Below are 288,358 nucleotides of genomic sequence, written 5' to 3'. Positions count from 1 at the left end.
AACTGTTAGAAGCCCACATCCCCTTTCATATGTTTAAGCACTAACCTTGAGTGTTTCAGACTGTGATTGTTTTGGAGATAGGGCCTTTATAGAGGTGATTAAGTTAAAATGGGGTCATTGGGATGGGCCCTAATTCCTCATAACTGTGTCTTTACAAGAAGAGGAGATGAGGCCATGGACACAAAGACTGAGGGACAACTATAAGAGTACACAGCAAGAAGGCAGCCAGGCCTAGGCAGGCCTAGGAGAGAGGCCTTGAAAGAATCCAAACATGCTGATACCTTAATCTTGGACTTCAGGTCTCCAGAACTGTCAGAAAATTAACTTTTGTTGTTTAAGACATCCAGTTTGTGGTATTTTGTTTGGCAGCCCTAGGAAACTAGTAGATATGCTAAAATATTAAATCATTTATTTCCCTCCAAACGAGTTCGTGTCTTTCTTATTTCAGTGGATGGTATCATCTGGATCCAGTTGTAGAAATTTGAAGTCTGATTAAATATAGTAATTAATATAGATTGACTCATTCAACCTTGGTTGCATCTTCATTCTAAATAACTCTTTAACTCTACCACTACTTCTTAGTTCAAAGCCACCATCACCTATCACTGATATTGCAATGATAGTTTCCTTAGCTCCCTTCCTCCATTTTATCCTTATAAAACATTCTTTGCACCAAAGATTATTTTATTTAAAATGAAAATTCAACCATAAACATAAAACATAAAAGGGGTGCCTGGGTAGTTCAGTTGATTTGGCATCTGCCTTTGATCCAAGTCATGACTCAGGGTGCTGGGATCGAGCCCCGCACCAGGCTCCCTCCTCTTGCTCTCTCTCACTATCTCTATCTTTCATTCTTAAATAAATAAATAAATAAATAAACAAACAAATAAATAAAATCTTAAAAAAAAAATATATAAATTTAACCATAAAAAATTAAAAGTAATGTTCTCACTTAAAACTCTGCCACTTAAGAGGTGTCTGGGTTGCTCAGTCTGCTAAGTGTCTGACTCTTGGTTTTGGGTCAGCTTATGATCCCAGGGTCTTGAGGTCAAGCCCCATGTTGGGCTTCCCATTCAGTTGGGGAGTCAGCTTGAGATTCTTCCTCTCCCTCTGCTCCTCCCTCCAACCCTGCTCTTTCTTTTTCTGTAAAATAAATAAATAAATCTTTAAAAACAAAAAACATAAAAAAACCTCTGCCTCTTAAAACTTAATAACAGGGGTGCCTAGGTGACTCATTCGGCTTGATGTCTGCCTTCAGCTCAGGTCATGATCCTGGGGTCCTGGGATCGAGCCTCATATCGGGCTCCCTGCTCAGCTGGGAGTCTGTTTTTCTGTTTTTCTGTTTTTCTTCTCCTTCTGTTCCTGGCACCCCCTCTGACCCCCCACCCTGCTCATTCTCTCTTTCTCTCTCTCTCTTGCTTGCTCTCCCTCATGTAAATAAATAATATCTTAAAATAAAAACCCTCTTAATAACATCCAATTGGATTAAGGCCTAGAGTACTTGAGAGCCTGAAAGACATTGTTGGATCTGGGCCCTGCTTATCCCTCCAGGTCAGTCTTGCATTATTTTCCATTTCAATTTCCTTCATTCCTCAAATGCATTGTTTCCTTTTTCAGGACTTTTGCACATTCTGTTCTTATTGTATGGAATTACCTCTCCCTCTCCTTCCTATTCACACCCTTCTCTTGTCCTCTGCATCTTTTTGATAAATGTAATTTTAGCTAGCATTTTTTTGAAGTTTATGAAATGCCAGCCACTATCTTAAGCACTTTACATATATCCACCTTTAGCCTACATAGAATGTTCTACTGCTATCTCCATTTTATCAACCAAGAAACTGAAGTATAGAACAGTTAGAGAAGTGAAGTGACTTGTTCAAATTTATAAAGCTGACAGTAGTAGTGGAGCTTGAATTTGAACTTGGGGAAAAATAATTCAAAGCTTAGACCATTATCAGGAAAAAAATATTCTGTTTCTGAAAATTAGGTCAAGGCAGTCAGCATGTGTGCTGTTAACTCTCATCACAGTTGTGATGAATAATGAATAAATTGTTTAAAGCCTGTTTTCTGGGTTAGAATGCAGTCTCCATAGGCTTAGGGATAACATCTACCCTGTTAGCAAATATCTTTAGGCACCTGGTATACTGCACTGTAAGTGTTTGTTAAATGAATGCACTGTGAGCTTTCTTAGAACAGGAACCCTAACTTTGGTTCCTGGCAGAGTCTTATAGAAAGTGTTTGATAAATCCATGTTTGATTAATTATTGACTAGTAATAGAGCTGCACTAAAATTTGACTCTATGTTATGCTATCAACCTTTAAAAGGAGGAGCATATTTATTTTGATAAAGGGATGATGGAGATAGGCAGGTGTGGAGTGTGGGTGAGGATCCAAAGGGAGGAATACCTGAGCTATTCATCCCCTTTTTTATTTTCCAAATCAATTTCCCATTTCAATTTGTCATAATTTCTACATTTGAACATCTTGAGATATATATTGAAAAGCTTTTCTCTCCCTTTCTCTCTCTCTCTCAGTGGTTATAATAGTCACTTGTTTGTATCCCTTTTTCTAGCTTTTATCTTCTTCAGGTTCAGTATTTTCTGTTTTTATCCAGCATAAATATCATGGGGATTGTGCCTATCTTGGAATAATTTTCATTTCTTATCTAGGCAGAGTTTCTGACTCTTTTGAAATGAGGGCTTTGTAAGCCCTGATTGTACTAGTACAGAGCTTAAAAGGATGGTACTGCTACTTTCTGGTGAATATTTCACTCCCTTTCTCTCACCCCTAGCCTTTATTCCTCAAATAATTAAGAAATGGCTCAGGTACTATTCATAGACCTTTCCCATTCCAGCAGGGAAAGAGAAATAGCAAGGAATAACTAGAATGGTTTCCGAACGCTGCACTTAATGAGTGCCTGTAAGAAATATTTAATACTTTTTAAAAAAATTTTATTTATTTATGATAGTCACACAGTAAGAGAGAGAGAGAGAGAGAGAGAGAGAGAGAGAGAGGCAGAGACATAGGCAGAGGGAGAAGCAGGCTCCATGCACCGGGAGCCCGACGTGGGATTCGATCTTGGGTCTCCAGGATCGCGCCCTGGGCCAAAGGCAGGCGCTAAACTGCTGCGCCACCGAGGGATCCCAAATATTTAATGCTTAAAGAGTCTTTAAAATACTTTTTGGTAGAAAATGTCCAGAAAATTTTTTTAACATGCACATACATAGAAATAGTGCATTGAAAAGATTTCAACATGGTTAAGATTTTTCTTTCTTCTTTCTTTCTTTCTTTCTCTTTCTTTCTTTCTTTCTTTCTTTCTTTCTTTCTTTCTTTCTTTCTTTCTTTCTTTTAGATTTGATTTTATTTATATATCTGAGATAGTGAGAGACAGTATGAGTGGGGGCAGGGAGAGGGAGAAGTAGGCTCTTTGCTTAGCAGAGAGTGGGGCTCAGTACTGGGACCCTGGGATCATGACCTGAGTCTAAAGGCAGATGCTTAAGTGACTGAGCCACCCAGGCATCCATCTTTTCTTTCTTTCTTTCTTTTTCTTTCTTTCTTTCTTTCTTTCTTTCTTTCTTTCTTTCTTTCTTTCTTTTCTTTCTTTCCTTTCTTTCCTTTCTTTTTTTTTCTTTCTTCTTTCTTTCAAAAAGATTTTATTTATTTATTTTAGGGAGAGCAAGAAAGTGCATGTGAATCTGAGAAAAAGCTGGAGGAAGTGTAGAGGGAAAGGGGGAAAGAGCATGTCAAGCAGCCTCTATGAGCTGAACACAGAGCCTGTTGCAGTGCACGATCTCACAACTCTGAGATCATGAACTGAGCCGAAGTCAAGAGTCAGATGCTTAACAGACTTAACTACTAAGTCACCAGGCACCCCAAGATTTTTGTCTATTAAAGATATATCATCATTAGTATATTATTCATATCATCCTTGCAAGGCAAATCAGCACCTTCAGGCTAAATACTATCCCCATTTCATGAATAACAGAGATTTTCCTCTCTGATTTAGATCAACTGTAAGTTAGTGGTAAGAGTCACTGATTGTCACTGATTGTCTCTTACAGGTATATGTAGTTCCAGGAGTAATTTGTGAGACAATAATAATCTTGACCTCAAAGACCTTATACTTGATATTATTTATTTGTGCACAACTGGTTTCTGCTTCCCTGGGGCATATGGTGAAATTGGGGGTGAGATGGACATGGAAAGAGGAACATTACATTTGTAAAATTGTTGATATTTAGTGAATAAGTATAATGCATTATTAAAACACTCAGTCGTGACCACTGGGGCATATTTTTGTGTGGTAATAATAAAGTTACTGTTAGGATTGGCACTTGAATTTGTGTGAGAATTCTTTTAGACCTTGAAGGTAAAAGCAAAAGCATTGAATTTTTAGAGTAGCATTATGAAAATAAGAGATGTTTTTTTTTCTTTTCCAGGATGTAGCAATTTAGAGCACTAGCATAAAAATTATTAACAGATATAAAGAAAAAAAAAAGCAGTAATGGAAGACAGTCTAGACAGCATTAAAAAACAAACAAACATGGAACTCCTAAAGAGCTTAATCAAGGAGCATCCAGTTCTGCTTACAGGAAAGAGAATGTTCCTAGGGTCAAAATGTCTAATGTCTTCTGTTCCCATCTACTATCCTATTTGGAGGATTTTTAACAAAATCATCTATATGCTTTCAGTCCCGATTCTATCTGGGTAACCTTGGGATTATGATATCTTGTCCTTTAAACTAGATTTAAGAGAAATAATGCTATGATTGCATTCCCTAAAGTTTAGATTTTATAGCTATTGTATTTCTCATGGTCAGTTAATAAATTACATTCTGATAGCTGCCTCAGTTTTTTGTTTTGTTTTGTTTTTTAAAGATCTTATTTATTTATTTATGAGAGACACACACAGAGAGAGAGAAAGAGGCAGAGACACAGGCAGAGGGAGAAGCAGGGTCCTTTCAGGGAGCCTAATGTGGGACTCAATCCCGGGTCTCCAGGATCAGGCCCTGGGCTGAAGGCAGCGCTAAATCACTGAGCCACCCGGGCTGCCCTGCCTCAGTTATTAATACATATCATTTGGCTTGAAAATATCAGGACTGACAACAATCACAGGAACTTTTAAAGCAGAGAACTAGGTTTTTTGTTTTTTTTGTTGTCTTTTTTTTTTTGTTTTGTTTTTAGAACTAGTTTTTTAAATGAGACAACCAAAATGTTCTTTATAGATTCAATCAACCTTCTCTTGGTTTGGTAGTTTGTATCATTTTTTTGGGTACTGGTCTTACTTTGACATTCTGATGAATATTATGAGGTCTCTTCCTAAGCACACAATATGCACACACACATGCTCACACACCATTTTCCTATATACTCTGATTTTTAAAAGATTTTATTTATTTATTCATGAGAGACACAGAGGGAGAGAGAGAGGCAGAGACAGAGGCAGAGGGAAAAGCAGGTCCCATGCAGGGAGCCTGAGGTGGGACTCGATCCTGGGTCTCCAGGATCAGGCCCTGGGCTGAGGGTGGCTCTAAACCACTGAGCCACCCGGGCTGCTATACTCCGATTTGTATACATTTTTTATTTTTTTAAATTTTTTTAAAAATTTTTAATTTATTTATGATAGTCACACAGAGAGAAAGAGAGGCAAAGACATAGGCAGAGGGAGAAGCAGGCTCCATGCACCGGGAGCCTGATGTGGGATTCGATCCCGGGTCTCCAGGATCACGCCCTGGGCCAAAGGCAGGCGCTAAACCACTGCGCCACCCAGGGATCCCTTGTATACATTTTCAAAGGGATCCTGGGACTCTGAAGCTCATTCATAGATTTGAAAATTAAAAATTTTCTAGCAGTAGTTTGTTCCTAAATTTCTAAGCAATGCATAGATTTGTTTCATGCTCTGCCATCCTCAAAGAAGAGAAATATTCATCCTTGTGAGTCCCCAGTCCCTGGGAGTTGAATTTCTTTTCTTTTCTTCTTCTTTATTTGGGGAGTAGAATTTCCATAGTGATTAAAGGTTAAGTGGATTTTTCCTTTACTCTCTCACATGTAGCTGGAGTAGGAATAGTGTCTCCTCTCATTCGTTTGTCAGAATTTTTCTCTTTTTCCCATGAGGCTGGGGAAAATAAGGATTGCTCCATTTCCTTACTCATCACATACTTAGTTATTGGGGTATATAGTCTTTGGCTTTCTTTTGCTCTTTTCCTCTGACTTTATTAGTAGGATTGTTCTGTATATATTCTTCTCATCCATGTTTTTCTACTTTTACTATAGATATATATGTTACACACACAAACATGTCATGTAATTTAATCTTCACAACAACTCATTCAAGTAGATTCTATCATTATCTACATTATCTCCAACTTATGGGAAAACTGAAACACAAAGATATTACTTGCCCAAAGTCACACAGTTAGGAAGTGATGGAGTCTGTCCCCAGATTCTATGGTTTAATAAATATATAATAATATTGCTCATTCATAAAAGCAAGGATTTTTTTCCTAAAACTTTTTCTTTAACATCTTTTTAAAGATTTATTTATTTATTTGAAAGAGAGCATACACATGAGCATGTGCAAGTACATGGAGGAGCAGAGGGAGAGGGAGAGAGAGAATTTCAATCAGACTTCTTGCTGAGCTTGGAGCTCAGTATGGGGCCAGATCTCACAACCCTGAGATCATGACCAGACCTGAAATCAAGAGTCAGATGTCTAACCAGCTGAGTGCCCCAGGCACCCCTTCTTTAACATTTATGGTAGTTCAGATCTACTGATGATGAATTCTTTTAACTTTTGTATGTGTGAAAATATTTTTATTTTGCCTTCATTTTTTTTCCAGGTATATTCATTGGGTATAGAATTCTAGAATGCTAGCTTTTTTGTTTGTTTGTTTTCCCCAGTACTTTAAAATGTTGCTTCATTGTCTTCTTACTTGCAATGTTTCAGATGAGAACTCTGATGTGATCTTTAGGTCTGTGCTTCTCTATGTCACATGTACTTTTTCTCTGGCTGCTTCAAAGATTTTATCTTTATCTCTGGTTTTTAGCAACTTGATTATGATATACACTGGTGCAGTTTTCTTCATGTTTCTGGGGCTTGGGGTTCATTGAACTTTTTGAATATATAGGGGAATATTGTTCCAAAGTTTAGAAAAAAATTTGACCATTATTTGTTCAAATATCATTTTGTTCCTTTCCTTTGAAGACTCTAGTCGAAGTTGTCATACAGCACTCTGATGCTCTTTTCATTAAAAAAAAAAATCCTTTTTCCTTTGTGTGCTTCATTCTGGATAGTTTCTGTTGCTATGCCTTCAAGTTCATTATCTTCTGCAATGTCTAATCTGTCATTAACTCTGGTTAGTGTATCTTTCACTGCAGATATAATAGTTTTAATCTCCAGAAGCCTCTAATTAACTTTTCGAACATATGGAGTATATTTATAATAAATCTTTTTGTGTCCTTGTCTGCTAATTCTAGCATCTATGTCAATTTGGATGGATTTCAATTGATTTGTTGTTTTCCTTATTATGGATTGTGCTTTCCTGCCTCTCTACATGCCTGGTGTTCTTTGATTAGATGGCAGATACTGTAAATTTTACCTTGTTTGGTACTATATAATTTTGTATTTGTAGAAATATTTTTCAGCTTCACTTTTGGTTACTTGGAAATAGTTTATTTTCTTTTGCATCTGAAAAATCATAAAAAAATGATTTTTCAGGTAAGTTTGGATCACTTTTCAGTCTGGAATTAATTATTCCCTACCAATGAGGCAACACTTTCCTGGGCATTCTCCCCCGGCCCCTATGAATTAGGTTTTGCAATGTAGCTGGTCAGAACAGACACTGGTCTTCACCTTGCATGAGTGCTTGGCATTATTCCCATTGATTATTTTCAATAGTTTTTCCTAGGCTTGGATAACTTTCTCATATAGCTGCACTGATCAGTGCACTGCTGAGTGCTCATAGGGATGGGGTGGGAAGGTAGAAAATGGTCCTCTGCAGATTTTCAGGTTCTTTTCTTTGTGCAACTCTCTTTTCTGGTACAATGTTCTATGAAATTTGTCCACTTTAATGTCCCAGGAATCTCAGCTCTGTCTCCTTAACTCATAGAGTCCCCTTATTTCCTTCTCTATCATAGAATGAAACCTCTTTTAAGGCAGTAGTAATCTGTGGCTCACTTCATTTGTTTCCTTTTTTGATTTTGTTTTTTTTTCTAATTGTTCCAGGAGGGAGGGTAAAGGGTAAATCTGATAACTGTTACTCCATCTTGGCTGGAAATGAATGAACTGGATTTCTTTTTTAAGGAATTTATTTATTTATTTATTTATTTATTTATTTATTTATTTGAGGCAGAGGTGGAGGGAGAGGAGGAGATTCCCAGTCAGATTCCATGCTGAGTGTGGAGCCCGACGAGGGGCCTAATCTCATGACCCCAAGATCATGACCTGAACTAAGAATTGGACACTCAACTGACTGAACCACTCAGGTGCCCCTATTTTTCTTTCTTAATTAAAGAATGTTATATATACATGTTTTCACTCTGCATGTATTCTTGAGAAACGTACTTTTTTCTACTCAACAATATATGTTAACGTTTACCCCTGCTGGTTCACATAGAATTCATGTATTCATTTTGACTGTTGTTCAGCAGGAATATCATGCTAATTTATGACTTGGCATCATTTTTTTTAAAAGATATTTATTTATTTATTTATTTATTTATTTATGAGAGAGAGAGAGCAAGAGAGAGGCAGAGACACAGGCAGAGGGAGAAGCAAGCTCATTCAGGGAGCCTGATGTGGGACTCAATCCCAGGTCTCCAGGATTAGGCCCTGTGCTGAAGGTGGTGCTAAACCACTGAGCCACCCGGGCTGCCCAACTTGGCATCATTTTTTAATCATTTGCCATTAGTAAAATTGAGCAAGTAAATTTTCTAAATAATTCATATTTCTTATCTGGAAAATATTGACAGCAATAGCAGGATTATTAGGAGAATTATATAGTGTGTCTCATGTTGTTCACATGGAGCAAGGCACATAATACACACTCAATAATTCTCGGCTTATTCTAACTTGTTTTTCTCTTCCTCATCATCTTTTTATTATTTTCTCTTCTTTTCTCTATTAACTCTTTTATGTCTTTTGATTCAACAAGTCAGTTAATTGTAATTACAAGTTAGACAGTAATCATTTTGTGAGCATTTTATGGTATGAGCAGGGGAGACAATCCACATGAGACCAAGGTCGTTGGTTTGACTGAACTTTTTTTCAAAGTTCTGGCCTTCTGGGACTCAACTTTTGTTGTAGTAGCAAGAAACATGAGGGATACCCAAGAGAAAGGCCACAAATAGTAGTTTAAAGCATTGAAGTTTCTCAGAGAAGTGGAAAAGCAGGGCACTAGATCATATTGCCAAGTTGAATAGAATCTACCTTTTTCTGTATCTGCCTAATTTTCTCTTGGAGGAACTAATTCTTTTTATATGTGGAAACCAAAACTTCATGGAAAAACACAGTGCTTTTTCTGACCCCTCCCCCTGCTTTTTTAGGACTTCATTAAAAATTGCCTCTTAAAAAAAAGATTTATTTATTTATTTATTCATGAGAGATACACAGAGAGAATGGCAGAGACACAGGCAGAGGGAGAACCAGTCTCCTCACAGGGAGCCTGATGTGGGACTTGAACTCGGATCCAGGGATCACGCCCTGAGCCAATGGCAGACACTCAACTACTGAGCCACCCAGGTGTCCTCCATTAAAAATTTCTTAAATCAGATCAGAAGGAAAGTGAACCTGTGCATTAAGCTATAGTGTTGCAATAACTTCCCAAGTAGATTCCTGGCCACCTGCATATCCCTCTTTCCAATATCCTACACTTAAGCAAACCTCACAGACATGGATGGTTCCCCATTGACCCTTGAATTGAGTATACAAGTCTCAACTATCACTCAGGATTCTTCACAGTGTGATCTATAAGATGTCTTTCCATATTTATATCCTAGTGCTATCCTTCCTATACTCTGCATTTCAACTAAATGGAACTATTCCCCCAGAACTATTACAAATGGTTGCTGAGTCGGGCTCCCTGCTCAGCAGGAAGCCTGCTTCTCCTTCTGCTTCTGCCTCTGCCTCTGCCCCTCCTTCTGCTTATGTTCTCTCTCTTGCTCACTCTCTGTCTTAAATAAATAAATAAATAAATAAATAAATAAATAAATATCCTAAAAATATTTTTCTTTTCATCTAATCCACTGAAGCTGTCAAACTTTACTAGTGGCCTCCCACTAGTCTTCATATGGTTAATCTTTTCTGTGGTACTTTATTTGTTGACTCTCCCTCTTAAGTCTTTTCCTGGTTTCCATGTCATATTACCTCCTTTACGTTTCTTCTAAATATCTGATTAATCATGTTTGGATTTTCCTGGGTTCTGTCCACCCCACCTCCACCTTGACTCTAAATGTTATTATTTCTCATGTTTTTAGTACTTCTAGTTTTAGGTTTTTTTTTTTGGTACTGCTTTGTAAGTTCTACGTGATAGATCTCATTTTTTAAGCATTCCTTCAACTCTCACATATGACTTGACTTTAAAATCTTAAGAAACAATCCTGATATCTTTCTTGAACTCTAGACCTATGTCTCCAACCACCTACTTAGAAGTTTCTTTTCAATTAGCATGCCTAAATCAAATAGTAGAGTCCACCTTCAGACTATTTTATCCTTCTGTAGTCCTGGCAGCACCATATACCAGTTTCCTAAATTATTGTCAGGTTATCCTATTCCTCATTCCTACATTCTATATTGAATGTTTCCATAAGTCTCTTTTTTCTGTCCTAACGGATTTTGCCTTGGCTCCCAATTCATCTTATTTTGGCTACACTATTGCAGAACATTCCTGACTATGGCACATTTCTGTGCTTCTTGATATTTCAATCCATGCTCCATGTTGCTGTCCTCGTTCTTTTCTACAACTTTAGTTTACCATATCATCATTCTACCCCTCCGGAATCCAATCAAGATTCAAATATTTGTTAGTTGAGCGCCCACTATCCCGAGTGCTAAACACTTCACATGTATTTGTTATCTTATATAATGCGCACAGTAATCTAGATGTGAAGATAATCTTGTGTTATAGATCACGAAACCAATAAATAATTTTCTCACATAGCAGTGTCAAAGCAGTATTTCAAAGACAGTCTCCTCTGATTACAAAGCAGTCTCTCCTTCTAAATCTTACTGCCCCATCAGAGATTTGAACTTAAACCTAATATTTCATGTTCTCAATGGCCTTGTCTAATCACCTAGGTTAGGAATAACAATAATAATAATAATAGTAATAATGATAATATAAAATTCAGAGGTATTATTTTCTCTTAAGGAAAAATGAAATGCATAGTAGAGTACTTTCAAATTAGTGCTACACAGATATAAGTTATTATCAAAGATCCTTCAAGGCCATTATGATGTCTATTTTCTAAAGTTTTCTTGATTCACCACGTTGAATTAATTCTCACTTTCTCAGTGCATTCACTGTACTTGGTGCACATCTCAGGGTTAATTATATTTACTTTTAAATGATTTCTCCACAGAGTGAGATTTTTTGGGGGGCCAAGGTCGTATCTCAGTTCTTGTATATATCCAGCACTTAGAAAAATGCCCGAGACTAAATTGAACACTATGTGCCCCCTAAAAAGAAATATTAAAAGCTTGGGTTAAAACTAACACATTAACATGAAAGGCATTTAAATCTAGAAAGATGTCTCATTCACTTTCAAAGTCAGTAAGGATATTAGAAATTAAACTCAAAAGAGAACAATTTGAGAAAAGATGTCAAACAGGCAGAAGATCAGATTCTTGATTCAAATATAAAACATTTAAATGTTACTGTTGCACATTCTTTTAAGTAGTCCTTTCAAGTCATTTGACAAACAACAAACCATTGATTGTGGATAGTTAAGGAAAAGGCTTTTCCCTTCTTTATATAAGCCTACAATAGACATAATGTGCTAATAGTCCCAGATCTCTAAGGGTCCAAGACTGTGAGCATGGAACTCTAGGACGTTTTTAATAATCTTTTGGAAATTGTTCAATTCCCTGGAATTAAACTGTGGGCTAAAGGTAAAGAAGCACATTTTGAAGGTAAGAAGTAATGACTGGCTCTTGGTGACATCATGGAGAATATTGGAACAAGTTAGTGGATCAGACACTGTGATTTGAATTGAGTCCAGTGGTCACTCTGGTGAAATGAACATGTCCTGGGGGTGATCCATCTTGGATCCAAGTGCCGAGTGACAGTTGAAATGAGTAACTGGTAGCACTGAAAAGTGCTGTGTGTCTGTGGCCTTAATTTTATTATTTATGAATATCACAACTGCTGTCCTGACTTACGTAATATTGTAAAGAATATTGTGAACTCAGCAGTATAGGTCATGAGCTAAAATTTGAGAGTGTAAAAAGAAAAATAGTGCCAACAATTAATAAGTGTAGTTTCATTAGCAGACGAATCCTTTCAGATTATGGTGTTCATAGCTGAAAATAAATAATAAAAGGAGGGACGCCTGGGTGGCTTAGCGGTTGGGCGTCTGCCTTTGGCTCCCGACCTGGAGTCTCCCCTCGGGCTCCCTGCATGGAGCCTGCTTCTCCTCCCTCTTCCTATGTCTCTGCCTCTCTCTTTCTCTCTGTGTCTCTCATGAACAAATAAATAAAATCTTTGAAAAAACTAATAATAAAAGGAAAGTGTAGTGATGCAAATGTTAACTCCTTTAAAGAGTGCATAAATTTTAAGGGCATGGCAAACTTACTGTTATTAAATTTATACTTACTTATATATTACTTATACCATGGTTTAAGTACCCAGATAAGTATATTGAACATTACCAGCATCTCAGAAACCTCCCGCATGCTTCTCCTGTACTGTCCACCCCTTTTGCCCAGGCAAAAGGTAATTACTATTCTTACTTTAATGCTACAGATTAGATTTGCCTCTTTGTGTACTTTATGAAATCAAATTCATATATATATACATATATATGTATTAAGGATAATATATACATATATATATTTAAGGATTTTATTTATTTATTCATGAGAGACACACACATACACACACACAGAGGTGGAGACATAGGCAGAGGGAGAAGCAGGCTCCATGCAGGGACCCCCATGTGGGACTTGATCCTGGGACTCCAGAATCACACCCTGGGCCAAAGGCAGACGCTCAACTGCTGATCCACCAAGGCGTCCCTCATATATTTTTTTTCATCTGGCTTTTTACAGTCTATTTTATGCCTCGACATTTATCCATTTGATGGCATATAGTAGTACTGTGTCTTTAATCATTGTTTTATAGCACTTCATTTTTTTGAAAATGTTTCTTAAGAACATGTTCTCTTGATGAACATGTGGGCTGATTCTGAGTTCTGGCTATTATTGATAATGCTCTTGTCTTAGGGCTCCACCATCTTCAATATGTGGCTTCAAAGATTGTCATGCTCTCTTGTATCAAGTTGCAGAAATAAAAAAAAAAACAGGTAAGAAGGCATATTAGATTGTTAAAAATCGTGACCTAAAAAAGTGAATGATAAAACTGGTAAAAGGAACTGCTAACTGGGAAACCACAACCCAGTGACAAATTCTTAGGGAATTACTCCCTAAGACAGGAGTCTGTGTCCCTGAATTACTGCTTGTCCCATGAGCATTCTCATCTGCATCTGTTGCATATCTGTACACGTTTTCAGTGAGTACGTAATTACCAGTGGACTCGTTAAGCGCCGGGGAGGCATGTGGTCAGATTCAGTAGATATTGCCAAACAATTTTCAGTTAACTAATAGTATGAGAGTTTCAGATGTTTCCCATCCTAATAGTGGGTATTGTTAGCTTCACTGATGGATAGATTGATAAAATTTCAGCCATTCTGGTGGCAGCTGGTAGTAGTTCATTGCTACCTTAGCCTCCATCCCCTCATGCACCTCCTTCTCCATAATTAAACATTATGGTTCAATATTAATGATATCTCATGATTCTAACAGTGTGTTTGTTTTCCTGTTTTTCTCACCTCTATTTTTTTAAGTCTAATTTCAGCAACCAATTACCACCTGTTATTGTTGTTCTTTAATTATATGTTTATTATAATACAGATCTCAATTTTGAATTATTATACAAACAGTTTGTCCTGTTTTATTTGGTGTGATATTCATCTGAGAACTTCACAGTAGAGCTTTGGGGGTAGTGGACTATATGTTAATTTAGAATGAATGTTCTGTGCATATTTTCTCAAACTTACTCAGGAACTGGAATTTCTTTGCCTCTAAAACTTCCTATTGATGAATGAGGCAGAGAAGGCTAACCAAACTGTTTTTGCAAACAGATATGGCCATTTCCATACTGCTCATTAAATGTAAGTAGAGGGGATATGATTTTTAAAGATATGGTTCTTCTTCTATTAACATTGCAGATCAATATGGTGACCTTGGAAGATGGTGATGCCATAGGTGGAAGCTGCCTAGTTCTCTAAATTATCATTGGAAGGAGAATATTCAATAGATTCAGGAACATTTATTTTGTGCTTTATAGAAGTGAATAATAAATTTCTAATATGCTTGGGCCATTCAAAATTTGTGGTTTATTTGTTATATCAACTGGCTTGTTTTTAATTAATGTGAAAATGGGAACCTTGGAAAAGTTTGAGCCACTTGGGCGCCCCAGATGTTGAGGGATTCTTAATGCCAACCCCATCATGAACCTGTCCTAGAAAAGACCTGTAATTATAAAATCATTTTTGGACTCCCATATTTCCATCAGCAGGGAGTAGGCTCTGCAAATTGTACAGACCCCAAAGAGGGCTTACACTTCAGTGTTCAGAGAGAATAAAGGACAAGGACAAGCCTTCTAAGGCTGGAGCCAGTGTCAATAGATAGCAATGGGTGAGAAAGTTCCTACTGGAGAGCAGGACTATAGTCTAACCTAGGGACATCCTCTGCCATCAGGTAAGAAATTGGTGTTAATAATGTCTACCCCTCAGGGTTAATTACTGCTGTGATTTTTTTTCCTGTTGGGAGTTTTTATTAAACTTTTCCTGTCCCTGCTCCTCTATTTTCTGGATAAGAGAGAGAAAGAAAATATATGTGTGGTAAGTAGAAGCTAATTTGTTAAATTATAAGATGACAAGGAGCCACATTTAGACTTGGTGAAGAAGGTTGCATTTTACCAGGATGCTCCAAATTTTGATGTGGATGGCTTCTGGATGGACTCTGGGGGGAGCTAGACTTGAAGAAAAACATGGCCAAATGGCTAGACTATTTTAAAGAAATAGAATAGCCTCCCCCAAAGTAATTTCCCTTCTTCCATAATGTGGAATTGTCACTGGGTTGTGGTTTCCCAGTTAGCAATTCCTTTTACCAGTTTTATGATTCACTTTTTTTAGGTCAGGATTTTTAACAATCTAATATGCCTTCTTACTTGCTTTTTTTATTTCTCCAACTTGATACAGGGGAGCATGACAACCTTTGAAGCCACATATTGAAGATGGTGGAGCCCTAAGACAGGAGTCTGTGTCCCTGAATTACTGCTTGAATGACAGTTTTAGTAAATCAAGAATACCTTTTAGTCTTGATAGGAGGAAGAAATCAAATTTTAATGTATATGAGGTGTGTTTAGTTTTTTTTTTTTTTTTTACAGTAAGCTAGTATTACTCAACTAATAAACTCAGTATGACTTTGTTGCTAATTATAACACAATAAAGAAAGAGATAAGGAGAAACATTACAGATAAATACTTTGGTGATATTTAGGTGGTTAGATGCCAAGTTGCAAAGAAGTTCCTAGTGATGTGCCACATGATACTGTCCTATCTGGTATGATATGCTTAGCAATTAGCAGTTTAATTACTTGACTGAAGAACTATCAAAAGATCATGTTCAAAAGGTTATCAACAATTAAAACTGGGATGATGGGGTGGCTCAGAAATTGTCTGCCTTTGGCTCAGGGTGTAATCCTCGGTCTGGGGATCGAGGTCCGCATTGGGCTTCCTGCGAGGAGCCTGCTTCTCCCTCTGTCTATGTCTCTGCTTCTCTCTCTGTCTCTCATGAATAAGTAAATAAAATCTTAAAAAAAAAAAAAACAATAAAACAACAACAAAAAAAACAATTAAAATTAACTGATTACAAAACAGGGACAAAAATTTTATTTTAAGGTGAGAAGTAAATATAATTAAATATAACAGAAAAAAGATATTACTGTTTTAATAAAATGACTTTTATTTTTTCTAAATATTTTATTTACTTATTTATTTTAGAGAGAGTGAGTAAGAATGCGAGTAGAGGGAGGGAGAGGGAGAGTCTCATGCAGACTCCACACTGAGCAGGGAGCCTAACTTAAGGCTCTATCTCACAACCCTGAAATCATGACCTGAGCCAAAACCAAGAGTCAAATGCTTAACCAACTGAACCATCCAGGCACTCTCCTAAAAAATGAATTTTAAAAGAAGTCAAGGGATGCCTGGGTGGCTCAGTGGTTGAGTGTCTGCCTTTGGCTCAGAGCATGATCCTGGAGTCCTGGGATTGAGATCCATACTGGGTTCCCTGCATGGAGCCTGCTTCTCCCTCTGCCTATGTCTCTGCCTCTCTCTCTGTGTCTCTCATGAATAAATAAAATCTGGGCAGCCTGGTGGCTCAGCGGTTTAGGGCAGCCTTCAGCCAGGATGTGATCCTGGAGACCCAGGATCGAGTCTTACATTGGGCTCTCTGCATGGAGCCTGCTTCTCCCTCTGCCTGTGCCTCTGCCTCTCTCTCTTTCTCTCATTAATAAATAAATAAAATCTTAAAAAATAATAAAATCTTTTAAAAAATTTTTAAAAAATAAAAGAAGTCAACTTAGAGAAATAGGGAGTAGAATGGTGGTTGCCAGGGGCTAGGGCACAGGGAAATGGGAAGAAGTTGGTCAAGAGGTATATAAAATTTCAGTTATAAGGTGAATAGTTCTGAAGATCTAATATATACATGGTGACTACAGTTAGGAACAGTGTATTATATACTTGAAATATGTTAAGAGACTTAGATTTTTTTTTTTTTTTTGAGACTTAGATTGTAAGTGTTCTTCTCCCACCCCACTGCCACACACACACACAAATGTGACTATGTTTGGTGATGACAGTGTTATTTAACTTGATTGTAGGTTTATTTCAGGGATATAAGACAAAGTCAATTCCAAAAATGATGAAGTTTCTAAGAAGAAAAAAAAGAAAACATACCTTTCCCTTCTTGACTAAATAAAATTGAGGAAACAATGGACACTTTTTAAATGAGCTTTGATCTAATTACAATGGTATTCAGATATTAGACCCTGTATTTTAAAAAGAAAATTTTTATGTAAGTAAGATTGTTGCTAAATTGTGAAAAGTTCTTGGGTCTTGTCATTTTAGTAACATTTGAGATAATTAAATATGTATATCCTGAAGAAGCAATAGCTAAAGAAAAACTTAATATCTGCATCCTGAGATTGAAAACTATCACGTGAAGTTGTATCCACTCTGGGTCCAAATGTCAAGATTTGCATCAATTTACAGAAGTTAGATGGAGATTTTTTTTTAACTTCTTCCTCTGGAAGATCTTTCAAAAAGATTGTTGTTTCATGAAGAGAAATATGTCATGAAAAACGTACAAACTGACCTCAAATAATCCTGTGCCAGAATTGTAACAAACGCTTCTTTTTGAGTAAGTTAGACTATGTGATCTTCAAGGTAGTGGATCCCAACCTTTTCTGCACCATGGCACCAAAGACAATGATATTTGTGTCACACAGTGTGAAGCTGATTATGGTTGGAGGCCAACTGGCTGGAGCTCATTCCGCCATATTCCCTGGTGGTGGGGGAAATGCTGTCTCCACCTTCCTCTGACCTGTTCAGTGCACACCGTGGTGCTGCGGCACGAGATGGAGGAACATTGCTCAAAAGTCATATCCAATTGTAAGATTTCATGATGCTCCATAAGAGGATGGAAGGGTTTGAGATAGATTGTTTTGTTTCCCTGGCAAGAAATGGCTTCCATATTAGAAACTAAATGATAGAAAAGAGGACAAAAACAGATTCAACATTTCTTCAGGCTTCCAGTTCTTATATCACTGTTACTCTACTCTGAGCGTCGTCATTTTTGGCATTGGGCACCATATTCTGTATTCTGGCCATTCTGAGAACTTGTCTCTGAAACCAGGCTACTACTTCATAATAAGTCAATTGTTTTTTGTTTGTTTGTTTGTTTGTTTGTTTTAATATATCTGGGTAAGGAAGCAAGGCGAATCAAATCCGAATATGTGGTCTGTCACAAAGAATTCAGGGCTGCCACAGATGAAAACTTGTTGAACACAATGCCAGAATAACAAATGAAAATGCTCTTTCCAGAGGGAGTAAGCCAAGTTGCAACATCTTGGACTCTGCCCACATTTACTTCTCAATTTCAGTTCTGAATTTTTAGCTGTTTAGATCTAAGTTTTATTTCAGCTGGAAGGATTATGACTATTTATGTCACATTCAAGATATCAAGTGTGGTAACCAATTTGTGGCTACACATCAAGGGGGATTATATTACACATTCAACCATGAGCTTAATATTAATGCACCAAGGAAATCTTCCCTGCTAAAGGAGCTCTCATCTTTTCCAAAAACACAGCTTCTCAGATTTCAATTCTTTTGTGAAATCTTCTAATGTGAAGGGAAGGGGATGTAGGATCTTGCCAGAAAGAGAAAACATCTCCTTCATGTTCAGTGCATTTATCTTCTGGATTCTCCACATTTAAAACTTTCTTATCATTTTGTAAAAAGCACAAATCAGCAATGCTTTCTTAATAATGTTGTGGTTATTGGGACACCTGAGTGGCTCAGTTGGTTAAGTGGCTGCCTTTGGCTCAGGTCATGATCTCAGGGTCCTGGGATCGAGCCCTGCATCAAGTTTTGCATCGAACCCTGCATAGGTCTCCCAGTTCAGCAGAGAGTCTACTTCTTCCTCTGCCCTCCCTCCCCACTCACACACAAATGCACACTCTCTGTCTCTCAAATAAATAAATAAAATCTTAAAAAAAAATAATGTTGTGGCTTTCTTACTTCCCTTTTTCTTTTTTTTGTAACAGCTGCTGTAATTTTGATGTTTTTTGAATTAATATTCATGGATTCATCAAACATTAATTTAGAACTTGTCCTATGCCCAGCACTGCACAAGATGTTGGAAAGGAGAGATGAAAAAGAAATATTTTTTGCCCTGAGAAAATTTAGGCAAGGAGATATATATACATACCAATGTTTTCCATGATGTAGCAAATACTCTGATCCTGTGTCTTTGGGATGGTGTACAGGGTGATGAAGAGCCAAATTAGGTGGGAGGATAATTTTGAAGAATAATGTTACAACTATGTTAAGCTCTGAGCTGAGCCTTAAACTCACTATGTGCTAAATTTTATTTAACTTATTGGATTAGCCCTATATATCATACTTTCTGATTACTCCCCAGTATCAGGGCAAGTCTGGTCCTTGCCCTTCTAAACAGGAGTTATCAATTGATCCATATATTCTGACTCAGACCTGTTCCTCACACATAGTCCTTTTACAAAAACATTTAGGCAAGGAGATATATATACATACCAATGTTTTCCGTGATGTAGCAAATACTTAATTTTTAAGGCAATCTATCTTGCGTGTCTTGATTTTTATAACTAAGCTTCCACGTGGGTCCCTGGCTCTAAGCCTTATATTTGATAATGGATCATTCAGTTTCTACTTTTAGTTCTTTTAGTTTTTGCCTTATGCGTAGACCATTCTCATCAGTCTTGATAATTATGTTCTATAAAGTTACCGTAAATACTGAAATAGTGACTGGTGAACCATTCCTTCTAATGATGCTCTCCAAACGAGGCTCTCCGAATGGGGCTCTGTCTTCTACCGCTCTTTAGTTTGCCTTGCAGGGATTGGAAAACTGCTCATCTGATGTCAAGATACTCTCTCAAGTGTGTATGTGATTTTTAGTATCTGCAATGCCCAGCCAGAGAAACTGCTGAATGTGGGTGCTCGATTAACTCCTTGGAGTGAATAAATACTTCTTTACCAAAGCCTGATGGCTACCGTGGTACTAGATCATTCTCAGATATCATACTTTTCCAGTTATTCTAGTCTCATTTATGTACCTGAGTTTTTTGTCATTGTAGTGTTTAAATTTTGCTATAATTTTAACCTTAGAAAAGTTTTAAGAGGAGTACAAAAAATTCCTGTATGCCCTTACTCAGATTCATGCTTTAGTTATTCTTCTCTCATTTACTTCAGGATTTCCTTTCTCCTTCTCTTTCTCTTTCCCCACCCTTCCCTATTATATCTCATTTTAAATCATTTGAGAGTAAATGTGGACATCATACTCATGACCCCTAAAAACACCAGTGTATATTTCTTAAAAATCAACAATAATTTCTTATATAACCACAGTGCAATTACTGACATCAGGAAATTTAACAGATATTATATTATTGCCTAATCCACAGCATATAATCAAATATCCCCAATATTATCTATATTATAATAATATCTATATTCAAATTCATCAACTCTTTTCATAAAGTCTATTATAGCTATATTTAAATGACTTTATGGATTCTAATTCAGGATCGCGTTTTGCTTTTAGCTGCATGTCTATTAGTCTTCTTTAATCTAGAATAGTTCCTCCGTCTTTTTCTTCCACGACCTTGACAGTTTTGAGGTATGCAGACTCATTACTCTGTAGAATATATCTGTTTGGTCCTGTCAGATATTTCCTCATGATTAAAACCAGATTATACATCTTTAGAAGAATAACACAAAAGTGACACTGCATTCTTTTCATTATATCATCACAATGGCTTGATGTTGCTTTGTAGACAAAATGTGTTAATTGTGTGTTGTGAAATTGTTCTATATTCCTACTGGTATATTTTTGTCTATTTGATCTTCCAGATACTAGAAGAAGTGTATTAAATCTTTCATGTTGAGAATGGGTTTATCAGTTTTCACTTGTAATTCTGTCGGTTTTTGGTTTATATATAGTCAATTCTCACTGGTCTTGATAATTATATTGTATAAAGTTACCATGAACACCGAAATAGTGAATATTGAACCAATACTCCTAGGTGAAATACAAGGTTAGGTTCCTGTGAGCCTCTGATAACACTATTTTTGTCAACTGACTAATATATAACCTTGTTTTATGTATGCTTCTGTTTAAAGACTTTATTTAATAAATGCTGTTGATTCATTAGTATTGAATTCACACCAATGGTGCAATAATTCATAACTCATGCTTGAACAAAGCTCATTTAACACATGTGTTTTCTCTGTGAGGCAAATCGCACTCTTCTAATGTTTATGGAAACTACGAAACTATAGAATAATACTTGGGGGCCATGCTAAGCAGTGAAATCACTAACACAAAGCACTAAAAAAACCCCATGGCACTAAAGAGGTTGTGAAAAAGACACCTGCTTACAGTATGAAAACTGAAACACCCAGGAACTCCTCTATCTTGTGGAGAAAACCTTTTTAAGTCTTGTTTTTCTTCTAAACCTTTAAAACAATGGTTCCTTTTCCTTGATTGTAGACATTTTCTCAGAAATCTCATGACCTTTGTCCACCCTATCTACTCACTCTTAAAGAAAAATTTTTCATTTTCCAGTAGGTGGATAGGTGAGGATAGGTGAAGGGTGTAGTGTCCTAACCTTTCTCAGTGTCCACTTAGATGCTGGCATCTAGCCCTTAAAAGCACTTTTGTATTCTCAGCCCTTAGGCTGTATTTGTTGAGCGGCAAAGATGCTCATCACTCAAGACTGTTGGGAGGGCTCATTTCAGCTTCAGCTACTGGTATCTTCCTTTGGTAAGTGAATCATATTCCATTGGCAGTCCTTCATTATAAGTGAGGGATATGAAAGCTGCCGCTGCTGCTCTGAGCATCCTAGTCCATCCTCCTGGACCTTCCACCTGGACCTGCCATTACTCCCTGTCCTGCCCCCCAGACCCTCACACACAGAGACACTAAGCATAACCTGTGGTCCCTAGCTACACTCTGTTTACCTTCCTGGGAAACACCAGACTCCACCCATCTGGATCAGGCCTGGGCTCTGGCCAGCAGGCATCCTCCATGGGTGTTCAAAAGAGAACATTACCTTGACAGGCTTTGGTGAAGAGGCCTGCTCCCTCTTCGTGGGCTCTGGAAGTCAGGAGATGAGAAAGAGACCAACAGCCTTAAGCTATCCTTAAAGGGAAGGGCTCCAGGAATAGGCAGCCATGGGACAATTCTAGAACACCTCACTGCTGCAGGGAGGAACAACAGGCCCACGGAGAATAAAAGAACTGTGTGCTCTTGTTGTGGCTCTGTTACTTGGCAGACGTTGGGTTGCCCCAAGGCCTGCCAGAGAATTCCGTGTCATTGATGTGGACAGCATGCCTCGGGGGAGGCTGCTGGACTTGTGGCCTGTGCATGCCCTAGACCATTCCTGCCCCTCCCTGCTTAGCATTTTGGCCAGAGTCGGGGTTCCTACACCTGTCTAGATGCTGGGGGGCAAGCAGCCCTGTATCTCTGGGGCATTGTGAGAGGCATCGACAAGGACTGGGATTTGCTTGCTAGGTGGCCTGAGCCAGACTTCTTTCAGAGACGAGTTTGGGACAAGGGGCCTCCGAGCACCTGGGGCATCCAAGTGTTTCTTTTCTTTCCTCTTTCTTTCTTTCTTTCTTTCTTCTTTCTTTCTTTCTTTCTTTCTTTCTTTCTTTCTTTCTTCGTTCTTTTTTCGTTCTTTCTTTTTTCGTTCTTCCTTTTTTTTTTTTTTTAATTTTATTTATTTGACACAGAGAGAGAGAGAGAGAGAGAGAGAGTACAGGGGGAGTAGGAAAGGGAGAAGCAGGCTCCATACTAAGCAGGGAGCCTGATGCGGGGCTTGATCCCAGAACCCTGGGATCACCACCTGCTGAAGACAGATACTTAACTGATTAAGCCACCCAGGCATACCCCAAGTGTTTCTCATCCGAGGACTCCCCTGCTGGCTCCCGTAGAATTCCTGAGATTCCAGCGAGATGGGACTTCCTCTGGGAAGAGCAGCCCTATCTCTGGTCAGACTGCAGCCATTCTCTGAGCTGCCGAGCAGCTCAGGGCATCCCAGCCCATCCTTTTCCACCCCATCTGGACCTAGGGCTGATATCCGCCTGCACCCCCCAACCACAAAGCCCACCCTGTGGGCTCCGATGGTAAGGTGGGCCTTCCTGGGAGAAAGACCACACACCACCCAGCAGGACCAGGCCCTGGCCCACAGGCATCCTCTTCTAAAGAAAAGATAAGTTATCAGCACTTCTGTTTTTGCTTCTAGTACTTTTCCCTACATTGTTTGGCAGTTCTGTTAACATTATACAGAACAAAGAACAATTTTATTTAAGCTAAAAAAAAATGAGTCTATTCGGGAACAGCAGAGGAATTGCAGTTTGGGACTAGCCATTTATGTGTAACCACAGGCAAGTTCAAAGAGACAAAGGGAAGGTCAACTTTTATTAGGTTGTAGGAGGAAATTGGAGAGGATTGTTCTGAACAGAAGCTTATTGGAGAAGGAGAATTTGAGGTTGCAGGGACTTCCCATTGGCTGCAGGTGGTGGCTGGTACATTGTTGCCAGGCAGGGAGGGTTCTTCCTTTCTTAAAGGAAGGAGATAAATTCTTATATGAAAAGTGCCTTTCCTTATGGAAGTAATTATCTTCCTTTTTCCTGCTGGTTATGTTGGCTGCAATGAGTAGTGCTTACAAAGAGTTCCTGCTTCGGGGCTTTCCGACTCTCATTTTAAATGAGGTTTATTTTCACAGTTCCTTGTGCAGCACATAGAAATCTATAGTTCTGCTTACTATAGCATTGTATATTGAGAGCTTTAGTTCTGTGTGGCTTTGAAAATGATCTGATGGGGGAGCAGCTGAGAGAAGGACAAGGTTCTGGGGTGAATGAATTATAAATCTGTATGCAATTGAGCCAGGTCCTTTTTTTAATAGTAAATATATCCCTTGCATCCCAGAGTTAGTGGTATATGGCTGGAGTGAGACACATTTTTTTTGTAACAGTTTTTAGGCCTTCTATAATCTGGTGGGATTTGTGGAATATATTCAAGGCCTTTGGTTTCTATTTTTTTTTAATTTTTTTATTTATTTATGATAGAGAGAGAGAGAGAGAGAGAGAGAGAGGCAGAGACACAGGCAGAGACACAGGCAGAGGGAGAAGCAGGCTCCATGCACCGGGAGCCCGACGTGGGACTCGATCCCGGGTCTCCAGGATCGCGCCCTGGGCCAAAGGCAGGCGCCAAACCGCTGCGCCACCCAGGGATCCCAGGCCTTTGGTTTCTAATCAGGATCCGTCAAATATTAACATTAGTAAAAAATGTGATTTGGGAAAAATGAAGCTTTGATGTCTATTGCCATTACAAGGTTTTGTCTTTTCATATATCTTTGTGGATTGCTAGTGCAATGCCTTACTTCTAGTCTGATACCCTGCCCATCTGGGAGATTTTTGTCCCCGCTCTGATCCTATATATATTTATACTATCTCCTTCCCAAAGAATGTAAGATCCAAAGTGTGAGACAATGTGTTTGGAGAACGATTGGATATATGGAATTAACAAATCTATTATTCATCACTTTATCTATTTATCTGTCATCTAGTATCAAAATTTCCGTAGCCTTTTAAGTTGAGAAGAAGAGCATATGCAAAGGACAGGGAAACCAACCAGCATATCATGTTTGGAAAATGACTAAAAGTTGGATGTTGCTTTGAGCATCGAAAATGGAATACTGGAAGCTGTGTTTGCTAGTGTTTGAACCTCACCCTACTGAGTGAGGTAGAAGCAGTGAAGTCACTAAGTACTGGAGTGACTTGGTTCAGATTTGTATTTTGGGAAATCAGTAACTGAGTTGGCCACTAAGAGCTGGAAAGGGGGACCACAGGCAGAGATACCAGCTTGGGAACTCTTATAACAGGTGAAAGTTAATGAGAGCCCACTTGAAGTAGGTGATTCCAATAAGGAATACCCATGCTAAAAAGTGAGTTCTTCCTCTGCCTAGCAGGAAGGGGTCCTTCTGAAGACCTAAATCATGAAGCAGGTTTCTGTGCTTGGCCTGAATCTGCTTCTTCTTACCTGCCAGTAGCTAGACTGTATCATCTGGTTAAGATCATAAGGTTCATAGTGAGCCCCCAAGACCATAATAGAGAGCATCAAAGAAATAAACAGAAAGCTGCTTATCTCTTAGTTTATCTTGTCCTCTAAACTGATATGTGTAGGATGATGTATACAGTGACTATGAATTTCATGATTATCTATAGGTTGTATTAACTAAGAAATAGGAGATCCATGGGTGGCGCAGCGGTTTAGCGCCTGCCTTTGGCCCAGGGGGCAATCCTGGAGACCCAGGATCAAATCCCATGTCGGGCTCCCGGTGCATGGAGCCTGCTTCTCCCTCTGCCTATGTCTCTGCCTCTCTCTCTCTCTCTCTGTGTGACTATCATAAATAAAAAAAATAAAAAAAAATTAAAAGAAAAAAAAACTAAGAAACATATGTAGGGTGATGAAGAGAGTAATTACACATTAATTACAGGAACTGTTAACTATGTTTCTAACCCAGAAAGACTTCTTATATAAGGGAAATAATATTCTCATTGGACCAGAGTTCCTCCTTTTTTAGCAAATATTTCTATATTCAAACAGGAGAGTAATGTCTTTTACAGATTTGATTCCTCTTAGAACTGGTATTAGTAGACTTTTGAAATTCCAAAACAGAATTTTAGTTTAAGAATTAGAAGTGTTTTTATTGTACGTCATCTGATACCTAGGCAAACTTACGCTTCATATATGTATAACCCAGAAAGGAGTGAGGTATGCACCCTATCCTTAAACCTCAAGCATGGTCCAGTTTATTCATTTCTCCTGTAGAAGATATATGTAGCTTCTTTCTTCCTGGCTCTCTAAGATCCTGAGATTTCTGTTCTTTTGTATAGGGGCAATTCCATAAACAAGGCAGTGTACTGGATTTTCATGGCAAGGATAATTAGTCAGAAATTTGCATGTATTTACTTTGGTTTTCTTTTGTAAGGTATTAGATACTCTTTAATAAGGGAGTAAATTCGAAAGGCATATGAAAGGAAATAAAATACCATTTCCTGTTGCACATATTGTATATATTTTCAATATATTTTGTTCTCAATAGGGGATTGAGTCCCCAGATCCTATTAGAGAATATAGATTGAGTTTGTAAACTGAAAGTTTGGTTATAGTTTGTGAGTTTAATTTAGTTATGAATTCTTTAAACTAGAATCAATTCTATTCTTCCTAACTACAAGAGAAACAAATATGTATCTGAACTCTTATTTGCTTGCCATACTTTACATAGCCTTGAATGAAGTGGTCAAATTCCTATATAAAAATTGTAATCGAAAAAAGAAAAAAAGCAACAAAAACCAAATAGTCATCCTTAGCAACAGTTTTTCAGCCAGATGCTGCTTGAAAATTCAGGAAACTATCTTCGGAATACTTTTATATGCTGCTAAAAGAAAGTACTGCAGCTAATATAGCTACAAAGGAGAAACAGTTATTCTTTAATGTCATCTATTTGCTGGACCTGAACTGGGTAAGGATTCAGCCTTGATTCATTCAATTATTGTTCCCAGCAGTATACTCGCCAACATATTGCTTTTTTGGCCGCTCAAGATAGCTAAAATAAGATTGGGCTGCATGCAAGAAGGACTGCAAGGAAAGAAAGAGAGGTTATTGGCTTTAAAAACTACTGACAGTCCATTTTATGACTCATGTTATTTGAATGAATTGGAATATAAAGGTTTTTTTTTTTGCAATTTCAGAAAACAAAGCTCATAGAAAGTCATAAAATTAATATTAAATGTAAAGCATGAGACTAAAATGTTGTCTTTTGTGGATTTCAAAATAACACTCTGGTTTTAAGATATATTTATATATTTTATATCATGCAGTGTAGAGAAAAATGCCTAAGTTAAAAGCTAGTAGAATTAGGTAAATGTTTTTTCAATCACTATTATGTTCATTTTCTCTGTATGAATCAAATCTTTGTAAAGATGTCTCATGAATCAAAACTATTTTACTGTATTTGAAATAGTTTGCTGTGTTTCTAGAGAATAATTTCCTAAAGGTATCTTGTTAATTAATTTTTGTAGTAAACCTTGTCTAGTATAGTTCTACCTATGTAGTAAGTTTTCAATAAATTTGCACCTAACTGGACAAATCTGAAGGCTTTCTGACTTTAGACCTAGTAATAGGTTAAATATAAAATAGCAAGCACTACAGTAAAATTTACTTGAGCATTATTTGCAAATTTAAAAAATTATCTATTAGGAAATTATTGACTGGAATCATTAAAGTTACACAGAAAAATAATTAATTGGCATCTTTTCTCCCCAATGTGCTGAAATATATATTTTTTATTTACCTGTATCCGTAGAGCTGTACTTAGAATATTTGTCACCAAGTGGATCTCACTGATAGTATAGTGTTACAGCTGATTGATTATTGAAATTATTGTACTGGTCCAGGCCTGTGCCAAAATACACAGAAAGTATATTTTGAAGGAAGCTGACCCACTTTGTGATGAGAAAATTCCTCCTGTGAGTCATTTTCTATTATGATCTCCTGTAGTGAGTTTTAGGATTTTATAATTTTAATGAAGTTTATAGAGGAGTATTTCCTTAGAGGGTCATTACATAAGAAATCTGTCATGTTAGACAAATGTGTTTAAAAAATAAATAAATGTGATTAAAATGTGGTATTATTTATAGCTGTTTTTTCTGCTTGGTGATTTTTATTGTGCCTTTTTTCTAATGCAGTAATATAGAGCTCCTTAGCACCTAGAGAATATAGATTTGGACTTTGTTCTTGTTTGTCTTATTGTACATCTTCTGATGGATTACAGATAGAATTACATTCCATTAAAACACAACATTAATACAAAACTAGGTTTAGCAAATGCCCTTACAAATTACAGGTGGATTATGAAGTGAATATTAGTTTTCCCCCCACAGCCGTTTTTTCAAGGTGTTTCTCTAGGCTGGGAGCTAGGTAGAAAATATTGATAATGTGACTGGTGGTATTTTCCTCATCAGGTTCTCGGGAAAGATGCCTGAGGACCTTCAGAGAGTATCCATACTAGCCCTAACGGAGCCTAATGCTCTTTGAAGCACTGCTTCTTTGCCTTGTGGCCCCAAATTAACCAACCATCATTGATTATTTTGATTGGTAGTTTCCCAACATTCCACAAGTGTATTACACTAACTCAATAAAGTAGAAGAAAACAGATTCTATTTATCTGAAAGAGTTAATGAGGCTCCATAGTAAGTCACTATGATGCCCAAAGTAAGCCAGTTTTAGGAGCCTAGAGAGTTGCTTCAACACTTAAAGATCAGTGTCCTAGAGTTTGATGTAAAAATAATTTAAAGTCTTTTTTTAAAAAAAAAAGATTTTATTTATTTATTTAACATAGAGAGAAAAAGAGATAGAGAGAGAGAAAAAAAAAAAAAAACAGGTAGAGGGAGTGGCAGGCAGCGGGGGAGAAGCAGGCCACCTACTGAGCAGAGAGCCTGACATGGAGCTCCATATCAGACCCTGGGATTATGACTCAGGATGAAGGCAGATGCTCAACTGACTGAGCCACCCAGGTGCCCCTCACTTTAAAGTCTTAATTAATTCTTCATCTTTCCAGGGACATCTGACAACGCTCAAAAAATGGACATAAGTCCATGCTAATAACCACAGTGACCTTATGTCTGATTTTATAAGACAAGGATGGTTGCAAATATTTGATTCTTATAAATATATTCCAAATGTGTTCTAAAGTAATAATGCTAAATAGGATTCTGAGGTCAAATAATTATGTTGTTGTTGCTTGTGTGAATATTTAATCAGGAGTCTGAGAGCTTTATTATGCTCATATACATTGTGATTCTCCAAGCCTTATTTGACTGTAGATCTTATTTTTTATTTTTTAATTAAGATCATCCACTTACTTGAGAAGTTCATCTATAAATATTCTTTTCTACTTCTGATGTGAGCAATAGGATGGCTATATACATAGCACATTTTCTCAGCTACAGATTTCGAAGGCACTGAAAATAAAGAATTCATGATCCCACATATTGACAAAAGCAAAGTTTGTGCATCTGTGGTTTAAGCACTACAAACCACAATGTTAGCAATAGATTTTCCATATTAAAGTGTTCTTGTAATGAACTATGTGGTACAAAATATTGCTACAAAGTTGTCTTTTTAATTCTTTTACTGCTTTGGCTTCATTCTCCCTTAAGGCCAAACATTCAGCTTGAGATTTGGAAAATGTCTTCATTATGCTAGAATGCAACCGTTCTTTCAGTTACACAGGGAAGCAATCAACATTGCCAAAGATCAAGATAACTGTTTTTTAGTAGTATGCCCGCCCGGCCGAGGTCATCTGGAGTTGATCAAATAGCTCCTGTGGGAGCAGAGCCCTTTGACTTCAACAATGAAAACAGCTATAATGTCTCCAGTGAATTGACCCACTTTATAAAATCGTTTTAAAATAAAAAGCATATTTTTTTTTTCTGGTTGGAATGTTCTTTTCTACCAAGTCCTGCCTTAAAATTTTAAGTGAGCTTAAACCTAAAACCTTATAAAACAAATGAGTTTGTAGTACCTTTGACTCACTGGAGTTCACCTTGTCATTCACCTTTGCAGAAACTGCTAGAAAAGCATGTTTACTGAATCTGCAACAAGGCGGGGCTGTCACTCTGTCCGATTGCAAGTGAAGCTTCTCTTCCACCCGGCAGTGTGCCTGCTTCCTTCTGTCCTCTACCATCCTTTTAAAACCCCAACTCATGATAGCATCTCAGGCACATGAAAAGGCCATGCTAGAAATACTTGGGAGTTGGAGGCTTGACCAATGTTCTGAATATCAATGCCTTTTCAGGCTATTGTAAGATGAGCCTGAACAAGGAGGCTCTCAAGCCCACCTTAAAGGGATGGCCATACTGCTGTCTACAAGCACCATTTTAGCAGCAGCCTTACTGTTCAAGTAACTCTTATGCTAGTGGTAGCTAGTTCACTTTATTAGATGAAAGTGCTAATGAAACTATTTAAGGTGTCCCAACTTCTGTTAGTCTGGTCTGCCAGGTGAAGTGAAGGTGAATGGAGAAAGGAGGTAAGGGGAACCCAGGAATGTGAAGGTTACTTCATGTCAGAAAAAGGCCCAGCAGAAAAAAAGCAACTGTACTTACCAATAATCTCGTCTTTGTGTCTTTGGCTACCATTTATACTGCCTGTATTTACAGGGACTCTAGAATTCTGTGCTGCTTCTTTCCGTGGAATCCAACACGAGCATCAGAAGATGGCATGTTAAGGTGAATCATAGTCCTTGTTTGCCTAAGAATTGAGGAATTTCCTGGGATTCTGGAAAACCTGGATGTTAAATCAGAACAGTCTGGCCATCCTGGTAGATAAGCAGCTAAATATTATTTAGCCCCACCTCCCTCATCCTCCAGCTTAACTGTGGCAGTTCAGTGAATGAAGAGATCATGGCCTTTAAAATCAGCACACCATCACTTACCTTGCTTGTGACTAACCCAGATAGTGAACATTTGTGACACCGCTCAATTTTTATATTTGTAAAATGATTTCACAAGATTAAAGGAGTCAACCCTTGGGAACTACTTAATACCAGAAATCACTAAATAGATGTGAACTTCCTCTCATTTTCACAAGTGTTGTGATCCTTAAAGTTGTAAGATAATTTTTTTTTTTTTTTACACAAAAGACATGTAAGTCATGTAAGTCCAAATTTCCAGTGTAACACTGACCCACTCCAGGCCTTAAGATTGGGAACAAGAAATGGAGTCTTGTACTTAGGAGCTATTTTACAGCCCTTGAATATATCTGAGCAGTGGCCTATGAGATTTTGTCTTACGTTAGGGAAGCATTTTTCCCAGTGAAGTTGTCTGCATAACATCAGCTAACTTTGGTTTGGTTAGCCCAGTAGCAATAAGTCAATTACTACTCAAATTCCCAGTAGGAAAAAGTCACCTATTGCTTTCTTAACTTTAAGGTTTAAGTATAAGTTTTGTCAGAGTGGTAGATCTGGTAACTCTAGAATGAAACCTTATGAATTTATAGAGAAGTTCTGGATTATATATGGCACATTTTAATTGCCATTTTACCTTACTTCCATCCACCTCTACTTTCTAGGAGTGGACTAGACTCACCAAGTCTGAAAATATAGCACCTTTCTGGTATAGAAAACACATCTGCTCTGTGACTGTTGAAGATAATTTGGTCACATATATATATTTCTGAAATTTGTAGATTTTTTCCCACATACTTTTATCAATCATAGACTTTAAGGCATATAATTTTTGTACATATGTCAACATCTTTAAGAATAAAAAGTAGAATTTAAGCTTATATCGCTAAAACTCAATGGACTTCGTCATTCTTTAAATGTCTTTTTGTTCCTTTTTGGTTCTATATGTATATTTACTTTTAAAAAATCAGCAGAAGTCTTATTACTCTCTTAAAGCCGGCAATATTGAAAATTTTGTGTATGGATATATCTGATATGGGGAGCTGTTGTGGGGACCTCTCATATGCTCCAATGACTCCATCACCCTCTGTTACATACACTCTAAAACTGTAACTGTTTCACACTTTTCACTGCTTCTGTGCTTTTGCACACACTGCACTCCCTTCCTGGAATGGCCATACTATACTCATAATTACTTAGCACATTTTTATTTATCAGTCAGTACAGAGTGCCAGTGATCTCCCAATATAAAGCTTTCTGCAGGAAAATTTAATGTAGTGATTTTCTGTCCACATACCTCAATAGACTGCTCTCTATAGCCACATTCATTTCTTATTTCCCAGGTCTTAGTTTAAGTTCTAGCAGTGCATATAAAAGTAAAACGAAGCTTTGTTGAAAGAAGGAGCAAATAGATGAAAAACTTGAGTTTTGGGTTCAATTCTGCCTTTAACTTATTATATAAATGTGGGCAGGTCATTTACCTATCGAAGCCTCAATGTCCTTATCTATAACATGATGGCATTGAAGTAAATTATCTTTGTATATGGTACCATTGTTCCTAGTCAGTAATGCCTCCTCCCTGATGCCAGAAGTAGCTTATATCCCAGCTCAGTGCCAGTTAATTTCCAGTTTTTCCTGTAGGTGGGGTTTGTGTACTTTCCACCCATGTGCACAATACCAATGACAGTAACAATGTTTCTCAGTTTTGAACAGATGCTTTTGACAGGTAACCTAAGTTTCCACTAGTTCTTTTGATCTCAAGAATGGAATGTTCCAGATCAGTGCAGCTCTGTCTGAATTCTGGTACAAAAGACACATGGAACAGGGCTAGAGCTTGACTTAGACCAGTAGCTGAGTGCCAGCCTACATGTATTGTGATTAAGTATTAAATACCTGTTATTAGAAACTGTTTGATTCCTTAAATTTCACTTTTTTTCCTCTATATTTTTACGTCACCAACATTCACTAAAATCTCTCTATTGCTAATTATTACTGTGCAGGCACTTTATTTATTTTTTAAAAGATTTTATTTATTTATCTATTATTTATTTGAGGGAGAGAGCAAGAGATCACAAGCAGGGGGAGGGGCAGTGGGAGAGGGAAAAGCAGACTCCCCACTGAGGACAGAGCCCAACATGGGGCTCGATCTCAGAACCCTGAGATCATGACCTGAGCCGAAGGCAGACGTTTAACCTACTGAGCCACCCAGGTACCCCACTGCTCAGGTATTTTAAATACATTTAGACAAGGTGAATTTAGGACCCATTCGAGGCAACCTCTCATAGGGTACATCTTCTAGCCAGTTTGCCATTGAACTTTTAGGCTAGCCTGAGCCACCCATATACACGCACTTGACAATCAATAAGGAGTCATCATAGATGTTCTAACACAACTCTTGGCACACACCTGTTATGGTGGGCAGATTCAAAAATTGATCTCCAACAATCCCTATCTCCTGGTATTCCCAACCTTGTGTAATTCCATTTCCTAGAGTAATTTACTTCTAACCAGCACTGTACCTCAACATTGAGGAGATGGCACTTGTATTAGATTTCAGAAGATTCTCACTTTTGTCTTGGTAGCAGACTGTCTCCTTTGCTGGCTTTGATGAATCAGCAAGCTATATGGAAAGCTTCTGCATGGCAAGTCACTGAGTCTGACAGTTCAACAACCTGCAAGAAATTGAATCTTGCCAACAGCCATGTGGTCTTAGAAGCAGATCCTTCCCAGTCAGGCTTTCCGATGAGATGACAGTCCTAGATGCCCCCTTGACTGTATGGGAGAGAGAGATCCTGAAGAAGCAAATGCAGTGAAGCTGTGCCTGGCCTCCTGACCCACAGAAGCTGTGAGATAATAAATGTGTGTTCTTTTAATCCTCTAAGTTTATAATTTTTACACAGAAATAGTTAACTAAAATCAAAATGCCCCTGATTTATTCATTCTGCCATCTGCTCACTCCACAAATGTTGATGGATGATTATATGCTAGGAACCATGTTGGCACTGAGGATATAACAGCGAACAAAGCAGACATGGTTATTGTCTTTTTGAAACTTATATTTAGTGAGGACATACTGTTAGGTAGTGTGATAAAAGGGTACAGAATGGGGATCATGGGACACTTTGTGTATCTATGACAGAAAAACCTGACTAGTAATGTTGACATTGGGAGGCTTTATCTAAGAAACTGAGCTTTCATTTGAGGTCTGGAGAATAAGAAATAAATCAAATGAAAAATGAGGGAACATGCTCCAGAGAAGAGGAAGGCATGTTTGATGACCTAGAGTTGAGAGAGAGTTTGAGGAAAGGGGAGAAATTCTCTACCTTTGGATTCAAGAGAGACAAACCTATTAAAATAAGTTGAAGCCAGACCTTGAAGGCCTTTATGATAAGCCCAATTTTTGAAAAGAGGACTTTATCCTGAAGGAAATTGGTCATTATAGACTGCTTTTGACAGGTAAAGAACATGATCATGCTTTGTCCTTGGAAAGAACATTTTGATTGCATTGCGAAGAATGGTTTGTATTTTGGTCAGAGTTCAACTGAGGAAGCAGTGCTACGATGATTTTATAGGATTAGAAATTTGCTGTAGAAAATGAGTCTTATACAAATGCGGGAGAATCAGGAATAAAAAGATCTGGAAAGGGAACTTTACGAGGGAATCTGAGAAACCAAGCACATTCAACCCTGGAGGGAACTTGAAGGGGTTGTTCATGGTAAACTCAGTAGAAAGTGGTTGCCTCTGTGTGGCTATTTCCTCTGGGGTCTGCAGAAAAGGATCTGATGGTGGACTGTAAGTGGGAAGATGAGCAGGACATTCTCCTATTCTTTTACGCTTTTTCTCTTGTCCATAGCACCCATCACCTGTTAACCTATTATGTAATTTCTTTCTTTATCATGTTTCTCTCCCAGTTAGACATATAAGCTCCATGCGCATAGGGATCTTTGACTGTTTTGTTTATCTTTCTGTCTTAAGTAGCCTAGAGCTAGCCTAAAATAGTACCTGGCTCTAAGAGACACATAAATAGTAAATTTATGTAATTTGTTATAAAGGTGTATATGGGGTGTTTTTTGGGGGGAGGGCAGAAGGCTGATAATTCTCCAGATTCATTAATTGGCTCTATTTTGCTTACGTAAACAAATGATAAAAAGTTATCTCATACATAGAATTTTTAAATTGTTTATCAGTATTACAAACATTTTAATACTTTGCATATCATATTCTAGAGTTGAAAATCAACCTAATTTGTCAAAAAAAGAATTTTTTTACCTTCACAAATTCAGATACTGATGACTACACATATTAAAATGAAAGGAAATTTTGCTCCTGAGTTAATAGTCACATGAGAAGAAAGATCATTTTTCTTTTTCTGTAATATTTATTTCTGATCAATCCATTTTGGATGATTTACTTTCCAAAGATGAAGTGCTCTTTGTGGTTCTGTATTTCCATATTATTAAACTCTTCCAGCAATAGTAATTTACCTAATTTCTAATCTTTGTAAAGTTCTTATGCCTGTTATGCATATTGGGACTTAGATCAGGAAGTAGATGTTTTCTGTTTCCATTAGGGATGATGTCTTGCTAAAATAGAATCGATTTCAATAAGTTGTTCTCCTGAGATAAAGCCACTTTGAAGTTTCTTGAATAACTTGCCATCACATTTCTCATTATTGGTACTCAACAATTTCTTCTGCCTTGGAAGACTTAATACATATTAATGTTGCGAAGATATGCCTAGTTTTGATTCATAGATTCAGGTATGGTGGTTCATTCCTTGCCCCCTGGGAAGCCCAGAGAAGAGGTCTTTTGGAACATGAGCTTGTTTTCATACATATACAGTGGCTTCCTGGGGCTGTGTTTGTGAAAATTTTGCTGGAAATGAATGCAGAGATCAGGAGTGGGGGTGGGGTATCATTAAGCATGTGGATTCTACTTATATTTTATATCTTCTTTGTTTTACTTTTTCTCCTTTACCTCTGTCCTTACCCTAATTCATCTAGTTCTGTACCACAACCTAGAGCTCGACTTCCTGGGGCTGTGTTTGTGAAAATTTTGCTGGAAATGAATGCGGATCATGAAATGAAGGTGGGGTATCATTAGGAATGTGGATTCTACTCCTATTTTATATATTCTTTGTTTTGCTCTTTCTCCTTTACCTCTATCCTCATCCTAATTCATCTATTCCTGTACCATAGCCCAGAGCTCCAGGAGGAGGCATTGTGATGAGATAGAATTTGGATTAAATTACAGCTTTCCCAGTTTTGCCATTTTCAAACCACATGGCTTTGAGCATTTTACTTAGTTTTGTTGGCTTTGAATTTTCTCATCTGTGATAGAGATGATGTCTATTTCAATGTTGTATGAGAATTTAAATTTGTGTGTGTGTGTGTGTGTGTGTGTGTACATACCTATGACAGGTACTCAAAAAATGGTGGTTACTAAAATTTAAATAGGATTGAAAACTAAAATCGAATAAAAACTTACATATACACTGAAACCAGCTTATTTACTAACTGTAGAAAAATCCACAAAGGATGGAATATAAAGGTGTGGGCTTTTATTTCCCCTCTTTTTTATTGTAATTTTTTTTTTCAAAATTTATTGTAATTTTTAAGGAGGCATCTCTGGTTGGATTATGTGATATACTTAAGCCAAACTTGTTTTATTTTTTAAAAGCTGTTATGGAGCAATCTTCTTTCAATTTTATTTTATTTTTTTATTATTTTATTTTATTTTTAAAGATATGGACCTTCTCCCCCTACCCAGCAATCACCTAATTACTAAGTATTGAGGTATCATTTACAATGTGCTTAGAATTGTTTTTACCAGAAAAGTTGGCACTGATTCTAATCTGAAGGACAGTTTTGTATGCTGATAAACATTGAACTAAAGGAGAACTAGGGAGGCAGATGATCTAGTTTACAGAGTGATGTTGAGCCTATAACATATGTTTGATGTTGATTCACATTCACTTTTAAAAATCATGCTGCCCTCTCCATCCCCTTCATCACCCAATTTTCCAAAAGTGCTGCCTCTACAGTTGTTTGGATTTTATGTAAATTCAAAAAAGGCAAATTTTAATGGTGTGGTATGACTCACTACCAACATACCTATATGCATAAAATTTGAAATAATGCAAATCACTACAAAGGAAATATTATTCAGGAATCGCTTTAGTCCAAAGTTGGTGTGTGGCATTAATTGTAAAATCTTGTGTTTCTAAGAGAGTAGATCTTGAAACTTCTCATCACAAGAAAAAAAAAATTGAACCATGTGAAGTGATGGATGTTGACTAAACTTATTGTGGAACTATTTTGCAATATGTGCATATATCAAATCATTATAATGTACACTTTAAACTAATGGAATGTTTTATGTCCATTACATCTCAATAAAACTGGAAAAAAATTTTCTGTTATAGTCATGTGTCAATACCACTTTTGCTATATACATACATGTCTACCATGCTTTGTCAGAATCTCTCTTGAGTTGCAGCAGTCTTGAATTATGCAAATCTTTCAAGAAAGTTTTCTTCCCATGATGATCGACTGTGCTGTCTTCTTTGTTTCCATGTCTTTGCCATCTCTCATCACATTCTCTCCATATCACATCACGGAACCAGCTCTTTCTATGAATTCTGTACCATTACATCTACAGGATATTTGGCATTATTGAATGTCTTCTTGAAACACTGTCTTTCCCAGGCTTGGAGTTCTTCCTTCCTCTCTGGTTAATTTGTGTTTTCTTTTGCAGGCTCATTCTGTGAAATATTACAACCATAATAGAGCCAACTGTGAAATATTACAGTTCTTTGAGACTCTATCCATAGCTCTCCTCTTTCACACCAAACCTTGTTGTGGGCAGTCTCACTTATGTGTATGACTTTAGTTATAACAGTCAGGCAGATGAGTTAGAAATACCAATTTATTACAATATTTTCTCATCTTCACTGATGATTTTTTTAAAGCTTTTTTTTATTTATTCATAGGAGACACAAAGAAAGAAGCAGAGACTGGAAGAGGGAGAAGCAGGCTCTCTGTGGGGAGCTCCATGTGGGACTTGATCCCAGGACCCAAGGATCATGCCCTGAGCCAAAGGCAAACACTCACCCACTGAGGCATACAGGCACCCCTTCACTGATGGATTTGGTCACTTCTTTTCAATTCCAGCTCCAACTGCTTGTCCAAGTTACCATGAATTCTCACATGGATCATGCAGCAGGTTTTGGATTAGTCTTCATACTTATTCTTGTACTTTTTCCAATTCAAAACATGGAAGCCAGAGTAATGTTTTTCAAACGTGAATCTGATTTCTCCTTACCCATCTCCCATTAAATTAGTTTTTAAGATTTCCATAGTGTTAGGATGAAGAACAAAATTCTTAATATTTTCTATGCAGCCTTGTATGGTATGTCACTTAAATATTCCTCCAGACTATTTTGGCACCGCACTTCCTCCTATTATATTTGGAACAGCTATGCTAGCCTTAAAATCTTTTTTTTTTTTTTCCTTCTTCTTCTAAGTGCAGATTTTCTTCTGTATGCCATTCCTTCGGCCTGGCATACTTGCCTTGCCCTACTCAACCTTAGGCTAACTAACTTCCTTTCTTAAGTTTTTCTTTAGAAAAGTAGTTTCTGATCTTCCTGGCCAGATCAATTGTCCCTGCTGAAAGTTCTTATAGTACAATGTACATCTCTGTCATTGCATTGGTGGCTATTGTCAACCAACAGTTATGCAATTTGAATCTTTGACAAAGTTTCTCTCTAATTGGTAAGGTCCAGAAGAATAGGAACCCTGTTCAATCCAGATTAAATGATGTAAAGACATCACCTCAATTTATCCTCAGAGTCCCTCTGAGCTACATATTAATATAAAAATAAAGACAGTAGCATCTAACATTTCTATAGTACTGTGTACTCAGCACTATTTTAAGTATGTTGCATATATTATTTAATCTTACTTAACAGTGTTAGAATCAGATGAAATATTTATGAAACATACTCATATAATGTACATCAGAATGTAGGTGTCAGATAATTATTCTGTATAATCTGATTAAAAAGTACATTTTATATAATATGGGGATTAGTTACCTGATTATGGTTAGTATTATATTATTTACTTCTTTTGATTTAGAAATCTAGAACAAATTCTGTATGCTTAAAAGTTTCTTGACTAAAACTATTTTTCTTTTATGCCCTCTTTTACACTGATCCATTGCTACCCAATTTTCACTTGTGAGAATTTTGGCATATTCGACATTGCATATTTAGTACTCACCACTCTTTAATGCTGCATGGCTAGAGGGAAATACTGTTTTACATTCTTACCATGTGGGATAACTGCAGAGAGTCGATAAATTATTTTTATACCCTTGAGGCCTATAAAATTAAATTTTAAATATGTTCACAGGCTTAAAAATCAGAGCTCTTGGCATATCATAAACAGGGTTCTCTTACACGTATTCTTGAGATATTTCATTAAATTAAAAATAATTACTCATTAATTTCACCAAACTATTTGAGATAAAAGAGACAAATGACCTATGGTCATTTTCAACTATTGCAGAAAATACTTTTAGTATTTTAGTGTATTTTCTTAGACTACATAGAATCTTATATTTAAGTTGACTGTATTTTCCACTTATGCACTAAATTAAATTTTGTATGAAACCTTATGGGAAATAAGAAGAATGGAAGAAAAGTATTAAAATGTTAACTTATTTATTGCATGAAGACTGCTTTTTTATTTTTAAGTTAGAAGTGTATAGTTTAGAACATTTTTCAAAGCACAGATTCTTTACCATATTTGTGTCAACTAATCAGTGCTTTAGTAGTTAACTCCAAGTATTTCTTCACCTTTGTTTGTTAAAATTTATTTTCCTAGCAAATTTTTCATGCTCCCCAATAGCCAGCAACAGTAGTAATAATGTGTAAAATTACATTGAGTTTACTTTCCCAATAAGAACAATCTTGGAACAGAAAGACTTGATTTTAGTTTGCTGTATGCATAATTGAGGTTTTTTTTTATACTTCATCATGTGTAAAACAAGGACACTGTACTATAATTTCATTTACTTTTCAGTTGAACACAGGATTAGTGAATGTTCCTATGTACCAGGTATGCTGTTCTAGATCTTGGGAAGGACAAAATTCTTCATGAAGCTTACCTTACATTTTAGTAGAAAGATAATGATGATGATGTAGATGATGATAGTAGAAAGATAATATCATCATCATCATCATTTATGATGGAATAGCATTCTGTTATTCCTTGTCTTTTTGTGGAAAATAATGTTTTTCACCTTATTAATTTTTTAAAAATGATTTAATTATTTATTTATTTGAGGAAAAGCACTAGTGGGGTTAGGGGCAGAGGGAGATGAAGAGGGAGAAGCAGACTCCCTGCTGAGGGGGAGCCTGCTGTGGGCTCAATCCCAGGACCCTGAGAACATGACTTAGCCGAAGGTAGTTGCTAAACCAAGTGAGCCACCCGGGCATTCCTCACCTTTGTAATTTGAATAAGACTTTGGGTTTACATGTATATTTTTCACTTAAGTTGTGTTATATCACCTGTTTATAAGGAGAGTTTCTTTTTTGTGAGTTCCTCAAAAATTAGAATATATATACATACACACACATATATAATTATATATATATTACATATACATATACATTATATATATATATATATATATATATATATATATATATATAAAATTTAAACAAGATAACTTCCAAAAAATAAACATGGAAGACTCAAAGTCCTTACCTATCAAATTTCTTAATTTCAGATACTTCTTAAACTTTCTCCTTAAATAATTCCTATCTATATGCTGTATCCTTCTTCAGAATCTCATAAACCACCATTTTTCACATGACTGAGTTAATTATTCTATTTTCCTATATTCATTGATCATAATCACTTTTTTGGCAATATGATGAATTTAAAAGGCTAAGATATTATATAGCCATGATGACTACAATTAAGGGCCATTTAAAAATATGTGAATTAGAAGTTGGCTTGAAGAACTTGCCTGTGGACAAAGATAATCAACATAATTAATAGCCATTCTCTTGATCCAGTACAACAGGAATTGAAACCTGGCAGCACGTTTATCAGCTAGAGCATGGTCATGCTGGTGTTCCCATTGGCAAGAGAAAGGTTTGTAATAAGGAAACGTCAAACGAAATGCCAGAAGACCTGGCAGTCCTCTCCAATGGACAGTGAGTCCTAAAACATTTCAGAAAGACACTATTTGACATTTCCCTCTCCCTGAGAAAGACTCTACTTTTCTTTCATCTGCACATCAGTCAGTGCCGCCTAGGAGAAAGAAGGTTATGCTCTCAATAGTGTTAAATGTAAGAGGGAAACAATTTTAAGGAGTAATTACCACTAATTATATTGGTTTTATGAATATATCCTTTGTTGTTTTTAAAAATGGCATTTACATATTTTTCAACTCTTAAATGCATTTGAATTAATAACTTTATAAGACACTTATTTTGGTATGAAACATTTTATTTCAAGTAGCTTTTATATGTGTATAGATGTGTGTGTATATATTATATATATATAAAGTATTTATAATGTGCATATTTACCTCAAGAATATACAGGAAAACCCTCAATAGGGATTATATTCCTAAATATCCTGGATTATTTTCTCAAGTAGAGCAATTTAATTTGGATGCATTTTATATCAATTTTTGGATGGTGATAATCATTATAACAACTCAGTAGCACAATATTAAATTCTTATAAGAAAAACATAACTGTATATCTAGGTGTGAATTCCTCTTAGTACATATTTAGCTTTTTTGTATTTACAAACCATCTTTAAATGTAAAGGAGAATAAAAAAAAATTCTTACATATTCTAGCATTATTTAAATTTTTGCCTGAACACCTTCCCTGAAATACAGACTTTTTTTTGTTTTTGTTTTTAATTCATGAAAGACACACAGAGAGAGATAGAGAGAAAGGCAGAGACACAGGCAGAGGAAGACACAGGCTCCATGCAGAGAGCCCCACGTGGGACTCGATCCCGGGTCTCCAGGATCATGCCCTGGGCTGAAGGCAGCGCTAAACCTCTGAGCCACCCGAGCTGCCCTGAAATACAGACTTTTATCAAAAAGTTTTATCAAAAAGTTTTATCAAAAAGTAAAATCAGTAAATCACCTGGGCATTGGTAGAACCATTCTTTCAGAACTATGCTCAAAGCATCAGATTTGAATGGCGCTATGTATACAAATCATGATGAAACATTTGTGCCTTGCTGGTGCTACTGGGATAGGGTTTTATTTAAGATATATATATATATATATAGTCGTATAACAAATTCAAATACCAAATGGTAAAATCTAAAGTCCTTTTATTGGTGAAATTGGGCTTGATTCAAGCCAAGAGAGACATCTTAAAGGATTTTTCTAGTTGAAGGGTATGGCAGCAGGGGATCCAGGCAATGACAGTGTTTGTTTTGGCAAACTCTGTTTATTTGTTTGTTTTGTTTGTTTTATACTGGTTTGGCATAGGACTTTTGTAGGTAGTTAGGATACGGTGGATAATTTATTAACTCCACAGTGTGAGCCATCAACTAATCAGACATCCTGGGCTTTAATCTAGTGAACTGGGTATCTTTCTTAGGTTGATTTGTATTGTCAATATTATTTCATATTTAACTACTCATTAACTCATTCTGTTACTTTGTTCCTTCTAATGTCTCCAGGTGTCATCTTGGATCATTTTGATACTTTCCTAGTAACTTCCTCTTAATAATCTTTTCTGTGCAGGTCTACTTGGTGGCATTCTCTCAGTTTCCATGATTGTTTTGTTACATTTGAAAATATCTTTATATCATCTTCATATTTGTTTGTTTTTTTTTAAATTTTTTTAAATTTATTTATGATAGGCACACAGTGAGAGAGAGAGAGGCAGAGACACAGACAGAGGGAGAAGCAGGCTCCATGCACCGGGAGCCCGATGTGGGATTCGATCCCGGGTCTCCAGGATCGCGCCCTGGGACAAAGGCAGGCGCCAAACCGCTGCGCCACCCAGGGATCCCTCATCTTCATATTTGAAGGATATTTCATATGTGTGCAGAAATGTATATTGACATTTTTTTTTAGTACTTGAAATATCTTGTTCAATTATTGATTGGATTCCATCAATTCTATTAAGAAATCATCATAAAAATCTTCTTTTCAGATTTTCCCATTTGGGTTCATCAGGTTTTCTATGAGATTAAATATGGGTTTTGTTTTGTTTTGTTTTTATTGTGCTTAAATTTTGCGGTGCTTCTTGAATATGTGGATTGCTGTCTTTCTTAAGTTCTGGAAAATTCTCACCCATTTTCTCTTCAAAATTTTCTCTTTTTTTTTTTCTGATTTCTTTTTGTATCTTTAACTACATGTACTGTAGTATTGGCCACATTCCATATCTATGTTTCTTCTCAGTTTTGTTCATTTTTGAATACATACTTTTCTTTGTATATTTTGACTATCTGCTAGGTCTGTTGAAAGTCTTGCTATTTCTTTTTTCATCAAATTTTCCTCTCAAGAGCATTTTCTTTTTTCATGAAACAAAGTTTTAAGATACATTTAATAATTTTTTGATATATTTTGCAGTTTTTATGTATTGAAAAAAATTAAAATTTATATTCATTCTTCAATGATTGTATTGGTATAAAATTAAATATTGGCAATTATCTTCTCTCAAGACTTTTAAAATATTATTTCACTATTTCCTGTCTTTCCTTGTTGCTGTTACTGAGTATTTGGTTTCAGTTGGCATTCCTTTACATATACTCTGTGTTTATTTCTCTCTGGATATTTTTAAGAACTTCCCTTAAAAAAAAAAAAAAAGAACTTCCCTTTATCTTTTTCTTCTGAAGTTTTGATATGAGGTTTCTAGATGAGAATTTTACTTATTTCCTATACTTGATCATTTGGATATTCAGTAATTCTGAAAAAGCCTAAATCTTTTAAAATATTTTAGTCAGATATATAATATGGAGGCAGAAAAGAGTTTTTAGGTGTGCAGTTTGGTGACTCTTTGTAAGCCATGCATATTGATCTCTAATCAGCCCACAAATCAGGAAATACATCATTTATAGAACTCTACATTTGCCGTCAAGTGCCTTTCAGTCACCATCCATTATGCAAATCCTGCCATTATCTTTCCAAATATTCTCTCTCTTTCTCATTTTCTTATCCAAATCCAATTACATGTATGTTAGACTTCCTTATTTTGGTTCCTTATTCTGTCTTACTACTCATTGTTTTTCTATCCTGTGTTATCAGTAATTTCTCTTCCATATTTTTTAATTCATTAATTTTCCTTTGAGTTACTTATAATCTGTTTAATGTTCACATTTAATCTATATCTTTAATTTTAGCCATAACATTTTAATTTCTAGAATTAATACTCACTTATTTTAAAATATGCCTTTTAAAAAACAATTATCTTGGGGGTGCCTGGGCGGCTCAGTAAGTTAAGCATCTGACTCTTGGTCTTGGCTCAAGTCTTGGTCTCAGGGTCATGAGTTCAAGCCCTGTGTTGGATGCCACACTGGGCATGGAGCCTACTTAAAACAACAGCAACAACAACAACAACAACAAGCAAATGAATTATCTTATTGCTTCAATTATTATTCCATTTTAATCTATTCGAATATTTTAAGATACTTGTTTTACATTCTGAATCTTATAATCACATTATATGATGTTATAGGAAATTTAATTCTGTTACTGGTTGTTTCTACTGACTCCCAATGGTATCTTATTTTCCTAAGGTATATGTAGTTTTATGTGTTTACCTCATATGTAGCATGGATACTTTTCCTCCAAGAATCTTAAGAGCTCATGGTATTTTTGTTCTTCTTTTCTGGGAAAATTTGCCTTTGATTCTTCAGAATGCTATCCTTTAATTTTCTTTTAGACCATGCAGATAGAATGAAATAAAATTACAAGCTTAGATGTGATTGAGAAGATTTTTTTTTTTTTTTTGCATCTAGAGTCTACATAAAAGCTAAAATTTCCTTTTCTCCTCTCTTTTCTGACAGTATTTTTCCCCCTCACCCCAGTTTTACTAAGACTACGCTCTTCTGAGTTTTCCACCTTTTTGTAAGTGTCTCATTTCTAACACTCCACCTTATGAGCTTCAAGATTCTGCTACTTGCACCATAAATGACCTAAAAACCAAAGATTATTTTACTGAGATGAATGAATCATCTTTAGTCATGACTTTGGCATAAATGTATATTCTTGTGTATCCTTGTATTTTTCCTGCTTTTACCCTCATGGTTTCTCAAGAATTCAGCGATGTTTTTAAATGACATTTGTTATGCTTATTGGTCATTTCGAAGTTTTTTGTTTTGGGAGTTTGTATAGGTATCTATTTTGCCATATAGAAATAGAGGCTTTCTTATATATTTTGTTCAATATACTATTTTACTGGATAACTCCTCCAGCAATTAACTGTGTGATTGTGGGGAAGTTACTTAACTTTTTTGTACTTTGTTGTTTTTTAACAGTAAAATAAAGATGGTAAAATTGTCTATTTCTGATGTTTTAAGGGTTTAATAGTATAATACATACATGTAAAGTGCTCTGAATAATGCCAGACACATACCAAGTTGTCAGTAATTGTTAGCGTTACTACCATCTGTACCATTACTGTTATTGATCCTTTGAAGAGTTGATTTCCAGGTATTCAATTATAATATTGACAATAATAATTGGTAATATATTGATAATAATTATTCATAGCCTTTCTATGCCACACTTTTCATGAGTGCTTCAATCCGTGCTGCTAAATTTTCCTTGTTTTTTTTTCCAGAGTTTAAAAATGTCATCTATTCCAAATTCCAACCCTTTATAATAATGTCACACAGTCTGTCTTAATACATACATGGGTGTGGAATTAAAGGAATGTATTTGGTTTGTAGTTATTTCTTATAATCTACTATCACCTATCTTTCTGTGTCTGTCTTATGGAAGTGATACATAGCATAATATAATGGGTCATATGTAAAGAAAAAGGATGTGATTTCTAATATTAGCCATTGGACCTTGACATATCATTCCCTAGAAAAAGAGAGGAGAGCTCAGTGAAGAAATAAATAGCGAATGTGTTGTTTCTCTCATTTATCTTTGGACTTTTTCAGGCAGAAGCTCAGAATGGTTTCTAGATCCAGTGAGACTGTATGCCTGCAGCTCATGTGCTTATAAAAGGTCAAACTAGAGAAAAATATGCTCGAGAGTGTTTCTGTTGATTCATTTAAGATTCTTTTTTTTTTATTTAATTCTGTAGAGACCAGGTTTAAATATCCTTTGGGATTATGCTCATGGTAACGACATGTTTTATTGACTTACACTTCTCAGGTTAATACAGTAAAACAGGTGTAGTTTTAAGCCTGATAAGTTTAGGCTGGTTATAACATCTAATATTTTTATTTCTTGTGTTACCCTTACCATGGCATTTTCATTGCTTTGCTTGAAAGTATGAGAATGAGGAGAATGGATTCTATTTTATTTCTCTGCTTCTGGCATAGTTTTAAAAATCTCATAAAATAATCAGGGAAATTGTCTCCATGAACAATTATGAAAAAAGCCATTCAAGCTGAATGCCTCTAAGTGAAGCTTCAAGAATGTTGTTAATTTGTTGTAAGATACATTTCTGATGAGAATTATTATAAAGGAAGACAAGAAGACATAACAGAACTCTAGAAGCCTTAAAGAAGTAGAAGAGCACTCATATAACAACTTCCTTTTCCTCCTTCAAAATTTTGAATGGAAAATATATTAAGTCTCATTTTCACTTATTGTGTGTGAAATAGGCATTCTCAGATGAAGCCTGGCTCTTTTAAACTGTAAGCTCTCTCCTTAACCATCATAGCCGAGATGAAGCCTGACATTTTTCTGACAATTCCAGCACAGGGAGAGAATCTGAGTTTTCACATCAGCACTTCAAAAGTTCCATTTTCTGGTACAATATTATATGATCTTCAAGGATTAGCCACCTTTTGGTGATGTTTTAAAAAAAAAGACTTTATTTTTTTTCTTTTCTACAAGGAGTACATCTCTAATAGGAACCTTTTTAAATTTTCTTTCTGAGAAACCCATTGATTGCCATTTATTAATGAATGATTAAAAATTTTATCATTTTGGAACTGCAGAGTTGTGTATAGACAGGTTTTCATTTGAATGTCACATGGATGTGTCTAAATTTGAATTCCTTATCTTTCCCCAAACTCTGCCCCATTCTCATATTGAATGAACATTTCAAAGCTGGACACACTGCCACCTGCCACATTTAGTGTATCCTTTCTGCTTTGTACTTCCAACATGGGTCTTACTCTTCTCTCCATGCTGATCGACCTGTAGTTCCTTCTACAGAATACATGGCTTCACACCTCACTACTTTTTCACACTACTCCCTTTGCCTGGAATACAAGTCTCCTCCTGGACCCCTTTATGTCTCCTGCTCATCCTTTTGGATTCTTAACTTTCTTAGGATATGAGGATAATTTAAGATGCTCTTAGTCCAGAAAGAGAGACAGGTAGATAAAAGAATATTTTACTATAGAAAAATGTAGAAACTCTGTTGTAATAATTTGCTAATATGATCCTTTCCCTTTGAATTTTGAACTTTTTGAGCTTATGGGCTATGTCTTATTTATTTTTATATGTTTGGAGTTTAACCTAATAATAAATGCTGCCATATGTCTATTGTTGAATAGATATTCAGTGTTTACTGAATTACTGTGATTCTCATGACCTACAATTATATCAATATTACTTATACAAGTATTAGTAATATTTTTTTCATTCTCAGATAAGTTCTAGTCAACAGCTCACTGACAAAAGATTCAAATTTACCTGAGATTGTAAATTCTGAAGCAGAATCCCAGGTGCTTTTCAAAATTAGCATAATATATTTCACAGATATTACCACAGACTGATTTTGAAATGCAAAGGTATAGCATTAAACTAGCAGAAAAGTCCTTAAAGTGAATTTTTGTGTGGATTATTTTCTCTCCACACAAGGCAGCTTTCTTTCCTTAGCAGATTCTATCTAGGCTTCTGTTTTACTGTTGGTCAGAGGATCAGAAGACCTAGTTTATATTTCTGGCTTCTCTACATGTTAGCTATATAAAATATGAAATTTGCGTTTGAGGCTCAGTTTTCTTAATCACAAATGTGAATAATATTTGGCATGATTATCATGCATAGATATAGTGAGGCTCAAATGAACCAATGCATATGAAAGTACTTTGAAATATATAAGTTGCTGTGAAAGTATAAAGTATTATGATTAGACAAAATGCACTAGTTTTATTATAATGATCAATACCAGTTGATTTATTGCATGTGTACAATGTGCTAACTCATGTGAATTACCTCATTTAGTTCTAATCACAAATCTGTACAGTAGGAATGATAACTGTGGTGCCTAAATGGGGTGTCTCTCCTGATCAGATGAGGGTCCCAAATGTGGTGACTCATGGGTAAAAGCCAGTGGTGCTGGCAGTGACAAGAATTCACCTGAGGCAGAACAAAGGAAATAGGCTTAATGAATACACCGCAAGGGAGCGACTGGCAGGATAGCAAAGGAGAGGCTGTCTGCCAAGAGGCAGTGGGTGGGGGTCGTTTTTATAGAGGGAAGGTGAAGGAGGTATGGCGACGTATGGAATTCTCCCCTTTTTTGGGGGGAGGGAGATTCCTTTCTTTCCTTTTTTTTCCTTTTTTTTATTGGGGTTAAATTTGCCAGGATATAGCATAAACACCCAGTGTTCATCCTGCCAAGTGCCCCCCTCAGTGCCCATCACCCAGTCACCCCAATCTCCTGCCCACCTCCCTTTCTACTACCCCTTGTTCGTTTCCCAGAGTTAAGTTTCCCTCATGTTTTGTCACCCTCACTGATATTTTCACTCATTTTCTCTCCTTTTTTTGGTAACTGTGCATAGTTGTATAAGTAGCTAATTGGTCTATTAGGGCCTGTGAATATTTAAGGGTGGGTCACCTGACGAGCCTGCCTGTGTTCAGCCAGCTGGTCACTATGGCCCTTTCTGCATTCCTGCTCAGGTCTGTTTGCCTAAAAACAACCTCTACAATAGCTATCCCATAACTATCCTATAAGGAAGCTGAGTATTATAGTTTAATAAATGATAAGGTTACTTTACACTATTGTCATACTGTTAAAAAAAGACCACAGGCCCAAGATGGCATCACTTAGCTTAATACCTAATTTAATTGCAGTTTCAACCTCCTCCCCAGAAGTCTAGTCTTAACCAATAAGTTCAGGAATTTTACAATCAGAACCAATGGTGTCTACCACATAGGCCCTCTCCATCTTCCAAAGGAAGATTAGATAATCTATAGAATAAGACCCCTTGCTTTTCCCCCTAGGAGAACATGACCTTGCCTGAAACAATCCTTTGCTTTTGCTAATAACTTTCTTGCCCCATTCTCCTTCTATTAAAAACCTTCCATTTTGTACAACTTCCTGGAGTTTCCCTCTACCTGCTACATAGGATGCTGCCCAATTAATGATTTGTTTAATAAAACCAATTAGGTCTTCAAATGTACTCAGTTGAATTTTGTTTTGTAACAGATTCGAACTAATTTTACTCTGATTTTTAAAGTGGTTGTTGTAAAGGGAAAAGAAAGGGTCTAAAATGCAAGACTATGTTCTTGATAGTCTGTGAGTTATTTACTTTTTGCATACTTGAGCAAGCATTATTCTACGGTGAATAGTGTCTAAGATTACTCTGAGCATATTTGCACAAGGCTGATTAAAAGAAAGAAAGGATTCCAGTTATCTAAGACTAGCATATATAGCATATAGTAATACACTGGGGGAGAGGGAAAAAAAAAAAACTGTTAGAAGGAATCTGTAAGGGATGATACACTTTTCCCTTAAAATCTTCCCCTGAGGCATTTCTTTCTGTATATTTCTTACATCAGGATGTTCCATCAATTATCTTCCCTCTTACTCAAATGAGAACCATTGGGATTGTTACTTAATTTTTTTCTCTCTCATTCCTACTTTCGGTCCTCATTTCATTTAGGCATTATCAGGTCCCGCTCTTCTACATTAAATATACTGCTTGATTCAGTTTTCTTTTCATCCCCTTTTCACTGTATTAGTCCAAGCCAAAATGGTACTTTGCCTATAACATAGCAAACATCTTTGAATTGGTTCCATTGAATCCACTATTTATTCCTTTTAATTCATTCTCTAGAAACTAGATTGAACTTTTTATGTTGCAAATTAGATTATGCTATACCTTTGCTTAAAAGTTTGTGGATCCCAATGATGTTTTGAATAAAGTTCAAATGCCTTGACATAAGCTATCAGTGTCTGTATCATCCAGTTTACTGAATCTCATACTATACTTCTCTCATTGTTTGCATTTTAGTCATATGGGTCTTATTTTAGTTCAGCCAATGCCCATGCTTTAGTTCAGCATTGGAAACCTACACATGAAAATTCCTCTACTTGGAATGCTTTGTTACTTCAGTCCTGTCACTTGGCAGATATTCACTCTTTCTTCAGGCTACACCTTGTATGTCATTCTTTGATCATCCTAGATTAGATTAGATCCCTCCATTAGTTGCTCTCACAGCGTTCTGTGTTTTTCTTTTTTAATAGTTTATATCACAATGGTTTTTAACTATTGGAGAAATTATCTGTGTAATTAAAGTAAAACACACACATTTTGTTTTCCTTATATCTTTATCCTAATAGCTGAGCAGTGTGAAAAGAGAATTGGTTTCCCTTAGAAAGTGAAGTAGATTATAAATAACTTTGCTCTGAAGTTTCCTTTGTCACTCCTATTTAATATGTGTTAGGCAGGATTTTGTTTTTTGCTGTGTTGTATGACTGTAGCAAAGCACCTGGCACAGAATGGGTGCACAGTGAACATTTAGGAGTTATGTGAATGCCTGAAGTTTTTCTATGAATCATGTAGAACTCTCAAATTCTCCCTAGGATAGAATAAAATATCATGTAGGTATTCCTACTTATATGAATGGAAACCATCCTTACCAATTTCTTTTAGGAATCAAGAGCTGTTCTAGATATAATGGCTAGTTATCTTTGATAGGTAATGTATTTGATAATATTTATCTTTGTCTTTAATTCTAGAGACACAGTCTGAGTTGGATCTTATTTTTACACGTGAAGAAACTAAGTATGGCAGAGACTTCTATCCACTCTTCATATCCTTTCTATCCTTCCATAAAAATAGAATTCTAGTGGGCACATGGCTAGACAACATTTCTTTGACTCTTGAATTGAGGTTTGGCTCTATGGTGAGTTCTCTCCAATGTCTTATAGGAAATGCGCTGTGTGCCACTACACCCTGGAGTTCTTCAGAGAACGGATGTACTTCTTCATCTCTGTAAGAAGGAAATAAACTTCCAGTATATTTGAGCTATTGCAAGTTGGGGTTTAGTTTTGCAGCAGTATGGAACTCAAGTATTCTTAGAAGCTTATTAGGTTACTCCCTGGGGCCACCAGATGGCAACCATCCTCAAAGACCATCCCTTTCCTCCAAGGACTTCTCTCTTGTGGACAAAATTTGGAAATGTGTCTAGTTTGTGTGCCTGTTTAACAATGGTCATCTATCCTAGTTTTTAGAATTTTTTTTTCCTCCAGTGTACTTTTTAGGTGTTAACATGTGTCATTCAATCATTTCTTCAATTTACTTTTAATGAATGCCCTTCTAGAGTAGAAATAAAGAACAGCTAAATAGAGTTTCTGCTCTCCAGGAACTCATACACTGTTGGTGGCTGGGAGGAGAGGTAAAGATTGTTAAATAATGAGAACATAGGTTTAAAAATAGTGTATATAGTAGAAATGTGAACACGGGCTTAAATGCTACAAGAAGGAAGTGCCTGTCATGTTTCTAATAATATTAGCTGATGATTAATTAGCCAATATCCGGCTTAATTTATTTTCTGCCTTACAGCTCAGTAAGGTCAGAGCACTTCTGACATCTCTATTAGGACTAGAGCAGATTTAAACTTAAAAAAGGAGGCGTCTGATGAGTTTCTAGCCCTTCATCTCCTTGTAACAACCCTTATACATTGAGCTCTACAGGCTGCTAATGAGATCTAAATTGTGTCATTAGGCAGGTAGTTTGGTTTCATTATCACCAATTCTTTTGGTGTGGCATGGCTAATTTTTCCAATTAACCAAGGAAAATCACTGCCAACAAATCATATAACTGGACTAATGAGAATGGTTACTCAGAAATGATTGGTTTAAACCATAATAGTTCAAAAGACTTTGGAGAGAACAATGCAAGGGGTCATGTCTAGACATCACTAGTTTTAAAAATAGTTCTGAATGTCACATTCATTTGTTTTAGAAAACTCACAAAATATTTTCAGAGATTTCAGAGATGATGATGAACATATTATTAATATGAATAATCTTACTGTTTGAACTCTTGCATCTTTTCTCTGATTACATAGGTATTCTTAACTATAGACTGTTACCTCCCCACACATATTCAGTTCACATGCTCACAAACTTTGGTTTTATGGTATTGTCTGTATTGTCAAGAGATAATTAGTCCAGGTAAGCCAAGTTTTAAACACATTAGTTTTCTTTAATTGATGTCATATTTAAAATTAAAATAAAATTTTATTCCATTAAAAAAAATAAAAGCAAGAGTTTGATAACAGTTGTCTCTGGCGTAATTTCCAGTTTCCTCATAATCTTTTACAGAAAAGCATATCAATTTGAATCAATAAATATCTTTAAATGTCCCACTTCAAGTAAACTTTAGACAAAATTGTAGATATGACCTTTGATGCATCAAGTTGAAATCAACTTGTAGGGCCTTCTAAAGTAATGGTTCAAAGAATAACCCTATTTCATGGTCTTAACCTCAGTAAGACCAATGATTAATCATCCCAACAGGAGTACAGTTCTCATAATAGATTATATTAGCCAGCCAATTTCTCTTGCTATGAAAATTAATACCTTACATTGCTTCAGCATTTGTATGTACAGCTAGAGACAATTGAATAGTAAAAATAATTTATTACTCTGGCATTAATTTTTAATTTTGCTGGATGTTTTAAAAATACAAAAAAAATAGATGTTGATTCTTTTGCACATAGAATTTGAGAGAAACAAACTTGCCTACCTGAAGCCCTCTACTTTGTATATGTAAGGTGAAAATGATGACAAATGCTATCATTCACCCCATATCATCCCTTTTCAACTTTATTTTTGTTTATTTAATTCCTGTTGTTTCACTACTACTTTTATTTTTAAAGTAGACTCTATGCCCAATATGGGCTGTAAACTCATGACCCTGAGATCAAGAATCACATGCTCTACTGACTGAGCCACCCAGGGGTCCCTCCATGACTACTGTTTAAGATGTTTCTTACATAATCCTTATTCTTCATGTGTTCTTCTATTGCTGTTATAAGATATGATAGTTGTAAACTAAATCTCACATGCCTATATAGTGTTAAAATTATTTTCTCTAGAAAGAAATCTCTTTATTTATTTATTTTTAAAAATGGTTTATTTTTAGGTAATCTCTACACCCATGTGGGGCTCAAACTCACAACTTTGAGGTCAAAAGTCACATGCTCTACCGACTAAACCAGCTAGGTGCCCCTAAAAAGAGATGTTTTAGAGTGAGGTCTTCAATACTGTCTTAGATTCATTTGCAGCCAACTTCTTGTGAATCAGCAAGTTGTTTTTTTTGGAGCAAAACAAATAAAAGGAAATGGATCACTTACCTAGTATTAAATGTAGTCCCTTTGGTCTCACCTATCTGTTCATGCAAAGATTCTGTCGTATATGTTTAGACAGAGAGTTAGAGATGACTGAGAGAAAACAGAATTTAATGATATTAAGTGACAATTTCAATGAGGAGCCTGAGGTTAGACTAAGAGATCTGATGAGAATACCTTCCAAGAGATGTATTTAATTGGGATTTAAACGTGTTTTAAAAGCTGAGATGAATAATTCTCCTAGAAAAAATGCATCTAATAAGTAAAATTACTAATTGAACTGTAATGCTGACCTTTAAAGTAACACACATGATTAAGTGTGCATCATCAGAGTGGCTGTCCTGTCTAGATGTAAGGCTTTTAAGTGTTTTGTTCTTCTTTGCTTATTGACTTCGTTAATATATTCTGTGGATTTATACTTGATGTATTCAGGAAAGTAGAAAATAATTAACCACTACTTAGGTTACTGTCAAGAATGATGAAGTAACAGAGATCACAAGGCTTTCATGGACTACTGGCTTCACAATACTTTAAATCTTTGGGATCTCATCAATATTACCTCCAGTACAGCATCTTTGAGATGAGTCTTACTTCTGCTTTATGAAAGGGACACATGATGACTTGTAACTTTAACTTAATTAGTACAGATTTCAAAAGTAGGATTTCATTGACAGGTTCTAACTAAACACTTGAGATCATTTGATTGAACTCTAAGAAGTGAATGATTGCTAGGATACTACAATTTTGGAAAACCAATAGGTATAGGAGGGGAGAAAGAGAATCTCAGAGGGAGGAGTTAAGATGGCAAAGTAGTAAGGGGGCACTGAGCTTGCTTTGTCCCTCAAACACAGCTAGATCAACATCAAATCATTTTGAATGACCAGAAAATCCGTCTGAGGATTATGAAACAATCTGCACAATTCGAGGGAGAGAACATGGCAGATGTGAGGTTTGGAACTGTGAGTTGGAGGAGACAAAAGCTGTGGTGCTGTCAAGGGGAGAGAGCCCCTTTCACAGAATAAAGTCAAGGAGAAAAAGGGAGAGAGAGCAGTGCATAGGGCTCCTAGGGTTTGCACAGTATACTGCAGTGAGGGGATCCCTAGGACCACACTGGGAGAGGTTGCTCCTCTTCTTGGAGTACATTTGGAAGAGGGTTTTTGCCTCTCCAAGAACAAAAGGCCCACTGGGAGCCATTGAGCTTGACAGCAGGGGAAAGAGGTGCATGCAGAGGGCAGAGAGCCTGATTATGTTTCTATTGTGCATCACAATAGACCCCAGCCACCCTGCCACATCATACAGCTGCTTTCCTGGGACAGAATGTGCCCAATCCTCTGTAAGTCTGTTCTCCCAGGGGAGGGAAGTTGGTCTACACTTTGTTGTGCCCTTTAAGATTTAGAATTTTGAATCCCAGCTACCTGCCAGGAAAAAAAAATTCAGAGGAGAACTTTGGTTTTGGGTGTGCTGTTGGCTGGGCACAGACAGGTTGAGGGCAGGGATCTGATGAAAGCCTGGGACACAGTAGAGGAGATTGTTTGCTTTTTTGTGTGGGGCTCCTGAATCGGTGGCAGCTTCTCTCCCTGGGGATAGGAGAGAGTTCCTCTCCCTGGGGATAGGAGGCAGGGTGGAGCCATCTTCTGCCCCTGCTTATCAACATAGTCGGACTTAAGAGAAAAACACAATGCCTCCAGTGGAGTAGAGGTTGGAGTCACTTACACCAAATCCTGCCCCCCTGTACCTGGCAGGGTCATCTTTACAAGGGCAGGTCTACTGTGAGCCAATGCAAACTCTCCCTCAGAAGACCAACACAATCACCCTTCATGAACCAAGTCTACTGATATAGAGTGCTCCAAGGCCTCAGCTTCAGTTCTGGTGGAAATAGGGCAAAACTTTTTTATTTTATTTTATTTTATTTTATTTATTTTATTTTATTTTATTTTATTTTACTTTATTTTTTTATTAAAAAAATTTTAAGTTTTAATTTAATTTATTTTAATTTTTTATATATTTTAATTTAACTTTATTTTGTTTCCTTTGGTATCAGGCTTATAGTTTTTGTTCATTTGTTGGTTTATTTGTTTCTTATATTTTCTTATATTTTGGATCAGGATTATTTTTTTATTCTTATATTTTTCCGTATTTGTTTCTTATACTTTGGAATCAGGCTAATAGTTTTTTCTTTGCTTGCTTTCTTATTCCTTCTCTCTTTTTTTTTTTTTTTTTCTTGAATCAGGCTTAAAATTTCTTTCTTTCTTTTTTTTTTTTTTAAATCAGGCTTAGTCTAACAAACAAATCAAAGCACACCTAGCTAAAGGTCCAGGCACTCCCCACTGCAAGCAAGAGGACTTCTATAGAGGGCTGACTTGTGGGAAAGAGTAGCCAAAACACAACAGCAGAGTACACACAGCATACACCAGAAACTCTTCCTGAAGTACCAAGTCCTGAACAGTGTACGACCCTTTCTTAATATAGTATTACTCTCAGGAGCAGAAAACATAACAAACGTTCATAATACACAAAAGACAGAAATATAGACATAATGACAAAATAAGGAATTCTCCCCAAAAGAAAAAATCAAGAAGAAATCACAGGCAGCAATTTGCTTAAGACACATATAAGCAATATATTTGAAAAAGAATTTAGAACAGCCTAGAAGGCACCAGAGAAACCCTGAATGGAGAGAGAAAAGATCTAAAAGCTAGTCAGGTTGAAATTAAAAGTACTTATAACTAAGAAGCAAAAGCAACTGGATGTAATAACAATGAGGATGGAAGAAGCAGAAGAATGAATAAGTGAAATGGAAGACACAATTGTGGAAAATAATGAAACTGAAAAGAAGAAGGAAAGAAAACTATTAGATCACAAATATAGATTTAGGGAACTTAAAGATTCCACAAAGTGCAATAATGTTCATATTGTGGGAGTCCAAGAAGAAGAAGAGTGGGGAAGGGGGCAGAAGGTTTATCTGAACAATTATAGCTGAGAACCTTTCTAATCTGGTGAAGGAAACAGGCATTCAAGTCTAAGAGACACAGAGAACTTCTCAAAAATCGACAAAAACAGGTCAACACGAAGATAAATTATAGTGAAACTTGCAAAATACAAAGATAAAGAGATAATTCTCAAAGCAGCTAGGGATAAAAACTCCTTAACCTACAAGGATAGATATACAAGATTAGCAGCAGATCTGTCCACAGAAACTTGGCAGACTGGAAAAGAGTGGCATGACATATTTAACCTGCTAAATGGGAAAAAGAAACAGCCAAGAATACTTTATCCAACAAGGCTGAAATTCAGAATAGAGGATATTTCCAAGACAAACAAAAACTAAAGAACTTCATGAACACTAAACCATCTGTGCAAGAAATATTAAAGGGAACACTTTGAGTGTGAAAGAAAAACCAAAAGCAACAAAGACCAGAAAGGAACAGAGACCATCTACAGGAACAGTGACCTTACAGGTAATACAATGGCACTAAATTCATATCAATAATTACTCTGAATGTAAATGAATTCAGTGTTCCAATGAAAAGACATAGGGTATCAGAATGGATAACACACACACACACACACACACACACAAAACCAAACAAGACCCATCAATATGCGGCTTACAAGAGACTCATTTTAGACCCAAAGACACCTGCAGGTTGAAAATGAAGAGGTGGAGACCCATCTATCATGATAATGGACATCAAAAGAAAGCCATCCTTATATCAAATGAACTAGAATTTAAACCAAAGACTGTAATAAGAGATGAAGAAGAACACTGTATTGTAATAAAGTGGTCTATTTAACAAGAGGATTTAACAATTGTAAATATTTATGCCCCTAGTTTGAGAGAAGCCAAATATATAAAACAGTAACAAACATAAAGAAACTCATTGATAATTATACAATAATAATTCGGGACTTTAACACCTCACTCACAAAAATGAGCAAATTATCTAAGCAGAAGATCATCAAGGAAAGAAGGGCTTAGAATGACATGCTGGATTAGATGGATTTAACAGACATATCTAGAGCATTCATCCTAAAGCAGTGGAATACACATTCTTTTTGAGTGCACATGGAATATTCTCCAGAATAGATCACATACTGGGTCACAAATCAGGCCTTTACCAGCACAAAAAGATTGAGGTAATACTGTGCATATTTCCAGACCATAATGCTTTGAAACTTGAAGTCAACCATGAGAAAAAAAATTGGAAACACCACAAACCCCTGGAGGTTAAAAAATATCCTACTAAAGAATGAATGGATTAACCAGAAAATTAAAGAAGAAATAAAAAAATAGATGGAAGCAAATGAAAATGAAAATATGGCAGTCTAAAACCTTTGTGATGCAGCAAAGGTGGTCCTATGAGGATATTACAGAGCTGTACTCGCTTAACACAAGAAGTAAGAAAGTCGGAGAGCGGGGCAAGATGACAGAAGAGTAGGAGTCCTTAACTCAGCTGGTCCCACCAATTTACCTAGATAACTTTCAGAACATCCTGAACAACTATGAATTAGACCTGAGATTTAAAGAGAGAATAGCTGGAACGCTACAGAAGAAAAGTTTTCGCTTCTAGCAAGAATCATCTAGGGTGAAATTTATGTAGGTCGTGGTTGATATTCTTGACTCAGCCTACTCATACAACCACTCTGCACTGAGATAAATGACTAGAAGGAAGAATTCACCACAAAAGAAAGAATCAGAAACAGTCCTCTCTGCCAAGAGTTATAGAATTTGGATTACAATTCGATGTCAGAAAGCCAATTCAGAAGCACAATTATAAAGCTACTGGTGGCTCTGGAGAAGAGCATAAAGGACTGTAGAGACTTCGTTACTGCACAATTTAGATCTAATCAGGCTGAAATTAAAAATAAATTAAATGAGATGCAATCCAAACTGGAAGTCCTGATGATGAGGGTTAATGAGGTGAAAGAAAGATTGAGCAACATAGAAGGCAAGTTGATGGTAAGGAAGGAAGCTGAGGAAAAAAGAGAAAAACAATTAAGAAACCATGAGGAAAGGCTAAGGGAAATAAATGAGAGCCTGGGAAAGAAGAATCAATGTATAATTGGGATTCCAGAATATGTCAGGGGGGAGCAAGGGTGGAAAGTATATTTGAACAAATTATGGCTGAGAACTTCCCTAATTTGGGGAGGGAAACAGCATTAAGATCCAGGAGATAAAGAGGTTCCCCCTCCCAAATCAATAAAATGGTACAACACCTCGACCTTTAATAGTGAAACTTGAAAACTCCAAAGATAAAGAGAGAATCCTTAAAGCAGTAAGAGACAAGAGATTCTTAACTTATAAGGGGAGAAATATCAGATTAACATCAGACCTCTCCACAAAGACCTGGAAGGCCATAAAGGGCTGGCAGGATATATTCAGGATCCTAAGTGAGAAGAACATGCAGCCAAGAATACTTTATCCAGCAGGGCTGTCATTCAGAATAGAAGGAGAGATAAAGAGCTTTCAAGATAGGCAGAAACTGAAAGAATATGTGACCACCAAACCAGCTCTGCAAGAAATATTAAGGGGGACCCTGTAAGAGAAAGAGGAAGGCCAAAGAAATAATTCACAAAAACAGGGACTGAATAGGTATTACAATTACACTAAATTCACATCTTTCAATAGTTACTCTGAACATGAATGGGCTAAATGATCCCATCAAAAGACGCAGGGTTTCAGGCTGGATAAAAAAGCAAGGCCCATCTATTTGCTGTCTACAAGAGACTCATTTTAGACCTAAAGACACCTGCAGCCTGAAAATGAAAGGGTGGAGAACAATTTACCATTCAAATGATCCTCAAAAGAAAGCTGGGGTAGCAATCCTCATATCAGATAAATTAAAGTTTATCCCAAAGACTGCAGTAAGAGATGAAGAGGGACACTATATCATACTTAAAGGGTCTATCCAACAAGAAGACGTAACAATCATGAATATCTATGCCCCTAATGTGGTAGCTGCCAAGTATATAAATTAATAACCAAAGTAAAGACATACTTAGATAATAATACACTGATAGTAGGAGACTTCAACACAGCACTCTCAGCAAAAGACAGATATTCTAAGCAGAACATCACCAAAGAAACAAGAGCTTTAAATGATACACTGGACCAGATGGATTTCACAGATATATACAGAACTTACCATCTGAACGCAACTGAATGCATATTCTTCTCAAGTGCACATGGAACTTTCTCTAGAATAGATCACATTCTGGGTCACAAATGGGGTCTCAACTGATACCAAAAGATTGGGATTGTACCCTACATGTTTTCAGACCACAATGCTTTGAAACTTGAACTCAATCACAAGAAGAAATTTGGAAGAAACTCAAACACATGGAGGTTAAAGAGCAACCTACTATAAGATCAATGGGTCATCCAGGAAATTAGAGAAGAACTAAAAAGACTCACAGAAACTAATGAAAATGAAGATACAACCATTAAAAATCTTTGGGATGCAGCAAAAGCAGTCCTAAGAGGGAAATACAAGTCTCCTTCAAAAAATTGGAATACAAGTCTCCTTCAAAAAATTGGAAAAAAACTCAAATACACAAGATAACCTCAGACCTAAAGGAACTGGAGAAAGAATAGTAAGTAAAGTCTACACCAAGAAGAAGAAGAAGAGAAATAATAAAGATCTGAGCAGAACTCAATAAAATAGAGACCAGAAGAACTGTAGAATAGATCAACAAAACCAGGAGTTGATTCTTTAAAAGAATCCTTAAGATAGATAAACCATTAGCCAGCCTGATTAAAAAGAAAAGACTCAAGTTACTAAAATCATGAATGAAAGAGGAGAGATACAAATGGTTTAAAAAATGTATTATGAGCAGCTATATGCCAACAAATTAGGCAATCTAGAAGTGGATGCATTTCTGGAAAACCACAAATTACCAAGACTGGAACAGGAAGAAATAGAAAACCTAAACAGGCCAATAACCTGGGAGGAAATTGAAGCAGTCATCAAAAACCCCCCAAGACACAAAAGTCCAGGGCCAGATGGCTTCCCAGGGGAATTCTATCAAATGTTTAAAGAAGAAACAATACCTATTCTACTAAAGCTGTTCCAAAGGATAGAAAGGGAAGGAAAACTTCCAAACTTGTTTTATGAGGCCAGCATCACTTTGATTCCAAAACCAAAGATCCCACCAAGAAAGGAGAATTATAGACCAATATCCCTGATGGACATGGATGCAAAAATTCTCAACAAGATACTAGACCATAGGATCCAATAGTACATTAAGAATATTATTCACCATGACTAAGTGGGATTTATCCTCATGATGCAATGTTGGTTCACACTCATAAAACAATGAATGTGATAGATCATATCAGCAAGAGAAAAAGCAAGAAACATATGATCCTCTCAATAGATGCAGATAAAGCATTTGACAAAATACAGCATCCATTCCTGATCAAAACTATTCAGTGTAGGGATAGAGGGAACATTCCTCAGTATCTTAAAAGCCATCTGTGAAAAGACACAGCAAATATCATTCTTAATGGGGAAAAACTGAGATCCTTTCTGCTAAGATCAGGAACATGACAGGGATGTCCACTCTACCACTGCTATTCAACATAGTACTAGAAGTGCTTGCCTTAGTAATCAGACAACAAAAAGAAATAAAAGGCATTCAAATTGGCAAAGAAGTCAAACTCTTCCTCTTTACAGATGACATGATACTCTACATAGAAAACCTGAAAGATTCCACCTCAAGATTGCTAGAACTCATAGCAATTCAGCAATGTGGCAGGATACAAAATCAATGCACAGAAATCAGTGGCATTTCTATACATTAACAATGAAACTGAAGAAAGAGAAATGAAGGAGTTAATCCTATTTACAATTACACCTAAAAACATAAGATACCTAGGAATAAACCTAACCAAAGAGGTAAAGGATCTATACCCTAAAAACTACAGAACACTTCTGAAAGAAATTGAGGAAGACACAAGGAGATGGAAAAATATTCCATGCTCATGGATCAGAAGAACTAATATTGTGAAAATGTCTATGTTACCCAGGGAAATTTACACGTACAATGCCATCCCTATCAAAATACCATGGACTTTCTTCAGAGAGTTGGAACAAATCATCTTAAGATTTGTGTGGAATCAGAAAAGACCCCGAATAGCCAGGGGAATATTAAAAAAAGAAAACCAGAGCTGGGAGCATCACAATGCCAGATTTCAGGTTGTACTACAAAGTGTGGTCATTAAGACATTGTGGTACTGTCACAAAAACAGACACATAGATCAATGGAACAGAATAGAGAACCCATAAATGGACCCTCAACTCTATGGTAAACTAATATTTGGCAAAGCAGGAAAGACTATCCACTGGACAGTCTCTTCAATAAATGGTGCTTGGAAAATTGGACAGCCACCTGCAGAAGTGTGAAACTAGACCATTCTCTTACACCAGACACAAAGATAAACTCAAAATGGATGAAATATCTAAATGTGAGAAAAGAATCCATCAAAATCCTAGAGGAGAACACAGGCAACACCCTTTTTGAACGTGACCACAGAAACTTCTTGCAAGATACATCCATGAAGGCAAGAGAAACAAAAGCAAAAATGAACTATTGGGACTTCATTAAGATAAAAACTTCTGCACAGCAAAAGAAACAGTCAACAAAACTAAAAGACAACCTACAGAATGGGAGAAGATATTTGTAAATGACCTATCAGATAAAGGGCCAGTATCCAAGATCTATAAAGAACTTATTAAACTCAACAGCAAAGAAACAAACAATCCAATCATGAAATGGGCAAAAGACATGAAACAGAAATTTCACAGAGGAAGACATAGACATGGTCAATAAGCACATGAGAAAATGCTCCACATCACTGGCCATCAGGGAAATACAAATCAAAACCACAATGAGATACCACCTCACTCCAGTGAGAATGGGGAAAATTAACAAGGCAGGAAACAACAAATGTTGGAGAGAATGTGGAGAAAGGGGAACCCTCTTGCACTATTGGTGGGAATGTGAACTGGTGCAGCCACTCTGGAAAACTGTGGAAGTTCCTCAAAGAGTAAAAAATAGAGCTACCCTATGACCCAGCAATTGCACTGCTGGGGATTTACCCCCAAGATACAGATGCAGTGAAATGCAGTGAATTGGGGACACCTGCACCCCAATGTTTCTAGCAGCAATGTCCACAATAGCCAAACTGTAGAAGGAGCCTTGGTGTCCTTCGACAGATGAATGGATAAAGAAGCTGTATGAGATTATATATATATATATATATATGGTGAGTATTTATATATATATATATATATGGTGAGTATATATATATATATATATATAAATGGTGAGTATTTCTCCTTTCTAATGGCTGAGTAATATCCCACAGTGATTTTATATATAATATAAATATTTTTATATATTTATATATTTATATATTTATATAATATTTATATATTATATATAATATAAAATCACTGTGGGATATTACTCAGCCATTAGAAAGGAGAAATACTCACCATTTGCTTCGACGTGGATGGAACTGGAGAGTATTATGCTGGGTGAAGTAAGTCAATCAGAGAAGGACAATCATATGGTTTCACTCATACAGGGAATATAAGAAATAATGAAATCGATTATAAGGGAAAGGAGGGAAAATGAGTGGGAAAAATCAGAGAGGGTGAGAGCATGAGAGACTCCTAACTGTAACGAACAAGGGGTAGTGGAAGCGGATCTGGGCAGGGGGATGGGGTGACTGGGTGACAGGCACTTGCCAGGATGAGCACTGGGTGTTATACTATATGTTGGTAAATTGAACTTCAATAAAAATTTTGTTTTAAAAAAGAAGTAAGAAAAGTCTCAAATATACAATTAACCCCATACCTGAAGGAGATAGAAAAGGAACAGCAAATAAAGCCTAAAACCAGCAGAAGAAGGGAAAGATTAGAGCAGAAATCAATAATACAGAAAAAAAAAAAACAAAAACAGTAGAACACATCAACAAATCTAGGAGCTGTTTTTTTTTTTTTTTTTTTTTTTTTTTTTTTTTTTTTTTTAAGAATGAACAAGGGGATCCCTGGGTGGCACAGCGGTTTGGCGCCTGCCTTTGGCCCGGGGTGCGATCCTGGAGACCCGGGATCGAATCCCACGTCGGGCTCCCGGTGCATGGAGCCTGTTTCTCCCTCTGCCTGTGTCTCTGCCGATCTCTCTCTCTCTCTGTGACTATCATAAAAAATAATAATAATAATAAAAAAGAATGAACAAAATTGACAAACCCCTAGTCAGACTTATCAAAAAGAAAATAAAATCACAAATGAAAAAGCGATCACAACCAACACTGCAGAAATACAATCAATTATAAGAGAAAATTATAAGCATTTATATGCCAACAATTGGACAACCTGGAAGATAAATTCCTAGAAGCATAAACTAGAATATAGAATATATTCAATTTCTTTGCTAGCTATCAGTCAGTTTATATAACTGACTGACAGTATAAATTATACTGTTATATATTATAACAGTATAATAGAACTGATTCTATTCTTCATAATAGAATATATGAACTGACTGATAGCTAGCAAAGAAATTGAATCAATAATCAAAAATCTCCCCAAAGCCAGAATCCAGGGTCAGGTGGCTTTCCAGGGGAATTCCATCAAACATTTAAAGAAGAATGAATACTTATTCTTCCAAAGCTGTTCCACAAAATAGAAATGGTAGGAAGACTTCCAAACTCACTCTATGAGGTCAGCACTACCTTTATTCCAAAACCGAAGACCCAAATAAAAAAGAAGTCCAGACCAATATCTCTGATGAACACTGATGCAGAAATGCTCAACAAGATATTAGCTAATTGAATCCAACAGTAATTAAAAAGATTATTCATCATGATCAAGTGGGATTTATTCCTGGGCTGCAGGCATGGTTCAGTATTCTCAAATCAATCAGTGTAATCCACCATATTAATAAAAGAAAGGATAAGAAACATGATCCTCTCAATAGATGCAGAAAAAAAATTTGAAAAAATACAGCATCTTTTTTGATTAAAAAAAAAAAACAACAATCTTCAAGAGAGTTGGGATAGAAGGAACACACTGTAACATCATGAAGGCCATATACAAAGGCCCTACAGCTAATTTCATCCCTATGGCTGAAAAAAAGCTCTCAGTTCTCAGAAAGGGTCAGGAACATAACAGGGATGTCCACTCTCATCACTGGTATTCAAAATAGTACTATAAGCCCTAGTCTCAGCAATCAGAAAACAAAAAGAAATAAAAGACATACAAATTGTCAAGGAAGAAGTCAATCTTTCACTATTTGCAGACGATATGATGCTCTATGTGGATAACCCAAAAGTCTCCACAAAAAATTCCTAGAACTGATACATGAATTTAGCAAAGTCACAAGATATAAAATCAATTTATAGAAATTTGTTGCATTTATATACACCAGTAATGAAGCAGCAGAAAAAAAATCAAGGAGTTAGTCCCACTTACAACTGCACCAAAAACTGTAAGATATCTATGAATCAACCTAACCAATGAGGTAGTACATCTGTGTTTTGAAAACTATAGAACACTTAGGAAAGACATTGAAGAAGACACAAAGAAATGGAAAAATATTCCATGTTTATGGATCAGAAAAACAAATATTGTTAAATGTCTATATTACCCAAAGCAATCTGAACATTAAGTGCAATTTCTATCAAAATACCACCAGCATTTTTCACAGAGCTACATCAAACAATTCTGAAATTTGTATGGAACCAGGAAATATCCCAAATGTCCAAATTAATGTTGAAAAAGCAAAGCGAAGCAGGAGACATCACAATCCCGACTTCAAGCTGTATCACAAAGCCATAGTCACCCAGACAGTGTGGTACTGGCATGAAAACAGACACATAAATCAGTGGAACAGAATAGAAAAATGGACCCACAACTCTATGCCTGACTAATCTTTGATAAAGCAGGAAAGAATATCCAATGGAGGATAGACAGTCTCTTCAAGAAGTGCTGCTGGGAAAACTGGACAACCATTGCAGAAGAATGAAGCTAGACCACTTTCTTACACCACACACAAAAGTAAATTCAAAATAAATAAAATACCTAAATGTAAGACAGGAAACCATCAAAATTCTAGAGAAGAAAGCAGGCAGCTATTTGAAATTGCAAAGCAAGTTCTTACTGGACACATCTCCAGAGGCAAGGGAAGCAAAAGCAAGTATGAACTATTGGGACCTCCCAAGATAAAAAGCTTCTGCATAGTGAAGGAAGGAATTGACAAAAGTAAAAGGGAACCTATGGGATAGGAGAAATTTTTTGAAAGTTACATATCTGATAAGTGGTTAGTATCCAAAATATATAAAGAAGTTATCAAACTTTACACCCAAAGAATGAGTAATCCAGTCAAGAAATGGGCAGAAGACATGAATAGGCACTTTTCTAAGGAAGACATCCAGATGACTAAGAGACACATGAAATGAAAAGATACTCAACATCATGCATCAGGGAAATGCAAATCAAAACCACAATGAGATACCACCTCACATTTGCCATAATGGCTAAAATTAACACCATAAACAATAGCTGTTGACAAGGATGCAGAGAAAGGGAAACCCTTTTACACTGTTTGTGGGGATGCAAACCGGTGCAGCCACTCTGGAACATACTATGGAATTACCTCAAAATGTTAAAAATAGGACTACTCTATGACTCAGAAATTATAGTGCTAAGTATTTATCTAAAGGATACAAAAATGGTGATTCAAAGGGGCACATGCACCCCAATGTTTTTAACAGCACTATCAACAATAGCCAAATTATGGAAAGAGCCCAAATATTTATCAACTGATGAATGGATAGAGAAGATGTTCACACACACACACACACACACACACACACACACACACACACAGGAATATTACTCAGCCATCAAAAAGAACAGAATCTTGCCATTTGCAACAATGTGGATGGTACTAGAATGTATTTGGTAAGCAAAATAAATTAGAGAAAGAGAAGTATGTGGTTACACTCATATGTGGGAATTTAAGAAACAAAACAGATAGAGGAATGGAAGAAAAAAAAATATGATAAAAACAGAGGGAGGCAAACCATAAGAGACTCCTAACTATGGAGAAGAAACTGAGGGTCACTAGAGGGGAGTAGGGAATGGGCTAAATGGGTTATGGGTACTTAGGAGGGCACTTGTTGGGATGAGCACCGGGTGTTACATGTAAGTGATAAATCACTAATTTCTACTCCTGAATCTAATACTACACTATATGTTAACAAACTTGAATTTAAATTAAAAAAGAAAAAGAGTCTTATTACTCTTCTATGGAAAGAAAATTAACTAATGATGTTTTAAGGTTGTGCTATATACCAGGAATATACATTTAGCAAACAGAATTTTCATAACAATATTATAAAGTAACACTTGTTATTTCTTTTTTGATGGATGTAGAATCACCCAGCTTGCTGGGTGAGGTTCAATAACTTCCCTGAAGTCATAGTGCTGGAAATCTAATACAGGTCCATGTGGCTCTAAACTGATACTCAGTTCAACACTGGTTGGAAAACAAGGCAATAGATTTTATCCGTGAAAGAGAGTAGAGATTGTCACTTGATGAACAGAAAGCTTAGGGACTAAAGGGAAGACAAAGAGGACCAACTTCCACAAGGGGAAGGTGAAGCAGGAAGGCTTTATTTACTACTTGAGATACTTTGAGGCTCAGGGCATGGGTTATTTTGAAAAAGAAACAAAGGCATGCATTTTACGTTTTCTGCTATGCTTCATTTAAAAAATGCAGAAAATTTGAATAGCTGCTTTCATTGTCTACTTTATGTTCTAAGAAGAGACACACATAAAGATAAGTATCAAGTCAGATATGAATCACCTTACAGTTGTTTTACATATATTGCCTACTTAACATTCTTTAGTTATTTCCTATTCATATGGTTTAGCATTTTTCTTTTCTACATAATTAAAATAGGATTCACTATGGAGTTCACACCACTACCACCTTCAGCTATTAATTAAGAAGTCATTCAAGGCAGAGTGATGAAATTTTGATGCTGATTCATTTCTCTGTTTGTAAAGGTCATCAGAATCACCCATAAAGCAAATAGTGAATTATTTCAAGTTGCACAATAAAATTATTTAGAGTACAATGACAGTTTGGTATTTAAAGGCAGTCTGTGTCCATGTGCTGAACATTGGTCTGGTTGTGACTATAGCAATTCGCATGGTGCTTTTCTGATGGTTTAAACATCAGAATGATTTACCCCAAATCTGTCATTTTGTTTGCTCTGACTTATTTTTTTAAGAGTAACAAATAATTGTGAACATTGCCTCAGCTATAAACTTCATGCACGGGCTCTCAATTTACTGATATTTAGAGGCACTATTAGCATGAGAAATAGATGAGGAGACCAAAAAAAAAAATCCATTTACTTTCACTTAGCTCAGAAAACAGCAAACTTTTCTTGTTAAAGGCCATAGAGTAAATGCTTTTCACTTTCTTATAGTTCGTCTCTGTCACAGTCACTGGACTCTCATCAGAGAGAGGCAGACATAGACAGCACATAAACAGATGGGTGTGTGATCATGTTTCAATAAAACTTTATTTATAAAAACAAGTGGCAGAAGCATTTGGACTCTCACTGTAATTTGCCAGTCCTTAAGTTAGATCAGCAGCTAATCTACTGGATAGATGTGATTAATAGGAATCAGAATTTCAGAAACCAGAAATTTTAGAGGTTTTCTGGTTTACTATATTCACTTTAAAAAAAAAGAAAACTAAGGCCTGCAAAGAAGGACTGAGTTGCCTAGAATAGCACCAATACTCAGTCACAAAAATAAAGGAGAAAAGTACTCCTGCATCCCCGCTGCCTTGGTTGCCCAGACAGCCACTGACCAAGAAGACCTACCTGAGTGGAAGGACACCTTTTGGTGGTTTGGCAGGGCATTTTTCCTGCTTGTCAATATATGCAAATATATGCTAATTTAAATGGGATATTTGGCAGGCCTTAGGGAACCCCATTTAGCTGCTACTAAGGAAGTTATCCCCCAAGAATACAAACTAGAATAAAATTGTTCCAAAGCCTGATTAATTTTTTTTTTTTTTTGGTCTGCATAGAACTGCCTGCTCATTTATCCAATTCCCCAGGCTGGGTCTCCTCTGTGGTCCCTTCTTCATTTTTGCAAAGATCACACAGCAAACATGCTCAGACTCAACCCTTTCATTCAAGCACACAGCCACAATGGCTCACTCAGGTTTTGTGGTCCCTGGTGTGGAGGCAGATGCTGTAGCTCCTTTCAAGCTGAAACTTTTCATGTTCGGAGTTGAGTGATTTTTAACTTGGAGTGAGTTCTGTGGATTAAAGGAGGTGGTTGACTTTGGAAACTAGACTTAGAGTAGGAGACCAAAAGTGGCAGCAGTTTCCTTGCAATAATATGCTTTTGCAAAGAAAATGCCTTGAAAATACTAAAGGCAAACTCAATAGTTTAGACATTTGAATATGAGCATGAATAAATCGGAACAAATTGAAATGGAAATTCTTATAAAAGGAACAATAAATATGGGTCTGATAAAGATGATGGCAATAAATACTACTTACAATGCCTCTACTTACTATAATAAATACTGCTTACTATATGGCAGACACAGTTCTAAGTGCTTTCATATATATTAAATAATTTGTTATGTTTTGTAAAAAACCCTCAAGGCTCTTCATTATATACAGAATAAATCCAAAATCCTTACCATGTAGCTCAATATTTCCCCACATACATTTTTAGTACTTTTATTATTCTCTTGCATATACCATATGCCCCAGACATTTGGACAAGTTGCTATTTTTAAAAAGCTTTTTATTATCTCTGTTGGGCCAGACACTGCTTAGGTACTTCAAATATAAAAACCAGAAACTACTTTTTGCTTTTGAGGAGCTTATTGTCTAGTTGGGAAATAGCTCTCTGCTATTTCTAGACCCTATAAACTCAGCTGAAGGAAGGGAGGCTGATAAGGCCTATGTTATATCCTCTAATAGTTAACTTGTGAATCACAGCAACTATATTGTTCATTTTGACCTTTTCATTCAAATCTTAGCTTCTACTTGTTACTTGAATGCTGTCCAAGGTACTATTAAATAGAAGAATACACATTCAAAAAAATACTAGCTTTTTAAAGCGCGGTCACATGTAGGGAAACAGAGGAATAAGCACATATGGAGAAGTTATTCCAAATGTAGATGGAAACCAGGATTGAGCATTTGCATAAGAGAAAGGAGAACTCTGGAATAAAAATATAGTTTTTATAAAAAATAAGGATACTGAAAAGGGTCAAAAAGAATGAGCACTGAGAAAAGACCCTTTAATTAAGAAAGAGATCTTCAAGAAAACAATTTTAGATTAGTAGTAATAAAAAAAACCCAGATGTCTGATAATTACTGAGGAAATGAGTACACAGATTCTAGGATGTAGTTATTTAAGTAGTTGCACTGAATAGAATTAGCCTTTCATAGCTTTAGGAGCAATAGAGAGTTGTGTTGTCCAGACTTCAGAATCTCCATCATGTTATCTCCATAGGAGAATCAATAAGCTCTGTTTATATTAGTGTTTCTATATGAAACATATGCATTTTTAAAATTTATTTTAATATTGTGAAGATGCTGTGGTCAATGATATATTCTTAAGGAAATGAACCTTACTGGACCTTTCAAATCATTTTGATAATCCAAACCAGCTGTCTTTGGGACTATGCAAAAGCTTGAAGTGGTCTGTAAAAAACATAGATGAAATGGTAGGGTTATTTTCAAGGGCAATATTGGCACCTTTTTCATGGGTTAGTATATCGATTAATTCTTTGCACCAATTTTCCGTTATAAATATTATTTTCAATAACAAAGTGTTCGCAATTCTCTCTTTTTAAAAAAGATTTTTATTTATTTATTTGAGAGAGAAAGAATGAGAGAGAATGGGAGGAGGGGCAAAGGCGGAAGAGAGGGAGAAAAGCCAAAGCAGACTGCATGCTGAGTGGGTAGCCTGCTGCAGGGTTCCATCTTACCACACTGAGACCATCACCTGAGCTGAAACACTTAACCAACTGAACCACCTAGGCACCTCAATTCTTAATTCCTAAATGATATTATACACTAACTCTTTTTTACTTAACAAACACAGAGAATATTCAGTTTTAAGACAATTCCAAGTCTCTAACTGGGGCCTCTTTGTTCAATTTAAGCATAGTCTGATTTAGAAGCAGAGCTAGCATAAAAGCTGGATATTTCTTTTTCCTTTATTTGTTCAATTTTGATAGGAGTAAATTAAAATTCAACTCATAGACAATGTTTTTAGTATCTGGTTTGCCTTTGTATTGTAAAATTTTGGGAGGGGGAGTTTAATGGACATGTTTGGATATTAGTGAAGACCAGTTGGATTTTGAGATGTGTGAATAGTTGAGGAAAAAAAAACCAGGCAGTATCACAACATACTTGGACAATTATTACACTTTGCTTAGACTTCCAAATATTTTCGTGTTACTACTTAGTATGAATCATGAAATTTTCCCCATTATTAGGGCATGTAGCCCAGCGAACATTTCTAGCTTTGGGGATTTGATGAAGTTATAACTGTTTTTGAATGTTAGGAAACTGATACAGCATTATCAAGGCATCATTTGGGCAAGACTAGTGGATTGCTGATATTTCTATTTAACTCAAAATTTTGAGAAGGTTTCTATTTAACCTTCTCTCTGGTAACATGCACCCTGATTTTCTTAAAGGGTCTTCGCCTTCTTCTGATTACTCCATTTTGTTCTGAGGGTTTGACTCTACCTCTGGGCTTATGAATAAACAATTAGATCATTGTATTCTCTGGTTAGAATGGTTGGTTAAGGGTTAGTCATGTGACCTAACCACATCCAGTAGGACTTTTCTGGAACCAGTAGGAAAGAGAGAAGTTTTCTTCCTTACTGGTAGGATTAACAAAAAGGATGATGTAAGTGTGAAGTGTTTTTTTTTTTTTTTTTAAGCTTTATTTATTTATTGAGAGAAGAGAAAGAGAGCGCATGAGTGCCCTTAGGTGGGAAGAGGGGCAGAGGGAGAGGGAAAGAATCATCAAGCAGACTCCCTTTCAGGGGGCTCTATACCAGAGCTCTGAGATCAAGACCTGAGTTGAAATAAGGTGTTGGATGCTTAACTGACTGAGCTAGGCGACCCTAAAAGCATGAATCCTCTGAGGCTGCAATATGAAATCTGAGAATACAGAGTTTAAAAACAAAGCAGAACCAAGAGATGCCAAAAGAACAAGGCCTTAGATATGTGCAACAGAGGGAATTAAAATAGCAAGAAATACCATTTAGAAATACAAACAGCTACCATTTTTATCACCATCGTTTAATTTCTAAAAAACATGTTTCACAAAAAGATAGGACAAATGAAAGGGAATCTTTTAAAATAAGAATTATTAGCTTCTATAAAATTATTGCCCTTTAACATTCATATTTTGTAGTGGACAAGTGAAAATCTTAACCACAGGGCACCAGGGAATGGCTGGTCCAGAAGGACAGTAACAGATCTGAGACTCAGGAAATGAGGTTTAAGTTTCACTCTTGTGAGTAAGTATAGTATTTTAGCAGAGAGTTATTAAATTATCCACATCTTGACTCCTCAGTTTTTAACTGGAATGAATGATTTCTGCATAGCTACCCTGTAAACTATTTCTGAGGAGAAAAGTAGACTAATTTGTGTAAAAATGTTCCAAAGTTTCAAATCACCGTAGTGCACAGTTATTACCTATGTATTATTATGACTTGTGAGCTGGAGAAGTTGTAATTTAATCTCTAGTGACGTTGGCAAACCAGGCTGTGCCTCTACATTCACGTAGGGTTTTTCAAGTATTAAAACATTCATAGCAGTCACTACAATATATGGTTTCAATTTTTTGCTAACGTTTTGGGTGCAATTTTATTTTGATGTTATAAAATGCACATCCATTTAGGATGTTAGAGTTAAATGAAATAAAATGATATTTTTCAAGAAAGCTCACATTGTGTGAAGAAATGAACATCTGTTTTATAGGCTAATTATGTGATATGGAAGGCTTTTTGTTTTTCATAGCTATGTTTTGAAGGATTGGTCAACGAGCCATATCATAAACACTGTTAAAATGGGGTTTTGGTGTATGAATATCAAGTTCTGTTCTATATTCTCAGCAGATTTTTTTTAAAGAGTTGTTTTTAAATGTGTTTTGCAACCAGAATAAAACAATTGACTTTAAATAATTTCAACAAATAAAAAGTCTGAGTTAGTGAAGCCCAGTGCTTTTTTTTACCAGGAGACTATTTTCTTTGGTTTTGTTATTTTCGAAGTTCTGGACAGTAAACTGCCTTTCTGTGAATTCGGAACCAACAGAGAGAGATGCAGTATGTTTCTGTGAAAGAAAACCTGCTTCACTGTGGAGGATTTGCATCACATCCAATCACATTTGGCAGAAGAAAGAGGAAAAGTAGAAAAACACATACAGCAATTGCTCAGACTGCTCTTGAGGCCCCCAGACCTTCTCCTCCCCTGATCCCACGGTGTGTCAGTTTACACTGACTGCACACTGGCAGCTTGCCTTTCGGATGACTGTTTCTCCTTCTCCTCTCAGTTTGCCTTTGATGTTTCCTGTTGCAGGGGCCGGAGGTAATGGGCCATTTTGCACAGTTTACAGGAGCAAAGTGAAAGCAGCAATTTCTCCTTCAGAAAGCTACTGAAATGTCACCTGCAGTGAGCATATGTTTGGCAACAACAAGGTCATGTGCTCGGCCATTTAAACAGTTTGATCAAAACAAGAGTCCTAGTTTTTTGGAAGGGCTACAACTTTACTGGCAGCATTATGACTTGGCCCAGATATGTCAGCACCTTTTTTTAGGCTGGCGATCCGGTGGGCACTATTTCAATATTATTCTGAATCGAGCTGATCTACCAATTCCATCTGGCTGAGTGTCTTTCATCAGTGTGGCTTTGCTAGATGACGTGGATTTAGCTGCTTCTTGGCTCCAGTGATAAACAGTAGAGTTGAGAAAGCCCATGGACTCTGAAACCAGACTGTCTTGAGGGTCAGGTCCTGGTTCTGTCACTAGTTAGCTGTATGACTTTGGAAAACTTACCTAATCTCCCCCTGCTTCGGTTTCCTTACATGTAAAATGGGAGTAAAGTTTTGTTGTGAGGATTAACTAAATTAAACATATGTGTAAAGTGCCTGGAATATTGTAAGCCCTCTATCAATGTAATTATTATTATTTTAAATTAAGATTAAACTTTGATACTTTCCTCAATCTCCTTTTTTTGGCTGATCCAGAAAAAAAATCATATTGCAAAATTGATTTTGGAATATTTGTCGGCTACCTACACCTATATATGTAATGTCCTTATCATTGTGGTACATGCTGTTGAAGATAGTAAATGAGATTATTAGCTCTTGAATATCTGTGGTGATGTTTGACATAGGGATACACATGACACAGAATAAACATTGACAGTTTTCAAGAGACCTTTGCAATTTGTTTTGACTGACTCAGTTAAGCAAGCAAAACATGCATAGCACTTGATGCTATATTGAAGGCACTGGGCGAGGCATTGGAAGGTCAGATAAATAAGTTGAGTCCTTTTGGGTTGATTGAAGCACCTGAATCTTAGGGCCTTATCTCTGTGCATTTAGGTTTAACATAAGAACATCTGGTTTCTAAGACAATGCCTGACACATAGTAAACATTTGTTGAATAACTGTCCTTTTAATTTACAAGGCAATTTCACAAGTACCATCTCACTGAGTTTCTCAAGCTTGGCACAATTGACTCTTCTGGGCCAGATAATTCTTTGTTGTGGAGGATGGTCCTATGTATATAGGATGTTTAGTAGAATCCTTGGTCTCTGTCCCCTAGATCCATCCTCCCCCTTAGTTGTGATAACCAAAAATACCTCTAGACTTTTTTTTTTTTTTTTTTTTTTTTTTTTTTTTTTTTTACCTCTAGACTTTGTAAAACATCCTCAGGGGCATCAAAATTAACTTCTTTGGAGAATTACTGATTCTCATTTTATCCTCAAACTTTCTTGTTGGAGTGATGGCCATATCAGGTTTCTAGTTTACAGCTGAGAAAACTAAAGTTTGGTGTTTAAGTGGCTTATGCTGTGTCCTTTGGCTAGTGACCTGTAGAGCTAGTACTTGAACTTGGCAGGGCTTTTGACTGAATCCTATATGCCCTTCTGACTTAAATGATCGCACATAACATAAAGGTAAATTCAACTGAAGCAGGCAGAGTACATGACTCAGTAGCATGCAGAGGCCATCCAGCTGATTTAGCTGGGTTTTCTGTGGACCACACAGCTGTGTTTCTGTTCTCAGGGTCATTTTTTGGAAAGAATAAAAAATGGCCATGGTGATAGTTTCTGGGGATACTCCCAAAGGGAACATCCTGTCTACTTTACTTATACTATAAGGCAGCAAAGTGTCTGTCTTATTTAGAGAGATGGGAAGAACAGCTTACTTAAGTTTTCTTGGTGATGGACACAGCTTGTTGATATGGAAGGGCATTCTGATTTTATTTATATTTGTGGTGGTCTAATTTAATTTTCTTTCCTTTCTCTTAGAGAACAAAATATTCAAATCTTTCCTGGGGGGAAAAGGTAAGGAAAAGAGTACCTGCTGCCTGGAGTCTGGTCTAAATCACTTGTGCAGACCAGCCTGTGAAATACAATTGCTGTGGCTTCCAGGCGGCTTTACAGACACAAGAGATCTAAATTTTACATAACTGTGAAAATAAATTAGGGCTTCTCCAGATGATGCTCCCTGAACTATAAATCTCCTTTGCAGTTTCAAATTCTATCTAAACAACTTGGCATTAAAATTCATTCACTAGATAAGCTGGGCTAGAGCAGGTGTAAGCAATGATCACGATTAATATAAAGAGTGCAGAGAGAAAGAGATAAAGTAGAAACAACAGACAAGAGATGAAGAAGTCGAAGAGTTAAAGGGCACCATGAAAATAAATGCATAAAAATGTTTTACATGAAGAATCTGGTTAAAAAAAGGGATGAGAACTCTCAGTTTTTAAAATCAGATCTCTTTATATGCATCACAGTGAACATAAAGGCACTCAACAGATTTTAGCTTCTACTAAGAAGTAGACACTAACAGAAGATAATTTGACATAGGTTTATCATTATTTCCAAAGTTATTAACAACACCATCAATAAAATATTCACTTATTGCATCAGCACCAAAATCAAGATGCTTGAAGCAAAGATGGCACTCAAAGCATTGAAACCGAGGCTTTCCCATCAATATAACTCTATGAACTTAGACCAGTGGTTCTCAGGCTTTAGCCTAACTTGAATGATATGGAGGGCTTGAATACGATCTGTTTATAAGCCTCAATCCAGAATTTCTGATTCAGTAGGTCTGGGGTGAGGGCACAGGATTTGCCTTTATGACAAGCTCTCCTGTGAGGCAGATGACAAGGGGTTTAGGTCCTCAGGGGACCCTACACAGATCTTGTTTTCCTTGAGCATAGAATGTGACTGAGGACTATCTACCACCACAGTATTTGTGTGTGAGAAGTACTTTAAAAGTATAAATTACAAGTAAAATTTTTTTAGCTTCAATCTGAGACTTTCCACTGATTTGGCTTCTTTTATTGGGAACATAATCAGATTACTCTAGCACACCAAGACTATCATCAATTCCAATGTCCTCCTGATTATTTTTTATTATAAAAAAATGGACATTTTATTATTTTCAGGGGGCAGAATCATTGGCTCTCAGACCTTTTAAGATGGCCCATCTCTGGCTATGCTTTCTGACTGCTTTTGACAGAAAATTGGAAACATTCTTGTAACAGACAAATCATGGAAATAACCCTTCCACAGATTATTGATAATCCATTTTTCATCTTCTCAGAATTCTAGATCACCAGTAAATACTATCCCCTCTATATAGTGTTATCTTTTATAATCATACTTATGACTAACTTATAAGCCTACTTTATAAATGACTCATGGAGACCCCTAATTTAGAGAGTAACTAATCTGAATTATATGGATTTCTAAACAACAAAAATGTTATTAAAAAGCATTGATGATTTGAGTATTTTACATCTACTCAACCGTCTATGCAGTTACATAAACAAGAAGAGACACTCCAGACATCTGGGAAGTCAAATTATTATTCACAAATTTGAAAGAATCTTTTACATGTTTAAACAAACATATGGAGTCATGCTATGTTCTAGGCACTATGCCAATTGCTGGGGAGACACATTTAAATGAATAATTGATCCTAGTTTTTAAGAAGCTTACAATATATGAGGAAGACAACTTACAAATAACTAATTATGTATAATAAATACAAAGTGAGAGCTGCTGTAATGGGAGCGTGTACAAAATAGCAGGAGAACAGATAAAAGGGAATAAAAAATGCAGTGTAAATGGGAAACTGTTATTAGAAAAAAATACTTCATAAGTAGCCTAAAAAGCTTCCAAAATACTTAGGTGATTTAAAACCATAAAGATTATTATGTTTGGGGTAAGCAGCAGAAATAAGAAATTGCCAGGAATTTCTAGGAGATTCTTGTTTTGCATACTCTTAAGTCTGTAATAAGTATACTCATACTTTATTACCATATCTTCCTATACATCCTATGTACTTCTGAATGGTTCTAAATGGTTGATTGTATTTGAAATAATGACCATTTGTTGATGAGTAAAAGAAGTACCCTGATGCTGACTATAATTTACCATTGTTTTACTATTAATCCTCAAATACGTATATCAAGATGCTTGAATCTCTTAATCATAGATATTTTTGAATCTGGATTTAATAATAAAAAATTGAAGATGGAGGGGAAAGAGGTTATATAGTGTCACTGAATGTCAGAGCTAGTACTCAGTTTCAAATATCTCAATTTATAATATGAATGAATTTTCTGTCTACATGATATTGCTTCTTTTTGAAAGTTGAAATGGAGCTGTGTTTTGAACCTAATAAAGGAGGAATAGGTTCAGATGAGGAGCTTTCTAGGCTTGGAGGGGCAGTTGGTGAGTGGGTTTGGGTAAGGGTACATTGTTTGATAAGTGGAACTTCAACTAAAGTTGAACAGTGAACCACAGAATTAACCTCATTAAGGAAATAAAGACTTAAACAATTTACATGTGTATATATATGTCATGTCCTTCTTGATCAGGGTTATCCCTGTGTGTGTGGCTTCCTGGACATAGCAGTAGGTCTTCCCTTCTGTTTTATTGACTAAGATGGAAATTAATTGTTATTGACTGAATTGTAGCCTCTCAAAATTCATAGTTGAAGTCTTTACCTCCAAAGTGACTGATTCTGGAGATGGGGTCTTCACGGTTAAATGAGGTCCTAACGATTGGGCCATAATTTGATAAGACTGATATCCTTATAAGGAGAGGAAGAGATGTTAGATATCTCTGTGTGCACATAGAGAAAAGGCCATGTGAGAATATAGCAAGACAGCAACTATTTGCAAGGCAAGGAGAGAGTCATCACCAAAACACAACCCTGTTGGCACCTTGTTCTTGGACTTCTGGCCTCCAGAACTGTGGGAAAATAAATTCTGTTATTTAAGGCACCTAATCTATGCTATTCTATTATGACAGGTGGTAATGCCTTACTTAACAGTGAAAAATACTATGTTGTGCGGTGCCTGTGTGGCTCAGTTGGTTAATTGTCTGACTCTTGATTTCAGCTCAAGAGGTCAGAGATCTTGTGAGATTTGTGAGATCGAGCCTTGTGTTGGCCTCTGCACTGGGTGTGCAGTGCTTGAGATTTTCTCTCTTCCTCTCTGTGTACCCTGTGTGCATGTGCGCACACTTTCTCTCTCTCTCTTTCTCCCTCCCTCCTTCCTTCTATCCTTTTGACCTTATTGATCTCAAAATCTATACATTATGTGACTGGATGAGACTGGAAGTTACTTTTTTCCAAATGGATTTTTCTAAAAATATTATTTTTGAAAGGGCTCAAAGGCTCCTTATTTGAAAGGTTAGAAAACATTGGTAAGAAAACTGCCTTGTGACAAAGATGGGATGATTTTATATAGCTATTTAATATGATGATGGACTTTTTGCCCTTGAAGATGTCTAAATATTCATCCCTTGGATAATGACTACTTCCTGGTATATTTTAACTTTGTTTGCTCAATACACTTCTTAAATTCATGTATAGCATGTACTGTGACTAATGCAAACAGAGCAGCCATCAGATCCATTTCATTAAGAGAAGATTAGGTGGAGATTCTGAAAATTTCCCATGAAACTTTGATGCACAATCCATTCTTTAATTAAAAGCAAACAGCGTTGTTTTCTGGGATTATACCACCTAATTATGTAAAAAAGAGAGAGAGAGACAGAGAGAGAGAGAGAGTTTGTTGATAAAGAGCATTTCAGTAAAAATGAAAGAAAATACAACCAAACTTTGCCCCAAATGAATGCTGTTCCAGAAAGTGTTATGCAGGAATGGAAATTAGAAACATTATTTAATAATCTGTGGTTCAGATTCTTCAACTCATGAAGAATCAAAATCACCAGTGCCCCAGAAACAGGCAGGATTGAGCTGATAAGACCTAGGGAAAAATGCAAAGGCTGAGAGACTCTTGCTTCAGACTATGGAGAACAGTCTGTCTGAGATTTCAGGGTTTATTCTGACCTCCACTGCTAACTCACTGTGTAACTACAGGCAAGTGAGTTAATCTTTCTGTGACTTCATTTGTGCCTTTGTCAAATGGAAATAATAACACCTACTTCATGGGAGTATTTGGAAGTTTAATTAAATTAGTGCTTTCAGCTTCTTAAATGAAAGTTGCTATAGAAATGCAAAGCGCAATTATTGAAGTCATTTTTTTCCCCTTTTCTTGTATGGAACATGATGATTGAAACACATTTATTTTAATTGGAAACTTGACTAATTGCCTAAAGAAATCTTTCCTCATGGTATGTAATATGTGTGACAATAGGTTAAACCTCTTTATAATAAATTGAATCATAATCTAATTCTTAATTTAACAACAAATAAACCTAATCTGTGTCAGAAAACACTTACTTCAAAAATCACTCGATATGTAAAAATTCTTATACTTTAAGGTAATAGCAGTGGAATCTGGCTTATAGTCTGGTCTAGAAATGTGCTGTCTCCCACACCACTATTTGTAGAGTTGATTGAATTTGCCAGTTCTTTTTCTGGTGGTTTGATTATTTTTTGCTTAAACAAATAAAAAACTAGTGCTGTTTAAGAAAGGAGGATCCCAACTCTTTGAAGAGAGGAGATTTCCACCAGAAAAACAATTTGATATATATAATCTTGACTGGGGTATGACCATGTGAGCAATTGGCTCACTGGTAGAAAAGAGGTCAATGAATTGAGCGGCTCTGGTATTGGATCCCCCCATAAGGAGTGAGATCTGAGGGTCTATAGATGATTCTATAAAGAAGTGTAATGAATGTAGAGGTCTAATGACAAGAGATTCGGAACTGAGTCATGGTACCTTTGGAATAAATGGCAAATTAATCATAATGAAGAACAGAGAGTACCCAAAGTCATCTCCATGCTCAAGCATTTGAGCGTCTTTGGGAGAGGAAATAGCACTCTGTTGAAAAGGGTAGTTGTGTCCTTCAGGGAGAGGTAGGTTTCTATTAAACTCAGCAGAGATTCTCAGTTGAGAGCACTGATTATATACTAGAATCTTCTCTGGAACTTTAAAATCAATACTGCTTCTGGGCCCCATTTCCAGACCAATTAAATCAAGATCTGTGGGGATGGATCACAGAGAACAGAATGAAAAATCAAACAAAACCCCAAACACTTCTCTAAGATATTGAGCTGGATTTAAGAACTAGTACTGTAGGAAGATTTCATTTAGATCAAGAGGAGCAAAGAAACATTGAGAGCAGAGGTTAGAAAGGTAGGGGATTTTGCTTAGGAGGATTATGAATTCCAGGGGACATTCAATGGGAATGAGAAGTCTGAAAATCCTGGAATTCCTGGACCATATCAATGACCACAGGCTGTGAACATTAGACAGTGGGGTGGGCAGGCCGGGAGTCCTTGCTGGGTGCATGTAGAGTTCTCTGGCTTCCTTCTGACTCTTCACCAGTAGAGTCGAGGAGAATAGGAGAGGGAGAGACTTTATTCTTAGCAAGCAGGGCCCTTTTTGACTACTGTCAATGGGACCAGTGATCAGTACAAACACAATCCAGATTTTTTATTTATTTTACTTTTTTTTTGATAGATACCCAGATATCAGCTTTGTTATCTATCTCGGTTTTCTTTGAATTAGCATGAATTAATATGCCTTATAAACACTGTGAATTCTTGTTTCAGGGCCACTTTTTAGGCTTAGAAAACCAGTGTCTTATGTAGATGAGCACCTTAGGCTTTGATAAATGAGGATTCAGTAGTAGCCAGTTTATAGGTGACATTTAATAAAAGTGAAATCATCTTGACACAGCCTCCCTATTAGTGATAGAAAGGTAGAAGCAGGTCTCTCTGCAGGGGACGAAAACTCAGCATGATTCTTCTGAGGATTAAATTCTATAGTCCAGCCACTTGAATATCTGTAAATTGCTGGTAATATGAGACTTTACAAGTTCTGTGTCCCTGAAAGAGTAAGTTATAGAAAGAAAAATCAGCATCAACATCAACTGAAGGCTCTATGTGGTTTGATTTAAGAATTTGGGAAGTCCTCAAAGAGTTAAAAATAAACCTGCCCTACGACCCAGCAATTGCACTGTTGGGGATTTACCCCAAAGATTCAGATGCAACGAAACGTCGGGACACCTGCACCCCGATGTTTCTATCAGCAATGGCCACAATAGCCAAACTGTGGAAGGAGCCTCAGTGTCCATCGAAAGATGAATGGATAAAGAAGATGTGGTTTATGTATACAATGGAATATTACTCAGCCATTAGAAACGACAAATACCCACCATTTGCTTCAACGTGGATGGAACTGGAGGGTATTATGCTGAGTGAAATAAGTCAATCGGAGAAGGACAAGCAGTGTATGTTCTCATTCATTTGGGGAATATAAATAATAGTGAAAGGGAATATAAAGGAAGGGAGAAGAAATGTTGGGAAATATCAGAAAGGGAGACAGAACATAAAGACTCCTAACTCGGGGAAACGAACTAGGGGTGGTGGAAGGGGGGAGGAGGGCGGGTGTTGGAGGGGAATGGGTGACGGGCACTGAGGTGGACACTTGACGGGATGAGCACTGGGTGTTTTTCTGTATGTTGGTAAATTGAACACCAATAAAAATTAATTTAAAAAAAAAAAAGAATTTGGGAAGTCAGTAAAGTGAATGTAGCATTTATATGTAGAGGATAACTTTTTGGGACTTAACTCTTCTTACCCCTTTTTATATTATGGTACTTTTTGTGGCATTTAGGGAAAACAGAACTTCTACAGAATGGGAACATCAGGAAATGGCCCAGTACATCTAATGTAATCAGAATAACTGTCTATGTCATATACACCACTGCAAAATTTATGCCTTCCTTACCTGTGTGCATTCCTTCAGACCATCATATCACTCTCAGGAGGCATTTATCTTGTTTTTTTGGTTGAAGCACTGGGTGTAGGCAAATCTCTACAGGATGTTCTGGAGCGACTCTAAAGGCAAGTTACTTACGACTGCAACAGATGTTGCTGATTTTTAGGGAAATGCTGACTTTATATTGTGAGTCTCTATCTCACTTAGGGAAAAATAAGGAATTTCCAATTGCCTGCTAGCTATAAGAACAGAAGGGCTCAACAGCCTAGCTATAAAAATGGAACACTAAAATTCTGACAAGGAAAAAAAATGAAGACATCTTTGTTCTTATTAGGAAGCAGATTTCTCTCTCAGTAGTTTATTATTTGGTTATGGTTCCACAGTAGAATTAAAGGAAGAGGTAGAAATTTAACCCTAAATTCAAAATACTTGTTACTGTTATTTAAAACAAAACAAAACAAAACAAAACAAAACAAAACAAAAAGGTTAACCACAAAAATGGTAACAGACACAATCTTCCCTACTATTGTTAGTCTAGCATTGTTGTTAGTAGTAGGAGTTGTTGCGGGAGTTGTTATAGAAAGTCTAATAGGCATAGTGTTCCACTGTTATCTCTTATATGTAAAAACCTGAAATATTTGGCTTTGTGTTATTGCAGACTCAAGACTTGGAATTTCTCTTAACCTAGTTAATCACTGTTTAAATAAGCAAATATTTAATCCTATTATGAATATGAATATAAAAAATTGAAAGTAATAAAAAGTTATTGAGGAAATAAGTAACTAGCATCAGATATTGAGATATACAGTCTGGAGTTTTGAGTGAGATAAATGTTGATTTTTATTTATTTATTAAAGATTGCTTATTTTAGAGAGAGAGAGAAAGCCTGTGTGCATGAGAATGGGGTGAGAGGTGGTGAGGAGGAGCAGAGGGAAAAGGACAAGAAGGTTCCACATTGAGTGAGAGCCCAACATGGGGCTCAATCTCATGTCCCTGAGATCATGACGTGAGCCAAAACTGAGAGTCTGATGCTTAACCAACTGAACACTACCCAGGTATCCCTAAATGTTGATTTCTAAATAATTAATAACTTCATTCATTCATTCATTTAACAGTTATTTATTGGGAAACTACTTTATTCCAGGCACTAATTTAGGCACTGCAGATAAAAAGAGGAGTGGGGCAACCATGATCCTAGCCATGAATGGAGTTTTCTTATTATTTTGCAGTGTATGAAAATTAGAGAAAATAAGCAGGTTCAAAGACATGAAATTGGATCTTGCAGGTGAATCAGAAGAAGCATTTAACAAAGTGCTGAATGTCTACTTCCTGTTCTTATGAAATTTAAAGCACACCTAAGTCAAGTGCTGTGGACTGCCACGTTCATAATAGGTCCTAAGTCTGCCTTTAAGTAATTTCTGCATACACAAGGGCTAGTACCTAGTTTATTTAATAGATACACTGTAAATACTTACTGAATGAAGGAATGGATTGTCTCGGCTGAGAATCAACCCGTGTATAGCCTGAATTTCTTTTGTTCTTTAGTAAGAAATTAAAAGTTTTATCTTCTCCTTGCCTGTTTTTTCCCCTTTGTGTCTTCATTACACATTCTGATTTGAACTGGCCTCCTTTGCTTTGGGGGAGCTGAAATATGGGGTTCCAGGAAGTTTTCGTTGAACGTAAGTTTTGAAGTCACTCTAAAGGACAGCCTAGGGAGGTTAAAGTTCTCAAGTAGGAATTTTAGTGTAGTCTACACTTGTTTATAATATAATAAATATGTCTATTTCCTTTCCTTCTGTTTCTCAGGACCACTAGAAATTATATCATTCCTCCAGAGGAACATACCCAGTAGGAGTTCATGCAGTGAAATGTCGGTTCAAATATGGAGTTTATTTGAGGAGATTTTATAGCGTCATTAGTCAGCTTCTACAGAGGTTGGTCTAACAAAAGGACTTATACATATTTGGGAAAATAATTAACTGTAGGGTCAAAGGCAAGATTTTAAGTCTGTTTGTTTTCTAAACATTTGAAAATAATTTCACCAGTACCACTATATGTTTCTTCATAGACAAAAATCACGTTTCCTTGCAAATTTCTCTGACTCCTAGTCTCTATTACTTTTTCCCCTTTTTTAGTTGTATTTGACATACAATATTACATTAGTTTCAGATGTGCCACATAGTGACTTGACAAGTCTGTATGTTATGCTATGCTCATTACAAGTGCAGCTACCATCTGTCACCATACAACACTATTATAATACCATTGACTATATTCTCTATGCTGTACCTTTTATCACTGTGCCTTATTCCATAAGTGGAAGCCTGTATCTTTGACTCCCTTTCACACATTTTGCCAGTCCCCCTCCTCCACCTCTGGCAAGTTTTCTGTATTTATGGATCTGTTCCTGCTTTTTATTTCTTTGTTTTGTTTTTTAGGTTTTACATATAAGTGAAATAATATGGTATCTGTCTTTCTCTGTCTGGCTCATTTCACTTAGCATTACACCCTCTAGGTCCATTCATGGTGTTGCAAATGGTAATATCTTTATCAAAATATGCTTTTTTCTGGCCGAGTAGTGTTTTTCAAATGGACTCTGTACTGAGCATGGAGCCCAGTCTCGTGATCTTGAGATCATGACCTGAGCCAAAATCAATAGTTGGATGCATAATTGACTGAACCATCCAGGCATCTCTTGAGTTTATTTTTGAACGTGGGATAAGAAAGTGGTCCAGTTTCATTCTGTTGCACATGGCTGTATAGTTTTCCCAGCACCATTTATTGAAGAGGCTTTTTTCATTGTATATTATTTCCTCCTTTGTTGTAGATTGACCATATAAGTGCATGGCTCTCTGTCCTGTTCCACTCATCCATGTGTCTGTTTTTGTGCCTGTGTCATACTGTTTTGATTACTACAGCTTTGTAGTTTAGCTTGAAATCTGTGTTCTCCCTTACTTTTTAATATTGATCATTTTCCTTATGGAATTATTTGGACTGAGGTCTAGAAACATAAGCAATGATTCTGAAGGTAAGAGAAGAAAGTAGACATGCAGAATGTGGATATAAGCTTAGAGGAAAGAAAAGTAATATGCATGTGGATAAGGAGGAGGGCTTTATGACTGGACTAGAGGAAGTATGTTGGGTATTAATGGAAAATAAAGTTATAAATGTCAGGTGTATTCAATCAGAACAGCCTGAAATTGATATAAAGGGAAGCAGAAAACTATAGTCTGCTAAAGAACAGAGAATGTCATAATGCTTTATCAAAGTGAACCTGACAGAAGAATACAGATTAGATTTTGTCAGGACGGGTTGGAGACAGAGATACCGGACAGTAGAATTTTGTAGTACCTTTTATAGGTAGAAGATGATGAGACCTTGTATCACTTGTGGCACTGGGGTGAGTCGGTAACATGGAAGAAAAAAAATCTTTTGAAAGAAAAAACAACAGATTTTTGTATTTTAGTGAGAGTTTGAATATAGGGAATGAAGGTAATGGAAGAATTAATGACATCTAGAACAGTGATATTGGTGACATGTAATGGTTTGACTGCTCAAGCCAGCAACATAGAGAAACTACAGTTTACCAGGGAAAGCTATGCTAATATGGATGCCATTGATGACCTCAAGAGCTCAGAGTCCAGGGTGGAAGGCAGACAAGGAAATGAACACTTATTTTTAGGGAAAGTGCTATAATTGATGCAAGTACAAGATAATATGATAGTACAAAAAGAGGTCAGGTACAGACCTGAGGGAATAATTAGGAAAACTTTCTAGAAGAAGCAAATTCATAAGTTCATCTTTGAAACACAGGCAGGCATTAATCACATAAGAAAGACACTAAACATAGTGCTATAGGTAGAAGGAATAGCAGGAGAGGACTGTTGAGGGGTGAAACCCAAGTGTTTATTTGTTGAGCATTAGGGATGGCAGTGTTGCTGTGTTAAGGAGAATAGAATTTATCGTCTAGAGAAGCTAGTATAAGAAAAATTAGCTCTCTTTGGGTTATGGTGTCTTTAAGTTAATGGAGCATTTGTGTATAGGTATCACTCAGCTAGAAATTCTCAGACTTGGAGATATGAAACGGATTTAGAAGTCATTCAGTAGAGCTGAAACCATGTGAAAGGGTGAATTCTTAAAAGAAGTGTAAAGAAGCAAGAACCATGGATTTCAAACTAAGTTGTGGAAGTAGGGAGATATCCCTAGAGAGGTAGCAAGTTTTAGTCTTACTTGGCTAAGAGAACAATATGAAATGTTTGTCTTAGCTTTTATATAATATAGGTAACTCTCTGGAAACTATTTGAAAACTTTTGGAAACTGAATTAGTGAACTTTCGTTTTTGTCTCTCCTTTCCTTCTTGTAATTTACCTTTCCATCTGAGCTATACAAGATCTGAGTCCCAGTTCACGAACAGCCTTTATTGATCATTTAGAATAACAGATAGGAGAAAGTTAGAGCTGAAAGAAACCTTGGGGACCGTCTGGTTAAGTGGTTTTCAGCTTCTTTTTTTAAACAACAAAAAATGTTTTCTGACAATAAAATCTAGACATAGGAACATTTTAAAAGGTAGATAAAAGTGAGGTTGCTTTTATGGGAAGTGGTGAGTGAGGATTGTGGTTCATTTTCCCACCTCAATTAAGTTTGTTTTTTTCGTTGTAGACTCCGAAGGATCCGTATAGAAAGCTCAAGCTCTAAAGGGCAGCTTTTGAAAACTGCTGATAAAGCCTACTGCTTTCATTTACAGAATTTCTCAAAGGAATGTAGTTAGACGGAACATCAGAACTAATATTCTGCTTCTGGAAGAATTGCTTGCACTAGATGAATAAGTCATCTTCACTAGTGCTACTTAGAAGGCATTACAAGATGCATTTATTTAGACTCAGAGGCAAATTAATGAACATCAGATTTCTTGTTGGCGCATCCTTTGAAAACACAGGATAAGGAATGGGGAGGGCGTAACACTCGTAAGGGGAGAAATGGCTCCTTTACTTTCCCCTGGCCTGATAGCACATACCTTTTTGAGAAAACCCACTTGTGCCAAAGACAGAATGGTATTTCTAAGATAAACTTTTACTTACAGGAGAAATAAAGGCAAAATAAGAAATCAGAAGTTGGGTGGATGAAAATGTAAATTTTTTTCCTTTTACAAATGAGTGCAAAGGGGAGAAATAATGCAAATAACTATGGTAGCCCTTTCAAGGTATTTTGTCCTATAATAAAATTTTGTATCATGAAGAGAAAATTCACCCAAGACAGCAAATTAAGCCATTTTTTTTTCCATCTTGACACTCTTGTATTTAAAATCTTACTTTGGTAAGAGATGGGAATTTATTTCCAATATAATACATTTGGAAAAGTTAACTTCTCATGATGTTCTCAGAATGAAACAAAGTCCTTAATGTTTTTAGATATGAGAAGATACTCCATCTTACATTTCTTTGGTCATTGACATTTACTGTGGGATTATACTGTGTTAGAAACTGCCAGGATATATAAATAAAACAATTAATTGCCCCTATGCTCTTGAGAAGTCCATACTAACTTGGAGGAAACAAATAATGTGATGTGATAATTTCAATAACACAAGATTAATACTTTGGGAACACAAAAGAATGACTTTTTTATAGACTTAAGAAATAAGGTAATATTTTAAGTGAATTCTGAATGATGAATACATATTTAATGAAAGAGAGTAAGAAGTCAGTCTTAATGCGGATGGAAGGTATGTGAAGGAAGGTATATAAACTTTACCCTTTTACTCAGACTTGCAAAATGAGGATCTTGCTTGGGCAGGGGGCATTTCATAAAGCCATAGCTAATGGAAATGGCTGTTGGCCAAAGCAAAAGGTAAAACTGATTATAAAAGAGAGGAATAAGAGGTCAGGATTCAAAAGAAGCATTTCCAAACAGGGCACCCAATTCTGAATGTAGAAATGGAGATGAGCGGGTTGATTAAAGAGAGCTAAGAAACACTGAATGAACCATACAAATTGGAAGGTAATTGTTGAGAACAAATATCTGAAGTAGGCATTGATTCAGATTTTAGACATTTAAATTTTGTCATATTTTATTTATCATAGAAATCTCATAATGTGATAATGTGAGGGAAAGTACAATTAAAGAGCCAAACATGGTAGGAAGCAAGGCTGAGGATGGGATGATATTTTTGTTAATTGAGGTAAGAAGGAAAAGCGGCATGGGGTGGGGGCAGGTGAGGGAAAGCTAAGTACTGTGGTTTGGAATATATTTCATGTTAAGTGCCATGGAATATCTATGGAGAAACATATATTGAAACATAAGTGTTCTGTTGTTTTATTTGTAGAATAGGGATAATAATGTTGGCCCTCTGTATTCCATAGGGTTGTTGGAAAGACTTACATAAAATAGCCTTGAAAAATAGAAAGTAATACACAATGGAAAGGGGAAAGAGTTCTTTTGGTTATGTTTGTTCAGTGCACATTTTCTAAGAAAGAATATCAAGAAAAGCGAATCACAAATTAATTGTGCATTTTGGCCACTTCACTGGGCCAAACTTTAGCTGAAGGGCAGGAGTATCATTTATATATAGGAACTCATTACTTACATAAAGACATGTTCTATTTCTTTTTCAATGCGTACCTCACATTCCAAGAGTAGTTTCTAATGGAGTTTAATAAAGACACTGGAGGAGACAGAATAAAAATACTCCTTTTATTATTTTTGGTTCACATTAAAGTAGAAGCTAATGAATGTCTTCTCAAGTTCTTTGAGTGGGGGAGGAAGAAAACATCACTGACAGAAGCAGCTTTAGGGCTTTACGCGGCATGACTTTATACCTGTATAAACATGACTGGGGGTTTTTGTTTTTGTCTTTACTAAAAAATCTTTCTATATCTGTAGCTGTAGGTTGCATGCACATCAATTACAATAACTTCTAAACCAAGGCAATGTTATAAACCTTTCTTTGTCTTTATTTCTGTGTTGTCACAGTTGCTAATTTCAGAAGAGGAGGAGTTTGTAGTTGAATCTGATGAAGCACACCACATCTGCTCAATTTCTGTCGGATTCTAATGGGGCTGCCAAAAGGCCGTGTTAGAATTATAAGAAAATGTTCTCCAAATTCAAATAGTTATAAGAGCCTTATAGAGACTCTGAGTCACTGAATCTGGCAAGAAGGTGCCCGAAAGACCGGATCACAGAAAAATAATTAGCTTTGGACAAAATATTAAATTCCTTTAAAGTTTTTATAGGGAACAACTTAATCTTTTCTTCTGAGAAAAAAAATTATCAATGACATTTGGGTGTTGATATTTTTTCCTCTCTGAAGCAAGCTGAAATTCTTGGGTTACAAGAATGATGACAACATTCAGTGCTTATCATAAAGATGTGTAGTAAATTTGGGATTAAATTAGATTGCATTGACATAGTGATGATCTTTTGAGTCATGGTTTTTGGGAATGTGATGAGAGCTGTAAATCCTCTACATGAAAGAAAGAGTAACCACATATATACACTAAGTTTAGCACATATTTCCAGGGTTTGGCCGTGCCCAGAAGTATATCCTTAAACTCCAAGTCAAAAAAATAATTTATGCAATAGAGAATTATTAAGAAATCTTTGATCCATGGATTTCCAGGAACATAATGGAAGATGTTAAATTTTGTATGTAAATTGGATTGGTGACATTCCATTCTTTGACTGAATTTACCATGGCAGGCTGCTTCTAAGAGAGATCTCCCTTTAGTGTTCCCTCTACATGTCACTTTCTACCCCAACCCTGCCCCTAGCAAACATTCACTCACTTGTTATGACTTAAAGTATTTATTTCCTTCACAACAATTAGTACAATAGGAACTTATTTTTCATTAATATTTTTGTTGCAGCCTGTTCTTACCAAAAAGGAAGCACATGAAGACTTTATCCATGGACAGCTGTATCCTTAGCATCTAGAAATTGTCTACCACATAGTTTTGCTCAGGGATTATTTTTCAAATAAATGAATAAATAATGTAGTATTGTCTAGTTGGAAAGCCCATAAATTACATATTGGTAACATATATGAATTCATGAAGTTAATGATATAGACAAAGAGCTTAGCTGGATATGTATCACCAAGTTCAGTATGATAAATTTTTGTAACATGCTTAAATTTAAAATGGCTAATGCTTCTTTTAGTCAGCTCATTTCTTGAGGTCTTTTAAGACCTTTGTCATATAATATTTGTTTTCTGGAAATGTCAGCTGATGATGCGGTATTTCCAGGTCTGATTGTGGTAGGGAATGATATATAATGGCAATATTTTAGTTAATTCTCTCTCTCTCTCTCTCTCTTTTAAGAATATGGGTACAAGCTCTTCTAGGCAGACTATAGCATTGGTAGGGATGCAGTTTGGTACTGAACTGCGGTTATGTGTATGGTATCAGCAAACTTCTTGCAGCACAAAGTTATTTGTGAGACCTTCTCCATGTTTACCACATTGCTTCACATCTCTAATTAGAAATAATGTTTCAAGAGGGTTATAGTTATGAAAGGTACTATGTACTCTTGGCAAGATACAGATGTCCTTATATCATTTTCAAGATGTGTTAAATAATAATTTATACTTGTAAAACTTATTTGGCAATCAACTGAGCTTCAAAGGGGATGAGTTTTCTGCCAACCAGTTTGACATTTTGTAGACACAGCTGACTCCAAATAGGATTAAAATTCCTCTAAGCCTAATGGAATAGTTCAACCAAAAGGGATAACTGTAGAACATAATTTTAAGATGTGAATCAGATAAATCAGCTTGGTAAAGTCAATTTAGGAGGCTTTCTTTCTGATTGGTTAAAGAGTAGAGCAGTTTTCTATTAAAGAGATTGTCATCAGTTGAATTCATTATTCCATAGAAAAATAGCTAAAAGATTTTGGTGAAGTTGGTTTTTCTTTTATAAGCTAATGTTTTCATTGTATTTTTCCAGTGTACTAAATTCAAAACAATATCTTTTTTAAAGTCCCAGATCCTCTCTCAAAAGTCACTGATTATGAAAAATTATTAGCTAAGAGATTTATTTATGCTAAGCTTACTTAATCTTAGAACCAGAAACCATCCCATGATCTTGATTTTAGTATGGATACAACCTAGTGAACTGAGTGATATTTAGCACCTGTGAAGCTTTCTAGAAATGAGTATTTCTAGCTATAAGCAGTCAGAGATTAAGGCTTTGTGTCATCCTATAATCGCTAAATTTTAATTTGATGCCCCCTGCCTATAGTGTTAGGTAGACCACTTTATAGTAGTTCTTCTTGTGGTCCACTTATCATGTGATGTTGGAGAAGGCAAAGTAAGATTTATCTGTAAATGCCCATTCTTTTATAATGCCATAGGAACGCAAGGTGTACATAAAGGATATAATAGGAGACGCCTGGGTGGTTCAGCGGTTGAGCATCTGCCTTCTGCTCAGGGTGTGATCCTGGGATCTGAGATCGAGTCCCTCATCGGGTTCCCTGCATGGAGCCTGCTTCTCCTTCTGCCTGTGTCTCTGCCTCTCTCTCTCTCTCTCTCTCTCTCTCTCTCTCTGTCTCTCATGAATAAATAAATAAATCTTAAAAAAAAAGATATAATCGTACTTTCCCTGTCAAGTCTGCAAGATGCCATTTTTAAATTCTATTTTCAAATGTGTCTGATATATTTCTAGAAGGCTTAGCTTTTAGAAGCTCCACAATGTCTATTTTTTTCATATTTGCTCTAACTTTAAGGGATACTTTTAATTTTGCTAACAGATGCATTCAAATTTACCCATTTGCAGAAATGATTTGGTAATCCTGAGTGCTGAGGAGACCAGTAAGTGTTTTCTATTTTTTTTTTTTGAAATTTACTCTTTAAGGAGAATAAAGCTAAAGGATTATTATATGTAAAACTTACCTTAGTAAGAAGATAACTTTTCTTTTTAGGAGAACATAAAAACAGTTTTGTATAGTTGTATTTAAAAAATATTTTTTTCCGTGTGAAAAATTTATACTTGTAAGTTTGGTAGTGATTTTCAGAAAGAAAGACCATTTTCTTATGAGGAATAAATTGTTTCTGAAGACAGATTTTCATCAGAAGGAGTACTATAGATTGCAAAGATGAAATGACTCTGAGTATAGTGATAAAAACCAGAGATTCTGCATTTATGGTAAATCTTACCTAATTACTTATAGTGTTACATTTAGGCATATCATTATTTTCCCTTTTATCCTACATATTGGGAATTCACCAAAACAGTATCATTTAATGAACTAATAGATATGAGAGTAGATAATAAGTATTGTGATTCAAGTGCCACAAATATAAATGCTAGACACAGTCAGACCATGATCATGTTATAATTTGAATGACGTGGAAGTTTGTTAATGATCCGGTTAAATCAGAAAATACCAGTTGCACAGTTCATTTAGGGTTAAGACTTTCTGTGTTTGGATTTCTTTACTGACTGGATTATGTAAATGATTTTAAAATATTAAATTATTTCCCTCATAAAATTTATTTGAAATGAAAAAAAAAAAACAGTGATTAGAGTAAGTTCTATTTCAGGCACAAAACTGATAATAATTTATTAAGAAAAATGCTTTTAAACTGTAAGTGTTTAATGCAAATCACATTTTTTAACTCATGTTACCCCCACTTCTATGACAATAATAAAATCTGTGCTTGCCCTAGCAGCACATACACTATAAATTGGATATGGTGATGAAACATTACATAGAAAACAATAAAGTGCTTTACAAGCTGCACATCTCACAAAAAAGCTGTGATCATCCAGGTTTTGAATGTATGTGATACTATATTACATCATTTTTTTAAAAAACAAGTAATGAAGACCCAGATATCCATCAGAGGCCATCTACTTAAAAATTCATTCATTTTTGAAGTTGACTTTCTTTCTTCATACAAACTCTTGATATACAAAGTATTGGCTGATTATTTTTTGTGGTGTGTGGACAATGACAAGTGAGTCCCCTAAATTTTCTAACTTTCAAAGGCAGAGGAGAACTTATATAAACATTTTAAAAGAGAAGACAACATTGCAAAAGGACCCAGAGTGGTCACTAAGTCATGCTAACTTTTTGTAGGCAAAAAACAAATGAAATCTCTGTTAAACTTTAACAATCTCAAGATTGAATCATTTAATTCTATGACTTTGACAGTGAGATATTTGAAAATTATGACTGGTGACATTTGAAACGAACTACTCCTAAGTGTGAGCATTTCTTTACACAGTGCTTTATCTGAATTATTGTATCCTTACTTTATAAAGGAAATTGTTATTATGTGTGTGTGAAAATAAACATTGACAACAATTTAAGTTTTACATTATTTGTTCTAGAATATACTTTTTAAATTGTAAAACCAACCCACACTAGTTTCTGTAAAACTGCCTTAGGTAAGTATTTTTAACATATGGAAAGTACATCCAAACTCAAGGATATATTTTTTAAATATTGGTTATGGTTTTGGAGTTATTAACATAAAATCTTAGTAAAGCTTTCTTTTTTGGTTACATTATTTCTGCACACATGAATCAGGGAAACAAGGGATTGCCTTCCCATCTTTTTTCTGAATTGATGTTTTGCACATTTAAGCTGCACAGACAACTCCCATCATTTTCCCATCATTTTCTTTTGCACTAATGTTGCCAGTAACTCTCTAGAGCTCATAATGTAAATCTAGATGACCTACAGAATTTTCTTTTTAAGAGTTTCTATATGTGCTTCATGTACTTCCAGAGTCCTGACATAAGTAATTACATTATTGCAAGTTGTATGTAAAGTTTAAGTTAAAACATTAATATATTTATTTATGAAGAGCAAAATTTGGCTGTATAATAACTGAGTAAAGTCAACTCAAATCCAAATTTTCTGACTCCGTTGCATCTTTGCAAGCAACAACATGGGTTGCTTTCAGTGACGTGAACAGAGTAACTCATCCACAAAACTCAGTTTCAGCATTAGATGTTAGTGATCCAAAAAATTTGGGGTAAAACAAATATTCTACATAAGGGATTTAGTTTGATTTTCCTTCTAGTTTACAAATTTAAGTAAAGGGGCAAGCCAAGAAGATATTTCCTTCTTGACCACATTTGAAAATTGGCCCATAATAATTACTGAGATTAAACTTCAGTGTATTTTATAAAAAATATTACTTACTTTCACAGAAGTGAAGAGATACAATTGCACAATGGTGGTTACAATGGTAGAAATACATATTGCCAATAAAATGTTAGCAAGAGATTTAAAAATGACTGTACAGCACCGCATCAGAGAATTCTATAAAGCAAAATGAGTAATATATTTTTTCCATATAAATAAAACCCTTAAATCTTTTTTTTAGAAATAAATGGGAGGAAAGTGCTTTTTTTTCCCTAATTCCTACCAAAATATTTCCTGATGTAGAGCAAAAGACAGTAAAAAATGGCAGAATTAAAAAAAAAAAAAGACATTCATGCATTTAAGCCATCATTAGTCTCTGACTCTAATATAAGGCAGATCATTAATCTTTTGCAAAACTATAACTTTAGCCACTTAAGCTCTTTTTAGTGCTTTTCATGACAAGGACATGATAGGCTCTGTAAATTTAGGAGTTAAGATGTGTTTCCAACAGGTTAATTTAGACAGGCTTAGCTGCTTTTTGAAAAACCAACTTTATAATAAAAAAATGCTTTGGAGAAATGATGAAAAGTTAGAATAAAGGAAAAACAGAAGGAATTCTATAGAGTTTATCATAAATGACACTGCTTAGATCAGTGAAAACAAATTACATTTGCTTATGTGTCATCCTCAGTCTTAATGATGTGGAAAAGGGTGACATTGAATAGGACCTGGTGACCATTGTTCCAGGCATAAAGAGCTCTATCTCTTGCATTGTAGTCAAGCATGGATATGTGAAAGTATTGGTTATGAAAGGGAATGTCCGTGTACTCATATGTGGAGGTTTTAGTGGAATATGAATAATACACCTTGGCTCCAGTTAAGTGGGAATTGGTGACATACAGTGTCCCACAGATCATGAAAGATTCCCCTGCACTTCTCTTAGGATAGCCAGTGCTCCAGCTCTTCATCACCTCCAAGGTATCTTGGTTAAGTTGGCTGATGACAATATTGCCAGCATTCTGGTTAGTTGCATACACAGCCCACAGCCCAATTTCATCAGCCATTAGGTCGATGTCCGAGAATCCACCCCATGTATAGGGGTACACGTTGTGAAAACCAGCATACTCGAGGCTTCGTTGGGCGAGCACTCTCCCCATATCAAAGCTGTATTTGATGATGATGTTACTCTGATACTTGTTAAAATAGAGTGAGCCGTTGTAGACAACATGGTTAGTTCCTGCCCATTTGAAAGGGAGGTTGTATGTCCTTGATTCAGCCCCACTGACAAAGTCTGCAATTGATTTGTACTCACGAACAATTTTATTGTTAGTATAACTGTCCATGTACCAGACCTGAGGAAAAGGGGGAAAAATAGAAAGAATGACTAAATTCTGTGCTTTTCTGAGAATTCCAAAATGAAATCAGTGAGAGTCAGCACATTTAAATATCACCAGTCTCAGGATCTGGAAGCTACATTATTTTTACTGTTAACCTCCTGCAATGTGATAGCACCACAGGCAAACATAGTGGCATTTTCTGTGTGGAAAGCAAACAACTGAATTTACTGCTTGAAGTTGATATGATTTTTGTTCTATTATTTATTTATTTGACCATTCATTGCATATCGTTGAGTGACTAACCATGTATCAGTGCAGATCACGTCACTTTGTGTTCAGTTATCAGTGCAAACCATGTCATTTTGTTCAGTTATTGCAAAAACCATCCCCTTAAGCAAATTTATTCTTTTGCTCTAAAAAATATATGGTCTAATTTTACACATTTATTTCTCCTTTATGGATACCATAGAAACTTATAGAAACACTTGTTCATTGGATCAGCTTATAGGTACAGCTGCTTTTTAGTGTTACCATTTTATTAATTTAGGTACTAATCTTATTTGTATGTAACCCTTGAGAATTTTAATGTAAACTGAGTTTTTTAATAGACCATAAATAGAGCTATGGTAAGTTTCCAGTATATTGATTTACATAATACAAGCATTGCTAACTTATGAAAATGCACCCCCAAAGTTTCAGTACTATTTACTTTAAAATTATCTCTAGGTTCCAGGGATATTTCAGCTTGGTTAGTGAATTGGCTGCTCTTGAGTTTTCCACTTACTTAGTGTTTTTTTTTTTTTTTCCTCATACTAAGGAGCAGGTTTTAAAAGGAGTATCTAGAGAATTTTGCATACTCATAATTAGCTCTTTATTAGCATAAAACAAGATTAAAACTAATAAAAATCAGGCTTACTTTACTGGTGAATTATAAGATGGAATATTTTACTAAAATAAGGTTGCTATAGATATGTTAATAGCAGCAAACTGAGAACATTTGCAAATAATGTAACATTTTTTAAGTTGAAACTAATATTTCTGAAGAAAATAAATAGTTCAATAGACATAAAGCACAAATAAAACAATTCTAAGCAAAGGTGTTTGTGGAAGCAACATACTCTGTTATTTTTTTCAGACGCTAAAGGATCTGTCATCCAGGCACCAAATCGGGTTCCAGACGTCTTGACTGTAATTGGGCCTGTGATTTTCATCAATTTGCCACATGCTGAAAATACAGAAACATAAACATGTTGGGTGGACATGACCAATGATTGCAACACACATACTTATACCAAAGTCAAATGCATACCATACGCGAGAGCAAAGAAAGGAATCCTGAAATAAAGCAAATCCATGAGATTGGTATCACATATTCTGAGTGAATGATCATTCATATTGGGTGCTGTGCATTTAAGTATAATTTGAACCATGAGTAGCTGCTTTTTTGATGCTCTAAGTCTAAAGAGTGGGAGTTTTAAAATGGGAAATGATTTGTACAGTCCGGAAGAAACAGGAAAATCACTGTCATTTTACCAATTTTGCAACTGTTTTAAGTAAAGAAGTCAGAAAATTAAACAAATTGACCATGGGCCTGTTTACCTGATCACCAGCCCTTCTACCCTTCCCCTGCTCCCATGCCTTGAGACTTCGGACAACTTCTACAAGCCAGAAAGAACTCTATATGCTGATTTTAAGTATTGGAGAATAAGTAGCTCCTGTGAAAGATGTCTTTATAGAATATAGCAATAAAAATTCAATCACAGTCTGCCTGAAAGAGGTACAGTTTTGAAGGATAAATGCTTTGTGCAGATAGCAGGGCCTGATACAGCAGCCATTGAAGGTACAAACAAAATCATTCAAAAAAAAAAAAAAAACCCTCAAGCACTCAAGACCCTAATAGGCACACACAGTGAAAGATACAGAGCATCGGTCACTGTAGTACTTGATAAAAAATTAATGACTTCCTTGAAAAATTGTAATTTTCTTATCACCGCAGCTGCAAGATTTCGGGAAAACCTTGGACTTCATAAATGCCAAAGCCTAAGCCAAACAGAAACCCAGGCATTTTGTGAGAGTTTAAACAGCAAAAATTAAAAGTGACTGATGCAAATTGTGAAAGGCAATATGAGTACCTACAAATGTTGACCCTTAGACTAAACAAAGGAATATCGTTTCCTATCCATTTGTACCCACTCTTCCCCCTTATGTTCTCTTTCTCCTTAAATGTTTTTTTTGTCTTGTTTGTTCCATGTTTCTTCTGTTCTCTGTGTATCCTTAGAATTCATAAATTTCTATTTAGTCCCTACTCCTGGAAAATAAAGAACAGATCCCCAAAGCAAATCAAGGACACTACTAACTGTACCATGGAGCTTATTTTGACTCCTTTCTCTCTCTCTCTCTTCCTTATAAAAACAATCTGCAACTGGAAGAATATTAAGCTGTTCAGTCAGGAAGATGATGGATGATAATGTTACATTTTGTACCACTGTTCAGTGATAGTACAGATTTAGTGATCTCTCAGCACTTCATGAAACCTGAATGGAATACAGTTTTTTCTCCTTTTGTAAAAGAAATTAGATATGATGGCAATTTTATATGCTGTATGTAAATGAATTACTTTATAATTTCCTCATACCTGATAAACTAAGCAAATGATTAAAAAAGACTTTATGGCATTATCTATATTGAATACCAAAACATTGGGCTAAAACTATTTAGATTACATCAACTCAATTTGCTATGAACATATGAACAATAAATGGTAAGTAGTGTCGATTTGAACTAGACAAAAGCAAATATATTTTGAATGAATCTCATTGAGTATATTCTTTGCACAATAAATGAAAGTAATATGATCTTAAATGATGTCCTACATGAATATTTCTAAGTTCATAGTTGATAAGAACTTGAAAATTTCAAGAGAATTGAAATAAATAGGGAGATATCCCATCCCCTGAAAAGTATCACAAAACACATTTCCCCTTAGACATGAATAATAAATTCTTTTGTTAAAATACAAATAGCAAAATTAGGTAAAATATGAAAAGTAACTCTGGTTTATTATGATGGGCTAATACATGTGTTTATCTCCTTTTTTCCTAAGAGCTAATTAAAGTGATAGTAAAGGAGTAAAATGTGGGTGGAAAAGCCCAAAGCAAAGAGAACGGTATGAGAGTCATTAGTAGAGAAGAAACTTAACCAATTTCTAGAAGGCAGAAGGTGATAGAGTGGCCATTAAAGATGTAGGATAAGATAAGATGCATCAGTGTGTCTAGGCAGAAGAGGCAGTTGCAAAAGAGGGAGCAGCTTGCTTTGAAGAAGAGAGGAGACTCACAAACATAGTTATTGTAGGGTATTGGGAGTGATTTAGGGCACTAAAATCATGCCTGAAGAGCAATCAATCCTATCTTCATCCCTAGATCCAGGACCCCAGGAGGCAGCTTAAAAAAATATTTACAAATCTGTGTTAAATACTTGAAAAGGATTAGGGCAACTAATGTAGGCATCGGAGCTCCTGACAAAGGCTCCTGCATTCTGACATTGGTAGTCTCCTGCTTTACTCACTATGGAATGAATAAATATGGCAAGCCCTACCCAAATACACAGTTTCCAAGCAGATTTTATTGTTCAGATCTTTAAAAAATGAGTGGATAACCAAGGATTAGCATGTGTTTTCCAAAAGCTTAAAATGAGACTGACTCAAGTAAAAGTGCAGAGAAAACAGACCCCATAAGACAGAGAATACAGAGAGCAGAAGGACCTTGGTATCTCTAGAGAGTTTGTATATTGTAGACTATGAAATGTAAAATGAAAACACAAAAGAGCTACTAGAAATTAAGACTATAGGGACACCTGGGTGGCTCAGCAGTTGAGCATTTGCCTTCGGCTCAGGGCGTGATTCCAGGATTTGGGATCGAGACCCGCATCGGGCTCCCTGTAAGGAGCCTGCTTCTCCCTCTGCCTATGTCTCTGCCTCTCTCTCTCTGTGTCTGCCTCTCATGAGCAAAGAAATAAATCTTAAAAAAAAGAAATTAAAAATACATGATTGCATTTATAAAAATAGTTTGGAAGATAAAGAGCTATCCCAAAAATTAAAACAAAAAGACATGAATATAGAAAAATATATAGACGCATGTAGGATCAACTTAGAAGCTCCTACATCTGAAGAGCAAGTTTCTACAATGAAAGGAGAGAAAAAAAAGAGTAAATTATCAAAGAAATTATACAGGATATTTCCCCATTTACAAAACCTAAATACAGGTATCCTCTGCCCTTCAAAAGTTTCTGTTCCCCTGAGCAGTGAGAGTGGCATCACCAAGCTCCTTCCCTGGGAGCCATATTCAGTATCTCAGTGTCCTAGCTATGAACTAGGACTGTGAGCACCCTTGCTTTATCTGGATTTATTTTATGTGTCTGTTAGCAAGATGTGTCCTAAGATATCAGAAAAGTCTGAAAGAGATTTTTTTTAAGGTCTGGAAATGCTCAAGAAATTTCCCATATAAAATAATGGCAACTGCTTTGCTTTGTGCCATTTTAGCTTCTGAAAGTTTGCATAGGAATGCTCTACTCTTATATAATGGGGGAAACCTGTGTTCATGTTAGAAGGGCATGGCCTAATGAATGAAAAAAAGATTTACTCTTAGAAAATTACTGTGAAATTTTACAAGTTTAATAATAAAGAGAAGAAATTGGAACTTTTCAGAGAAAGAGTGTGAGTTGGTCACATGCAAAGAGAGAAGAATTTGACTGGCATTGGGCTTATCAATACTGAATGCTGAAAGACAATAATTAGTGCCTTTATCTTTAGGGGAAAAATTAGAGGAAACTATACTAGGGATATTGTTTCACATGTAAACTTTGCAAACTTTGCCTACAATGTACTTTTTCTTAAGAAATTATCTGAGGACATAGTGTAGCAAAATTAACAGTCAACAGAGACAGGGAAGACATTAGACTAGGAAAACAGTAACTTTTTTGTCCCAGAATGACAACTGTGCAGGAGACCTTAAGAGCAATTAGTCCAGAATGGACAGACATGTGCAAGAGGGAGTCTCAGAAGTAAGGGGAATTGATCTACCGAAATACTGTATGAGATTCTCTAAGAAGAAGTGGGTATGGGGGAGTCAATTACTGTACAGAAATAAAAGGAAAGTTCATTTGAACTTAACTCTAATGAATTTCCCTTTTGAATGGCACAGATGACGTGAAGTTGGACTCAGAGAAAAGGAATATATCAGAGTCCACCACCTCACTCCTGAAGAACAACATGAGCACTGTCATAATAATGAAAACATTTGTGTTTAACTTGCAGAATCAGCTAGTAAACTAATTATAGAATACTTAAGAGATATTTCATCTACTCTGATTATAGAAACAACAAAATGTTTCCAACCATGATAACATAAAAGAATAGGGAAAGACCGCATGATGAAAGAATTAAAAATTAGGAGAAGAGATGAAAAAAAGATGGAAGTGTAACTGACATCCTACATAAAAATAGGGTGCTAAGAGAGCTTTCCTATAGTGAATGAAAAAATAATAAAGATTTAAATATGAGGTGTGAAGTTAAAAGTTGCTAAGGTCTAAACTGTGAATAGTCCTAAAATCGTATTATGAGATAAGGAAGTGTCTTTGCCTAAGTGACTTCAGTCTGCATTTTGCTGAGCAAAAAAGTCAGTAAAAATTTTTCAGAATTGATAACCTGCCCACCCAAAAAGTGGAAAAATAAACAGTATTAGAAATATGGTTTTGGCCACCTGAAGCCCTATAATTAAACCTAAATGTGGTTGCCCCTGGAAAAGGAGACTTGCCTTTTATTCTAAGCATATAATTTTCTAATTACGTGTATACAATATTTAAATTATAATTTTAAAAGCTAAAATAGTTGCAAAAACTTAATATTAGCCATTAAATTTAAAAAGCAAAAATCACATTTATGTATTGCCCACTGACAAATAATTTCCAGGTTTTTAAATGCCATGCTTCCTTGCAGGTCTAGGAAGTAGGTGGAAATTGAATATAGAAATAGTCTCCAGAAATAAAAGCTGTGAGTATTCTGAATATTAATTTGGCTTCAGTCCTGTAAGGACTAGATTGAAATTGTGTTCCTTAAACTTCCATCTCTGTCTATAGTTGACATGGCAGTCTCTTTCCCTTTAATTATTTCACTTAAAAAAAATTAGAATCCATACTATGAATTACATTTATCAGTTATTTTATAGAGATGTTAAGAAAAGTTAATAGGTGATTACATTTATTAGTACACGTGTAGGAGCTGTATTAAAAGATATTATGCATGTGATTCAAGTAGAAATGCTAAGTATTTTATTTCAAAATAGTGACTACGACCTAGGAAAAATGTGACCCACTTTGTAGAGAAGGAAAAATCAGTCTAAATTTTCTTGAAAAATACTTTGTTTTTATTTTTTTAGCAGTTTTTATTAAAAGTTGTATATAAGATTACTTCATTCCTGCATCTTCTTAATTGTTTCTTCCTTATATTTGCCCTTTTTCTTTCTTACCTTGGCTTTATGCTCAAGGATCCTGTTTTGGTCTTTATCCAGTTTTAGTTTACTGGTAACCGAGTTGCTAGGGTGAATCCCCACACAAATAGTTGTGCCATTTGCCTCCTCCCACTGTACTCATTCAGTGTAGATGTCACATTTTGTCCTGTAAACCTAGACTATTTTGCAAATTTGCTGATCTTTGTAGTGTCCTTGCCCAACCTACACTTTATCATCTTTTTTGAATGGGCATGCATTCAACATTGTATTTCTGTCTGAGCATTTGCAAAGAGAGGAACAGATACTCTTCCTGTGGATGTGAGAAGGTGTATGGAAATGCCTTTTACATTTCTTGCTCTAGTCAGAAGTCAGAAGTCACACAGGGACTGAATTTCATTTTGACCATCCATTTCAGTGATGGCCACAAAAGAAAAGAGTGGAAATATCTTCTAAAGATGAATGCACTTTTGAAAAAAGATATCTGGAATCTCAGAAGTTTGTTAAGACTAGTTCTGGATATAGATCAATATAATGTCTCAATATGAAATATAAACATAATGGGATGTTCATTTCTATAACACTTTATATCCAGAGGAAATGGCCAAATGGAAACACAGGAAGAAATTATAGTGACCTCAATTGTTTTGATACTGAAAGTGAATGGAGATTTTGTAGTTATGAAGTTTGACTCAACACTTAGCCAGACTATACATACAACTAAAACTCAAAATGAGATTTTTAACCTTCTTTATTGGCAAGGTTAGCTCCTCTAATATAGGTAGTCTCTATTGCCTCAAGGCAGAAGCACAGTTTAGATAAAGCAAGAAGATACAAAGTCCATATTTGCTTCAGATGTATGCATATTTCATGTGTTGATTCCTTTTATGGGTGTGAATGAGTGTCTGAACTCAGTCTATGTAACATAACTTTAATATGAATTGAGATGGATTAGTTAAAACCTGTACAAGAACTATATTTGGAATTAGAAGTTGTGCCATGAACCTCATATAATCATTTCCCAAAACTGACAGCACATCAGTGGCTTGAGGTGTCTTGGCTTCTGTGATGTTTGGATACAACCCAGCATTGTATCCATATGGCAAAGGGATACTGCTGAGCTTAGATCACTTAGGCCAGGAATTAAGACAGAATTTACACCAGGACTTAAAAGCTTCTGACACCTAAACTAAAAATGACTTTGCTGTCTTCTTATAACACTGGATGTTTTTTTCTGAAATACATTAGAGGATAAAATCAATTCTTAATATTTAAGTATAAAATAATTAATTTATTCATTTAACAACCATTTACTGAGAACTTATGTGCCAATACTGTGCTAGGTGCTGGGAATATAAGAGGAAGACAAAATAGGTCCATGTGTTGTAGCTCCTCAAAATACTATTGCCTATCCTTTCCGTTTCTTCTTTTATTCTTCTTTTTGTTTTTTGAATCATCTGACAAGGAAAGTTAAATGAAGAAGTGATTTCAGACTAAGACTATATTGAGAGAAAAAGAATGTAGCATTGAGACCACTGAATATCTCTTGATATTAAATAATTACAGAAAGTCTTCCACTAAGCTTACTTAGATAACTTGAAATTTATCTCATTTTAAACCACTTTTACCTTTACTGTTCTACAAAACATAAATTGTCAAACACAGAAACCAGCAAGTTCAAGTAGTTTCCCATGTTTAATTTTCTATGAACATGAGGGGGTGCCTGGTTGGCTCAGTCAGCTAAGTGTCTGCCTTCAGCTCAGGTAATGATCCAGGGTCCTGGGATCAAGCCCTGCTTTGGGCTTCCTGCTCAGCAGGGAATCTGCTTCTCTCTTTCTGCCCTCCTTCCCTGTCCCCTGCCCCAGTTCTCTCTCAAATAAATAAAATCTGAAAAAAATTAATGTGAGGGTCAAGAAAGGACATATTTAGCAATTGTATTTCTTATTAGGTCCCACTGATTTGGTCTTGCATATATGTTTTAATGGTAGTTGTCCTGACTGTGTGAAGAAAACTTATTTCCATAATATAGTAAATCAATGTAATTTTGCAAACTTTGTGAGATTTCAGTGATTCTGTGTGTGTGTGTAATGGGTTTTTATGTTAGATGTAGACCATTTTAAAAATATACATGTAGGGGCACCTGGGTGGTGCAGTCAGTTGAGTGTCAGACCCTTGCCTTAGGCTCAGGTCATGATTTCAAGGTTGTGAGATTGAGCCCTGTGTCAGGTTCTGCACTGAGCATGGAGCCTGCTTGAGATACTCTCTTACTCTGTGCCTCTTGCCCCACGCCACTTGCACTTGGTCACTTAAAAAAAAAAAAGGATAAATATGAAACTATGTGAGCCCTGGTTCCAAATAAAGATATTTTATATGTAGTCTCTGGCCAGAGAGATTCCTGTGAACATTTATGAACTTTGTGTTTTGCATTCTTTGATTCTTCTATATGATTCCTCTCTCCATCAATATCCTCCATGTGTCACCCATTAGCTATCGCCCATCTGCTCAGTGACTCACAGTATGCAATGCCAGCCTTTGTCTTCCTGGCATTTGACTTTGATCCACCATAACTTTCCACCCCACAGTGACATTCTGAGTAAACTAAAATTTATAGCATTAATCTACAAAGCACACTTGAAGTGAAAAATTATAATGGCTCAAAGCATCAACAATTTAAAAATAATATCTTAAATGAGTCATTTATTAATTTACTCACTTATTCATTTTATTACTCATTAATTCATCAAGCTAAGATTTAATGAGCATCAAGCACTGTTCCACGTACTAGAACTGCAATGGTAAGCCAAAACATGACATATTTTTTCTGGTTTCATTTTGAAGAAAGCTTCCATTTTGAAGAAAAAGGGGCTAAAACAAGTAAGCAAAAAGGAAATATATCAGGAAAATTTTAATGCAAATATTTAAGTAGAATAATTAGATAGTGACAGGGGGGTTGCTGCTTTAGATTGGGTGAGTAGGGAGGGCCTTTCAGAAAGGGTGATATCTAATCTGAGATCTAATTGACAAGAAGTCAGCCATGGCTTCATCAAGATAAGAAGCTTCTGCAAAGTAAAGGAAACAGTCAACAAAACTAAAAGGAAACTATAGAATGGGCGAAGATATTTGCAAGTGATATATCAGATAAACGGCTGGTATCCAAGATATATAAAAAAAACTTATCAAACTCAACACTCAAAAAACAATCTAGTCAAGAAATGGGCAGAAGTTATGAACAGACATTCTCCAAAGAAGACCTACACATGGCCAACAAGCATATGAAGAAATGTTTCATGTCACTTGCCATCAGGGAAATACAAATCATAACCACAATGAGATACCACCTCACACCAGTGAGAATGGCTAAAATTAACAAGACAGGAAAAAACAAATGTTGGAGAGGATGTGGAGAAAGGGGAACCCTCTTGCACTGTTGGTGGGAATGTGATCTGATACAGCTACTCTGGAAAACTGTGTGTAGGTTCCTCAAGAAGTTAAAAATAGAGCTACCCTATGACCCAGCAATTGCACTACTGAGTATTTACCCCAAAGATACAGATGCAGTGAAACACCGGGACACCTGCACCCCAATGTTTATAGCAGCAATGTCTACAGTAGCCAAACTGTGGAAGAAGCCACGATGTCTTTCGACAGATGAAAGGATAAGGATAATGTGGTCTATGTACACAATGGAATATTACTCAGCCATCAGAAAGGATGAATACCTACCATTTACATTAATGTGTATGGAACCGGAAGGTATTAAGCTAATATTAAGCTAATTGCAATAAGTCAATCGGAGAAAGACAATCATGTGGTTTCACGCACATGTAGAATATAAGAAATAGTGAAAGGGACTATAAGGGAAAAGAGGGAAACTGAGTGGGAAAAATTAGAGAGGGAGACAAACCATGAAAAACTGCTAACCCTGGGAAACAAACAAAGGGTTGTAGAAGGGGAGATGGGTGGGGGAATGGGGTGACTGGGTGACAGATGTTAATGGGGACACATGATGTGATGAGCGCTGGGTGTTATACCATACGTTGGCAAACTGAGTTTAAATAAAATTTTAAAAACAGAAAAGAAAAAAAAAAGAAGTCAGCCATGGAACCATAAGTCGAAGGGAAGGATACTGAGGCAGTGGATCAGCTAAGAGAGGGCAGTATTAAAGCTGGGGAGTAGGAGTTAAGGCATCTGACTGTCTGGATTTGTATCCTGATTCTATCACTTACTCTCTGGGGATCTTGAACAGTTTTTAACCTCCAAGTGTCTCCTGGATATCAACAGTAATGATATCTATTTCACAGGGTTTTTGGGAAGATTAAAAAAATTATATAACTTAATAAATATTAGCTATTCTTGTTGTCCTCACTATGGCCCTATATCTGGATATGCTTGATGAGTTAAAAGATACAGAAATTAACAACAACAACAAAAAAGGCTAGTATGTCCAGAGCACACTTGGAAAAGGAGATGAGGTTAGCTAAGTGGTCCAAAACTGAAGCTATGTAAAATCAGAATTTTTGGATTTTATTCCAGGTATGATATAAAACTATCGGGGAATTTTAAGAAGATGGGATAGTGGCAGATTATGAGCCAGCTTCTAAAAATATGACTCTAGGTGGCATATGGAAAGGAATTACAGAGGGAATATTGTATAGACAGAGAGGCCAGTTAAAAGATTATCTTGGGCCAGGTGAGATGATGGAAGTGGTGATGGAGATGGAGAATAATAGATGGTTTGGGTCACAATCTTGGGATACAGTTGATGAGACTGGCTTCAGAATAGATGTTATAATGGAAAGTAAAAAGAGGAATTGAAGAAAACCTTAAATTAAAAGATAGTCCAAGATAACATCCCAATTTTGGCTTGTCCTAGCTGGGAAGATTGTAGTTGCCATTTACTCACAGGAAGTAACTGAAGAAGGGATGAGTATGGGAGAAAAGATCAAGAATTCAGTAGAGATTATTTTAAGTTGTTCATGACTGGTATGCATGCCAGTGGAGGTGTAAAGAGGATAGTTAAAAAATCTAGGGAGCATAGACACCCTTTTGAGATACAGCTTTAACAGTCTGGTGAAAGCCAGAGGCTAAATATTGCCTTAGAGGAAGGACATGTACAGAAAAAAGAAAAGCATTTAGAACAGAGCTCTGGGGCATTGTGACCCAGCAAAAGAGCCCAAAAGAAGCTACAAATGGGACCTAAAAATAGTGTAGTATTAAGAAAAAAAAAAAAAAAAACAGTGTTTTAGAAAGGATGAAGTACTGACTTGTGGGGAATACCACTGAGATATCTAATAACCTCACAGAAGTGATCATGGAAGTTAGCAGCAAGGAGCCACTGGTGACCACAAGAATCAAATGGAGATGGTATGTTAAGAACAGAAACTGGATCACAGTTGGTTTTGAGGACTGTAAATTAAAGCAGCAGCTATAGAAGATTCTTTCAAAGGAGAAAAAGCGGAAAGAGGAGGGTAGAGAAATAAAGGATTATGGGAACATTTTATTATTGTGCTGATGTTATTGTTTAAGAAAAGTTTGTTTGCCTCTGCGAATAATCTATTAGAGAGGGGAGATAGAAAAGAGAATTATTAAATAAATGAACCCCATGAGTAGATGGTAGTATAATCTATTTAGGAACCATGATAACCATGCCTCTATCTTTTTTATACTTTTTTTGGAGGGGGATGGGAGAAGTATCTTTGTTTTTGACTTCTACAAATTCCCAGAAATTTTCCATGGAAATGTTTTTGTAGTATATTCCATCCAGGTTAGAATGCTGAGGTGAGTGTTAAGAGATCCGGTTTCCAATCTAAGCTGTAGCATTAAAATTGAATAATACACTTTGTCTCTGGGATGGAGTTTCCTCCTCTCAAATGAAAATTCTGAAGCTTGCTATTTCCTTATTCTGACTAAGGAAACACTGAGTGGATAGAGGATCAACAAACTTTTATATGTTGCTGGGAAGAAGGTGGTATTTGTGGGTTGTTGTAAAATACATACACATCATCAGGGTGATCATGGTCACCATCATTATCATCTACTCTCACTCTTGGGAAGCCAAAAAACAGGACTCTCAATGTTGATTTCTTTGCAGCTGAAGTTTATCTTCCAAATAGTTATTTGATTCCAAGCTAAAATTCATCTTGATAATGAAATTGGTAAAATTAAAGGTGCAGGAATTTACAAACAGCTGGATGCTTTTTTAGTTATAATTTTATGGACCGTAATGTCAAGTAAACACAGGTATTTTCAGATTCTGATGGAATGGAGAAATTGTAAAAATAAAGTAAAATAAAATAAACAATAGAAGTCATTTCTATTTCTTGGCTCCTGAAAACTAGTTTTTGTTCAAATAAATCATTATCTTTCTTACTTCACTCTCACTTTCTATGAGGACAAAACCAGACAGAAAGGATAATTTCCTCAAATGCCTGGAAGACAAATGTTCTTGCAAAAGTGGATGGCAAAGAAGGAAGTTAAGAGTCTTGCTTCATTGATTTTCTCCTGCTATGCTCCTCTGTCTACAGAGAGGCACATGAAAATATTAGCATTTTATAATATATTACATATATACGGTTGTATATATTCAGAAAATATACTGAACAGATAGTTTATGAAAGTGACCGTTTTATTTTCTAATGACTTTTAGACATTAAACTCTTTACAACCAGTTGCAATCCATATTTATCAATCAGTAGCTCAGGAAAATATATCATTTGGGATTCAGTGGATCTGTGTTTGGATCAATGAAGCATAAAAACCATCTGTCTTTTGTTTATTTCTTCAATATATAATTGTATCTTGTAATATCCTGGACTAACAGCTTCTGGATTTAAATCCTAAGGCCATGCCCATATAAGTAAATTAAATGGAGTAGTGAATCCGTTTATGACAGAATGTTGTTTCTTTTTACTTAAGGCCATTGGAGAACTCATGTAGCAAGTAGATATGATTTGATCTTTTACGTCTATTAAAGCTACTGAAAATAAGTTTATGTCTACCATACACAGTGAATTCTAGTAAAATATAGTAAAATCTATGCATATTACTTAAGATTTTATTTGTATATTTAATCTTACCACTTATACTACTGATAGAAAGGTGGGGATAATGATGGACATAATTGATGTATTATTGGGGGCACTAGAATGAGTTTTCTCGATGGGTGTCTGGTAAATAAGGTCAAGAATAATATGTTTTTAATATCTGTATTTTTCTAAAATTAAGAATTCTAAATTTATTAAGCTATTATAATTAGCATTTTATTATATATTGCATGTGCATGGTTCTGTATATTCAAAAGTACAGTGAATAGGCAGTTGAGGAAAGTGAGCATTTTATTTCTCTTGATTTGATTTATGAAATTATTTTAAAAATTATCTCATTTTTTTCTGAGATAGAGCTTCTATTTTGAACATATGTTTAAGGGGAAGCCTATTTAACATACAAATTAAGTGGAGCAGAATTGTATGATAAAATCCCAAATAATTTGACAATTCATGCTTTCTTCTAAAAGCACAATTTTTATATCCTTAAAAGTCTTGTTATTTAGTTGTAATCTAGGAAAATGTAGGACATAAAAAGAAAGATAAATAATAAATCAATTTATGGTAAAGTATGCTAATTACCCCAAAATGTGGAAAAATAATGAGGGTTCCAGGATTCTGGGAGAATGAGTCATCATCACCAAGTGCTTGGATACTGAGCAGCTGCATTCTATATTACAGTCTAGAATTTTAGGGAGAGTAGGATTGTCCTTACTAAATGACTCATTTGAAGATCTTCTCAATTTAATTCATGGGGTTATTCTTGTAAATTTCTCCTACTAAATTTCCAAGTTAAATCTTCACTCCAATCCACTCCAGGCACACAGTTTAACTTTTCTCTTAATTCCTGCTTTCACTGAGATTTTCAGTGTCATGCTTTAGGTGCTCGGTAGAACCAAATATCTTATGTTTTGTAATGTAATGTTGCATTACCATTGAAACAAGAACAGATGGCAACAGAAAAAAGGTTAATGAAGGCTGTGCTTTTGTTATCTTTTTTCCTTAAAGATTTGTGTGTTTTATAAAAGATCCAGATGTTTTATATTTGACATACACTGATTTATTTCTTGAATGCAACATAAAGATTTTTGTTTTAAAAATATTTGCTCTCAGGGCCCCTGGGTGGCACAATTAAGCAACTGACTCTTGGTTTTGGCTCAGGTCATGATCTCAGGGTTATGAGATCCAGCCCTGTGTCAGGTTCTGTGCTCAGTGCAGAATCTGCTTAAGACTCTCTCTCTCCCACTCCCTCCACTCCTTCCTTTTCTCTCTCTCCAATAAATAAATCTTAAAAAAAAATATTTGCTCTCAAATCCTCGGTAGACACTAATTTTTACCTACTATGTTTCAGGTGTTTTATGATAGTCTACAAGAATTCAACTGAAATAGGACATAGATGACCCCTGACTTCTCAGAGGAGGGACTTTTCTTTAAGGGAGTAGAGATTACAAAAATTTTAAGAAAGCACATTTTTTTTGGAATGGAAAATTTCCAGAACAGAAATTTCTGAAAAATATGTCATGGGGGGTGGGATGGGGAACTCTTAGAGACTGTGCCAGGGGAGTCCAACCACATAAAGGAGCAATCAGAGAAGGCCTCATAGGAAAGTTGGTGTCTGGTATGTAAAATGCAAAATCATTAGAATTTGGATAGGTGAGATGGAAGAGTGTCCGTGACAGGGTGGAAGGTCAATATCCAGGCAAGAAAACATGCATGACTGAGGAACTGAATGATTAGAATGGCTAAAGCTTAGAGGGAGTACATGATGAGAACTTATGAGACAAGGGCTGGAGAATTAGGCAGAGTCCATGTCATCAAGATGGACCATGAAAAGCTATTTTGATTTAATTTTAAAAGAAACTCATTTAAACATAGGTGTAGTATGATTAATTTGCATTTGGTAATGATTACTCTAAACACCCCAAATGGTGGAGAGGCAATGACTTTGGGTAAAGAGGAGTGGGTAGGAGGCCATTGCAGTTTCCCAAATGAGAGGTGATGAATGATGGTCTGGGTTAGGGTGATGGAAGTGAGGAAGCAGGAATGAGGTGCTTTAAGAGATTGACTGGAGAGAGGAATGACGTGAGTGCATGTGCATGAGTTTTAGGAAAGGATGAAAATGACTCTCTAGCTCCTTTCTTTCTACACTAAGAAAAAGAAATCCAGGGAAGAAATCTGCCTTTAAATTCAGAAGGAAGTTGAGTTTAAAAAATGTTGCTCCAACACGTACCTTTGGTAAATAATTTAAACTTTCTGAGCATAAATTGCCAATGATATTGCCTAAGTTCTTGCAGTGGTTAGAACTAACCCACGTAAAACAGCTGGCATAGTGCTTGCCAAGCAGTAGGCTGTAGTTACCTTCTTTTGTGCTCATTGTCTCCACTAGAATGCAGACTTCATAACAGTAGAGGGAGACAGTGTGCTACTCATCTTTGTATCACCAACTACCCACTGGAGTGCCAGCACATATTGGAGAGTCAATAAATATTTAGTGAATGAACAAATAAGACTATTACCACACTATTACCACATAGACAATTTCCCTTAAAAATCTAATTTGGTATAAACACGGTAAAGACAGTAACCCAAATTTCATAATTGGGACTTAAGGTTTTGAGTGCTACTGCTACTTCTATTGAACATGAAGCCTCAAAACTCTTAGTAGAAAGATGTGCCCTGTGCTTCACTAGATGGCACCACACCATTGCCCTAAAATAGAACGAACTTGAGGGAGTGGGGAGCAGAGGACTAAAAAGCCTGATTATAACGCACATTAAACTTCCATTGATGTTCTCAGAGTATGTGTGTGAGATCTTTAACCGTGCTTTTTTCATCAAATTCTTACATGCATATAATTATATTTTGCGTGTCTGGGAACCGGGTATTTAATTAAGCACATGGGGCTTTATTCTGTCTCTCATAGGAGAAAATTAAGCAGTTAGGAAAGAGCATTACTGTGTCTCATTCAGGCCACTAGGGTGCATTACTATGGAAGCTTTTTTTTTTTTTCTTTCCCCCTAATTTCTATTTTCTCTAAAACTTTAATTCTCTAGTAGAAATAAGTGAAGTTGTGCTCTAGTGCTGTTAATGGCCTGTGATTTCCTTAACTGCCTTATTCACTGTTTGGGAGTAACTTAGACCTTGCAGGCAATGGGCCTAGTTTGTTTTTTAGTATCTTAAAATTTATGTGATATATAGTGTGACATTTTCCCTAAAAGCAAATTCACCGAAAAGGTGAGTGGAGATGCATTCATCATTGTTACAATTTTATTCTCTTGCCCCAATCCATTTCTGCCCTCTGCTAATTGGTTTTGTGTGTTGAGAGCAAGGATGCCACTGATGGATGAGCCTTCTTGTTCCTGTTACTATATTGAGGATACCATGTTTATCCAATGTCCCACTATAGATCCAAACAGCAGAGCAACTGGATTTTAGATGCTTTTAGAACACTGAACCCCAGATTTTTTTTCTCTTCATGTCCAGTTAATGGTTCTCCTGTTGATTAACATCTGTTTTCTGAGTCCATGTGTTCTGATATTTTGATAATTGGGCATTTACTTATCAGTTAATAGTAGGCATAAAGTTAAAAGGGTTCCCAGAGATAATTTCATATAATTTTTATTCAAAGTCCCAGGAAGTATAAGTACTAAGTAGTGTTAAACTATTTTTTTAAAGATTTTTTTATTTATGATAGACAGAGAGAGAGAGAGAGAGAGGCAGAGACACAGGAGGAGGGAGAGGCAGGCTCCATGCCGGGAGCCCGATATGGGACTCGATCCCGGGACTCCAGGATCGCGCCCTGGGCCAAAGGCAGGTGCTAAATCGCTGAGCCACCCAGGGATCCCAGTAGTGTTAAACTATTAACTTAAGGCACCACTCTCAATCATGTGTTTGTGTTTTCTTGGCAAATATACTTCTTTTCAAACTGGAGTCATTTTTAAAAGGATAATATGAAGATTCTGTTATTTATTTTTTCAGGAACCATGTGACTTCATACCTTATGTCATTAGGTCTGTCTGTCTCTACCTGGACGTGTTCTTTACATTGTAATTAATGGTTGTGATTCCGTTGATAAATATACTTTCTGCTTAGGAGACTCTCAGTAAGTAGTTCTGCTTGTTCTGTAGATCTGTTGTGATGGAGAAAAGTACCCAGTTCTTGGGACAAAAAGAAGCATAAATAAGTTAGAGTCATTGTGGCACTGGCCTCTCTTCTAAGTAAATAGGGACCTCAGAGCTGCTAATAATCTAGAAAAGAGTTTATAATGTGTGAGAATTATTTCCAGTTTCTTGTAAGGTCATATCAATTAACTCAAATAGCAACCATCTCATTAAATAAGAAAGTTGAACACTATTTTATTGCTGTTTGATATTTGCATTGGTAGCTAGGTTTTGTTTTTGATTAGTTAAAATAAAAATAAATATTAACTAATTAATGTACTTAATTTGACAGTCACATTCTTTCAAACTTTGTTGCCTATGAGGGCAAATTAATAAAAAGAGCCTTTGATGTTAAAATAAAAAAAAAAAAAAAATATATATATATATATATATATATATATATATATATATATAGTGGATCACAGTCCTAAGGCCTAAGAATACCATGGAAATATCCATGGTTCAGTAGGAAGAAATAGGATGAATTTATGTCCACTTAAATTAATCCCCTTTGTCCCAAATATCATTTTCAATATTGGAGGAGGCTGTGTGTGGGAGAGTTATATGTAGACTGAAAAAAAACTACACGGGATTATGAAAGACCTGAAAGGAATGTAGATTTCTTTTTTTTTTTTTTTTAAAGATTTTATTTATGTATTTATGGGAGAGAGAGAGACAGACAGACAGACAGACAGGCAGAGGGAGAAGCAGGTTCCGTGCAGGGAGCCCGACATGGGACTCGATCACACCCTGGGCTGAAAGCGGCGGTAAACCACTGAGCCACCTAGGCTGCCCAGGAGTGTATATTTCATTTCCTAACTGCAACATTATTTCTGGCTGAGTCAACTCAGAATATATGTTAGAAGCGAAATTCATTTCTAAAATTAAGTAAATTCCAAGAATTTTCCATGCCAATCTCTCAAAAACCTGACTGGCACACTTTAAGTTTCAAAGTGTTTACTAGCTAGAACTATCCTATGCCTTTCCTTCCTTTAGTAGAGTGTGTGTACTTAGCAGATATCTGGTCTTGGTGTACAAAGCTTATGGCTTGGGTTTATCATAAGATGCTAGAAATAACCAAATGAATCGATTCTCATAATCTGGAGTGATTCATCTGTAACAAACAGACCTCTTCAAAGTAAGTCAAAGTCCTACACAGACCAGTCCCATGTGTTGTCATTGACAGAAAATCTGTAATCAAATATTTTATGAGATAATAAAAATGCATTTGGATATTTCTTTGCAACCCCCAAAGGAACTTAGATATTGAGGGCACTCAATTCTTGGACTGAGATGTTCTTCTCATCTGGTTTGGTGGAGACATCATCTGGCAAGCTATGTAATTAATATGCGCATCAAACTAAAGGTATTTCTTGATTTAAACATAAAATATAACAGAATTCACTTATGTCAGTAATATTTACCTTTTTTTCTATTAGCAATAAACCCTATAACATTAATTATTAACAAAACAGTGTATAAGGTGGTATATCAGATAAATAACTCCTTCTTTCCTTAGTCTCAGTCAGTCCTATGCCCCCTGACTCAAATATGTGGTGAAGAGAGCTTTTTTTTTTTTCTTCAATTTATTCAATGTCTTGAAATAGCTAATATTTACTTGGTTGAAAGTTGGAAATTGTTACTATATGAGTCATTATAGAATTAATGTATTCAGCAAATATTAACTTTCTTTTGTCAGGCACTTTTCTAGGCATTGGGGGGGATACAAGTTTTAAAGGGAATATCATAGACATTGTTCTTGTTCTCATGGAACAAAAATCTAGAAGATAGCTATCCAGTTACACATGCAATGATAATGAAACATGAAAAGTCCAGTCATTGGTGAAATATCAGGATTTGGGAGCACCTAGCAGGGACACATAGTATATACAGGGAGAGCAATGAAGGATTTTGTCAAGACATGACATGTAAACAGACCTGAAGATGAATGGGGATTTGTCTCACATGTCAAGTGAACATGTGCTGACACAGAAAGGATAAACAGGAAAGAGTGTTGCAGGAAAAGGGACAAGTATCTCAACACTACCCTGTGATAAGAAAGCATAGAGCACACAAGACAGGGACGTAGCATGTAAGGGAAGGAGTGGCAGGACCTGAGATGGGAGAAGTAGGGAGGGCCACTTATGGAGGGCCTCATAAGCTGGGGACTATATCCTAGGATATAAGGGAGTCCTAGGAGATTTTCAGCAGTGCGAACTAATTTCAGATTCATGCTTCCAAAAAATCCCTTGGGCAATAATGTGGACAATGAGTGAAAAGTGCAAGAAGAGGAGTCATAGAATCTACTGGAGTAGTGATTGTTAGGAGACTAGTTATAGATGAAAAAGTATAGGCCTTGACGGATGAGGAATAAGGAACTGGGGATTTCTGTACGAGTGTTTAGCTTTAGGGTTTATGTTAATTGCCTTCCAAGTAATTTTGTCAAAATCTCTTGGAAATCCTGGGTTGGCCACAGTAGGCCCTCTGATGTGGTGATTCCCCACATTGTTTTGAACTGTACTACATGCAACTCTCTGTAAATTCATTCTCTTTTTTTATTTGGATTGCATTTGTAAAATAGTCTTTCAATTTTTCATCAGCCATTCAAATTTAAGTGTTTACATTTATCCTCTGAAATTGTCTTTACTAGAAATTATCTTTTCTGAATTCTTTTTTTCTCTTTTTAGTTTATTTTCTATTCTAGGAATTTGTTTCTTTCTCTTGGGGGAATATTTTTCTATGGTTATTGACTTGACCTCTCTGGTATATCACTTCATGTCAGCAACTAAAATACTGTTCCTAAATGGATTTACAACACCTCCTTATTTAATTTATGACCACATATTTATTTTGCATGAAATTACAGACTAGTGTCATGATGATTTCAGCGGAATAATTATCTCGTGGATGAAGTGGAAGAGTTCGGAAACTCAGACCAGGTTGAACCACACATTTCAGAAGTCCTGAACTGGAATCCATATCCCATATTCTATGCTTGACCCCTAGCAAAGTAGTAAATATATATTTGAGTAGGTGCCTCCTTTTTATTTCTTGGGTGGATCAGAACAACTAGCTGATGGCAATTCTCTATAGTAGAGGAATTGTTTCTGTTTGATGTAATCACTGCTGTTTCATATTTGGTCCCAAGGTAACTACCTTTTTCCCAACCTCTAACTTTCTTCACTACCAAAAATGCCTTTCCCCTTCTAGACAAGTAATGATTGACGATTACATATTATCTGTCTGTAGTAACTTACCGCCATTAGTGTAGCCAGTAGAATTGTCTGTATTATTTCAAGCCATCAAATGATAATAGCATGCTCTGAAAATTAGGCAACTGTTAATCAAATAACACTGGTTACACAGTGTGCTTAAGGCGTTATGGAATACTTAGAAAGCAGGCATTGGTTGCTCTATAATTAGATATTCATGACTATCTGCAAAATGTTAAGAATGCAGTTTTCATTGAAACCACTTAAAAATACAACTTAAACAAATGAAATTGTTCTACTTACTCAGCTTTTTCATGCAATCACGAAGTCTGGTTTCTAGGCTAAGCACTCTTTGATGCAGTTCCTCATAGTCATAGGCACCAATTTCCTCTTGAATCCCGGTGAGGACGGCAGACAGATTCCGGATTTCCTCCTTGAACTGGGTGATTAACTTGGCATCTGTTTTGTACTGTTCCAGCACGGGGATCAAGGGCAGGAGTTCATCCATCTTCTCTTTCAACTCCTGTTAAAAACAGCCAATTGTTCCTGAAAGTCATTTAAACAGATGAAGCAGCTATGTTCTTTTTAATACGATACCTAAAGGAGCTTATTAAAACAGACTCAAAATTCCTTTTTTCTGAAAATTAAAAGAAAAGTTTTATTAATGTATAATCAGGATATAACATATTAGTTTCAGGTTTACAACATATTGATTCAATACTTGTATATCAAAAATCTTACTGACTTTTGGTTGAAATTAGGTACTTTGTGAAAATGTAAGTGGCTACATGATCATTAGTAGTAAATCCATTTATCTCAATATAAGAACCTCTCTTTAAATTATGATTAGGTGCTTTTCAATAAAACAATTGATCCTTATTGTAATTATAAAAACTTCTTATGCTAGCAATTAAAGGTTAAAGTATCATTTCACTTTCTGGTAGCATTTTAAAAAGTGAACAATGCATTATTTAGGCAATATCATCAGGAGCCATCTTCTTATTGTGAATTACTAGAAATAGGTCAAATATCTCATGTCTGTTAACTCTAATTACCCCCTGACTATCTATGTTATGGGGTTACACTTAAAAGAAATTTTGAATCCTGGAACAGATTTTCTGTAACACTTCAATTGTTCCAACTGTGGCTTCCTACCACTCTGTCCCTTCCATTATGCTCAGGCATTCCTCATTCTTTCTAACATCCATCTTAACACAACATCATTAGGAAGGTAAGTTCAGCAAGCATAATAAATCATGCAAAGCTCCTCAAAGCTCAGAGAAATGCCTGTTGCTGTTTACCATTTTGAATTATTACCCACATTCTGATTCCATTTGCCTTAGCATAGATAATTTAGAGCTCTTTAAGTAAGGCAGAGTTGCTTACCCATGTAGTGAATTAACTCTTTTAACTCTTTCAGGGACCAAGGTACTCACAGTTTATGGAACAAAAGAACTAGTTGTACCGATTTGTTTGAAACTGCAGAGTTGTTTTTTATCTGGAGAACAAGAAGCATATTTTGCCAACACAGTGTCTCTTATCTCTTTGGTCGTAGTGGTCAGTGAAAATATTTCATGAATGTGAGTCAGTTGTGAGTTTTTTACAGATGATCCCATTTGTGGAAAGAGCTGTCACTGTTATGATCATTTGAGAATAATCCATAGGTGCTGTCAGAAACCATGCTGTACACTAACTAATTTAAGGAGCTGAAAATTGCATTTTAAAATTACATTTGGAAGATGTTATTACTATAAATGCATTAAAATAGCAGGAGTTCCCAATGCTGCCCTGGTATATGGGCTTATGTTTCTTGTGGGGAAATTTCCACTTGCTCTGTAAGCTCTGAATTTTTTTATTTTGTCTATATGTCCATGTTGCATGGGAGGGGACAGAGTCTTCATAATGAGAACGATTCATAAATATCACAGTGAAAAGGTGAAATTGCATAGCTTTACCCATTTTGGTGGCTCATTTGGAAACAAACTTATTAGTTTGAACATCTTGTGGCATCCCAAAAGGAAGACACAATTGCTTCATTATGATTTTAATAAGAAGAGTTCTGTCGGTAGCATTTGCTGCATATTATAGCAATAGTTACAATGAAGAGTTTTATGTTACACTATGGGAATATTGAAAAGAAAGCAATTCAGTGTCACAATTTTGGTGACTTTTTTTCCCCTGAACTAAAAAAAAAAAAAAAAACCAGCAACAAAGACAGGTAATTATATTTTTGGATCTCTTCAAAAATTCATAATTTGGTTATTGGTAATCAATATTGAAACTCTCGACATCAGTCAGAGAGCAAGGGGAAGTTCAACCAATATACACATCAAATTTTTAAAAGGTTAAAGTAGAATGGCACATATGTGTACTGATAACTAGAATAATATTTTCATCTTAAAAAGTACAGAAGACAGAACTTACTTAGCATTTTTGATAAGTTGAAAATGGTGTATCAGAGTAGGGTTTTCTTCCAATTAAAAGGTATTTTTGATGTAAATTTACTTTTGGAATGTTCCAGTTCTTTGCATCAAATATGGTACCTCAGCGCTTCATGCCAAATCTGACTCGTGCTCAGGCTCAGTGAATACATAAATTCAACAAACATATTGAGCATGTAATTATCATGCTTACGTTTCAGAGAGCTATAATCTATTTGGAGATGCAGTGTAGAACTGGTATTAGCAGGCTTACCTCTCGAGTTGGATATTGTGGTCCTGATGCATATTAGGTATAAGTGCTGAACAAATTGCATCAGTTTCTTTATCTGAACGATGGAAATAAGTATAGTGCCTACTCTATAGTATTGTTGAGAGGACTAAATTAGCTAATGTATATTTAAAGTTGCCAGAACTGTGTGTTGAATATGTGTAATTCTTCAGAAAATTATTATTGCTGTTTAGATTTTTACATATAACTTAAGTATCTACTTGGATTATGTAAACTGGTAAAATCAAAGTCATTATGTCATATGGTGCTGCCTGAAAATTAAGTTTTCTTACTCACAGCCTGGTTGCTGCTAAGCAAACTTACAGAAAAAGCAAATTGTTTCCTTGAGTTTCTCTCAGCTTTTTATCTTTCTGTTTATTTCTGATCTTCTCCCAAGGGTTCCCACAAATACACAGGCTTCATCATGCCTTCCCAGCTCTTCCAGGCTTGGCACCCTCAAACTATCCCTTGGCATCAGAGAGTTCTGCATTGTCCATCTGAGCCTGAGTAATTTTCACTCTGCGCCAGACACCCTGAGCACCTCTCCTTCTGTCCTTCCTTTCTGGGCATGCACCCCCGCCCCCCGCCCCCGGCCCTGTGCTGTAAGTGCCAGCTTACCATTTCCTCCTTCCTTGATGTCCTCAGCATCCGGCTCACATTACTCCTCTACAGCCTACACTCTAACCCTGAACACTTTGAGAATCCTCTGGTTTTCTGAAACTCTTCTGTGATTCTGTGTGTCTGTGTGTGTGTGTTGGGAAGACTAGTCCAAAACTGCTTTCTGGAAAATTGCCAAATCTTGAAAATCCTGCCCTGATCTTCTCTGAATAAAACTAAATAACATTACTCTTCCTTTGTGTTGTTAAATAATGTTTCTGCTTCTAATTACCATCAATTTTCTATGCCTGTTTTAGTTGTCTTTCATTGAAGAGAGATCATGATATATCCAGCAGTGGGCCAACACTGCCTTGCACACGGTACATACTCAATAAGTATTGGTTAATGTTAACTCATTTCCTCCTCAGCCTTCTACTTTTCACTGTTTACCATCCCCCCCCCATAAATTATCTACTCATCCGTTTCACTCATTCTCTCATTCCCAATAATATTTACACTTAAGATATCTTCTAAGCCTTGCTCTAATTTATTCTAATTTCTTAACCTCCTGGGTTTGCTTACTTTTCTCTTCAACCTCAACATCATAATTCATCATTTGAGCCTCATCTCTTGTCAGTACCATCCACTTTCTTACCCTCCCTTCCTTCTGTTGTACCTCTCTGATTAAATTTAAAACTGGTTCTGGGGATCCCTGGGTGGCTCAGTGGTTGGTGCCTGCCTTTGGCTCAGGTCATGATCCCGGAGTCCTGGGATTGAGTCTCGCATCGGGCTCCCTGTGTGGAGCCTGCTTCTCCCTCTGCCTGTGTCTCTGCCTCTCTCTCTCTCTCTGTCTCTCATGAATAAATAAATAAAATATTTAAAAATAAACAAAAATAAAACTGGTTCAATGTAAAAACTTATACGTACCTACTCAGGCTTCTGAGCACCACTGAAGAAAATTACAAACCATGAATATCTCTGCCAGGTCAAAGTGTGCTATGTGGACCTCCTGTCACATGTCTCTGACTAGCTCTGTGCCCATCACCATTATGTGTGAAAAGCACTTCTGATGCTTAAATTTTGGTCCACTCCCTTACCATCAGCAGTGCATCTCACTAGGGAAGGGAGGAAGAAAAGAACTATTGTTTACAAAACCACAATGTGTTTTATAAACTATGTGCTACCCCTTTGGAGGCAGGTTATTTCTTTTTAATAGAGGCTCAACTGGTATTATCATAGATTTTAAAAAATACGGCACTGTCATACATAGGTGCTAAATGTCCACATAGCATACTTAAAAGCACGATTTCTCCATTTTCAGTGTTTCTGGATAATTGCCAAAAACGACTTGAAGTCTTAGAAAAGACTTTGTATCAAGTTATGAAATGGCCTTCTTTTTCTTTTTATGTGCTACTATTAATGGTATTATTGCCTCTTTTAATACTAAATATTCTCTCTATGCCTCCTCATATCAGCAGGGCATAAAGTCATGAGGAAAAAGCATTGATAAGTTTAATTATTAATCTTCCTTGAGATTTCCTCTTGTCTTAGATATTGAATTGCCTGTAAATCTATCGAGAAACTCCACCAAGCTCTAGGAGGATTAGGCTCTTTTTATAGCAAGTCTTCCATGCATTCCTACCAGCTAATGGTCAGTTCCAGCGGAGAGATGATTGACATCCCCAGTTGAGTCTTTAACCTTGCTCATGTGGGCCAATGCACAGCTATTTCTAGCTGATTGCCATGCTGGCTGTCCATTGCACTCAGTGTCTGATTTGAATTGACAAGATTGCAGAAGTCAAACCTACTTGAAAATGCTTGGTCATTAGTGTCTTCCGATCATCTTCAATCTGCCGAAACTTGGCCTTCAGCCCTTTCATTTGGGTTTCCATTTTTAGAACATATTGGAAATCTCTCTGAGTTCTCAGGTTTAAGACTTCGATAGACTGGGACATGTTCTGAACCTGTTAAACAAGAATATTGGCTCTACATTATTGTCTATTTACAGGTATATGCAATCAATACTGAAGTAGCAAAAATGACAGTAACATAAAGAACTGGAAGTGCCAAATCCATATTTGCATCCCCACACAATACGTTTTCAGGAGGACAATTCTTCCTGATAAATATTCCAAAAATTTAGCAAGGGAAAATTAAACCTAAGCAGGAAATAATAAAATTGTCATTCTAAGATTAGGGATAAATAAATATGAATAAGAATTTAATAAATCAGAAAAGTAAATTTTAAAAATAGAAATTTCATCCCAGGGCCTTGTAAGCTTATGATGCCCCAAGCTGTTAACTGTTAACATGAGTTGTTTCTATAAGTACTAACTCTGATTTCTTCAAGATCGGGATGTTTAACAATTGTGGATGGTAGTGACATGTCCAATAGAATTAGAATGGAATCATTCCAGTACAGTTACTTCAACATCTTAAGTTCTCCCAGGGGTGAGATTGAATTGATCAAGATGCATCGTGGCAATGCTGGGCCACCCCCATACGTGAAGAGCGTAGTGTTTAAGAGACCTAGAAAATGGCAGCTGTATCAAGTGTTTGGTAGGTAGATAGTAAACACAGATTAAGCTGAGGGTACTTCTTAGGTTCGTTGGGCTCCAGGCTATGTAGAAGTAGGAAACAGGTGACCTGTAAAAAATCTAGAAATGAGGAAAGAAAGACTCTCTAATTTTTGTGGCAGCAAAATCCTAAAAACAAAGTGAAAATGTCTAATAGTTGGAGAGCTATTAAGTGATTGGGGAATGGAGTACCAATACACTATTTTAGAGGATAAGCTAGGTTTATCCTAGTACCATGGTACTCAAACTATTGTCTACAGAGCAGCAAGTTTGGCATCACTGAGGAGCCTGTTAAAATGCAGATTCTTGGGGCCTGCCCCAGAGCTACTGAGTCAGAATCTGCATTTTATTAGGATCCCTGTGTTTATTAAATTTTGCTCAACATGGAGGAATTTCCGTGAGAAAAGCAAGTGAGAAGAGTGAATGTAACAGCTTTTATATAATTTGATCTTTTATTCTAAATCAAATTCTATGTGCATATGTGTGTCTCTGTCTCTCACATATGCATAAAAAAATGGGGCATATGAACAAAAAATCATGGTGCAGAAAGGAATGTAAGGATTAGAAGAATACATATTAGGTTGAAGTAATGAATATTATAGAAAGGAATCTCTGCTAAATAGAATATATATATATATATATATATATATATAAATCTACATAGAATTATATGTTTTATTTCCATGAAATGAATACATGAAATCACCAGAAAACATTATGGTGGAATTTCAGGTGAATTTTATTTTGTTTTATACATTTTAAGCATTATTCTATTTATTTTTAAATAAACATTTATTTATAAGTAAGAAGTTATCTTCATTGCAACAATTGGGGGTTACAAATAAGGAAGGAGTGATTTATTCAATTTCTGTCATTAGGTATGTCACACAGCTCAGTGGACCAGCTAGCTATAAAGAGCCCATTGTTGGTACATTCCTCAGAAATGGAACATTCCAAAAAGGCAGTGCATTCTGCTGCCTTGCTTGCCTACTTCTACTTATTAAAGAAGGTCATATTTTCCTGTTTTTTTTTTCCTTTCCTGCTGTTTCATCCATAGGCCTGCCTTTTATGAATGCTATCTTTTCAGGAAATATTAAAGTCTAGCTTATATTAAAACTAATTGTGTATTGAGGGTGTTGGGTAGGAGCATACAAGTGGCTGCCCCTCAGTGAGCTCTGTGAGATCTGAAGCTGCATCTTATCCAAATATTTTATTTCTAAGACTATATACAGAATCAGGCATAGAATAATTGCTCAATGAATATCTCTTGGGTAAAATTATCTTAGGCTTCCAATAATAGTAATAGGTAATTAGTATTTTAATATTTTAAGGAAAGTTCCTCCTTCTGTCACTGTAACACTATAGCATTACATCACTCCCAAATATTTCTTAATTTACTATCATTCTTACTTAGAAAGCTTCATTTTTTTTTTTTTTTGGATCTTTAGTGTGGCATAACATTACTGAGACAACAATGAAAGATGGAGATGGTAACTACATCTTGGGTAAATTTAATGCTCTCAAAATAATTTTCAGCTCTATTATGGTTAAGCATGAATAAAGAAAAGCCATTTGTATTAAAGAAACTATGTACACATTTGAATATGGCATTTGTCTTTGAAGATGCCCATCATTGGTGTGACCAATATTTTCCTAGGAATTCCATGTACCTAGGCAGAGTCCATACAGTTAGAAAACATAGGCAAATGAGGTATTCTGGATACAGTTAAAAATAGCTTCTCTTTTATTTTGTCTCTGATTAACCCTATTAGGTTAATTTTCAACTGTATTTGTGTTGTGGGAAAATGCACAGAGAGAGTTTTTGCTAAGACTTGATTGTGACCATCTATATTGTAGAAGAGCTACATTTGGGTAATGGATAGAGATGGAGCTGTCTAGTCAGAAAGGATGTGGCTCTGGACTGTCTTTTGCTTTTCCTGCTGGCTATACCTAGGAACGTTTGGTTTCCCCACTGTTACAGAAACTTCTTAAGCACCAGTTTCCTGTTGATACCTGAGACTGGCTTCCGACAGTTACACTTGTAGGAAGGAGATCCATCTGCTGTGGTTCCTCTTTTAGTCTGTTTATCACTCATATTCTACAGGTTTTCCATATGTGTCCCTGTGTTTAGACCCTCTCTACATAGTCTGGCAAGTTTATTCTCTCCCTTCATTGATAATTTAAAAAATTATTTATTTTAGTTCTTGCATAAATAAATGTCTGAGGTCTTTCTGAATTTAAATACAAATTAACTTAGATTTTCACTCTAATTCATAGTTATTGGGTAGGCCACTTGGAAAAAAAGCAGCCTACAGTTCACATAATTTACTATTTCTCTTGGCATATAATACGCTCCAGTAATAGATTTAATGAACATAACTTGTAGACACCTAGGTTTTGTTAATAGGTTTTGTGGAGTTTTTTGTTACTTAAATATGATGATTTTTTTAAAGGTATGATTTTCTGATTGCACCCAAAAGCATAAGATACCTAGGAATAAACCTTACCAAGGAGGTGAAGGATCTATACCCTAAAAACTATAGAACACTTCTGAAAGAAATTGAGGAAGACACAAAGAGATGGAAAAATATTCCATGCTCATGGATTGGCAGAATTAATATTGTGAAAATGTCAATGTTACCCAGGGCAATTTACACGTTTAATGCAATCCCTATCAAAATACCATGGACTTTCTTCAGAGAGTTAGAACAAATTATTTTAAGATTTGTGTGGAATCAGAAAAGACCCCGAATAGCCAGGGGAATTTTAAAAAAGAAAACCATAGCTGGGGGCATCACAATGCCAGATTTCAGGTTGTACTACAAAGCTGTGGTCATCAAGACAGTGTGGTACTGGCACAAAAATAGACACATAGATCAATGGAACAGAATAGAGAACCCAGAAGTGGACCCTGAAATGTACGGTCATCTAATATTCGATAAAGGAGGAAAGACTATCCATTGGAAGAAAGACAGTCTCTTCAATAAATGGTGTTGGGAAAATTGGACATCCACATGCAGAAGAATGAAACTGGACCACTCTCTTTCACCATACACAAAGATAAACTCAAAATGGATGAGAGATCTAAATGTGAGACAAGAGTCCATCAAAATCCTAGAGGAGAACACAGGCAACACCCTTTTTGAACTCGGCCACAGTAACTTCTTGCAAGATACATCCACAAAGGCAAAAGAAACAAAAGCAAAAATGAACTATTGGGACTTCATCAAGATAAGAAGCTTTTGCACAGCAAAGGATACAGTCAAAAAAACTAAAAGACAACCTACAGAATGGGAGAGGATATTTGCAAACGACATATCAGATAAAGGGCTAGTTTCCAAAATCTATAAAGAACTTATTCAACTCAACACCAAAGAAACAAACAATCCAATCATGAAATGGGCAAAAGACATGAAGAGAAATCTCACAGAGGAAGACATGGACATGGCCAACATGCACATGAGAAAATGCTCTGCATCACTTGCCATCAGGGAAATACAAATCAAAACCACAATGAGATACCACCTCACACCAGTGAGAATGGGGAAAATTAACAAGGCAGGAAACAAATGTTGGAGAGGATGCGGAGAAAAGGGAACCCTCTTACACTGTTGGTGGGAATGTGAACTGGTGCAGCCACTCTGGAAAACTGTGTGGAGGTTCCTCAAAGAGTTAAAAATAGACCTGCCCTACGACCCAGCAATTGCACTGTTGGGGATTTACCCCAAAGATTCAGATGCAACGAAACGTCGGGACACCTGCACCCCGATGTTTCTATCAGCAATGGCCACAATAGCCAAACTGTGGAAGGAGCCTCGGTGTCCATCGAAAGATGAATGGATAAAGAAGATGTGGTTTATGTATACAATGGAATATTACTCAGCGATTAGAAACGACAAATACCCACCATTTGCTTCAACGTGGATGGAACTGGAGGGTATTATGCTGAGTGAAATAAGTCAATCGGAGAAGGACAAGCAGTGTATGTTCTCATTCATTTGGGGAATATAAATAATAGTGAAAGGGAATATAAAGGAAGGGAGAAGAAATGTTGGGAAATATCAGGAAGGGAGACAGAACATAAAGACTCCTAACTCGGGGAAACGAACTAGGGGTGGTGGAAGGGGGGAGGAGGGCGGGTGTTGGAGGGGAATGCGTGACGGGCACTGAGGTGGACACTTGACGGGATGAGCACTGGGTGTTTTTCTGTATGTTGGTAAATTGAACACCAATAAAAATTAATTTAAAAAAAAAAAAAGGTATGATTTTCTGGAATTTCTTTAATATATTAAACATGTTGCATATTAGATGGAATGGTCTATAAATTTCAATGATTGTTTTCAGCCAACCCCCTGGATTGTGTTTTTTTGCCTTATTTATCCTACACTAATTCCTGGTTTCTATCATAGTTCTGGAATATGTTTGACTTTGGACCTGTAGAGGGTATTATCTATTTCCTGACACTTTATTTGAATTTTTTGGACTGGTTTTCGAAGAAATATCTGAATCTATATGGGGTGTGTATGTGTAATGCTATCCTGAGAAACAGTAGCAGAAATAAGGTTATAATATCTAAGAATGTGTTTCTCACTGAAATTGATAAAGAAAAAAGATGCTTTTGTACAGGAAAGAATATAGGAGCAGAAAGTCTATAATTTAGGGAGAAATACAATTTAAGAGAAAAGAAAAATTGGATTTAAAAGATAAATCTTTTTACCAAGGTAATTAATTTCCCTAGTAACCAAATAATATTAAAACCATGTATTTGGATTTTTTCCCATAGAAATAAAGAAAATCAAGATTGGTAAGCAATACTCAAGAAAAACCACAGTTCATATGTCATGATTCCTAATAGCTGAGAGGCACATTAGCTAGAGTCATTAACTTGAATGAAAATGACATTTGCTCTTGTCTGGGAGACAGATATTGAAGGAGCAGAGAAGATGGGATCTTATAAAAAGAGACTTTAAAAGAAAGAGCCAATAGATTGATGATATCTCTGAGGAGAGGGGGAGGAAAAACAGGACTAATCATTGTATAAAAACAAGAAAAAAACTTTCTTAAAATCTTAGCACATCAATAGACTTCTAAGTAATGTACACAGAGGAAATTTATTTTCATTATATGACGGTGGAAGTTATTGTTGCTGGCTTGAGATTACATAAAGTAGGCACATCTGTATTACAAATTTGATGCTTTCATTTTTCTAGCTTCTCTTAATTTTCAGTAAAAAGTTCCAATTCACTGCCATCATTGTGTGAATGATCATGAAAATGATATGCACAGAGTGAATTGTTGAGCATGGTGTCCCCTAAAAGCACATACTACCTAATCTATCTTATTATCCCTAAAGGTATTTAAAATTCCAACAACATCAGTCTGGCCACCCAGCTGTCCTACTATATTCAGAGCCCAACACAGTGAAATTCTGAATGAGAATAATTGAAAGAACCATTCATTGTTTTTTTTTCCTCCTCAAACTAAACATAAATAACCTTTCATGAGCTGACTTTTATCTGCAAAAAAGAATAAATCAAGGACATTCTGCGTTTGATTGTTATGGATCCGGCTTAAGTAAATTATATGGAGAAAATGCTATTGAATGAAACTGAAGAGTTTAATGTTCAAAGGAATGACTTAGAGAATGATGATAAATACTTGAAATTATTCATTATCTGTTCAGATAGCTTGCATATTGCATTCTGTTATTTTAACTTCCTTGCAAGATTGTTAATGGGATTCAAATGTGTGAGCTCAAAGAGTCTAGTGTAATCTTGGGAGTTGAGGATAAATTTCTGGCATGGGAATAGGACTTCTTGCTTTTTTCTTTTTTCCTTAAGGAGAGACCAGCTGGATATTAAGATGTATGATAGTCAGTCTTAAGAAGGTAAGATTGGGAAAAGTAAAAAGTAATATAAATAAAACAGTAGAACAGGAAGCGTGAGGTATTCTTTTTCAGGAAGGGAAAACAAGTTTACTTGAGAAGGGGGGACAAAAATTGGAATGACCTTCCTCATCATTCCCTGCTCTCCCACATTTCCCTTTCAAGGAATGGTAGATTTAAAAAAAAAAAAAAAAGGTCATTTCTAATGGCTGAGTAATATTCCATTGTATACATAGACCACATCTTCTTTATCCATTCATCTTTCGATGGACACCAAGGCTCCTTCCACAGTTTGGCTATTGCGGACATTGTTGCTATAAACATTGGGGTGCAGGTGTCCCAGTGTTTCACTGCATCTGTATCTTTGGGGTAAGTTCCCAGCAGTGCAATTGCTGGGTCGTAGGGCAGGTCTATTTTTAACTCTTTAAGGAACCTCCACAGAGTTTTCCAAAGTGGCTGCACCAGTTCACATTCCCACCAACAGTGCAAGAGGGTTCCCCTTTCTCTACAAACTCTCCAACATGTGTTATTTCCTGTCTTGTTAATTTTCTCCATTCTCACTGGTGTGAGGTGGGATCTCATGGTGGTTTTGATTTGTATTTCCCTGATGGCAAGTGATGCAGAGCGTTTTCTCATGTGCATGTTGGCCATGTCTACCCACCATTTGCTTCAATATGGGTGGAACTGGAGGGTATTATGCTGAGTGAAATGAGTCAATCGGAGAAGGACAAACATTATATGTTCTCATTCATTTGGGGAATATAAATAAGAGTGAAAGGGAATAGAAGGAAAGGGAGAAGAAATGGGTAGGAAATATCAGAAAGGGAGACAGAACATAAAGACTCCTAACTTTGGGAAACGAACTAGGGGTGGTGGAAGGGGAGGAGGGCGGGGGGTTGGGGGGAATGGGTGACGGGCACTGAGGGGGGCACTTGACGGGATGAGCACTGGGTATTATTCTGTATGTTGGCAAATGGAACACCAATTAAAAATAAATTCATTATAAAAAATTTAAAAAAAGGTGAGGGAGGGCAGAAAACAGGGTACCTACCTTTTCCAGAAGCTGGCGAAGCTGCCTGCTTTTGGCATCGCGGGAACACAGGTTCTGTTCTGGAGCAACCACTGTGCATATGCATCGTCCATCAGGATCCTGTGCTGAACTGTACACTTGCCACCCTTCTTTGGGACTGATCTGAGTCTGAGGAAACCAATGGCAAACACATAAGAACACAGATGTCTATTATAGCGTAAAGAGAATGTGGGTGTGTAACATTTTAAGCAAAGCATCTTTTTTGATAATTAAAGTTTGTGTTTTTATTTTCTGAAGATAGAGATTAAACAACTTCTATAGTCAGCATAGCTTCATTTAGTTACACTCTCCTTATCAGTCCCCAGGAGAATTTTTTCTATATTATTCTCATGTTATTAACCATTTATTGACCCTACAGCACGTCCCTAATGCTTTTTGTCATATCTGGACATTTCAGTGCAACTTTAGAAGCGTCTGATAACCACTGAATCACATAACAGCAGTCTTTCTACATAAGATCTGTTAGTTTGTCTTTCCCAACAGTAACTGGTAGTAGTAGTAGTATATATATATTTTTCTGATTATTATTCATGTGTGATATTCTGATGCAAAGCCCTATGGTAAGGACCTTCCAGTGCATTAAAGGATCAATTGTGAATAAAGCTAGAAAAATAGCATATAAGAATATAGGGTAAAAGTAATTAGATCACCATGGTTTTGCAAAGAAAGCACAGTCCTAAGGAGGTTAAAGAGAGTATTTTAACATAGTCGGCCAAATTCATCTTCTCAAATTACTTCTGTGCACTTATCACCCTACCTCTCTAGAACCCTAGCTCGTATGACCTAGGTCTCGTATGACCCTACCTCTCTAGAACCCTAGCTTAAAGTGGCTTTCCTATCTATGAAGGAGGCAGTTTAAAGTCATCCTCCTATTTACGTTTCTAGTTTTTCCTCTTGTATCTTCCTATAGGAAACTTCCTTTCAATCATACTGGTCTGTGTGTGTCCTGAAAGCATGCCACCTTGATTTATATCTGTGTATGTTACTCATGTTGTTTCTCCTGCTTGGTATATCCATCTTATAAACCTTCAGATTACTAAACCCTTATAATTTCTACCTATTCTGAAGGATTGTCTGTATTATTCACCAAGCATTTAATGTGTATTGTCTAGTATCGCTATTTGCCTTTCAAATGTCTTATTTCAACACTTAGTTTATATCCAGTTACTAGATATATTAGATATTTCCTGTCATATCAAGTACATTCTATCAGGTACAAAGATAAGTATGCTCACTTTTTATCTAGTTACTTTTCAGAAAGAACTGGGCTTTAAACATATACTCTCCGTTGTACAAACAGGAGTCGTTGCGGTTGCCGTGATGTACTGCCCAGAGAGGCACTCATTTATTTCTCTAGCTGCTGAGATTATCAGTGGCTTGACTCTCAGTTGAGCTTCTCTTTGGGGATCGGCTAGGCTGAAAAATGCTGCCATTCAAGGGCAGGCCCTGGTCCAAGGGACAGCTCATGTGCATTGATTTTGATGATGCAGCAGTACAAAGAAGCACCCTAAGAAGCAGGAATTATTATTTCCATTTCACAGAAGAGGAAATTGTTTGAGAACACTCAGTATGGATAGTAGAGCTTGTATGAAACCAGGCAGTATGCTCCAGAGCAGTACTGTCAAATGGAAATATAATAATTTTAACTTTTTTAATAGGCTTAAAAAGGTAAAAAGAAATAATATTAATCTTTATGTACTTTATTTAACTCCATATATTCAAAGTATTTCATCATGTAATCAATATAAAAATTATTCATGAAATACTTTACATTGTTTTTCCCTCTTTTTTTTTTTTGCACTCTTTTAAATGGATTGTACATTTTATACTTATGACTCACTTCAATTTGGATTAGCCACATTTCAAATGCTTAATAGCTACATGTGGGCTCCTTTTTTTTTAAAAAAGCTTTTATTCATTTATTTATTCATGAGAGACACAGAGAGAGGCAGAGACATAGGCAGAGCGAGAAGTGGGCTCTCTGCAGGGAGCCTGATGCAGGACTTGATCCCAGAACTCTGGGATCATGACCTGAGCTGAAGACAGACTCTCAATCACTGAGCCAGCCGGGTGCCCCTACCTGTGGCCTCCTTATTGGACAGTGCACCACTAGAGTCCTGCATTTAATTAAAATGCTAAGGCCATATGAGTATGATGTTGAAGAGCCAGATAATTGTTTTTAAAGGTCAGTCGTGGATATTGAAAAAACTACCTAACAGATGTTACATAGACAAACCATCCAATTTGATCTGAATTTGTTTTTCCTGTTGAAATAGCAGATAAATCAGTGGTCGTCTTTGTAGCTATTTTCTGGCTTCTACGACTAGGATCTGAAATTCATCAGCCTTTCTCTATCTGTCCTTCTCTGGTCTCCAGGGATTCAGAAGATAGGTATTTCTCGTATGACCAGGAGAAGAGGGAGATGAATTTAGTTGAGAAAAGAAGATATTTAATGAATGAGGTTGGAAAGCCAAGGTGAGGAAGAGTGAGAGAAGGGCTGAGGGTTGGGAATGGAGATGCGGTTAGGAACCAAGAGGTGAAGGGAGGCCAGCAGAGGACTGTCTTGCAAAATGCCCGTGGTTACTGGACTCAGCTGTTTGCCTATAGACCTGAAGTGTTTTGCCAGGTTAAAAGTGGACTCTTCGAAGAATGAAAGCAGGCTGGCTTCTCTTTCCACAGATCTGCTATGGTCTGTGAGAACTTCTGTCCCTGGAATTCACAGCAGAACAGATACAATTTCCTACTTATCCTGTCCCAGGTCCCAGATCATTGCATACCATCAGCCAGCACACAGTTCTTTTTCTTTTCAAGGGCTCTAGCAGTAATTGCTACAGGGTGCTGATAGGCATTGCAACAGCAATCATGAGCAACTATCAGAGAAGCTGTAAGTTATGAACTCAGAAAACTCTTGAAGATGTCACAGTCCTTGTCCTTGATCTATAATGAGAACCAAGTGGTGCCAGAGCTCTTTTTAATCTTCCTTTTCAGATAATTCATGGAAACATCCTATGCTGCCTTTTATTTCTGAAGCATTGGATTCATTATTATTTCTTTCTTTTTCATTCTCTCATTCCTTGTGGCATTTATGCCTGAATATCTAGTTAGGATGGATAGATGTACTTAGAATTATATATTATTAGAATCAGATAGCACCTTAAAGACTATTTTGGTATCCTTTTTGTATTAAGGAAGAAAAAAATGTAGAGATTACAGAATAGTGATAGGAATGGTTTAGCAGAGTAGTTTTCAGCGATTCATTTAAAGGTTTAAGCTAAGTAACAGGATGGGGTTAATATATCTAGACATAGGTCTTATAGTTTCAGTTAGACTTCATCTAACATTGGACACAAATCTCAAGTATGTCAGAAAATTAAGTCTTGTCACTAGGATAAATTTAGCTTTTGGATAAAGGAGCATGGGTCACTCAATTATAATATTAAAATATCTTTAACTGCAGCGCAAACACTGATTATTAAATCTGGCAGCATTAATATTGGTATTCACTTGCCAGTGTTTGGCTAACTAGTGAGGAGCTTATCATGACAGGGCAAGGTGTCACTTGGTTTCTGGAATGAGGGAAACAGGAAAGGTGAATAGGGTTTGATGTTCATTTAGCATTCTCCCTGAAGTGTCAGCTTAATAAAAGTAGACTCCAGCCTTGTTTGTACTTCCAATTGTCTTCTTGTAAGAATCATTGGGAAGAGCCATGACCTTATCTACTACACAGTTAGTTTGAATGATCTCAAGTATAACAAGTTACCTCTTTGGCAAGAAAAAGGTAACTCAAAAGAGAAAAAAAGCTAATATAAAAGATGAGTGCCTGACAGTCCTGTGGGTTTTGAAAAGAGACCTCTTTGTCAGGGTCATTGATAAATAAAGGAAGCATCTCGAGTGCTCTCTTTTAGGCATCCATAACTGGCATTGAAAGGAGGATCAGAACAAAACCATCCAAGATCTCAGGTGGAAGGAAATATTTAGGCAGTTTTTGGATACCAATGAAAAAAGACTTGCCATTTTAACTTTCAAGAACAATTATTTAGGTGTCTGTAAAACTCATAGTAATAGCAAACATTTATGGAGCTCTAACTTGGCCGTTCGTGTACTATTACCTTTGAATATCACACTGACCTTATGGACAAGGTTATGTTATTCCATTCTACCCATTTTATAGGTGAGCGAACTGAGATGGAAAGACAGGAAGGAACTTGCTCAAGGACATGCAGGGGGTAATCAGCAGAGCCGGAATTTGCACTTTGATGTCAGTTTGATGTCAGAGTCTGAAAGTTTAGCCACCACACTGCACCACCAGTTATCTGAAATTCCCTTTTATAAATGCTAACGCTAACCCTGAAAGCATTTTCGGAACTGCGGTGAAGGCCAGTACTCGGACCTGGAGGGTGCATGTGGTTTATTACTATCCAAAGCATCCTAATCATAGTGGTTACTGATGCAGTTCTCTTTGAACCTTTTGTTTTAATTAGAAGAACTAAATGAACTATTTAGTAGTTTTTAATATTGCAGAACTCATGAAATATTTAAGAATGCTCTAAATAGGAGAATTAAAATGATAATTTTAACAATTGGATTTCAAGTCTGGATTCTTTCCTTATAATTGAATTACCAAGCTATGCTTTATAAATATAAAACTACTGTGTGAGAATTCGCTCAAAACTCCAGGGACTTTGTACCAGAAAAGAGAGATCCTGAAGACTGAGGTAAAAGTAAAAATAAATAAAAATATCTTGCGTTTCCATTTGTTTTTCTGTTTATAAAATCCCCCCCCCTTTGTATTACCCTCACTTTTTTTAAACCAACTACCCTTCCTTAGACACAGACTATCTTACTTATGAAGAAACTGCAACTCCTCATGAGGAATTTTTTTTCAAGTCATCTATCAGAACTTAGACCCAGTTTTCTTCAGCTCAGAGTCTTTACTCTCATCCTCTGCACATAAATGTGGACAGAAAGTCTATGTCCATTCACCAATAGACCAAAAATCTGTTTTGGAGAAGCTACACCCAGGCAAGTGGAGGGCATTATCTAAACAGTATGAAAATAAGTAGCAATTGGCACCCCGGAGGAGTAGTTAGCAGTGCAGGTTCAGCAAGGCAACCGGATATTCCTGTGGTGGGCCCTTCAATCATTTATCAGGGCCCACATGGAGGGGCAGGTGAAGGACAGAAATCTGATGATTTTAAGAGAACTGAATTGGCCAGTTGAACATTGCTAGGTTTTACATTTTATCTTGAGTTTCTACACATTTCATAAAAAGTATACACAGATGGAAGCAAAAAAGAATAAGGAATCTACCTGTTGGGAGTGGTACGCAAGGTAGGGAAAATAAAGCAGAAAAAAAAATCCATTTATTAGACCCTATTTGATTTAGAGTGGAGATGCCTAAAGGATGAAACCCCTTATAAATTTTTTTGTCTGAGGATGGTTTGGTCTCAGAGAGTGAAATGTGGTTTAGCATGCTAATGGCTTTAGTTGGGAAGAGAGGAGAAATGTGAGGAAAAGAATGGGAGAGATGTTGACAGACCACACGGAATGAAGCTGTGTTCTGGAGGATGTGTTAATAAAGATGCCACTGCACAGCACTTTTCTTCCTATTTCTTATGAGACCCATTGGAACTGAAATAAGAAATGCATGTTCTTCACTCAAGAAAACCTCAAGGCTCTAAGAAAAACAACTATTAAAACAAAACGACAACAACAACAACAAAAAAACAAATGACAAAAAAACCCAAAGATATAAAATTTAGGTTGGTTGGACACCTCTCTTCACGTTCTGGAAATTACAAAGTCTGAGGTGGAAAAGGCTCAGAGGTCATCTCTGGTCCTGTGTCTCTGTCCCCTCAGTCACACTTCTGTCCGTTCTTGATAAGAATTTTGCTGCTTCCTAGGCAGCCCCTTCCTGCTGGTGGAAAGCTGAGAGGCTCCATCTGAACTTCTGTCTGCAGCCCTACTTCCGTCTGAAGTACTTGAGCAAGAATACATCTACCCTTGTATCCAGGTCACTATTCTTCCCTAAAAAGGCAATTAGTGCTTTCTCTGTGGCCCTCAAGATTTGCAGTTCTGTCTTCTGCTCCACCTTCCACTCCTTAATTTGTTTAGTTGCCCTTTCACAAAAGGGGTATTGCCTAAGGATGTGAAGAAGAAGACCAGTCTGTATAACACAGAAGTCCAAGGTCTTCATGCAAATTGAAAAAAGTTGGTGAGTCGAGAAGAAGAAATTTGGAAAGTGTGGAGAGTTTGTGTCAGGGCATTCTACTCATTTTACAGAACTTAAAACTGACTAACTCAGTGAAGTAGTTATTTATGAGAAGTCAGCTAGATGTTTGAAACTGCAGCAAAACAAATCACTTATGCCCCCGGGTTCCCTTTGAGGCCTCTTCCCACCACAGCAGTCAGGCTGACTGCGAACAGCTGGTGTCTGCCGATGTCCTCTGCTCGTTTAATTGCTCTTTTCCAGGTTCTTCCTGGTGTGGAGTCCACAGCGTGGGGGATTTCTCAGAAGCTCAGCCCCAAAGGGCCTTTACTCTGCATCAGAGAGAAGTGCCAGAGGGAGCCTGAGCATCCTCAGAGCCAAGGCCTCACCTCTACGGACACCAGCTTCTCCAAAGGCTGATGGGCCCAGTGATAGATTGGAAGGAAAAAAGAAAGAAAAGAAAGAAGAAAGAAACCAGAGGAGAATAAAGAAATGCTTGAAGATTCTAACAAAAACAAGTGGGAGCATATTCCCCTAATAAGGAGCAGTATTTGACTATTTACTAACAAAAGTATCCCAGAAATTTAAAAACCTCTGTCAGCTTTTGAGACAGTCAATGTACACTGCCTATTTCAGAGACGCTTGCTACAAACAGATTTAATTGCATTTAATCATTAAGGCCCTTTTTTTCTTATTTTTATTCTATTTTTTTAGGTAACTTGAAAATACCCTTCTAAAGAAAGATTTTGTGTTTATATAAATCTGAACTTTTTGCCATCTGCATATCCCATAAACATTCATAAAGCAAATTTTAAGACCTACTCTTTTTTTATCTTTTTTATAAATTTATTTTTTATTGGTGCTCAATTTTCCAACATACAGAATAACACTCAGTGCTCATCCCATCAAGTGCCCCCCTCAGTGCCCATCACCCAGTCACCCCCACCCCTGCCCACCTCCCCTTCCACCACCCCTAGTTCATTTCCCAGAGTTTGGAAGACCTACTCTTTTGTTTGTTTGTTTGTTTATTTTTGAGTTTCAGGCTCATCCCATACATACTGTCTAAAGTGAGAACATAGAGCAGGAAAGTTGAAAGGGACAGGATATCCTAACTAAATCTACTAGAAGGGGCACTGTTAACCCTGCCATCTAAGGAAAGTGGAGTTCAGGGTTATGGGAAGCCACCTGAGCAGGGCACAAAGAACCTACTGTGGCTCCAGGGCCAGGAGAGGTAAGGATAGTGAAGGATGAGACCACTTCTCTGATCAGGACTGTGGTCAGGTGACTTGCTTCCATTCTTGGCTCTCTCATTCACCAGCTGGGCAAAATCTGTTTAGTCACTTATACATTTTGGGTCATTCTTCCCACTTGCAGCAGGAGGAGGTTGGATTAGATCATTCATATTTCCAGTTGAGCTCTTGAGTGCTTTAAGGTTTCTCTGGAGGAATCTTGTCTGGGGCAAGGGGTTGATTGTATGGAGAGGGAGCAGATGGTGGAGGCCCAAGAAATACCTCCCCTCATCATTTATAATTTGACCCATGACCTGTTTTACAAATTGGACTTCCACTTCAAGTTTCACTCAAAAAATATTTTTTCAGCGTATATTACATAAGATTTAATTTGGGAGGAAAAAAAAGGCACTGCTGCCAAAAATAGTGTGAAGATAACTGGCCTGTATGGTTTCAGAAATCCTTTCCAGCATTAGCATTTTATGATCTTAATCTAGGAAATACAGATTCATTCATTTTTTATCATGGGAATCAAAAGGTATGAGCAATTATCTTGAATAATTAAGATAGGGAAATGTCATAGCCATCGTTTCTCTGTAAAGTATGCCACTTCTGTGAAACATTAAAAAAAACAAAACAACAAGAAAACAAAAACAAAAAAAAACTTTTGCAAGCTGATTTCTCCCTTCCAGTGAAGAATACAATAGTCTAAACTTTCCTGATTTTTTTTTTTGTCACCCAAAGGAGGATTCAGCTGTATCAGAACATTCACAGACCAGAGCAATGCTTTTTATTTCTCAACCAACAGATTATTAAATCAGGAAGTAAAGAAAATGAATTTACTTTAACCTTAGAAGGTAACTAGAAGTCCTAAAAGAATCATGCATAATTTTGGACATTTGATTCTCTTCTATCAACAACAGGAAATAAGAAAACCAATGTCTATACACACAAAAATTATACATATCAGATCCAAGGTACCAAGTTTGGAGTATAATTCATTCATGGATTTCTTAGTTTAGATTCATTTTCTGAAAGGGTTAATTCAACAACTGAGTTGTTGAGATCATGTTTTTGAACATTGAGAGCATTTGGCTCAGAATATACTAAATAATATACTTTGATTTTATAATTGTTTATTGATGACATAGCATGCTTTCTTTATAACTGGAGAAATCTTTTTTACATCCCTCCTGCCATACATACATCATGTACTAAGGAGGGAAATCTCAAAATAAAGACAGTGAAGTGACTTAAGTGATCTAACGGAGGTAGGTAAACATAAAAGTGGGTCAAAGTGTGCCTCACATATGCTCTACTCATGCCCTAAGCAATGGCTGAATTTAGTAAATTATGTAATTAATTTGTTGGCTTTACTCAGTTAATTACACATTGATAGATTAATTATTAGTCATAACTGCAAATAGGTCTTGAAAATGGGAGATTATTTTTCTTTTAATATCTGACTTTTTGATCCAATGGAATAATCCAGTGATAAAAATCGATAGGCAGGTAAAGAGCTCCAAATACTAATTGTTTCTGCATCCTTTATTTGATAGCAGAGAAATGATTTTTTTGAGGATATTCCTTCTGTTTGAATTTGTAACTTCTGTCTGAAAAATCAGTAGTTTTCATTTTTATTTGACAGGTTTTAACTAAACCATGGTTCAGACTATCAGAAAAGACTTCATTATAATGTGGGAAGGGTTAAAACTAAAATTAATTTTAAGTGAGTGAAAACTACAGGAGCAAGACTTGTGATAGGAGAGTCTTTATAAAAAAATAAACAATTAAAGGGAGATGATTTTATCAAGGAAATTTTATATTGTATTTCTTAGCTCTCAAAGTCTTTCTGTCAGGTTTTAAATTGCTGAGTTTTTTTTATTTGTATTTAAAAGAGGTTGATTTCTCGGACTGAAGGCATTGCAAATAGTCCCTAAGAACTGAATTCCAAGGAAGATCCTGCTATAGTAAAGCTATATTAGCTAGAATATTCTCTATAGCATACTCCGTAGGAAAAATTATGGGAGTTTTACAGACATTAGAAGAAGTAGTAAAATAATAAAAAACAAAACACATTTCTTAAAGAATCCTTCCAAACAAGTTAAAGCTTATCAGTCTTAAGAATTTAATGAGTCTAGTATTTCCTTTTACAGCTAATTTCTCAAATTGTCCATTTATTATTTTTTTGTTGGTGTAACTTTAAAGTCTTCACAAAGCAATATCCATAACTAAAGTTAGCACATAAATATTGTATCTCTGAAGCCGCCTTGTAAATAGAGAAGCAAAATCTCAGCCTTTGCAGTTTACAAAATCAAGCCCACTGGTTTAATGCCCTTACTTCCCAAGATGGTCAATCCCACCCGAGTGACTTACTAAGGTATCTGGCGTCGACAGCCTCGTGGTGTTCAGTCCTACCAAGGATGGGAGAGTTTGGGACATCCAGTTTGAGATCATTGCCATGGTACTAAGCACAGCGCCAAGCTTCAGCAGTGGAGGACTCATTGCTGTGAAGCTAATGAGTTTTCATAGTGACTGATTAAGATCCTGGTGCTGGGCTGGCAGCGGGAGGCGTGACTGCAGCAGCCACATCCACAGCATGAAAAGAGATCAACTTTCCCGGCTCTAATCACTGGGGAAAGCTCCCAGAACCTCTTTTCCCCCACCCTCGTGGGAAGTGACTTGCTCTTCCTTTTCCTTCCTTTCCGGACACTTTGCTGGTTCATCAAATGAAATAATCTTGATAGGGCTTGGTTGGTATTTACGAGAGCAAGCAGTTGGTGGGAGAGGGACCCTGAGCTCTTCCACTGTACTCAGTCACCATCAACAATCTAACCTCCTCTGGGGTTTTTGTGAGTATAATCAGCTGCTCTTTATCCTTCATAAAAAATACACCTCTAGATGGAGGTCTGCCAAAGTGCACATTTCAAGCATCAAACTTCATACCTACGGATTTCTCCTAGCCTACACAGAGTACTTCTGGGCAGAGCATGAAAACAAAGTCTGCAAACAATTTCCAGGATGATCAGATATTCAGAGGAAGAGATTTTTTACTTTTTTAACAGTAACCTAAAATTAGCATTGTTGCCTCTAAGAAAAAAGTCAAAGATTAATAGCTGCTGCCTGTGGAGAACATCACCCTAGGCAACTTACTTGTGAATAGACAGAAAAGGCAGCCTTAGAGGAAAGCTTCTGTTATGGAAATTTCATATGTTTCCAGTTTTGCTTTTAAGAATCAGTGCTTCCTAGTTGTTCAAAGGACGAACTCAGTTAACTCTATTTTCACCTGGCGAAGAATGACAGACTACTGCTGCCTGTCTGTCATAACAGAACATGTGACTATTAAAAAACGAGCACAGGACTTGGATTTAGGGACCCTGAGGGTCCAGTCTTATTTTCCTCTGGTCAGTTGAGTGACTGGTCAGTGACTTAACATCCGTTGGTTTTCATTTTTCAGGTTTGGACTCCATGCTCTCCAAGGCCTCTTCCAGCTTTAAAATTCAATGATCTGGGGACACCTGGGTGGCTCAGTGGTTGAGCATTTGCCTTTGGCTCAGGGTGTGATCCCAGGATCCTGGGATCAAGTCCAGCATCAGGTTCCCCACAGAGAGCCTGCTTCTCTCTCTGCCTGTGTCTCTGCCTCTCTCTGTGTCTCTTATGAATAAATAAATAAAATCTTTTTAAAAAGTAAGGTAAATAAAATACAACGATCTGTTTATTAGAATTGGCAAAGGTGTATATTGAATTTGGGGCTTGTGGATCGTATTATTATATTCTTCTTACAAATACTATAAATTGCCCCTATCCAAATCTCAGGTCCCAAATGGAATAAATCAGAGGCCATTGTTTTGTGCAATATATATGTCCTAAAATAAAAAATGTAGAGAGAAGACATGAAGGGAAATGTGGCTGAATGAAAATTAAATGAAAAGGAACCTGTTATAAGAAGGAAGTATACTATTTTGATTCCTTAGGAGAATTCTGGAATTGTTTATAGCTGGAATTCTCAGCCCAAGATATATATTTTTCATAAACAGTTTTGGCAGGAGAAATAAAAGAAATGCCTTTAATAAAATTGAAAGAGATACATATTTATAGAAGTATGTATGTCCTTTATTCTCAAAAAGAGCTTTAAACTAAGATGAATACTGAGAGACTCCTCAAGTCTTCCTTGCTTCTATTACCTAGGAACTTAGGCTTTTTTCCCTTCAAAATACAACCAGATGATTTTAGTTGACTCTTATTTTTTTTTAACCACAGGCCCAGAAAACCAAATATTACTTATTTGTGTCTTTCAAAAAATCATACATGAGAGACTATAAAGGTGAAAGCACAATAGTTTATATATTAAAGTTAGCCTTGAATAAGAGTATTCATAGAAAGGACTGAAATTTTACATTAGTATTACAATGTGGCAATAACAAAAAGCAAAGTGGATTTACAAATCTAATTATTTGAAATATACACCTGGAACTTTACCTGATTTAGGAGGGGAAGTGCCTTTTCAAGAGCTTAATTTCCGGAATTGAAAACTAATATACATGCAGTTGTTAGATCATTTAAGATGCAACATGGCAGATGGTAATTATAGTTATTAATGAACTATCAGTCAACAAAATAATAGCATCTTTAGAAGAATACAGGATTGCATGTCAGGGGAACCAGTGTTCTTATTTGCAAATTAAAAAAAAAAAAAGGAAGAGGGGCGCCTGGGTGGCTCAGTCAGTTAAGTGTCTGACTTAATTTCAACCCAGGTTATGATCTCAGGGGGTGGTGGGATCAAGTCCCGCATCAGACTGGGTGCTGGGCGTGGAGTCTACTTATCCCTCTCCCTCTGCTCCTCCTCCTCCTCCTCCTCCTCCTCCTCCTCTCTCTCTCTCTTTCTCAAATGAACAAATAAATCTTTTAAAAAAGAAACGTGCATACTTTAAAAAAAGAGAAGAAATAAAGAAAAACAACACAAATGGAATGCTTCTTGTAATTTCTCAGAGATGCAAGTAACTAAAGAATGGAAGGAACAGTATGAAAGTTTGTAATTTGATGGTGTTTATCAACAACATCAAATCTATAATGTTGTTTTTAGAATAGGTTTTAATGGCACACATTGAAATAAAGAGCTTAAATTATAATGATTATTAGTTGTGGGAAATAAAAATAGCTCCTATTTGTAAAGAGCTAAATAGTTTGCTGTGCTCTCATAATCTAGTGAAGTGATCATCATTCCCATTTTAGAAGTTGAGTTTTAGTTTGCAGATGGGGGAGGTGATTATTTTATGTAGTAGTAACAGCTTGTTTTCAGGGCAAGAAATCCCATGGTTACAGAAGTCCCATAAGAATAGTGTGAATGGTGGTGGTAGAGTAAGTAGCCAGAGATGAAGTTGGAAATACTAGCAGTGACCAGCTCCCAGAACTTCAGGGCCACCCAAAGATGTTTGGAAATTATCTTATATATAATTCAAGAATTTTAAGCAAAGCAGTTAAGTCCTTAGTCATTGAGATTAATATCTCAAATTATTATTACTTTGGCATTTTTATGATGCAGCATAGACAGATGGGTATCAGCAAAGATGGGAACAGCAAAGCAAATCGGAGACTGGAAGGTCACTTAAGGGCATGTTCCAGTTTAGGCAAGAGAGGATGAGGTCCAGGAGTAACATACTCAGTGAACTTCAAAAGGTTGGATTCCATGAAGATTTGAGGTAGGATTGGTAGCACTTAGTGTTTGAACAGATTTAAGAAGTGAGGAAGAGAGGAAGTTACCTAGGGGAATTTCAGATTTGGGATTTGGGTGGTGAATATTCATCAGGATAAGAATACAATTTTAGAAGTATGACTTAGGGAGAAGATAGAGTTCATTGTCACATATCAGGTATGAGTCACCTATGGTAGAGAAAAATCCCTGAATGATAATGTACAATACATATAGAGTTCAGAAAAGAGTTAATTTCACTAGACCACAAAGACCTAGTAAAAATAATGTGTCTGCATAGATGATAAAAATGGTTAATTTAGACATACATTGTCTTCAACTATCAATGATTTTATTTAGACCTTAAGATAATATCTAGATTTATTACCTGTACATTTTTATCTAAAAAAAAAAAAGTCCTATCACTAGTAAATAGTGAAAATGTTACTAAATCTAGTAATCTAACAAGTAATCTAACAAAAAAATGTGACCTGACCAGATATTTATTTTCTTTTTAGAATCTCAATGTAGGTCAGTAACTATAAAAGCTACAACAGTGCATTACTGCTCACAGAGAGCTGAAAGATATTGATTAATGTATTTATTTATTAGATGTTTTATGGTAGGCTGTCCTTTTATTACCTAGAAAATATTTCATGAGAAACCTATATGATAAATAATTAATAAACAAATATTGACCAAGAAAGACTTGCAGGTGATCTTATGTAATATCAGCATATTCGGTCATTGAAATTTTTTTTTCCCTTGATTTGGAACACAAATGTTTAACAGTGCTTTAATACTCAAAACACTTTCTAGTTTGGGGGCTATTCGTGTTGTAGGTATTTGTGGGTTTTGGAGGAACCCAGCTTAGGCAGACATGAAAAAGTAAATACATGAAAAAACCTGATGGCCCCATAAAATATTATAGGAAACCAAAAAGGTTGACTATAGGCAAAACAGGAAAGAGATTGATATTACTTGTTTGATGATAGAAAATTTAAGAAGGAATAGGCTACTCACACTTTATTTTTGTAATTTAACATTTTTAAACTTTGTAGATGATTTGAGAAAGAAAGGAAAATGGCATATTAGATGTAGTTGTAAAAATACAACTGTAGGGAGTAGAAATTATTGATGAAGAAGGAGGAGGAAGCATGGAAGGTAGGGAGGAGGAGGAGTCTGTGGGGAGGAGGAGAGAGTAGTAATTGGATAGAATACTGAAAAACAGGTTGTATTGATTGGCTAAAAGAAGCTAAAGTAACCTCTGGAAGAAACAAAGTGGACTCCTCTTAGCAACCTAAGTAGGAAAAGTAGGAGGAGTGGCATACAATTGAGGAAAACAGAGTGGTTTTCACTCTGTTTCACCAAATCACTCTGGTGATGCTATATACCCTGGAGGGTGTGGTATGTGAATGATTAGGTAAATAAACAGTTTTCCATTTAGGAGTCTCCATTTTCTCATCTGTAAAATAATGGATAAGTGAATCTATGTGGAGGGATTGACTACGAGAATATACTTAAAAGTGCTTGTAACATGGCAGATGCTCCTTTAAAGGCAACCTTATTTCTGATAAGAAATGGCACAACTGAGGCGGGGCCAGAAAGTGTAGACCAGATTAAGGAACAATGAGCCCTGAAAAAGTGGGAAGTTTGTCTTTGCAAGGCGTAACAGTTGGGCTTGGGGTACATGAGGAGATTAATACAACTCTGCTATGCAACACAAAGTCACTCTAGGTCTCTGGAACTAATAGTCCAATTCAAAACAGAAAAGAAGGACTAGTATTCTAGCTTCCTCCTTCATTGAGAAGCCAAAGTAATTACAAGAAAATTTCCATCAAGTCCCACTACCATATCAACTTACCCACCTCACCTAAGTCCACATATGCCACCTTTTCTCCTATTGTTACGGACTAATTGTCTGTGTTCCGAGGTAAGATTGATCCCTCCCCTGTCCAGTAGGTCAGTACCTTTCAGACTATCATGCATAGGAATTACCTGGAAAACTTGTTAAGACCCAGATCCTTAGGTCCCACTCTTGAGAGTCCTACTTACTGGCTCTAGCATAGGACTAAATACTTTGTATTTCTGACAGTCTCCCAGCTGATGTACATGCTGCCGTTTTTGGACCACCTTAGCCAGCCCTAGATCACATCCATCTGACCTACTCAGACAACTCTCTTAATTCTTTCTGACATCAAGAAATCTTGCCTCTTTAATGGATCACTCCCTTATATCTCTTATTTTACATATAAATAGTACTTTCTTGATCCTACTTTCTATCCGTTTATTCCCCTATTTCTCATATCTTTAAAGCATTCCTTCTTGAAAGAGTTGTCTATACTCACCATCTTCAGTTTATTTCTTTCTAATCAAGTTTTTGTCCACACTTCTCCACTCCACTGGTACTACTTTTATCAAGGCCACCAATGATCTCACATTGCTAAATGATTCCACATGTAGCAGTCAAGTCTCAGACTTCAATTTCCTTGACCTATGAGCAGCATTCATTAGACTTTTACTTTCTCCTCCTTGAAGTAATTTCTTCACTTGGCTTCAAGGATATCATACTCATCTAGTTTTCCTTCTACTTTCTGACCTATCTTTTTTAGTCTCTTTGTTGAATCTTCCTCATCTATATGCTAATGACTCCCAAATTCATTTCTTCCTAGCAGACCTCTCCTATCAATTCAGACCTGTATATCCAATTATCTACTTGACATCTCCACTGGGATGTTTAATAGACATCTTAAATTGAACATGTTAAAAAATGAAAAATGAGCTCCTTCCCCCATCTCCAGCAAACAAAACAAAACCAAAAAAAAAAAAAAAAAAAAAAAAAAAGAAAACAGAAAAAAGAAAAAGAAAGAAAGAAAGAAAGAAAAGAAATAAATAAAAACCACATACATGCAGACATTCCTACATTCTTCCCATTTTAACTCCATGGTTCAGTTGGTCAGGACAGAAAGTTAGGTTTCAAACTTAACTCCCCCTCACCCCCCACGTCTCTTATCAATTCTATCAGCATGTCTTCTAGTTTCTACTTTAGAAAATATATCTAGCATTTTACACCATACCCATTGCCACCATTCAAGTCACCATCATCTCTCATTTAGTTTACTATAAAAGCTACCAGTTATTGACCTTGTATTACTTCAGTCCATTTTAACTCCCTAAACCAGAGTGATTCTGTTGAATTATTAAGTTAAATCAGAATCACTGGTTGATTTTCTATTTAATTCAGAGTGATTAAAATATGTCAGATTATGTTATCTCTCTGCTTAAAACTCTTTGATAGATTCTTATCTTGCTCATGGTAAAAGTCACAATGTTTGCATGAATTGTAAGGTTCCACATAATCTGGTTTCCTCTTATTCTTCTGATCTCATTTCTTATAACTCTTCTCTTTGTTTGCTTCACTGGTGCTACTGTGTTCTCCTTGGGCATTTTTCTCAGAGACACAAAATAATCTTTCAACTCAGGACCTTTGGATTTATTCTTCTGTAGTAGAATTCTAATCCCTCAATTCCTTTTTGTTTTATTTCAAAAATTACCTTCTCATAAGGTCTTTGCTTGACCATGCCATCTAAAATTTCTCCTCTTTTCATTTGATTACTTCTAGTGTCTTTTGATAGTTCCTTTTTTTCTCCTTAGAATTTATTACAAGTTAGCATCTCAATATATTTTATTTATTCAATCTGTTTATATTTGTTTTTTCCACTAGAAATGAAGCTTCATGAAGGCAGGAATGTTGCTTGTTTTGCTCACTGAGGTATTCTCAATGCTTAGAAGAGTGCCTGGAACATAGTAGGTTCTCAATAAATATTTATTAAACAAATGACTAAATGAATATGTTATTGTTTTCTTCCTGACTTGCCCTCATTTTAAAAGAAGATCGTTTTCAGTGTGGAATTAAAACAGAGCCTATATTTTGCAAAACAAATCAGAGTAATATAGTGCATTTTGCATGTGTGTTTTATGTGTGCATGATGGATGTATATGTGGGTAAAATGATATTGTAAAATATTGAAACATTATGCTTATAGCTAAGAATGCTGCTTCTTTCCAGATTTAGAATACAAGCACGTTTGATTTAAGCCAAGAAATACTGTTTCTAACTCTTGTTATGTCTTCTCTTGATAAAGGGCTCAAGTCACTGGAACTCTAAATAAATATGGAAGCAATCTTTTCTTGCTCTTGCCTTTGGCTAATGAAGTTTGTCTCTAATAATGTAGGGAAGGTGGAAGAGACTGTAGGTTATGGAAAGGTTGAGTTTAAATAAAATGAGTTAGAGAAGATAGAGACCTGAGTGTCCATTCACCCAACTCCCCTTCATTTGGCCCTTGGCAATCAATTAGGGACCACTTATAGCTCCCAGAATTCAGTGCTTTGCTACTCTTGCCTTGAGCTTTCAGGGTTGTCTTAAAAGTGTTCACTAATGAAAGAGTGAATTTAGAGTGAAAAACATTAGCAAAGTTCTTTAAAGGAGGGATTTCTGTCTTTTCATCTTTTCCTTCATCTGTGAAGCCGACTGATGCTCTATAAGCCCCGGGGATCCTTGGTTGGCAGCTGTTCTTGCTACTTCAAAGGAGAAAAAATGGATGTGTCGGGGAGAAATATATTCAGGGCAAACATGTTTTTTCCCCTGACTTTCTACTCAACATTGAAGAAGTGGGAAATTATAAATCCAGGATTAGACTAGTGGAAAGGAGGATACAGTGTGGTGTGACAGAGAGACCCTCAAACTAAGTCAGGAGACTTAGATTTTGCATCAGCTTAGTCACTGTCTAGCTCTAGGTTCTTCAACTCGGAAATGAAGATATTAAACTGAATTTCCTATGTAGCCCCTTCCATAATTAAGTATCATTCTTAAGAACTCAGCCTTTATCCCTGTAGTCACACAGGCACCTTCCCATTCTCTGCTTTAACATGACTAGCTCTGTGATCTCCCAGAGCCTTGGTTTCCCTGTGTATAAATTCGTGATAACAAGAGAACCTGATTGCTTAGGTATTTGTGAGGATGAAATTAACTTCTGCATATGAAGCACTTGTTACAGGACCTAGTAAACAAGGAGCTTTCAATTGATGTTAGTCATAATTATTCTTGTGCAAAGATGCTTGTTTTCTCCATCTTTGGGAAGAAAACAATAGAGATAAAAATTGTTAGTGATAAGTAGTGAAGATCCTCAAACTTTGTGGTGAATTATCAATATAAAGGCTTATCTTTAAGTGGTTTAAAAATGCAAAACATTTTTTGATTCTAATGTTGTTGGTTCACAGGGACTGACTGCTAAGAGTATTCTAGAAAGGGTCTAAAACGTGCCCATCCTACAGGAAGCCTTGAGAAGCTGCCTCTGTAAGTCTGCCTGCCCGGCACTGTTCTAAGAACTTACCTGGATGAACTTAATTCTCACACAAACCCTGTGAGGTTGGTATTATTACTAAAACAGTTTATAGATGAGGAACTGAGGCACCAAGAAGTTAAATGAGCTATTGGTCACACAACCAATAAATGGCAAGGCCAATATTTGAACCTCAATGGTCACATTATTAGTATGCTCTTTTGACTGTTGTACACGTGCAAACATACCTACACAATATTATAGCACATGCAGATGTCAAATTTTGTCTTTTAGAAAAATAGTTGGTATTATTTAGGGGAAGCATCGAAATTTAATCATTGGCATGTCCTTGGTAAATGAATTCTTAAAGCTAAGCATAAAAATGGAAAATAACATGTCTTCACTTGTTGAGTTTCTGTTTAAGTGTGACTGAGCAAGGCTCTAACCAGGGAGACATTGACTCTCAGGTAAGTTCAGTCCCTGCTTCATTTCTTTGGAATGTATTTTCAGATTTTTTTTAAGTTCACTTAAATCACCAGGACTGACTAAAGTGTTAAATTATTGCCAAAAGCTTTTCTAGAAGAAATTGTTTAGGAAGACAAATCTCAAAGAGGTTGAAAAATTGCCTGGTGATCAGAAAGAAGGCTGATTTCAGGGGTAACACGAACGAATGAAATTGGATCCTCAAATGTGCAATTTTCTGAAAGTTGTTATAAGTGTTTCATAGAGCTTATCTCTGTCATGAAATTTGAAGTGTATGTTTAGCAGGAATCAAAAATCTGGTGGTAGTCAGTAACCCCAGACATCAAAGTATGGAAGATTACGTTTGTAGCCTACTTTTTAACAAATCACATCCTAGCAGTTCTACAGAGCTAATTCTTATGTAGCAGCATTAGAATATTATTTTCAGCATTGCTCCCTCACCAGTATGTGTAGTCAAGGTTGTTTTGTGATTTGAAAGCTCTGGGCAGACAAACATAAACACAAATGTCTAAAGATCTGGACTTGAAACAAGTCAGGCATGCTTTGTCATTGGAAGTGTCGTAAGAGTTATGGTTTTAAAAGGGGGTCAGAAAAACAGAGAAGGCCAGGTCATTAAAACCACACAGATGAAGCTGCACAAATTCATTACCTCATTCCCTTGTTCTTTTTTATCTCAATGCAATTAAGAACTATTAACCTTAAAAACAGTTTTAGGAGGACATCAGTAGTAACTTAGAAACAGTTCCCTTTGCAAACACTCATCTAAAAGTATGAACTTGACTATAGATAAGCCAAGGAAAGTAGTGTTGACAAAGTTTGTCTCTTGTTATTGAAATCAAATAATTTTTTCTGCTTTGTAATATTCTTCTCTGCACATTTTCAAGCTTAATTATAAATTTCCTATCATTAGACAAACATAAGCAGAAGTATATTATTAACTCTGATAAATCTTTAAAGGCATTAATGTATTAAACATTTATTGAGTTCATTCTTTGGACCAAGAACTGGACTAAACTGAAAAATGCAAGATTGGTATCAGATAAATTGATATTTATTGCTCATCTTTTGAGCAATTTATCAATCTGGGAAAGTAACAGAACATAAACAATTATGCACATTTGAGGTGAATAGTAATCTTAAAAGTATAGAGATACAGTGGAGTAAAAAGAAGGAAAGGTCAATACCATGTGATGAAATAATCAGGAAAAAACTCAGAGGAAAAAGATAATGCTTGAACTAGTTTTAAAAGTCAGGTTCCTAATTTCTTAATTTTTAACTCACTCAGGGAAAATGGACTGTAATTTATAATGGGCCCTTTAATAAGATAGAATTTAAGTCATAAGAAGTTTGGTTCTGTGCTTCCAGTGGAAGAGGTTTATTTTCTTTAGCCCTTCCTTTGTCAGTATGCATCTTTTGTCACAGTATTTTACATTTTTACCCCTTTTGATTGAGAAAATAAAATCGTGGTATTTACCCTAACTGTAATCTAGGGCTACTGAATATAAAGAGACTATGAAAAAAAAAAGGACATTTTTAGGAAAACAGCCTTTTTCTTGAGGAGGTAGACTAGTAGAAATACCAGGGCTCCTGAAGGACCTTGCATTATTAAGAAAATGGTTTTCAAAATTTTATGCACATGTCAGCGAGGAGTAGTTTGAATTCTAATATTTACACATAATCTGAGTGGTAAAGTATAGAGCCCCAAATTTAGTTCTGGTGTAGAGGCTTCTTGCCCGGTCTCTGCAGCAAACTATGCAGGTACATTATAACATGAAGAGTGTTGAATTATTTGCATTATTGGAAGTGGATTGTCTTTGTAATGCATTTTCTTTCTTTCTTTCTTTCTTTCTTTCTTTCTTTCTTTCTTTCTTTCTTTTTTTCTTTCTTTTTCTTTCTTCTTCTTTTCTCTTCTTCTTCTTCTTCTTCTTCTTCTTCTTCTTCTTCTTCTTCTTCTTCTTCTTTTCCTTCCTTCCTTCCTTCCTTCCTTCCTTCCTTCCTTCCTTCCTTCCTTCTTTCCTTCCTTCCTTCTTCCCTTCTTTCCTTCTTTCCTTCCTTTCTTCTTTCTTTCTCTCCTGCTCTTTTTTTCTCCCTCCTCCATTCCATTCCCCTTTCTTTTCACCCCTCTCATTCTCTTATTCTCTTTCTTTTGGTATTTTTCTCTTTCACTTTCTCTAAACTTAATTGAGCCTTTCTAGCACCGAAGTAGGATTTAAATATGGTTTGCAAGGGCATCCACCATGATACTGATGTGTTCCCTATTTTAAACTATTGCCTAGGTTGTGTGTCTGCAATTAAAGCTTGGATAATTCTAGTATTTTGTACTTCAAATTGGAAGTTTTATGTTTTACCTCTTTACTCTTTCTACAGTATTTGTTTTTATTTTTATTTTTTTTAATTTCTTATTTATGATAGTCACAGAGAAAGAGAGAGAGAGAGAGAGAGAGAGAGAGGCAGAGACATAGGCAGAGACATAGGCAGAGACATAGGCAGAGGGAGAAGCAGGATCCATGCACCGGGAGCCTGACGTGGTATTTGATCCCAGGTCTCCAGGATTGCGCTCTGGGCCAAAGGCAGGCGCCAGACCGCTGCACCACCCAGGGATCCCTTTCTACAGTATTTGAAACAAAACAAAATAAACGAAAGTTCTCTTGACATTCAAGCATGAATGCTTAGGCTGTAATGTATCTCTTACTGCAGTTCATAAGGTTTTCAAGAAGTTATTGAATTTGAAATTGGAGACAGCTCATAACTACTGTTCAATAATGGTGGTACATAATTCATGTGCACTCATTAATAACTTTTTCTTTCAAGAGTGACTAATAAATATGCCAGTGATAAAAAGTAAGTTTCTTCTCATATATTTTTGCTTTCAATAATAATAATATCTATCAAAATACACATATAAATTAGTCAATAGTTTTCTACAAAATTACATTTAAAATTATTTGAGATCAAGGTTTGTTTCATTGTGAATCATTTGTGCATTCAACAGGGATTCATTGATCATCCTTTATATACTGGACACCAAATGCTAGAGATCAAAAATAAAATTCACTCTCATACAAAGTCTCATATTCTGGTTGGGCTCTGATAAGAATAAGGAAGAAATACATCTATAAAATCATTTCAATATAATGTGATATATAGTGTGTACAAAATACAATGGAATATAAGTAGGTTTGCAATTAATTCTGTTTGGGTGGGATAGAAAAACCCAGGTGATGGTGGGTTTAGGTGGATTCAGTAGAATTTCCTAAATAGCAAGGAAAGGTCATTCTGCCTCAGGCAGGGCGGGAAGAAGGTGGGGAGAATGAGAAAATGTACCACTGAGGTCACATATTATTTAGGGAACTCTAAATAGCTTGGAGTGAGGGCAGTGTAGAGTGCATGTTGGGGTGGAGGAGGGTGGAAACAAGGTGGGACAGCAGGAAGCAGAAGATTGTGGTTCTCCAAGGAAATTAGATCTCATTACAATTAGGCTTTCAAGAATTGCAGGAAGAGGAATGATACTAGGCTCTTTTAATACTAAGAGGAAGATCACTCAGAAAAAATGTGATAAGTACAGGGGAGAGAGGTGAGAAGGAAAGTAACAGCTGGGAAAGCAGGATATTTTGGTGTCCTGGCAAAAATTAAGAGAAAGACAGAGAATGGGGGCACTTTGTGAATTATTAGATGTGGAGACAATACTGACCTCTAGATTTCACAAAATTGAATTAAATGTGCTTGGGAATCTTCTTAAACATTAACAGTGCTTCTTAAACATTAAGTTGATATGAATGCCTTGGGGATCTTGTTAAAATGTGGCCTTTGCTTCAGAAGTGGGCAACAGGGCCCAAGGTTTTTTGTTTTGTTTTTGTTTTTGTTTTTTTTTAACAAGCTCCCAGGTGATAGAGCTTTAAGGAAACACAACAGAACAAAGAGGGAAGGGAAAGGACAAAGAAAAGTCCAGCTCTGCTAGAGAAGTGAGAGTGAGGATTCCGAAAACAAATGTGTTTTTTCCCAAGAAAGAGGTTTGGAAGTTCTTGCCATACAATCACTACCAGGAAACAGACATTTAAAATTAATCTATTTTAAATGAGTCCTAAAATTTCTTAGAAGTGGAGAAATGTTGTAGTTGAAATTTTATCTTGGAAATAATGAAGATTAACACAAAATAAACTAAATGACCACACAATTGTGAGGATATATTTGCAACTACACATGCATTCAGCACATGAACTGTTAAATGGTGTGTGTGCCTGTGTGTTGTGTGTTTGTGTAATTTAATACAAACCTCATTTGGTTTCATAGCACAATCATAAAGAGATTTGGTTCTGTAAAACTTTTCAAGAGCTTCCTTAATTTTGAGGGGGCCTCTCTTATTCTTCTGATATTGAAATCATGATCTTTTATAGAGCCCATAATTTCTCTTTTCAGTTGTTAAAGGATGTAAATCTGCCAGTTGTTCTTTCATAATTCCTTTGCATTTGAACCAAGAGCTTGTTTCTCAACATCCACCAATTTCAGGAAAGCATGTATTTTGTATATGATTTTGATTAATTTTTATTATATTTGTACTTCATAGTATTAGATAATTGCAAAGTCTGAAAACCAGTGACTCAAGATAAATGCCTCTGTTAGGCAGTGAAAGTTATTTTAGTGAGATTTGAAGGGATTCCTATTTAGTGAGTATTTTTGATTTTTTTTAAAGAATTTATTTGAGAGAGAATGAGCAAGTGAGGGGGAGGGGCAAAGGGAGAGGAAGAAGCAGACTCCCTGCTAAGTGCAGAGCCTTAGGGGCTCCATCCTAGGACTCTGGGATCATGACCTGAGCTGAAGGCAGATGCTTAACCCACTAAGCCACCAGGCGTCCCATAATTCACTTATTTTAGGGAATAAATCTATTAGCTGTATCTATGAGGTTGATGGATTGCATTTCATCACCTATGGAAATTAGAAAGGCTTTAGTTTACTCTTATCTGTCAGTGATGGGATAACTCGAGGAGATATCTGGAGTTCTGGGTATTGCCTGAAGTTACAAGTGTTAGAGTCTTAGTAAAGGCTCCTACTGTCCCAAAGCCCCATGAAAATACTGAGTCCACACAAGGTGCAAATAAACAGGAAAGCCTGAAAAGTTCCTGATGGGCAAATGAATAAAAACAAATCTATCCATGTGGTGAGGTTGAGAGGTTAGGATACCTGGATTCCAGTCCTGATTTTTTGTTTAAAGTTAACAGGTTGGCATGCCTTCGTTTCCTTCAGTTCTAACATTCTCTGAGTTTATGTGTATTAAGAACATGAAGAGTTTGAAATCAGGTAGACCTGGGTTCGAGTGCCAGTTCTGTCACTTACCCTGTGATCCTGAGTAAGTTCTTTTCTGAGCATTAATTTACTGATCTTTAAATTAAGGACTTTAATAGCTACTGATAAAGCCCATCTGATCAAGAATAGTAAGGATATACCTATAAACCAATAAAGTCAGGCTTATCAACATGTTGCATAAATAAAGATTGTACATCAGAGGAGACACGGGGCATCTCACCAAGCAAAGGAAAACACAGGGTTAAAACTAAATCTTGGGAGAGACTAGAGTTTAAATAGAGCAGAATTTTGATAAGGCCAAACAAGAGCAAGACTGTAATGTAAAAGAGTTAATATCAGACCTGCATTGAGAAGAGGACTCTGGATTCTGTTTCCTTGGAAACTATAAAGTTACGATAAATGTTGAACATTGTATCCGAAAAACCCTTATCTGAAGTTTTGCACCTGGGTTGAAAATTGAGGCTGCTTCTCAGTGTCAAAGTGACTCAAATCCTCCAGGCAAGAGTGGACTGTTCCATTTTAACTGATCTGATTTCAAACAGCTAAGTTTTTGAGCCTATGGTTTTAGAGAACAAAGTGTCTCAGCACTACATCCTTCAGCAAAGTAACAAAAACAATATTGGAAGTTGACCTTATAGGCTCATACTAATAACAATTAGACCATGCATATGAAGCGCTGAGCACAGTGCTTGTTTTCCAAGCAATTATTACTATTATTATCAGTAGTAGTACTACTGTTTGGCTGTCCTTTCACAAATATACCTCCCCATAATAGAATTGGCTGTTGAGTTAAAGTGGCACGTTAGTCACTAAAAAGCACAATTTTGAAAACCTAGCCAGCCAATGAAAGGATGGACTCCCTTTGTCTAGGCTTAGGAGCCCTGTGCTTTGAACAGCAATCTGGATGCAGCACGATTGCCTGTTGCCTTTGAAAATACAGATTTCTGGCCCCACTTCACCAGAAATGCTATTCAGAGGGCTTGAAATGGAACATGTATTTGCACTTTTCAAAAGCTTCTGATTTTGATGTACAGCCAAATTTCAGAAATATTCATATAACCAAATGAGCATGGGGAAGGATCATCACAGTATATATATCAGTCCCAAGTGGTTAGGAGTAAAAGTTTAGAACATCAAAGAATGTGGTTTAAAGAACATCTAGTCCAGATTTCACTCAATCTTGAAATGCATTTTGCGGCATCCTTGAGGCATTGATTTTTCAACTTGGATACATTCAGTGTTGGTAAAATCAATTCTGTGCAGCTAGATGCTTTGATACCAGACATTTCTAATCATGAGTAAGTCCTTGTTATGACTCATTCCATTCACTGTTTTAGTTCTTCTTTTTCAAAAATTTTATTTATTTATTCATGAGAGACACACACACACACAGAGAAGCAGAGACATAGGTGGAGACATAGGTGGAGAGAGAAGCAGATTCCACGCAGGGAGCCTGATGTAGGACTCAATCCCAGGACTCGATCCCGAGACTCCAGGATCATGTCACCCTGAGCCAAAGGCAGGCGCTTAACCGCTGAGCCACCAGGCATCCCAAGTTCTTCCTCTTTCAATACCATCTGGAAGGTCTCCTTCTCACTGTTATATAATGGCCCTTTAAGATATCAAGATTTCTCAACTTTTCTTTTTCCAAGAAGAATATACCCCAACTTTTGGACTATTCCTCTTCTGGCATACTTGCAGGGCTTCTACCATCCCAGGCTATTCTCATCTGGGCACAAACTTGTTAGTTAATATTACTATGCTAAGAGCAGAATGAAATTATTTGAAATACACCAGGTTGGGCAGGTAAGCCTAGATTGGAGAAAAGTTAAAAGGCTTATTCATGAAAATGATATATTTTTCCTTTGTAGATTAATGAAGCATATCACAATTTAAGTATATTATCCTTTCCTTGAAGTATTGTGATTATGATTCTAAGAATTATAAAGAAAACATTTTTCACTCTAATGCAACAACTGCTATCCGTTAAAGTCAGGTCCAGTTTCAGAGAACATGGTAACTTTACACTTAGGGAAATCTATTTCTTACTGATGAATCAGGTTAAAATTTTCTCATCAGTCCAGAGAATTATTTAATATATATTATATTTTTAAATCCTATTAAGGAGTTAGTAGATTTCTCAAATAGTTGTTTATACTAACAGAGAAATTCAGAATCTTACAGTTTGGATTTCCAAGCATCTTGTGGTTTCATTTTATTTATTTATTTTTAAAAGATTTTTATTTTATTTTATTTTTTTATTTATTCACAGAGACACACACACAGAGGCAGAGGCAGAGGCAGAGACACAGGCAGAGGGAGAAGCAGGCTCCATGTAGGGAGCCCGACGTGGGACTCGATCCCGGGTCTCCAGGATCACGCCCTGGGCTGCAGGCGGCGCTAAACTGCTGCGCCATGAGGGCTGCCCTATTTTTTTATTTTATTTATTTTATTTTTTAAAAAGATTTTACTTATTTATTAATAAGAAACACACAGAGAGAGGCAAAGACATAGGCCGAGGGAGAAGCAGGCTCCCCGCAGGAAGCCTGACACGAACCTCGATCCCAGGACCCCAGGATCATGACCTGAGCCAAAGGCAGATGCTCAACCACTGCCCCCAAGGTGCCCCCATATTGTGGCTTTAGAAGTGGACTGAGACTCTTCAACACTCTCCCCATCCCCTCACTCTCCTAACAAACTCAAACATAGTGTATTAGCTAATACCCAATTGGTGAATTCAGGAATGATGTCAATATAATGTGAATTTACATTGGTTCATATGTACTTTTTTCCAACTCATTAATATTTTACATCAGAAATAACAGAAGCAAAGTATAGAACTCTAGCCCATTCTACTCAGACTTATCCAATATGATTGTGTGTTATCTTTGCTGCTTGGCTTCAATCTCTTGTCTCAGACTCCCTTGGTTGATCAGAATCTCTGTCCCCTCCATATGTGGAATTCACTTTGCCTTTCTTCAGGTGTTTACACCATGGATTTTCTGTATGGTTTTTTGCTCTTTTATCTTCTTTGCTTCGGATCTAAGCACTTTGGAATCTGCTCAACTAGGCTAAGTTTTCAGCAGTGTCTGTGGTTGGAATGGCCCTGACCAATCCGTAAGAGGAAGTTGATTTAGATTCTGTCTCCAGAGCACATAATGACACTTTTGATCCTGCAGGCTTACTTTCACAGTCGCTATTACTTTCCAATAAGGCTATGCCTTTTCAGTCTTTATATCTGCAAAAGTAATCTATTTATTAGCACAAGCCCAAAGTGAAATTCAATCTATACTGCAGGCCCCTAGGCCTTTGGTTTTTCTTTCATAATGTTTTTAAAAGTTATTTTATATTCTGGTAGACTGTAAGTATGTGATATTATTCTACATGTGGGAGGATGTTTGTATAGAAGAATCATTAATTCATTTAGATCATTGGAGGGTCATTTATTCAGGAGTGTTTTGTGCCAATGCACCATATAACAACTTCTTAATCTAAAATCATTAGTATTTATCCTAGCATATCTAACAGCCTTATAAAGTCACAGCTTAGACAGATCCTGGGAGACACTGACTGTGGTGCCATCAGTCCAGAGCTGGTAATGCTCACATTAACTCAAGAGTTGATACGTTCAGGGACTACTAAGTGAAAACAGGAAACTCTGAAATATTTATCTCTACTAGATTTACTCTTAAAAAGAAAATAAGACTTTTTTTTTTTATTAAAGTCTTAAAGAATTCACACATTTCTAGTTGGTTGAGTATTCATTTGTTTGGTCAAAATCTTTCTCAAGGAGAAAGTCCAGTGATTTGCCATTATACGTAACAAAGCTGTTTGCATTTCCAAATGCACACAAAGAGAAAACAGCAATCATATTTCATCAGCTGAAGGAATCTATCAATATGTAGAGCACTAATGACCATTCATTTGTATATTTAAACTATAGCCAGATGAAATAAAATGTCTCTGATTCCCAGAAAATTGTTTCATCAGCCAAATGTATTTAAGGAAACATTATTTATGTTTGGTAAATATAAATGAATATGATACAATTATCTCTACTTTGAAAACATAATTGCTCTTTTGGAAGTAGAAGCTCAGTACTTTTTTGTTCTAGTCAATAGAAACATCCATTTGGATTAAAATGTATTTTTGTGCTGGTATTAAATTGAATAAAAGTACTTTAACTATATCTATTCCATTTGCATTTTATCAAAATTAAATTCTTTCAGTATCATTGTTCAAATACTCTAATTTGCTTGTTGAATCAATAGGTAATAAAATTTTAAAACAAATAATGCCATATATTTTTAGCTTACAGTGATTAGTATCTTGATTTAAATGCTTGGCTTCATAAAAATCATAAGTAGGAGTTAAATGTCATAGCATATTAGGAATGCAGTCTGCATTTCGAAATCTGGTTAATGTTAATTAAAAAAAATAACTAAAAAAGAACATGGGGAATTAAAGAACATTTAGTAGTACTTAATGTAAATTCAGTAAATTATGCAAATAAGCATTCATCTATTCATATTAATGTTTTATATATGCATTCTGCATAAAAATTTTGTAAGTTAGGTAATCATTGAAATGCAACATGTAATGATCACTTATCATTTATTCAAATATTTGAAGTGTGTGTGCATGTGTTTTTTATAAATAGTAAGCATGGCTCAGTACTGGAAAAAAGCTTCACTAATTTTAAGATTTGTGTTCATGTGTGATTTAAAATATTTCTTTGGCTTTATTGTGTGTTGTGCCAGAGAGAGAGTAAGCAAGAACATTACATTTTGATGATGTTGGAGGAGGATAATACAATACTATTCTTTCAAATTGAAGCACTTGACTCTTTGCTGGCAGACAGTAGTGACTTACAGGTCTGCCTTTCCTGTGGTGATGGGCCAGCAGTATGACAATACATTCAAAGCAGCACTTCTGTTTATAAGCACCTAACTAGCAGTTGCAATACTGATACTTTATAACATAATTTTGTGTTAGGTTTGTATTGTTAAACCTGTTTTAATAATGAACAGTTGGAGGCCCAATTAGGTGAAAAAAACTGTCACAGAGCAAGGTAGCAAAAAAAAAAAAAAAAAAAAAAAAAAAAAAAATCCAACCTCTGATTCTTAGATCTGGAGATTATAGGCATTGGTTGTGCATTTGTTGACATATATTTTTCATAGTGTTCTAATTATTTGTATTTCTAAATACAAAGGGTTGTAAATAAACTAAAGTTTATATTTTGCTAGCAGGACATCATCAGTAACCTAAAAAATGACAGACTGCCATTTCAATCTTACTAAGGTGGTGATGTTCTTAATTTCCATGACAGTGCTCTGAAAGGATTGTGCACTCTGGTAGCCACACAGTGCTTATAAAGGGAACCTACACTAAAATATTATTCTGAAACCAGTCATTTCAATGTTAGGCAGTGTTCTGTTCTTTGAAGAGTGAGGTTCCTAATTATTTGTCCTATCATGTCAGTATAACTCAGTGATAAAGAGCTTGTGGACTAGTGTCAGCCAGACCTGGGGTATGAATTCTAGCTGTGTTACCTAACAACTGTATACTCTAAAGAGGTTATGTAGCTTATAAATACCTCAGTCACCTAATTTTTATAATAGGAATAGAAACTAGTGCTTAGCTGATAAAGTTAATGCGGGGATTATTGTGGAATAAGCTAAAATGCTTAGTGTATGTCTGAAATATATTAATATTAACAATATTAGCTGTTACCAACATGGAAGGGAGGAAGACAAGAAAGGATCAGAAAAAACCTTCAGAAACAACATAAAATAAGTAATAAAATGGAAATAAATACAAAGTTATCAATAGTTAATTTGAATGCAAATGGATTAAATGTTCCAATCAAAAGACATAGGGTGACAAAAATGGATAGAAAAACCAAACCCATCTGTATGCTGCTCACAAGAGACTCATTTTAGACCTAAACACACTTATAAGTTGAAATGGTGGGATGGAGAAATATCTATCATGCAAATGGATGTCAAAAGAAAGTTGGAGTAGATATACTTATATTGGACAAAATAGACTTAAAGACTGTAACAAGGGACAAAGAAGGACACTATATAATAACAAAAAGGACAATCCAACAAGAAGATACAACAATTGTAAATATGTATGCACCCAACATAGCACCCAAATACATGAAACAGTTAATAACAAACATAAAGGAACTAATAAATAATAATACAGTAATAGTAAGGGACATTAACACCTCACCTACATCACTGGACAGATCACCTAAACATAAAGTCAATAAGGAAAAAATGGCTTTGAGTGACACACTGGAACATACGAATTTGACAGATATATTCAGAACATTCTTTCCTAAAACAGAATACACATTCTTTTCAAGTGTACATGGAACATTCTCTGAATAGACCTCATTTTAGCCCACAAAACCAGCCCCAGCAAATTGAAGAAGATTGAAATCATACCGTATAGCTTTTCTGACCACAACACTATGAAATTAGAAGTCAGCCCCGAGAAAGAAATCTGGAAAGACCACAGATATCTGGAGGTTAAATAACATGCTACTAAACAGTGACTGGTTCAACCAGGAACTAAAAGAAAAACATTAAAAAAAAAATACATGGAAACAAATGAAAATGTAACATAATGGTTGAAAACCTTTGGGATGCAGCAAAAGTCATTCCAAGAGGGAAGTTTACAGCAATATAAGAAGCAAGAAAAATCCCAAATAAATAACCTAGCCTTACACCTAAAGGAGCTAGAAAAAGAGTGACAAAAATTTCAAATCAGCAAAATGAAGGAAATACTAAAAATTAGAGCACAAATAAATGACATAGAGACAAAACAAAACCGAGTAGAACAGATCAGTGAAACCAGGAGCTGGTTCTTTGAAAAATCAATAAAATTGATAAATCTCTAGACAGAGTTATCAAGAAAAGACAGAGAAAGGACCCAAATAAGTAAAATTACAAATGAGAGAGGAGAAATAACAACTGACACCACAGAAATACAAATAATTAGAATATTGTGAAAAATATACGCCAACAATTGCACAACCTAGAAGAAATGGATGCATTTCTAGAAACATATAAAGTACCAAAACTGAAACAAGAAGAAAGAGAAAATTTGAACGGATCAATAACCAGCAAAGAAATTGAATCAATACTCAAAAAACTCACAAGAAACAAAAAGTCCAGGACCAGAGGGCTTCCTAGGCTAATTCTACCTAACATTTAAAGAAGAGGTGTTTAAATACCTACCCTTCTCAAACTATTCCAAAAGATAGAAGAGGAAAGAAAACTTTCAAATTCATTTTATGACGCCAGTATTATCCTGATACCAAAACCAGACAAAGACTCCACTAAAAAAGAAGTACAGGAGAATATCCCTGATTAACATAGATGAAAAAATTCTCAATTAAAATACTAACAAACAGAATCCAACAACATATTTAAAAATCATTCACTAATCAAGTGGGATTTATTTCTGGGTTGCAAGGGTGGTTCAATATTTGCAAATCACTCAAGGTGATACATCATCACATCAATAAGAAAAAGGATGAGATCTTGATAATTTCAATAGACATGGAAAAAACATTTGACAAAGTACATCTATTTGTCATAAAAATCCTCAATAAAGTAGGGTTAGAAATAATGTTCACCAAAAATAAAAAAGAAATAATGTTCACCAATATAATAATATAATATAATAAATATATAAATAATAATAATATAATAATAAATAAATAATAAATAAATAAATAATAAATAAATAATAAATAATAAATAAATAATATAATAAATTCCATATACGAAAACCCACAGCTAACATCATCCTCAATGGGGAAAAACTGAGAGCTTTTCCCCTAAGATCAGACAAGGATATCTGCTTTTGCCACTTATATTTAACATAGTATTGGACATCAGGCAGCATAAAGCATCCAAATCAGCAAAGAAGAAGTAAAACTTTCACCGTTGGCAGATGATGTAATACTCTGTATAGAAAACCCAAAAGACTCCACCAAATAATGGGTAGAACTGATAACACAAATTCAGTAAAGTCACAGTATACAAAATCAATGTACAGAAATCTTGTATTTCTATGCACCAATAATGAAGCAGCAGAAAGAGAAATTAAGAAAACAATCCCATTTATAATTGCACCCAAAACAGTAAGATACTTATAGAACTTATAAAACTCAGTACCCAAAAAACAAATAATATAAAGATGAGCAGAAGGACACGGATAGACATTTCGTCAAAGATGACATGCAGATGTCCAAGAGACACATGAAAATTTGCTCAACATCAGTTACCATCAGGAAAATGTAAATCAAAATCACAATGAGACATGCCCTCATGCCTGTCGGAATGGCTAAAATGAACAACACAAGAAACAACAGATGTTGGTAAGGATGTGAAGAAGAAGGAGCCCTTGTGCATTGTTGGTGGAAATGCAAACTGGTACATCCACTCTGAAAAACCATGTGGAGGTTCCTCAAAAAGTTAAAAATAGAACTACCTTATGATCCAGCAATTGCGCTATGGGATAATTATCCAAGGAATACAAGAACATGAATTCAAAGGGATACATGCACCCCTATGTTTATAGTGGCATTATTTATAACAGCCGAGATATGGAAGCAGCCCAAGTGTCTATTGATGGATAAACAGATAAAGAAGAATTTTTGTAATTTCTCTTATCTAATAAAATTATATATATGGCATATATGTATATACTCAATGGAATATTACTCAGCCATCAAAGAGAATAAAATCTTGCCATTTGTAATGACATGGATGGAGCTAGAGAGTATTATGCTAAGTGAAATAAGTCAGAGAATAGCAAAGACCATATGATTTCACTTAAATATGGAATTTAAGAAATAAAACAAGCAAAGGGAAAAAATAAGACAGAGAGAGAGAGAGACAAATCAAGAAATAGACTCAATTATAGAGAACAAATTGATGGTTACCAGAGGGGAGGATTGTGGGGGGATTGGTTATAAATAGGTGATGGGGATTAGGAGCATACTTACCCTGGTGAGCACAGGGTGATGTATGGAAGTGTTGAATCACTACTGGAACTAATGTAACATTGTATATTAACTAACTGGAATTAAAATAAAAACTTAGAATATTAACTGTTACTAATATTTATATTTTGTCATAATTTTTCGACCAATATTTCTAATAAATAGCATCTAATCAATGAATACTTGTGAAATTTTACTTGGTCAATTACAAAACAATTGCTTCATCTTCCCTACATAATGCAGATATTATTTCTTTGAACCTGGACATTTAAATAATCTCTGAGATGTCAGTTGCTCCAGGGATGTTGTTCATTGCCTTAAAAATCTTCTATAATTTGTCAAGAACATTATGCTCACCTTTGCTTTTCCCAGTCTTCAGTGACACCTGGTTTCAGCTACAGTGCACAACAATGACCTTATTTGTTTTCCCCCATTGATATCACTGAAATAGTGAGATAGAAATTATCTAGACTTGAATTAGCTAGATGATGCAGTTGCCTTGTCATTCAATCCACCAGTGTGGGATTTCCAATTGTTGATAAAGTATATGAAGTCCCTGCCCAGCTTTGTAATTGCTTATTCTACTTTGTCCTTACACATCCAATATAAGGCTCGCCCCAGTTACTAAGTTTCTGGTTCATTTGTGTCCTTATATGCTATATCCCTCTTCTAGAATGCTAGTGGACCTCCACTGGCTAGTGGGATGCCAATGGGATATCCAAGTTAAAATGCTTCATAAACATGAATATAAACTGAAGATTTGGGAATTTGTTGGAGTAGGGGATTTAGACTTTATCACTCTCACTTACAGAAGTGGGTGAGCACCATTGAGAAAAAACATACAGAATGAAAACAAAAAAAGATGATTACAGACAGAACTCAGAGATAGCATCAGTTTAGATTGATAAGCAGAGAAAATAAGGTGAGCTAAGGTCAAAAGAAACAATATTGTAAAAGGTCAGAAGAGGAATAGGAGAGAGTTTTGTCCCGTGTGCTAAGAAGAATATCACAACATCAACAGTGTTACATATTGAAAAAAAAAAAAATGGTGTAGGGAATGGTTATTCTATCAGTGTAGAAGCCACTCATCAGTTGGATAGGCTTTTTTTTTTTTTAAGATTTATTTATTTATTTATGATAGACATAGAGAGAGAGAGAGAGGCAGAGACACAGGAGGAGGGAGAAGCAGGCTCCAAGCCGGAGCCCGACGCGGGACTCGATCCCGGCACTCAGGATCGTGCCCTGAGCCAAAGGCAGGCGCCAAACCGCTGAGCCACCCAGGGATCCCCAGATAGGCTTTAATGGATTAGTAGACCCAGCCATCGAGTCAAAAATATCGAGTCATTTAAAAAAATTATTTTAAAGATTTTTATTTATTTAAGAGAGAGAGAGAGACTGAAAGCCCAAGAACATGAGGATGGGGAAGTGGCAGAGGGAGAAGCAGGTTTCCTGCTAAGTAGGGACCCAGGACCCTGGGATCATGACTTGAGCCAAAGTCAGACACTTAACCAACTGAGCCATGCAGGTACCCCTATCAGGTCCTTTTTGCAGAAGTTTGACCATGAAGGAGCTCAAAGGGAAAGTCAGATGAAGTTATATGTAGGAATATTTTTTTATAAATACAGTTTTAAGTGATTCTGAAATTTGAGGTTTTTCAACAGTTTCTTCCCTGCATGCCGTTCATTCAGCTGTAATAAATATGTATCTGCTCGAAGTTAGTGCTATATTTTTTCTTAGAGAGGATTTGGTTTTAAAAATGAAAATTTCAGCTTAGTTTGCACCTTTTAAAAATAGTAAATGCCTGCAAAAGCTATTTATCTCTCTCCCCTGGAAAGATCTTACTTGTTCTAGTTTAATCTCATTTTCCTCAGAAGTTAGATTTTCTAAGTTAAATGATGATGAATGATAATTATTCTTAATGAAACTGCAGTGTGGTGTCAGTAAGTTAGGCAGCATAGGATGTGGATAAAATTGTTGTATCTGATTACTGTATTTTAGTAATTAAGATTAGCACTTTGCTACTTTTTAGAATTCAAAAGCTTTGTTCTGTCATTTTTGCTCTTGTATCAATTCTGTTGAAGATTCTCTCTCAACTATATCCCAATGAGTACATTGTGAGAAAGAAATTACAGAAACCTTTGAAAACATTGATTTTCAGAATCTTGCAATTTCCAGTAAGGCTAATTTTAATGACCACAGAGCCATAGGTTCTACAGCTGAATGAGTATATGGGTTACACGGTCATAGGACACTCAAAAGCTGATAGCTAAAAAGTTATGCTTCAATGAATATATTAATTTTTCAGATTTTCAGAAAGAGAATTACTAAAATGAGATTAAGTGTGTCAAAATATCACTAGTGAAATAATTTCTTTCATTATGAATAAACTTGAAATAGGGCCAAATAATACGAATGTGGTAATAGAAATATTAGCAAGAGAAGAGCATCTGGTGTCTTCTCACATCCCCTGCAAGCTCCCCTCCAGATGCTTTTCCTTCTAGGAACGTGTATTCATTCAAGGAATGTGAGATGCCCTCACATCAGCTTCAAGAAAATCCCTGAAGTAAACTTAACATTGTATTCCTGTTGTTTTTTACATCATGATTTATTTTGTATGGGGGAAATTTTCTTTGATAGTTCACATTCAGGCTTATAAAATGATAGGCTAATCACAAACCTTTATATTAAATATAAAAAAAATATTATTTCTCATTTTGCAGAAATTCTACCTTTTACACAGCGAGATATTTTAATGATGAATGTCAAATTAGAAACTTTCCTAGCTTTTTCTAGATACATGTCAGACTAGCCTAGAAGGAAACCAGGAAAAGTCCTACAATGACATGTGTGGTTCCTGATATATATTAAAAAATGATGCTCATAACTTAAATCTCCTCTTGCAGCTTTCAAAGTCCTCTCGTCTGTTCCTCAGAGCAATCTGTGAGATCTGGAGGACCTCATTTAAAGAAAAAAATGTGTTTCAGGAGCGTTACCAGTTTCCCATGGTCACGAAAAGTATGTGCTAGCGCTTGATGTTACATTTAATTCTTCTGATTCCTAATGTGCTTTTCTTCCCTAGTATGAAAGGATAAGTGAGTGCAGGATCTTTGTAACCAGATGTCCTGGTTCAAATTCTGCTTCCACCATTAACTAGCATAATAGGTTACTAAAAGATCTTTTTTTCTGTGTTCTCTAATGGTGAATGGAGAAAATAATGTTACCCAGAAAAGTGCTGTTTGGATTCAATGATACAATACTTGTTCAGCATTTTAATTTGGCCAGACCAATTAACCTGTAAATATTAACCATCATTATTCCCAAATAATTTAAATTTTACATATTAAAATAAGTTGTTTCTAAATTCATAATCTGGACAAGAAGATATCTTGACTTGTGAAATGGGATATGTCTTTTCCACCCTTTCAGTTTTTCATTTCTTCCTCTAACCTACCTTGATTAGTATGTGTAGGCTGTCCTCAAAAGAGGGATAATCACCACACCTTTGTAATTCTCTATTTCTTATAGACTTGGAACTTCTAAAATGTAGTTTTACTATCAATGGTAACTTTTGAAAATGCCTTCTTTTCTGCTTGTTTACCACGTGACTTTAAAAAACTAATTGTAACTATTTTTAGTAGAGTAACTATTAGTAAATAGGCACATGTCTGATTAACCCAGAAAGAAGCCAAGAGAAATTCCAATAAATATTTCTTGAATTTAATGCTATCCCCACCACTCATATGTTATATTATATGTTGGTAGTACAGCTAACACTATCATATTTGAGGTGGAAGTTCTAATATATCTTGATCATTTTTTGCCTTTATGTAGGCAGCTATTGCTATACTTTCTTTCTTGGATTCCCACTGCAGAGTAAAAATTCTAATAACATAATAATGATGATAACAGTGACAAATATTAATTGAGCATCAGTCAAATATGAGGCACTATATTAGGAATCTTCAACATACTGAGTAATTTGATCATTGTACAAATTGAGGTAAGTGTCATTATGATATTTTACAAATAAGAAATTTGAGGCTCTACAATATCAAGTACTTCACTCAGAGTCACACTGAAGAACTGGTACTAACCTATCACTAGTGTTAGTATTGTTACTGTAATTGCATCCTGATACTGTGTGAGATAAGACTGGGAGGAGAAGGCAGATTTTTCCATAAGTCTGACTTTGAGAAATAGAGATAGGGAGAGGGACCTGTCTTATCTACCCAACTGCCTACATAGTTTCCAACTGACCAGCCTGACAATTTTTTGAACCTGATTTAAGTAATGAACAAACATTATACTGAAAGTTATTGCTAAAAAGTTACTGAGATCTAAATCCCAACCTCTCTTATTTGTAGATTAGAGTTTCTGAGTCACAATGACTGTGAATCCCCTCATGACTAACAATTTCATTAAGTGGAATTATTTCTGAACTCATAGTTCTGGGTGAAATCTATTTAAATACATTAGTTTATGAAACAAAGTAATTAAATTCAGTATTAATGAAGAAAAAGTGGAAGGACTCTGTATACACTAGAATTTTAAAATAATCTCTCCTAGGGCATCTGGATGGTTCAGTCTGTTAAGCATCCGACTCTTGATATCAGGGTTGAGTTTGAGCCCTGCACTGGGCTCCATGGTCGATGGGGAGCCTCCTTAAAAAAAAAAAAAAAAGAAAAAAAGAAAAAGGGGCAGCCCCGGTGGCTCAGTGGTTTAGCGCCGCCTGCAGCCCAGGGTGTGATCCTGGAGACCCGGGGTCGAGTCCCATGTCAGGCTCCCTGCGTGGAGCCTGCTTCTCCTCCTGCCTGTGTCTCTGCCTCTCTCTCTCTCTCTCTGTCTCTATGAATAAATAAATAAAATTAAAAAGAAATGTCCCCTAGACTGGAAGGAAAATTACTGGGATGGAAGCTGGTGATTAAATTAACTAACATACTATATTAGAGCAATGAAGTTGTTCTGAACAATACCTTAATGGTGGGTACGTGTTATACATTTATCAAAATCCATAGACTGTACAGCATAGTGAAGTATATTGTAAACTGCTGACTTTAGTTAATAATAATGTATCCATATTGGTTCATCAATTGTAAGAAACATACTACATTGTGTTAGTTAGACAGGCTGTCGTAAATAAGAGATTTATTTTTTCACAGTTCTAGAAACTGGAAGTCAGAAATCAGGGTGCCAGCATAGTCAGGTTCTGATGAGAGCCTTTCTTCCAGTTTGCAGGTGGCTGCCTTCTCACTGTATCCTTGTGTGACAGAAAAAGAGTTTTAGTATCTCTTCCTTTTCTTATAAGGGTGCTAATCCCATCATTAGGGCACCATCGCCTCTGATCTCATCCATCTCAACCTAATTATTTCCCAAAGGCCCCATCTTTAAATACCATAACATTGAGGGTTAGAGCTTCAACACATTAAATTTGAGGGGGGTGCAATTCAGTCCATAGCATATATTAATACAAGATGTCAGTAATGGGGTAAGCTGTGCGTGTGTGTGTGGTGAAGAGATGTATATGGGCACACTCTATACCATTGGGTCAATTTTTCTGCAAGCCTAAAACTGCTCTAATTACTAAGTCTATTAATTTTAAAATTTAATTAATTAATTAATTAATTAATTTATTAAAGGTTATTTATTTATTTATTTATTTATTCATGAGAGACTCAGAGACAGAGGCAGAGGGAGAGGCAGGCTCCACGCAGGAAACCCAATGTGGGACTCGATCCCAGGACACCGGGATTACGCCCTGATCTGAAGGCAGATGCTCAACCACCGAGCCACCCAGGCATCCCAATTTTAAAATTTTAAATACATAGTCTAGGACACAAGAAGAATTAAATGAAGAAATGTAAGGTGCATACAGGATGTAGCAGTTTATAATCCCTATAAATAAATGTTTTAAGATAGTATTATTTCAAACATGTCTTCCCTATCCTTAGACCACTTGTTCCCATTTTGAGGCTATAGCAAACCCCCAAAATGTTCACAGGGAAGGGGATTGGAAAATAACACCAATTCTTATATGTGACTTCTAGTAATGTAGTGAAAATGGCCTTGCCAATTTTGAAATAACTACAAGCAAAGACTTCAACACCACCATTTAAGTGAGTGCCATTAACTAGATTTTAAATGACTAACAAAATGATTTAACTTTGCTTGAAAAATAACTGGTGCAAAAATGGGTAAACTATTTACATATATGACTGGTTTGCCCATGCTAAATAAAATCTATCAGAATCCTCTGGCTGATTCAATGTTACTCTTCTAACTTATTTACAGTACTTCAGATTAAAGGATTTCAGAAGTAACACAAGGAGGTTGTAAATATTTAAAAGATACCTTAGATCAGCAATTCCTAAGGTTCTCTCTGTTTCAATTTTTCCCTTATACTTAAAATGAAGATTGGGATTGTCATAAATATTCATTTCATGAATATCTTTCCACAAGTCTCTTCCGACAGCGGAAGCCACCTGCTCTGAGCAGTCTTCGTGTACAAAATGTAATAGAGGGAATTGGCAAATGCCAGAAGGCAGGGGTGCCAAGTGTTGGATGGCTTCTTCCTCCATGCAGCAACTCCCAAGGCACCTGGGCAATGAACACTCAGAGAAATGATGGCTTCTGGGCCACTATATGATGGTATCCCTCTAAAATGCTTTCACAAACTTACATTTACTAAAGCATCTCTATATCCTCTGGGATGAAGAGTGGCTAAAAGATAAATGCTACCTTCAGAAGAGGGCACTTACATAGCTCGACCTCTGATGTTTTGTTTGTATTTGTGTTAGGATGAAAACAAGTTTAAGTCTGGCCAAAGTAAAAGATAATTTAATGTTAAAATTCCAAATAAAAAATTGTCAGTTATCTGTTTGTGAAGCTTTTTATATTTTGATTTTCTTTCTTTTTTTCATAATAACCATTCTATCTTAATTCTGTATGTTAAAATATTTTAGGAGACTTCAGCACAGTTTAAATTTTCAGTATAGGCTATAACAGATTATTGCATTGCATAATTGTTTTTATATTGTGTTATGCATCATAGTATCCTATAGTGGGATGGACACAGGATGAAATCACCATATTAGCATCCTGTATCTAACTAGCCCTGTCACTTTCTCACCTGTGTGACTTGGGGTAAAAGGTCAGTTTGTCAACAAACATAATTATAGGATATCAGATACATATTAGTTGGTGTGGGATCCTTCATGGAGCCATTTTAAAATGAACAAATAAGCTTACCTGTGAAAGTTCTTTGTGAAGAATAAAGTAGTATGTGAATATTAGTTATTAAATATGCAGATAATTGCAATGTTTAATTATCAATGGTATGAGCCATCTTTATTTTTAATTCATTGATAATTTGAAGCAGTGTAGAGTCAAGCCAAAACCTTGAAAATATTAACCCTTCTGTTCATTTAAGACAAGAATGGCATAATCAGAACTCCTTAGGGGAAAACCAGATCCTTCTGTTTTCATCCACTTTCCTTCTCAGTCCTCACAGACTTCCTGACATTGAATATGATGCCTTGACTTCTATTTTATAGGCTGGAGAGCAGATTAAGATACAGAACCATGTGTTTTGTCCTTGTTAAAGATGTTCATATTTTATTGATGCCATTATTGTATCTTAAAAACTAGTTTTTTTTCAAAGAGCTGTATTTCCAAAATAACATAAATAAATATAAATCATCATCTGAAGTTATCTTTGTATATTTTAATGTTTGTGAGAAAGTGTTGTATGATTATTTTAGAATATGAGAAAGAAAAAATGACAGGTAAAACCTATTCTAGACTTGTAGTTTTCAGTGCCACTTTCAATATCAGTTAATTTTTAAAAATTAAGCTGAAATAGATTGTTATAGGAACAATCTTACTAAAACATGATCTCAGTTTAAGTATTTTAAGGTAAATTAGTTGGTTGCATGATGCTTAAACGTTTAGACTTTAATGAAACACATTTCTTTTAGATTTTATTTATATGACTTTTTTTTCATTAAAGCTTAGTTGCAACTTTAATATTGCTACAAAATCTTAGGACTGTTTAGATTTCTTTAGAGTTTGCTGAAAAAAGTTTTCTCCATTTGATAATTATTAAACTGGTTAGGATGTGTATGGAAGGTGACCTCACTTTAGATGCAGCCAAGGCATTGAGAAGACCTTATGAGCATGCTCAGGAAGCACAATGGAAAGTTAAGTACCTTTCTCAGTGAATGTTCCAGAGAGGCCACAACTGAACACTAAAATCTTCATTTCAGTGCAAACCCAGGAACTTCTGAAAGTTGACAAGCCTTTGGAGAGACTCAAAGCTGGATTTTAAATTTTGAAATAGACATATTACCTAGTAGGGAAGCCTAAGAAGTGTGTGTGGTTTTTTTTTTTTTTTTTCTTTTAAGATTTTATTTATTTATGAGAGACACAGAGTGAGAGAGAGGCAGAGACACAGGCAGAGGGAGAAGCAGGCTCCATGCAGGAGCCCGACGTGGGACTCGATCCCGGGTCTCCAGGATCACGCCCTGGGCCAAAGGCAGGCGCTAAACTGCTGAGCCACCCAGGGACCCCTAAACAGTGTTTTTAATTAAGGGGATGATATAGAGGATTGTTTATTCCAAGTTGTTGGGTCAATGCTTATATGCTTCATTTGGGGATATTGGCTGGTATAGAATGAAAGTGCAGCAGTCCTGAGTTAACCTGTGCCCAGATTGTTCTGCTATAAATCTCATCATCGCCAGAGGAAGCAGCTATACAGTTTCCACGTAGAGCCCACAACTCACGTAGACATTCATATATGTTGTTTAGCCCACTAAATTATCATACCAGAGGGAAATAGACTGCCAAAGGTTGATAAATTTATATCTCGCATCAACTACAATGATGAATAACGCTGCCCTCAGCAGCTTGAGACCCTTACCTGGCTTGAGATGGTGATTGTAAGTTAAGAGCAGGGGTGGAAATAACAGAGGCAGGATTTCAATAACAGACTGAGCTCATGTCAAAAGTCATTACCTGTGAACTATCTGTGTCCTTAGTAGCAACACATCTTCTGGAGCAATAACAGCAGAGTTCTCGTAATCAAGCCCATGATGGTAGCAGAAAATCTTACACAGAGCTTTTGAAAACAAAGGCAACCAGAATCCCTGAAAACATTCTGAATTAGCTTCACTACATATGTGTTTGTGCTTTTAGGATCAGGTGTAGTTCAATTAGCAGAAAACAGTTATGCAAATAGCATTTAAGTAGACCTTATTGTGGATTTTTAATCAATAATTATTTTACCTCAGAGAAATCATATCAGCTGCAAATATGTATGTGGTTTAATCATAATTGTTGGCATACTGACCAGCAATGATTGTGAAAGTTTTGAGGAAAGTCACTAAGGGAGGGAAACATAAAGGGGTAATTTGGAATGAGCTGAATTATCCCCTCAGCTGTGAAGTCCTAACAAAGTTAAAGGAAAGCTATAAAACGGATTCAGAGGATGTCATGGGTCTTGGTAGATTGCAGTAGCATTCTTTTGTGAAGGACTAATGAGAATCCATTTTTGTCTGAAACAGAAAGTATGGTTTAGGGTTTATCTATTAATCACTGTATTTTCCTTTCAGTATCAGTTTTCATGGTATTATTTATATTAGCTATTGACTCTACAACATAGTTGAATGGTAACTTTCTGATTTTACTCATATTTCTTCCTATTCTTGATGATATCTCTATCTTACACAAATGATAAACTATTCCTTAAGATAATAACCTTCTTTCAAATCACTACTTCAGCTGTTTTGCTGTATCTTAAATTATTTGATGCTATGCTCTATATAATTTCATCTTCTCTTTGTAAAAATTTTGTGTGATATTTGTTAGATATTTTATGTATCTGTCTTGGATTTAATGAGCTGTTTTGCTTTTTGATGCAATACATTGAGACTGGTTCCAAAATCCTTTTCTCCTATCTTTTGTCATGGCTGGAATGTTACTAATTCACATAATAAATGTGGGTTTATATAGAAGCCTAGATTTAGCTATGGATTGATTGAATGCCATTTTGAGAAATACAGTTCTGAGTAACAAACAGCTAGGTATCTTGTATTCTGTATTCAGAAATTTTTAATTTATAGAACACTGATACAAAGACCATTTGGTAAATGCATTTTCTGAATTTCTTAAATATTCACAGAGTCAGCACTAGCATGAATTTGTAAGAGGCAAAACTTCAGTATCGGATTTTTTCCTAAATTACATTTTTATTGTAAGGAAAAATTGTTTGTTGTGTGTTTTTTTAAAGATTTTATTTATTTATTCATGAGAGACACAGAGAGAGGCAGAGACACAGTCAGAGGGAGAAGTGGGCTCCCCTGCAGGGAGCCCAATGTGGGATTCAATCCCAGGACCCTAGGATCACAACCAGAGCCAAAAGTAGATGCTTAACCACTGAGCCACCCAGATGGCCCAGGAAAACTTGTTTGTAAAAGATAAAACAACTCCATTTTAGGGAATGTCTTCAAACCCCTAAAATCTGGGGTTATAAAAAGGACAATTGATACAACAAACATTCAAGCCTTTTCTGTCAGAAATCTCATCTGTTTTTCTGTATTCTTGCCTAAATATTCAATATTGCATATAGCCTTCTTATGAAAACATGTTGAAATTATTAACTATTTTTCCACTAATTAATAGTTTCATTAGTTTTATCTTATATACAGTCCATGGAAAATTAGTTCTATGAAAAAATATGTACACAATTGATTTTAAGATACCATTGAGTATTAGATGCAGCATAAAGATTAATGGTGTTTTTGAAGAAAACTGTATTAAATAAATATTGATTGTGAAATAATCAAATTTTCAGAAATGTTATATTAAAAAAAATAGACTCAACAAAAATAGTACCATGTTATTTCTACTCAGTGTGTATATATATATTTCCTCCTAGTTCTGATAGTGTTAGGTAATCATATATTCAGTCTCCATATATATATATATTGGACTAGGGTAACCCTGAAAAATATCAAGCAGGCTTTAAAACAAACCCCCTTTTATGTCTGTTCCATCTCCAATCAGCACAGCCTCTCAACCCTGCAGTTGTGGCTGTCTATAGGATAATACTAATCTGGCATCGTCAGAGCTTTTGGAACCTGGAGAACTGTTTTAGCTGTAAGGAAAACACTGATATCAGCCTGGCAGGAGGTAAGTATGAGATTCTGACTATGAGTTTGACATTTGCTGCATCTTTGTACAAAAAACCTACAATAATCTACACCCTCAAGACAGTGCTGGATGTCACTGATCAATTATAGTTGCCAGTAGTGAGCAATTTATGAAGGTCTAATCAATCTCAGCAAAGATGGGATAGTTGGTAGCGATGGTAAGTTTCAGGAAAATATCTGAAGATTTTATAAAGTCCATATTCCTGCAAGGAGCCCCAATCACTCCTTCTACAGCAACACCAGTGGAAATGATTCCTATATAGATCACACTGAAGACCAGCTACCCTTCAGTGAAAGTCTAAATACTAATGCCTAGTCATACCATTTTAGAATGAATAAATAATTTACAAACCAAAAAGGTAAAATAATTACTGATTGTACACTATGAGAAGTCTTCAGGAAATTGTCAAATGTCTGTAGTGTCTTTCTGTAGACGACATTATGGGACTGAACCTACCCATTGGTATTCTGATTATCTGTGAACTGGTCAAGAGCTTGAAATATACCAAACCCATACATTTCCTGGGGACCAAGAGTCTTTGTGGATAGCTGCAGAAACTATAGCTGCTCAGGGCAAAGTCAGGAAGTTAAGGCACCAGGAAAATGACTAGCACAGGGAAATTTCTTCCAGGGCACCTGGGGGGGCTCAGTCTGTTAAGCATCTGCCTTCGGCTCAGGTCATGATCTCAGGGTCCTGGGATCAAGCCCCACATCAGGGTCCCTGCTCATTGGGGAGTCTGCTTCTCCCTCTCTCTGCTCATGCTGTCTCTGTCTTCTCAAACAAGCAAACAAACAAACAAATAAAATCTTAAAAAAAAAAAAAAAAGAAATTCCTTCCTATGTACTGCCCCGACATCACCATGCATCTCCCTTTGCATGTCCCATTGACCACATCTGTCAGATTCTGAAGTTGGAGCTGCCAGTGGGAGAGTAGACACTCCCATTCTTATTTCTTTTCCTATTTTATTTTTAAATTTATTTTAATACCAGTGTAGTTAACATACAGTGTTATATTAGCTTCAGGTATATAAATATAATGATTCAATAATTCCGTATACCTCTTAGTGCTCATCAGATATGGAAATGCAATTCATGGAATAAGAAATAAAAATAGGGAACAAATATATGATAATGTATTTAAATTCCCTAATAGGAAAAAGAAAATTTGAAAAAAATTATTCTAACCTTATTAAAATGATAAGATCTAAAACATCTTTTAAATTAGTTTAATGTGGGAAACTGGCAGTCTCTTGCCCAGCTTGGTTTGCAGGGATAGAGATAGGAAGTCAGGTAAATTGCTAAAATCTCCTGTAAATTCAGCAGTGGCTGTTAAGATTCTACCCTTCCCACAGTTCAGATTATTACAGAGGAAAAATCATTAGTACATAAAGATATATGTACCATGCTTAGTACTGTCAAGGAATATGAATACCAATTAATAAGGTAGTAATTAAATAAATGATCATATATTTGTATTCTATGATAGCATGAAACTATTAACACAAAAATGTTTTATATATAATTATTGACTTGAAAAGATTCTTATGTTTTATTTTTTAATGGGAAAAATCAAATCAGGGTAATTATGGTATTATTCATTTTTATTGATCAAAAAGAGAAGAGGAAATATATATGTAATAAATTTATATAAATACTTGGATATACTGATCTAGCACAGGAAACTTATGTCAAAATACACATAAAATTGTTAGCATTACTTAAGGGTAATGGAGTTGAAAGATGCTTACTTTTTTCTATGTATATTTGTAATATTTAAATGCATTATTTTTGTAATTTTAAATATCTTTTCATATCATTTGAACTAACAATTCAGCTTCTCAGAAGTCATCCTAAGAAAATAATTGAAAATTCAGGAAAAATATAAGGCAAATTTCTTCATCTATATTACAAATAACTACTAAATTGGGAACATCCTCCAAATCCAAAGAAGACTGATTGAATCATATTGCAATCCTAAGTATGATATTCATGGGCATTAAAATTGTGCCTTTCAAAAAGCTTTTAATGATCTTAGAAAATGGTTATTTATATATATGTATATATTTAAAGATTTATTTGAGAGAGTGCGTGTGGCACATGAGCAGGAGGAGAGGCAGAGGAAGAGGGAGGAGAGAGAGAAGCCTTAAGCAGACTCCCTGCTGAGTGCAGGGCCTGATGCTAGACTCTCAGGACCTTGAGATAATGACCTGAGCTGAAACCAAGAGTTTCAGCCAGGTGTCCCAGTTATGATATATTAAATAGAAAAACAAAGACAACCATTGCACACATAATAATGCTTAAGACACAGAGACACACATCCTTATGCACATGCTCATACGTAACCATACGTGTACATACAAAACGGAAAACAGTTAACCTGAAAGTTAACTATTGTGATGAAATATTTTGCTAGGAATTGGATTGATATCATTTTAACTTCACTTTTTAAACTTTTCTATAACTTCTGAAATTGTTATAAAAACATCTAGTGATTTTTTTTAGTTTCTCAAAAGAAAATATAGGAGCACCTAGGTGGGTCAGCCGGTTAAGCATCTGCTTTTGGCTCAGGTAGTGATCCCAGGGTCCTGGGATGGAGCCCTGCATTAGGCGCCCTGCTAGGCAGGAAGCCTACTTCTCCCTCTCTCCCTACCACCGTCTCCCCCATGCTCATGCACTTTCTCTCTCTTGCTCACTCTCCCAAATAAATAAATAAAATCTTTAAAAAATACATAGCCAACATGAAAACACCAGAATAATCAGAAATTTAGTCAATTGTTTAAAAGGGAGTTGATTATCTTTCCAAAGTAAAGTTTCTGATATCTGTATAAAAGAGTTAATTATTTCACACATTTATGCACTATGGTTATTATGCAGAAAACAAAATTGAGCATACAAACAAAACCCAATAAGGTTTGTTTCTGGTGGACTGAATATAGACAAAATCCTGAATCTAAGACTCAGTGAAGATAAAACCACTTGTTTCATGCTTAAATCATTATAAACATATAATTCATGAAATAATTTGAAAAGATATAAGTTCTATAATAATAAAAAGAGGTTGTGGCTCAGCAAATCTGAGACAACAGGTTAGGTTGTTAGCATTGGAATAAATTAATCTTCAAGCAGCAAATATTTCCACTTTATAGCTGATAGTGTGAATCTTTCAGACCTTATTTAATTCAATATAATTGTAATCTAACCAAATATTTGGATAATTTGAGAATCTGATTTAATAAAACAGCCTCTCGTCCAGTAAGTATTAGTAATACATGTGTTTTCACCTTGGTGTAGCGAATTTATCTTCCTAATGATTCTGGTTGAACCAATGTCAGAACCCTGCAGATAGTTTTTGGTGGGAGAGCATATTACTTCAACCCAGCTCCTAGAATTAAGAAGGATTTAGCTAGAGATTTTGAATTTGCACATAATCCACCCCATGAATCAATAACTTAGTATGTAAAATGTTCAGTGCCTTCTTGTTTGGGTTAGGCAGGGCAATCTAAATCTTTTGCAGGGATTCAAAGAGCAAACTTAAAATGATCATTAATTCCAAAGGAAATAATAACGTACTTTGTCAAGTCTTACATATACAAGGAAGATAGACACAGTATGTATAGCATGCTAATTATTGCTAGATTAATGTATTAAAATAAAAGCAATAAAAATGTAAGCAGTAGATGAAACAAACAAAAATATTGATGATCCACTGACTAATATTATTCATAGGAAGCACAGTTTTTTTTTAATATTTGGATCAGTTTCTTACACAGTATTCCCATTTTAAGTGGATTTGTCTTTTTTTCACCTAGGTTCAGGAGTCCTTTTAATACTTTGATGATGTGGTAAATAATAATGATCAATATTGATATGCATTAGATCATCTACATTACTGACATTTTCATTTTTGAAAAGCCCCAAGTATGGTGCCTAACTATTAAAGAAAATAGATATTGTTAGCAGAATTTCTGATGAGTATATGCAAAGCTATCTACACTTAATTCGTTACTAGTATTTAACATTTCAGATTTGGCATGGATATTACTTACTGTGACAATCATGAAAAATAGTGGTATTTCACTATAAAATAGGATCATACAGATTTGCTATCTTTTTTTTTTTTAAGATTTTATTTATTTATTTATGAGAGACACACACAGAGAGAGAGAGAGAGGCAGAGACAGAGGCAGAGGGAGAAGCAGCTCCATCCAGGGAGCCTGATGTGGGACCCAATCCCAGGACTCCAAGATAACACCCGGGCCCGCAGGCAGGCGCTAAACTGCTGAGCCACCCAGATGTCCCTAAATTTGCCATCTTTTAAAGATAATAATGTTGAATATGGCCAACTTTATACAGCTTAACATAATCTTTATTTCTCATGAATTCTCAGATTTATGTTTACATACATCCTGGACAGTAAAATTAGGCACATTTAGGACAACACTTCTTATTTTTTCTAATGAATAACTTAATCATATATAAAGCTCACAGTCCTTATTAGCTCAAGCTTTATATTTTCTGTGTCTCTGCTGGATAAGAATAAGAGTCTACCCTGAATAAAACTCTATTTTTTGGTTATTAAGTGACTCTGCAATTTATTTTTCCTGCCCAAAATATACTCATGTGCCAAGCAAGAGAGACATTAAGTCTGGCCTCAGTTCTGCACCAGAATGCCTGGAGGAGCTGGGGATGTGATAAAAGTTTTTATATTCCCTGACTCCCCAACTCTTCTAATAACATACTGGTTAATATAAAAGGCCTGCAGCAGATAATTGGTCAAATTTATTATTCTATTGAAAGATATCATCCACAGAAGCTTGTGAACAGCAGCAATTGAGCAATAGATTCAATAATTTATTGAATAATAAAATAAAAGTTGCAGTTATCTAGTGATTACCCTTTCCCGGATTTCTTTTCCAAAATACAACCTTTGTGGAAAAAAGTCACTATTTTTTTAAAGGTTTATTTATTTATTTTAGAGAGAGAGGGCATGTGTGCACATGGCGGGGGTGGAGGGAAAGGGTGAGAGTAACTTAGCAGACTCCTTGCTGAGCTTGATGCTGGATGAGGGGCCTGATCTCAAGACCCTGAGATCATGACCTGAGCTGAAATCAAGAGTCAGATGCTCAACTTACTGCATCAGGCAGGGGCCCCAGTGGTCACTTTTTAATTTGGAAATTGAAAGTTTTCACTCAGAAAAATTTAGTTTACAGTATGTGATGTTATCTTTCCCCTTCCCTCCCTTTTTCTTACCCTCTTCTGTCTCTCTCTGTGTCTCTGTTTATATTTCTCTTCATTTTAATGTCCAAGACAGTTAAAGTAAACCAAATAATCTTGCCTACTGGTGTTTTCAAAATGGCGAAAAATTTACATTGCATGAAAAATGTAGTAGCTATTTAATCGGTGTCCAAACCTACTTGCCTAACACCCATGAGTTGCTCTTCAACATTATCCTGATCTCAGTAAAGAAACCACAGAATCTGATGGACCCTGTAAAAGAGAGTCTGTTTATAGCAAACATTTATATTTCTTATTCAACTTCTAATGACTTAATAAACTGAAGGCAATTGTATTCATTCTTTCATTCATTAATTCTACTGATGAACCTCAATCTCTCCTATAGGTGAAAAGATCTTTAAGGATCTGTGTGAGCCAATTTGTGGTGACTAAGAAAGTTGTCAAACTGATAAGATGGGCACAGCCAACAAAGCTATCTTTCCTTGTGTATCAATTGGTTTATATTTGGTTTCCAGAGTCAGCTAATAGAAGATAATCTACAGAACCAGAAATATAGACTAAGTGTCACACTAGTGAGATGTTAAAAGGGACATGATTATTATAATCTAATATTCTGTAAAACATCCTCTTTTGAGATATTAACAATATATATATTGAGCCCCACAAAATGGATTATATATAAATTACCTGGTTTATTAAATCAATGTTTATATTTATAGTCCAGATAATTTAAACTCTTCGAATAGTTTTTCAGGTAGATTGACTTTTATTCGTTTTATGCTGTGTAAACTCAAAAAAGAACTGCACTTTCTCAGCATGTGTCTATTAATATTTTCTATTTAAAAGAAGGAATAATTTATAGAATAAGAATGTCTCTTTTAATATTTGCCTCTGTGTCACATTTAAATTCTCCTCTTAAAATTCATTTTAAATATGTTTCTCAGTCAAGTGACTGTAACAATAATACAAATTTAACTACATTTCGACAACTTTAACTATTTGTTCTTTAAGCAGTCTTTAACACAAATCACATGCATTAAAAGGACCTTTGCCTTCTTTGAGCTTGCCATTAGCCTATTTGGAAATGTCTTCTCCAAGTGGAGCTGGAAATACATATATGATGTAGAAGCACCTGAGAGATTTACTTTATTCAAAACTCTCAGGATATAGAAGTCATGACCCCGGTATTGAGCAGTTTACCTTTCATAGAGAGGATAATACAAATACCAATAGATGTAAACACGCTGCTTACTTTCAGGTCAGCTAGGGGTGGAGTGACTAAATAAGATGAATGGGTTCAGGGTTTTAACATGTTTATCTGTAAGCCCTTTCCTAGGAGACTTTATGTCCTTGCACATGATGCTAACCTTTTTTCCAACTCAATTAATGGGATTGATTTCTTCATCAATTTTACCACAGCCCTGAACTAAATTCCTCTCTTGGCTTATTTGTTTGCAATCTGTTGTCTTGGTTTCCAGTGGATTCTACTACAACCCCAAGCCTCCAATTCAGTTGCTAGAGATAAATTATGCATATCAGTACATGCTGACCAAATTGTTTTTTATTAAGCCATGATTTTGACCGTAGACTCATGTGCTACTCCATCTTGGTAAACCTCAAGGAGATTTGTGTGTGTGTGCTTAAATTAAAGTAGGCCTAAATTCCATGCTCCATTCATCATTTTCCAAGAGTCCTATACTAATGTTACATATTAACGAGAAGTTTTAATGATTTTTTTTTCTTTTATCGAAAACTCTGTCCCCTTCTTTTGGGCCTAATTCTGGACCTTTGATCCATACTGACACCTCCTGAGAGGATGTTTAACTATTTGACAAGGTCCCTGGAGCAGTGCTTTACAAATCGTATGGTGTCACTAATTGTGTTATTAATCTAATAGGCCATGAATACTGTTTGAAATTGAAATGGAATAGAATATCAGATTAATATCATAATTTTTACATTTGTGGAATAGACATAGGAACTGGGAAATTTTCAGTATGTTGTGTGCTTGCCTGTGATAAATGTATGTTATTTATTCTGCTTTGCATTTGATATGTTTTAAAAGATAGAACAAGGTTTCTCAGGTGAGAGTCATCAAATGGATCCATCTAAAAGGTAGATGATGATGATGATGATGATGATGTTAATAATAATAATAACAATAAATTGTGGGGTAACATTGCTTAGATTGGCTTTTGTAATATATTTACAAACACATATACAATCTGTGAATATAAAGTGTAGGAAAAAATCAGTTCATTTTAGTCTTATATAAATGAAAAGCTAAACAATTGCAAGTAAGACTTGAAAACTAAAATAATAAAGTTTAAATTAATAATATTAATGCGGCACACACAACTGCTTTCTTGAATTTAATCTGATCAGGCAAGTTTCATAATATAAGGATATATTAGCATTTAAAAATTTTCATTTGCTATTGATTTTATCTTTTAATTTTAAGAATATTGTCTTGAATCATTGTCCTGGTCATTGTAGTTATTATACCCACTTACTGTGACTTTTACTACTAACCACCTGCTATAAGTTGGTATGTTCTAGGAAGAGTGGCAGCAGTTTGTACACTCAGAGTTTGTACATGGTACTTATTGCAGTTCTGCAGATTTCTCTTTTTTTGGATTTAGCATGCTTATACCCTCTGTATACGTATATCTTCATTTTCGGATTACTTTTCTTCTATTTAAACTGAAAAAAATCTTTTTTTTATAAACTTTTTTTTTTTTTATGATAGTCACACACACAGAGAGAGAGAGAGAGAGAGAGGCAGAGACACAGGCAGAGGGAGAAGCAGGCTCCATGCACCGGGAGCCTGAGGTGGGATTCGATCCCGGGTCTCCAGGATCGCGCCCTGGGCAAAGGCAGGCGCTAAACCACTGCGCCACCCAGGGATCCCAAATTTTTGTTTTATACCATTCCTTGACCTCATTTGACCTTCCCTAAGACCAAATGCAGTAAAAAGCAAGAACAAAGGTAAACGTAAGCAATAAAATCCTACTGCAAACTAGGATAAAAGAGGCTCATAAGTAATCCAGAACATGATTAGGTTTCATTCCTTTTTAGCTTATATTTGAAAGAAAACCACAAAATTTAAAACCTGTCATTAGAATCATTCAGAACATATCCATGGATTCAAGAAGTTCATAGACTTTAATATGGAATACTTGCCCTAGAGAATTCCTCCAACTTTTTTGATTGTAGGGATGTGTGTGTGTGTGTGTGTGTGTGTGTGTGTGTGTCTGTGAGACTGATGTGCCTCAGAAAAATAATTTGTGATACCAAAAATATTGAAGGAAACAGAATGAATGGTAACAATGTATGAACTTATAAGTTCAAAACCCTATCAGTTATCATAAAAATATATTAATCATTACAAAAAATATTTAAAAAACACATACCATCACCAACACAAGATACCAGTTATGACCTCTTAATAACCAAATGTTCTTTCTATAATTTAGTAGAATTCCAGGAATTTGGGCAGCTCCGGTGGCGCAGCGGTTTGGCGTCGCCTGCAGCCCGGGGCGTGATCCTGGAGACCTGGGGTCGAGTCCCGAGTTGGGCTCCCTGCATGGAGCCTGCTTCTCCCTCTGCCTGTGTCTCTGCCTCTCTCTCTCTCTGTGTCTCCATGAGTGAATAAATAAAATCTTAAAAAAAAGAATTCCAGAAATTTGTATTTGCATATGTACACGTTAAACTTTATGAGATATTTAAGTATTATTTGACAGAACACTAAATTACAATACTAAGTAAACTCCCCAGTTTTAATTTTTGAATTCCACATTGTATTATTCTTTTAGCAAGTAGCTAGTATAGTCCTCAAGTGAATGGAAAATAAAAACCAATGGAAAATGTATGAAACTAAAATGTGTATCTGGAAAAATCCATTTGCATTTATAGGAGTCCATGTGGGTAGTAAATTATACACAAGGAAATCCTACACTGAGAGTTTAAGTATAAAATTAGGAATAGTTATAAATTTACTAACCTTAGGGGAAGTAAAGAAGATTATTCTACCTTAAAACATAAAATTGACTTATATATAACCAATCAGTTCTGTAATTAGCACAGCTAATATAGATTAACATGATTTAGGAACCCATCTGATGCAAACAGGAAAATAATTATTTTTAAAGTAAGTACAATTTTTAAGATTGCAATTAGGAATATAGTTTGTAAGATTATAAAAGGAAAAAGAAACCCTATGTTTCTAAGGCAACTTTCTGAAATATCTTTTGAGATAAATCATATGAACAGTTAATACGTTTCTTTTTTTCTTTTTTAAAAAAGATTTTATTTATTTATTCATGAGAGACACACATACACACACACACACACACAGAGAGAGAGAGAGAGAGAGAGAGACATAAGCAGAAGAAGCAGGCTCCATGCAGGGAGCCTGATGTGGGACTCGATCCCGGGTCTCCAGGGTCACGCCCTGAGCCAAAGGCAGACACTCAACTGCTGAGCCACCCAGGTGTCCCAGTACATTTCTATTAAGTAACCACTCAGCTGGAAAAAAACTGTGTTTGAAAGCAATATGTATATTGTAATTATATATGGCTCTCTTTTATGTATCTTTTAGGCATTTTTTATTTGTTTTGCAATAGAAAAAATTTTTGAAGGAAATGAGCCATCTGGTCCTATATTTATCCATATTGGAAACATCCATGGATTACTACAAAACTTTTAGAGAGGTCATTCCATATATTGTTTTATAGAGGATGATTTTAAAATATTAATATTTTTGAGCAAGTATTATGTAGGAAATAACATTGCATAGAATATCTCATTTCCTTATTTGTCAGAGCTTTTAATATTGGATCACATTGCTTTGCCTTCTTGATGTGACTTTACTTGGAAAAGAGTATATTTACTTCACAAGTAGGATTTTTCCCTTAGGCTTATCATTTCAAAATAAATAACCCTATTCCAAGAGAAAAACGTTTCTTAACTATGTAATATGTTATCAGACTATGCCAGGATGTAAGGGAAAATAACAGAAAAGTTATAGTTGCTTGGCATTTTCAAATTGTATCACAATTTAAAAATGATCTTTAAGGAAGGAACTTAAAGAACTTGATGGATAAGTATGTTTCAGTTGGGAAAATTAATGGCATTTCTGTGTCTTTTGGCATTTATGCACGCTAGACAAAAACAAATCTGTTTTTTTTCATTTTGTAAAGCTTCAAGGACCATAAACAAACAAATGAGTTAATATTTCATGACAGTTCAACCACTAAATTCTAACCTGAATTAGAGATTCTCAGGTCATATAATGGATTAACTGATTAATATGACCTGGGTCGCATACACTTCAGAGTACAGGATAAATTGTAATATTCAATCTGGGTTTCAGAGTTTTGCACAGGAGATATTTTTCCAGGATGTTCTGTTTGGAGCCTAATTATGACAGCTACATTTTTGCTTACTATTGGTCAAACACATTACTGAATTTAATCTTTATAAAAACTTTCTAAGGTGGGTAATATATTTTTTTGACAGATTAGGGAACTGAAGGAGTGTAATAAGGTTAAACTACTTACCATACATAGGTCATATAACTAGAAGGTAGTAGATTCAGGGTTTGATTTTTGACAATTTCAAACACTTACAATAACAGCCCTTTTACTTGTGAAGTGATTAGAAATTGTGAAAGTGCAGTAGGTCATTAAATGTAATTCTAAATGATGTTTAGATCTGACTTCTTGATGTTTAAGTGATTAATACTGACTGATTTGGGGAACTATTTTATATCAGCAAATATGAATTTCTAAAAAAAGAAAAAAAAAACTGGAATTGAATGAAAGGGTTGAGAATCCTGAACATTTATTTAATGCATTCCACCAGCATTTGTATGGATCCCCTAGAGTATACAAAGGAAAAAGGCATTAATATTAGATATCTATTACTGTGTAACAAAGTACCTCAAAACTTAGTTGCTTTAAACAGCAAACATTTATCACCCCACAGTTTCTCTGTGTCGGGAATATAGGTACAGCTCAACTGGATGCTCTGCAAGGTCTTCTAAAAGTTACAATCAAGGCTGGAGTTGTGGTCATATCAGAAGGCTTAATTGGGGGAAGATCTGTTCTCAGTTCACTTGTGGTTGTTGGGAGCTCAGCCTCACAGGTTGGTGAACTGATGGTGCATTTCTTCACTGGCTGTTAGCCTGAGACTGCTCTTGGTTCCTTGCTATGTAGGCTTATCTCTCTCTGTGGCAGCTCACAAGTTGACAGAATAACAGGTGAAAAAGAGGCTGGAGGAGCAAGACTTAATTAAAGTCTCTTTGTAATCTCATATTGAGAGTGTCATTTTATCACTTTTTGTGCATTCTGTTCATTAGAAGGGAGTCACTAGATGGTCCCATAGGATTACATAAGGGCATAAATACCAGGCAGGGATCTTTGGGGACAAGGTGAAAACACTCTATGTAAGCAAGCAATATTTGTTAGTTGTTGGTTACTATTTGGCAAATGAATTAAGTCTTAGCATACCTTTTATCTCATGGGTTTAATCTATAAGAATCTCCCCAAAAGAAATGATCCTTATCCAAAAATAATTTTAATTGCAAAAAATTGAATTTTCAATAAAAATAGATTGAATACATACAGAATAGATTGTATAATACATTTATATATGTTCAATATGTAAATAAATAGTTTAAATGTGAACATTTATATATTTTACTTAACATTATATATATATATATATATATTATTTATTTATTTATTTATTTATTAAACTTCATTCCAGTTTTTGTTCTCATGTTAGTTCCTGAGAGAGGACTTCTCTATCACATTATAGCCCTAGAAACTTAGGTTAGATCATAAAAGTTGAATTGTTACAAGAAATTTTAAAATCCTCATTTGAGAAAAGTATTAACTTACTATGTTTTATTTTTTTCTATTGCTTTTTTGTAGTCCGATATTATATTAGCCATGAATTTACTTATGTTTTTGATATTTCCCTCACCAGAATGTAAGTTTCAGGATGGCAAGAAGTTTGTCTGCTTTGTTCATTCCCGTGTACCAATCATCTAGAGAAGTCCATGGACATAGATTTAAGAAATACTTACTCAAGAAACAAATGAACTGCATGCACAGATTGGAACGTAGGAGAAAATACCTGACTAGCTTCAAACCCATAGCATGTTTGATAAGGAAAGCTTTCCCATAGGAAGTAATACTTGAGCTAAAACAAACTGGAATTAAAGGAAAGGAAGGTCCTGAATCTATAGTCATACCAGTCTGTACATATATTTGATCTTGCCTAGAAATTCATGATCTGGGTGACATGAAGAAGGCATTCGGTGGTTTCTAGTTTGACTAGGGAAAATAAAGATGGGGAAGAAAGCAACTTAGATGTTAAGGCAAGAAAGTATTTAGAGTGGGGAAATCATGGAGTCAAAGCTAGATAGTGAAGGAAGTGAAGCCAAGAAGGGGTTCATGATGTGGAAGAAAACTGTAGAGTTAATGGATGGAAAAGCTCAGTGAGATCAGAACAAGTAAGAGAATTGCATTTTGGATATTATGATTAAAACATGAAGCATATTTATGGTGAAAAAGGCAGAGTGGGTCATGGATGTGTGTAGCTACAGTAGGTTGGATTTGAAAGTTAATGGAATCTCTTTTGAGTTTGTTCTAAAATATTAACTTTATAGATTTAATGAAAATTTATAAATTTCTTTTAGAAGTAGGTATCTATATTTAAATAAATTACTAACTATATTTCAAAAATAAGTTGAAATGCAATGGATATTCATGACATTTTTGGATTCTCTATGTCCTTTTACTTCTGTTTATCTTTGACTGTATTCTTATACATCCTGTAAGTCCATGTCAACGATTCAATTTATTACTATTCTTCAGAGCCTATTTTATGGTATGAGAGATACAAAGATAAATACAATGAAATCTCTTCTTTTAATAACTGGTTAAGACTAATACTAGTTAAGACAGGCAAACAACATTTTAAAAGGTTTACATTATTTTGGATATGCAAAATTAACAGATGTCATATCAGTTGGGAGAATCAAGGAAGATTTTGGGAAAATTGTATTTGAGCAGCATTTTGAAGAATACATGGAATTTTATCACTCATCTAGGAGAAAGTGGAATTTCAGAAGGGACAAATACCTGCGAGAAGGCAGTGGAGATAATCAGATGTGGCAAGCATGTGGAAAAAAGTGAGCAGTGTGTATGGAAGTAGGGTATGGAGACATGGAGCTATAAAGGTAAATACACCTAAAATATGGGATATAGAGACATGGAGCTGTAAAGGTAAAATCAAGCTGCAGGAATGAGCTTAGACTTAATGGAGTCTCTGACAGTTTTCATAATGGTTAGGGGTATGATCAACAAAATGTAAAATGGATAAGGAAGCAGATAAGAAGAAGGAAAACCAACAAAAGGATTATTGTAACAGTTCTGCAAAGAAAATATAAAATCCTGAAGTAGCGTAATGGAATTATGAATGGAGAAAGGTATATATGTGAGAAATATATGGTGATCTATAGTCCTGATAAGTTGTGATGGCGATTGGAGAGCAGGACATTAAAGATAACTCCTAGGTTTGAACTGAGACAATGGTGGTACTTTAACAGAAATAGGAAAATCCATGGAAAAGTAATAGGCAGAATGAGTTTGATTTTGCCCGATTTAATTTAAAATGTTACAGGTAAGTCAAAGTGGGAAAGTACAGTGCACAGTGGGGAATTGAGAAAGGCCATACTTACAAGTTTCAGATTCATGAACCATCTCAACAGAGAGGAGAGTCAAAAAGCTTCAGAATGAATGAAGTCAATTGGTACAGAGCCGAGAGGGCTAAAAACAGAACACATCTTTGCTAAGAGAGATTACTGTTGAAGATTGAAAGAGGAAAAGGAACCAGTACCAGAGACAACCAAGGAACGTTTGGTAAGAAGAGGTGAGTCATGATGATATTATATCACCTGGAAGACAAATGAGGAGAGATTTCAAGAAGGAGGGCATGAGTGGTGATTAGAAGGTTAGTAGTAGTTAGGAGAGAATAATTTCAACATAATATTCAATATACTCATTCAATAGAACAGGTTCATCTTGGATCCTGATTACAAGGGATACATTTGAGGAGTAAGTGAATTTTGAGTAAGCAGAGGCATCAAGATGTGCTCTATTTCCATAGTTTTGGCAGCAAAGTAAGGAGACAGATGGTGTGGAAACTTGAAATAGTTGTATCACAGAGAGGAAATGAAGAAATTGACCATCTTTGCCACCTAAAGAGTAAAGAACTCTGAAGTATAGAGGAGAAGGTTGAAGATGGCATTAAACGAAAAGGAACTAGGAAGTTTAAAAAAGACAGAAGTCAAGAGTCCAGATTAAAAGAGAAATTGTTACAAGAAGGAAAATCAAGGTCATTAGAGGATACAAAAAGTGAAGTGGAAATACCAGAAATAATTAGGTTAAGGAAACCCTAGTTGTTTGAGCATAATTATAGGAATCAGTAAAAAAAATAAAATAAAATAAATAAAAAATAAAAACCTACTAGTTGTTTAGGGATTACTATTTGCCAAGAACCATACTTAATAGTTTACCTGCACTAACTCATTTGATCTTTCCAAAGCTCTGTGCAGTAGGTTCTGTAAAAACCCTCGTTCTGAATGTAGGACGCTGAATATTTAGTGATTATAACTTGTTCAAGGCTCTCAGTAAGAGACAGGTTTGTGAATCAAACTCAAGACTATGGCTCCAAAGCCTTTACCCTTGATCGCCATGCTAGGTGGGTGGATTCAGAACTTGAGGTTATAAGGGATTTCTCAGCAGCTGTGGTGATTCACTCAGACGACATGGCTTAAAATGTATTGTATTTAGCGTGGTTTTGTGATTTCTTCCAGTAGAATTTGGCAGTCTTAGGACAGACAAGGTCGTAGAGAATTTCAGGAATTGCAGGATAAATATTGCAAAAGGACAGAGGAGAAGAAAAGTCTGAAGTGAGAGTTGACACTTATTTGAAATGATTGACATTAGAATCCAATCTGGGGAGGAAAAGAAGAGAAGGTGAAAGAGAGTAGATAGTTGGAAGCACAGGGAATAATCAAGAAGGACTTCACAAGAAGGACAAAGAGTGAATAGGTATGAGAAAATGAACAAGTGTGTAAAGAAAGAAGTTTCATTCTTTCAAATATATTTCATGACAAATAGGTGCCACTGTGAAAAGCCCTGTGTGTACAGAAGTTAATTAGACATAGTTCTGCCTGAGAGAAAAAAAGTTTAATGTAGCTGAAGTAGAGTGAAAATGGGGTTGCTGCAGTTACGGAGCTAAGGAATGTGAGACCAAGGATAGGCAAGGATTGTAGTCAATGCATAATGTCAATTATGCATTGTTGAGTTGGTGAGATTGGTGAGATTGATAATATTGGCTTTAGGTAGGTTAGACACAATATAGTTTCTTAATTTTGCTATTTTATACTTTATGATTAATGATGCTCAAAAACCGTGAAAATCTATGTACTCTCCTGTGTCTTATCAATAGAAAAACAATTCTTGAAATGATTTTATGAACTTATAGTTTTGCATATTTGGATATATGTCCTTCTTCATGGAATTTGAAATCTGAAAAACTCTTTGAAACAAAATATAATATTTTTAAAAGACAAAAATTCTTTTTATAATAATAATCATTATGTGTCACAAATTATTTCTAGTTATTTTGAAATGATTCTCTGATAATAGCAAAGTAACATGATTGTGTATTTATTTATTAATATGGAAAGTTGTGGAATATTTTTCCTGTTGATTCAGTTCTCATAGTTTTCCAAGCTATAGCTTTTTATATCATATAGTTTACCATCATATGCTTCATTGAAGAAACTATTTAGTATCATCAAAAAATAAATAGAAGAACTTTAAGAAGTAATATTCTTGAGTGATCGAAGATGAAAAAGGATATGGTCCGGGTAGTTGGAACCGAGCTTCAAAACTAATCATGTCAGGTAAGAGGGAAAAAATCTTGACTTTATTTTAGGAACCAGTCAGAAGCAATTTGTAACATTTAGCAGGATGGAGGAAGAAAGAGATGTTCCATTCTTCATTTCTGAAGATGCAGCTGCTGGCTGCAAGTACTAGACTGAAACATGGTTTCCAGTTCTATAAAAAGAGTGGAGAGAATGAATTGGCAATTTCTAATTTTTAGGTAATTTGGGATATACTGTTTATTTTTTAATATGTGGATGAAAGCTAAATCTGTTTTAACACTTCAATAAATGGCTGATAAATATATGAAAACTGTGTATGAATAGAATTGCCAAAAGTTGGTGGCCAGCAATACAATTCAGTAATGACAAATGACTCTTTTCCAAAGAGATTTTCTTCTTGGAAGTTGAGAACGGATGGCAAACAAATCAAGGCAAATAACTTTCTTTCTATCATTGAAAATAACTTATATTATGGAAATCGGCCATCCGGAAAAAATAAAACAGCTGAGATCAATTCTCTTCCCATCTATTTATCTCTACTCCCCACAAATTCCCTAGTGACCACCACCATCAGCACCCAACTAATATATCAAATAACTTACAGTCAGCTTGTAGTGAACACAGACAAACTTTTTGTCTTTGGACACAAAAGAATGTTTAAAAAGGTGAGGAGCCCTCAGCACGTATTTGTTAGAATTTCTTATATTATGGTTAGATTTCATCTAACCTTTCCAAAGATTTCCCAAACAAGATTTCGGTAGGGACATTATAGTAACAGGGTGTGCATGAGTCAAAAATATTTTGCATATTTCAAGGTTTTTATTTTTCACTAGTAAGCTTTCAATCAGCTACTCTTATTCCTGGCATACATTCTTTCACTCTCCACGCCCCTCTCCTTCCATAGTACAAGACTTAAATGCAGCCATGGAGGAAAATACCTACCTCAGTTTTAGAAACAGTGAAAGTAATCTCAAGGCAACCAGATATTCATTGGATTGCAATTGACTCCAACTGAACATCCTGGAACATCAAAATCTCATTAAAAACAGTCATTGAATAAGAATATCACTTAGGATACACTCAATGATGGACTCAGGCCAAATGTAATTTAATACTCAGTATCCAGGCTGGATATGGGAAACTGTTAACTTGCACAGGTGTTATATTGCCAAAAGAGTTCTTTTGCTTTTGATCTGTTTACTTCTTGGGGGGGAAAGCCTACAGTTTGCTCTGTAAGGGTTTCCCTGCTGATTTAAGAACATTGTAAAATAAATTTCTCTGTGGGGTGTGATCATCAAGCCAACAGTTGGTTTCCAGGGAGTAAATACAGCAGCTGAAACTGTGGAACGACTGCATCACAAGGAGACGGCACTATAAAAATTGTGATCACTAGCTTTCAGAATTGGGATTGGCCACTAATGCTTGAAATCACAGCTGCAGTCAGTGTTTTCAAGACAGAGTTACTGGCAACAGTGCGGATCTATGAGAACACTCAACAACCGGCTAAAAATTGCCTTTAAGGTTTAATGAATAATTCACAACCAGAAATAATCTGCCTCTGACTTGGAGCAGAGGACCACAATTCTCAGCAGTGCAACCAGAGAATGATCTATTCTCATCATGTAAACTCTATAAGCGCCCCCCCTTTAATAGCAGGTTAAATCACTAGTAACCAGTGAGGATCAGGGGAAGACATATTCCTTCACATCTCTTCCATTTTTCTGAAATGAGTGAGAGTAGGGCTGGATTTAGAATGCCTTCTCCTAGAGAAGCCAGAAGAAGAATAGCTATATCTCCCCCTATCCCTGGTAAGACTGGGATGTTCCCTTGGTAAGTCAGTTCCATAGAAAGTAGGGTCTAAACTCTCTTGGAGAAATTTATAGCAACAGTTCCCCTTAATGATTTGATGTTAAATACACTTACAAAACGTACTTGATTTCTTATACAATTGCTAAATTATTGCATTAAAACACACATACAGTTATAATGACATGGACCTAAGTTTAATCCAGAGTTTAGCAATAGTGAAATAATTTAAATATCTGAATACAAATAGTAGGTTTCGCTATTTCCAACTGTGCATTGCCTAGTAAATGTGCTCATATTTTATCTCATGTGTTTTATACCACCAAGTAGATCATCTTAGACATAATTTATTTTAATGCCCTCATCACCCATGTAAGAAACTGGGGTCCAATGAAGTTAAATAGTTTTCTATGTTGAGATAATAAATGGAAAGCTAGGTCCAGGATGTAGGATCCTTTGATCCTGGTCTAATCTTGCCACAATTCTGTGATTTCTGCTATATTTTAAAATGAAATGATCAAACCATGGAAACACCTCATATTTTCCAGGTGCCACAAAACTAGAACAAGAGTGAATCTCTTATCCTAAGCAATGGCAGGTTGTAGATGGAGATTACACAGTGTTCTTGACAAAAGCTAAACTTTTGACAGAAGAAATGGAAATCTAACTTCAATTATTTGGAAATCTGACAGCTAGATTCACTCACTTGACTTTCCGTCACCTTCACTACCATCAGTGACTGATTTGAATGTGACATACATACATATATACATGACCAAATATACACATGAGTTTATAATGTACACGTGAATACATATATGCACACACATATTCAAATATGCATGCATACATATACATCTAAATGTTTTAAAATAAATTAGTAGAGGTCTTTGGGGGTATTCATTGATTAATTTTCTTATTCACATTCATTTTTTCATGTTTTAAGCTCATTTTAGAAATAAAAATGTTCAGTTTTCAAACCATTCTCTGTGACAAAAAAGGATTAAAATGAGCTAAAAGATAAACTTGACTATTTGACATGTAAGCTTGAACTAGGTTCCCATTATAAGAGCAATTGAAGTTTTTCCTACTTTTCAAAAATTTTGCCATGGGATCCAGATAAAAGTCATAAGCTGATATTTAGCAATCACTTAAACATGGTAAAAGGGGAAATGTCAAAGGGATTTTAAGTTTTTCATCTCTGCAAAGAATATAGTCAAAATACACTGCCTACATACACACATACCAATCACATGTTAGTTATTTTGGGGACTATTTCTGTATATCTTAAAAGCAAAATCATCATAGTGACAGTGTCATTCTCTGCCCAGATGGTATTAAATGAAGACAATGGAATATTGGTTTCAAAATTTGCCTTACTCCAGCTGACCGTTTGGCCTTACTTGATATTATCTGTGCAGAGTATAAAGTAAAATAACGCAGGTTACTCTGTGATAGTTGTTTCTGTGTTTTTAATTAGCAGAATTGCAGAAGGGACACAGCCCACTCAGCAAGGCTAACAAAGGGAGGTCTCCAGATGGGTTCCAAATAATCTGTTTATAAATATTCATTTTAAACTTTTTTTTTAACATATGTTGTTGGCATTACTGCAATGTTAAAGCTTTTTTTGGAACTTGTACCCTTGTCTGCTCTAAGGCTAACTTCTAATGAAGAGAGGCAAAAATCTCTGTTTTCTATTTTGAGCTCACAAGTTTCTTTTTGCAAAAGGAAGAAAGTCCTTGGGACCTTTAGAAAGTTTCATTTCTCTACAGAGAGCTTGGAAGTAATACTAAGTTATTTAAAATTTTGGTCCATGTCAAATGAAGTTTTCTACATGCCCATCAGCCTCCACTCACATATTGTTACTTTACCTATATGCAGCATCCAAATATATGGACTGTGAAGAAATGGTAGAGGGAGCTATTGTATTTATAGTTTATAATATTAATCTATTTAGAATTTATTTTCCTCATTAAATATGGAGATAATAATAATTTAACACTGAAATACCATTTATTTTTTACATTGTGTTCTAAACATTAAAATTTGATTTATCTGTATAACTGCATTTAATCATCATACCTAACTTTGAGGGAAAATATCTTAACCTCAGTTTATAGGTGCAGAAAAAAGTGAGTCAACTTAAGTGATTTGATCAAGAAAAGTGGTAAAACCTCACCAGGCAGAGCCATATCTTTTCTCAGCGGCCTTGCTGTTCTTGACTGTGCTGCGTGTTGGCACCAGAAAACATCTGTGACTAACACAGTGGAGGCAGATATTGTGAATAACAGTCCAGACTAAATCAGTAAATAGTGGGAAAGGGTAAGTGATATGTGCTCAAAGTTCTTGAATAGCTTTATTCCTTTTGTTGGAATAGGATCTCTATCCCTGTATCCTAAAGATATAGGTAGAAAAACTAGTTAGCCTAGGTGTTTCTTAGTGCAGCAATACTGCATACATGGATCTCTTTTGGATATGCTTTGAGGTGTTTTGGGTTGACACAATGAGGCATGATAGAAATGCAGCCTGGAACGCAAGGAGGCTTTGGTGAGTTGTATGGTGGCTCCCAAAAAGATGTGTCCATGCTCTAAAGCCTGGAACCTGTCAATGCTATCTTATTTGGAAAAAGGATCTTAGATGAGGTCATTGCAAGTTATCCAGTTGGACCCTAAGTCCATGACAGGTGTCTTTTATAGGGACACAGACACACGGAAGAGGAGGAGGTAATGTGACCACAGAAGCAGAGGTTAGAGTAATGCCACCAGAAGCTGGAAAACTGAAGGAATGGAGTTTCCCTTAGAGACTTCAAAGGTACTATGGCCCCACTGATACTTTGGTTTCAGACTTCTGGCTTTCAGAACTATAAGAATGCAATTCTGTTATTTTAAGCCACTAGGTTTGTGGCAATTTGTCATAGCACCCATCAAAAACTAATATAGAAGTGTGTTAGAGATTTTCTCGTGTCTCATTTCCACTTACCCTCTATCTTCTTTTTTCAGCTCTTCCTTTAGGTTTGCTGCCTCCATTCAACTACCCAATCTATCTCTCACACTTTGTCCTGGGGTTTCTCTGCTGCCATTTGTGGCATATCTGTGAGAACCCCCTCAAAACTCTGACAGCTTTAAGTGGCTAACCAGCAGATAGGCCACCTATATTGCAGATTGAAGGACAGTCCCAAATAATAATAAAAAAAATTCCTGGATCCCTCAAGGCGTTCAAATATTTGAAAAGACACTTACAGACAAAATTCCTGCTTATAATTATTTGATCCTAGAGATAACACAATTTTTGGCATAAATGGAAAATATTTTGACATGCTTAGTATATAAACTGGGTTCTCCAGGAATACATTTTCCACGTAAATTGAAGGAAAGATGTATTTTCTTTGGCCTGGAATTTTACCAAGACTATTGTACCATTTTTTAAATTTTCCACTAACTAATCCAATGTGTTTCATTGGCAACAATATATGAGTTGTCCGTACTACACATTTGATTAATCTTCTTTGTAATGTTCACACTTCTATAATATAGATGTAAGTATTTTGTTACCCAATTATGTCTTTTGATATTCAAAGACATATTGTTCCGTTACTATTACTTGTCTTATATTTCTCAGTTATATTACAATTAGGTCATTATATTCAGTTTTTAAATTTGAATGCCAGCATGTTATGTTGTCTTGTGTGTAGACTGATACATATATTTTTTTCTTCAGAGAATTGTGTAGGGGCACTAAGATTTCTAATAAAAGTGTTTATATTGGTTGAGAAAATGTTAATATTCCCTGAGCTAGATGGATATCTTTAAAGGCAGATTTGATTCCAAGTAAAACAGTCATCCAGTAAGGTAAGGCTCTATGTTTGATAGAAGCATAGTACTTTTTGAGGAAGTCCAGACCATGCCTTATGATATTCATACATAACATTGGATTCTTTTTTTCTTATCTGTTGTTTTAAAGAAGCTTCAAGTCTACAATTAAATAATCCTCTTCATCATCACTAGATGTTTATTAAGTGTACCTACCATGTAAAAATGCATTCTGAATAGGCTATAAAAATTATAAATTCAGATTTCTGTACTGAAAAATTTATTAACGGCATGAATTGCAAAATATATATACATGAATGGTACTCAAAATAATGGTCAACTATGTCACTTTCCTAGCTTTGTTCTCTGCTTAGTGTTTATATGTTCTTTTAAATTTTTTTTGCCAGTATTTTCTTAGATTGTGAAGTTCTGGGGGTTTGGGACCATATTTAAATAATTCTCTTTGTAGAAACCCTGAAATAGCACAATGCAGAATTAATACTTTAAAATTCTTTTTGATGAAGGAAAGAAATTATGCCTAAATCCCTGATAGAAATCACACTATTTCCAAATTATATAACTGCTATATTTAAAGCTTCTGAAACGGAGTAATTAATAAAAATTAAGTAAGATTCAGTGATGTCTTTGGGGAGCTTAGAATTCTAGTGAGCAGTATTTTTGTTTTTTGTTTTTGTTTTTGTTTTTTTTCAGTCACAATCCAGAAAAGATGTTCACTCTATAGAGTTATGGGCATTGTAGTGTTAAAATATTTGAAAGGAAAACAGCACAAGTCATAATGGTAATATTTTATGAATCTCGTTATTATTTTATGCATAGCTGCCCTGTGAATAGAGGAATTATAAATACAGTTAATGATTTACTAGGGAACTCAGTAGGTATTCTTTGAACAAAATGGAAGCAAATATCTGCCAGGGCAGAGGCATAATCTCCTGCAACTTAAATAAGGTGATATTTGGTGAGTGGCAAAGAAGATAAGGGAAAAGGTACAAAATATTAGAATGGCAAAATATTAGTATGGGACTTCTTAGTTTAATCAAAGAAAATTAATATTGAAAACAGGATGGATAGTCAGTACTAGAAGACAAACACTCAAATCTAGAATCGTGAGTTGAGGTATCATAACAAATTCAGAGGCATCGTGATAAAACAGATAAATGTCTGGAATTGTGTGAATGTATTACTTGCTCTTGGTATAGAGAAAAAAGATTTACTTTAAGAACTCTGATGACATGTCTACCTACTTAACTCTAATACAGTGGAAGGAGAAGAAGCAAAATGGATGGGCTATGGGTTGTTATTTTTATGCTTGCTACTCATTTTGAATCTTACAGCAGTCCTCCAAGGTTGTCAAGTGGGCACCAAATACTAACTGAGCACTTATTAAGTAATGAGCTCTACAGACAGTTAATGTGTTAAGGAGTTAATCCTCTCCCCCAAAAAAGTAATTGCCCAATTCTTAGGAAAGAGGAAATTCTTTTTTTTTAAAGATTTTATTTATTTATTCATGTTAGACACACACACACACACACACACACACACACACACACACAGAGGCAGAGGGAGAAGCAGTTTCCTCGCAGGGAGCCACATCGGGACTTGATCCTGGGACCCAGGATCTGGCTCTGAGCTGGAGGCAGACGCTCAACCACTGAGCCACCCAGGCATCCCAGGCAAGAGGAAATTCTAAATTCTCTGAGGAAGCCAGCACAAAACCACCAGTCTGTGAATTATTGAGAGAAGATTTTAACTTGAGTCTGGAGATTTATTTGCATCTTACACTTGAAATTGTAAGATTTCGAGTTACTTCCTTCAACCCTCCTGTAGTTTGAATCTCTAACCTTACTTAACTAGACAATTTCAAATGATTTTATTTAAAAGTTCAAATTGTATTGTTAATGTCATATTGAATACATAAGTTATTAATATTAAAAATATCACAAGTAGTGAAATTTTGGCAATGAGGCATGACAGACGCTCAGCCAGGAGGGAAAGAGGGCTTATCAAATACCTCCTTGTTCTGGCTGACATGCTCTTGATTCACGTATTTATTCTAGTTATTACTCTGGCAGTGAGCTGAAAGCACCTATGTCTTGGCTGCATCGAATAACTTTTTTCGGTTTCTCTGCTTTGGGGCTTCTCTATTACTATCTTTTGGAATTCCTGTAGGAACCCACTCAGACATTTGAACTCATATATGTGCAAATTTGGAAGTGTAAGGAGTTTAACACTGCACTTCTTAACCAATAGGAGACTTCAGCCAAAGGATAAATACTCTTCTCTCCATCCTTTGTGTAAGCAGTTTGAGGTGCATTCAACATGGTTTCCCAGAGGGTGTTGAGCAAGTTTGATTCGTTTAATCTTTACAACAACCCTATGAAATAAATTTTACTATTATCCCTGCTTTAAAGATGAGGAAACCAAAATTTAGAGATCTAAAGCAAAATGCCCAAAGTCACAGTTGCTTAATGGAGGACCTGGGGCTTTGAACCTCTATCCATGTGATTTCACAGATTACCCTCATTCACTGAAGACATGCAGTAGGGCCACATCTGTTGGCTAAAGGGATTTAGGGCAGAGGTTGAGAAGGCCATGAGGATGCCTACAGAGAGAGAGAGAAAACCGTACAATTAAGGTAATCAAACCTTGTATCTTTTTTTGTAAAAAAAGATTTTATTTATTTATTTTAGAAAGGAGGAGGAGGGAGAGGGAAGGAATTTCTAACAGAGTCCACACAGAGCCCCACATGACCCCTGAGATCATGACATGAGCTGAAACCAAGAGTTGGTTAAGACTGAGCTATCCTGGGACCCCAAAATTTATCTTCCAGTTTGGTACAATTGAGTAAAATCCACATGCTAGATTAGATACCCATTATCTTGCATCTGCTGTCTTCCTTGATAATCCCCATTTCCTCCATTAAATATTTATTAGCTCTTCAAGCTCTGTTAAAATGCAAGTACTTTTGGAGAGTTATAAATTAAACTCTGAGAGGCTAGTTGTCAGTCAGCTGAGAGCAATAGCTCTGAGAAAGTGGAATCCATTACCAGGATACCAAAAACAAGGAGGGAACTGAAACTAAAAGAAGGAAAGGAGGGCAGCCTTTAGCCCAGGGCGTGATCCTGGAGACCCAGGATCAAGTCCCATGTCAGGTTCACTGCATGGGGCCTGCTTCTTCCTCTGCCTGTGTCTCTGTGTCTCATGAATAAATAAATAAAATCTCACTAAAAAGAAAAAAAAAAGTAAAGGAGCCACAAGGTCAGATTTAACTTTCGTTTATTTTTTTAAGATTTGTCCTACCAGCGATGATAAGGAGTCTGAAATTTCAAAGCAGAGATTACTTTAAAAGTGCTACTTTCTCCCTCCTCACACACTGCCAACCTGAAGATTAATTAGTGGGAAGGCCTACTGATTTGAACAGCTCTGAAAGTGTTTAAGGAGCAAAGCAATTTCTAAAGCAGTGCTCCAAGTTTAGCTTTCTAACTTTAGTTAGGATATAAAGAAATAATTATGTATCTGGCGTAGTCATAATTGCACCGTCTTCCCTCTCATGAAAGGCTGCAGATTATGTAACTGCAGCTATAGATTTTCCACATCAGACACTTTAATTGAAAGGTTAAGAGGAAGCTGGATCAGCAAGTTTGAGGTTACTAATTCTGCAAAGAATTTGGGACTTAAACTCCCTCAACAGACCAGAGGCCAAGAAATTTATAAGAACAATTTCACTTCTTGGGAAAAGAGTCTTAATATTGCCAATCGATGGAAAATATTTAAAGTCTGGACTGAAATAAAAGACATGAACTCTATGTAATCTTAGCTTTTGAATGGAATGTTCTGGCTTTTTTTTTTTTTTTCCGATTGTGATATAGACTGCAAAAGACCCTACTGCCACTTTACAGCTGATATTGTGTTTCACTGACATTGACACTTAGGGCATTCAGGTGAAGAAGATGATGTCAGAACGATCACATAGTAGCTATTGGCATCCAGAGTTCAATCCTTAATCTTAAAAGTCCTACAGGAAAAAAAAAATCAATACCCACTAGTCAACTGTCAAAAATACTGATGCCCAAGACCATGAGTAGGCAATGGAAAGCAGTAACTTCCATCACCATTAGGAGTGGAGATCATCTGAAAATTTAGCACCACAATAAAATGATTTAAGTGTTTCAGCAATAGAAATGAGTTGAATAAATATAAAAGGGACTAGGAAAGCTCAAAGCATTACTAAATCTAGACTTCGCTCATAGGATTCATTGTGAAACTCCAAATATATTTCCTATACATATTGAGTTAATTGATGCTATATTTGAGGCACAAAACTGAAAATTAAATGTAAAACTATTTACAGTGAGACCGTTATACAGAATTTCAATTAAATTTTTGTCAGTATTTTTTCAAGTAGACTGTACATTACCAAATCATCTCCTTTTCATAAAAAATTGAGACATACATAAATAATTAAATCAATTGCTTATTGAACATTATGGTGAAATGACATCTAATAGCTCCTACTCATTCTGCAAGTCTGCCTCTCTGATGCATCATCATGAAACCATTCTTGATGCTTTTGTCTGAATTGGGTTTTCCATCTCTTGCTCCCATAGCACACTGCCATATCCATTCCTTTTTAGAATTTACCACATTGTTTCTGAATTTAAATGTCAGTCTCCTGCAGTATACAAGGTGCATATTTAAAGTTAGTGACTATATTCTGTACAACTTGGTAATAAATACACTGCTATCTCAGTATTGCTTGGTGGATGGCAGTGTCTAGTATCCAACAATAATTATTGAACTGGACTGAACTGCAAATTCGGGATTTAACTCACCCAATTCTTCATCCCTGACATCCCAGTTTAAAAAAGAAAACTATTTCGATACAATTGGGTTAGCTCATTGGTTTGGAGTAATGTTCCAGTGACCTGTACCACCACAGATATCACTTCTAATAAAGCTGTGATGCCAGAAATTGCTCAGGGGTAAGAATATGCTAAAGCAGGGATCAAGTTGGCAAGGATTTAATGCCATGCAAATATTGCTGAAAGGAGAAAACCTGCATGGGGCTCCTTCCAGCCTTTAATATATGGTAGTGGTATAACAATGAAAAAATAATTCCAAATGGTCTGAAGCAGAAGCATTGAAGTTATATACACATATACTCATAGAACTCAGATGTGAAAACACATTTGACAGAAAGAAGAGATTGGGAAATATCTTTGTAGAATAGTAATTTAAATATTTGACAGTTTGGGTAATGTTTGCATTATTCATCACTAGGTATTCATTGAGGACACTCGTTTTTATCACAGTTTTATTATGCACTTGGCCTACTTTACTATATATATTTCAAGTAAAATCAGCAAACATTAGTAATTTTAAGAGCTCTAGAAATTATGCACATACCAATATTACATAAACTAGGTTCATAGTACATAGTATATTGTGTGTATGATACATGTTCTTGATGAATTAATAGAATGTATTAGAATACCAAGTACAAAGTTGCATAAAAGAAAATCAGTTTGATTTTAAGTGGTAAGAATGTGAATGAATGTCAATATTTAATGTATATTTGGGCCAATATGCTGTCAAAAGACAGGAAATACTTAAAAACTTTTTTTGGTGTTCTCATTTAACCAGCTTGAATTACTACCTTTAAATGATATATGGGTTTTTTTTTTTGAGAATTTTCTTTTTTTATAATAATTTTTGTATTATGATTCTCTTAGGATTTAAACTGTCCAAAAAAAAAAAAAAGCATCTTTAAAACAAAAAAAGACACTAATAACAAGGTTTCTGTTATTTTCAGGTAATGATGAGAATATGCCATTGAAACAGTGAAACACTTTATCTTAAAATTAAAAAATAAAAGTAGCTTATTTCTCTACTCTTGAAGAACTTGATTATAATTCATTGGATAGTGCTAAAAATACAATAACTCTCCTCTTTTAGAAATAGTTCAAAAACCCTCCTAGAAACTGAGTTGGCAAATATTCAAAACATGGAGAAATTGATGAATGTTAAAATAAAGTAATAATCATCTTTGCAAGGTAGAATGGTTTCATTTCCTATTGCTGGAAACTGCACAGAGTTGAGGATATTCCAGCTTTGGCATCCTTTCAAAAGTATATTTCTATACACTTGCCAATTCATTGGGAACCTTCTATCCTGAAAATAGATCATTGTAATGTTCTCAGTAAGACAACCTATTGTTGTGAATTAATGCCAGATTTATCTGTGCTATTAAAATTATTATGAGTATTAGCACAGCTATTAATAACACCACTTTGTGGTTTTCAAAGAGCTTTTCATTTGTATTGCTCATTTGATTCTTTCAGCAACTCTGTGAGGTACAAACTACTAGTTATGATCATCCTCATTGTATACCTGGGAAACTGAGTCATAAAGATTGAATTGACCTAGGCAGTCACAGAGCTGGGACTGTGATTCATTGACTACGAATATTTCTAGGGGTCCCTGAGTGGCTCAGTCAGTTAAGTGCCTGTCTTCCGCTCAGGTCATGATCCTGGAGTCCTGGGATCGAGCCCCACATCAGGCTTCCTGTTCAGCAGGGAGCCTGCTTTCTCTCTCTCTCTCTCTCTCTCTCTGCTGCTCCCCCTGCTTGTGCACTCTCTCTCTCAAATAAATAAATAATATCTTTTTAAAAATTAGAATATTTCCAATTTAAAAAGTAGTAGAAATATTTATTAAACATTTATTCTGGGAAGTCACTCTAAAGTAGGTACTGTGTATTGTATGTTTACTCCGTATCCAACACTTTGACAGACCTTACCTTTAAGAGGGGAAACTACTTTCAAAGATAGATGTTGCTATCCTCTTCCTCCAAGTGAGAATGCAGAGAAAGGTGACATAATAGGTTTTAAATTTCTGTCTGTTTGACTTCCAAGTTCAAACTCTTCCTTCTGAGATTTTTACTTCATTTAATTCTTACTCTATCCTTCTGAGATAAGTTATAGCGGTGCTCTCTTTTTATAATTCTGGAGATAATCTCAGGAGAGTTAATATGGGAGAGAGTGATATATAGGGGATTGACTTTCTGGCTGGCTGAATTTTCAGTTTTCATGATTGTTAACAAGATTTTTGAAATATATAGTTACATTTCCTGCCTTCCTAAAAATAATAAGAGTAATTGGAATTTTTGTTGATGGTGGTTACCTTTCAATTCCTAAGGAATTATTTTTATTTGTATTTTGCATTACTGTTGTATAGATATCGAAGGTAATAAATTAGTTCAAATCTGGACTGACATACATGACTGAATGTTTTTAAAAATAAATCATTAATGTTGAGGTTTTTTTTTTAATCACTGAGAGATCTGGGTAATTTGTTTATTATTAAGCACCTACTAATAGCCAGATATTAAGCTATTTGCTGAGTACACCTACCCCTACTTATCGGCATGTATGAAATATATCCATATACTGAGTGTGTACTGACTTCCTGTAGCAAAGGAGACACACAACCAACTAAACACATAAACTAGATTTTACAATGGGAGAGGCATTACAGAATTCTGAAAAAGATCAAATGAAATCTTTAATACATTTTAAGTTTAGTATGAGGATAATGCTTCACTGAGCTAGGAGCAATATAATATTGAATAATATGTCTAAAGGAGTCACGAACAGGAAAGCAATTAAATAGACTTATATTACTTGTTAAATATAATATGATTATCTGGACAATTTTATTTTCAGACAATTTTATTTTCATTTTATTTTATTTTCAATTTTACTTATGTATTATTTGATAGTACAATATTCTGTTATATGTGTTGAGAGGTTAGTATGTTTCAGAGTTAAATCAAGAGTTAGGATCTCAGTGATTTTTATACTATTCCTAAATTGCAGTATCATCTGTTGTAGTGACAATATTTCAATGAAAGGTTGAAATGGAATTCAGCATTGTATATAAAGGTAGTCCCAGACTGTTTTGTATAATAGGAAAATTGTTTTCAGAAAACACTTCTTTAAAAAGGATAAGTTGTTATTGCACTTTTTTTTGGACATCATGCCAAAAATAAAAATGAAAGCAATAAACATAGTTATAAATCACAATACTATTGCTGAAATATATAGAGATATTAAATTATGTTATTACTTCTCTGATTAAAAATATACAAAAAAATAAAAATCCTGGGATACAGTTATATTAAAATTTGTGGAAATCAAATAGTATATTTCTTCCAATGTTTAGTAATTTTAGTAGAATCCTCCTGAGGAAAAGGTCACATAATTTATAATCAAAGTATCTTTTATTTATGCTGATAAATTCATTTTTTTTTTCTGAAAGAACATTAAAGATAAATACCACATTTTATCATTTTCTCCTTTAGGAATTCCTTCCTCAGAGATATTTTTATAATTACTGATATAGTTTTGATATAATACTTAAATATTCATGAATTTTCCAAAAAAGCTCAGCATTTTTTGAGCAACTGCTATGGGCAGAGTATTTTTTTTTTCTTAGATTTTATTTATTTATTCATGAGAGACACACAGAGAGAAAGAAGCAGAGACATAGGCAGAGGGAGAAGCAGGCCCCATGCAGGGAGCCCGATGTGGGACTTGATCCTAGAATCCACTACCTGAGCCAAAGGCAGATGCTGAACCACTGAGCCACCCAAGTGCCCCTGTGGGCAAAGTATTATAGAGATATATAAGAAATAAAAAATATAATCAGGATCAGAGCATGACTTCAAGGAGTTCACAGTTTCTTGAGGGATAGTGACAAATATAGGTCCCTAACGGTGCTTAGTTCTCTGTTGCTACTATAACAAATTACCACAAACTCCGTGACTCGTGACCACAGAAATTTATTATTTTACAGTTTTATGGGTCAGTGGTTTGAAATGGATTTCCCAGAGCTAAAATTAAGGTGTTAACAGGGCTGTGCTCCTTCTCAATACTTTAGGAAGGAAACTTCCCTGCTTCCCTGCCTTTTCTGGGTTCTGAAGTCTCCCTGCATTCCTGGACTCCTGACTCCCTTACATCTTCAAAGCCAGCAATCACATGACTCCAACCCCTGCTTCCATCATTGCATTTCTGATTCTCCTGACTTTTTCCTTTTCCCTTTCATCTATAGAGACCTTTCAGCCCACTTGGATAGTCCAGGATAATCTTTCCATCTCAAATTTTTAACTTAATCACATGTGCAAAGGCCCTGTTTCCATGTGGGATAACATATGCACAAGTTCTGGGCAATAGGCTCTAACCACATCTGCCTACTCAAAATGGTAATATGGTAAAGAGATTAATACCTATACCTTATATTTTAGATGTAGACATGGACACATACAAAAATTCAGTGTTTAGGTTGTCTTAATCTATTCTTAGAGAAAATATTTAAATATTAATAGAGAAGATTATGAGACCAAACGTTTAATGCATTCAATTAAATAGGCAAAGAGAGGAAGGAAATTTGTTGATAATGTATAGATTTAGTTAATGGACTTACATATATATTTTCAATTCACTGTCACATGTCAACTATCTAACTGACCTTCATTTCATTTATAAGGTCTCATTATTAGAGGAAAAATACAACCAGATAACAGAACTTAATTTGATCTTTTTTTAATTTCTTTTTTTTCCTTTATTTAATTTCTTGTGATGAACTGTAAAACAATGAAATACTAGATTTGAAAGATTTTTAATATGTGAAATTATCTAATCGTAAATCTTTAAATATCTTTATAAAGATCTTTTGACTCCACATACAACTCTACCAGCCCATTTCTCTTGTTCCTCTTAAAAGTAAGATGCCTTGAAAGCGTTTTCTGAATTGTCTCCAATTCTTTTCTTCCAGTCATGTTCTCCTCCCTCTGTTCCACAGAAACTGTTCTAGTCTGTGACCAGTGAGCACCACACTGCTAACACAGACGTAATCTCAACCTCATTCTACTCAGTCTCTCAGGAATGTTGAATACAGATGTTCATTCTTTTTTCCTTGAAATATTTTCTTTATTTGACAACTAGAATTCCTTACTTTCCTCTTCTCTCACCATTCTGTCCTTCTCGGTCTCCTTTGTTTCTCCTCGTCAGTCCCCTGAACTTAGATGGTTGACTGTACAATGAATCAGTTTTGGGGGTTTTTACTCTTCTTGTAGCTTTTCCACTCATTCCTAAGTAGGCAGTAGGCAGTAGGCAATACTATTACCTGCCTGAAGCCTGCCCTTAACAATTTACTTCCAGTTTCGATCTGTCTTCCTGAGCTTCAGATTGATTTACCTAAACTCCCTATTTCATATGTTCAATTGGATCTCCTCAGGCATCATATAATCAACATATCCCAAATTGTATTTCTTATTTTTGCCCCCTCCTCTCACACAAACAAAACTCTCAAGTAGTCTTCCCCATCTCCAGTAAATGCCAACTCTATTCTTTTTCGTCTTTAAGAACTCTTAATTTTTAAGCAATCTTTACAGCCAGCATGGGGCTCTAACTTATAACACCAAGATCAAGTGCCACATGCTTACCAACGGAACCAGCCAGGTGCCCTGGCACCTCGATTCTTATAAATACTTGAGCTAGAAGCATTGCAATCAGCCTTGAGTCCTACTCCACGTGCAACCCATTGGCCAATCCTACTAACTTTACCTTAACCATGCCTCCAGAATATGAACACTTGCTCACCGCATCCACACCACCATCATTTATCTCTCACTTATGATTATTTCCATGGTTTCCTAATTAGTCTCCCTATTTGTACACTTGCTTCCCAACAGTATATTTTCAAGTAACAGAGAGATCGTTTAAAAATTTAAGGCAAATAATCTGCACACAACCTTACAATTTTTTTCCAAATCTCTCTGAGTAAAATCCAACATTATTACAATGGCCTGTGAGCCCCTGCATTGCTCTGACTCTGTTATCTACTTGAGCTAAACTATCTTACTGGCCTTCTTGGTATGTTAATTCACAGATTTTTTCACATGCTGTTTTCTTTTCTGGAATGTTCTTCCCCTACATATCTTCATGGCTTGCTCACTAACATTTTTAGGGCTTTTCCTCAAATGTCATTCATAATATAAGATCTTTACTGGCTATCCTATTTAAATGGTAATGTTTCCCTATTAATTCAACATTTCATGTTCTGTAGTTCAATTTTCCTCGTAGTAATTAACACAGTATAGTATACATCTTTTGCACTTATTTATTTTTTTTCTATTGACTCTCTCCTTTCTTTGGAAGATGAATTCCATGAGGTCAAGGATATTTGTCTGTTTTTTGTTTTTTTAGATTTATCATTTATTTGAGAGAGAGACTGTGTGTGTGTGTGTGTGTGTGTGTGCGTGTGTGAATGGGGTAGGGCAGAAGGAGAGAATCTTCAAACCAACTTCCTGTTTTGTGGCTCAATCCCACAACCCATGAGCAGAAAATAAGAGTTGGAGGCTCAGTTGATTTAGCCATCCAGGTGCCCCTGTTTTATATTTCCAGTTTCAAGAATAGACTGGTACAGTGAAGGCATTCAGTGAATGTTTGTTAAGTGGATTAATATATGTAGTCCAAAGCTTAATGTGAAGTAAATATGCTTACTACTCCCTCTTCTGCTTAGAAAATCTAATGAAAACAAACATTCCGACTTTTTGTTGTCAGTTTTTGTTTTGTTTTATTTTGTTTTTTTCCTTCTGTGTTTAGGATCTGGTTCCAAAGGAGTTTACACTCTGGTAAAGTCTCTAGGTAGTTAGTGACTTGTATTTTTCTAGTCGGGGTCCACTTGCCAGTGATGTCAGTATGGGAATAAGTGCATTTCTGCTCCTGTCAGGGTTCCTGCATCAGCCAACTTTAGAGTTGCTTGTGCTGCTTTAATACAAATAACAGAGACCTGTTACCAGTTTCTTCCTCACTGTTTGGCTGTTGCTGACAGCAACCTAGTGGATCCTGTTTTTCTGTTGTATGTTTTATACGCACATTTAAACATCCCAAACCATTACAATTTCTTTGTTTTTCTCAAAAATTTGTTCCTTTTTGTGTTTTCTTGACTCTGTTATTTGTACAATATTCTGTTAATCAGTTTGTTTATGCTATTCACTGTCCTTTGCCCTCATTGAGAATTCTTCCCATGTCCAGATAGGAATCCCTTTACTGCTTTTCTTCTTCTCAATGTGACACTTAGCATTTAGAAGTTCAGTGTCAAGTGAAAAATACAAGATAAAAGTCGGTAATAAAGCATACTAATACAAAGTTTGATAAACTCTTAAATTAGAGATATGATAATTAAAATATCAAATAATTGATAATATACTTTTAATAGGCCAAAATCTTGATACTAATAAGCTTCTGTTAAGGCTGGTGGGCCTGATGATCTCTTGATTCAGAGCAATTTTCCTGTAGGAGAATGGGACTAAAGGGATCAGATGCTAGACTCTGAGATATAAAATCTAAATTTCAGGTGTAAAGGAAACATTTAGAAGGATAGAGGCTGCTGTAAGTATCTTTTTCTACTTGCAGTGTAGAGTTTCACCGAGCTGGAGAGAGAAGAAACAGTAAGGAAGTGTATTACAACTGGTGTCATTGAGAAGAGGTTCACACTCAGGCCCCTTGTGGGGTAGAGAGTGATGTTAGAACCCCACAGAGGCCTTGGATCAAAGGGCAGTTGGGCCCATTTCCATCTGGGACTCAATAAACATTAGAATTGTACCATTCAGCAACAATGGGTTAAATCCTTCATAAGGAATAATAATACAGGGCAGCCCGGGTGGCTCAGCGGTTTAGCGCCACCTTCGGCCCAGGGGATGATCCTGGAGACCCAGGATGGAGTCCTACGTCAGGCTCCCTGCATGGGGCCTGCTTCTCTCTCTGCCTGTGTCTCTGCCTCTCTCTCTGTGTGTCTTTCTTGAATAAATAAATAAAATATTAAAAAAAGTAATAATAATATAATTTGTTGAACATGATAAGTGCAATAAAGACATTATCTAATTTTATTCTTGCAGCAAATGTGTATGAACTGGCTGAGAAACTGACATTTGGAGAGTTTAAGTAACTTGCCTAAAATTGTACTGCAGAAGAGGGCATGATCTCCGCAGTCAGGCTCCCTGGGTGTGAGTCCAGGCTCTGCTTCCTACCAGTTGTGTTCTTGGGGAAAGTGACTTAATGCCTCCATGCCTTATTACTTCATCTTAATGCTAATAATTATACCTTTTTTATATCATTCTTATTACCATTAAATGAGTTAATATGTGTAAAGGTCTTCAGTCTTAGTAGGTGCTTAATAAATATTGACTCTTTCTTATATAGCAGATTTAGGATTCAAACTGAGGTTCAACTTATTCCAGTCCATGCTTCGAAGAATGTATGTATGGTTCCCAGATTACCTTCTTACTTTAAGAATTGAAGGAATGGGTTAGGTTGACTTTGAAGAACAGCAGCTCCCTGATTCTGGCTAAGTAGGCTGGTTGGGGTTCAAACTGACCAGTTAAGCTTTTCTTTTATAAGGATAGTCTTCTGCTTGAGTTTATCTCCTCATTTCTTCACCTTTTCTATGAGTAGTTCTGGAGCCATTTAGAACCAATTTTCCCCATGAATATCTGTCAGGGATCTCTTGTCTTCTGTAGAGTAAAAGATACTAAAATTCTTAGAGGGAAAGCCCACCCCTCTCTAAAAATGGGTTGTTTCCTGGGAAATTTTTCTCTCAGAGATAGCAAGTGTGCCTACAGATATGTAAACCATTCTTTTGAATCAGGACCTGCAAATATGTGAAGGAGAATTTATGAAATGAAATTAAAAAAATAGCTAACATAGAGTTTATGATTTGGGAGGCACTTTCCAAGCAGCTGACTTTCAATAACTCAATCAGTAATCAAAAAAACCCTGTGAAGTATTTACTGTCATTGCTCCTGACATACAGAGGAGTAAACTGCAGCTCGGCAAGTAAGTGGCCCAAACTAGTATAGTCATAAAACTTAAATATTATACAGGTAGTCTGACGACAGGGCCCCATGGCCTGACTGTGAAGCTCAGAGGCTTCGGTCCACATATTTTCTGGATGTCAGGTAGTCTTCCACAGGAGCCAGTGCCTTTGATTTCTTAGGTATGTTTCTCCAGAATGGCTGACTTTGGCCTGATTGCCCCAGTGAATGCTAATCTTAAAATTTACACAAGGCTGTGGTCCTTCCTGTGTGACTTTTCCTTTGCTTTTGAATATTTGCTCCTGAATATAATATAAGGATATTTGGACAGAATTTATAAATATTTTAAAATTCTCCTGTGGCCGTGTCCTGTTAAATCTGTCTATATATAATCTCAGTCAAATTACTTATTTTTAACTTTATTTTCGCACTAAATTCTACAAGGGAATTTCAAAACACTTCAGCATTTCTCAATTCTGAACAACCGGGAAGTAGGGATGTCTGGAATATATTCTTAGCTTCATCTAAGAGCGGAATAATTAAAGCATGAGTAAAATCTGTTTATGTAATTAACAAAGCTTGGGGGAAAAGCTCTCTTTAAGTCTAACAAATGAAATATATATATTTTTAGTTATGCACAGAAGTAAAAAGAAAAATTGAGTCAATAATCAGAAAGATCTAGACACTGAAAATTCTTTACTTATCTGGATCTTCTCTACTTATAATTCTCTTGATAGTTTCTTTTTCTAATTCAGGTTTCTGAATTAGATTTTTTTTTTTTTTTTTAGATTTCATTTATTTATTTGACAGAAAGGGAGAGAGCACAAGCAGGAGGAATGGCAGAGGTAGAGGGAGAAGAAGACTCCCTGCCAAGCAGGGAGCCCTATGCAGGCTTGATGCAGGCGATCCCAGGACCCTGAGATCATGACCTGAGCCTAAGGCAGATGCTTCACCTACTGAACCACCCAAGTGCCCCTCAACTAGGTTTTCTAATTCAGTTTCTGTACATAAGTATAGCACTTAGTCAACTATGGTTACGGTGGTTCTCCTTCAATGTGATAACTGTGTTATCTGGTGGTTGTATTCTATGATATTTTATCCCTAACATTTTCATACATATTTTTTAAAATCTACAAGTTTGTTTTTTCCTTTTCTTCAAAGGTAAAACTGTACTAATAGAAAATTTGAAACATAATAATTGAGTTTAATTTATCAGGTATCAAAATTTTCCAGTTGATGTCTTTAATGTTAACACTACCTATGAGGCTGGACCATGGTCCCAAGTACAGTAAACCAGTATTTGGAATGGAAAATTGTTTTCATTACCTAAGAAATGATACCGGAGACAAAATACAACCTTATGAGAATGTTTTTATTGCACATATTTAACTTAGGAAGTCAACCAGTTTTGTTAAATTCAAACACAAAAGGACATTAATATATCAATTTTACATTGATTATCAAAATGTTTATAGTAAAGTCTTTGCACAGTAGTGGCTATAAATCACCTTTGTTGACTTTTCAGTAGGCACAAAGATAAAAAGCATACTATTAAACCAAAGAGGACTTCACAATTCTGGTAGCTTTTCTTTCTACAAATAAGAGATCAAGTGTATTGCTTTGGTTTCCACATCCAATTCATAGTAATAAAGAAATGATGAAGCAAGAGTGACATGGAGCTTAATAGGAATATAATGCATATTCAATACATCATTACAGTTTGGGATCTGGAAAATTAACTGCATTGTAGCAGATTCTACTTGTATGATACAATATATCTTTGCAAAGTATATTTGCTTTTCTCATTAACCCTTATTGATATATTGACAATTCTGTATAACACTGTCATCTGGGGGTAAATCAAATGAAGTAGTTCTACTTGCACCCTCCAAGTCACACTCCAAAAGCTATTTCTTAAACTTTTAAATTTAGTTTTTATGAAAGTTTATTTTAAACTTTGGTATTTATTTATTCTAGCACTACAGTTCTATAGATGTTATATCTCTGATCAGATCAAAGCCCTTTAACAAGAGAGATTAATTATTCCAAATTCAGTGAATACTTTTTTAGTTCCTGGTATAGGTCAAGTAATGTATTCAGGAGCTGGGAATTCATAGATGTGTAAGATACTAAAGAAGTTTGTAGTAAATTTGTGTACTGCAATGTGAGATGCACTATAGTATAGATGTGTACAAAATACTGGAGGATCACAGCAGAATGGACAAATATCTTAGGACAGAAAGAAGTGAAAAGATGTGAAATAGAGTATGAAACATTCGGCTTTTGCCTGAGTGGATGAGAAGATGCATTTCTGCTGAGGAAGGAGGGAGAGATAAGAAGTAAGACCAGGTTATGGGTTTTTGAAGAACATGGGCTGTTTGGGAGGGAGAGTGAATAGTACTATATGGTGACAGGGTGCAGGAGAGGAAATGGTGGGAGATAATGTTACATAGATGGAATACACTCAGGTAGTGAAGTACCTAAATAATTGTTTTTATTTTTTTCTTAAATATTTGTATTTACCTTGTAGAAAACAGGTGAGAATTAACCTATGTTAAGTAGAAGTGTTTAAAACTAAATATCACTTTCTGTGAGAAGCCCTAGTATACTCTCCACGTCTTTATTAGGTAACTTCTCGTGTATTTCCATATTCCATAGTATGTTGTACTTAGTTCTACCATAGTACCTACACAGAAGGTTTTATATATATATATATATATATATATATATATATATATATATATATATATAGCTTTTTAGGTTTTTATTTTTATTTTTTTAAGACTTAATTTTTTTAGAAGTTTCAGATTCACAGTAAAAATTGAGAGTAAGGTACCAGGACTTTCCAAACACTTGTCTCCCACACATGTATAGCCTCCTCCATTATTAACATCCCCCACCAGTACAGCATATTTATTACAAATAATGAACCTACATGGGCATATTATCATCATCCAAGGTCCATAGTTTACATTAGGGTATACTTTATGGGTTTGGACAAGTGTATAATGACATGCATCTGTTATTATACTATTATACAGAGTATTTTCACTGTTCTAACAGTCCCCTTGCCTCAACTATTTATCTCTCCCTCCCCTTTTACTGAGTTTTGTAATTGTTTGTATATGTCTGTTTCCTGCACTATACTGTAAGCTCCTAGAGGACTCTGACAAATCCTAATCCCTGTTATATTCTCAGTACCCAGCACTTGGCCTTAGCCCATGTAGATGCTTAGTAAATCTTTGATGAATATATCTTGTCACGTCCTTTAAGAAAATAACTCTGACCCAAGTGTCAAGGATGAAAAGAAGTAAGGTGAGATAGTCAAAGAAGTGGCAAAGTCTGGATTTGAACCTGAGTGATTATTTTAAAGTATAGAGCAGTAAATATACTATACTCTTTGCTCATAATAAGTAGCTCGATATTTAAAGCCTTAGGTTAGTTTAATTGAACTAGACCATAAAAATATTAGAATTTTCTTGCTGTAGGCTTATGCCAATTAAGCCATATATTCAAGCGCGTTGAACTATTTGGTCATAAACCTCTCTGTGGCAATAGAGATGGTACTAAAATAGGGATGATATCTAATCTATGTCTAATAGGGAGTCTATATCACAGACAAAATTATATAGTGCCTAATCTTATAAATCACTTATATTTGATAGCACGGTTTAGTTCTCCAAACTATTTCTATTCAGTCTGTCACAGTATTCATGTAAGCCTTTGATTAATCAATGGTACAAGTCAACCTGGTATAACATGAAGAGCTCTGTATTTTTCTTTTTTTGTTTGTTTGTTTGTTTCTTCATGAGAGACACAGAGAGAGGGAGACAGAGGGAGAGGTGGGCTCCCGGAGGAGTAGGGAGCCTAATACGGGCCTCCATCCCAGGACCCTGGCATCACGACCTAAGCCAAAGGCAGATGCTCAACCGGCTGAGCCACTCAGGTGCCCCAAGAACTCTGTATTAAGGTAGAAATGTCCATTCGGGCCCCTGGGTGGCTCAGTGTTTAAGCATCTAACTGTTGATCTTAGCTGAAGTCATGATCTCAGGGTTTTGAGGTCAAGCTCCACGTTGGGCTCTGAACTGGATATAACACCAGCTTAAGATTGTCTTTCTCTCCCTCCTTCAGTGCCCACCCCCAATTAAAATTAAAAAAATAAAAGAAGTCTCCAGGAAAAATCTAAGTTCTGCAATTAAATCACCTTGTGACTTTGGACAAGTCATCATAAACTGGGCTTAATGACTGATTTCAAGTTGGTTATCAGATTTAAATTAGATCAAATAAATAAAGCACCTCATAGAGTAACTGGCACATTGAAGGTATTGATTTTTTTTTTTTTTCTGGTCATCTCCTTGAGTTTCTTTACTTACTCAGAGGGGAGGATTACTTGCAACCATTTCTGGTGTCCATGTGAGTCTATTAATCCATAAAGATGGACAGTAAAATTAGCTGTTTACATTTCACATATGGTTGACAATCGTCTCTCAAATATAGTAGAACATAAAAAAGTAGGAACTGAATAAAGTTTTCCAAGTCTAGATTAAAAGATAATTTACAGTTTTTATTGCATTTTTTAAAAAGTAGTCCTTTAATTTTAGCGTTGCCTGTTGATAAGTGAAGGCAAGGGCATTCTTTGGGATTGAAAAGCTTTTGAGAGCCATACTTAGCTTGAATTCTTTTAAAACTTATTTAGCCTATTTCAAAGGAAGGATGGCTTTCGTTTTTTACATATAACCACTTTTGCTTTTTAAAAAATAGATAGAAGGACTGAAAATGACAGCACTCTATAACCCTATGCTGTAAAGGCCTAGAAAGGAATTGTGAGAAAAAAGGTAAAAACTGCCTGAAATGGTCTGATATAAAATGACATTTTTTTTTTCTAAAATGATTTTGACTTGTTATTCAAATTTTTCTGAATGAAACAGAAAGGAAGCAGCTTTCTATTAATCTAGAATGGGTTTTTCAAAAATCCTTTTCTGAAAAATAATCCATTCAAACATTTCTTGGCAAAATCGAGGAAGATTTATCACATCATTGGAAATTTTCTTTAAGAAGCCTGTCTGAAAAAGTCAGTCCATCTTTTAAGATTTGGGGAATAATGACCATCTGGTAAGAGGATAATCAGGTTAAAGCAGCAGCTCTGTGGAAAATTTCCATTCATGACTCCACAAGGACTATTTGGTTTTTTAAGATCTAAAGGCTTATTCCCAACTCCCTTTGTTTTAAATTCAAGTTAATTCAGAGCCTGCAAACTTTATTAAAAAGGAAATACTGAGTAACTACTGTGACTTAATCAGTATGCTAAATATTAAAGACCATATAATATAATGCCGTCTTTGAAAAAATAATGATATGTAAATATATAGGAAGAGAGATTAGAGAAAGTAGAAAAATACATGCCGGATAGTTTCACAAAGAACGAGACAAAAGAGTTTTCATTCTATGCTATATCTTTTGAATTTTGTATAGGAATATAAATATCTACAGTAATTAGAAAACTATATCATTGCAAAATTAATAGTAGGTCAACATGAGGAGAGAGTGAGACGGTATAAACTGTAAAAGAGCAGGCCCTGTTTCTATCTTATTCACTCTTGTGTTTCACAGCACCTGTCTCACAGAAGACATTTAATATTTAGTAAATATTTTGGAATGAATGAATGATGAGCAAATGAATGAAAACATTAAAGGAAGCTGCCACAACTAATTTTGAGGCTGTCTTTAGAGACCCTGTGAAATCTTAGCTCATATGGGAACCATTTGCTTTGTTAGATTAGGATAAGCACTTTTCCACTCTTTAATACAGAAGGCTGGAGAAAAGCCATAGACTTTGAGAATTTCACAGTCATTCCCTATGTTTTCTTCTGGCACAGGGATTCCAAGGGCATAATAAAGGGTAACTCTTTGTTTAGGTAATATCTGCAACTGCAGAGGCAGCAGCATAATACCACGTTCTGAAGGCCTATTATATGCTTGTCACTATAGTCATTTTCTAATTTAGTTTTTCTAAAAAGAACACAAAAACGTGGGTATTATTGCATCCATTTCTAGTTGGTAAGATTGAGGCTCAGAGATATTAAATTTACTCACACAAGACCTGTATGGAAATAACTGACCTGAGATTAGAATGTTAATAGACCTGGATCTAAGCATGAGAGCTTTTGTTATGTTGTTTTGTTTTGCATTTTAATCATAATCCATTGTTCTTATGTCTTCACTTGCAAGCTGCCCCTTCTCTATAAAGATCATGCACATCCTGAGAAATTCTGATGAAAATTAGTGTACAATCCTGAAATGCCAGGACTTGGATTGTACTCAAACTGTCACATGCTTTCTAGCTATGATATATGGGCCTGAACTCATTAGTGATGGATTCCTAGTGGCAGCGCTGTGCAGGTAAAACTTCTTAACTAAGCAGATATTCCATCATCCTGGCATTGTAAAATGTCATAAGTGTTCCCAGTGTAATCATCTTTTTTGTTTCTTTGCTACATTTGGACGAGCAAAATCAGGAAGCACTGGAGTAATACCACTCTACCAAAAGTTGGTCCAAACATAGAGGCATCCTGGGAAACCCACCTCTTGTTTTGCACTAAGCTTTCTCGGATCCTGATTAGTTAATGCCAAAAGTCCTAGCTGAGTTGCAGTCTCATTAATTTGAATGCAAAGGAGGAAGTGGGCTGGGCTCTTAGTGGAGGTTTGTCTTTATTTCTAGTCTCTCCACTTTGGTAGTCCCTTATCATCTATCTCTACCCCTCAGGCTCTGAGAGTTTGGCATCTTGCCAGCATTCAGCTCTTGAGACTGCCTAATGAAAGTTAATGGACCTCCAATTCAGGTAATTCACATGAATTAAAAATAACTTTGGAAACCATTTAGGACTCTATAAAATCAAATTTAAAATACTACATGCAGAGGTCATAATAGTACAGTTCGAACTTTCTGCCATACAAAATAAATAAAGTTTATTTGAAATTCATCTGAGATATAAAAAAATTACCAGTAAGTTGGAGAGAATAGATTTTCCAATGTCCTTTGAAAAATAAATAATCCCAATAATGCTTTCTTGCTTGGTTTGTTTTAAATGTTCTAAGATCATATTTCAAGATTGTTTACAAATTATAAGGTACACGTATAAAAGACTTTCAACAGAGGGTAATTTATGAGAAATTATTTCATAGTTTCTAGTAATTCTGCAAAATAGAATATATAGATGAAGGAGGAAAAAGGTCATATTTGTGCAGAAACCACATAAAATTCTGTGATAAACGTAAGAGAATGGAAGGGACCTTGAATTTACTATAAAAGAGGCATAATAATCTTACTGCTGGAAATCATTTAATCCATTTTTTCCCCCACAGATAGAGCCACAGTTAAAACAACCCAGAAGGATCACTGGAATCTCTTTAGAAAGCTAAATTTCTCAATTCCACAAATATTTATTAAACTAGTCATTATGAATTCAAACACAAAGATCAGTAATGTGTGGTTTGTGCTTAAGGAATCTGGAATTTAGTTAATGGATGAGGCAAGCATTGTCACCTCACAGTGCAAGAAAGAATTTAATAGTGACCACAGGCAAAGCATAAAATGCTCTGTGAGCTTTCTGAAGGGAAGCTATATCATGCTGAAGTCTGCAAAGTAGAGAGAGGTTACAAGATTGAAATTTAAACCCTGGCTTTTCTGTCTTTTAGTTCTGGATCCTAAGCAGATGATTAACATTTGGAGCTTTAGCTTCATTTTCCGTAAGATGGTGGTAATTGGAATGCACTTCATAAGTGTTTTGCACAAGATTTACCTCATTCATTCATTCATTCATCCATTCATTCATTCATTCATTCATTCATATACAAGAATGTACTGGGTGCCCACTGTTTGCCTGGCTGCACAGCTATGCAGTATATAGCATGGGTGGAAGCAAAAATTATGATAGGTGATATAATGGAAAGGATTTTTAGGTTACAGCAAGGCTTTAAAGAACACTGTGGTCAATTCCACAAAAGGAAGATCCAGAATATCTTCATAGAGGAGGCTGCTTTTAAAATCCTTACTTTACAGATGAGAAAATGAAATCTTAGGACATTTAAATAATTATGGTTAGTAAGTGGCTGAGCTAGGAGCCAGGTTTTCTGCATTCTTACTCAAAGCAATCAATTCTGTGTTAGCTTTGAAAGGGATTACCAAAACAATGGGACCTAGAGAAATCATTTATGTCAATAGGAATGTGCATTTTGCAATATTTCAGAGGATTTCAGACACACTGATATTCGTTTCGTAATTACTTTCTATAATTAATGGTAAGTCTTACCAAGTATAATAACTGCCATGCAAAGTAGTCATTATAAATAAAATAATATATGGACATATTTCAGGGGCCTTCTGGTTTTAGGTTACTTTCAAGGAGTTTTTGTCTACAAACTAGATCAGCAAAAACGAAATCACCTGTCTCTATTTCATTAATAAGCTCTTCATGACCTCCACCAAGTATACATTTTTGTCTGACACTAAAGCATTGAGCTATAATAAAGATGCATAAGGCCAAAAAAGAGGGGTTTTTTTTCTTATTGCTTAAGACGACCTTCATATAAATCAACCTTTCCAATGGGGAGAAATCTACTCCCCTGCCCTTTCTCTGCCTCTGCCCTTTCCCTTTTGCTCTCACACATTTTGAAAAGTATCCCTTGGTGAGTGCTTCTGTCCTTGTGTCCCTTCCCTTGCCTCCATTGTCAATGCAATGATGTTGCTGTGCAAGCAGTCACAAATAGAATACACAATAGAGTCCAAGTTAGAGTTCGTAGAGAAAATGAGATAAAGGTGCCCATAGCCATATTGAGCAGATGCCTGGTTCTTAATGAGAAGTGGGAAAAGATTGGAAGCTGCTCATGCTTGCCAAAATCCACAGGTGTTTTGATTTGTGCCCCTAACGTATCTTGTGGAGAGCTCATCAATATCAACTCTTAATAATAACTGTCAATCTACTGGGGTTCCTGGAGTTTAGCCTGTGTCAGGAAAGTAAGCACAAGAAACTTCTATAGCTCTGTGGGCAGCCAGAGAAACAGATTCAAAATATTTATGGCACGTGTGAGCATAGCATAGTAGAAAGAAGTTGAATAACTATGTCATACACCTGAAACTACTGTAACATTGTGTGTCAACTATACTAAAAAAAAAAAAAAAAATTAAAACCTTAGGGCAAATTATCCCTGCCAAAAAAGCAACAGGGCAACCTATCACTTGGGGACAGGCTCATCATCTTGTTTTCACATAGTCAGCTAAGGAAACACTTGTTTTTCTACAGGGCATGTTTGTGTTAAGTATTGAGGATCTCATGGCAAAATATACATGGCATGGATTATCTTAATGAAAAGTGCAGAGAGTGGCTTTTTATTTTCTTGCTGTAAAGCTTTCAAAAAGAAAAACTGATTTAAAAATTTATTTTTGGGGGAAATCTTACATTTTCTATATTGACTATATACAAGGGGATTCAGACTTACCAGGGCATAAGAACCTTCTAGAATAATTTAAATTTTTAAAATTAGATTAGTGGACTAATCTGCATTCTGATTCATAAGACGGTTGTGAATCCCAAGAGTATGCATTTTAAAATAGGATCTGGAGTCCTAAGACTAAGATTCAACTTCCAGCTTTGCTACCTATTAACTACATGTCTGGACAAAACATTCATTCTTCTTGAGCTTCAATTTCTTACCTATAAAGTTGGAATAATATTCACACTTAATTTCACAGTATTATTGAGCAAATCAAAGAATATAATAATAGAAGCTAACATTCAGTGAGTTAATAAGCGTTTACTATGTGCCAGTCAAGTTGTAAGGGCTTTACATGTTGTAGCTACCTTATTCTCATCACAACCCTCTGAGGTTGGCACTATTTTTATCCCCAATTTATAGATGAAGAAGTAAACATACGGTGGTTAATTAATTCTTCTAAGGCCCTACAAGTGGTGTATGGCAAGCAAGATTCTAAACCTAGGTAGTCAGACTCCAGATTCGGGGCTTATAGGAAATGTATTATATTCCTTTAAATGGAAAAATAGATGTGACTTCTGTAAGTGCTATATAAATATAATAATAGGATAGATAGTTTGCAGATATGGCGATCACATGTACCTGGATTTCTTGATTAGTCCTGATTGTAAATATTTAATTATATTGTCCTGATTACTCTCATTATATAACAAGTTACCCTAGAATTTAATGGCTTAAAAGAGTCACATCATACATCTTTCATCTTTGCTAAGGGCAGACATTGAGAAGGTTACTGGGAGGATGGACTGTTTCTGTTTCATAATAGTTGGGATCTCATCTAGAAGACTCAAAGATCTAGGTGGAATGGAATCATCAGAAGGCTCTTTTACTCATATGGCATACTGTAAGAGAGACTACTTTTTTTTTTAAGATTTATGCATTTATTTTAGAGTGAAAGAGAGAGTGAAAGCAGGGTGGGGGGCAGGAGGAGTGGAGCAGAGGGGGAGAGGGTAGGATCTGAAGGCTCCTGCTGAGCAGGGGGCTTAGCATGGGGTTCAATCTCATGACTCTGAGATCATAACCTGAGCCAAAACTAAGTCAGATGCTCAACTGACTGAGCCACCCAGGCACCCCAGAAACTTCTTTTTAATAGGCATGGAAATAATTTAGAAATAATATAATCCAATGCTCCCAGACACATTGTTTTCTAAATATTTTTCTATATGTAATCTATATTCATAAATTTATAATAACAGCCAACTTAAATTCTAATTTTCCCATAAAATAAATGGGAATCATGTGTTAGGATAGGCTGTTTATGGGATGCATAACCTTCCTAGTCCTTTTTGCTGTCATGTTTCTGAGTCTTTGTTCATGTTATTTACAGGGTATAAATATCTTATTTTCTCCCAAGGTAATCCCTACCTATCTCACAAAATATTTCAGATGTCATTATGTCTTAGGACATATTACATGAAACTCACCCTCCCTCCTCCAAAGTTAAGAATATATATATATATATATATATATATATATATATATATATATAAGAATTATTTCCTAATATATATATTATTAAATAATAATAATTAATAGGAGAAATGCTCAATTCCATATAAGAACTTACAAAAATGTCCACCACTCACTTTGGTGGATGCTTGTGAATGGCCTCTTGCCTCTATTCTTCCAGCTGTGTGGGAAAATCCTACCTGTAATTAGTAATAAAATGGCTTGATTGCACTACTCAGAGTAGAAATTCCAATAACTTCTCGAAGGTTTCACCTATTATCCAGCACCTGGGATTCACTCCAGTTTTCTGTTATTACTCAAATCTGAATCTCCTTATATTTTGTCCCCATCATTGCATTCTCCCTTCTGTGCCATATTGATCCAAACATGGAACAGAGTTCTATCTCCTTCAATTCACCCCAAGTAACACTAACATAGAGCTGTGTTGATTAGAGGCAAGGATGACGTTTGTGCAATGTGCATTCTGCAGCACGCAAAATTAAAAAAAATAAAACTGAATATTAAATAATTTGCTATTATTATCTAAACCCCCATCAACCATGTCTTCTCCTGAGAGAATTTGTTTTCCATGCTCTTTGGTTTCAGATTACTATTATCTTCTCGGACTTTGCTCTAGAACCATTGCTTATAGTTTCTCAAGCCTCTTTCTCATGCTATTTGGGTTCAGGTGACAACTCTTTGAATATATGCCACCTTTCTATATAGAGAAATTGGTCTTTCTCTTTGTTTTATTTTCATTCCATACTAGCCTAAGAAGGTGGGAGAGTTGGAGTGAAAAATCCAAGTTCCTTTACTTTAAGGAACATTATTTCTTTATTTTTTTAAAATTTTATTTATTTATTCATGAGAGATACAGAGAGAGAGAGGCAGAGACACAGGCAGAGGGAGAAGCAGGCTCCATGCAGGGAGCCCAATGTGGGACTCCATCCCGGGTCTCCAGGATCACACCTTAGGCTGAAGGCAGCACTAAACTGCTGAGCCACCAGGGCTGCCCTTTTAAGGAACATTATGACAGAAAATTTTAAGCAATATTTGATGATATAATAACAGCTATTCAAATGTAAAAAAAATGGGTGCATACGTGGATGGAAGAACGGACATTTCCTCATTTTCTCTTACATGTATAATTCAATGGCAGCTTATCATTACAGTAGATTGCTTTACCATTTTTTTACTCAGACTAGCCCCTTTAATAGAAGATTTTGGTGGTTTTTACATTATGATAATAATACTAATAGTAGGTAATGTTTATTGAGTGCTCAATATATTCAGAATACTTTAAATGAATTTATTTGGCGCTCACAACAAAATTATGATGTAGGTGCTATTATTACCCCAATTTACCCAGAAAGAAAATGAAGAGCAGAGAGGTTAAGATGTTATCCAGTTGTTACCCAGCTAGTAAGTAGTTAATGATTTGAAGTTAGTGTATCTAATTCTGGAACTCCGTATTTGTAATTTCATATACTTATTTTCATATACCGATTTCATATACCTCTTTTCACTTTGGTTACTTTTGCTCTATTTCCTGACAGCCTGCTTTGAGACTCAGTTTTTACCTGGCCCTGAGTGGTAACTTGGCTATTCCTAGTTCCTCAAGATCATCAGCACAAACATTCCTTAATGTACACATCACAGCACATGCTGCTTTTTCTAGAGAGGAGGAGAGGCTTTGGCCCACTTGTGTTAAAGGTTACTGGGGTCCTGCTGAGTTTTCCCATTCACTCAGGTTCTTATATTGCTCCCAGGAACATATTAGAGGAAACTCTTATTAGATTCACTCTCAGTTCCTTACAGCTGTGTCTCTTAAGGTATTTGTAACAAGTTTCCCTGAGGCTGGAGAAAATTGGAGTCTCTCTGTCAAGTATTCATCTAGATCATCTTCCCATTCTAAGAATCAATGTCTTTGCCAGGATAAATCACAGATGCTTTGCCCCTCTCTATGTAAGGTAAATTTCCTGCCCACCTGGAGTCCTGGTGGAGAGACTGATACTGGAAAGAGGGGCAGTTCTTCTTGTCCTTGTTTTGTTGTATAGTCCTAATTTTAGTATTTCTTATCCATTATAATGCCAAGGTAGGCCTCATTCTGTAAAATCCCTGCAATGCCTTGAAAAAAACAAAATGAAACAAAAACCAAAAACTGTCTTTAAAAAATAAGCCAGTTCATGACTGGCACAAACACCATCCAGTATTATAGCAGGTAAAGAGAAAGACGGCAGCTCCTATACTGAGTCTCCTAGAATTTTTTTTCCCAAGAAATGAACTCACTCTTGTTGTGTTTGTTAGTTTATAGATATCTTTCAAAGTTCAAATCGAGTGAAGAAATCATATAATATAGGGAAGTAAAGAGCTAAAGGTAATTTATTAGAAGCATGTTTTGAAAGTAGCTTCTTTTATTCATTTGTTCATCCAACAAATATGTGCATTGTTCTTTAGTGGAAAGACATGTTGGACCTGCAGAGAGGATTATACACAGTCCATGCCCTCCAGGCCTCACAATTATAGATATAAATCTAAATCACACTCTTTAAGAACCTTATTTGCAAATTTGAGTGTATCTTCATAAAGGCGAGGATACTGATGATGCTCCTTGGAACAAAAAATAAAATTCATAAGGTGCAGGATATCTTAAGTATTTGAAAGACTAATATGATAAATAGGTGGACTCCGTGTGTTGCTTCAGAAGGCAAAGTTAAGAGAAGCAGACTTGGGACCATTACAAAGATACTTATATCAACTAGACTCTTAAGAAAAGATGGGGAAAAGTATGGAGGCTAAAAAAATCAATGGTTGTCAGTTGTTGGTGTGGGAGGGTAATAATGAAATAAATACGCAGAGCATAGAGGATTTTTAAGGCAGTGAAAATACTCTATATATTGTAATGATGGATCTCTGTCATTGCATGTTGGTTCAATCCCACAGAATATACAATACCAAGAGTGAACTCTAAGGTAAACTATGGACTTTGAGTGATTAAGATGTGTCAATGTAGGGTCATCCTTGGTAAAAAGTGTATCACTGTAGTAAGTGATTTTGATAATGGAGGAGGCTATGCATGTTTTTGGAACAGGGGAGTGTAGGAAATCTCTGTTCCTTCCTTTCAACTTTACTATAAAACCTAAAGCTGCTCTTAAAAAATAAAGTCTTCAAAAAAAGAAAAAAAAGAAAAAAGAAAAGATGTACTTCCTTAAGAAGAAAGCTCCCGGTGGGCTCCCGGTGGTGAGAGTTTTCAAACAAGGTTGGAGCAGAAGTCTTTTTTTGTTGCTACTTTGTTTTGTTTTGTTATTAGTGGGAGGTTACACTTTAATTTTAGAGCATTTTGGATGATCAACCTTAATAATAACCAGGTGTTACCACAGCCTCTATCCTTGTAGTGATTAGCTTTTCTGTTACATAATTTTCATCTAACGTTAAATCAATCATAAAAAGCACTAATCCATAATCTATAAAAATTGTGGTAAAATTAGAATCAGGTGACTAAATCAGTGAAAAGTATACAGTCTGTCTTATGTTTCCATCTTAAGTTGATCCAAACTTCATAAGCTTACACACGTGGGTGTGGGAATTTATATGGGACCAAAGGAGTTTATTTTTTTATTTTTATTTTTTTAAATGATGCAGCCACTTTATTTATTTTTTTTAAATTTTTTATTTATTTATGATATCACAGAGAGAGAGAGAGGCAGAGACACAGGCAGAGGGAGAAGCAGGCTCCATGCAGGGAGCCCGATGTGGGATTCGATCCCGGGTCTCCAGGATCACGCCCTGGGCCAAAGGCAGGCGCTAAACTGCTGCGCCACCCAGGGATCTCGGGACCAAAGGAGTTTAGAAGTGATCTGAATGTATTTGTGATAGGCGAGTACATGTCTTCTCCCCAGCACTCAGAAACAAGTTATAGAAAGACATTGTCAGACAATAGTATAAAACAATGGGACCCGGGCCAGTAAAAGACCAGCAACAAAACATGGGACTTTGCGGCTTACTTTTCTTTCTTAGTTTTTACTCATTTTTTCTATGATAGAGCAGTGCTATCCTCAGGATCCATGGCATGTTGGTATGTCTGTCATCAGAACATTATTTTTTTAGCTCTGTATTCAGTCCTTCTCACATTCCCTCTCTTGAGCTTTGAACAAATCTAAGTCTTGATTTAAATTTTTTTCACCCATATATGTATCACTTTGTTCAACAGTGAGTCTCAGTAGTGATGGAGGCAAATGCAGATACTTTTGGTGGCCCACATCCCTTGATATTCCCAGAATGCCACTAAATACTGGATATGTATATGTATGTCTCTATCTGTATAGCTATGGCCTATCAATACCTAGACCTAACCTACTTTATATCTATCTAAATATATCTCTCTGGATATCCAGGCCTCGGAAACATAATCAAAAAATGGTGGTTATAGGAGCGCCTGGGTGGCTCAGTCGGTTGAGTGTCCCACTCTTGGTTTAGGCTCTGGTCATAATGTCAGGGTTGTGGGATCAAGTCCCATGTTGGGCTCTGTGCTCAGCTGGGAGTTTTCTTGAGATTCTCTCCCTCTCCCTCTGCTCCTGCCCACCCCCCACTCAAAATAAATAAATGAATCTTGAAAGAAATGGTGGTTACAATACAGTAACCATCAGGTTGAGAGCCCAGATCCTATGGGTTTGACAGGAGTCTGCCTCTGCAGTGGAGGTCAGCCACAGCAAGGACAGAGTCATTGGTGGAACGGTGACCACAGATGTTTAAGGCAGACCTTGACCCACAGCATCAGAGTAGGGAGAGTAAAAAGCAGCAGCATGGTTGTGGCACATGGTAGCCAAGGCTATGTGGCTTAGCAGGGAGTTTCATGGGCAGATGGTTGTCCAGATGGAATCACAGACTGAATCACAGACTGTGAGAATCTCACTTGAGTCTCCTGGAAATATGCCAGTGGGGAGAGAATTTTATAGGTAGAGCTGAAAGATTGTAGTCAAATTGTTTGGCAATAACAAGTTCATGAATGTGACTTCATTCGTGTCCATGAATAGAGCTGGTGAGGCCAGTGTGACCCAAAGTTATCTCTGGTATCTCACTTATTTAAGCTATTACCTAATGATGGCATTGACGGCATTCAGAGGCACGCTGCTCCACAATATGGCATCTCAGGATAGTGAATATTTTAAGCTGAGGAAATTTGAGAAATGGCAAGTTCAGGAAGGACTTTCTGACTTTCTCCTGATGAAGGTTATAAAAATCTCATGTGAGAGGTGCCCTCCGTATACCCAGAGGAAAGGAGTATCTTTATCTCCAAAGATGGAGGGACCCAGAAAGAAATCTGAAGGAACAGGCCTTGCTGAGTTTCTCCTTCGTCCTTTCACATTTTTTCTAGATTCTGTACTATTCATTGAACCTAGCAGAAAAACACTCAGATTTAACTGTTTCTTGAAGTCTTCGATCTCTTCATTTCCTTTCCATGTAATTTAAAGCAGGTATAAATAAATGTGCATGTTTTTCTCTTGTTAATCTGTCTCTTGTTACAGGGGTCACAGCCTAGAACTTAGAAAAGTAGTGGTAAACATATTTTTTTCACCTCTACAAGGTTATAAAAGGAAGGAAAAATCCAGCAACAATGAAAAAGTTAAAATCTTATGGACATTTTATTTATTTATTTATAAGGATCTTATTTATTTATTTATTTATTTATTTATTTATTTATTTGAGAGAGAGAGAGAGAGAGAGAGAGAGCCTGAGAGTGAGAGCACAAACAGTGATGGGGGATGAGGGGCAGAGGTAGAGGGAAGAGCAGGAGCCTTATGCAGGGCTTGATCCCAGGACCGGGGATCACAACCTGAGCCGAAGGCAGACACTTAATCAACTGAGCCACCCAGGCACCCCCGCTCATGGACATTTTAAAAACTTTTAAAAAGTATATGATATTTTAGGAGTTATAATCTACTAAGTGGTAAAGAAATGCCTAAGTTAAACGTAAGTAACATTTGCTGAAACTGAAGTATGGCTTTGGTTCGAAGTAGAGCATTTTATAAGCTGCTTCTTCAAAGCAGCTGTGTAATATGTCAAGCTGTTAGAGCTCTCAGAGTAGATGACCAGAGGTATACTCCCTTACTCTTAAAAAAATACCAATAAAAATAACTTATGTGTGTAAAGCACTCGATAATTTACCACATTCATATTTATCATCTCATTTATTATTCACAATAGCCCTTCCAAGAAAATATTTTCACCTCAATTTTATGGATAAGGAAATCAAAGTTAAGAGAGATGAAATCACCCAAGGCCAAAGGAATTTAAAATTGAGTATTTGGATTCTAATTACAACTGCCTAGTTACGAGTATGGGCTTATGTCCAGAGTGTGTTTTAATCACTTTAGGTAATAGGATATTTGGGAAGATAAAGGAAGTGGTAAGTCCTCTTCTCAGGAAACTAAACAGACATGCAGGTATACAAAATTGAAATATTCTTTCAGAAACAATTCTGAAATGTATTTAGGAATACCCTGCATATCTAAACACCACAGGATAAGAAACCCAGGCTAAGAGTCAGTGGTTTATTGCAGTGTTATAACAATTAGTTTTAATAAGTGGAAAGTTTATGTAAAGAAGCAAAGTAACAACAACAAAAAAATTTAAAACCTTTTCCATCTCTGCCCCTTCTGCCACAATCACTGAAACTCAGGAGATTTAATTTTACAATTGAAGCCTCACATCTTGACTTCCAGGGAGATATTACTAATATAATGTATATATTGATACTGGGGCAAGGACTTTCCTATGTCGTTCTTGTTTCCCTTCTGTGGATCCTCATGACACATCTTTCAGCTTTCTCTGTTCCTACTGTAGTAATCCACATGATCACTGTACGGGGCAGTCATTTACAGTTCCATTATTTTATGGACCTGCTATGGTTTTTCCAATTACTATTAGACAATTGCCTGTCATAACTAGTAGCCATAGGGTAAACTGGTCTTTGATGCAATGTGGTACAATGTGAGAACTCTTAAATTGTTTTCTTCCAACAGTTAAAGAATAAATTACTGGAGAGGGATCTTTGAATAATAGCATTGCACTAAAAGAACATACACTTCCACTCTTGCTTTGTTCTTGGAAAAACAGAAGAAAAATAATTAAGAATGGCCTTTAGTCTTAGCAATTAGACCATAATTTCCTTTGTGGTTAATAACAGTGACTGCTGCAGGCAACTATTTACAACTGTTTACTCTTATAGCACCTTAGGATGTAATGATGGAAATGATCTATGGATATCTGAGCTCAGAAACATACAGGCCTGACAAAACCCTCAGCTTTCTAGTCCCATGTCCCCTAACAGGACACTGGAGCATTATGGTGGTCTTTTGGATGTGTCAGCTCGGCTAGGCCGCAGGCCCCAGCTTCCAATGAGATATAAATCTAGGTATTCTTTGGAAGTGTTTTGTAGATGTGATTATAGTTTATAATGTTGACTATAAATAAGAAGGGATGCTATTCCAGATAATCTAGTGGGCCTGAATCAATCAGTTGCAAAACCTGAAAATTGAGCTAAGGCTTCCTTAGAGAAGAAATTCCACCTGTGGATAGCAGCTTCCACAGCTACTCAGCCCATGCTCTGAGTTTCAGCCTGCCCTTCCTGAAAACTAGTCCTACAGATTTTGGACTTGGCTAGCTAGCAATGATTGTGTATAAGGGAATTCTTTGTAACAAATCTCTTATATACCCCCTATTGGCTCTGCCCTCTCTGGTTAAAATTGCCTCACACTGGAACATATATACAAATATCAAATGCGGCAGAGCAATAACTCAGGTATCTACTTAGCCCTCAGGAAATATGTAAATTCAGCGTAAGGAATGACCCTGTGTTAGAGAAAAATGATTTCCTTCTAGTTTTCAAAACATTGAACAGGTGGGTATCAGAAAGCTGCTACAGTAGATACATTGTTTTCTCTTATTCTCACTTAATTTTCAAATATATTATGTCTTAGTTATAATATTTTCTTAAGCAAAAAAATATAGATGCACATATATATATATCTGTATTTGTATATCATCTATTGTATATATATCTAATATATAATCTAATATATATCTGATATATATCTAATATATATCTAATATATCACTATATATCTAATACCCCTCAACATGTATTTGCTTAGGAATAGCCAAAGAAGAATCACTGCTATTGCATAGTAATATATTTAATGACGTAGTTAAAGTCATAAAACTCTAGAAATAAAATTTATTTGTATCATATTACTACCCTAATCTCATGATTAAGATAAAAGTTTTGCCTCTTTCAGTATTGCTTAATAATTTATGGTAAAGTAATCCTGACACACTATTTCATTGAAAGTTATGTCCCTACTAATCTTATTAATAAAGCAATGGCTAGATTTTTGATGTTAGTGCTTTTAAAGACTCTATCCATGCTTCTCTTTTATATTTCATTATTGAATGTGAATTATATATTTTTTTCTTTTAAGATTTTTTTAAATTTTCTTTTTCTTTTTAAGATTATTTATTCATTCATTCATGAGAGACACACAGAAAGAAAAAGAGGCAGAGACATAGGTAGAGGGAGAAGCAGGCTCCATGCAGGGAGCCTGACATGGGACTTGATCCCAGATCTCCAGGATCAGGCCCTGGCCTGAAGGCGGCGCTAAACCGCTGAGCCACCAGAGCTGCCCCAAGATTTTGTTTTTTAGTAATCTCTACACCCAGTGTGGGGCTTAAACTCACAGCCCTGAGCTTAAGAGTCATGCACTCGTTAAACTGAGCCAGCCAGGTGCCCCTTAACATGAATTATATTTAGTTATTGCCAATGGCAAAATAAGGTCTGAGAATGGAACATTATATCAATTTATCATGGTTCAAAACATACACATAGAAATTTATACACAAGGTTCTTAATTTTGTAAGAATTGCCTATTACTTTATTGTATTAATAATCTAAACAAAGAGGTAGAAATTAGAGGAGCAGGTGATGGAGGTGGTCAGAAGAGATAAAAAGAATCAGAGACAAACTTATTATCTGTTCAAGCATTGCTTAAAGGATAAGGGGCCCTTACAAACAGAGAAAGCTGTTTGTAATCTAGAGGTAGATGAATCTAACTCTCCTTATTTTGATTCTATATGGACATCTGCCCATCTTCTCTATTCCCCAATCTGAAACACCCTGACATACCATTAAAAGTATCTGGGGTAAACCCTATTAATCATCATGCATTAGAATATACAATAGAAAAAAAAAGAATATACAATAGATTGCTAATTATGTTCTAGTCACTATGCAAAACACATATGCATTATCAAATTTAAAGTTGACCATAAAACTGATTGTCATCGTAATACTATTATATGTCATATATAATACTAAGTGTGATTATCTTAATTTTATAATGAAAAAGTAGTGATTCATAGAAGTAAAGTTACTTGCTGAAGATTATATAAATAGGTTCCCTGGTATTATACCTTTATTTGAATTCAGTGCTCATAATGAAAAGACACAAATAATCCAATAATGCAGTCTGATTGTATTCTAGGATCTATAGATACGTGATTGGACCATAAAAGCAAACAGGGGATTTCCAATTCTGATAAAGTGAAGTCACACAGAACAGCTTTACTTTCCCTTCTGATAAATTTTAAAATTGGAGAAAATATGTACAACAATGATTTTTAACGACACTTGGCACCAGGCAACGAAGGATAGTGATTTTAGAGAGGAAAAAAAATCTAAATGAAAACTAAAGTCACCCCAGTTTCTTGGGGTTTCCCGATTGCAGAGTAATCCCGAAACCCCAGTTTCCCGATTGCAGAGTAGGGGAAACCTAGCAGAGTCCAGTGGACTCCTTGAGTTGAGGAGAGGAAACAGAATTTTGGAAAACTAGAGTTTCCAGGGCTGAGTTCCATAGAGGAGAGAGATGAACAGAGAGAAATCTGTAGATTTGCAAAGTGTGCTTTTCATGTATTTGGTGGATATTGATCAACATATATGTATGATCAATGTGAGGGAATTATCAGAGGCCAGAGAAGATGCTCAGCATCATAAGCCATTGAGAAATGTAAATGTAAAACGGTAGTACTACATGTCTAATAAGATACCTGAAATTATAAAGGTAGACCATACCAAAATTGGCAACAATGTGGAAAAGCTGAAACTCTCATGCATGGCTAGTGAAAATCCAAAATGACAAAACCACTTTGAAAAACAAATACACATACCATATCATCTAGTCATTCCACTTCTAGGTATTTACTTAACAGGAATGAAAGTATATGTGCAGTGCAAAGATTTGTATGTGAATGTTCATAACAGCTTTATTTACAATGGCCAGCAATTGGAAACAACTCAAATGTTCATCAGAACGTGAGTGGATAAAGAAATTATAGTGTGTCCTTACACAAGAGTGCCATTCAGCTATAAGAAGGAATGAACTGTTGATACAGACAATGTGAATAAATCTAAAAATAATAATGCTGAGTGAAAAAAAGCCAGACAAGAGAGTACATACGATACGGTTTCATTTATATGCGATTCTAGAAAATACAAACTAATCTATAGTTACAGGAAGCAGATCAGTGATTTTTGCAAAGGAAGGTCAGGAAGGGATTTGAAGAAGGGATTACTAAGGACCTCAAGGACATTTTGCAAGGTGATATATTCTTTACCTCGGTTGTGGTGATAGGTTTATAGATGAATACATTTATCTATACTTATACAACTTAGAAAACTGTACATTTAAATTTTCTAATTTTATGTCAGTTTTATACCAATGAAGTTATTTAAAAATAAAAAACAGTAAACACAACAGCAAACAATTTTTTTAAACAGCATAAAGAAATACTGATTGCTATTATAATGGAATGAATTCTAATGGAGTATGCTTCCTACTGATAGCATTGAGTCAGGGGCATGGCAAGAGTCTGAAATTATTAAAAATGGAATCTGCCAAAATTTATTGTTGCAGAAGTTACACATCTGATACTCACCTTCTTTCAGAAAATACCTGAGGCTAGTGTATTCCTAGTACCATAATTCAATCTCAATTTAGTACCTTAGTCAGCACCATTCATAAACTTTGCACACGACTAAAGTATTGTGGAAGGTAGAAGAGGAAAATAGTGAATGAGTGTGAGCAAGAGTCCAATTTAATTTGATATATATTAAATGATTATCATGAGGAAACAAATTAATTGATGACTTTGGCACAAATAATACTTATTTTGTGGGGTACAATTTTAATTGCTTAAATAGATTAAGTTATTTGATTCTCACAACTATCCTGGGACATAAATACCACTATCATCACCACAGTTTTACAGATGAGGAAACCAAAAGGTAGAAAATTTGGGTAACTGTCCATGTTCCCAAAGCTAATAAGGGTTGGGAATTGAACTTAGGCAGTCCACATATTCATTGTTCTTAATTTCCAAGGTTTTTGTATTCTAGTACATACAAGTTAGTCAATTTGGTATTGTTATTTTGAGCATCCAGTAGTCTTCCAGTAGGAGAGGAAAAGAAGAAGAAGAAAAAAGAAGAAAGAAAAAGAGGAGGAGGAGGAAAAAAAGTGGGATGAGAGGATATGATTCCTTCTTCTTAAAATAAATGTTAAATGTGTGTTGGAGGAATGGAGTTTCATGAATGTGGTGAGTGTAAGGGAGACTTACTTTTTAAGGTGAAAATCCCAGAGACAAGGGAATATAACTTGAACAATGGAAGCAGTTTGAAAAGGTGTTAAGCAAGTCAGTGTTAGGACTTGGTTGTCCTATACTTGGTTCTATACCTTTAAATATGCAAAGAAGTAAATAAATTAAAATAAGTAAGTAAATAAATAAATATCCCTTTTGACATTACTTGAGTCCTTCAATCTATATTTTTAGAATGGCTATAATTTGAAGCAAAGTCATAAAGATTAGAAGTGGCGTTCCTCAGGTGTCTGGCTGACTCAGTTCAGAGCATGTGACTCCTGATCTCAGGATTGTGAATAGGAGCCCCACGCTGGGTGTAGAGCTTACTTAAAAAAATAATAATAAAGCCTCATTATTAAAAAAAAAAAAGTGGCACTCTTTTACTCAATTATATATTCTTAGTTATGATTTGGCTCTACTTCTATTTTCAAAATCAGAACTTTTCTCACACTTTGCTATCCATCTAGAGAGATCTATATTATCACATATTTCTATTTTTTGATCCCCATATTCTTCTTATACTCTATTCTCTATGAAGTAGAAAGGGTAATCTTTTTAGAATAAAAGTTTTGATGAAGTCACTCCTCTGTTGAAAATCTCTGGTGACCGCAATTTTACTGAGAATTTGATCTACAATCTGCTTACTCTATTCAAAATTCTTTGGGATCTTGTCCTCATGAGTTTCCTAATACCATCTCGGATCACTTTCCAATCCTCTCCAAGCATGCTGATCTTTTTGGTGTTCTTTGAATGCATCAGCATGATTCACCATCAAACCCCTTTATCTTCCTTTGCCTTGGAACACAATCTCTTGCTTTCTTTAAATTTCTGTTCAAATGTCATTTTAACAGAGGCTGCCATGACCTCACTGTATAAAATCATAGGCCAGGTGAACCCTTTATCCTTTATCTTCACCTTGATGGATTTCTCACCTTATCACCCCATCTTGTTAATGATAATATTTAATTGTATTTCTCTTTAATTGACAACCTCTGTCTAGTAGAGTATCCTCTGTAAGAACAAGGACTTTCTCTGGTTTGTTCATTGTTATATCACTTAGAATAAGGCCAAGCTCAGAAAAGGAACTTGATAAATATTTATTGATTGAATAAATAAATGAATTCCAGATTGCCAGTTTACTATAACTTGGGCAAGTCATGTAAAAGTTCTGTATTCCAGTTTCTTTATTTGCCCAACCAGAGGATAGACGATCTAGCTTGAAGGTTCTATTTTAGGTTAAATGACATTATATACTATGGGCATACTTTAGCATATTGTAAATCTTCATACATGGTTTATATTACTATATTAGTCTGGCCAGGAACTATTTGGATTAGCATAGCTTTTTAGCACATTAATTTTCCTATTCTAAGTTGTGAAAGAGTCAGTTTTACCTAGTAAAAATCAATAATGACTACCACAATGTATATTTTGGAAAATCAAATGAGACAAGTAATAAAGTTTGAATTAGCAACTGCGAATGCTCTATGAGAATTTTTAACTTATTTTCTACTGAAGTTCATGTGGTAGGGTATACAAACAGAGGTATCCATTTCCTTTTTGGCAAAATAATTGTTTTAAATGTAACACAATGGTTTCTCTCCTATCTTAATATTCCAGGTGTATGCAGCTTAGACCTTATAATAAACTAGAGACTGACTTAATGAATCATTCATGATTAGTTTGAACTAATCATCAAAATGATCAGCCGTTGGCAGGGGTTCTTGCAATGAAAGGAAATGATCTACTGTTCTAAGTGCCTCAGCATTCTGAAGGTTCTTAGCTTCTTTTTCCCTCCCGACACTTAGTCATTCTCTGCAGCCATTTATCTTGAACAAGCCAAAAGAAGGAAAGGTCAGCCAGATTCAAGACTTCAAAGGTGCCATTTCTTTAACAAACATGCTCTGTTCTTGATAAATTTTGAAATATTCTGCATTTATAAAAGGTTCATTCAGAATTATAAATTATAAGATCTTCCAATCTTTAAACTTGGAGCATGTTTTGAGCTTGAGTCAGCAAAACCATTCAAACTCAACTTTCTTTGTCTCTAGTAGTAAAAGGAATGTCTTTGCTGTAATAGATATCCAAATTTTATGGGAACATAGTTTTTTTATTTTTCTATCCCTATGGAGAGGCATATTATAAATTAAAAGTTATTGATTAATTGTGGGGGTTTTTTTTGAAATAAAACTAAAATATGCAGATGTATAAATTTTTTCAAGTGACCTAAAAAGATTTCAAATATTCAACATTTAGCTATCTTAAAAAAAAAAAAAACAACAACAAAACAAAACACTTTCTTCCTGGCTCTCTGGATTATAAATTATTGTTTAGACAGTAACTTGACCGTATTATTTACTCCAGAAACAGCTGAGCTGTCTAAGAAACACCTGCCCAACTTTCAGAACTTAGCTCAAGAAAGATTATCTCTCAGATTCCTTCCATCCTCCTTTACTGAACTAACTTATTTACATATCAGTACTTTTTGGCTAATTTACAGAATCCCTGATTTATTTAATCTCTCTTGTTTAGTTGACTAGTACTTAATACAGTTCTGTATCAGGTCTAGATCATTTATTTTATTTATTTACTTTCTTTTAACATTTTATTTATTTGAGAGATATAGTGAAAGAGAGAGAGAGAGAGAGAGCAGGGGGACAGGCAGAGAGGGAGAAGCAGACTCCCTGCTGAGCGGGGACCATGCCTTGGGGCTTCATCCCAGGACCCTGAGATCATGACCAGAGCTGAAGGCAGACACAACCAACTGAGCCACCCAGGTGCTCCTATAATTCACGTTAAAGCAACACACTTTTGTGAGGAGATGGTAATTTTAATTACTATCACATTCAATGCTTACTCGAAAATCAATTATATAACATATCTGTGGAATGAAAGAAGAAAAAAGAGTGTAGGAGAGCTACTGAATCACAAACATGTAGGACAAACCCCCTTTTCTCAAAATATTTGCAATCTAATATTGAAAATATCAAGGTGAGTAAAATGTATATCTATATCTATATGTATATATATATACATATATATGATTTAGGCTCTTAGCAGTTAACATTTGTTCCATTGTTCATTCATTCATTTATTTATTCACACTTTAGGTTAGGCTCTTTGCATTGCTAGTAATAAGATCTTCTCAGGCTGTCTTTAGAAAAGTACAGCAACTGAAAACCATAAAGACTCTGGGCATCATAGGAGACTGGCTCTTCTCATCATCTCTTTCATGGTCTAGAGCCACATAGTCAGTAGGATGGCCACCAGTCAGTGGTGGTTATTTATGCTCTTGAAACTTATCTAATCTAAATGGAATTTTTTTTTTTCTGTTCTAGTTGAAATGCCTAGTCTAAACTGGGAGGTGTTTTTAGTGTAAAATGCATATCGAGCTTCCAAGATGTAGTATTGAAAAAGAATGTAAAATTTCTCAATATTTTTTATTAATGACATTGAAATGCTAGCATTCTGGATGCATTAGGTTATATGAAACATAATAATAAATCTAATTTCACTTGTTCATTTTAACTTTTTAATGTGGCTAATAGAAAATGTCACATTATGTATGTGGCTTACATCACCTTTGTTCTGGACAGTAGTACTCTAGAACAGGGACTGACAAACTATGACTTGTGGATCATAAGAGTGACAAATAGAGATACATATAGGAGGAAACAACCACCTCATATTCTAGGTACTGGGGAGAGAGTCTTTAAATGAGGGCTTTGAGCCATGTTCTAACATAAATTTAAAATGACCTCTGGATTAGCCATTTAAAATTATTTTAATGATACCATCATTTCTTTCATAATTAAGAACTGACCAAAGTACCTACCCATTTGAATAGACCTTAGCCAAAGGAAAATTGCTATTCTATCTTTTGTTATAAAATTTAAATTAACTTGTCCATTTTCATTGTAAAAAAAAGTTTGCTTTGAATTTAGATGTCAGAATGTGTAACTTCTACTTATAATTTTTATTTTAGAAATAATATGAATAAATGTGCAAAATTTGATGATAAAGACGGGTATAAATTACTACCATGAAATCAAAGTGAATTTCATTCAATTTCTAGAGACATGAAATACAGTTTCTTGCTTGAAAAGAATATGTACCAGAAAAGGCTTTAATTTAGCTTTAAAACATCCCTGAATAATTTTACAAATTTCCTAAGTTGAGTTCCTGAGTGTCAGTAATGACTTTTGTTTAAAAGCAGCAACTCTACTTTAAACAATTCAAACTAGATGTGGTCACCTAACATGAAGATAAACCAAATGAAAAGTAAAAAATAGTGCTTTTAAAATTTAATCAGTAGATAATAATTGACTCCTTCTCAGTGAAGAAGTCCACCTTTTTTATTCCATCTTAAAGGAGGAGGAGTGGTGATCTAAATTAGTTGAGATTTAAAATATGCTTCTTTTTAAAGATTTTATTTATTCATTCATGAAAGACACAGAGAGAGAAAGGCAGAGACACAGGCAAAGGGTGAAGCAGGCTCTGTGTAGGAAGCCTGATGTGGGACTCAGTACCCAAACTCCAGGATCACACCCTGAGCCAAAGGCAGATGCTCAACCGCTGAGCCACCCAGGCGTCCCAGAAATTTAAAATATCTTATTGGGTACTTTGCTAATAAGTGACATTTTCAAATGATCTCTGATAGCTAAGTATAGACTATTTCTAGGTTGTTCCTTTCATGGACATTGCTCTTTCCCCATCATGTTCTGGATCAGAATACACTGTGTTGTGGTGATGCATGATTATTCAGTGTATCAAACTCAGTTTGAATGCTGGAAGTAGGGGAGAGATAAAGAAGACTAAGTTGACCGTATGGCCTGCTTCCTTATGAGGCTGTTACGGCAGACAAAATATTATGTAGCATGTTCTCTTTAGGATTCCTTTGGCATGCTAAAATTCTAAAATTCTAACATTGAAGTTAAAATGTTAAATTGTTTTGCTACTGTGGCACCTAAACTTCTTGGAGGATTCTAGGGAAATAGTAAGTAGTTGGATCAAAGCAGATACGTGCATTTCTAGATTTTCTGAACATTATCCTGATGCTACTTTAGTTATTTTGGAATCAGAAAATGGAGGTTAACCCAGTTTATTAAAAAATTCGCTCATCTAAAACACTATTATCCTGGGTTATTTCTTTTTCTTTTTTTTAAGATTTTATTTATTTATTCATGAGAGACACACACAGAGAGAGAGGCAGAAACATAGGCAGAGGGAGAAGCAGGCTCCATGCAGAGAGCCCGATGTAGGACTCGATCCTGGAACTCCAGGATCACAAGCTGAGCCAAAGGCAGATGCTCAACTGCTGAGCCACCCAGGGATCCCTCCTGGGTTATTTCTTATTCAAGTTATGACACCCTATCTCTCCTTCCTTATCACATCTACTTGACATCCATTTTTTAAAAATTTAACCTGTCCCTACTGCTTGTGGAAACACTAAAGTTTCTAACTAACTCATGATAACCAACTTGTGATAACTTGATATCAGCACTAGTTGACTAGCATGTACAGGTACCAAATTGAAACATCATAGTTTCTCATCGCCACGACCTCCAAAGTCTATTCTTGTTCTTTTATTCTTTATCCCAGTTAAGGACCATCCAACATCCATCATTAAGCTACAAATCACAGAATTACTAAGTCTTATATTTCTCATATCAGTTACCAAATCCTGTCAATTTTACTTCATACTTCTTTCTTACATCTGCCATCACTCAATCCAACACAATATAGTTTTACAGAACACCTTTTCAGGGCTTTCCTTGTAATTTTCTGTTACTAGTCCTTTTCCTTCTAGTCTGCATTCTATAGTGCTATCGTGGTAATCTTACTAAAACAAAATCTTCTTAGAATCCTCTTTTAGCTTTTTGATTACAAGATGAAATTAAAACTCTCTTATATACCGTATAAAGCTTTACAATCTGGTCCCGACCTACTGAGCTAGTCCAATCTCATCTCTTATCACTCACTTCCATCCATAGAACCATTTGTCTTTAGTTCCAGCTACACTACATTTTCCACTGGGTCCTCAAACATCAGTTGTTTTAAAACCCCTTGCCTTTTCCCATATTGTTTTCTTGCTGTTAATACTCTATTCCTGTCTTATTTTCTTAGGAATTATTTATTTGCTTTTTAATAATCAAACATTCTGTTTTGTTTTGTTTTTTCCTTGCAACTCCTGTCAGAGCTCTACCTTCTTTGGGCCCGCGAACACATTCAACATAAAATATAAATTTGGCTTTGGAAATTTTGAGTGTGCAGGTGATAGCTTATTTATTTTACCTGGCCTAACTAATATCAAGGGAAAGCCCTGATATTTTGAATGGCCCTTTGCAATTCTTCAAATGCCTGTTTTCCCTAGACTTTATAGGGAATGGAGGGATGAGAGAGAGGCTTATTTTTTTCTTCATCTTTTTGGTCTTTGACTCTTTTAAGCCATTGCCCATAAGTCTATCATACTGTGTAATAACAAATGCTTTATATATCTTTCTTCCCTATTGGATAGTGAGCTCCTGCAAGAGAGAGATTACCTACTTTAGAACCCCCAGCTAACAAAGGAAAATGTGGCTATAGTTTAAAGTGCAGATAAGAGAATTTGATAATATCAAAGAAAACTTAGAAGAACTCAGGAATTCTAGTCTCAATTCTCCTTTTGATTCCACATAACTTCTTTTGCCATGATGCATATAGGAATTCTTCTCTTCCTCTGAATAGCAGTCCACTGCAAAATTAGTGTTTAGTGTTCATTGATAAATCAGATAAACTCAATTGCATGGCTATCCTTCTTAAAGACATTCTTTGGGAAGGGCTAGTATAAGGGACATACTTTTGGAAATCACTCTCATATCTTTATAGATTAATCCTAATAGGTGGGGATCCTTGTGATTGACATATTTTTAATTTTTTCATCAGCTAACCCCTATAAATCTGGTCATATTTTACTTTTAATTATGGTCTTTAGCTAGCTCACCTCTCTTTAAGCCCACTTTTGGTGTTGGTGTTTTGGATTAGGGCGGAATGGGTGAAATGGCAATAAGTGGTTATAGCAGGCAAAATCAAGAAGAATGGAAATGCAACGGAAAAAGAGAAAGTAAAGGAGGAGGTGTCAAGGGTGACTTCTAGGTTTCTGGCTTGCATAACCTCATGGATGGTAACATTCACTGGAGCAGAAAATATTAGAGTCCCTGTTAGGTTCTGTAAGTCCATTAATTTGTTTTTGCACATATTAAATTTGAGGTACTTCTGAGACATCTGCAAGGAGATATCAAGTAGCTGTTGTAAATGTTGGGTTAGACCTCAGAGTGAGGTCAGTTAACTAACTAGCTAGCTAGCTAATGAAAAATACCATTAATAAATTTGAATTAACTTATTTTTTTTAAAAAAAGTTTTATTTATTTTGAGAGAGAGAGAGAGCATGAGAGAGATCACAGAGGGAGAAGGAGAAGCAGACTTACCACTGAGCAGAGAGCCCAATGCAGGTCTTAATCCCAGGACCCTGGGATCATGACCCAAGACATAGGCAGCCACTTAACTGATTGAGCCAACCAGATGCCCCTTGAATTAACTTACTGATATATGGTTGATATTGATAATTTCTGAGACCTTCCCAGTATTGGGAATTCAATAATGGCTAAAATAATTTCATCTTTCTAAGAGCTGACACTCTATTCAGGCATCTGTATGCAAAATATATAAGTTAGCCATAACGTGTGAACCAAGTGCCGTGAGGCTGTATGGAAGAAAACAAATAATTCTGTTGGGTGGATGAGTCTGGAGCATAAAGACAAGAAAATGTAACAGAAATTAGGTAATTTTAGCTGGATTTTTTTTTAAAGATTTTATTTATTCATGAGAGACACGACACAGAGAGAGAGACACAAAGAGAGAGAGAGAGAGAGAGAGAGAGAGAGAGAGAGGCAGAGACACAGGGAGAGGGAAAGGCAGGCTCCATGCAGGGAGCCTGATATGGGACTTGATCCCAGGACTCCAGGATCACGCCCTGTGGTCAAGTCAGGCGCTAAACCGCTGAGCCACCCAGGGATCCCCATTAGCTGGATCTTGATAAAATATTGAGTATTGTCATTCTTAACTGAGTGAACAGAATAAATACATTCTCAGAGGCATTAAACTCATGGCATACTTGAGGACCAGCAAACGTTCCTTCTGGGAAGGATATAGTCAGGTAAGTGATGCTTTTCCTGCATCTTTAATTGCTGGGAAGAGAAACTTTGAAAGCACCACTCATCAATTTTTCTCTTTCCGATAATCTTATATTTTGCAATTCAACCAATTTTCTCATCATAACAAAATTAGGTTGATAAACTCCTACACTCAATTATTTCCTTTTGTACATGCACTTATGTCTTTGTAAATATTCTGTGGTTTTAGGCATTTTGATTGTATCTGAAGCAAAGTGTCTATGTAGTACTTTGAAAGGCTTATTACCATAGTGCATGATTTCCAGTAGGGCATCCATGTATGCCTGATGATATAAATCATATAGGTATGCATTCATAAGACGATTCCAGAACTAATTACTGTCTGATAAGTACAAGATAACTTTACAGCAAGCATTTCTACCCAAAGTGTAGTAAGTAAAACCTTTTAGTAAGTGTTATGATTGTTGCAAAGTGAAAGAGGTTTGAAGAACACTTAGACTGAATGCTCATATAATGTACTCCATCATAGTACCAGAGAGTGAAGATCAGAAGGCAAGTAGGTCAGGAAGCACCAAAGAGCAGTATGAAAGCTACATAGCAGCAAACTCTGAATACAAATGAAAATTATCTTCACCTTCACACTATACCACACAGAGGAATTCATAGATTAAAAATTTAAAAATCCAATCTAATTTTCTGTTAAAGTATAATGTAACAATCTAATTGTTACTCGTTTTGTCATCAAATATGACTGAAATAATATGTATAACTAGCTATTGTACCAAAGTATAGCTACAGAAATTAAAGAATAGAACTTAATTTACACATACTTTCTCTTTTATCTTTCAAAATTAAAAAAAAATTATAAACACTGGATGGTACAGAAACGAAATCTTTCTGGGAGGAAACGGAAAAATTAGGAAGTGGAAGGATAGTTTTTAAGGCTGTATGTTCTTCAAAACCTATAAACTGTTAAAATTGACAATCACCACATCTGAGTATCATATATCTAGGAATGGTAAGGAACTGAGAATGGAAATTAGAAAACCTTTGGACAGCACTTTCTTCTTAAGTGTTTTTAATTGAGGAAATATCCCAATGGAGAGTAAGATGGTAATACAGTGCTTGCATTTAGCCGACAACCAGAGCAAACTGTTAGTGCACAGCAGAAAGGGATGCAGCAAGTATGGATTAAGCAATGAATCATATGGCTAAATGAATGAACATTACAGGTGCAATTGCATTCAGGGAGTGGCATTGGTGAGTGAATGGTTTAGATGACATTTTCTGACTCTAATTTTGAGCCCATGGTAAACATCCTGATTTCCCTGAAATGTTGAAACTTTTAAAAGTATGATGGGGAAACAGACTTTATGCTTTATTTAATACTGACAATTTGAATTACATGTTAATTGTATCTATTTTTTTTATTAGTTTGGAATTTTGTATTGAATTTCACATTTAAAAATTATTGTAATTTTAGTTAGTGATAGACTTTCATTTATGTAACCCATCATAATTGATTAAATTTTTCTAAATGGTTCTTTGCTACACCATGAAGTTGTAGGCATGACTGACATTACTTGTCCCATTTTACTCAGAGAAAATAGGCTCAGAGAAGTCAAATGGTTTTCCCAACCGAGACAATTTATTAGCATTAAAGTCAAGATTATTCCACTAATTCAGAGTCCTTTTAAAAATACTTTGTAGATTTTGGGGACAGAAAAGCATAAAGATTAGATGCATCTTATGTTTTCTTCAGGAGATGAGTAAGCTTTCTATCATAATTTTAGAATGTGGTTGTATTTGCTCTCTTTGAGTAGGCAATAAAGATTAGATGTGGAGAAGACATGGGAAGAATTTCTTAGCTAAAATGTATGGGCATGAAAGTAGATTCTTGAGGAAAAGTGATTCCCCCATCTGGAAATATAGCATGTATGGCCTTTAATTGACTTAAAAATACAATTTGGGGTGAGATAGTTATGAAGCTTTCTGCCATTAAGTTGGCCCCAGGAGGTGCTTTGGGACCCCTAAGAACTGTATCTATCTGAGGCTACAATGTATGTAGACATTTATACTGCTTTCCTTTAAGCCATACTTAGAAATAATCTTTTTGGTGTTAAATACGCTAGAGAAATATAAAGCTGAACTAGATAGGTCCTAGACTTCAAAACCACATACTTCTGAATTCCAATGCAGTCTTCCTTCCCTCTCCCCCCCCTTTTTTTCCCTTTTACTTTTTAAAGTAAAAATTGAAGTAAGAAGCAAAACAGTGGGAAAGGACTGGTGCATATGGGATGTATTGCTTACCATGAATTATAACAATAATACATATACTTTACCAAGTGCTTCTATATTCCAAGCACTGTGCTAGGCTTATGAAACATTCACAGCAACCCTATGAAATGAGTATATAAATATCATTTCATGCAGAAAATTAGGCTTAGATAGGTTAACTGATTTATCTAGAGCTGGGAGTTTAAATTAAATTAGTCTCTCTTGTGTTGCAATACAGAACTTAGACATTTTAAAAGGTTGCACAGCAAGTTAGAAATGTGGATCAATCTTGAATGAGGCTAGATGCATGCTAGGTCAAGACCTAATAGAGTGGTATTAATCTTTCTTTAGTTTGAGTTCAGACTCTGGTCTTCAGAAGCTTAATCTCATTTGTGTCTAAAACTTGACTAAATCGTTTATGCTGACATATGTTAACCAGATTCACAAAAGATTGACACGTGATAAAAATGCACATTTATAATTTCCCATGAGAAATATGACAAGTGGATTGGATATTTGCATTGGACTGACCTGCAATTATCAGAAGTTGCTTCAAGCAAAGGAAATCAAGGTAAGAAGACTTAGGTATATAAATCAAATACACCAATACCTGATACCTTTCAGTTTCTCTGCAGATGGTAACATTGACAGGTGTTTCTGTTATAATATGGTACTTGGAGTTTTCAAAGACTCTATTCTGCAAAAACAGCGTTCCAAGAATAACAGAGCTTATGGAGGAAATGGAGTTGCAACAAACCACCCAAAACCCATGTAACTGCATATCCAGAACACTAAAAAAAAAAAAAAACTTGGATAACTGAGGGGACTGAGAGCTTATAGTAGTTGGAATTTGTACCATGACATGCTATAAATGCCCAAAGACACTGAGTATAAATGCTGACTTGTGGGCCTGGGGTAATGCATATGCAGGCATAACTCAGAGTCATTGTTGCTGCCTTTTAGCTGGGCACAGTGGTAAGTGCAACCTTCCACAACCCTGAGCAAGGCTGGGACTGCACCTTACTGGGAAGATGACATGTATGCAGGGGCTCATTGTCAGTCTACTCTCATGATTCCAGCTCTACATGCCTAGAAAAAAACATCATTTATAAAGCAACATATTTGTGTATATAACATTACTGCAATCATATAAGAGCTACTTGGTCTTATAGAAGATGCGTTGTAGCAGAATAGTCTGCCTGTGTTTGTACCCCTCCCCCTTGGTAGTTCTTGCTTGGGTGGGCATTATCAAATTGCCTCAGTGATTCTTTTTTTTTTTTTTATTTATGATGGTCAGTTCTCCATTTTGATTGACACATTCTTAAGCTATGTAATAGCCTCTGTCAGGGAATGTCACTGTCAACCTCTACAAATGGAAGAAGGTTAGAGTTACCTAGAACCATAGAGCTCTGTTACTTCAACCAAAGAAATCCTATTACAAAATCCATAGTCCATGTTAACCAGTCTTTGCTTGAACTCTTACAGAGATGGGGAGTTCATTGGCTCTGACCTCTAGTTTTTTTTTAATCTACTCATAAAAATACATATATTTGTGATATTTCTGAACTTTTGAGTGTTCAGAAAAGACAATTTATTTAAAAGTCATTAGTTGAAGAATGAATTGAATAGAAAAAAAATCTGATTCTAATAATTGGGCTCCTCTGATGAGTTCTACCTAGAAAATATATGTAAAATGTTCAATGGCTTCAGGAGACATTTTTTTATAGATATGACAGTTTATCACAGGAAGGCTCATCTATAGAACTGGCAAAAGAGGATGATGTGAGTAAGATAAATGCCCCTGAAGTGTATATTTTATAAGACGAATGGCTTTTATAAACTTCCCAAGCAGGGACACCTGGGTGGCTCAGTGGTTGCGCGTCTGCCTTTGGCCCGGGGCCTGACCCTGGGGTCCAGGGATCAAGTCCCACTTCCGGCTCTTTGCATGGAGCCTGCTTCTTCCTCTGCCTAGGTCTCTGCCTCTCTCTCTTTCTGTGTCTTTCATAAATAAATAAAATCTTAAAAAAAAAAAAAAGGAGAGGCAAGAGGACAATAATACAGTCACAGAAAGGATACAGGAAAGAAGGCCATGAGAATGTAAAGGCAGAGATTACTACCATGCTGTCACAGGCCAAGGAATGCCTAGAAACACAGGAAGGTATAAGAGGCAAAGAATAAATCTCCCCTAGAGCCTTCTGGCCCCCAGAATTATAAGATAATAAATTTCTGTTATGTTAAATTATGAACTTTGTGGTATTTTATTGCAGCAGCCTTAGAAAACCAATACCTGTCCTTTAAGTGGGACCTTCTACCAGATGCAATGTGATGAGTAAGCCATGATTTCCTACTCCTATAGAGATGCCAGCAAAATCTATTCCCATACCTAATTTAGTCATTCTTACTAGTTCTGCGTTTCAGATGTTTGGGATCTCAAAACACAGCGTACCACAGTGATACAACCACAAACTTTAGAGATAACCTGCCTGGATTCAAACTGCAGCTTTATTACTTCTTAGCTATATGACTTTGAACAGATTACTTGCTATCTCTTTTCTCCAGAGAATGGGAATAATGATAGTACACATCTTATATATTGCATGAAATAAATGACCTAATAATATGAAGGACTCAGAACAAGATCTAGGACACAGTTGCTGCTACATATGGCATAGTTATTTAGCTTGTATGATTTTATAATGGGTTGGAAGGACGGTTATCTAAGGAATAAAAATCTCACTGAGAATGAAAACCATCATTTTCCATCTTGTTTAGCATAGCCAATTGAAGAATAACTGCTTATTAAAAGTTAATAGTGTTGTTAGAGATGGTAGACGAGATGTATCCTCTGCCTACACAATGGGATGATATTTAACATTATAAGGTTATAATGAGAAGCGAGTTTGAAAGAAGATGTCCTATTTGATCCTAGGGAAATGGATCATGGGAAATAAATCTTAATCCACACATCTTATAGACAAAATAGGCTTAATGTCAATTTCAGAACTTAGTTACTTTAAATATTGGACATATAAAATAAATATATTTAGATATTATTAAATTTAAAAATTCTATTGAAAATAAAATAAAATAAAATAAAATAAAAATTCTATTGGATAACAGACAACTAAATATTTAATATATATAGTATAGCCTGTCTTTTGGGCATAATTTCAGAAAGCTGTATCAACCTTTAGAAGAATTATCATGCCATATGGATAAAATAATGTAAGAAAGACCCCAAATGTTAGGAGACAAATTAACACTTATCTAAGTATCTGAACATGTATTTAACATATATATCTAAAACTTTGTAATTTTAAACATTTTAACATAATGGATACTACAGACAGCAATCCTCATAAAAATATGGCAGGATAGGATTTCATGTTGTTGATGATAAAAATGCGACTCAGAGAAGTCATAAACAGACTTACTCAGGTATCCATGCCCTCCGAATCATTAGAGAAAATCCTCTGTTAATTAACTATCCAATTTATCTATTCCTCTCTCTGCCTCCCCCTCTACCTACATCTCTGCCTACATCTCTTTCTCTCTGTGTCTCTCATGCATAGATAAAAAAAAATCTTTAAAAAATAAACTTCTCAAGCAGTTAATGATATTTTTAAATGGAGAATCTAAATCAGAAGCTAATTTATTAGATGTAATTTTACATCTAATTTGTAAATTGGGGAAATTTAAGTTGGCCAAACTAAATAACCTAAGTCTTTTGTGAATTACTGTAACACTTTTAAGATTATACTTAGTGCATTCAGTAATCTATTAAATTTTGCCTTCAGTACTTGATTCTTGAGCCTATTATATACCGTGTGTCAAATCTTGTTAGTCAAAAAGAACAGAGCTGTAAGTAATCATTTTTAACACTAGATGTCTTTGATGCAAAAGGAATCCTTTTAAAATATTTGGTTCTAGTAAATAAAATGAAGTTAAAAATAGAAGAAAACAACTATAGAAATCCTTTTCCTAATGATATTGGTAGCTGACAGACTAAAGGACCATGTAAAAAAAAGTCATGAATGTTGTTATTATTTGTAATCTTGCAGTGTTTCACAAAAGAGGAGATAGAGATTTACTGCCAGTAGCAAGGGGAGACCATGCATTAGTAAAAAGCAAATTCCCATAATAGACTGGAAGTGATGGAGTAGGCAGTTAGTTAGACAAGAGCTGGAGGCAAGAACGGTGATAAATAGGTTGCACCTTAGAAGCCTGGGAGTACAACATCCTGACTTTGTGGCTACCAAGACCCCTCAACATCCTAGCCTTGTGGCTTTCCAGACCTGGGGGCTAATGGATCACGAGTGCAGAACACCTGCTCTCCCTTTCCACTGTTGCCTCAGGGTAACCCCCAGACTCATTTTAATGCATTTGCATTATAATCTTAGCCCCTGCTCTTTGGGAAGGATGCACTGACAGTTTTGGTACAAAGCTTTTAGTGTCAAAAACTCCCCCTCCCAACCTGTGGGAGGAGTTCTTCCAAATGATTGGGAGCAGCCTGCATTAGAGACCACTGCATCCATGACCCAAAACACCACTCACATAAAAGGAAAAGACCTCTGAAGGCCCTCCCCCTCCCCCTTCCTGAGAGCCTACTGTCCTTAATAAATTGTTTTGTGCTTGCTACTCTTGTTCCGACTGTCTTTATTCTAGTTAGGTCCTCACATAAATCTTCCGTGGGGAATCCAAGAACTGAGACCTCCATTCACACAACACAGACTCTCTCACTAATAACAGAAGATCAATAACCACTATATTTCCATGACTGAAAAATATAATTTATAAAGCGATCCAGGAAACTGTACCTGAAACACCATAGAAGAGTTCAGCTTTAGAGCTAGTATGTTAAAAAAAAATTAGGAAGCAAGAAACCATATAGCAATGTATACATTAAGAAGAGTGGAAAATTCTGTGATGACTTCAGGCAGGGTTCAACTACTTAGCTTCCTTTCACCTCTTTTGGCTTCTGTACTAACACTCCTAATAGCCTCAATTTCATCTATTCACACTCCTCTCACTTTTTTTCATTTATTCTCTAAGATCCTTGAATTGCCTACTCTTTATTTTTTTCAGCACCATTTCTGCTAAGTAATAGATGTAGAAGTGTTTTCTGAAGGTGAAAAATTTCACTGTTACAGTCACTTCTCGTTAGTTATCAGCATGTTCTTTTTGTTTTGTTTTGTTTTGTTTTTAAGGGTCAGTGTTGGAAGGGAAGGGGTGGTGGATGGAACTACAGGGATTGCAATGTTTGTAGAGATTTACAATTCAATGCCATAAAACATGGAATTTTGACTAGATATTATACAACTGCCCCCTTGCTCCCTCCACCCCCCGCCACCCGGCCGCTACTTTCTATCTGTGCTACCTAGCAAAGCACTTCCTTCTAGTGGAGACTTTGACAAATGATTAATTAATGTAAGTCATGATTAGTAAAGACAGTTGTGTTGTTTTTGCTTTTTTTCAAATACAGAAACACCAAATAAAAAAATTTGATCACCTATAATTATTCTTGTGTAATGAATTGTGCTTTGTTCTCTAAATAGTTTCTTCTTTAAGAATTTTTTTAAGATTATTTACTTATTCATGAGAGACACACAGAGAGAGAGAGAGAGAGACAGAGACAGAGACAGAGACACAGGCAGAGGGAGAAGCAGGCTCCATGCAGGGAGCCCGACATGGGACTTGATCCCGGGTCTCCAGGATCATGCCCTGGGCTGAAGGCAATGCTAAGCCACTGAGCCACCCGGGCTTCCCCTAAATAGTTTCTTGAACATGAAAAGGCTATGTGAATTATGGTCAAAATGTAATTTTCCTCTGAGTTTAACTGATCCTCAATACTTTATTCAGTGGGGTGAACTTCTCTGTCCCTGAATATATGTCCTAGCAGATTCCAGGGCTTTTTTACATTTTGACAAAAGTAACAGAGCCCTAATGTTACTTCAAGTAACATCCTAATTCAGAAATTAATGTGTCCTTTGTAATGATTGAAGAACAGAAGCTTCTCTGTGTTTAATATTCTCTCACCCATCTCTAGCTAGCTTTAAACTGGAAGCCTATACCATGGTTAGTAGCTCTTCATCCTTCCAACCTGTTTATTTCTACCTTTCTGGGGTAGTTTATTCCCTTCCAAAATCGAAGTCTTGGGGTGGTGGATAGAGAGGGAGCAGCAGTAGGAGATAAGCCTAACTAGATGTTTTTGTGCTCATTGGCTGCCAGCTAAGTTTGAAATCCTTGTGTGGGGATGCAGTTGATGAAAGATAACTGTCTCGTCGTGTGACTGGGTGGGATCTTTACAAGTTCTTTGCTGGACTCTCTTGTAGTTCAATTGAAATTAGTAGATGTGCCATGTGCAGAGTGGAGAGCTCTTTTCTCTGCCTGAGACAGCTAGAAGTACAACTTCAGATTCTTTCTGTTGAAATCTCCTCATGCTTCTGGGCCAGGATTCAAAAGGTTCATAATGCATGTCTTCCTCATTGCCACTCCGTGTGTGGGAAAATTTCATGTATTGTTTTTCCTAACAAACTCTAGGAGTACAGGCACATTCCATTATCAGTCTCAGAAGAAATCTCTCCACCAGTTTTGAATTTTTTTTTTTCATTTTTTCTCTCAGAAACTATATATCCTTGAGTTTAAAGTCCAAGGGATAGAAAGACATTTTAACTTATTTTTTCTGTAAATTCCTCATATGGGGTTGGAGGTCTATCTGTCATCTGATTGGCTTCTCAGTGGAAACTGCAGAAAGGAGATTCATTCTAGTATCCTTTTACACTGTCATCACAGCAGTTATTAAATCTGTTGTAAATATTGATCTATAAATGACCTTATTCCACTAAAGATAACCATGGGCCTTTCTTACTCATGTTTATATTCCCAGGAACTAGTACAGTGCCTGCAATGTATAGATATTCAAAAACAATAGTAAAAACAAAATTTATGGCCATGTTGCATGGCGTTCGCTTTCATTGATATAAGCCTGATCATTGATTGTTTCTTCAGTTCAGCTAATACTGAGCTAGACTTCATTGAGGGATTCCTGAAGTAGTTTTGACGTAGATTGTAGATGGTGGTGGTGCTGGCGGTAAATGTATGTGAAAGCAGGTTTGGGAGGAGCATAGTATATATTTTAGGCCAATAGAACAGCAAGTGCCAAAACATGGAGGTGTGAGGAGTATGTTGGGACCCTCGGATATTGATGGAGTGGGTGGCAGGATAAGAAAGGCAAGGGGAGAGATCAGGCAACTATATGGGAGTATTCTCTGCCACACTGAGAGTTTGCATTTTCATCTTTAAGGTAATGAGGGGCTTTTGCAGAATTGAAAGTGGAAAAATGTTAATTAAGAGTAGAATATGTTTGCATCAGTTTGTAAATGGAGGACTTAATGTAGAAAATTCATTAATTAAAGTACAATATGTCTTGAATTAGTCATCATTAAAGCCTTGTGTTTCTGTTGGTTAAATATGTAAAACTTTGAATGAACCTCCACTATTATCAAGCCTTTGTAACTTTTTGCCCTCTAGTTTTAGAAAAAAAAATGAAATACATGCTTAAAATATGGAAGTGGTTTGCTGTTTTCACCTCATAATCATGAAAGGAAGGATGTGGGGATTTCACTCTTTACTCTTTGGAAGCTGATCATTTCTGTAAGCACTGATTTTATTCTGAGTAAACGGAAATAAAATTCAATACAGGGACATCAACCTGCCAATATGCAGGACAAATGCATCTTTATTTTAAACAAGTTGGTAGAAGCCAAGGGGGAAACTAAAAACTGAATAAGACAAAAGGCAAAACTGCAAGGAGGCTGGTGTTTAGCCATATCCTCCGTCATGTATAAGAGCGGTGTATCCTGTCATGTTAGTAAAGTAGAAAGAAGCATTTCTGAGACAGCAAATAAGACAGTACAAGCAACTCAAATCTATGTCTGGCCCCAAAGAGGAAGACCATTCAAGACTTGTTTAAATTGTGATGCAGTTTAAAAGCTGAGAGAATTGCACAGATAACAACTTTTTTGGAGGGAGAGCAACATTTGCTTAAAGGCCATTCAAAGACCTTAAAAATACAGAAACAGTAACTGGAATTTCCTCAGTACTCAGGAATCAGTGCTTTGTTATTGGTGGCAAAGAATTCTCCAAATCTCCTTAGTGAATGCACAATAGTGTGTGTATGTGCCCAGACTAATGCGAACTGCCACTCTGGGGCAGAAAAAGATCAAAAAGAGGGATGAAGGTTATAGAATTAAAGTGTGATCTGCTAAACATAGGGCAAAGATGTTGAAGGAAAGCAAAAAAAAAAAAAAAAAGGTAGTATTTCTGGAGAATTAGCTATTAAATCATGCACATTTATTATAGCCAGACTTGGCAGTACGATTGCTGGTAAAAGCATGTCAGAGGTTTCAATATAAAACTCCTATTAAAAGCGGTTATTGTGTAAAATTAGCTATCCAGATCTTTGAGCAACCCACACCATCTGGCAGACATGTACAAGCCCAGATGTCCTAAGTTTTCATGCAGAGTTTAGAGTCACTAGGTATCATACCAAAACTCATAGATATCTCATTCTGGAGAAAAGCTAAGATATTGTTCATAGCATCGGTTTATTCTAGTATTAGTTCTAATAATATAACATCTTTATTTATAGTAACTACTCCACTATAACCAAAATCTTCTTATACTGAAGAGGCACCTATTTTCGATTTGCACCTCCAGATCTACTCTCTTTTTCCTCCTGCGGCATGTTTTGGAGGAGGGCAGCTGATAATTGGCTTCTGGTTGGATTTGGCCAATGGTAGGACATCAGAAGGTAGAAGGAAAGTGAAGTTGATATTCATTCCTTTCTGCCTTTACCCTAAGTCCTAGTTGATTTGGGGGGGAACCTTTCTCATGGGTATGCATCTCTCCAGTTCAGGTAATTGCTAATACCCTGCCCTCTTAGGCTTGAGGTCGCATTTGCTCACTTCTGCTGCTGGCCCCAAAGCACTCAACCATCGCTTGTTGGTTCCCTTAACTTTCAAATCCTTTAGTAATAATGAATCTTTAATTAAAGTTCCGTGTTTGAATTTGCCACCCGTTTCTTTCCAGGTTTCTGATTGATGGGTATCCGTTTACTAAAAGATAAACGGCTTAGTTTCTGGGAAATATTTTCATGTGGTACACTGATCTGTGTGAGGCAAACGTAAAAGAAGACAGAAAACCAATCAGCCTGAGCAAGGGAACAGAGAATAAGTTCTGGCACTCTGTTTTACACTGAATAGAGTGTTTGGAGTTCTTTACTGAGATGTTGGCTTGCCATTCTCTTATTTCCAGTTAACACACTGATATGAGGGCTTAAGTTTAGAAATAAGCTTCTGAAATTTGAGGGATCTATGTATATTTCAAATATTGTTCCTTTTTTATTATTAATCTCATTTTAGTTGAATATATTTCTTATGTCTGACAATCGGATGAAGTTCACGTATAAAAATGAATATAAGTTCCCGAAGAAAAATGCTAATGAAACTACCATATTTGCCTTAATCTCCATAGTAAACATTCAGAACAGGAGATTAAGGCAAATATGGTAGTTTCATTAGCATTTTATTTCCCTATCTCTTTAGCTGTTATTTCGCTGTCTTGTTTGTTAATTAACTTCCACCAATTCCTATTCATATTAGAGTTCCTCTAGGCTGTACATTGACCTGTCACTTTTTTATCTACTTCTTTTGGGATCTAATACACATTCAGAATTTCAATAGCTGCCTATATTCAAACCACTCACTAATTTGCATTTCTTATTTATTAAAGTTTATTACAGTTTCCCATTTCATTTTGACGAATACCCAAATATCATGACTTCCATGGCTGTTACTTGATTTGCCTTCTGCTTTGCTTTGTTAGAGTGCAGTCTAAGCTAATGTATTAAAAAGACAAAAAATAAATAGCTTAAGCAAGATATCAGTTTATTTCTCCCTTAAGCAACAGTCAGAGGTCAGTTATTCAGGGCTATAGTGATAGAAGGTTCTGCTAATCACTTACACACAGCTTTCATCTTTGGATCCAAGGTAGTTGCTCAGGGTCCTGCCTTGTCACTTGTACAATAGTCAGTGGGAAAGGGAGAATAACGAGAAAACTAGAGAAGTGTATGCCATCCTTTTTAAGGACATGGCCCAGGAGTAGAATAGCTTTTTAGCAGAAAAAGAAGGTGCCTTGGGAATCCTGTTACAAAGGTTACACTAATGGGAGTTCAAACTCCATTCCCACCCTAGATTGTGTTTTTCCATCCCTGATACATCCTGAGTAATGGTGCTGATCTAAGTAAGCCTAACAGAGGTGTTGGGTGGATGCTGTGTATCAGTCATTCTTCACAGTATCATTTTCCTTCAGCTCCCAGGATCTTCTTTCATCCTTTTCCCTTTTACCACAGATCCTTTTCATTAGAGGTTAATTGCTTGTCGCTTTTGGATCAAGCATGTCTGGAGGCCCCTAACCTGCATGTTTCAAGTTTCAGGAAGTCAGCCAGCCAGTTGGTTTATTTTGTTCATTTAGCAGTAGTTCCATGATGCCTTGATATCATCAAGGTGGAAAAAGGCAACAAAAAAGAGGTGGTCATCCTGTCTAGTTATTATGAGCCTGCATACTAGAAAGGATGACATATAACTTTCTGTGAATCTACGTATTTTAAGAGCCCTGTATTTCTATGAGTTCACACCTTCTCTGTCTACATAATATGTTTGGCATCAGTTCAGGATTTTTTTTCCCCACAATTACCTTATTCATACAGAGGAAAACACCATATCATAAATAAGTATGTTTCAAGTCATTTGATCAGAACACAGATAACATAGCTTTCATAGAAATGATGATCTAAAGGAAAATTAAGGTTTCTAACACACAGTAATATATTAGATCCATAGCAGAGCTACTGTATAGCACTAACTTCAATTCTGAATCTTAAGAGTAGGGTGGCATTGGGATCCCTGGGTGGCGCAGCGGTTTAGCGCCTGTCTTTGGCCCAGGGCGCAATCCTGGAGACCCGGGATCGAATCCCACGTCGGGCTCCCGGTGCATGGAGCCTGCTTCTCCCTCTGCCTGTGTCTCTGCCTCTCTCTCTCTCTGTGACTATCATAAATAAATTTAAAAAAAAATTAAAAAAAAAAAAAGAGTAGGGTGGCATTGAGTAAAAGGAACTTAATGAGATGAAAGAAAACTTTCTGTTCAGGAAAGAAGATGGCTTTAGAACTCCTTCCCCATTGGCATGTGTAACTCTGCTGTCTTGGGGCTACTATTTGGAAAAGGCAAAAGTAAAACTAACTCCTATTTCACTATTGAGTCCTCCCATTTCCTTCAAATTAGCTACTCCTCCCACTCAAACCGGGCCAATCTATGAATAACCTCAGTCTGAAAGGGAGAATGCTATATGGTTGGATAAGCTCCCCTAATGTGTGAACAGAAAGCAATGGCTAGCTCTGTAGCTTTCTTGGAGATAATTGTAGTTTTTAAAGGATGATGACTTCATCATGAACTTCTTGATTAGTAGAATTATAGTAAGGATAACAAGGAAGTCTAGTGAAATCAGGAAGCAAAGAGACTAGAAATTAAAACTGGGGACACTCCTGCTTGAGGTGGCTCCATTGGGGGCATTTCTTGCCTTTTTTATTGCTTCTCCTTTCTCTACTTCAAAGTTTGCAGATTCCCTGAGATTTTCAGTTGCTCTCTTGGCAGTGGCATTAGTGATCAGCCTTCATGTGGCAGGACTATTTGTATTATCATTTCATTTACTTGGCTTATAAACTAGAGAAGCCATGTCTTACATTTCTTATTATTCTTGTAAAGGGCCAAGGACAATGACCTATTCAAGGAGGTACCCAATTAAGGGTTATAGAATAGTTGAGTCAAAGTACTTAAGCCTTTTTTCCTCATTTAAAGGATCCATTTCCTTTCTGACTTACTCAGATTTCAGTAATATGCAGCCAATTCCAACATCTTAGATGGGATTTTCTATTTCTAGGTCCAGCAATCAGTAATGTCATCCATGAGCATAAATCCTTTTTGGATTTGCCTTCTTATTGATTTTATTCCCCTTTGGGCCGTTTTTTTTTCTCTACATAGAATGTGCTGTATAGAAGTCAGGGAGGAGGGTGTCAGTCTCAGAATGATGGTGAAAATAAGTGAGTCAGAGCCATGAAAAAATACTTGGACCAGAATAAAGGAAGTAGTATTTTTAGATAGGGAATTAAATAAAAACGAGAGCTTCTTGGGGTGACTAAGTGGCTCAGTTAACTAGGCTTCTGACTCCTGATTTTGGCTCAGTTCATGATCTTAGAGTCCTGAGATCAACCCCCATCTTGGGCTGTGCATTCCGTGAGGAGTCTGCTTGAGATTCTTTCCTTCTGCCTCTTCCCACCTACCCCTTGCGCATACATGCTCTCTCACTCTATCAAATAAATAAATCTTTTTTTGTTTGTTTGTTTGTTTGTTTGTTTGTTTTAAGGAGCTTCTTATCCCTGTTAGTAAGTCAGCAAAGGAGGTGTGGGGGAATTAATGGGTGCCTGAATTCCCTCAGAGTCCCCTCATGTACTTTTCAGGCTGCAGGTTGCCATTTTGTCACAATAGACTCTTAGTTTTCTTTTTTCCTTTTTTTTAAGATTTTATTTATTTATTCATGAGAGACACACACAGAGAGAGAGAGAGAGAAGCAGAGACACAGGCAGAGGGAGAAGCAGGTCCCATGCAGGGAGCCTGACGTGGGACTCGATCCCGGGTCTCCAAGATCAGGTCCTGGACTCAAGGCAGCCCTAAACCACTGATCCACCCAGGCTGCCCCTTTTTTTCTTTTTGAATTTTAAGATTTTTTCCTGGTATTTATTTACTTAAGGTATTACTATAACAAATACTTGGGACAAGGGACTGGGGAGAATTGGGAAAAGATGAAAACAATGTTTTGTCTAAACACTATTCCCTACTAAAGAATTACTTCTTTCCTTTCTCTCTTCCATCTGTCCTTCCGGCTTTCCTCTTTTCTCCTTCCCTCGTCCCCTCCCTCTTCCCCTCCTTGCTTCTTTTCTCCCTTAACCAACATTTACTGGAGTACCTGCTTCCTGTCAGGCATTTTTCCAGGCTTTGTGTAAATAATGAACACAGAACATGGATTCACATCTTTAAGATTCTCACATTCCAGTGGGGAAGCAAACACAAACATAGGACAATTGTAATAATATTCTTTTATAATGATTTTCCCAAATATAAAAGAACTCCCTAAATTTTCTGCTACAGTAAGCTTCACATAAGAGGAATAGTTTAAGTTGAAGCACAGATAGGAATTTGCAAGATAGAATAACTTGGGGATGAGGATATTCCCATTAGAAGGAATAACTTATGCATGTAAGTATAAGGTGGCATTATATAAAATCATGTTTTGAATTTTAAAGCACATTATTGCTGGGCATAAATGTGGGGTTGCTGAGTGATGAGAGATCAACAATGTATAGCCAGATTATGAATGTTGTATGCATGCAAAGAAGTTTAGATTTTGTTCTGAGATAATGAAAATGTTTCAAGTCTTTTGAGTAAGATTCTGAAATAATTACATTTTCAGCCATTGTCAGAAAGATTATGCTGAGAGCAGTGCTGAGGATGTACTAAGAAAATAGAGTATGAGAGACAAGTAGGCATCAATTGTTCTGGTCCAGGTGAGAGGAAATGAGATCCTGAGCTAGGGCAGCCAGAGAAGAATTGGAGTAGAAGGGCAGATTTAAGTCAGATTAATGGTGCAGGTATGACAGGGATTGGTGATCACTTGAATGTGAGATTAGAGAGAGGGAGGATTTGGGATAACTCCTGCATTAGGATTTAGGGTGGCCCTAGGCTTTTCTTTTTAGCTGTATGCAGCCAAATGTGAAATGGAAATTTATAGTGAAAACAGTTGTGAAGACTTCAGGATGCTAGAATCTCATTTTCAAGTCATATCCCCTGAGCTGCCCCCTCTTTTGGTAAAATAATTTCCTTGTTACTAATTAGAGAACAGCTACACTCATTGACAGAACTCTGATGACCAGAATGCATTCTTAATGGTTTACAAAGACATGAAAATTCCAAAGTAAAGTTCTGAAAACTTGAAGTAAAGCAAAACAACTTCTGCATTCAATTTAAATGCGTGTTGAATTGAAAAAAATGATTTAATTGGAGTATATGGCATTATTTTCAATATTAGTGTTATTTTTGAGGTCCAGTCAGACCAGCCATTATCATGACCCAGAGATGTCCAAGAATAGAGCTAACAGAAAAGTCTTATTTTGGTCAGATTATTTTTATTTATATATTTTAAAAATTTATTATAAGGTAAATTGTTAGGAGCCACAGGGAATATTCCAAAGATAAATAAAGGGATACCTTTCTTTTGTATGCCAGTAGGATGGTAATCTAATTTAGTTTTGCTTTAAGTATTTTAGATGTGTGTTTGTGTGTGAATACACACTGTGAATGTGTATTTCTGAACTTTAAGATAATTTTTTAAAATTTCAACTTCTGGGATCCCTGGGTGGCGCAGCGGTTTGGCGCCTGCCTTTGGCCCAGGGCGCGATCCTGGAGACCCAGGATCGAATCCCACATCAGGCTCCCGGTGCATGGAGCCTGCTTCTCCCTCTGCCTATGTCTCTGCCCCTCTCTCTCTCTGTGACTATCATAAATAAATAAAAATTTAAAAAATAAGTAAATAAATAAATAAAATTTCAACTTCTGAGTTCACAGTTCTGTAAATATTTTTAAAATATTTTAAGGGCAGATGGGGAGGGAGAGGAAGAGGGAAAGAATCCCAAGCAGACCCTGTGCTGGGTTGAGCACTGAGCCTGACATAGGACTCGGTGTCACCACCCAGAGATCATGACTTGAACTGAAACCAAGAGTCAGTCACTTAACCTACTGAGCCACCCAGCTAACCCTCAGGAAATATTTTTTTTTTTAAGATTTTATTTATTTATTCATGAGAGGCACAGAGAGAGAGAGAGAGAGAGAGGCAGAGGGAGAAGCAGGCTCCATGCAAGGAGCCCGACGTGGGACTTGATCTCGGGTCTCCAGGATCAGGCCCTGGGCTGAAGGCAGGCGCTAAACCGCTGAGCCATCCCGGGTGCCCAGTAAATATTTTTTAAATTGAATTTTATCTCTGCAGATCTATAACAATGTGGCATAACTAGTATTTTTTTAAGTTTATTGTTCAATTTGTTTCAAGTCCCTGACATTTAATTTTACTGCTTTCATAGTCCTTTGAAAAAGTAATAATGATATGGTACCTACTTTTCCTTGGACAGATTGGGTGTTTCTGTCTCACAGAGGACTGTCCTGTGATATTTCCAGTAGAATATTTAAAACTTGAGTTTATGTTGGAAATTGCACCTTTTTAAATGCCAAATATCTTTATGATAATGTTGTAAGTTTTGTTATTCTTCATGCATTCCAATGCCAGAAACAGAAATTTAGTGCAATGATTTTGATTTAAAAAATGCATTCCATTTTCTATTTGATGAATAAATTTTTCCAGTGGATATCTTTTCCAGTTTATTACTTTCCATCGGTCAATTCTCGAGATAGACTAAAGTCTAATGTTGGTCTGGATATTGTCCTGGAAAACACTTTAGAGATGACTGAATCTAAGTCACTGAATTCCAGAAAGCTCATTGAGGGTATATTGCTTAGTCAATACTGCTGACCCAGGGCTACAACTTCAGAGCTGGGCTACAATCCAGTAGTTTTGCCGTGTTTGATCCTTGATATAAAGGATCCTCAACTGTTAGAAATAAGAAAGTATACATTTTGTTTTATAAGCTTAATTATTTTCTTTTTAAAAATTTTTTTTATTGAAGTTCAATTTGCCAACATATAGCATAAAACCCAGTACTCATCCCGCCAAGTGCCCCCTTCATTGGCTTAATTATTTTCCAAAATCATCTCTATGGTAAAAAGTGTAGATTCTTCTCACTTGGAGAGAGCAAGCTGTTGCTTTGCTGAATTTGGACTATATGTATCATAAAAAATGAGTTTATAGATCTATCAATCTTAATTCATGCAACAACCACCTATTGAGAAGTTACTGTGTGCCTCCTCTGGGGCAATTGCAAAAATAAAGAAGGTCAAATTTCTGGTTTGGTGATGTTCATGAGGGAGTCTGAGTCAAACACAAATGCTCTAAAAGATCAGGCTGTTTAAATGTTGTAGCAAAAATAAAAACAAAGTTCTATGGGCCCATGGAAGAAAAAGCAAATTCCTTCCAGGCCAAATGAAACTCTGAAGGGTCAATAGGTTTTAAGAGTTAAGGAATAGAAATATTGGTCTTCAAAGCAAAGTAAATATCACAAAGCAAAGAAATAGAGACTAAAAGCATAGATGGTTTTGGAATAGTACATCTTTTGATAAGGTTATAGCAGAAAGTGTCAAGGGACTAGAAAGAGAGATGAGATGACAGTGTGGAGGATTTTACATGGAATGCTACATTTATTTTTTTCTGAAGACAATTTAGGATTATTGAAGGTTTTGGTAAGAGGAGCAGATGCAAAATAAACTTGCTTTGATTTAATGTTTTCCAGGGCTTTTGAAATCACACAGCCTAAACTTTCCACTCCTACAAAAGATCACTAGAGTCTAAGGTTTTTTGTTCACTTGCCAAATTCCTTTCTGCTCAGCTTCAGGACCCAGCTAATGTCACAGGTATATAATATTTTTCTTGACTCTCTGATAGTGCTTCTCTATTTGTTCTCTACAGGTTCTATACCACTAATAAAGAATTTAGTGCCTGGAACATGACAAGTTCTCAAAAAATATTTTACAAAATTAGCAATTATTGTTTAGATATTTTCACCTGCTGAGTCCATGTTTTCTGCTTCCTTGCCAACGACTAATATTTTACTCATTAATGGTTTGTGAAGTAAATTAGTGCATGAGTGCATGATTTAATAAGTTTTCTAGAGTTTTGAGTATTTCTCTACAAAATATATTGCTTAAAATCAGCCTATTCATAGTTAGTTACTTTTCGGAGCTGTAATTATACTGTAAATATTTTGGTATCATCCCCCAGATCTCATAATTTTGGAGTTCTAGAGGTAGTGCCTCAAGGGTTCTGACACCTCAGTTGCCCCAGTAGTACCCTCACTTTCTTTAGTTGTGGACATTGCAACTGTGTTTCTCCTTTCATAATTTTATCTTTATGTCACTGTGGAGGTATTATAAACTTCCTCTTGCCTGTGTGATAAGGACCTATCATATCTCATATCCCATGACTTTATTATTGTGCTTCTATTGTTTTTTTTTTTTTTTTGATTCAGGGGTTCTGCTTTAATCTCACCCTGACAGGGTCAACTAATGCTCTATAACTCTAACATCTCCTTATGCCTGTGCTTTGAGTCAGTCCTTTGAGGGGCAGTTTGCAAATATATGTTATTTTGCTATTTATTTATCTATTTTGATTCAGTCTATTCCACAACTAGATTGTAAGCCTCATGAATCAGGGACACTCCTAATATGCTCCTGAAGGATGTTCTTTGAAACAAGATGGAGGATGAATAGGAAATGAGAAATAACTCTATTTGTTCTACATGGTCCCTCATTCTTTCAAGAAGAGGAAATTCAGTAACAGAGCTCCATGTTTTTGTTGTTGTTCATGTGGTTAATGCCAAAAAAGCTCTTACTCAGTCACCTTTACTGTGAGACTCATCTACTGAGTTGATTATGACTTTATGGCAACTAATGGGAAGCCAGTATGAAGTTACCAATAAATGTACCATGGAGGGATGTACTTTACAGATGAAAATAAAGCATGTGATACTCCCTGTTCCACAGAAGCAAATTGTTTCAATGATCTAAATTAACTCCATATCCGGGTTTATCCCAGGCATAGTTACTATTTGGGGACAGTGACATGTGTATGTGTGGATATTGTCAGGTAATATTTAGATTAACATATAAGGTGGCACAGCAACACACTTACATAGTCCCATGGCCAGAAAATAATTACGCTAAATCACACATATGCTTTTAATTTTTAAAATAAATTGAAGCTTATTATTTGTACACCTAAGTTTTTACCTGCATGGAACCACATAGAATGTCCTTTGAACATTAAAGAATTAATAGTAAAACTTTTTAAAAGTTTTACTTTATTTGTTTTTAAACTATGTCATTTTCCTATAGGTAAAGTAGTTCACAAAATAACTGAAATAATTTGCTTTGATTCCTAAAGGAAACCCTTCCCCCTTTTTTTTGGTGGTGGTGGCTTTCTGACTTATATATAGCCAGCCTTTTGTGTGTGTGTGCCAAACTATCAATGTTTCTTGAGGATAAAAATAGCCCCATTTTAGCCAGCAGAATGTCATTTGGAACTGTAAGTGACCATTGTCACATTGTCACAGAAAATGAGAACCACTTATTATTAATGCTTGCAACACAAATAACAAAATGACTTCATAAGTGATTGCAATTTCCATACAGATGGAAATTATCAAAAAGAGATTGCAAAAGTAAGAGAAAGGTAGCAGAATGTGGCTCATTGCATAGAGGATGATACACTCTTCAGGAAAAATATTTAGGAGGACACAAGAAGCAATGGAATATGCATGTCTAGAGAGTTGAAAAAGGAGGGAAAAAATATATATAATAATGACAGAGCAGAAAGAAAGCCATGTAGGAAGGAAAGTACAGGAGGAATGAGGAGCAAGATTTAATAATTTGCTACAAGTTTACAGAAGAATAACTATAGTTTATTTAAACTCTTTGAAACATTAAGCATTTTAAACTCTTTCAAAAAACATTAAGACAGGACAGAAAAGGACATATGATTAAGAGACAGAAGTTCCCAAAACACCAGGACACAATGCAATTCGTAATTAGTGATTTGTGCTTGTTTGGCTTTTTCATTGGTCTTTTAAGATAAATTTACCTAATATATAATTAGATAATTTTCAATTACTTTATTTTGTGGTTAAATCCCACTTATGGAACTCTGACCTGGTATTATTTGCAGGAGAATTAAATGTGTCCAGGTGGACTGTAGTGACCATCTGGTCACTGGATGGATGCCCAGGAGTGGACAGACCACTGCTGATTGCTAGCTGCACTCATGCCTTTTCCACTTTGTAAAACGCTCAAATGGAGAGGGCTTACGTAATGGGTAACCTAAAAAGAGACAGTTACCCACATACAAAAATACTAATACCAATAATATAATTAGCTATCAAGCTATAATTGGTATTAGTGCCTTTATTGCCCTCATCTTATTGTGTTTCTGATACTCCCCGAATATATTATCTCATATACTTCCCCACAACAATCTTATGAGAAATGTTTCACTTTCCCCTTAATTAATTAAAAAAATATTTTATTTATTTTTTCCTGAGAGACACAGAGAGAAAGGCAGAGACATAGGCAGAAGGAAAAGTAGGCCCCCTTGAGGGACCCTGATGTGGGACTCGATCCTAGGACCCCAGAATCATGACCTGAGCCAAAGGCAGATGCTCAACATTGAGCCACCCAGGTGCTCCTTTACTCTAAATTTATATGTCAGTAAAATGAAGTTTGTAGAAGTTAATTTCTCAAAGGTTCCACAGCTAATAAGCAGAAAATCTTGATCAAATTCAATTCTATATCATGAATTTTTAACTACCATGTTATATTCCTTATTTTTTTTTTAAAAATGAGAGCTTTATTATATGCTTGATTCCAAGAGGGATAATGTTTTCATCCCCTGTTTATTGAGGATCTTAAAATCCTTTACACATTCATTAATAGATTTACTTGGCAAAATAAAAAATACACTTTATTAGGAACTATACAGTAAGGAAGAGGGAGCTATTGCAGTATACCTCCGTAGCTCATGGACAGTCTGGCTTAATATATTGGTATATTCAGTCAACATCCCCTGAATTATTTGCTTTTAACAGTGCTTTCAATAAACATTGGGTAGTAGTAAACTAGATATTTTATTCTCTGGGAATCTCAATGGTAGTTATACAAACTGTGTGTTAACAATTGTGCTAGTTGTAGAATTAATATCCTTTATTAAAATGGAAGAATCTAAAATGATTAGTAATTCAACAATATTCATTTGGGAGTTACAGTCAACCTTTTCCTCATTCTCAACATACTCACTATAATAGTTGGGAAAAGTTCTCAGATGATCCAGTGACTGATTTTATTCTATTCTGACATCTTTAATCTTTGATTTCTTTGAGATATTTTATTTTGCAGCTGGACCATAGTCAACTGAAATTTAGATAGGTTTGTATTACTCTTTTTCTCAAACATGTATTATGATTCTGGATAAATACCAAATGGGACATGAGTACAAAGAAGAGCTTAGAAAATTGGAAAATCACAGCATGTGGGGGACCTAAATGAACATGTGCTTAGCATAGATTTGTTGCATTGAAAACACCATACATCTTAGAATTGGAAGAGGCTTTAGGGGGGCATTTGTTCAATTCTATATGACTTTCTGCAAAAGAATTTTCAACACCAACAAGTAGTGTTCATAAGATGAGAGATGATCTATAAGTGAGTAAAGATAGAACTTATAAAATTGCCTCCTTCTACTCCTCATTTGTTAATCGTATGGCAAATCATTGGTTATCACATTTTCTTTTTTAATTACACTCTTGATTTATTCCCACAGTTATAGCCTTTTCTATTTTGAAGGATCTTTATTACTTTCTTTTTTCTTTTGTTTCCCTAAATATAAACACGTTCATACCACTGTTCCAAAGATAATCTAAAAAAATTAAACTTTATGAGAATGGGGCCAGGAGCACGTGAAGAGTTTCTGAAAGGAATAGGTATCTTTTCTTTTTTCATAAGATATGTTGGGAATCATGTAAAATTGGATAAGGTGAACTAAATGAGTAAAGCCAGGTCACAGATTTATTACATTAGTTAAGAAGTAGGACATACAGTACAAGCAATGTTTTTGAATACTAATTTACTGAAAAATAAGCTGACATTCATTTAGCACTTCCTTTAAAATCCTTTACACATTCATTAATAGATTTGCTTGGCAAAATCTAATATACACTTTATTAGGAACTATACAGTAAAGAAGAGGGAGCTATTGCAGTATACCTCCGTAGCTCATGGACAGTCTGGCTTAATATATTGATATTTTCAGTCAACACCCCCTGAATGCTAGGTAGTGGACTTGGTGCTTCAAAATGCTATTTAAGCTTCACGTAGTCTCAGAGAGAAGTATTACTTCTCTATTACTGAGAAATATGTAATTTACGGAAAAGTAACATGGTTCAAATAAGACACATAATTTCTTATAATTTCAATCAAGAAATATTATTTGCTGCAATTTCCCATAATTTCTATCACAGAGTAACTATGATAGAGGTTAAAAATAGTGTTTTCTTTGCATAAAAAGAAAAACAAGGAGAAAAGCAGGAAGGAAGGAAACAAGCTTTTTTATTATAAATAGAATTTTGGTGGGGAATTTAAATCACCCATGTTCATTTAATTGATAGGATAATTTGAAAGTGATCTTGTCTATTTTTACAGTGAGTTCTAAAGCTCTGTAGTAGGCAACAGTTCAAATAAAATTTGTAAGATTAACTTAGGTTATTATGTGATTTGGAAATAAGCTGCGTTTAAAAATATTTTGTAATTCATGCCGTTCACCTATTTCCTTAATTAACGTAATAGAGTTTGATTGTTGAGGTTTTACTTTAGTAGTTGCCAGATGGAACTTTCCCTCTTTCACACACAAGCACACATATGCACAAATACACAGGCACCTGTTTTAATTTTTCTATTTCCTGACTTTTATTTCAACATCATTATATCACCTTAACATTCCTTTTACTCTACTGTAATGTTATATTGTAGCAAGAAAATGAGAATGTCACATAGATCTTTTTTTGTTTTGCTTGCTTTAGTTACATAAAATTAAACTTAACATTTTTTCTTCTGTTATGTTTGTTGGATAATTAGAAATACATTGTGTAATAGATTAAAAGACATATGTGAGCCATGTCTCCTTTGGACATACACCAGAGCAGAAAGAAATTGCTAAATATACCAAACTACAAATTTCTTCCCATTAATATAATACATTGATAAGATTTTATTTTGGTCTCAGGATTTGTAGAATAAAAGTGAGCTCACTGTTCTCATGTGTGTTTGGTGAGACTGTAACAATATGTTTTCATGGATGTGAGGAAATTTCTAGTTGGGACTGATAGTCTTCATATTAGCCAGCAATACAACTTAGTTGTATTGCTTTAAAAATATTTCAAGGAATTTTTCAGGGTAGAGGTTTGGCCCTATATGGTTAAAATATACAATCCCACTGGTTGGCAGCTCTGCCCGTCTTTCCTGGTTAGATCATATCAACTTCCAAGACTCAGTGGATGAGTCTTCCCTTAAGTACAGTGTGACATCTAAGATAAATCTGGCCTAAAGTGAGGGGGAAAGGAGTGATACATCTTTTCACTTTCTGTAATACCCTTGTTGAATGCCCTTCAACTAGTTTATGGCTTTGTATCTTTTCCACATCAAGAGAGATTTGGGCTGGCTAAACTTCTTCATAGACTCAGTAAAAAAAAAAAAAAAAACCAAAAAACAAAAAACAAAAAAACAAACAAACCAAAAACCTAGATCCTGGGGAAAACTCAGACTTGTCTTTCAATGTACATGAAAGATTCATTATCGATTTAATGCAGACAGTAACATGTGAGAAACTCACAATCAATCATTAGTGACATTCCCTCATGTCTACTCTCTCCTCTGAAAATTTCCTCACCTTTTTACTTTTATTGAAATCTGGTTCTCTCCTGAGTAGACAGCTGCCTCTAAGGCACTCTCAAGCCCTTTGCCATACTCCTCTATCAAAGCCTGACAGTGGAAAAGCTGTCCTCTTCGCTCCTAATTGCAGTTTTCAGGACATTATTCTTTTCTTCTTCCTACCAATAACCCATCATCACTCTCAGCTGATGACCATTCTTTCTATTTCACTGAGAAGATGAAAGCAATTACAAGGGAGCTTCCACGTGTCTGTACTCCCCTATCTAAACTACAAATAGCATTAGTACACATACTTTGTCTTCCCGCCTGTTCCCACAGAAGAATTCTCTGTGATCCTATTTAAAACCATTTGTGATTATTCGTGATTATTATCAGCATTATAACATGGTGTTATTTCTTCCATTTTAGACATCAACAAAACCAAGCATGTCTGATGCCGTATCCTTCTCTAGGTTTACCCCATTTCTCTTCTCTTCCTAGCAGAACTCCTCAGAAGTGTTGTTTATATCTGTTTGTTATCTATAATTGTTCTGCCTATTTTATTGACTCCATTAAGATGACGATTTGCCACCATCAGTCTACCGAAACCACTTATCAATGTTACCCAGGATTTCATTTCTTTTTTTTTTTTTTTAAAGATTTCATTTATTTATTTGAGAGAGAGTGAGAGAGAGCACATGAGCAGCAGGAAGGGGCAGAAGGAGAAGTTGATCCCCCTGAGCAGGGAGTCTAGTTTGGGGCTCTATCCCAGGACCTTGGGATCATGGCCTGAGTCACCCAGGAGCCCCAATGATTCCATTTTTAAAGATGATTCATTTTCATTTTTCATATAACTTGGCCCATTTATAGCATATGAAAATGGTTTTTTACAAAGATTTTTTATTTGTTTATTCATGAGAGACAGAGAGAGAGAGAGAGAGAGAGAGAGAGAGAGAGAGAGAGGAGAGAGGGGCAGAGACACAGGCAGAGGGAGAACCAGGATCCATGCAGGGAGCCTGATGTGGGACTGGATTCCCAGGATCACACCCTGGACTGAAGGCGGCGCTAAACCACTGAGCCACCCGGGCTGCCCGAAAATAATTTAATAAATTTTTCTCCTTGAGACATTTCATTCATATTGTTTTCAGTAGAGTATCTTCTCCAAGTTTTCCTCTTGTCTCATTCCTTTCAGTCTCTATTATTGGTTTTCCCTTAGCTTTTTACCTCTAAATATTTGAGGCATAGAGTTCAGGCCCCTTCTCTCACTGGTCCCCTCCATTCACTGGTCCCCTCCAGTTTTATAGGCTTGGATACTACTGGCATATTAATGATTCTCAAAATGTTATATTTAGTCTAGATCTCTCCACTGAGCTCTAAATACCAACTGCCTATTTAACAATACCACTTGGGTGTCTAATAGACATTTCGAACTTAGCAACTCTAAAATCAAACACCTAATCTCTCCCAGTGTGTTTTGCATCTTGAGAGACATATTTCCTTTCAAGTTGTTTAAGCCAAAAAACTCCATTGCAAGTTTTCAACTCACTGAACAAATTCTGTTAGTTATCATCACTAATTTAATTTTTTATACCACTTGGTCTCTATAATCCTTCCCTCATCACCAGAAGTAAAATAATATGTCACATCTGTGCTCAAAACACACTAGTGTCTTCCCATCCCACAGAATCCTTCAAACCACTTACAGGAATCCACATGATCTCTCCCCCTGCTAAACTGTTTATCTCATTTCCTGTTAGTTTCCTTTTTGTTCATTTCACTTGTTCACTAGCCTCCTTGCCTTTTTTCAACTCTGCCATATGTGCTCTTACTTGATGAATTTGTACTTAAAATTTTCTATGCTTAGAACTCTCTTCCACCAGATATTTACATAGATTACTCCCTTACCTTCATGTCTCAACTCAAGTATCAGGTTTACCGTGGGACCTATGTTTTTGTTTCTACCTCACAACATGTCACTACTTCTTCCTCTTTATATTCTTTCATATAATATACTATCAGGTGACATACATTTTGCTTATTTGTTTGCTTATTTATTTATGTTAGATTTTAAGCATTATGAGGGCAGAGGTTTTTGTTTTGTTGGTCACTGCTGTATCCTTAGATTCCAGTTAATGCTAGGGGCATGGCAGACATTCTAAAAATGCATTGAAAATCTTCCACTATATGTCCTTAGTGATGCAGATGTCGTGTTATTGGTGACAGGCTCCACACTTCCATAGCAGACTTAGCAAAATGACTATGGCCATTTTGGTGTTTTGTAGCAACATGGCAACCAGTTTTACATTGCTTGAACTTTTCTTCTCCAATTTTTAATGTTATGATTTTTTTTGTATTTTTTGAATGAATTGGAAAAATAGGAAGAAAATAAGTAAAGAAGGAAGGAAGGAAAAGGAAAAATAAAGATGAAAGAAATTCCAAGATGAAAAATCATTGCATGATGAAAAAATCTGATCATTAGAACTTGAAATCAATATGCAACCTGACTAAAAGTTTCAGGTGATGTCAACTTGCAAGCCAATTTAACCAAGCCAGAATCATCTTCTTCTTTTTTTCTTTTTTAAAAGATTTTATTTATTAATGCATGGGAGACACACAGAGAGAGGCAGAGACACAGGCAGAGGCAGAAGCAGGCTCCATGCAGGGAGCCCCATGCGGGACTCAATCCCGCAACTCCAGGATCACGCCCTAAACCAAAGGCAGGCGCTCAACCACTAAGCCACCCAAGGCGTCCCGCCAGAATTATCTTCTAACTAGATGAGAATATAGTAGAAGATGATTTGTGTGGGGAGACTATCTTGACAACAGACTTGTTATCAAAAGATTTACAATCGTTTTAATTATTGAGTAATAATTTTCATGTATGGTGGTAGTGATGCAACCCACAATGCACAAGGAATCTCCAGTCACCGTTTATAGGGGAGCCTAATCAGCATGGATGAGGGAGAGACAGACAATCACAATGAAATCATAGAGATATTGGGGTAAGATGTGTTGGGATTCTTCTCAGTAATTTAGGTTTTGATGATGAAAATAGGTATATGTTACAAAGCTAGCTAGCTAGCTAGAGATGAGATTGGATAGAAAGACATAAAATAGTGATGCTTAGATATATAACCACAAAATACTTTTTAAATGTCATTGTTATGTTACGTAATTAATTTTATGTGTCAACTTGACACCGACCATAGTATGCCCAGATATTCAGTCAAGCATAACCTTGAGTGTCTCTGTGACGGTGTTTCTGGATGACATTAACAGTTGAATTGAGTATACTGAGTAAAACCGATTCCTCTCCCTAATGTTTGTGGGCTTCACTCAATCAGGTGGGGAATCCTGAATAGAAATAAAAGGCTTAGTAAGAGGAAATTCCTTCTGTCTAACTGCCTTTGAGCTGGGACATTGATTTTTTTTTAACCCTACCTTGGACTGCAACTGAAACACTGCTCTTTCTAGGTCTCAAGCCTGCAGGCTTTTGGATTACTACACCATTGGCTCTCCTGGGTGTCCAGCTTGCTGACAACAGAACTGGGGAAATATCCATCACATAAACGAATTCCTCAAAATCAATATTTTTATATATTATGTATGATATATATATATTCATATATATGTGTGTGCACGCACATACACAGCCTGTACATCCTGTTGGTTTGGTTTCTCTGGATAACTCTAACATAACTACATTGTGTTTTGTTTTATTTATTTGTTTTGGCTTAAGGTAATTAAAATACAAAAATATTTTAAAATCTGGTACAGGTCAAATCTTGGACGCTTTAGGCAATCATTCTTCTACCATTTTAATGCTACCAATAGCTCTCTTTTTCATCAACTTCTATTTATCACAAAATTAGTCGTAAAACAACTCAAGTCATAAAACAAACAGCTCTAAAGTGTTTCACATGCTCCTTTATATCTCTGTGACTTCATACAGTTTGTTGCCTTTTAATGGAATACCCCTTTCTTCCTTCATCGTCTTGCTGATTTTCCTTTAAGCATCACCTTCCCCCAGGAAATTTTCTCTTACGCCTGGCCTGCTGAAGGTGTTCATTCCCTGTCTCCTTGTGTCCTATGTAAGTGTCTGTTACAGGACATATCATACAGTACTAGATTATTAGTATATCTGATTGAGTTCTCCAGTAGAAATATTAAGGGCTTCTTGAGAGTAATAACTATACCTCTTAAAAAAATTCTTTTATCTCCAACTCCTACAATGTTGCCAGGCATGAGTATTTGTTGAAAAATAATCACCCTAATATGAATATGATATGAATGTAACATGTGTTAATTAAGATTATTGAGAGTCATTAATTTCTGGACTAATTATTTTTTTCACTTTGCAGATTTTCTTAAAGTTAAAAACAAATCCCAATTATTTAAAATTAAACAAGCAAACTCAACAGCACAATTTTCTTTTTCAGCTGCACATAAAAGGGGATGGATCTTGCTTATACTTTGTAGAATATCATTAAGCAATCATCATATTTGACCATGCCTTTATTGTGTAACATGCATTGGTTCTCTAAACAAAATTGCTTTCATCTGAAGACATGCCAGCGCCTTTGGTAGATCAAATCTGACTGGTGAAAAGAAGGATCTGTCTTCATTATTATACTAAATCATAGGTAGCCAATGTATTTGTATTTTCACTGTAGATGACAAATCCAGTAGAGAGAATGTGGCATCAAATGCTTTTAAGGTCTTAGGCTGATAAAGAAATGAAATGACAACCACTTAATTCATAGACCAAGAGTGAGGCAGATTTTGCCTAACATCAATAACTGAAAGACTCACTTGTATCTTATAAATGTCAGCTAGGGAACACAGTTACCTATCATGTAACTAAATTAGGTTCATGTATAATCTAATTAGTCTTCTTTATAGGCAGTATTTTATTTCTATATTATCTAACTTTAATTTTTAGAACTCACGGTAATTTCACATCTATTGTTCCTCTAACCTTAATATTCAGAAGCATAGACTATAGCATTACGTGGCCTACTTTTTTACATAGTAATTACTATCATCTAGATTAATGTATTAGTTTCCTGTTGTTGGTGTAAGAAATTACTGTAAACTTAGTGCTTTAAAACAACATAAGTTTGGTGTCTTATGTCTAGAGGGCAGACATATAAAGTAAGTTTTATGAAGTTAAAATCAAAGTGTTGGCAAGGCTATATTCCTTGCTGGAGTCTCTGGAGAAGCAGTCATTTTCTCAGCAGTCAAGCTTCTAGAGATAGCACACATTCCTTGGCTTTTGGCCCCTTCTTCCATCTTTAAAGCAACTCCCTCCAATCTCCATTCTGTCATCTTCTCTTCTTTTTCTGATGCTATGCATCCAGCCATCCTCTTATAAAGGCCTTTTTGATTATATTGGGTCCATCAGACAATCTGGGACAATCTTCTCATCTCAAAATTTTTAATTTAGTCACATTTACAAATGCCCTTTGGCCAAGTAGAGTAGCATATTCTCTGTTTAAGGGGACTAGGATGTGAACATCATTGGGGGGGCATTATTCTGTCTACCACAGTCCATATACTTTTTTTCTTATTGTATTTAATCAAATAATGAATCATAACTCAGTAGTAGAAAATATCATTGGAAGTCATAACTCAATTAAAAAAATTTTGTAATTATTTTTTGATTAAAAATAATCCAATTCCTTGAATACTGTCCCTATTCTCCAATAATACAAACATAAGGACAGAAGCTAGCTAAGCATCCATCAGTTATATTATGGAGGAAATTTATGCAAAATAAAATAGGTAGTCTATCTCTTGTAACTCTTAGAGTCTCTTTTAACTGCTGTCAGATCAGGACAGTAGAAATGAAATGTCCTTCTTCATTTATTTTTATTGAATCTTCAAAAGCTAATAATAAGGAAGAATACAAAATAAAGATTAAATATTCTATAATGTTTGAGATGTGAAATAAGCTTGTATATTTTACATTTATTTTTGTGTCACCATATGTATGACTAAGGTGCCATGATTTTCTCAATGATATTAACTTTGATTTTCAGCAGTACAGTAAAAGGGACCTATGTTTTACCTTTAATTTTAACAATTTGAGAATCTATGAGCACAAGAGAGGATGAAAGAATGATGAGCTACACTGATAGAGATGAATGTGCCTCATTTTAGGAGGACCTGCCCTTAAAAAAAAAAAAAAAATTGGCTCAACATTTTCATTTTGTATGTGAGGAAATGGAAACCAAAATAATTTAGTGAGTTTTCCAAGCCATACAACTACTGATACTAGGCCCCAGCTTTTTAAATTCCTAATTTAGTACTCTGTCTCTAACATAGTGGACTTTCCAATTTCCTAATTATTATGTAATTTGCTTTGGTAAAGTTTCTCTTTTCCTATATTTTCATTTCATATGTTAATATTAAGTAGGTTGAGTCTCTTGAGAGGTATCTTTTCCAAAAGAAATTATTAAAAATGGACAAAATACAATCACATTTCTATTGCCTCTTTCATTGCAAAGTTAAGATGCAAGAAAGAAAAAGGAAATTAAGGATGTTTTCATTGCCTTTTCCTTCCATTTCTTCTAAGAGATATTAAAGATGAGTTGAACTAAATTAGCGATTTTTCTAAAAGCCAATGCCAACAGTAATAAAATGGTAACCAGTTCTCAGAGTAATGAATGAAATTATTTGGGGGGTGGGGGTGGGGCACAAAACCACTTGAAATACTTAAATACATTTTGGTAAATGAATGCATCATCTGTGAGAGCCTCAATCTCTCCAGTGTAAACAAATACTTATCTTCTTCAACCCTTTTTTTTTCTTTTAGCTGTATAGGAATGTATACGCCTCTATGCTACATATAAGCTCATTTATAATTTTATCACTTCTTAAAATCTTATTCCATCGTATTTTAGGACAGATATTTAGAGTTGGAGTCTTTTATTGCTTTGACTGACAGGAAAGTCATGATGCTTTGGAACTAATAAAGGCACCACATAGAAATTATTAATTGATTCTATCCACTTGATTTCTTACTCTCACATATCTTATGCTCAGTTTTGAGTCATATTACAATAACCACTCTTTTGGCATGAGCTTCATAAGACTCTCTACATTTCCTCCTGCGTATCCCTAGAGTGTTTTAAGGTATATGGCAATCAAGCTAGAGTTGAGTTATTCTCTGACTTTGTCTAGCTTTCAGGTTGTCATAAAAAGTAGAGTATATCTGTAGCACAATATAAATTAAATGATAAGCATAATAAAAAATCTTCAGTGGACCTTGAGCCAGATAATATTTTGTTTATTTAGTACTACAATGATACACACTAAGATATAGTGATCATGCCGCAAAACGTATGTAGGTTTAAAAATACTTACCATTGGTCCTAATTCCAAATAAACAATTCCCTAAGTAGCCATAGACATAGATCATTCCCAGAAGTGGTGTTGTCTTTTGTAAGTTAATATTTCACCCATGACATTTTGGTGTCAGTGAATCAACATTTCCAATACTGATTCTCTATTTGAAGAAATCCTGCCATCTGGAATTGGTCCCTCTAGTAATGCTATTTAAATCATCATGGGATAATGCTTCTTAATCACCTTCAACTTAGTTGGAAAAATAAAAAGGATCATCTATTCAATTTATGCACTCCCTTTGGGGTTATCTAGATAGCTGCTTGTTTGTGCTGTTAGGACAATTTATTAGTGACATTTCTTTTCAGAGCATTTTAGCCTACAAAGTTAATCATGAAAATATTGAATTTCTGATGATATTTAGAAGTTACAATTCAGATGATTTTTTTTACTCCAGTCTACCTATATTTGCTTTTTATCATTTAATATTATTCTGTATCATGGTGTTGTGGCAATTTAGCAATGCAGTACAAATATGGAGGCAATATTACCTTTCTTTACATGGTACTATTATAAGAATGTATAGTAAGAGAACAATTTTAAGAGAATATTTTAGATTCTTAAAAAAATAATGGAGTCCCTAAAAAGAGATGGAGAAATATCAATAATATACATATATGATAATAATATTATCAGATATGTCTAAAACATTACTTAAACTAAAGTTAGTCAAGATGCAGTTACACATTAATGAACTGTTCAGACTTATAAACCTATACAAATAAAATGGATGCTTATACATACACCAAAGAATAAGAATATATACTAACATTACCACCAAGTATCAGGAGACAGAGCAGGTAATTCTCAAGAGTATTAAGGTTGTAGCACCCCAGAGAGCTATGAGAAGTCAAAAATAGCACCAAGGATATGGAGTAGAACAGGAAATTAATAAAAAACTTAAAAAGACATAATCTTGCAGCATCCTTCAAGACAAATAACCTGATAAAGTTCTAAGCCCTTAAAAACAAGATTCTTAAAATGTATCTTAACTTCCCTGCTCCTAATATCTTTTCTGGTGAGAGCATGGTCCCTAAATGTATATTATATTTAACCCAAGATTTTAAGTTTTTGGGTGTTTCTTGACTTATTTTTTTCTTCATCTATTCATTTGTACATTCAACAAATATTTGTTAAATATTTTACCTGACAAGGCACTGTAGTCACTAGAGAGGAAAAGATAAGATAATGACCAAGACACAGCCTGCCCTCAGGTATATTACAGTTTAGTAGGGAAGACTCAATTCAATAAATACTCAATTGGGAAAAAAGTAAAAAGTATAATAAGAGTGATTAGAAATAGAGTATTCTGCATATTTGGGGGAAAAAAAGAAATTCAACTCAATTTGTGTTTTTGAATACCTATTCTGTGTCAGAGGCAGGTGGCTATAAATGCATTGATGAATAAAACATGATTCTTTTCTCCTAGGAGTTTTTAGTTTATCAGGATTACTTCTTCCTGGGGTGTGAGGAGTGTCAGGGAAGGATTTATGGAAGAAGTGACATTTGAGTTGCATCTTAAAATATAGGTAAAATTTTGACATATGGAGAAGAGGGAAAGAGCTTTCCAAGGAGAGGCAAAAGGAGGAACACAACAGCATCTGTGATCCTCTTTCTGAACTTATTTTTATTCTTCTAAAGGCTTGGTATAAGAATGATGGAAGGCATAACCTTGTGATATATACTTTAGAACACCCAGTTTTAAAAACATAGAAAAATCAATGTTTTTAGGCAACTTTATTTTTTTATTCCAAGAATATTTTTGACCATTTTTATTAGCACCATTCAAATTAGTGGCAGTATTTTTTTTTAAGATTTTATTTATTCATTCAGGAGAGACACATAGAGATAAGCAGAGACACAGACAGAGGGAGAAGCAGGCTCCCTGTGGGGAATCTGGTGTGGAACTCGATCCCAGGACCTCGGGATCCAAAGACAGATGCTGAACCACTGAGCCACCCAGGCATCCAATGTAGAACTTCTGATAGAGATGGTCTTACACTGTTTGGAATCTCCTTTCCCCAAAAGTGTTTGCAAATTCTTGTAGCAAGTAACAGAATTAAGTTAAATCCCTCTATAGAATGGTGTGCAAATACATCTGAAATAATAAATTTCTTAAATATTAGTTTTTTTATGATTAGGGTCTCTCTTAAATATTATATAGTTTATATGATTTACATGGGTTGAACTGAAAAAAGAAAGAATCAATTCATGAGTTACTCAGGTGGACTTGATTTTGGATGAGTAACATTAGAAGAAATATTATTAAGTGGCTAATTAAGGGTCCAGTCTTTTCAAGTACTTTGTAAAGATCTCTGTTAAGAAATCAGGAAACCCAGTATAAACAGAGGGACTGGGAAAGCAATCCAAGAGAAAAAAGCAGAGAAACTATGTTCATAAAAATTATTTCTCCATGACTGCTATGTTCTGAACATTTGTGTCCTCCCTGCTCAAATTGTTGATATCATAATGCCCAATGTGATGCTGTTAGGAGGTAGGGCCTTTGGGAAGTGATTAGGTCATCAAGGAGGAGCCTTCATTGAATGAGATTAGTGCCCTTATTTTTTTTTTAAGGTTTTCTTTACTTCTTTATGAGAAACACACAGAGAGAGGCAGAGACAGAGGCAGAGGGAGAAGCAGACTCCTTGCCTAGCAGGGAGCCTGATGCAGGACTTGATCCCAGGACCCCAGGATCATGACGTGAGCCAAAGGCAGATGCTCAACCATTGAGCTACCCAGGCACCCAGAGATTAGTGTCCTTATAAAAAGAGATTCCACAGAGCTCCCTAGCCTCTACTACATGTAAGAGCACAGTGAGAGGTCACTAGCTATGAAGCAGGGAAAGACCCTTACCAAAACGTGACCATGTTGGTGCCTTGATCTTGGACTTCCCATCCTTCAGAACTATGAGCAATAGATTTCTGTTAATAAACTACCTAGTCTATGATATTTTGTTATTGCACCCTGAAAGGACTAAGACAATGACTTCTTAGACCGAGTAATTTGAGAAAACCTCTTTCTAAATCTTTTTCTGATATTTTTAAAACTTACAGAGGATTTAAACTACTTTATCATTGGTATGCTTTGCAAAGACACAAGAAGCCTACACTTTTTATGCTGGTCAAAAAAGCAGTTTTATCTGTTGATAGATCTTTGTTTAAATATATCCATCCTTTCTGTGATCCACTCTCCATGATTAGTTTAAAAGCTCTTTTCTGGATGTAGTTTGGCTCTAAAATTATGGAATCACTCTTCATGTCCTGTATTTTTTTTTTCTAACAAATTTGTAAGTGGTGCCTTGTGGGATATAAGTATGATGTAAATTTTTAAGGTGATATTTTGAAATTGGAGCTTTGGCCAAAATTATGGGCTTATTCTGAGAAATTCTGCTGATCATACATAATATGACATTCACTTTTCTAAAAGCTGAGAAGGAAAAGCAAGGATAAAGGGGTATGAGAGGCCCTTTTCTATCATGATCTTTATATATCGTACAAAACAGACTTTAGGTCTGGTTATAGATTGATGGTTATGAAATATTTGTATAGAAACATAGTTTTATATATAAATGATTTATAGTTATAAGTAATATATATATAATTATATATATAATTAATAATGGTGTAAATTCTATCGCTATTCCATTTCATAGTTAAGAAAACAGCATCAGAGAGGTTTAAGTGTCTTACTTAAAGGTTGCACAGTTAGGCCTTAAAACCATTCTTATGATTTCATGTTTAGCTTGTCTTTTTATATTGAATTTATTTGGTATACAATTTTAAAAATTATATTGGAAAATTCCAATAATAATGCTAGTTTCATAGAAAATCTCCTTCAAGATTTTTAATTGGTAAGTGGCATAAACTGAGTAAATGGAGACTAATTTCAAGATCATATTTTAGATTTAAACCTGGGATCTAGGTAACACATGTTTAGATATTTTTTATGTTACTTTGTTTATTTTTATTTTTTTATGTTACTTTAATATCTTAATGCCATCGTGAAATCATCTGTGCATATATATGCACACATACACATTCGCACAAATACACAGATGATCCCAAAGACTCACTGTCATCTCACATAACCTATGAAGACAGCAGTCTGATTTTGCATCTCCTCTATTATTTTCACTGATGCCAATTTTTAAAAAGTAAAATGTGACTGATACTTCAGTAAATCAAATGCCAAGTCTCAGTTTTATCCAGTCTAATTTTCTATAGGTATATATTTTGTTAGTACAAAAATTGAGGTTTTTCTAATAATTGCAAGTCTAAAATCCTTAAAGATGTTGCTGCTTGGGAAGAGTCAGCAATGAACATGCAGCACCTTTTATAAGTAGCCCTCCTAAGTACCTCTTACATCTCCTTAGCACACTAGCAATTCCCTTCATATAAGATAAGTTTTTACTTTGCCTTTCACTAGAGAATTTTCGTTAAATAAAAGACTTAGGGATGAAGTAAGAAAGGTGTTGGTTTTCAGATCCACTCACGGTCTTGTCAGGTGAGCAAAGTTTGATGACTAAATGAATAGAAGCCTGAGTACAGGGATCATGAATGTGGAGACTGGAGGGAAGGAGAGGATGGCATGTGAGGAAGTTGAAAACTGAAGGCTTTATTAAATGTCAAACACAGAAGATGAAAACATTATGATGTTATCTAGGCAGACTGATCCCCAGATCTCGCAAAGTTTATGATCTTAGAATCTATACCCTACCAAATGATTTGCTAATTTTTTAATGAATGATCAAATAGTATTAAATAAAGTATCATAGTCTGTATGGGCTGCTGTAACAAAGTTCTCCACTGAGTGGCTTATAAACAGATACTTATTCCTCACAGTTCTGGAGGCTGGAAGTTTAAGACCTGGGTGCCAGCATGGTCCAGATTGTAGACTTCTTTTTGTATCCTTACATGGTGGAAAGAATGAGCTTTCTCTCTGTGGCTTCTTGATCAGGGCACTAATCTCATTTATGAAGGTTCCATTTGCAGGACCTAATTATTTCTCCCAAAGCCGCATACCTTAATACTCTCACCTTGGGCCTTAGGTTTCAATATGAATAGGATTAGGGAGATTGGGGGCCCATAAACATGCAAAGCATAGCACAGAGTCATTCTAGAGTTTAGCAAATAGATTTTTTTTTTAATTTATGATACTCACAGAGAGAGAGAGAGAGAGAGAGAGAGAGAGAGAGGCAGAGACATAGGCAGAGGGAGAAGCAGGCTCCATGCACCAGGAGCCTGACGTGGGATTTGATCCCAGGTCTCCAAGGATCACGCCCTGGGCCAAAGGCAGGCACTAAACCGCTGCGCCACACAGGGATCCCCTAGCAAATAGATTTTAAGAACATTTAGGCTTCATATTTTACAGGGGACATCACAGCTTCCTCAACATCATTCATATACATATATACACAAATACACACACATATATGTATACATATACACATATGTATAGTAGCAAAGTAGGGATGAAAAATAAAGGACCTTAAGTCCTGCCCCTATGGTTCTCACTTTTGTGCTGCTTTCCCTCTCAACAGAGAACCTATCAATCATCACAGTAGTCATTTTTAAAGAGAGTAATTGCAAAATTATATGGGATAGAATTTTAAAAGAAAAATAAAGGAAAATGGTACCATTTTAACTTTTTCAAATTGCCAAGAGAGTGAGAAAGAATATTTACTTCCTCTAAAATAAGAATTTAATTGTGTTAAGGGTAATGGAATAAAATGAGAGTAAGAAAGTAATTTGTTCTTTCAAAACACAGATGGGATGCATTGAACTTTTCACTTTTTACCATAACAGGGTTTACGAGTGTGTAATTACAGATTTTTGCCAAATGCCATCGATCCAATCCATATTTTCTGTGCTATTTGAGTTGGTCCTGTTGTATAGAGGGTGTGTCTGGCATACAGGAAATATAGGAAAAGGTAGATTTTAAGGTGAATTTTACAACGAATTCATCTCCGCTTATTTCTCTTGCTGTGCTTTTCATTAATTTCATTTAAAAGGTGAAAGAACAAGAACTTTAACTAGATTTATGTACAGAAGCCACCATAGCCAATTTAGGTCTTTGATGATTTTCTTTAGCAATACCAAAATGCAAAGGCACTTATACATGATGTATTACATTATGAAGCATTAAAAATATAATTATCGAAATTCTCTTGGTTTTCATCATCTTTATGTGGCTCTAAAACAACTGTTTTATTTAATCCAAGAGTTCTACTTGGCTGGGTTGTTTTGGAGAGACAGAACAGTTTGGTGTTGAAGATTATTGCTGAATCATTGTTACATTCTATGTCTGTGGTGTGAGCAAGTACCATGGTGATAAGTTCTTTAATACATTTCTAGGTAAGAAGATAGTGAATGCTTTCTCAATCTAAGTGTGCTAAGGTATTTTTCAATCTATTTATCACACAAGTACGCCTGCTTTAAAGTTTAACAGTCACTGCAGTGTGTGGCTTTGTCCATGTCACCTCTTTTTAACTGTTCCCCAAGTATCTGACTCTGGTAAAAATGTTCTGTTTAAACCTGCACAGCCACATTTATATCTTCCTTTCTTCCTGTTTCAGCATTGCAGAGCAGAGAAATTCATGGTTCTGATTCACAGGAATTACTATTTTGTTATAATGTTCAAATAATGGTCTGCTAAAAATCTTCTTGTAAAAGAAAAAGAGGTTCACTCTCCTACTATCAAGGTCATTACTGAACTCCGTGTGTTTAGTTTAAAAGCACAGAGATGCCATCTAGCAGCCATTCTTAGGAATTTCCTGCACCGAAATATTCCTTTCTCCATAAAACTAAGCAATAATTGAATTCCTACAAGCTTTCAGGTTTTTAAAAATTTACTTATTAAATGAATGATGATTTGGCACATTGCCTCTAATTCAGGCACTCCATTACAAATAAAATTAATTTCTCATAAAATAGGTAAAGTAACAAACTTATGGGTTTTTCTAACTGGAACTAGAAACTTGTTAATAAGATTTTAATTAAGAAAACAGAGTTCTCATAATTTTCCTCAGAGGAAAATTGATAATCTGTCTATATAAAATATGAATAATTAATTAGCGGTGAATTGCCTTTCTTTCCTGAAAAAATGCTAATTTTGCCAATTTCCTGGCATATTAAATGAGAAAAAAGAAAGTGAGCAAATGCTGAAAGTAAGTCTATCTTATGAATAAAGAAGTTTGGCCTTTTTTTTTTTTTATTTATTTAAAAATAAAATTGACTTTCAAGTAACTTATCTTACCATAAGATGGCGATACTTAAGCACTTTATAAGATGTCATATAAGATCTGGAAGTTACAATCTCAGAAAAAATGATCATTATAGCTTTCCATAAGTTGGAATCGGTACTGTTGTTAGAAAGCCTTATTGTTTTTAGATAAATTAATATACAATGATCACTAAGGTTTAGATTCCCAATATTTGATGTATGTGGCAATCCTATACCTGAAAAAACTCCTTTTAATTATAAGAGCTCTCCTATTTTGCAAATTTGTGTGTATCCATGTGTGATTATACATATATATTTACCATAAACACAAAGCATAATAATATAGAAGAATATTTGAATGTATTTATTTAAAAATGTGAGTGTGAAATATCAGTTCTAACATATTAGTATATTAAAAAACATCAACTGTTTAGAGTTTCTGTACATTTAGGTGTCACCACTAAATTACCACTTATTGTTCAAAAACTGTGATCTTATATGCTTCTATATTATTGGATTTTTATTTCAATTTTGTCATGCATAATTTGCATTATGAATGCTAATTTTATCTAAACCCTTAAGTAGTTAATGCAAAACCAAACACAGTTTGAGAAAATTCCTAGCTCTTAGCCTAATTGACAATTATTTTGAGAATTCAGTGGTACCATTGGTGATTTGGTTGGGAGGGATGCTGTAGTTAGGTGATCAACAACAGTTTGCTAAAACATACAAAAGTAGTTTTTATTGACTTTTTTAAAGCAGTATTTTGTCTACTAGCCCAAAAGCTGTTTGGACATTAAAATCACTTGCTGTGAACCTTTTAGTATTTCCTATAATGTCATTTGTGGTGTAGAACAACATATCATCTGTTCTTTACACACTGTATTGCAGTATCTAGATCCCAAAAAGGACAGTTTGAAAAGTTCATGTATACCTTCCCTTCCCTGGATTTCTCAGCTCAATTGTACCAGACAGCCCCAGTTAAGTCTAAAGACAAGTTATATATTGTTGAATACAAAGACATAGACTTACCAATACTAGAAAAGATCATATTGACTTAAATAGGTCATTTATTTGGTGGATGTAATAGTTCTTTTAATTTATCTAACAGCTCTTTTGTGCTTACATATATCTAATTTGGGAAAGAATGGGTTCAAGAATTCAAGAAGATATTTATACACTAAAGATACCAGACAAATCAAATCACACATGCAGTTGCTGGTAAACCTCTACATTTCTGAATTCATTTTAAAGAATGACAAAACTCACTCTAAGTGATTTTTTTTTCTGCAGTAACTCAGTAATTTGCTTTGCTTTTAAAAAATGTTTTACCGAGAATATTCCAAAAGAAATAAATAATTGAATATATTCTAAAGTGGTAACCAACATAATATAATGAAAGTGGCAGTAGAATGTGTCACTGTAAATCCAGAAACAAAAAGAGAGAGAGAGAGAGAGAGAGAGAGAGAGAGAGATTCAAAAACGTAAAAACAAAACCAACACTTCTTACCTGATGTAAACTACCACTTAGTATGTAAAATATTCTATTAAGATCACTAGGGTGGCATTCACACACCATGTGAAGATTTCACAGTGACAGTATCAGCACAGCCATACCTTTATAATAAAATTATTTTCATCAGGTCTCTCTAAATATGAAAAGTGCACAGATATAACTACAAATGTATATGATATGATTCTAAGTTTTCACTATATTTTAGGCCTAGAAATAGTCAGCCATAATATTAGATTATGCTTGGTTACATGTTAGTTCTATACAATTATGAAAAGAAACTTCATTTCTCTACACTGTACAGATACTGTTAAGCTTTAAAAATAACTTTGCAATATTCCAAAATGCAGCTTTAAATGGTTTTGTAACATGGTATCATTTTTTCTCTCTTGTCAAAATGCTCTTGATAAGCTAAATAAGTAAAAATGATTTCAAAAATTGTATCTCTTACTCTTTTTCCCGGATGGCTTACCCCTTATTCTAGATAACTGTGGTTTTCTTAGAACGCTGAAGCTCTCAGATTCTCTCACTTTATAGTCAAGACGTTTCTCGCACACAGCTGAAAATATTTCTCCATATTTTTTCTACCTTTTTTAATCCAAAGAGCTTAGCGTTCACTTTAGTGACCAGTACTGGATAATTTGCGGAGTTCAAGAGCTATGAGCCAACTAACGCATCCTTCCTCCTGCCCACCCTAGTTTGACAGGGCTCTCACTTCCTGCTTCTTAACACTGGTTATCAGAACTTCCTCGGTGCCTCCTGATTTTCTTTATAAAAAAGAAAGAAGCAAATAAACACAAGCTCCTTTCCCGCACGCCTCTCAGCCATGGCAGCGTATCGCTCCGCTGCTCTGCCGTGGGTTCCGAGCAGCATCCTAAATGTTTTGGACGCAAACCGCAGCACGTCTGCGATGGGAGTATTATTGACCAGGATCAGCTGGAAAACGCTTCTCTGCTTTCAACAAAGAAGCGGTGCACCATCTCCTAATACGTGTTTACAAATTGCATTGTTTCAACTGCTAACTCCTTTTGCATCACCCGTCCGACTTCAAAAGAGAACATTAAGCCCTGGGATACGGAATCTGCTAAATCCCCCCGAGAGCCGCATAGCCCTGTGCCCATACACATTATACTTGCTCTTGGTACCTCCCCCCCACCCCAACCCTCCTCGCCTAGAGTCTACCTTGAGGAGCTATTCCTCCGATAGTTCACCTTGTTATCTTACAAGCAGTAGGGGTAAGCCAGGCACCACAAGATAGCTAGAGCTGTCCTTCGTCCCTTTTTTTTTTTTTTTTTGCACATTTATTTGCATTTTTGGTCGGCTGGTTACATATTGCACATTTATTTCAAACAAGAGTGAAATATTGCCCATACCTTGGAAGGATCTAATCCGGCAAGCAGAGACAGCAGCAGGAGATTGAGTAGGCTGGACGTCGCCTGCATTCTGATCTGGGGTTCTGCCCTCTCTTTACTCTCCTCTAGGTAGCCACTCCGCTCCTACTGCAGAGACCTTTCCCTCGGCAGTTGCACTTTCTGGCTGCCAGTCAGAGCAGAGTAGAGCAGAGGCGGTGGCTGGAGCAGGAGCAAGAGCAGCGGCGGCGGCAGCAGCGGCAGCAGCGGCAGCCGCCCTGGGGGGCGAGCATTCCGCAGGCGGGCTCGGGCCGGGATCCGCGAGCTCGGGGCGCGGGGCTGCGGCGGGCGCTGGCCGAGGTGCTGAAGCGCCGCCGCCAGAGCCCCCGTGGCCCCGCTCTGCCGCTGCTGCCTCGCAGCCCACCTCAAAAGTTTTGACCCAAGAAAAAGATACAGGGAGTAACTGCCGAGAGAGGTGTGGAGACCTGGGCAACGGATATGACATCACTACAGCTCCTGGGGGCTTGGGGGTATATGTTGCTGGGAATTTGTTAACCAAACAAGGATTGACTCTCAGCGCTCCAGTTCAGCATTTGGAGGCAACTTGAGCTGCAAAGGAGAAGTAGAGAGTCAGCTGGATACAGGATTATGAAACAAATAGTGCCTGGAACCTTCTGATGTCATTGACAGAGGACTTGATATCGTATTTAGAGCTTTAAACAAAGTTTGCAGTGCAGACTATCATGTGATTTTTTTTTTTTTTTTTTTTTTTTTGGTTCAAGGCACCCAGTCTGTAGCTAGTGTATACGCATATATGCACTGTCATTTATAAATAGCCTATTGAAATAATCTGTTCGTTTAGGTATTACTGTGTATTTTTCTGTCTAGCACTTCTGGTCATTTAAAAGTACTATGCATAAATAAATGAAGAAGTTTCTTTTTTTTTTTATCATAAATGGGATATTCCATTAGTGACCCCACCACACACACATACATAGCTGAAATCTCTCTTCCTCACACACAACCATAGCCAGAAATATAATTTTCCTGTCTATCTGACTTGTGTTTATGCCTAAGGAAGAATTCAGTGATGGATGGACAGTGGGATGGGGAAAGTGATTGTTTCTAAGCTTCCAAATATTTCTGTTTCCCTGAGCTCAAGAAAAGAGGCAGGACAGCTGCCTCACAAGAGCGAGAAAGGGTAAATAACAAACTAACACTCTCATGCATCTTATGGTGTTTAACTGTACTTAAGCAACTTCTTTTCTTTGAAGTTGGGAAAAAGAAAGTGTTTGCCATAAGATAAAAAGGTGGAGAGGAGTTTGCAACCACCTTGAAACCTCCCTCTCATACAATTTTACTTTTAATGCTCCTTGAGTTATATCTTTTGTTGTTTCTTTTTTAGAAATGTTATTTCTTAGGGATTAAAATATGTGAACTAGTGTTATCGCCATTGCTTCCACAATAAAACCAAGATAAATAGTTTGAGATATTATACACACACTATGTACAAAATCTCACTGATATTTTATTGAAAACTCTTCATAGTTTTTAATACAACAAATCTCAATTTGGAATCAATTGTCTTCGAAAGTTATAATCCCCAAGGATTTACATCATATTGCATCTATTTTATCCTGATATGTATACATGTGTATGTCATTACTTGAGATGTTTTTTTCCCTATGAAACACAGATAACAAGAAGAAAAGTGAATTTGAAAATTCCTTTGATCATGCACAGAAAAGAGATTGAAGAATAAGAGAAGGCTGAGGGCTATTCATTAAATGATAACCCTAGCAATCATAATGACAGTCAGAATTCCCGTTATTTCCTAGCAGAAACAGAAAATAGAAATTTTCTTTTGAGGTAATAGATAAAACTGCAGAGTTCTGTCTGACACCCTTTAGAATAACTTTCTAGAGTATATTTTGGATAATTTTCTAGTGCACTGAGGCTCTATCTTTCCCCCTTCTTACATTTGTTTCTTAACCTAATCTCTATCTTTATATAAGATAAATCTAGGATAAATCAGCATAGATTATGTTTTTCAATGATTCATATATGAAAATTATTGGAGATCTTATTCTGTGCCCATTTCTAAAGATTTCAAATCATTGCACAATTTGAAAATGAATTTGCAGAGACGCAATAGCTGGATGGCTATTACCTATACTAAATACAACAAAAGTGTTTGACTATTTTTATGCATGCTCTTCTCTCTTCTCAGAATGTCTTATACCATCTTGTTCCACCTCCACCTTTCATCACACAGTGCTGCATGCTTATTTGAATATGAAGAACTATGCTTAACAGACACACACAGAAGTAATATGAAATCATAATCATCATAACATAAGATCAACAGCTTTTCTTTTAGTGACAATGATGTTTTTTCTTAGAGATAAAAATTATTCTGATCTCATACATGGTTCACCATATTAATCATGGTTGGACCAAAAATCCTGTATGGGCAGTTTTTCCCCTTTAAGTTTCCATTTCCCTTTATTTCATGGCAATGGAAGATCATTTGTAACAAGGAGTTAATAAGAAGACAATTTCTGAGGCGCTTTGTTTGGAAAAATGTGATGGAAAATGATATAAACTTAAAGTAAGCAATGTATGGTAATTATGTCACAAATGAAAACAGATGATCTTAGTATACTTTCAACACATCTGCATAAAGAAGCTTGGTCATTTGTAGAGAATAATCAAGTTTAGTAGCCAAAAACTTTATTTTTCACATGCCAGTGAAAAACAAAAGCTGTATCTACACACTACAAATGCACCAATACCCTACTAGTTCTCTCTTAAAACAAACTGAAATTTGTTTTTTGAAAAAGAATTATGACTATTGTTTTATTTGTTTTATAATAAAATTCCCTTGTAATACATTTTCATTTAATCAATTTGATAACACTGTAGGCCATATCATATCTTATCTGTGCATAGCGATTTATACAGCATTTCTCCTTGTAAGAAAGTCCATGAAGCTCTTCCATTAGCTATTCAAAAGAGTTCTGTAATGTAAAGGAAATAATATATCTACTCTTGTCCTCACAGTCAGTTCATGTTGGTTACTTGAATTGGTAACTGAAACTCAGAACAAAATGATAAAATATGACACATAGCATAGATATAGAAATTTTACATTTTTCAATACATGCATGAGAAAATATTTGATATTTATATATCTAATTAAAGTTAGCCCTCTATGCCTACAATAGGTACAAAATTCCTTTGAAATTTATACAGCACTACACAAATTTTAATAAGTACTATCTATAGAGGCATTTATAAAAATAAGCTTAAATGAAATTATATATGTATATGATACCTAGAACAAAAATGTAACTTTTTAAAAAATTATTTATTTATTTATTTGAGAGAGATAGAGATAGAGAGAGAGAGCATAAGCGGGCGTTGTGGAGGGAGGAGAAGCAGAGGGGGAGGGAGAGGATGAGGGAGAGAATCTTCAGCAGACTCCCTGCTGAGTATGGAGGCAGAGGCAGGCCTCCATCTCAAGACCCTGAGGTCATGACATGAGCCGAAACCACAAGTCTCAGGCTTAACTGACTGAGACACCCAGGTACCCCAAGAATGTAATTTTTTAAACATTTATACCCAATATTACAAAAGTTTTAAATTATATAATAAATTATATTATTAGCTGACTGTTTTGTGTATTAGTCTTCTTTTGCATGATATATTGCTTTCATATATGTTATATACTTCAGCATTCCAAAGATGCTTCATTATGTTAAAAAATGCGGTTACCTATTTTGACTTTCACCTGTCATTTAACATTGATGGACTTAGTTATTTTGTAGCAATAAAAAGGATTATCCAGTAGGTTATATAAACTCTTGAGAAAATTTCACCTTTCATTTGGTAAATGAAATAGTCTTTGATTGATTTTCTAATGTACTTGACCTGTGAAAGTACTGCCATAGTTTTATTTTTTGCCTTCTTCTCTTCTATTCTCTCTGAGGTGACTTTTCTACCTCTCTTGTTTTTAAACCATTTCCATTTAGATACCCTACATCTCCTAACTACCGAATCTAAAATAATACCACAATAATTCTCTATTTATGTTATTTTTATTAGGAGGATTATTTACTGTCTGTCTCTTTTATTACAATATATTTAATAAAAGGTCTTTCTTTGATATTCTGCTCTAATCTAATCACCTAGAGTGGTGGCTGGCACCTGGTAGTCACTTAATCAATAATGATTTAATGAAGGAATGAATGAGTGAATTTCTGACCCTAATTCCTTCATGTATGATATTTATATACCCAAGGTTTGCTAGATGTCACTAAATTTCTTCCAGGCACCTCAAACTCAATATTTCAAATCAATATTTTTCCTCAATCATATTAGTTTGTAACACAATTTTCTCTATGTTGTAAAGCAATAAGCATGTAAGTCACACTTGATTTCCCCCTCATCTTCATTCAATCCACCAAAAATTCCATAAGTTTTTTCTCCATAATATCTCTACATCCATCCCACTTCTCCATGCATACCTAGATCAGGCCTCATTTTCGATCATGTGAATTATTACAATGATTTCTTTCTCCTGCCTACCACCAGTATTTCTTTTACTTCTACTTTTAACCTGTAATTTATTATCCCCACAGGACCTGATATGGTTGATTTAAAGACTAATTTGGTGTAACTTCTCAGATTAAAGACCTTTAATGTCTCCCTATCTTCTACATGACCAATGGTAGACTCTTTAAAGTGGCATTTCCAGGGCCCTGCATGATATGACCCCTTGTTTTTCTCTTCAGTATTAATTTTAACCATTATCTCCTAATAAATTGAATCCAGTAAAATTTTAATGCTTGTAGTTCCCTTAATAGTTTTCTCCTCTGCCATTAATAGCTTTTCTTTTTGCCTGAATAATTCTTCTTCTGCTTTGAAGTTTCATTTTAAATGTCATCTCATCTAAAAATAATTTCTTGGGCCCCTAGTACCCTCTCTCAAGTTTTTCTGAACACTTGATTATAGAGAGTGTTTCAAAAGCTAGTATTTTAAAGGTCTAGGAAGAAACTTCAGGGATTATTATGACCTCTTAGATTTAAAAGTCCTAGGAGTTATTTTTGCTGCATTTTTTTGTTTCTTTGAACAAGTAACTAAAGCCAGCAGAGACTTAAAGGGAAAATAATCAGGCCTCATCTCTCAATGTAAGACATAGTATGTGCTAACAAAGAAAGAAGAAGTTGACTGCATCCATATTTGAAAATATGAAACAAAAGGAATTACTTTATATACTCATTTAAAATTTCCTTTGTGTCTCTACTAATCACTAATAAGTCTGAGATAGGATTTTGAAGATGAATTATGATTTTGATATACTTTATCAGGGATAAAGAAAAAACTTCCAGTAAGGAAGATGTGCATTTTTACAAATAAACACTAATATTACAAAGGACTTCTGCTTCTAGTGATGCAAGTCTAGGTAATCTGGACTAGCTTTCTCACTCTGAATGACTAGAAGAGCCAGGAAAACACTAATGCAACTACTTGAGGGCCTTGGAACACTAAAATGGTGATCATGATATATGGGGCCAAGATCTGGGAGAGTAAAGAAATAAAACAAACCTGGCATTTATGGCCTATTTTCCATTAAGAACACCTGTCCCCTTCAGAAGAGGCCACCTGGAGACTAAGAAAATTAGCAGAATTCTGGTGGCCAGCCTCACAGGGCTAGGGGGACAAAAATGAA

At 35.8% G+C, this 288,358-nt stretch overlaps 1 protein-coding gene and 1 pseudogene across 3 annotated transcripts; both read right to left on the bottom strand.

Moving 5' to 3' along the window:
- Positions 1 to 92,396: 92,396 nt before the first annotated feature.
- Positions 92,397 to 283,306, bottom strand: OLFM3 (olfactomedin 3). 3 transcript variants are annotated; one of them, XM_025996314.2, is made up of 6 exons: positions 282,649 to 283,306; positions 129,028 to 129,174; positions 121,325 to 121,480; positions 116,514 to 116,733; positions 96,414 to 96,520; positions 92,397 to 95,310 (listed from the first exon to the last, which is right to left on the bottom strand). In XM_025996314.2, the coding sequence occupies exons 1-6, from the start codon at positions 282,715 to 282,717 to the stop codon at positions 94,633 to 94,635; spliced, it is 1,377 nt and encodes a 458-aa protein (XP_025852099.1). In that variant the 5' UTR covers positions 282,718 to 283,306; the 3' UTR covers positions 92,397 to 94,632. The 3 variants fall into 3 exon arrangements, with proteins under 3 accessions (XP_025852099.1, XP_072610586.1, XP_025852098.1); XM_072754485.1 differs by lacking the exon at positions 282,649 to 283,306 and adding an exon at positions 281,748 to 282,330; XM_025996313.2 differs by lacking the exon at positions 282,649 to 283,306 and adding an exon at positions 138,880 to 139,352.
- LOC112918222 (large ribosomal subunit protein uL24 pseudogene) lies at positions 101,663 to 102,195 on the bottom strand (annotated as a pseudogene).
- Positions 283,307 to 288,358: the final 5,052 nt, after the last annotated feature.

Source organism: Vulpes vulpes, chromosome 3 (genome assembly GCF_048418805.1).
Source record: "Vulpes vulpes isolate BD-2025 chromosome 3, VulVul3, whole genome shotgun sequence".
In the NCBI taxonomy this organism is placed as follows: Eukaryota; Metazoa; Chordata; class Mammalia; order Carnivora; family Canidae; genus Vulpes; species Vulpes vulpes.
This window is presented reverse-complemented; position numbering and strand designations above follow the sequence as displayed.

Excerpts from the sequence above, each read along its gene's own strand:
- OLFM3 (XM_025996313.2), bottom strand. The coding sequence starts at position 139,008 with ATGAGTCCTCCACTGCTGAAGCTTGGCGCTGTGCTTAGTACCATGGCA. Across the intron at positions 116,734-121,324 it reads TAATGACCAAGCATTTTCAA|GAGTTGAAAGAGAAGATGGA; the intron begins GTAGGTTTGACT and ends TGTTTTTAACAG. Across the intron at positions 95,311-96,413 it reads CGTCTGAAAAAAATAACAGA|GTCTGGTACATGGACAGTTA; the intron begins GTATGTTGCTTC and ends CCTTTTCCTCAG.